Genomic DNA, 243,770 nt, shown 5'->3' on the forward strand with positions numbered 1-243,770 from the left:
TTCTTTTTCTTTCTCTCTTTGTTGATTTGTTACCCTCGGACACTGTGGGTAGATTTTGTAGCGTGTGGAACATGATACTTAAATCTTTCACTCATTTGAATTTTAGAGTGACAGAAAAAAAGAGAAAAAAATTAATATTCTGTCCATTCTAAACGTACTTACACTTGTAAAAATGAACAGATTACAAATATTTGCTTTTTTTTTTAAATCACAAGCAATGTATATATGATAGATTTCATATAAATTTTTGAAAAACAAGAAGTATATAGATCTATATATGAATGTTTGGCATATATGCATAGTTAACCACCTGTGAAAAAGGTGAGCAGATTTTATTCTTTCTATGAACTCTTGAACTTTTGAACTCTGAACTATGAACTAGGGGATGATTTGCACAAAACAAGGTGACAAGGTGCTAACATAAAAGCCACCCAACGTCCAAGCGCATGTGTGCATCTGGATTCCCTGAATCTCTCTGTGTGGTTGTTCCTCTTCACCGTGTGTGTGTGTGACTGTGGGTGTATGTGTGCAAATGCTCGTTTGTTTGCATTTTGTGTGAGAATACATGTGACTGAGAGAGCGTATGGTTGATTGTTACATCTTTAGAGTTAGTCCACTATAGCCTTACTGTATTACCATCAGAGATTCCCGGCAGTGGCTGTGTCACACACACACAAACACAAACACGAAATACATATACACACAAACAAACATAAAAATGCACACATACATTCATCTTCTATTCCAGATCATTGTTCTGCATTTTGGTTTTGTATCGGATGACGCCGTCAAAAAGTGGACTGCTTTGCCCGCGAGGGAGAGGCAAACGAGAAGAGAGAGGAGAAAGTACCACAGGGTATTGAACGAAACCATCGTCACATTTTATATAGCAAGACAACTATGACTCACCTTGTAACTGTGTAAGTACGGCTTATACAGTGTCACTGTTTTGTACTCCCATTCCCAGATGGCATCTGCGCTCCTTACCCTCCACTCTGTCTGGCAGCACTCCTTTTTCCTTTTTCAGACCTTCAGTTTCTGAGTTTTGGATATGCTATATGAGGTGATCCAGTGAGGAACAAACAACACAAAGGAAAAATGTGCCAAAAAATAACTTAACTTTTAACTGTATATTTGTCTTTGCTTTAGGACTATCTTAGTTACAGCATTCTTGAGCTGTTAGACTCAATAATATGGTGCCATCTCCTGGAAATCTTGAGAACTACAGACATTTGTTGTTAGATCCTTCTGTATTTCCTACAGGTGGAAATGCAGTCATTGTTATTATTTTGTAAAGATGCAGGCTATATATATGTATATATACATATACATATATATATATATATATATATATATATATATATATATATATATATATATATATATATATATATACATATACATATATATATATATATATATATTTATATTTATATAAATATAAATATATATATATATATATATATATATATATATATATATATATATATATATATGTATATATATGTATACATACATATATATATAGCCTGTGTATATCTACCTGTGAGCTTTGCATTAACATTTCTATTTAAATTTTGAGACAAAGTATCACAATTGCTTGATTTTACTGTGATGAAGGTTATTATGCAGCTTGGCCTACTGTTCCCATATAAATACAAACACTAAAGAGGTGAACGTGTATAGTCTCACACAGGCTGGCCTGGTTAGAACAAACATGCTGTAGTGAATACCTGGTCCAGATGGTTGTGTAAGTTTACCACAAACACAGATGCAAAATGATGCTACAAAGCAACGTGTAACAGACTTACACATCATTAGGTCAAATAAGTTCAGTGAAGGGTTATCTTTGTCTTATTTTCTAATCAACAAAGCACAATCTACATAGCGTAGGGGGAGCAGTGTAACCTTTTTAAAAACCCACTGGGGTCTGGCCACCTACCAGAACCAGTGATCTTATCATCGAAGGGTTTTTTCTTTCATTGTTGGTTTTCTCCTTGTTTGCACTGTGAAGTTTAGAATGGTGGATGTATCACTGCAACGCCTCAGCCTTGTCTCACAGGTAAACTTCCCCTTCTCAGCATCTAACGAGCAGACGAATCATCTACGACTTCTCTCCCAGGCAGCGACTTCTGGGCGCTTATAGCATTAGAAACCACCCCCACCCCCCCTCCATTTTAATACAGGAAAGCCCAAGTCGAAATAAAACGTTAACCAGAAGCTACCTAGTGTTCTTCATGCAAACAGAGTAAGGGTGATAGTGAAGGCTGAGGCAAGATCTGAGATGTTGCCCAGGATATCTCCACCACAGAGATATATGTTTGTTATATTATGTAATAAATTTATAATTAAAACATGAACTGCATCAAAGTCTTGTTCCTGCTAATTCAGTGTCTCAGTAGTAAGGTTACATTCCAGTGTGATTTATTGTGAGTTTATGCCACAAAAGTCACATATAAATAGAAAATATATACACGGTTTCTGTGTATTACAATCATTCACAAGTAATTTGATATAAATTGAACTCCACCTTCTGACGTTCTTCATTTAACGTTCATGCTAACATGGATGAATGTAACCACCTCAAATCCATCATGAAGGTCACAGCTGGCTGAGCATTTCACAAGAGTTCAGTACAGCTGATGTCTTCTCATACATGACTTATGCCGAAGTTGACTACCACTCAGTACATCACTGCTGGATCACAGCAAGTCGAGAAACAACACATCATAAAAAATTGGTTACATGGTACATTAAATTTTCATTTAAAAGACGCTGAAAACAGACTTTTACATAATAAAATGAATGAAACGAAAGCAGCCAACAGATGCCGCTCCCCGCTGGCACTGCACATGACACTACACACAAACGTCGAGAACAGCAGCACATACAGTTTATAATCACACGTTCTCTTTGTTCGGTGTGAGTTATTTTTCGATGCTTCACATTCTTATCACAAGACACAAAATAAGCAAACATTCAGTCTCATTGTAGGATATTCTACTATTATTATAGTAGATATTGTTGTATGAATGATAATGCTCGAACAAATCTGGTAAACAACACAATTCCTATTTATTCCACCTGGTTTATTTCCTCCTCGATGTCACTGGACAGATGGAGGGCAGTGACTGAAAACCTGACTTTAAGAATGTCTGTCAAACTCCAGTGGTAGAGTTACAAAGCAGACCACCAAAATTATACAATAACAATGTGCCTGTTGATAGTGTCCATCACAGAGAGTCAGATCTCTCACATTTCACCTAAAAGCATTATCTATTCACAGCATCAACCTCAGAGGAGGAGAAGTTATCCATGAGACTATAGGAGGGTTTGGAGGATCTGTAAACATCGGTCAGTCCAAGTCGGGACTCTCTGCTTTCAATCCGTCCTCATCTGCTTCTGAATTGTCTTCCTTCTTCTCCAGGTCAAAGTTCTACAAGAAAAGCAAAAATAAATGTCATCAATACAAACGGTTTCAGTCCAAAACACTTCAACAACTCATTCCAGAGACAAAGACGGGAAATTAGTTCAAAAATGTTCCACATGAACAAGAAAGTCATTAAAAAAGTAAATACTCTTCGAGTTCACGGTTTGGATCGTGGAGGTTTGGAGTAAGTCTTTGAAACATTTCTATTAAACAAAACAACAATGGCAGATTATAAACCTATTATGGAGATTCTTAGAGCATAAAAGATCATTTAGCTTGAGTTGTACAAAGCTACACCAGCTTAAAAAGATGAGCTCATCAGTGATCAGGCTGTGTTTTGGTATTCAGAGAGGTGTACCTCTAACTCTTGCATCACTTCATCCATGAAGTCGCTGGGGTTTTGTTTGTAGTCCACGGCTCTCTTGATCATCTCTCTGAACATCTGTGGTGACAGTTTCAGACAGAACTATCAACACACGGGGGCAGTTTAACTGTTCTGGACAATTTATGAGATGATGCTGACTTTATTTGATCCTTTGACTTAGAAAATAGGAGCACTGTCATTCTATTTAATCCTCAGGGTGAGAATGATTGTAAAAAATGCATAGTTTACTATGAAACTACTAATGAATCAGAATTGCATGAAAAAATTAGCTTGGGGATCACGGGCCTTAATACTGCAGGAAAATTTAAAAAAAATAAGAATCAAACCTTAACTACATTAGTCCCATCAGCCGCTGACACAAAGTAAAAAGGTAGTCCTTGCTTCTTCCCAAAGTTAAAGCTTCTCTGTGTCACCTTCAAATCAGCTGCAGATGTGACAAACAAACACATCTATAACTATCGATTTGGTAATACATTGTTGGTAAAACAATGAATTATTTGAAGGATGGAGCAAGTATGAAACTGTGCAAACAAATGTACTTATTCTGCTGTAACATTCACATTTAACACAATTGTAAGAACTGAATATTTCTTGTTTCATGTACAGTGTCAGCGCCAGACTCACCATCAATTTTGTTAGCAACCACACAACAGGGTATCTCCGGCCTGTATTCTCTTAGCTCCTTGTACCAGCTGGCCAGATTCTTATATGTGATCTTCCTCTGAACATCAAAAACCTAAGAGAAAGAAAAGAAGTTTACAAAGAGTTCAGCTGCCTTTGCCGACAGTGTGACACCTCCTCAGCAGTCTTCTAATGAGGATCGCCATCGTCATCTTAAATTCCAAAACATGACTACAGTTTTCTGGGTCTCACTGAAAACTCGGTATTTCACGGGCAATGCATTCTTCAGTGAGCTCCTCGACTGTCTTAACCCGTGCTCTGAGAGCACATTTTTTTCAATGATTTGAGTATTTCACCTCACATCTATGTGCATGGAAAGTGATAGTCCAACTTATAAGACCATTCGGATGGTTATGTGAGAAGTGTTCTGCCGGAATAACCTAAGGAAGTCAGGTGATATGGTACAAGATTGGCAGAGACTACTTACACAGCATACTGTGGTAATGAATGGATCTTGCACACCTTCATGCAGGCAATCAGAATTTGTGTCCTGGGTGTCCTGGTTTTTCTCGATTTTTTAACTTTAGGTGAATTTATTGTTTTCAGGTATTTAAAAGAGTATTTTCAATTCTCAGTTGCAGTTTGGTTTGGTTTAGACAACAAAACTAGTCATTTAGGTTAAGGGAAAGATCATGGTTTGACATAAAATAATAAGTCACGGAACACGAACAGTGATGATCACAAAAAATAAAACAAAATCATCTCTGTTTGAAGTTAGAAGTGACGAGACATCCGATGCGAGCCCATGAGAATGCACATATGGCACATAATTCTCTGTGTGAAGCAGAGGCACGTTTTTAGGGAGTATTTTTGTGGCCCAAAAAAAAAAATAGACATTTGTTTTTTAGTACACCTCCCTGCAAGGAGCAGGGCAAGGGATTGGTGAAAGCATAGGTGGAAATCAGAGCGGAGACAGGGGAGTGAAAGGTGAAATATCCGCCCTTGGGTGAAAGGCACCTGTCTTGAGACCGAGTGTGTCTTACCATGATACATGCATGTGCTTTGTGGTAGTATGAGGGGTGCATGCTCTGAAATCTCTCCTGACCAGCCGTGTCCCAAAAATCTGTGAATCAGAAACAAAAAAAAACAACCATCCCTGCTGATTTATCTTTAGAAACGATTAATTAACCACAATGAAGAAGTTAGTTTTAGGTTGGACACTGGACAGACATTTACTCCGGAGACACCCAGCAGCATCTTTTACTCAGTTTAACAGCAGCAGTGTGTTGGCAGCAGGAGGACGGTTAGCTTGCTTCCCAGAACCTCACGCTGCGCTGGGGGCTGACTTCGGAACCATCAAAAAACTACCCTATTGTTTGTTTAATTTACACAAAAACAATGTTTCTTCATGATGACTTGATGATATTAGTGAAAATTATGCTAAAAAAAATAAATAAACTGATTTCATGTAGCACACTTATTTTGATTGCAAATGTGTTATGGATTTATTTTGCAAAAATACTTTTATAAGACAATGTTTTTTTTTCCCCAATAGCTTCCATGTCATGTGATCCAGTGACTCAAAACCAATGCCAAATTGTATTACTAAATAGGACAAATAAGACACACCTTTTCTGATTACATTTTACTGCTTCTTCTATTTTATATTATATATATTTTCATCTCTATTATTTTTAATCACTACACAGGCCACATAGGACACACCAACATAGCAAAGTGGTCGTAGCAAACTGAACAACATGTTTTTACAGTTTTGAGAAGCACAATATGGGTATGTTTGTTTATTAACAAAAATTCAATATATTCATATAAAAGAAGCAGTAAAATCCATTAAAAAGAGGTGTGTCTTATTTGTCCCATTTAGTAATACAATTCAGCATTCGTTTGGAGTCACTGGGTCACATGACATGGAAGCTATTGAAAAGAAATGCTTTGCAAAAAAATATTTTTGCAAAATAAATACATAGCACATTAGCAATCAAAAATAATTCATTGTGCTACATGAAATCAGTTTATTATTATTATTTTTTAAAATCATAGCTTTCACTAATATCATCAAGTCAGCATTAGGAAACATTGTTGTTAAAATCAAACAAACAATAGAGTAGTTTATTGATGGTCCCTTAGTCAGCCTCCAGCACAGCCCGTGGCTCTTGGAGGCGAGCTAACCGTCCTCCTGCTGCCAACACTGGGGGAAACTGAGTAAGAGACGCCGCTGGGTGTCTCAGAAGTGAATCCAATATCCAACCTAAAACTAACTTCACCTCGGTTAATTAACTTGGGTTAAATTATCGCCTGTGGTCACCCAGAGCAAAACAAAATCAATTGCACAATACATACCGACTTCTACTGTCTTGTTTCCTACTGTGGCCGTGTGTTTGTAGAGGGTCAAAGCATAGGTGGACAACTGCTGGGGACGGCTGCACAAAGAGTTAAGGATCTTAACTGTCTTGTCTATCTGCTTTGTTGAATATATGCCAGCTTGACCTTAAACAGCATGTTCACGTGCCAACAATGGCTGTGATGGGCTACTGAAGGAAGATTTCATGTGATCCACAAAAAATGACTGATGGGGACGACTCATTTGAAATGTCTGTAGCTGTTAAAGGATACTATTCGTCCATGAGAAACCTCTCCATCAGCCTATGAGAGAGTAAAACAGTCTGTGTTATTAACCAGCACAACAAATAATCTACTGAAGAAAGTTTAAAACAAATATTATGAAACACAACAGCTAGATGAGGCATATGCTTGTTACAGCTCGTACTCACTTAGATTTACCAACTGCGCTGTCTCCCAGACAGATGATCTTCACTTCTTCGTCTGCATCATACTTCTTTTGGTCCATTTCAGGGATGCTACTAGCGTCAACAGCCATTTTCTATCTACCTTTCTATCGCTTTGCCAAGGATGATGGTATCAGCCAACGTTAGCCTAGCTAAATTAATAAATACCTGGGGGAAAAAAAAAGATTTAAGCCTCTACAGGAGCTAGCATCCGAGGGCTTTCGACAACGAGAACGGCGTTAGCTAGCTTGCCATCGGTTAGCTGAGGTCAACATCGTGTGGTTCGGCTTGATATCACTCATTTCACTTCGTTCGTCGGTCCTCACATCGACAAAACGGATGCTAGCTGAAACCAAGAATCGTACAAAGACGGTCATGTATTACACTTGGCTTTTTAAAGTCTCTTGTGAGTACGAGACCCGCTACCGAGCAGCCTGAGCAACTGTGAACTCACAACGGCTAGCGCTGCTAACTGAATTAGCTAGCGTTGATAGCATTTGTAATCCAAGGGTGCCTGTCAGAATATCACTGAATGACTTGCGTATATTATTCTTTTTGCCCACTACAAGGAAAAGTTTACCGATTTCATACGCTCATCTAGGTTTCCAGGTGTTAAAAGTTTGTGGTGTTGCATGATGTCCCCAACGGTTTTCGTTTCTATGCAACGGGGACGCTCAAAGGACCTCTTCGTCAGATTCATGCTGTCCTCACAGGTGCCTGTCAAGAATGCTCTGAGACTCCCTGGTTTTTTTATATTGAAGGAAACAATTAATTTTAAAGCCTGATTAATAAGTACAATCCTTTGAAACCTTCACCCAAAAAAAATGTTTTTGCTCTGCTGCAGAGGACCTTAATTTAAGTTAATTCATTAACAAACAATGGAGTATCTGAATAATAATAATGTAATAGCATTACTACTGGTTTAAGTCACCCTGAGAAGACTAACTGGGACACTTAGATGGAATGGGGCCATCTTAAATGTCCACTTATAATTATAAAAACGCTACCTTGAAAAATAAAAACAGCCTTAAATACTTTCTTAAAACTCATGTTACAGGTGAAACTTTTTTAATTAAGCATATTTTACTTCAAATACTGATAGTGGTCATCACCCAGGCAACGTGACAAGTACCAATACAATGGGGCCTATAACTGTGGTAATGAAAAAATATTCTCAATAATACTGAGCATCTTGCTTTTTGTGCTTTATTTCCACACATTCAAATTGATTATACATTTCATTATTCAGGCACTTCTGCAATAAGGGGTACCATGTACTGTGAGTGGTGCACTCCAAAGGTGTAGCTTGGAGCCTTAAGTCTTGTAAAGGTCACCTAGGAAGAGAGAGATGTCAGTGAATGAATAAAATGCTAAATATTTGGGGCTTTTGTGACGATCAAATAAGACATCATGAGGTTTCTTACCTGTTCGGGATAATGTGCACCAGGCCCTGGCTTCTTTGTCGTTTCACCAGGTGTGAAGTTGCGGCCTGTCATGCTGAACTGGGGAGCTTTCTTCATGAAAACATAAGGGTCCACAACTTTGTAGGCAGCAGGGCCAGGGGTCTGGAAGGTAGGCAAAAGTAGTTAGAACAAGAGCATATCACAAGATTTCTAGATTTTTTTTAAAGGAAATTGTTTTTACGTGCACCTTTTTCAGGTCCTCATAGAAGCTCCCAACCTTATTTCGGCCACAGAGCGAGTGGGTGGGAGCTGCAGGCTTGGTCACAGTTTTGGGCCCCAGCACAGGTGGTAGATTGTATGCAGCTGGACCTGGAGAATGAGCGACAGGTGAGGTTTATATTCTTTGAGACAAAAAAAACTTAATCCGCAGCTTATATTGACACCAAATGCAACATATTACCTGGTGTTTGGCTTTGTTTTAAATCTTTGCTTCTCCCAGATAGGGTGAATGCAGGAGCAGAGCGGTAGGTCATCTTTTCTGAAAGCTCTGGGACATACTGGCCTGAAACACCAAGGAAAGTCATACAAAGACACAGGTAACAGATAAATTCAAATGGCAATTTTCAACGTGTAAGAGGTTTTCTGACCTGGTCCAGGGACCTGGAACTGTTTTTGCTCCTTGACACGGCTATGGAGCGAAAATGCTGGAGTGCCGTCTCGGCCCACTCGTGTGATGTTGGAGGGGATGAGGTATTTTGGTCCAGGTGACCGGTCAGTACAGGTCTGATTGTGCCGTATCCCGAAGCTGAACATTGGTGCCTTGAATTTAGTTGAGTCATGTTTAGAATAACCTTTATGAAGGATACAAGGACAGAACATGTAAATTATAGTAATATCATAGTAATAATAATAATACTATTAATAATAATAATAATAATAATAATAGTGGTAAAAAAAAGGCTTAATGGTCATTTTGGCTGTACCTGTGAGTCCAGGCAGGCCATACTTGGGCCCCGGGCTACCATAGAGGGCAGCTATAGGCCCTTTTGGCTTGTGGGGCCTCCAGGTCCCAACCCAAGGTCCACTGGTTGTCATCATCCTGAAATAATCAAGAAAGACAGAGAGAGAGAGAGATAGAAATGGATTGTGGACAAAAGGCACTTGATAAAGTGGCTTTTCAGTTATAAGAGGAAGACCAACTATTTTCTGGTGGGTGAAGTCAACAGGAACAGCAATGTCACCAGCCAATCATTTTGAATGATAATAATAACACCCTGTGTAGTGAAGCACTTCTAAGTTTAAGAATGTTTTGGTGAAACTGAATAAACTTTGGGTGGATAATATCCCCAATGTCCTCCCTTTATAACTGAGCACCCCTGTTACATGGACTGGCTTCAAAAGGTTCAAAATAGTCTGGTTTGTCTTATTAAACTGTGATTGTCTTTTAATTCAACTGCCCAACAGATTTTAGATTTTACATTGCTTGTTTAATGATCTTAAAATTTGGTAGCTACAATTCTTTCTAACTTTAAGTCACTTTTACCATGAAAATATAAAGCATGAATGACATATCAAAACCTTACAATTGAGTGATATACATCTACCTCTGTCTGTTTCTGTGGTTGATTATTTCACACACACTTGTCACACTTATGAAAGAGAGCACTTTCCATGTTAGTGAGTTAAATAAGGCAGCAGGCTAGTGAATCGTAACCATTTCCCTGGTAGCAGTTTCTGTAACTTACACCTTGGTTACACATTAATGAAAATGTGCCTAACTATACTGTAGTTGTCATGTGCATACTTATTTCTGTGCTGTAATTAAATACATTTTTGGCATTTGTTGGTCAAGTAAAACCAGTGTTACTTCAAAGCCGGTGAACACATGTAGCTTACACCCACAGTAGCATTTAACAAAACAATGAGTGCAGACAAACACATGAAATCAGTGACTGCTTTCACTTTAGTTCATTTATAAGTAAAGTAACTGTCTCAAAATAAACAGATTAAATCATTTTACCTTGTTAAAGTCTTGATCCTGGTGTAAGTTTCTCTCCTGGAATGCAGCATGTGCACTGAACCCAAACACAGATTGTTTAGTTCTTGACAACTTCACTATGACGACGTTGACATGGAGACAGTTCTCTGACAGGCATGCGTAAGGATGTTTGTGTGTGAACACTGCAGGAATTTCTGAAATGTGAATTTGAAAAAAAACATAGCATGCAGAAGGTTTAAATGATTTATTAAGTATCAAGGCTAAAACAGACTCCAGGATCATACTGTGGACACACTCACTGGGTCTAATCTGCTAATCAACCAAAAGGATTTAGCTTACAGTTGACATCAGTGTCATTACTGAATTCTTGTTTACAGGCTTTATTTCAAGTTTAACCGCTGTACCAGCACAATATGCAGGACTGGGCCATGGCATAAGTGACACTTAACTAGGTTTTTTAAAACTCAAAGCCTAAAAAAAATCGTGGTTTCAAGGATACATCCATGTTCAAATATGAGGTGGTACAGTAAGGGATCAATCTTCTTCATCCACTTTAAACATACAAGACTGACTTTGTAACAACTGTTCATGGAGCTTGAAAATTATGTACATGTAACAAGAATGAATCAGAAAAATTCAGCAGTTTGCCTCATTATCCTTTATTTTTTCTATATCTTTGCATATAAGTCATTAACAACAAACAAAATCAAATGAGTGAAATTCAATGGCTTTACAAAAAACATCAACAACATGTAATCACTCATACAGTATAGTACTGTGAAGGTTTCTAGTCCTCCATCCCTAAAAACTAAAAACAGGACAACTGAATAGGCCTTAAGCTATATGTTAAATTCTGTTTTGAATGTGTTTTTAACAGTTTTTGAAAACAGCATGTGAGCATTTGAAAATTGTGCTGCAAATATGGTGTGTTTCGCGTGTGGTGGTGTCTGAAGAAGAATAGTGTTCATGGATTTTGGAAAATGTGGCCACTGAATGCATTTTGTCTGAAAGCAATGAAAAATGATACACAGTTCGGCGGCTGTTTCGCTGACTGTTTGATGAGTTTGACCAAAATATGTTAGCAATCACAAAAATAAATAAATAAATGACAGTCAGGCCTCATTCCTTGTAATATTTACATTGCCTACTGTGACATGTTAAAATGTCTTCCACCAAAAAGGCCTATTACACGTCTCAGTTTTGCCCAGGATGAGATACCACCATGTTTAAAACTGCTGTTTGTTTTTGTTCCGGTGTGGACTCTGCTCTTCAGAGTGTAGCGGTGGTGCTGCAGGTTCTCGTGAGGTATCTGTAGTTGTGGAAGGTTTCTCTCAAACTTGCCTTCAGGACTTTCATCAAAGACCCAAGACTTCCCATGTCCTCTTGGGGGCGCTGTTGGGTTTATTGGGGGGGGAAAAAGCAGTTATTGAATTAAATTGAACTAAACTCCACACTCGCAGATATACTCTTCTTTCCATTCTGTGTTTCCACATTAGTCTCACCCTTGTGAGTGTTCGCATCAGTCGTTGGAGCACTGCCTCCTCCCTGTGTGGACACAGGCTGGTCACCGTGCTCACACAGCTCAGTAGACAATAGATGGTGTGTCTCTGTGGCTGTAATGATGTAATATTTAAAATAACATTTTATATTTTTGACACAGAGGTTTAGAGTTCATAGAAAAAATACTAAAGAGTCACAGATGACTTACAAACATCAATTTCTTACCTTCTTGAGGACACTGAGAGGCTTCCTGTTGTTTGCTGCACAACTCAACCTGTTTATATCCTCTGCACTCAGAACAGGCTCCTGAATGAGGTTGGATGAAACGGATAACACCCAGAGAAAGATCTTTACCAAAGTATGGGGAGTATAAACTGAACATTTTTTCCTACACAGCCCCAGGACAAATTGTTAACACTAGCTTTATGTCCTGTTGTTTAATGCAACTGACCCTTAACTTGTCCAGCCAGGTCCACAACAGACAACTGAGGACATGAGGATCTGACTCGGTGACCAGCAGAGCCCAGCCACAGTCGCTACTGTTCAGTTCCTCCTGTTGAAAAAAGTGAGCGGCAGTATTATTTCAGTTTAAGAGCTCAAAATCAAAGTGGTACGTTCTTATGTGAAACCAGGTTTTGCGCTAGAGCTGCAACAATTAGGCTATTATTTTGACAATCGATTAATTGTTTAAGTCATTTTTCAAGCAAAAATGTCAAACATTTGTTGGTTCTAGTTCCTTAAATGCAAGAAATTGTTGCTTTTCCTTGTCATTCATAAGAGTAAATAAAGAGTCTTTGGGTTTTTAAATTTTTGGTTGGCATTTTTTGGACTAAACGATTTTTCATTGTAAGTTGCAGCCCTAGTTTGCACCAGTTTCTTTTTTACCTGCAGCAGAGCCGATCTCTGCAGAACAGTCTCTCCTGGAGGACCTTGGTCTGCCATTGCCTTGGCAACAGCCCGGGCGACTGAGGTTGGGCCTGGATTATGTGGATTTCTGCACAACTTTATACGACAGAGATCAGAATGTTTAAAAAGCATCCACACCAAAGCTTTAATATCACCAGCTTTCTTCACAGTGAGAATGACAGTTACCTCGATGTTGGAGCTGTATTTATGAAGGGCCTTTTTAGCTGTGCACTTCGACCTCTTAGCACAGTTGTTGCTTGTTCTCATGCCTGATATTGGGATGTTTGTGATGAGTGTGTGAGATTCCTTATTGGTGGTCTGATGGCCTGGTGAACGCGTAGCAAGGATCGGACTGACTGGTCTCAGATCAGGTCGAATCAGATCCTGCACACACCAGTGTTTCTCATTTCCAAGTGCTGAGGTGCAATACGGACTCAACTCCTGATCCTTCAACACAGAATTTAACAAAGTGAGAAAAGCCTAAACCAGTTTGGTTTCACATTCAGAAACTTTATGTAATTGAGTGCAAATACTGTGAATCCGGACCTCCTGTACTGCGATCTTGCTGAGGTCAGAGTCACTGTAGCTGCGTTTGTCCAGCAGCACCTCTCTCTTCCTCTCCAAGAACCCCAGCGGCTCGTCCCAGGAGGACACCGACTCTGAGCCCGTCCATGAGCCCATACGACCCTGCCTCAGTAAGGGCAGGTACTGTTTGGCCACCAGGGTCTCCCTCACAGTCCTGCTCAGGGTCTTCAGTGCTGACCTCTTTTCCAGCTCGGCGTTGACCTCTGGAGGAGCAGGGACACCCAGGGCAAGGCAGGAGAGACACGCACACAGGAGGTACACCACCTGATGAGAGGGGGCGGATGTCAACTCTACAGTACAGTCAGATGTGGTAATGACACAGCATTAATGTAGCATGACCATAGTCCTGACCTTGGGTGTGTGTCTGAGGGTGCGTGCCTCCTGACCATGCAGCAGCAGTGCCTGTCGGTTCAGGTAGTGCTGCAGAGTGAAAGGGGCTCCATGCCGCAGGCTGAGGTCTGGGTATTGGACCAGTTGTGTACCAAGCAAGCGGGCAAAGTTAAACACCTGGCTGATCTGTGCACGGGTTTGGATAGAGCGAGGCCGTTTAATCCGCACGTAGTGGACGGCCTCACTCGGGCTGATGCGCAGGGTGAAGACCAAGTAACAGGCTATCAGCACGCCTGCCGATCAGAGACACACAGACAATTACATACATGTATAATTATGACTGTAAGTATTCAAGTCTCATCTTATCAAACACACTGAACATACATGAGAGCATTATATGTGCACAAGCTGACACACACAATGTGTACATACACAGATACAGTATGTTTATCCATACCTGTCCTGCCCAGGCCTGCGTGGCAGTGCACCGCCACTCTTCCTTCCCTCACTGCAAAGGCCAAAACCTTCACCCCATCGATTAAACCAACGAGAGAGGTCACACCAAAATCTGGCATCCCAAAGTTGTAGAAGTAAACTGCAAATATACAAATATGAGCATACATGTATGCTCTTAGGAATATTCTGAACATTGATAGGAATGAATTGTGTTTGTAGGCACCTTTATAATGAAGGAACACAGTACACAGTGTGTGATGTAACTAATTAGCTGCTTCCTTATTGGCACAAACCACATCCATCTCTCATAATATTTGTTCCAACTTTAACTGTTTCTGGGAATTCACACCGCCCGCTTTATTAGTGGTAAATATTTAAAAAGGGCAGTTTTAAGAATTTTAGGCAAAAATCTCACATGTGAAATGTCCAAAAATCCCTAATTGTAATTCTCATGTCATGGGAGGTCAGTAAATAATACAAATCTCACTGTCATTGTCCATGAATATCTGTGGAGAGTATGTGAAACCACTTTCAGGGACTAGGGGCGGTCCACAGTGAGCGTGCTCTCCTGGAAGCTGCATGTTGATGATCGATCTGACGTTCAACCTGGAAAAGAGTCATTATGTTTTTAAGACAACAGTTGACACGAGTGCTGTTTTTTTTGTCCTAAAATCCACATCTACACACTTGACAGACACAAAGGAGCACAAATAATACAGGAGCAATAATAACAGTAAGTAATAACCTTTGACACTGTTCTATGATGTTGTACTTCTCAATCAGATAATTGGATGGTCGTGCCATGGCAATAATGTCATCTGTCACCCTGCAATAGGAAAAAGTTCACGATTAGCGAACTGCCACTTTGAAACTGCATGTAACACAGCAACATCTACGAGGCTGCAGTCACACAGAGTCTCACCAGGATGAGAAAAGGCCTCGAATGACCTGTTGGTTTAATTTCCAGCACTCAGGTCCTTCATAGCGACAGTCTTTTCCTCCACAGGCCAGCAAACAGAGGAGCTTGGGGGGGATGGCCTTCACCAGGTTCTCCCTGGCCTGGGTGTAGGAGGGCCGTGGCACTGGTAAGTGTGAGGTCAGGGTCGGCATCATCCTGCACCAGGGGAAACCCCCAAGATTACCCTGAGCTATCACAGCACTATACCCCAATGGTAACTTCATGCCACCTTCTTTCCCATTTGTGAGCCTTTGACAAAGATACACCTCTTTAAACGGACGATTTTTGTAGCTGTGTGCTGTTATGCAGTAATAATTTTCCATATCATGCATGAGACCTAATTCTGAAGCAGAGTTAGCTTCTGCTTTAGATGTATTTATTCTAATACAAAAGAAAGTAATATAATGAGTCATACAGCTGGAAAGGACAACAATAATTGCAAATCATCTCGAACATTGATAATTGACCTCAGGCCATGAATTTCCAGTGGTCGCCAGATGGTTGTGGAGAAAGAATTTTTTTTTTTCATTACATTGCCAATACAAGTGATACTATTTGCTTTGACCTAGATGTTATTAAGTACGTTTGTGGAGTAAAAGTGTCTATGAGCATGAGTTCTGATTGGACACACTCAGAAAAATCCCCTTTTTTCCATTTTTGATACTTTTGTGAAAACCAACCTGATATTTCTAGGGTGTTATGTATCAGACATGTTGAGAAAACTGGTCTAGAATACAATGAATTTATAACATTTCAACATAATACAATGCAATCAATCAAAATTGAAAACTTACCTTGTTGATAATGTTGGACAGTAAAGCTGTAAATCCCATTTAATGTATTACCAGAGTTTGAGTGCAGTAAAGTGAAGAAGCGGCAACAGAATACACATGTGCTCCTCTATGCTGACCCACCCTGCTGCTTACAGACACACACACACACACACACATACAGAAGTGTGTGCTGACCCAGCTTCGCTAAGCCTGATTAGCTGTCATAAATACATTACAACAGACATTCACACATTATGGCAAGCCAATTATATAATGCTTATACCCTCACCTATAAACACTGTGTATGAAGGTCCTAGTTACTTCGCTCCAGCTAAAGCTTCATATATGATTTCACATATATGAGATTGTGTTGCAGAAAAAAATATGAATTGTTGATCTCACTACTATTAATAATAATTAATATAATGTTACTCATCTATCCTGGTCTCATTTCCAAACACACCAGCACTGTCTCTCTCTTCACCACTTACTTACTATAAATATGTTATAGATGAGTGGAAATAAAGACCCTAGTATAAGTAGTTGTTGTAAAACGATTCAATAAACTTGACTTCATACAAACACAAAAGTATTTTGCTGGAACGTCTTCATCTTAAGGGTCAAACATGCTAGAAAACTGATACACATATCATAGGATTGATGTTTTGTGCAGTTGTTGATCACCCCATGTCTGCTGGCATGGATCTGAACATATCGCCCCCTGCAGTGCAGCAATGGAAACAGCATGATGATAACGGTGATGACACTAGTCCCCCGTTTCTCCTCTATCTCTTCTGCCCTTAAAATATTTAACACCATATAAAGGATGTTACTTAGTTGTGGCCTATACTGTGGACGTAAAACCTGAGGCAATTTAAAATGTATATAGTTTCTCCTCTTTTTTTAGAGAAAAGTATACTACTGTTACACAATTTAGTTGAAAACACCAAACGTACTTTCTGACTGTGGACCAAAAAAATCTTCATATCTTCTGGCATTTCGTACATTTTGACTTTTTTAATGTAGTGAAGTGTTTTTCACCCATCTAATATATTTCTTCTACCAGCTGTATTTGTATTTTATGAGGAGGTTTGAGTACTGTGTGCTCAGTTATGTATTTTTGTGATATTCTGTGAAGCTGTGTCCCGTCTGCATCAAGTCCTCTGCAGTATTGTGGTTGGATCAGCCAGACTTTGTATCTTCTGTAAAATGGTAATGTGTGTTCATAGTTTTGTAGACTAGAATTGTGGCTTCTATCTCCTATTGTTGCTGACTTTTTGAAGTGTATTTGAATTGTGGGATGTGACCTTGCTGTGCAGTCAGATATTCTGTTCTCTACTTTCTGAATGTCTTTAGGGTGTGTATGTGTCAACATTACACAATAAGGGAAAGTACAGTGAGAGATTGCCTCCGTTCATCCATTTAGATTTTAAACATATTTATATATGACCGGCATAACATAACTTTTTGCAATCGGTTACTGTTTTTATTTTTTATTTCTTTTTATCTTAGGTTTATTTACTTGCAATTGTACAGGTAAGTCTTCTAGATTGTTAACTATCATTAACCATCGCAAGGAAACTTTCTCTCTGTTGGTTAAAATGTTTTCCATTTGTCTCCTAAATCTACATTAACCTTTTGACATTGTGAAAATATTCTATTTATGCCGTGGCTTTTTGCCTCTCCCACACATGCAGGTTATGTTTGTTATTGTAATTTTTATTTGTTTTATTCTAAACTGTGAAAACCTCCACTCTGTACATTTTAAATTGTCTTCATGCATACGAGTCTGGTTCTTAAAGTATTATTAAAAGGCTTTTATACAATGTCCTGCTTACTCTCCACTTTCACCTTAAAGGATACATTCACCCAAAAATGAAAATTCAGTCACTGAACTGTCATTGAAGATGTGATTTCGACCCTTTTTAAAGCAAAGATCTGCCACCGCTTTTTGCAGCTAAGACAAAAGCGTTGACCAACACTTCATCTGCAGTGTAAGCTTGGCTGTGCATCGAGGGTTTAAATATCGTCTGTTTAATTCAATTTGGGGCCTCTGGGCTTCCACGAACTTGGATTACGCCAGACAAGCTGTATGGAGCCTTAATATGTTTTTTCTCTTTGCTTTATACATTTTAAAACACGTCTCCATTAATGTTTAGGATAATTCTGCAACACTGTTTAGCTGTGAAGCTCCAGAAATGTTTTGGGGACTATTAAACCATCCCTCTGAAGTTCGTAGTCCTCACAAAAGGGTGAGAAGATAATGACTGATTTATTTTTGGGTAAACTTATCCTTTAACTTCGATGCCAACTTCTACAGTCTCATTCGATACATATTGATCCTCTACTGACTTTAACATGTAGCACAAACACAGAAACATCTTGATGAACATGTTGGCATGTTTTCCGTGTATTTCACTTCGAGGTGTCATCCAACAACAGTGCACTCAGGTTACAACTGTAAGAGAGCCACATGGCAGCTTATTTATTTACCCTATACAACCTTCTTGTCCTTATTCAAAATAAGCTTGTCTGCCCAGGAAGATTTCAGCATGCAGTTTATTTTGCTGTGCAGATTACCATCCCTTCGATTAGACAAAGATATATTAACACTGTAGAGATATGAGATGATTTAGGAATTGTAGTAGTTTGAAAGTGAAAGATATTTAACCAGAGACAGGCTAGGGACAACATAGTGTGTTTGAAGTCACAGGTCTAAACAGTATGTGTAAAAACAACTCTTGCACTTCCTCTTACTATCAGGAACAGTTCCTGATAAAAGATGCCAGTTGGTTTAGTGAGTTATGAAACAAAAGTTGAAAATTAGGAAAGCGTGAGCTAAGTTGACCTTCTGTGCAAAAAAAATAGTCAGACAGTAATATATTTTGAAACGGTGACAGCTTCAAGTCCAGGTAAGACAATTGCCTTCCCTCAACAGTGAGTCCAACACATTTATTTTAAACATTGGCTTTTATTCAGAGCTTTTTTTGTAAAATATTTTTAGCAAATAATTTTTATAGTGGCAACTCCAGCACCTGCAAGCATTGGTTGGAATGTATAAACAAATAAACTGATGGGCAGGTATGTTTTGTGTGTTTCAAGAGGGGCAGAATAATTAAGAACATAATACAGTATTTGCCTTCAGACAGTACAACAAACTCAGCACTAAGCTGCACAAAAAAACAAAACACAACAAAAACATGCTACTGTAATGTGTTGCACTGACACTGGCCATGTGTCAACACTGAAAAGATGCTTCCTTCCTCCTGTTTTGGTTTGAAAAAGAAAAAGATTTTTGTTAGGGCGGGTAGAAGAACTGAAATTTTAATTCAATCCTTTTCTTCCATGGTGGTTATGAAAAACGAAGAAAGAGGAGTGAGGACAATTTCTCAAATGTTCAAACAGGAAAAAAATCCTATTTGCAAAGAAGCAATCAGCACTCTCACTGCTGTGGTTCTGCTGCACCACAGCATACAATGCAGCACAAAAGGAAGAGTCTTATTGCATTATTTTGTCTTTCACAAGCAAAAGAGTCACTAAAGCATCTTTGAAGGCAGCACAGCCTAAGAATGAAATAAGGAAAAGATTACTCAGGTCTGTGTAAAGAGGGACCAGAAGGCACAATTTTCCTTTCCACACTACGAACATAATCTACCTGTGAAATTTTTGCAATCCTCATCCATCTCATTGTACAGGCTACAGGCCCTTCCAGAAGTGAGTTGGCATGAGATTGGGGACATAGCAGTGAAGAGCAAAGGGTCAACGTTCTGCAAGGGAGTCAAATATCCACAAGGGGTTGTGGAGATGAACAGCTTGTTGCAGCCTACAAGTTGTCCTTCACCACAGCTCTAGGGTTATATCATCATATCCCCCCAACCTAGGCTCAACAATGGTTATACGCTCAACAATTACACAAGTGGTTCATTACAGCAAATGCTGCCTAGGCAGGAGCCGTGGTGGAGAAACAACTCCTATTACTCTACAGATTGTTACCATGAATTTAACCCAACAGGCAATAGACTTTTTTCATGGTAGACATTTTGGCTTGTGAAAGCAGGAACAACATAGGTGTGACCAACAGCGTTAACGATGGCTCCAAACCATTAAGTATCCAAGTAAGTCACATCAGTGAGTGAGTGAGCATTAACAATACCAGAGCCCTGGAGCAAGCTCAACTAAATGGAATGAAGCCATCATTAATGTAAGAAATTATACCTGTGCTCAAGTCAATATGTCTGCCATGAAAAGGGTCTACTTGCTCATCATAAAACTGTGTAATTACAACCTATTGCCATGTATCAGTGAGGGAACAAAAAGGAGAAAAATAGAAAGTATGTCAAGTGATAATATTGTAATAGTTTTCATACTAAAAAGGAAAAAAAAAGAGATTAAAATTTTCCAAAGATGATAATATTGTCCCCCAGCCTTGTCCTTTTTGTGAACATTGGGGCTGGCAGACCAAATGTTAATGGATCGAATGTCTGTGCCTTCTCTCATGTCCGATGGTGTTCAGTCCATCTCATCTGTCGAGCTGATCCTTCATCACTTCTTGCTCAACTCATTGGATAGCCAGTCAAGTCCTTCGTACAGCCCGGTGCCCTGGGTGGCACAGGCTGTCTGGACGTACCACTGTGGGGTCAGAGATATATGGCCGGGTTAGATTTTAATGCATTTCTGTGCGGGCTCTCGGGTTTGAATCTTACTGTAGGCGTGGGGAGCAGGTTTCCACTCAGATTACTTACCTGTCTGTTACGGAGGTTCTGTAGGCCGAGTTTTTCTGTGAGTTCGGTGACTGATAAGGCATTGGGAAGATCCTGTTTGTTAGCAAAGATCAGCAATACTGCGTCTCTCAGCTCGTCCTCTTGCAGCTAGAGGGTGCAGAAAACAGGTAAGAACATCAGCTCTATGATTATGGTTGGACACAAAAAACAAATTAAACTCCGATTTATTTTTTATTCATCTGTTTTGCACTATATGGATTTACAGTGAGATAATGGTAAGCATATGTCGTGAGTAGTTACAGAGGACAATTTATACAAAAAGATAGTGTTACATTAGCAGAATACGTGCAAAACTGCCAATGACTGATTAAAAGGACATCCAAAAGATGTTGAACATGCTGTGGTCCATATCCCTGATATCAAAAGCCATTCCAACATGAGTGACCGTCACACCAGTGACAGTTTAAGCAGCAGTGCAGCAAGAGTGATGGTTAAACAAACATTTGCTCATATTTTACTAAATAAACAAGACAAAGCTCTACTCTGATGCTCATTCCCCAACGGCTTACAGCATTTCAAGTTTAAATGACAGACACAATGTGACGTCAGTGTAATGGCAAGTTAAAATAAAGACAAACAAAAAAATTTGATGCCATCACAAAAACTGGACCCTGTTGAAATGGCATTTCATTGAGCGTATACTTTTTCTCTTAGTCCTAAATTAAGACTAACGGGTGACTCCTCGAGAAATTGACGAGTCATGAAAATAGCAGGCCAGCACATTATGACACAAGTATTAAATTAATAGATTAACCACGCACAGTCACACACAGATCCTGTACTTATGTACTATATTTGTTCTGATTTGACAATGTCACATTGAGGCAACTCTCAGTCGAAGACAGCTACTCCGCATGTCATGAAATATTGTCAATTGAGGACACTCTACAATTCATCATTTCATAGAAATCACTGTTCTTACAATCTGAGCAGAATGTTTTAAATACCTACCATCTTTGAGAGCTCATCCTTAGACTCTTCCACTCTTTCTCTGTCATTACTGTCCACTACAAAGATGAGGCCCTAAATGAAAAAAGGAAGAAATAAAAAAGACAGCATTGCAGTGGTTATGGTTTCCCTTTTTCATAATATTAGAGATGCAATGATTAGCTGTATTTCATTAGTTAATAGAGAGAAAATAAATCAGTGACTTGAATCTACTTTCACCAACTACTTTTACCAACAGCAGCAAAGTGATCAGAGAAAATTATGTTTTCTAAAGAAAGTGCTTGTTGAAAAAAATGTGCTGCAAAGTACATAGTAGTAGCAAAATAAATACATGTGTGGCTGCTTTGGTCTACTTGATGAAGCTACTTCAGCACCATACTTTGATGCCATAAATTCTTGTTCATCAGTTTTGCACTGAATCACTGGCTTTTGTGTTTGGCTTGATTGAATTACAGGGCATTGTTGCACCTTGGTTGAGATAACACTCTACTGAATAGCATTCTAGTATTACAGATGGGCTTAGCTTTGAGAGATGAAGCTCACACAGCTGTCCCACGGCACAGAGGCAGTCACTCACATACCTGTGTGTTCTGGAAGTAATGTCTCCACAGGGGTCTGATCTTGTCCTGGCCACCCACGTCCCATACAGTGAAACTGATATTTTTATATTCTACTGTCTCCACATTGAAACCTTTACATGGGAAAGAGAAGGGACAGATCTTGAATAACACTACACAAATTTACATAGCTGAACTTAAAAGTAACTGCTGGTGTATCTCTTACCAATGGTTGGGATGGTGGTTACAATTTCGCCGAGCTTCAATTTGTACAAGATAGTCGTTTTTCCGGCAGCATCCAGCCCAACTACAGGGAAATAGGGTGATAAAAATACATATATATCAGGAGAGCGCAGAAGTTAGAGGTATGGATAACAACCTGCTGTAAATTGCATAACTGGCCTTTTCCTATTGATCTTATCAGGACATGCAATAACAGGAGTACATGTGACAGAAAATAATCATCTGTACTAAGACACCTTAATCAATCTGATTGAGGGAAAAGCAAGCCACAATTATTACAGCTCATCATGTACAGCTCATCATATATCGCTGAATCAATAGAGGACATGTGACGTCATAGTCAGGGCGGAACACACCTAACAAACGTCATAAGAAGTTAGTTGTCCGATAACAAATTACTCGGAGTAGGAAACGGCAAACTCGGCAATGACTTAAGCTAACCTAGGTTAGTTTAAAAAAGAAAAGGGGGGAAAAAAGATAGCGTTATGTATTTTAAATGACGGTAAATTAAAAATAAATGATAATATTCTCCAAACTTAATTACTGTTGTCCTGAAGAATGAACACCTGACCATGACAACTAAGTATATAACAAAACTACTATGACAGAAAACACATTTTATTTAGATTTATGCTATTTTCGGGATAAATTTGCCGTTAGCATAGCTAGCTTACACCACTGCCAAACTTCCTTCAAAAACAACCCCGACCTCTCTAAGCTAACGCTTGGTGGTCTAACAACTTTCACATTATTTTTCAGAATAACACTTACCTGAATGGCTTTCAGTTTTGTTTTAATTCGGCTTCTGTCCATATTATATACATTAATTAAAGGTTTGAGTGCACTGCCTTTAAAAGCTCATCGAGCAACTAGCTAGCTAGGGTGATCATCTAACGCTAGCTACGTTAGCTCCAGCTGAAGCTAGAAACCGTGCCGCTCACGACCCTTAGCAAAACACACACTTTAACTCACCCATCAAAATCCTCATTTGTTTGTTGCCGAACAACCGAGCGAAGACCGACGAGATGGTGAGACCCATATCTGGCCGAGTACGTCTGTAACCTGCGGAAGAAGCTCTGATATTCGCCGCGGCAGCAGCAACGTGTGATAATTTCACTCTGACTTCCACACAGGACTTCTGCCGAGTGCCACGTCCGGGCCAACGTGGAACACACGACGTCATCAGTTTGAATCAACTTTATCAACACACGTCGACAAATGTTTACAGTGACTTTTAAAAATACATTTTAATGTTTTTTTCCCCCAGCACATCTATGAGCTGTTATGTTTTAACTATGTACCCTGCCTCGAGTATAACCAGGACTTAAGAACATTTAACACGATGAAGTTTTTCTTCTTCGTTTTTGAATTAAAAAAAAAAAAAAAAAAAAAATACTCATCAGACGTCATAGCATGGAGTTCCCATTCCTGCCACTAGATGTCTCTGTAACACAGGTTTATCACAGTACTCATGACGACATCTGGGGTCATTTGGGTTGAAAATCAGGTTTTAATAATCAATAGAGGATAAATATCACAGTAATACAAAGATGTTTCCGTTATACTGTTTTCTTTTTTCCCCTTCAGTGTTTTCATTTCTTGCCAGTCTGGTGTTGAAACCAGGAATATGCCCTGGTTTTCACCTGGGTATTCCTATTTAAAAGTGATACTAACCTGTCACACACACACACACACACACACTCAAAGCAGGTGGAGTCAAACAGCAGCACGTGACAAGGTGCAGACTTTTTATAAAGGTGTGCTTTGTGATAAGAAACCACATTTTCAGTGGGGCCTGGCATGGAGGCAGATTACATTGCTGTGCCCAAAGAGAGTGTGAGTTTTGAATAGACTGATCGTTGTATATTTACCATGACGCTTAATGGTACACTGAGAGGATGGCAGGTAGGCATTACACTTCAAACTTTGCTGTGCATGAACAAATGAGCTGAAAATGAGCACAGCTTCTTTGAAATCTGTTATGAGGGAAATAATGGGCACATTTCTGATAACATGTTTTTATTCTGCTTTTCAGATTAATACTCTCACCACAGAGTACTTAGTGCTACTCACTCCCAGGTAATATGCTTCCTCATATACTCCTCATGCCTCATTTACCTTAACAGCAACAAATGCTATTTACTCTTTACTATTTACAGGAGGTTATATGCCAAAATGTTTTAAAATGAGTCGTACAGTAGGTCTGTCATATCAGCAGCATACCAATCTTTACATTTCAGTTTTGTGATTGTGGCAATATATAACAAGAGGCAGCTTTTTTTTTTCCTTCTGAAATCCTTCAGTGTTCTTACAGTTGTATTAATTATTACCACATATGTTGCCTGCTAAAAGTGTAATATGAAGCACTGAGTTGTAGCTAATTTCATTCACTTAGTCACCCCTCTGCTGTGTCTTTGTGTTTTCTTTCTTCCGCTTGTAATAAAGAAAACAAACAAGAAAAGAGAACAAAATTCCTCTTTGCCCGTGGTTAGTTTTTATGGCGCCGAGAGAAGGGTTATGATTTGACATGTTTTGTCATTTTACAGCTTTTTATGCAGGTGTCACATGTTTCATCTTCAGACACTCGGTGCAATAAACCAATCTCGGCTCACGCTTAGTGTTGATGTGGTGCCTTATCACTTTCAGTTCACAACTTCATGTTTCTTTTGTCATTCATGTCAATCGATTAAAAGTAATGTAATGTTGATAGAAATCTGCTCCAGCGGCATGCATGGTGTTATGTAATACTTGACATGTTTCTGTTTAACTGCAGCGTGATTGGAAGTTTTTCTGTCCTGGTGGTTTCCATAGTGAGATGGAGGCATCTCAATGAACAGGTGAGTCAGGTCGTCTGTATTTGGGTATGCTCATGTATGTGTGTCTCTGTGTGTCTGCCTTTGGGTAGCATCTGTATTTGTTTTACTGTATGACAGGGTTAATACATGGATTATATACACTTCCTCACACATTATTGGGTATACTATCTAATGCAATCCAGTGTAACAGCTGTACCACATATTTACTGTCTGATCTAAGTGTTTTGGTACAGAATGTTCCAGTGACACGAACGGTGACAGGAAGTGTGTTGATTTTTATTTTCTCAAGCAGCTTTCCAGCAAAGCAACATCCTGTTGTGTGTGTGTTTTGTTTGCAGGTGCATGTCCTGGTGCAGCTCGCACTGGCAGACCTCCTGGCTGCTCTGATCCTGATGTGCACCAGTGCCATGAACAAAGTTAGCGTTAAATACAGCGTAGAGATCTGTCAATACAGCCTGCCGCTGTCACTGGTGAGCAACTGTTACTTTCACTCTTTAGACCCTTTAGCCCTACAAATGAATATCGGATTGTTTCCTGGCGGTGGAGGGGATCATATCTGAAGTTTAATCTTCTCAAATAAAACAGTAAGTTACTGTGTTACTGTTACTGTGACTGAATTGGGTCACATCATTCTAGCTGTAAAAAAAGTTAAAACCTTGTGTTCCTAATGGCATCTGTAAAGCAAAGTGGTAGGCAGTGTCGCTGTGCCCTGTCCTAAATTATCCAAGTGTGTCTAGAGGTGAAACTTCTTCTTTCATGCGCTCACAAATGTAAAAGTGCCCAAATGTTTCTGTAAGTCTGTGTCCTGATTTAACACTATGTTTCACAGTGATAAGAGTTAAGAAGTAGATATTGACTTTACATAATACCACCATAGAAAAGAATGTAATGTAGTGTCACTCAGTTTCACTTGAGAATGTGGATTTCTTTCAAAACGCAGGTATGGAAAATATTTAGCCTTTCGAAAGTCCAATATTTAATCAAAGTCAAAATAACTGTTTCAGGTTTCATTTCTGAATTGAAGCCTAAAACGATTGTATTGCTTGTATTGGTTCATATAGACCCAAAATCTGTGGGCTCCAATATGCACTGCAATGATGCTGATATTCATCTGAACCTCTAACAAAGACACAAATTATAAAAAGGTCTATGAGATGGTAGTAGCTCATAGGAAACTAACAAAGAAATAAAATATTAGAGAATTATTAATATGCCAGTCAGCATCTCAAAGTTCAGACAAACCGGTGGCTTGTAGCAGAAGCAGTGAAGCGAAGCTATTCAGAGAGCTACTAGGTCAGCTCACTATATGACACTCTCACAATATTTATAACAACGTTGTAATGAAAACAAACTATGGCTGTATATAAATGCTGATGACAGAACATCTTAATGACATTTAATTTAGCTGTATGGTATTTCATGTGTGCAAACAAAAATGAGGAGCTTTGGGAAGTCATTACGAAGGCGATCCTTCTTTCAGCTTCATAATGCATATTGCCACATTTTGCATCACTATTACATAATCTGCCATATGGTTACACCACTGTTGCAATTTAATGTCTGTGTCCGCTCTGTTCCAGACATTTTACTTCATTTCATTTCTGCTGGTGGTGGTTTACGCATGGAAGTCCAAGAGCGCAATCCAAGGGTGGAGAGCAAGACCCCTAGGAGATGAGGCCGGACAGGTGAGGCGTCTGCTGCATTTGTAGATTTTAAATTGTAAAAAATGTAACTAAGTCGTTTAATTATTTCTCCTTTCCTCTGGTTTACAGAGTCTGTGCAGAAGGACAATAACCAATTTACCTGTATATGCCCTTGTGTGGTGAGTTTGTTAACTGCATCTTTTTATTGCATTTTCTTTTCATTTTCTATTTATTTTTGGCAGGAAATACCTCAGACTAATAAAAAAGCATTGCCAGCTGTGGGCCTGACTCTGTTTAAAAACTGTTCCAGCAGGTTTCCTGCTGTCTCGCAGTGAGGACAAAAAGCAATAAAAATATGAACAGTACAGGCAGATGATAATAGTTAACTGATTTAGCAAAGAATATTCTTTATACATCTGAGCTTGGACTTACTGATTTCAATAGATGTCAATGAGAATAAGATGTTAAAGCAACATTATGTATATTTTTTTACCTTAAAATAACAGCTACAAAATCATTTGATAGGACAGTGTCTTGTAACAGGGTGAATGGGGTCTCTGTCTCTGCCACTCCACCCCCCTATTACTTGTTTCTGCACTATGTAACTTCAGCGAGAGGGTAGGATCACAGCGTTACATACATGTTTACTTCAACATACAAGTTTTGTTTGTAGTTACCACCTACATTACATTTGACAATTTGTAAGAGACCTGAGATTTGTATTCACAACAGTGGTGATGCACTCAGAAATTGTCAGGGGGCACCAAATAGCAAGTATACAGACAAATTACACAGATATTCAGGGTATGCATTACAGTCCATTATTTAGGCATTAGTAGTTTATTTTCATTCAAAAGAAGTGAATATCTGTGTGAATGTTTAAACTGTAAAAATCAGAGAGATTTTCTGATGTTGGAATTTGCTCCAGATTTTAGCGTATGTACAGAAAAAACGATCTTAAACCAAAGTTATTATTGAACGCCGGTATAATAGCTGTAATAGCTTTGGTTATTCCTCCAGGTTTAAATACTTTAGCCCTGGTGTACATTTTTTTTTTTTTAATTCTGTATCTTTGTCTTACATTACAGGTTGATCCCCATTTCAATGTATTTAGCATATGTGCTCACCCCCTTCATAAAAAGTGCTTTGGTGATACCAGGCAGTGGCACATCGCTGAGCGGGACCGTCCCTAATATTGGCAAATACTGCAACAGGTAGGCAAACAACCTCTATGATGAACTTCCCTTAAAGTCGCTGCTTTCAAAGAAGCTACAGAAGTGAAATAGGTCTGTTCCCCTGCAATTTTGACCTTTTTGATTTTCCTTTTTTCTCAGCTGTATTTTGTTCTTGCATTTCTGGAGAGATTCCTGCTCTGATGATGTGAGTATGAAACTGTCTCATGACACGCTGTGTAAACTTGCTTTTAAGTCTTTCTTAAGGATTCATTTTAATTTGCAGTGTTTTATTTCACGTTTCTTAATTTTCACATATTAGTATTTTTATTGGTATTGTTACACATTGTATTTGTTATAAACGCCTTTGTTGTGTTCAGTCATTGAAAAGAAATGATGAGTAATTGTTTTAACATAATTTTGGTTTCTGTCCAGGAAAAAAAACATGATATTACAATGCGATCTTTTCTTTTCATCGTTGTGATATCAGTGCTGCTGGCCTGCTCTGTAAGTCGAAAGCAATCGCATTATTTTAAGACGAATTGGGAGATTTTTCATTGACAGCTCTGTCTAAATATTATTAGGATTAATCTTTTTTTTTTTTTTTCTTGTTTCAGTTCATTTACTACAAGGTTGGTAAATGGTATGAAAGATATGAGCAGGAGGGGCTTTTTCCTGTGGAGGGAGATGGACGTTCAAGAAAGAGATTTAAAAGAGTGCTTTCTACTGCAAGAAACATGATGATGGTCATCTTATTTTGCTGGGCACCAGGTACACACACACACACACTGAACGCCAATGTAATACATTTCATTACATCAGATTGATGTCTTATGTTTCTTCCTGCCGTAGTACTTGTCCTCATCCTGCTGTCGTACCTGATGTACTCGACCAAGGTTGAACAACACAATCTATTTGTTCTTTATATAATACAGGTACGTTTCAGAAAAACAAGACTTGATTTAAAACGAGGAATTTAAAGTTTCTTCTGATGTCTGAGCAGCAGGTTCTAGTATTGTTTTTGTTTTTCTCAGGCTGCCAGCGTTTCCCTGCAAGGCTTCCTGAACAGTATGGTTTACGCCTGGAGAAGGCCCAACTTCACTGAGGCTGTTCTGGGAGAGAACACACCCCTGGTGGGATACAACCGCCTTGCCTTCTTTGACGAATCACTGAGGAGCTCGTCCTGTTGACTCCAAACACACTGAGAGACACTTTTGTGCTGCGGCAACGACGCACTGGCCCGAGGAACACTGGCTGCATGCCCACAAGGTTCTTCACTTCATGGCAATTTAGACTGAAAAAGTTTTTTAAACAAGCAGCGACTGATGCAGTGTTTTTCATTGCAACTGCTGCAGTATAGTAGCATTTTTTTTGTATAGATGGTGACAAAAAGGACTTCTGGATAAAATGTAGAATTGTGATATCATTATATATGTGCTGTTAAAGTCCTGTTTTTTTAAGATTTTAAAGAATTCTTGAATTATTGTGGTGTGGGATTTCTATTTCATTATGTTTTGTCACATACATATTTATATTGTTTAATAAGGCTCTTTTAAACCAATTGTTGTATTGAATGTTTACTCAACCATCTCTCTGTACTCTGCAGTTCAAGACAAGAATGATGGAAAACCTGTCAGGGTTGTACACTTTGCAGTTTCATTTCAGAAGCGCCGTGTCATGTATGTCACCTATGATGACATAAGAGTTCAGTCTCAGGGACATAATGAGCAGTATGTGTGAGGAACAGTGAGGAATGCTGATTTGTTGTAGACAAAAAAGGAACACAATATCTGCTTCGTCACATTTGTGTTGTCACCATAACTTTTAACATGGCTCATAAAAAGTAATACGTGCTTATGCAACTGAGGCCACACATGAGGCTTATCTGCTATATGGTTGTTAACACACAAACACAGGTGCAAAGATGAGTGCACTATTATGTTATAGCACCTTAAACTTCACGTTAAAACGTTTGTCTCTGAGTTGAACCCTGCAGGCAAACCTGTTCCTGATTATGTAACCGATCAGCTGACTCAAGCATTTATCTGCTGTACTGTAAAGCAAACTTGTTCAGTTAAGTAAAGTAAATGTTCAGTTTTGACTGTGCACGGGTCCTTTGTTGAAGGCCACGCAGTCACCTATACATGGGACTGATGCAAAGAAGAAAACATGAAGGTTATACATTACACAAGGCATGTAACAATAAAAACAGATGGAGACGGATGAGAGACGTGTCTGGTTTTTTCACTTGTTTAGAAATAAGTTTTGTTCTGTCATGCAGAGCTGTAGGTTCCTCCATTGTGTTCAATATGGATTCAGCTGAGGAAAGAATAAACCCGTTCTATTATTTATGTTCACAGATCCAAATTGTTATAGAAAGCCATACAGCCTGCATCAGCTTCACCTAATTTTAATTTCCTTCGAGCAATCCATCACCCGATGTGCCCCAGATATCCTGCCTATTCATGGATATCATGTGAGAAAAATAATGACTGTGTACCGCAGTGTTACAGAAAAAGAAGCCATACTCAGCGGATATGTACAGTGCCTGGGAAACAGAGATGTGATAAATCTTGTATCATTATGAGCTCACAGCTGTTTGGTCATTATTTGAACAGCAGCATAAACAGCAGCCATACTGTGGCCACAAGGCTGCATGTTCATGTGTTTGTCTGTGTGTACGCATAGTTGCTCCATGAATTATCTGCCCAGTGAATCTTCTGAATATGACGAATGAACCCTGCAGACTTGCTGACTAAACTGCCAGGCTGTGGCTTGCTTGACTTTCTGGATTTTCTAAATGTGTTGTGCCCTGCAGCTCCAAGGTTATCTAAGTGTGTTGGCACACAAAGCTGTGCATGTGTGAGTAAAAGTAAAAAGGGATAGGAGAAGTCAAACACAGACTTCAAGGAAATAGCATATGGAACAATTTTCCCATAAGCATAATCATCCACGCCATCATTAGGATACAACATGTTAAAGGATGAGTTCACCCCAAAATGACAATTCAGTCTACTCAACCCCACACTGATGGAAAGTCAGGTGAAGTTTCATAGTCCACAAAACATTTCTGGAGCTTCTCAACAAAACGCTGCAGCATTCGGTGAAACAACTGAAATAGATGGAGACTTGTTTTAAAACATAAAAAAAAAAACAATGAAAAAAACATGAGTTCCAGGTCGTGGGAAAAATTTGTTTGAAAAGACATTACTCACACCCAAAATCTCCACTGTAGCCACCCAGCTAAAAGCACGCACCCTGTCTGAAGTAGGAGCACGAGCCTGAACATGCATCAAGAATGTGAAGCTGCATCAAATAATTTTATGTGTTTTTTTTCCCCAGTTGTTTTTAACGTTTTAAAACAAGTCCCTATCTACTTCAGTTGTTTAGGAAAATGCTGCAACCCTGTTTTGCTGTGAAGCTCCAGAAACCTTCCGTGGACTGCAAAACTTCATGTGATTTTCCATCAGCATGGGGGATGAGTAGATGGTGACTGCACTTTCATTTTTGGGTGAACTTATCCTTTAAAGCCATCTGTCAAAGATGTACATTGTGTTGCTAGTTGTGGTCCGTAAAAAAACATTTTTTCAATGTCATAACTGGCACTCACACTGTTCCATTTTTTAAATAATTAAATCATTACATAGCTTTTTATCAGCTTGTAATACATTTCATTTCTATGTTTGTTGGGTTGTGTGGGAAATACTTTGGTGGTTTTTGGTGGTTATAACATCGGATTATACAACACCACAGTTTGCCGATTAACTTTATACAGGAAATTCCAACCAGCACATGAGAGAGACACACCTTTCAGGAGTTTCCTGATCAACACATACCTCCCTCCCAGGGAGCATGCATGACTGCTTGACTGTTAATGGTAAAAATGACTCCATGCCAAAGGCAAGATGAGACTAGATTTTTAAACTAAGGGCGCAGAAATGTAGATATTTATTCTTTAATACAGGTCATGACAGATCTAACATTAACTGTGGGGGGATTTTTTCATTGTTTGCATAAAATGTAGTCACTCTTTCTCCTAAAACATTCTTGCAGAACCAAAACACTGATTGAGAACATATTTCAATAAAATCTACTCGCTTTACAGTACGATGTATTTAACAAAATACATTGATAACAAGAACAATACACAGCATTATCATCGGTCTTTAACACTGATCACAAATTTGATAACAGCTCCCTGTCAGTTGTTTCAGTGTCTGAGCGGGCATGATTGCCACGTTGGTGTTGTCCCTGGAACATCATAATGATTGTTGCTCCAGGACCATCATTGTAACTGACCAATCACGTTTTTATAATGTCAAAGCTTGATGACTCAGGGGGAAAAAAAGAGGGAGAAGGCATCCTCTCAAACAAGGGTGTACTTTTACCCAAACCACAAACCTAACCAAGTGTTTTTGTTGTCTAAAGCTCACGAAACAGCGACCGAAAACTGAAAAGAAACTGAGAATGAACTTAAAAATAAAACAATATGTTCCAAACGGATCACGAATCCCGGACTCCTGAGTGAGAGTCTTATATTCAACCCACTCAGCCACAACAGCTTACTCCAGATGTGTTTCTTCGCTGCTGTTTTGTGTTTTGAAATGATGTTCCTGGGGCGTCATTAATTATGATTTACTAGGGACAACACCATCAGATACACCATCTGAGCAAAGTTGGCAGTGCTGGAGCTCCTGGAGCACTGCTCTGTAACAGATCCTGTGTTTCCCAACCTCACGGAGAAGGAGGCGAGCAAAGTATGAAACATCTGCTCTGCGGTGTTAAATTATGAGTTCTGCCCCCAAAATTCGACACTGATTGAAAAGTTGTTGCTGCACATCGTGCCAACCTTGTCTTTCCTTTTCAGAAGTCCATGGACAAGGATCTTTGCTGGGCCATTTCAAAGTTCCCTCTTCGACTTCCTCCTCTGCGTACATACACATCATACCTTCCATCTTCATCATCCTCTTCATCCTCTTCCATTACTCTATCCTGCCGCCCCATTACTCTATCTCCCATAACATGATGGCCCTGCATTCGACCAGGTTTCATACTAGGCCAGCTCTTTTTCCGCAGACTGCTGCTTAAGTCCCCGAGGGGAGGTAAGCTGCTCTGGAAGTCTCCTCTGAAAGAGGGAAGCTCCATGGATCCCCTGCCCAGGCCGTGTGCACCTTGACCGGCTTTGAGGGAATTGACAGAAGCCTGGGAGCCACAGTGGTGTTCATGAATGCATCGTGAGCCTGATGAGGATCGTCTGAGCGCCTGCAGGGACTGAAGTTCCTCTGATAACTCCCCAAGGTCCCCAGACATCTCCTAAAGAGGATCATGTCATTACATTTGTAATGTTAGAAGAAGGTCACAGTGAGCAGCTAATGATGTATTAAAGTGATCAAACTAACCTTGTCCCTGAGAGTAAAGAGCTCATAGTGCGGAGGGTCAAACACCTCCTGTAGGTCGCCCCGTTGGAACAGGTTATTCTTACGTACCAACACCTTCAAATTGTGATTGAACACACTCGATGAATTAACTACTTCTACACCAACATTTTGGGGCTGAATGATTTGATTGCGACTTGTCTTACTTACCTTTTTTCGTGGCTGTTTGACCTGTACCAGGATGGAGATGATGAGGAGCAGCAGTACCACTCCCGTAGACACACAGATGACTGTCCCATGAGTCTTTGTGATCTGGTGAAAGATGCCTTTGCTCTTTTTCTCTGGGTGACGGATAAGAAGAGAGGGAGAACGAGATGTGAAATATGAGGGACATTTAGAGGTACTGAGAGTACATCAGTCATTTACTGGATACCGCCCCCGTCAGGACAGTCTGTATCTTTGGTTGCCAGGAACAATTCAGAGCCTTCACTAAAAGCCAAAGCCGTGATTAACAGCCATTTAAATCAATGGAGGTGCTTTAGAGCCGCTAAACAGCTAAAAGGCCCTGGAGGTCTTTTGGCTGGAAAGTCGTTGAAGATGATGAGATCATTGTTTTCCTGCCAAGAGGAAATTTTTAAGGGATATTCTGTACTGACAAACATCTACAAATATCTAATAATCTGTAGTGTCAGGGTCAAAATTAAAAGACTGACTGAATGTCCTGTCACAAAAATATCTTAAACATTTTAGCTGCAGATCCTCAAGGAGGCTCAATGTGACACAACAGAGCCAGACGGGACATGCATCATATTGCATCACACAACTCATCGTAAGAGAGCACAGAGGATTTTTAAAGAGAGAGTAACACAGTGCTTTGGCACAAGTGGAGTACCTTTGCAGTTGCTTTCATCCCAGGGAAAGACACAGTTTTGAATGCCGTTGCACACCAGAGAAGTGTTGATGCACATGTTGCTGTGGCAGAAGAATGCACTGCTTGAACAGGGTGCTGAAACACAAACACAGGTTTATCAGCAGGTGATGCAAAGAGCCATGAAATCCATCTGTTTATTTTAATTCTTGGTCAAAGCTGTGTAAAAGGATCCCTTTTTAAAGTGCTTTTTGATTACAGATATCGAGGGAGATTAAACCCAAGCATTTTTGTATGATTGTTATACATTATGTAATTGACTGCATCTTCCACCTAGAAAACTTTACACTTAAAAAAGCTGCACTATTGAAGAGAAACCACAGGAGGGTGCTGCTACAACACTGTATTTGCCCTGTCACAGCCGCAGACACTACAAAAGGCACATCAGTACGAAAGAAAAATGTGTAATCCCAAAAGGAAACTCACGATCTGCAAAAGTGGTGAAGAGCATCCGAAAGCGGCTGAGACGGCTCGTCTCATCAGCCCACATCCTCACTACTCCCACACCGGTGTCCAACATGATGTCATTAGCTACTGTACTACAAAACTTGGCCTGCAAGAAACCACGCACCATTTTTCTTTCTTACATTGCTTGATGTGTAGTCTCATTGGAGCCATGTTCTGTAGACCAGTTGCTACATAATTATAATTCAAATACTATAAGAATGTATGATATAGAAAGATTAACCCTGTTGTGTAGCAGAAGGAGAGAGACATTAGGAACTATAATGCAACAGACTTTGTAATAAATAAATGAGGTACATCAGATCGAGGGGCTTACAAAATGTATATATACATCATATATACACATAATATAAATTATATTACCTTTAGGTCCTCAATGGCATTACTGCCATCATAAACAGCCACAAAGTTCTTCTTACATTCATTTGAGTTTTCCATCTGGTATTCCAAGAATCGCAGGTAAATCTGGAACAAGCATTGCAAAGAAGAAGAAGAAGAAGAAGAAGAAGCTTTATTTATGTCACATATCATATGTGTACAACATGGTGAAGCTAGTTTTCTACATTTGACCCATCCCTAGGGAGCAGTGGACAATGTGCGCACCCAGGGACCAACTCCAGGTCTTAGCCAGTGCCATTAGTCAAGGGCACTGACTGGAGAATCAATCTAATGTGCATGTTTTGATGATGGGGGGAACTGGAGTACCCGGAGGTAACCCACGAGGAGGGATTTACTACACATTTTGTTCATTTTTCATGCAGTGTAGCTTCGCTATAACGTGACGTGTCCTGTTTTAAGGCATCGCTGCATTAAAGGATAAAATTTAAATCATTTCGAGCAGCTTTACTGTACGTGTGCTTACAGTATGTTGGATTATCAAACCATATGTTATGCTCTACACTTTATGTGCACGCATGTCAAGCTGTGGGTGTACTGTCAGGGAATGTTTGATAACAAAAGCACATTAACAAAGGGTTTTTTGATATGAAGTTGAAATCCACATGATTTGCCTTTGTCATTATGCAAGGGTATGGAACAAACATGTCACGATTCTTGATTTCAACCCCTGTTCTGTTTGACCCCAATGAATCATATTCACTCTCCTCAACTTAATGTTGTGTATTTTTTAAAATCCTTCCTCAACTTCCATCCAGGCACTCCAAATATGAGAAAATGTATCAGACAACGGCCCCCTGATGAAGACCTAGAGGTCCAAAGATGTTAAAATTTTTAATCATGTAGCCACTATAATAAAGGCTACATGATAATATATTCTTCCTCGTTTGATAATTTTCTTATATTTGGAGTGCCTGGATTTCCTCTGGTTTTTGAAGTACTCTTTTTCCAGTTTTTCAAAGGCACCCGACACAATTTTTATCTACATTGCATTACAAAGAGCAACCAGTCATCTCTTTTCCACACTTTTACTTTTATCAGCACTTTCCTTAAATGAGCATCCTGTTATTACACGTGGATAAATCTGGAAATGAAGCTTACGGCCCAGTCGGCAGAATAAAATATTGGCATTGTACTTTTCTGCAAACCCTGGAACCTTTAAGTTTTTATGTGTAGTCCGTACCATATCAACATTTTATATTACATGTATGTGATTTGTCTTCATTATCAGGAGGAGGCGGGGATGATGGTGGCACGACACCTGTCTGAGAGACCATGGTTTGAGACGTCGTCAGCCAAAAACGAGGGGTTTTTTCCAGCCGTGTTCGTGGCACATATTTTGAAGAAAACGTTCCAACAACTTCCAGCCGAAACCAGAATATTTTTTAAGCAAATGTCGAGACATTTCTAGCTGTGTTTGTGGCGACAGACTCTCGTAAGCCAAAACATGATCTCTTCCTAACCCTCATCAAGTGTTTTTTGTGCCTAAACCTAACCAGACGAAGTTGTTATCACTACATAAAATTAAAAGTTGAACATAAAGAAATATCAAGTATCAACATATCCTTGTTTTGCAGAAACGTACATTGCCAACATCTATTCTGGTGATACGGTTGAAGCTTATTCCGCTGTTGTGCGTTAGAAAACTGGCAAATATGTAAAACTTCAACACGTCACAAGCCATACCCTGTTGTTTGTTGGGGCTCGTATAGTCCAGATGCAGTCCACCGCCTGGTCTGGCTTCACTTTATACTCCTCCTCTACCTGACTGGAACGGATCAGGCCGTCTGCCCCGGACAGCTCAAACTGACAATCTGACCCACAGACAGCAATGGAGGGTAATAAAGATGGATATTAGAGGCGAAGGTGAAAGGAATCGTCATGACTTTGCATCACAAAGACACACAACTAAAGTTATTTGAATTGGCTGAACTGGGTGTTTGGCGTACCTGGGATAGGGTTTAAGAGTCCTCCAACATGCAGATGAAATTCAGGGTCTTTTGAGGGAAATCATAAAGACAGATGATGAGGTATCACATGAACAGAATCATCAATGAAGATAGATTTTGCTAATAACAGGTGAGCCAGGTGAACATTCAGAAGGTGCGGTGAGAAAGTTGCCCTACAGGGATCAATAAACCATCCCGCTGTGTTTTAATCACCTGCAGTGAAGCTGTACTGGACCCGGAAGCCAATCCCCTCCAGCTCTTCATCACTGAAGAAGCGGATCCACATGAAGCGTCCACTGGAGAGGACGAGCCCGGGACTCGCAGCGCCGCAGAAGCGATTAATGAGCGGCGAGAAGCTGAAGGGGCCGTCGCGCACCTCAATGTGGTCGAAACGACACTCGAACGAGGCCTCGATGTAGAAGGTATCATCAAACAGCAGCTCTATCCTCTGGCGGGGCAGGGCTGAGGGAAGCAGAGCGCTGTGTCACATCTACTGCCACAGAGGTGATTCAGGGATATAATGCTAGCAGAGAATGGTAAGAGCAGTGAAAAAAATATCTGCTTGTTTCTTATGTCTGTTTTTATATTTAATAACTGTAGGTCAGTGTGTTTTGAGGGCTCCAGGAGCAACAAAGTTTAATGCAGTCTTTGTACTGCAAAATAATGAGGAATGCACTGTGAAGAGTTATTGTCTGTCAGCCTATTCACACGGCGGCTGTTTTCCTCTGCCAGCAAACTCAGTGTGGGAAAGGTCGTACTACTTTTTTTTCCAGGCTGTAAGTCGTACAAAGAAAGGGAATCTGACAAGTTATTATAATTTCGATCAGCAACTGAAAAGACAACTGACAAAGCAACATCGGGCTGTGTCTCAAGGTAAAACAACTTTTTTTTACAACTCTAGCTACCATTACTGTTTGAGACGTGTCACACGATATGATAGGATAAGTTTAAATTAATTCTAAAATATCAGCACACATCTTGGGCACATTTATTTAAGCCTGGAAGTGAAGTGCACTGGAGGTAAATAAACCTAAAACTTGTAACTTCTGCCAATAGGGGGCTTTAAATCAAAACAAAACAAAAGACATTGCCAAAGGTTTGTGGAGAGCTGGGCAGAGCGGGGGTAAGAGAACCGGCTAGAGAGTTGGGTTCAGAGCCTGGACCTCTGGAGAATAAACACTCGGGATCACATCGGATTCTGTCATGATCCAGAATCCGACAGGAGGAGAGCTCAGAGATTATTTTCTAACTTTTGAGATTAAATGTTCAATTTATCTTTTTCTTGTTTATCACTGCAGAGGTCACCTCCCTTGTCGGGTGTTTATGTTCTATAATGTTGAGTGTTGACTGGAGCTGGAGGGGAAATGTGCTTTACTTCATGAATGTAACGTTAAAGAGAGAAGGGGGGAAAAGAAGAGAGAGTCCAGAGTCCAGTGCTGATTCTGTGTGTGCCGTTGCTCGCTAATGTTTACGGCTAATGTACAGTAAAGTAATCTGGCTATTTGGGGAAGATAAACAAAGGTCTAGTTGTATTTAGTCATTTAGTCGTATTCCTATATATTATATCTTTGAGTGGTAAAGTTAGAGAGAAGGCGTTGAATGCTAACGTAAGCTAACAGGTTATTAAATATGTTGTTTAACCTGATATGACCCAACGTCCCTCCAGATTTTCACTATCCATCATCTTGTCAGTTGCTGATCAGTCCGGAAATTATAACGATTTGTCCGATTCCCTTCATTTATACCTGGAACACAGCAGCATAACATTATCTCAGCATTTAAGCTTCCCATCTTGAGCGTGACATCAGAGGAAATTGGCTGCGTGTGAATATGATCCATAAAAGAGAATCCTGTTAATTATTTATGATGAACAGTGATGATGTTATTCTTGAAAAGACACAGACGATCAAAGCGACAGATTGAATTCTTGATCATCACAAATCTAAGTGTTATTTTGTTCCTTGAAATTTCCTTTAATTTCCCCCGGAGCTCACAAAAGAATCAGACCTTATTTAATATCAAAATCTGCAGCATTCACAGAAATTTCAATACCAGCCAGCAATGATATCATAAGGCTCAGGTGTACGTTGTTGGTTACCTTCCAGTACGTACAGGCACTCCTTGTTGGGAGGGTACGTACGCGGGTAGTTTGGGGAGCTGAAGCTGCCACCATCTGTGTTTCGTACCCAGTTTCCACAGTGACGAGAATGCTGCGGCCGCTGAGACGGTTTGACCCCTTTTGATCCTGCACCTCCATCTGCATGAGCACGACAGCCAAGAGACATGTGGAAAATCATTAGTGCAGCTACGGATACATTATGGAGATCATCAACACCTGAGAAGCAGAGTATATCTAAATGTCCAAAAACTGTGACCATGTGTCTTGATTTCATGTAAATCCACCTATCAAAGAAGCGCTGTGAATTTATCAATCTTACCTTTAGTCTTTTGTGCCAGAGCAAATCCCTCCTCAATGAATAGGAGAAATATCCAGACTGTAAAAGAAGCCGACAGTGTGTGAGGAAGGGTACAATTATGGAATAAAGGAAAGAAAGAGCTTAGCAGGATTTGTGTGTCTGTGCTCGTTGTCTCGGTGCACTCAGCTGAATGCCTGAATGTATATAACAGAACATGGGGGTGCAGAGTTCAAAAGCTTGTCAGGGAAAGAATAAGGACATGAAGCTTCCACCATCTGCCTGCTTAACTCTTCTTCCTATTTTTGCATCCTCCTTATCCCTTTTTCTCCAAGGTTCATATGAACCATAGTGAATGAGAATATAAGCTGTGGACAATCTGCCGTCTACCACGATGCTGTGCAAGGACGTCTCATTGTAAATAACAAAAAAAAATCTCAGTGTCATGAAATAATACCTTGTGCCACATTTGTGCCAATTACATAAAATATGACCTAAATAGAGAATCTCGCCTGAAGGCACCAGGCCACTAAAATTCTGCTTTGAGTTTTCACCAAGTTGGCATGTTGTAGCGAATGTCCGCTCACAAAACAGCATTTATCATATACAACATGAAGTTTGTTGTAACACAGCTGGAAACATTACTATCTCTCGTATCTATGATCTGGAACAGAAAGTAGCATCAGTCGTCGTTGATGATTGACTGGTTGACTCTAAATGTTTTATTCTAGAGCCCGACCAATATATCGATGGGTCGATATTATCGGCGGATGGTGGCCTATCACAGATATGTATGTTGTTGATATCCGCCAATATGGAGTTTTTTTTATTGAACATAATGCAGAAAAAGGTGCTCGGGTGATTTGAAATTCTTAAATTGCCTGTAAGTTTACCGTTTCCATGCACCAATGTCATAAAGTCTATCGTTAATCTGTAAAATATCCTGCCTCCATTAAAAATCTTGAAGTGTTTGACAACTGCATCTGAGGGATCACAGCAAAAAATGTGTGTTCACCGGCCGATATATCAACATCGGAATTTTTTTTTACTGCTTACATTGGTATCAGACCCAAAAATCGCCCAAAGGAACGTCTTCAAATTACTTCTTTTGTCCAACCAACAGTCCCAATCCCAAAGATTCTTCATTTACCATCATAAATGACGAGCAAAAATAGCAAATCCTCACTTTTAAGAAGCTGGAACCAGCAAGTGTTTGACATTTTTCCCTCAAAAACCGAAGCAAATTGAATTGGCAATTCATTTTCATTCACTAGACTTATCGATTAATCAATTAATCATTTCAGCTCTCATTGAAACGACTTTAAGATGGTCAAAAAGTTGATCATCTCTGAAGAATCTGAAAGCAGATATCCAGTAAAAGCCTTCACCTGCAGCAAGGTGCTGTGACAAAGAATCTTTTATTCACTTTCAATCAATTGATGGCGAGTTTATGAAAGTGAAGCGAAATTTAATTAGACTGTCCATCTCCACAATGTCTCCAGCTGCCTGACAAGACCCTTTATGGAATAATTCAGGTTTTAATCTTTTACACTGAACCACTTAAACAGAGACCATCTTCTGTGTGTGTGTGGAGGAGGAGGAGAAACTGAGGCAGCAGCCCAAATCCTCCTGCCCAGGCACTGAGCCACCACAAGCTGATCCAAGAGAGAAAACAGATTTCCCCTCTGAAAACGTGGATTATTATTACTTTCTTGCAAAACTTAAGTCTTTATTTTTAATACCAGTGGGGCAGATTGTGCAAATGTGGCGCTGTCACTTCAGCACCACGGACCTTCGCACCAGAGAAATGCTCAAAACACAGAGATTAGTAGGTCGTTTTCCTGTCTTTTTACAAATGTCTCTAGGAAACGCATGCACGTAGCCTGTTTTCTTCTCATTCAGCCTCGTTTTGATGACTGTAATTATTTTGTGCAGAACATGCAACCTGCAGCAGAAGTTTATAAACACAAATGTGCCAAAATACAAAGACTATAAACTCCCTCAGCCTCTCCTTTAGACACAGAAAGACAAAAAGACAATTACACCAAACGCCCTAAATCATGCAAACATGGATTATCGCACTCACCTACATGCATCCTCTCTGCTGAAGTCCGTTTTTCTGCAGGTTTTTATGTTCAAACTTGACCAACTGTGTATCCCTTACATCCCTCAGCCCGTGGTCCGGATTAGCGCATGTTAGAACCGCTGATTTACCAAAAAACCCAACTTTCACCTTTTCATCCTAGTCCCCACTGGTCACGCTGGGAGAAGCTTCTGGGGCAGGAAACAGCTGATGAACTTCTCCTTCATCGCCACAAACTGGAAGGATGAGCACAGTTTTCCCAGCGCAGTGACGCTGTTCCTGCAGTGTGTGTCAGCCTGAGACCGATCTGTCCTCTCAAATAAAAACGGATCATCTGTCTGCGGCGGCTCCCGGTTTTAAGATTGGGCTCAGTTGGCGCGAGAAGGGGGCGCAGCCGATTGCGCATGTGCGTCTTCATACATGAGTAATAAGTGATATGATAATCCTCTCCGAGCGTGTTTGTCCTAACGCTGAATTAACATTAGGAATCAACATTAAAAAAAATAGTTAATAATAATCTAATTAGCTGATGCAGGGCGACATGTGCAGAAGTCAAATGCGCACACTATAGGTGTCCTACCTGTGCCAAAAGGCTCACTTGGAATAAATCAAGTCAACACATTGCATTCCTGTGCGCATCTAAGCAGGAAGAGAGCAGGACACACTCCCTGACGTCTTTCCTCGTTTGTCTTGAAGGACACATGGCGCCTACAGCCCTCAAGAATCTGGCGAGAGCTGCAGAAAGATGAAAATGGAAGCCAAGATTTGGTGTGATGGAGATTTTCCTTTGATGTGTTGCCTTCTAACAGCAGAGAGTGTCACCATGTCCTACAGGCAGATTCATGCCTCTTCAGCTGATTGTAATTGCTTTAAGATGGACAGGGCCAGGGTGCTCCTGGCATCCAGAGACACTCACACTGACAGACACCTAAATGCAAATGAGTGAGATATTCTGATCCATCCGTGCCTTTCACACCTCTGTGGTCACATGCATTAAAGTTTGCCCACATTAGCAAAGATTAGCCGCCCAGCAAAAAGAGTGTCGCTCCTAAACAACCGAAGTAGATTAACGGAAAAAAAAAGAGGCATGAAATGGCTTGTTCGGCATAATCCAAGTTCTCGGAAGCCCCGAGATCCCAAATTCATTTATACAGACGTTATTTACACCCTTTTTTAAGCCAAAATCTTCACTGTAGCCGCTGAGCTAAAGTCATTAGTCTGAAGCACAAAGCATGAGCTTGATTGCTCATCGATGTAAATAAAGTCTTTTTAAATCAATGTGGGATCTTCCAGAAACTTGGATAATGCCAGGTAAACAGTACAAGACCATTTTCTGTTATTCTTTTCTCTTTTTTCTTACATTTTAAAACAAGTCCCCATCTGCTTCAGTTGTCTAGAATAATGTTGCAACGCTGCTTTGCTGTGAAGCTCCAGAAATGTTTTATGGACTCCATCCGACTTTCCATCAGCACGAGGGTGAGCGGATAATGACTGAATTTTCATTTTTGGGTGAACTCATCCTTTAAGTATATACAGAAGTTAGAGGATGGACAAGAAAGTGGATCGTCATTACCATTAAACATCATGGCATACATCTTGTAACATCTTTAGCAGCCACATAGCCTGTTAAAATTAGTTTATCCATGTAAATGCACTGAGTTACATTCCACCACTGTTTGAAAGGAAGGTACTCATCTCACCATATCTGCTGCTGGAGTGAGTATCTCATCAATGTGTGTAATTAATGTTGAACGAGTCTAACCTATATTAACTGTGCTACATTTTTCTGCTGATTGTGATCTTATTTCCTTTCCTGCATCTTGGAATTTCTGTTCCTCACATAAAAACTCTTGAAACAAACAACAGAAGTGAGACAGAAGAAAAAACACACACAACCAGCGAAGCGCAAAGCAACACATCCTTTGAGAAAGCCCCAAGGCCACATTTTCAAAGTCTCCAAGGCCATCATTATTCAGTAAGGTGGGACCGGTTTTCCTTCTGCACTAACAACCTCGGGGTAAATTAATTCGGCAGGAGATGAACACGCACACTCCCCAAATTATATGCATGATCATAAACTTGCATCATCTGGGCCTGTGATTTAAAGGGACACGACTCCCATGTGAATGATGATAAAGTGAAAGTGTCGTCTCTGAGATGCATGAATCATTTATTTTCTGGTTCTGGTTCTGAGGGACTGCTGCTGTGTGACATATATGAACCAAAGCGACAAAGTGCGAGTGACAGGTTGTCTCTTTGAAAACCAGCTGTTACAGATGACCAGATGTTACTTTTGTTGTGCGATCACTGTCTGTTACCCTCTGTCTGTCTGTCTGTCTGTCACTCATCCAGTCAACACACACGCAAAGTGACAAACTGATGCTCGCACACCTTTGTTTACTGCACATCAAAGAGCTTCAAATCTGCATCTGTCGCCATGGCAACCAAGCTGGTGCGCTCGCTTCTTCTGAGGCAATTGGGGACCTAGAAAGCAGAGGTTTTAGGGGGTTTTGACAGAGACGGGGATCAAAGTGGAACAAAAGATGATTTCTACCAAGACTGTCTACCTGTGCAGCAGCAGCTGCTGCTGCTGCTGCTGCTGCTGCTGAAGGGAAAGACTTTTGCTATGGCAACCTGAAGCCACTGGATATACTGTGCTTTCTTGAAAATCCTTTTGAGTTACTGCATTGTTGGAAAAGCGACGTGTCCTTGAAGTCTTGCATTTGTCTCTAATTTAGAATAAAGTGCTTTATAAAATCAGTGTTCAGTGCTGCAGTTGTGTGTGCTCCCTCTGTAAGACACACTCAATAAGCTGATGAAGAGTATTCAATGATTTGAATGCAATGTTCCCAAAGAAGAGTTTTACTTACTAAATTGAAGCTTCATAGGAAACAAAATCAAGATTTCTTTTAGCAAAACATCTTATCTCCCTCCCATTTCAATCTATATCTGCAGCTGATAATGGACCTTGTACATGTTTTTGCCAACTTTCAGACAAAGGCCTATTATGCTTTTTCGATGTTTTCCTTTCCTTCAGTGTTCTTGTGCATGTAAAAGGTCTTGAAAGTTAAAAAGCCCAAAGTTTACACCAATGGGAGCTCCTCTCTCCCACAGGAAACACTGCTCCTGAGGTTCCTCAAACGCCTCGTCAGTAGTCCCACCTTTAGTTCTGCGACTTCTTGACATCACACTACGTCACCATGTCACACATTTGTGTACTTCATACCTATATTGCCGGTAAGCAAAGTTAACTGGAAGATGAAAACACGACAGAGCCGAGCAGAGACACGGCGAGCGGTGCTGGCTCTGGCATGTGTGAGCCGACAAATCAGAGCAGACTGAGTATTGGGGACGGGCCTTAAAGAGACAGGAGCTAAAACAAAGCATCTCCGACGGAGGTATAATACAGTGCTGCAGCACTGGACAGTATGAGAACACTGATGTGTTTTTTGAGCAAAGAAGGATGTAAACCTTTTCTAGTAGTAACCCAAAATAAAATTATGAACCTTAAAATGAGCAGAATATGTCTCCTTTAACATAATTTCTTTACCATAAAGTGAACAAAAACAACCACTAGAAAACTTTGTGTCTCAAAAGCAGTGATTAAACCACCACGTTCTCTTCAAAGGGAATAAAATATTGGGATTTCTCCTTTTTGACACATGAAAGGTTTGCATGCACACGTGTAACCATGCCAGTCCTTAAAGCTTACAACAGTGAGCATTTGCACAGTCGAACATCGTCTCACATCACACTACTCTTCCTTCAACAGCTGTAAATTAGACTCATGCCCTACATGCAAGACAGGAAATCAACTGTAATGTGAAGGTGGTCGGACATCTTTTTCCAACATCCCAACCCATTATTACAAACGGGATGCCACCAAAAGGAAGGCAGAGACAGAAAAAGTAGAACGAAAGGGGGATAATGAATCCTCAACTGTTCTTTTTGCAGGGGCCAGGATTGTAATTAGCATTTTGATTGGACTCTTAACCAGGCAAGTGATTGCTCTTATTAGCGTGTGCTTAAGGATGAAATTAACATCTTTAATTTGGCAGTCCACGGCTGAGTGAGCCAGGTGACACTGCCGGGTGAAAACAACTTTCACCAACTCCATTCCCTCTTTTTTTTTTTCCTAACTGTGAAAGATCACATGCATGCTCTATCTGCACGAGTGCATGTGTCTGTCTTGAATTTGAAAATGACTTTGTCTGTCTGTCTGGAAAAAAAAACAAGCTTTCAAGGAAGGTCAGGGCTTAAAGGTCAGGGATTACACAGCAGGGCGTTCAATGCAGTTCAGCAGCACCATGTAACAATAGAGCTAAGAGGTCCCAGGGGCTCTTTATCTATTTTCAAACCACATTACTTCTATAGTAATACAGTGTATGGACTTGCTTTGAATCAGTGCCAGCGTTTCTAGATCTGCTCAGTGCGGTAAAAACACAACAGATTGACGAATTTAGAGGAAAAGCACTTTTATCAGCTTCCGAGGAAAAGTCATTAAGATAGTGCCAGGAGCCGGTGATTGGCAGGAAATCCCTGTGGATTTGGCCTATTACTGTTGATGAGGAGGCACAGTAGCCTACGTACGGGTCGCGACTTTAATAGGGTGGAACAGTCACCATGGGCGTTTGACATTGCAACTGTAGATTATGTCACAAATAATCACCCTCATGCACAGTCCACTTTGTTAGATCCATCACTTGGCTGAGGAAAAAAACACACTGGTTATCTAGTGAAGCCTTTACTTCAGTGTACCACCAGCGTTATTTACTTACTTGTTTTTTCTTTTCTTTTTTTTTTTTTACAAAGGACATTTTAAAACTAAAATTGTCTTGACACAATTTTGACATGACATTTAATCATCCGTATAGATGATTCTTACATAATAGTCGGCTTAAGATTCAAGGCCAGACGGTCCCAAGAGTCCTAACCCCTGAGAGTAAACACAAATATCTCATTCCTAGACAGATTTAGACATATGGGATATCATGCAGCAGGAAGCGCTGATGATAAACTCCCAAACTCTTATCTCCAGCCCATATGACAACAGATTAGACAGAGAAAGAAAGGAAAACTCATTAGACAAATGTCAGGAAAACAATACTATAAGTCACAACAAACAAATCCATTGTAAAAAAAAAAAAAATTAATTAAAAAAAAGTTGGCTGACTTTCACCTCCACTTTCTCTTGTGTTTAGCTCATTTACGTCAGTTCTTCTTTTCATCTCGTTAAAATTAAGCACTGCATCTTTTATTAGAAATGTACATATAAGGCTTGTTGTGTGTGATGTCTGATCATATCTTCTAAGACCAGTTTATCAGAGACAGAAGCAATCATAAGAAACAAACACAGTTTCACGGAAGACTTTTGATTCCCACTAATCTGCGATTTGCAATTCTGCAACTAGATGCAAAAATCACTCACTCCCTTTTCTTTCTCTAGTCTTTTGTTCCTTTTGAGATCCAACCCAAACTGTGTACGTCCTTATGCAAATGGATATTTTGAGGCAAACAATGGAGGTTTTTTGTTATTCAGGATATGTCATTGGGGAGTTTGTCCTCCAAAGCACTTTCCTGAAATGTGACGCAAACCTGAAATGATGCAACCGTGCCTCTCAAAAAAAGGTTTTGGCAAAGCACCCTAAAGGTGAGGAGAGGGGACTTGAAGGATGTTGATGAGCTGATTTCTGGTGGATTGCACAGTAAAACTTTCTTAACCTGTCGCCACGGCGGGCGCAACACTTTTCTAATTATCCAATGCCTGACCTTCACAAAACCATACAGTGTATTTCTATTTCTATTTTACAATCCCTGAAATATTACTTCATAAAAAAGCTGTTTTGCTTCGCTGTTGCCAACTGACACAGAGATTCACTAATGATACAACTCATAATCAATTTACACTTGCTTCAACATTTCCTCTGGTCAACATCCAGTTTCCTGAAAAGAAAATGTGAACAAGACGTGACGTGAATTACATTTGGGAATCAGTAAAAAAGCACAGTACATAACATCGGCCGCTGAAGGGTCTCAGAATCAAAACAAAAGACCTAAGAAGTGTGGGATCATGGGAGTTGTTGTCTTCATTGTTACACAACCACCATTACTGATGAAATTCTTTCTATGTGTGTCAGGCAGGATTGTTCACGGAGGAGATAGTGTTTTAAAGTTTTATTCACGTAATATTCAGTCATGTTCACCGACTTCCTTCCTTGCAACATTTGACATTTTAATGCAGAAATGTTACATATTATATATTGAAGAGGTTAATAAAATGTAAACAAACAAAAACAGCACATAAATAAACCAGATGAGTGCTGAAAGATCGCACTTGACGTCGTGTTTGAACATGATTTTTTACTGGCAATAATTGGCTTGCATGCATTTTACAGCAATCAAATCCAAGTGGGATCCAAAAGACTTCCTCTTCTCCTGATGGTGTCAGGCTGAGTGTCTAAACTCAGACATTTGAAGATGTTTGTTTTTCAACACAATAATGAAAGAAAGGTTTATAGCAAAGTCTGCATCTGTGAACACACAAACTAATATGACCCAGAGTGACACATCACTCCCTTCGTGACCAGTGGAATATCTTCATTTCAATTTAAACATCCAGCTCCTCGCTCTCTCTTACGCCATATGGCCAATCACAAGGAGCGCTTCTGGGACAGATGGCCAATGGTGACGACCCTCACTCAAAGTAGGGTTAAGCCAAGAAATACAACTAGAAGATTAGTCTGGTTCCGACCAATTAGAGCCTTCAGAGTAAGCAGAATATGTGAAGAGGAAAACGAGAGGGGATATGGATTAGAAAAGGTAAAAAATCTCTCACTGAACTTCCCTGGTCAGGTCGTTTATGTCCAATTCTACACAATAGCCTCTCATCTTTATACCAAGCAAAGCTCTTCAAAATGTACACATACTGTAATCATGGATCAATGTGATTTGCAATTTTAAATATTATTAAAAAAAGAGACTTGACAGTGTTAAAAAATGAAACACAGTGCTGCTGCTCTCATGTCAGCAGACATTTTGGCCATGTTTTGACCCACAAATTCAGCAGCAAGTCAAGCAGTGACAAGCTTTACTCCATTAGCAAGCAGAAATCTTCTTAGCGGGGCTTGATCTGTGGATGTGGCAGAAAGCCTGGACGGGGGATGAGTTCAATGCCACTTTAAGTTCTTCAACCTTTTTTGAACGTTTAAATCATTTTTCTAACAACTCTGGTAATGAGTTAATGATGATGATGACTTGTACATTTTTTTTTTTTAATTTTGGTGTCTTGTGACAGATGAGCTGCTGTTATTTAAAAAGAGATGAAGCAGCTTTGCAGGAGAATTGTCTGGAGCCCTCATAGGTTGTGTGTTTCACTAGAAACCAGTTAATTGTTGTCTAGCAATTGGCTGACTTTTCCTTTTTCTAGTAGTGTTACAAAAAATAAATACGAAAACACAAGTGGGAAAATGTCAGTAAAACAGTTATTTCTCAAAGTGCTGCAGTTGACATCTGCTGTGAATAATAATGATGCAGTGGGAGATTTTTTTTCTTAGATCAGTTCAGCCCTCTGTTTATGTGTCTGTGCTGAACTTGAAAGCTTTAGGAAAAGTGACAATGTGCGTGCGTCTGGCTGTTAACATGCTCTCTGCCTCTGGATTTTTTTTTCCCTCCCTTCCTTTTCCCTCCACTTTTTAATTTAGTCAAATATACAAAGCTGGTATTTGCAATCAAGGCCTAAGCACTTGTAGAGAGGGGCTTTAGAGACATAATTAAAAGGCCTGAGTGAGAGAAGGCAGCTTTGGGTACCAAGTGACAGAAAGTGAGAGTCTGATACAAGGTTGTTTTGAATAAACTGGGGATTGAAAGATGGTGATGAAAGGACAGAGGGAGGAGAAAAGAGGGGAAAATGTGTCATGCCAGTAGACTAGCATGGATTATCTGACAGCCAGAACAAGGCACACAGAACTCAAAGCCACTGGTGCTTCAGGATGTCCGAGCACGCCCAGAATGCATTTCAGCTATTTGAAAAAAGGCCATCTGACCACATCTGGAGTTAACAACACAAAAAATGGTATTGGTGATGAAACAGATTCTTTTATATTTTGGCCACGAGACACCATATGCCGATCACAATATGTGAGAGCGAAGCTAGAAATATAATATAATATGGTACTCCAATGAAAACTGAAGAAATACAGTCAGTAACCGCCAATGTGAGTGAGCTGAGAGAACAGAGAGGCTCGAGTGAGAGATTTGAATTTGAATGATCAGACTTTGCAACACACAGCTTTAATTACACAGCAGACGACTGCAACCCTGATTAATTCAAACAGCGGTAAACTGTGCAGCGTGTGTGTGTGTGTGAGCGTGCATGCGTGCGTGTGTGTGTGTGTGTGTGTGAGCATGCATGCGTGCGTGTGTGTGTGTGTGTGTGTGTGTGTGCATGTATGTTTATGTAAGTGTGCTGGTGCATTTGCAGGAGATGGAAGTGAAAGAGGATGGAGAGAGAAAGACACAGAGAGACGTGGAAATCATAGTCAAACTTTTTCAGTTGTAAACAGCATCTTATACATTCATGCAATTTTCCTCGTTTAACTTTACAAATATAGTTCCTTCGATATTAAGTCAAGTGCATTCAATAAGGACAAACGAAGGGTATTAGCAGTCATGTAAACCTGACAACACAATAGGCATTTGCTGCTAGCCAAGTTAAATAAATCACAGGTACATTTTCTGTTCACACCTGCCAACCCATGTCAAACAAAACTCACCTCAGTGACAAATTCAACCCTTTTTTAGTGTTTATATGTATGTGAGTACATGCAGTAAGTGTATTTGTATGCACGTGTGTATAAGTATGGCCTATGTACGTATTTGTCTCATTGGATATGAGTTGTAATATGGTTTATGGCTTTTAAAGCACTCCTTGATGGGACAATAACGTTAAACTACAACAGGAAGCCAATTCTGTTTTGGTTTATTTATTTATTTTTTTCTTCTTTTTTGTCCTCTTTCCAAATAAGTTGTCTTGTATTGTTTTCAGTTTCTGTAGATGTACTGGGATGTGACCCGTTGACCTTATGTTATAATAATAACAACAACAAAAGAACAACTTTAAAAATGCCACAGATGTTTTGGTTAAAGACAGTTAACGGTAGCTAAAAACCAGCGAAGTACCAAATACATTCATTCAAGTTCTGTTACTGATTATTTCAGTTTTTGAGGGTACTTTTACAAAATTGACAACCTTTTAAGCATTTAAGATGGAAATACTGCACTTTTTAAATCTCTACATTTATCTAAAAGCATTAGTTACTCTTTGCAGATTAAGTTACATTCAAAACTTGCACCAACAACTTAAATGTGATGACATTAGAGATCAAACGACTCGAGTAACAATGTAAAACCTGTTTTTAGGGGTGGATTTTCCATATAAATAAAGGGCTTTAAGTTCAGCAATGATAGCTGCTAAAACCTCAACACACACCACACTTATTAGATGTAAAAAGAGGAATTATTTCATTAAAAACAAACATCTTTGCTGATCATATTTTGGGTGTAGGACGCCTGTTTGTCCGCTAGGTGGCACTAAAGCCTCCATCAGCCGGTGTGCCCACGTGACTTCACCAACACGCAGCTCTTCTGTTGTTGTTCCTCATCCACTGACTGCCGGATAAATCTTCCTTAATAACATTTTTTTCGCTGCTGAACCAATGAAGTGAAGTTTTATAAAAACAGAGTCAACATGTCAGACAAGCTCCGCACGCTGCCGCCATGGATGGCGAAACGGGGAGGGAAAGTGAAGGAGGAGCCGCTGAAGAGGAGGAGAAAACCGAAAACTGCGAGGTACTGCACGTAAAAAACAACACAAAGTCTCGGTCTTCTGCTTCAATTAAATGTCCTCAAGTCAATTTGACTAACAGAAACGTGCTGATGTGTTTTCAGGGCTGCTTTCTACTTAATGAACGAGAAGGAGCTGGTGGAAGCGGCTGTGTCATTTCTTACCGACGCTTCCTGCGATGACCTGCCGGGCCGGAAGGTGGCGCTGTTTCTCTCCTTTTAACTATAAATCTAACTTAAAGCCATAGTGAGGAAAACATGCTCTAAAAGACCCACCTATTGTGGATATTTATGAAAGAAAAACATGCTAGTATTGCTCAGAATGTTGGGAGTATATTTTTAAAAAAATCTAAAATGTCTCATCATTTTGTAGTGGATCTAAAATGCAGCGTATTAGCTGAAGCACCGTGTAAAACCTGAGTTATTGACCCCCACACAGGTTGAAGACGAGGCAGCAGACACCACTGTGAAGAGGAAAGAAAACCCAGCCGCCTCAAAGACGACAGAAGAGCCAGTGGCAGAGCCTTTAGAGGAGTCGTCCTCGGATAGCGGTGATGCCCAGGATGCGACATGCATCTCCGAAACAGACTTGGACATCACAGAGGTGGAAACATTGCCGTACACTAGGAGCCTACAGCATCGGGGGCCTGAGGGTCAGAGGTCAGGACCGGTTCAAGATCATGGCAATCTCATGAAAGTTGAACTGGAGGCTGAGAAAAAACAGGAGCACTCGCAGCTGCCAGCAGATGCAGCGGAGGAGGATGATGCCTTACGGCTTGTGCGAGAAATCTTCTTCACCTGAAGATGAACTGAACTGAATTGCGTGCACGAAGCCTTGTAAGGTGTTTGAGCTAAATGGAAAGTTTTCTCCTACAGGGGAATGCCACACAAATTACTCTGTGTCCTACTTGTGAATGCGAACAGCTCCGTCATAAAGCTACAAATTGAGGAACTGATCATTTAATTGATGTAACTGGCATGTAAAATGCCAGGTTACACCTTTTAATTACACAAAGTCTGAGCTCCCTTCAGCATTACTGGAGTGGCTATGTTTTATATATTTGACCTGCCACTTTATCACAAATGTAGTTGTTTTGTTTGATTTAAAGCTCAATGTGCTCTGAATTAACACAAATTCCTTGGACTCAATTTTGTGCTACATTTTTTTTCCACCAGAGTTTCTGTGGTTAGAGAGGTATATGTCTGTGGGGAAAGTACTGAAGACTTGTCACTGATTTCCAACTAATTTGCTTTGCACTATACTGTATTGTAGTAACTTCTTCTTTTTATTGGGAAACACAAGATTACTTCCTTATTTACAGGAATCCCTACCAGAGAAGGTTTTATTAAAGCATACTCTTGTGTTTGACTGTCTATGTTCACTACATATTTTTCCACTTGATGACATAGCAGGTATTTGTACATACTAAGGTTTTTTTTTTCTGGAACAAGCTGTGTCAAAACAGCAAATGTCAGCACTAACTCTATTAGTCTACCACCTTTTTACACTATTTAATTCCCTTAGCTGTGCATATCAGAGAAAGCAGGCCACATTTCTGGTTTTTAGTGAGATATTTAGTTTTGACACTCTTGGCCGTTCACAAACAAGTTTGTCTAGGATTTAAAAACACTGACAGCGCTCGAAGCAAGTACAGTCTGTTCTGAGTTTATTTAACAGAAGGTCAACGAAAATACAGTTAATCATAAACTCTGTCAACACTCATTTCATCATTCTGTTTTCATCAGCATATGCATGTACAGTACTTTATTATAATACAATTTTGTCACACAATAATCAGCAGTTTCTGTGATTTGGATATTGCGATAATATCAATTATATTTTCAGAAATTGTGCAGCTCTACCCTGAAGCAAAGATTTGACAAGTGTTTCTTGAAAACATAACAAAGAATATGTAACAAAATAAGTCTAACAGTCAAAAAGAAATCCAGTGTGATTAGTCCATCAAGCACTTTGGCTTCACAATTTAAGTTTCCTTTCCGTCACCAAGTGGAGGACAACTTTTTATTTGGACCCATCTATTCCCAGTCAGACGCCAGCCTCTTACCCGACACATAGGTCAGCGCAGTGGCGATACCCAGCTGGACTTGAACACCCACACAGATATAGAACCCGAGGGTCATGTGATCCAAGCGCACATGCGACGCATGGAGAAGCAAAAAAGCAATGACTCCAGTCAGGATGAGAAGGCTCGACGCAGCCTGGCAGGCCATGCTGAACCAGAGTGCCGCTCTGTCTTTGCCGTAAGATGCAAACAGCATGGCCAGCAGGGCAAAGGGCACGAGCACCACTGGAACGTACAAACACAGGGTGACCCCTATTGCGAGGAGGCTAATTATTATCCCAGATTCAGGTCCATTCACAAGGCTCATGTACCAGTCGCCACAGGACGGTTCACAGATCACATTAAAGGGGCTGATGAGGATTTCGTCGGAGAGGATGAACACACCGGCAAAAAGCACCAGGGAGGCTAACAACTGAACGAAGATGAGCAGGAGAAACACAGAAATCCAGCGCAGTGTGTTTCTACCAACAGACAGAGCAACCATGGCTGAAGCCTTCTTCACTCTCATGAGCGCTGACCTGTGGATTTAATATTCATGTTGACAGAAATCAATACAAACATCCAGTCATTTGGAAAACAACATGAGAATTGTGGATAAAAACAGGAAAAAAAAGCATTTAATGGACAAAATTGTTTAAACATTCAACATTTCCGCTTGTACTCATCTGAGTGAGCCTTCAATGGGATGGTTGTCAGCATAACACACTTGCGCAACAGCAATACGTGAGTCAGGGATTTAATGTTCAACCAACAGTCAGTCAGCTGATCTGCTAGTTAAGGCTACAGTTCGTTCTCATCATAATCACATTACATTTGAATTAAACCGTTTAAATTAGACTGTGGTCCATGATGGAATGTAACTAAGTACAATTCGCACAAGTACTGCGCTAAAGTACAATTACAAGATACTTGTACTTTACCTGAATATTCCCATTTCCAGTTTCTTTATACTTCCACTCTATAACATTTTGAAGGAGGGTAATGTACTTTTTACTCACTACATTGATTTTAAACCTTTAGTTACTCGTTACTTTGCAGATTGATTGAGGGCGAGCTGAAGACATGCATGCCAAAGTCGAGCATTTCAATTAGTCTAATTTATTGGCAATCAGATAAAGAAACACTGATTGCAATGATCATAAAAATGCTGAACATCTGATCCAATAATTGGCCAGCAGGCAGGTAATCAGCTGGCCCAAAGTATACAGTTAAATATATGTGTACTTGTACTTTGTTTTGTTTTGTAATACTATGTTTATCTGTACTTTTGATACTTACTTTTATTTACTATCAGACACTTTAAGACTTTGACTTACTTTTTATAGAGATTACTTTCACTTTTACTATGTTATGTAAACATAACAACTTTACTTTAACCCAAGTACTTTCTGTATGGGTCACTTTCACTTCCACCAAAAACAATATTTTAACACAACAACTTTACTTTACTTTAACTCAAGTACTTTGACTGTGATCGACATTAAAATCACTCCCTATCATCAAAAACAAGAAAAATATCACTTTTAAAAGGCTTTGGCAGTGGTTATTTTTGAACCATGAAGCAGCTTTGTCCAGATTAAACGCTGATTCGTGGCTGGACATTAAATCTGATCGAGAGAAGACTAATGTGTAATTTAATTTTCCGTTGTTTACTCACGTTTATTAAGTGCGAGACAGAGCGACCCAGTCATCACCCCCTCAGGAAGCGTGTGGTGGTCTGGGGGTTGGTTTGGGGTGCGCGCCGCGGATAGAGAAACGTGGACGTGGACGCGCACGTTGCGCAGCATCAGCAGGCAGCGTCTGCGGGGCTCAGCTCGGCTGGTGACAGTTTGACGTGCGGACTTCTCCTGGTAAAGGGTGCGAGATCAGCTGCGACTTCATCTAGTTTTACTGAACGGAAGGAAACGTTTGAAAAAGGTTGGTTATCTTTTATTTGTTTGGTTTTTATGTGCACGTTAATACCGGAGCTGTTTGGTTTTTTTTTTTTTTTTTACGTCTGTACATTTTGGACAGTTTTTTAAGTTTGTTGAGCGCGAGAGGGAGGCGGGGTCGGCTGCAAGATTTCTTTGTTCCTTCAGCTTTCACCAGCAATTAATGGCAACGAGCGCAGACATGGTTTTTGCCTTGATAATAACTGTAACCTGGATATCTGTCGTGGCATTAGGATGATAAATAAGAGAGATGTTTAAACTGCATGTGCGCAAACACGCTTCTGACAGACGGCGCAACTGGAACAAGGTGTGGTTGTTTTACAGAATAATTGGGAAAAAAACGCAAAGAAATCAAACATTGTTATTTTCCTCTCACGGTGTGGGGGGTGTTACATGATGCGTAGTGCCAGGAACTTCTCTCCATGCACGTCTAAACTTGTCCAGAAGTTATTGTCAAATGGAGTAAAGCCCTGAGAGGTGGCATGAGACGCAAAGCTGGCAAGAAAGAAGGAAGGAATTAATCAAACAAATGCTTTTAAATGATGTGCAGGCAGATCCAGAGACACTCAGTATACACACACGCTCTGATCCCACACACTGTATGGCACATGCTGTCCATGCAGCCCGGGAAGGGCACGAGAGAACACGATGTACTATAACACACAAACTGGAATATCTCTGCTCAGCCACTTCAGTGGGTCTTGTCACGTTTAGGAAAGTTCCTCTGTTTACTTTATGTTGCTCATGTAACCTTGTACACATGCATATTCATGAATTTAAAAGAAAAAGCAGCTCCGACTTGCAGTTTGCCTGCAGCATGAATCTTATGAAATATTGAGCTGGAGAAAAGTTTTCTATTTACCTTTTTGAAACCACTTATAGAATAAATCATTTAAATGTATTTTGTTTGTCTTCTGTACAGGTTCATCATGGGAAACAGGTTCAGCAGAAAGCGGGACGTCCCGGCCAACGGCACCGAAGCTGCTGCCCCTGAAGCTGCTGCCCCCGAGCAGAAGACTGCAGAGGAGCCAGCAGCTACAGAACCAGCACAAGACTCTGGGATAGTGCAGACTCAGGAGGCTGTTACGACGGAGAATATAGTGGTGGGGGAGCTGGTGACACCAGTGGCGTCTTTACCTACTGAAGAGTGTACATCAGAGTGCAAAGAGGCTCCTGCTGCCCCAGCCCCGCTAAGTGATCCAGAACCAGAGCCAGTGGCAAAGGAAACCCCAGCTCCAGTCCAACCCGAGCCTGCAGTCCCAGTCAGTGAACCATCACCTCCTACACCTGAGCCAGAACCAGAGCCAGAACCTGTTGCTGAACCTCAACTGGCTCCAGAGCCAGAACCTGTTGCTGAACCTCAACTGGCTCCAGAGCCAGCTCCAGAGCCTATTCCTGAACCAGAGCCAGAAGTTGAGGCAGTCCCTGAGCCCATCCCTGAGTCAGTGCCAGCCCCACCTGAGGATCTGGAGGCGCAGACTGACATGCTTACCCAAGTGTGTTTCCCTGAGCCAGAGATTTCTTCACCAGCTTTGATCTACCTGGGAATCCCTGACGCAACTCCCGAACTTATTATCACTGATCCCTCCCCAGCTCCCGTTCCTGCCCTATTCGATGCAGACGAGCCCTCAGACATCCCGGTGACTGAGGAGTGCCATGCCAATGTTGAGGTTTGTACGCTTGAGCCCGAAGAGCCTGAAGAAACAGAAGAATCTGTGGAGAAGCTGATGGAGGTGGAGGCTGCCGAGAATCTGGAGCAGCTCGTGAATGACGTCAACGAGGAAAGCGTTACCGAACTCCTACAGAACTTGGAGCTGAAAGGAAATGACCTTGTCGCCGACCTCATTCCAACTGATGTCAAGATCCCCGACGGCACTCCCTTCATTGACATGACTCCTGCAACTGAGCTGATGTGAATCAACAGACGAGGATTTATGAAAGAAGTAAATGGATACTTTTCTGTGACACCCTCCTAACCCTTTACATGAAATCTGAAAGAATCACAGATGCAGTGTTCTTTTTTTTTACACCTTAAATGGCCTCGTAAAAGGCAAACAGCCATGATCCAACGTGCCAAATGAACTCTGGAACAAACTTGTGTCTCGACACACCCACGAAAAAACACAGAAAAGTTATACATATATGTTTTTGATACATTTATACAGCCATTGGGTGTGTGGGTGAGGGGTAAAACTCCACATGGGGATTTGTGTGTACTTGAGTGTATTGTTGGACAACAGAGATCTTCCTCTATGCAAATTCAATGTGATCCAAGCAAGAGTTTAAAAATTCTTGTGCGGACTTGAAGAGAAAGGTGGCATTGCAGGAGAAGCGTTGATCAAGTACAAAGAGAAAAGTAAAATCTTTCTCAGGTGGATATAAGTTGATGCAAAACGACAGGCAAGGGACAGAAGCAATGCAACCAAAGATGGAGACAGTATATGCATACAGCTATCTAGCAGGAAACAAGCGTCCACGAAACATTTATGTCTTAACATAGTCATGTTTGGACCTTGCAATATTCCTCTAACAGGTGTGATCATCGATTTGTTGTAATGGGATTCTTTAACCCAAGTAGTGGCTTGCTTGTGAAAATAAAAATATTATTCCACATGTGTCATGGTCATGGTCATGTGTGTTTTTTTTTAACTAGCAGAAATATTGTTGGATAGATGTATAGATAATATATGATGGGGACTTTGATAAGTGGAAATGAGAAGAAACTAGCAGAACGAGATCAAGGCGAGTTGGCGTGATACTTGATCAGCATCAAACATTCATTAGCTGCGAGGCCATAAAGCTACGGGAGCTGTATGATCCGCCCGTGGCAACATATTCAGCACATGTATGGAACACAGTGTACATATGGAAATCAAGTTCCAGGCAACACAGCGCTGAGCATGCGAGCATAAGAGAGACAGTGCCTGCCTTCTCACAGTCTCGTGGGAGAGAGGACGAGAGGGGAGGGAGGAGAAGGAGGAGGGGGGAGAAGCAGCCACATTCTTTCCAGAGGAAGGAGGTTTTCGGGGGGCCTGGGTCAAAAGTCTTCAGTGTGACTGTGTTTCAGTCCATGAGAACTCCGCTCCACACATGCCTCTCCCACCACACTCCTCCCGCTTCACTGCATTGCAATCCCAACATCTTCACCAAGTAGTCAGTGGATTGGTATGAGAAGCTACTTATGCTCGTTTAATAAAGAAACCTAGAAAAAGAACTACTTATTAAGACTACTGAATGAAGGGATGTCATCAACAACTACCAGCTGCTTCTTTTAACTTTTAAAACACAATAGTTCATCTAATTAAGAAAATCAATGTGGTGCACCAATTGTCTTCTTCAGTTCCTATAATTCATAATCCACAAACATTTTGTCTTGTCCAGCCACACCTATCTGTAACTGGCTACGCCTCGGGGCATGGCAAGCAGTTAAGTCCCATGGTTTTTGGCAACACACTGATGAGTCCCCGTGGAGTGGGAGAGGCACTCCTCAGACAGTGATCTCAGTTAAGCTAGCCTTTAGTGAGCGATACAGTTAGCAGACTGAGCTGCTCCTTGATGCACACAGAGAATAGATAAACAGCATGATTTGCACTATTTGTGATTCCTGTCATACCAGAGGCTTTCAGCTCAATAAACAACAGTGCTGGACTTGAGTCCCCACTCTCCTTGTTGATTTCCTGTCTCTTGATGGCCAAAGCACAAAAACAAAGACAGCAGAAAACGTGGTATTTGCCTTGACATGCGGTGTCATGGAAGTTAAACACATCTAATGTTTGTTTGTTTAAGAATCAAGACAGAAACTATTGTTTTTACCTTCACGTTGTTCTTTTGTCAGAAATAAAAAGCCAAATTTACCAAACTTAAAGTATAAAAAAAAAGAGAAGATAACTTTGCAGTATGTTCTGGCCTATTACTTCTGGTATGGAAATTACTTTTTCATGGATTACTTGAGTGAAATCACATCGAAATAGTTAGACCATGCCCATTTCTGATAGACAAGATTTTCTGACAATTGTTTTGTAAAAAAAAACAAAACATTATGTGAAAACAAAAAAACTTTATTTGCTTCTTTGAACATAACAGTCAAAGTTTATCCAAACTGGTACACCATAAATCTAACTTGGCCTAGTATTGATAAAGTGGTTGCCAAAGTGTGTCAGGCTGGGCCTTTTTACTGCAACAACAACTGTTGCAATCAAACCTGGCAGATGTACATGTGACTCAAATTGGTGGTGATTCATCAATAGGTGGTGGTACAACAAAACAAGAACATTAAAATGGCCTTTACTCAGGTTACACATATCACTCATTCAATATCTGGTACGATTCATCCTTTAAAGTACAGATGGTTTCTGATTCAGTACCAGGTAACACTTTGTACCATGAACACCTGCACCTATGAAAGCCTGTTTGCATTAATATGAAAATGTGTTTGACAGAGAGGAAACTGACAGAGAAACATAAGAATCTTAAATATGTTTGTATAAATAACAAGAACTAACAATCTATCAATGCGCTAAAAACATGCTGCAAAAATACAATATAAATAGATAAATATAATCAATATAAATAGCGTAACGTATATTATGAGTAAATGAGGTAAATGCCTCTTCATGTTTTGTAACTGAAGCGAGTTAAGGTCTTTTAGATAAATCAAAGTTATTATTTACAGAGGGGGCAGGCCCAGGATCTTAGAACCAGGATTATGTACAGCCGACATCCTGGGCTTTACCTTTCTGAAGGCAAAAAACAAAACAAAAAGCAATCAGGCAGTGACTGATATAATACCAAAATAAGTACCAAATATCTGACTCAAAGGAGATTTTCTCTAGCTACCGTTAGCTGCCTGTATTTCCTGGCCAGGTCGACATTGGTGCGTCCAGGTTTGAAGGGGTACGACCACAAGATGGAGTTCCAGGAGGAACCGAAAGTCTTTACTCCGCTCAGAAGGTAACTCACCTCCTCTGGGCTGAAGTCTTTCCTCTTTCTTCTCTAAGAATAATAAAAAAGGCAGAAGAGAGAGCGCTTTGAGTAGAGATTAGACAGATAGTGTGGATTACAGGACAATTCACCTGTGCATGGATGCACATTTGACAGCGTTAAGTACAACACCCGTGCCTCTTAGGTATAGTATATCCTTTCACAAGCTATCTGAGTGGATTTTGAGTTGTGAATGCCTTCTCCACTGACACATGAATCATAGAATGATACAATCTAAAATAGCTGAAACAGGAGAAAACATGTTTTCTTCCATTTAGTCATTCATATCTAAAATCATGTGCAATGTCTGTGTGACATACATTAATAGATGATACTGGTGGTTTTGCAAATTTAAGCCCATTAACATGACATACTTCATGCCCTTTGGACAAACATACCATACATCTTTAAACTGATTTCCCTCCCTCCAGGCAGTGATTGGTTTCAGCTTATATCAGTACACGGTGAAAATCAACTTGCGTACATTTTAATGTTGTTTCACATCTATTTTTTTAAAGTTACATTATCGTTTCATGGTGCTACAGTTGAAAGGACTGTTTTGAAAGTCCTTCTGTTGGTGAGATGACAAAATTCACATGACCACTTTCAGTTTCAATGTGAGTAAATAAATGGAGTCAGATGTTCATTGTGTACATAAAGCAAAGTTCACTGAAATTAAGTGAAGCCTTTACCTGAAAAAAAACAACAGTTTTGATTATCTGCAGTACACTACACACATTTTGTAGCAAAAAAATGCAATTAATAAATAAAGTAACACAACTATGAACACTTTAATACTTTAACATTACTTTTAAATACATTTTTTACCATAGTTAATGGTTGCACTCATACCAGCATGAGCAGATACTGTAATAATAACCGACAGTAGGCCTATGTGTCAAAAATGCAGCCTCCTTGTAATTTTTTTAAAAACATCTTTTCTCCTTTAGGCCGTGGATTAGATATCATGGTTTTCATCTCAGTAGTACTGTTGCATGAAAACTGAAACTGGTTCCTATCTGGAAACCAATTCCCAAAACATGGCCCTATAAATAGTGAAACTCTTACAGTTGAACATTGATCTGTGCTCCTCTTTGACTTATCATCAGGGGCACGTTGTCCACTACTGTCTCCTCCTTTTCTCTCTGTAACATAAAAACAGTTTCTATGCATATGAATGAAAAACACAGAGAGGATATCAGGTTTTCAACTTATTCTGTTACTAAACAACACATCAGCTGGCCCCAGATATAAATGGTAACTCTAAAGGGTGTTGGGGAGTACTACTGATTGTGTAAATAATAGTAAAAAAAACTTGTAGCTCCAGAGTAAGATGTATGTAATCTGATAAATTGCCTCCAGTTATGTCACTCTGTGTCTTAGTTGCATTGTGAGTAATGTAGGTATCAGGCTTTGAAAAGCAGTCCACTGCTACCTGTCCACAGTAGTCTAGTAGTGCACTTGTAAAACACTGTTGGACTCATTACAGACAGTTTAAAAGCAAATTATAAAAACCCAGAGATAGCAATTATTTTATCAATACAGGATGAAGAATAATTAATGAAGCAAGGGTAGGAAAGAGATTAAAAGTAATGGGGCAAATTTCAGGGAAAGAAAAAAAAGGTGGAAAAAAACAGCAGAACAGGACAGAGAAAGAATGAAAATGTGTAGTGTGCAGTGGAATAAAAAACTACTCACACAAAGTGAGCACTGGAAAACGCATTTGGCTAAGAGGTATAAAGATCCAGTAAATCTCAGCATGACAGCACAGAACGACTGCACTCTCACTCACAAAGTCTGAGTGAAAGCATGTGAACAGGAAAAGGAGATGGCTGTCAACTATAACCACAGAATATATTAACATGTACTTTTACACTTTTAATTTACAGGATAGTGAATGTAATGTGAGTATAGAACATGCTAAATCATAATGTGGAACTGACTAAAATGCCTCTCCTTTATCTACCATGTGACTGGCAAAACACAAAAGCATCAAAACACACCCTTTCCATCATTCCCTCTCTCTTTGTTGCTGGCACGCACACGCACGCACACACACGCACACACACACAGACGATGTTATACAGAGTGTGAAACAGCTTAATACAGCTGTGGTACTCTGAACCAGCTCTGGCCTGCACTGTGAGAACACTGGCTGCAGTTCAACATTCCTTCTGCTCTTTGGTTTTTCTGCTGCCAGGAACACACTGCAGAGGACAGCTCCCACCACAGGCTCTCAATCATAACATTCACACACACTTAAAGCAATCTCCAGTAAATATCCATATCTGATATCACATATTTACCTCCAGGAAGACGAGACCTTTTCAGCGGAGTCAAGCCTGGACCTGGGAGTTGGAGTGATGAGATCAATGCTGTTGAATGTAACAAATATAAAGGTCAATGGTAAATGTTACGCTGCTGTGATCGTGTCACATACATACCAATCTTGTGTCGAGAGGTCAATTCATCCTTTTTTGCTCTTCTGTGTAGTGGAGTCAAACTGATCGTGCCTATGATGGGTGGAAGAAGAAGACACCCAAATTAAACATTTGATGATTATTGTGCAAGTTTAGTGGCTTACATCTAATTATATCAGGCAAATCATTTGTTTAGCATTCATGATCAACTTCTTTGAACTGAGAAGCATACATTTTGTTTTATAATTTGTTTATTTAGATCACAGACCACTAGGCTCATTTTGTACAGACTTTCACAACAGCTCTGTGTTGAAGAGCTTTATAAACATCCACCTGCTGCATAATTCTTACCATTATACTTTTTCCAGTGTTGTTCTGGCACGGAGCTCTCGCCTTTCCCGGCTCCTTTATGTATTGGAATAAGGCAAACCTCTTTTAAAATGGAGTCAAAAACAGACATTTTATAGCAGTAATTAAATACAATAATGTGTGTTTCATAGTGATGATATTAGAGTAACAGTTATGAGGTAATGGCGAAGGAAAATTAAATTGACTGTACCATAAAAACAGCTTGGAACAACAGCAACACTGGTATGTTTACTGCCTGAAAAGTTCTCTCATATTTAATCAACTCCAGACAGGATCTCATGTATTCATTGATAAAGTTTTTACATTGATTTTGAGTGAGGTAATGCACTATGATAAAGTTCAGAGGATATGATACTAGTCTCCTAATTTACAAAGACAACATAAAACTTGAGCACTCATAAAACGTAAAAAACTAAACAAAACAAAACAAAAAGTCAGCAGAGCATGCACTCACATATAGATGCTTGTAATTGTGAGTACTCATGGGGAACACTTGGGGTGAGCCTATTGAAGATAGTGTTGAGTTTTAACTGTAAGGAAAATGTGTGCATTTAACTTTGATACAAAATGCTTAATTTTACATAATCTAGCAAACTGGCCATTTCAGATGCAACTTTCAGACTGAGGCCATTGCACTTTGCACCATTGCATGAGTAAGACATGAGCAATCTGATGTGAACAAATAATGTGTTTAGGGCACACACGAGGGTGTGGGCCTTTTGTGTGATACTGATTTTTTTGGCTGTCCTATTTGGCACTAAAATGCTTGTTCTGGACGACAAAGTAATTGACTTAATATTCCGCTGGGATATGAAAGAAATTATCTGCAGTAATCCAAAAATAAAGTAAATTTTGCTAACCACTAAAACACTTTCACCTACTTTAGGAAGCCACAAAATAAAATAATACAAATATAAATTTGCTTTAGTTAGCACAACAATAGCGAGACTTGAACTACACCTTTCAATGAGATTGGATTAACTGTGCGTTTCAAATGTTAAAGCCTCTCACCGCTCCAGTTTATCCTGTTTCTCTGTGGCTCTGCTACTGAGACTGTCACAGATTCTGGGTCAGTCTGCTCCACAGTGTTGCCTTGGTACTCTCTCCTGAACAGAAGGTTGAGATGACGAGTCCTGAACCTCTCTGTGGCTTCCTGGAGAATTTTGTGCATGTCACAGCTGTGGTGGCTTTGGAGAGACGCAAAAGTGCGACTGGTCACCTCCTCAAAAGGCAACACACAACCTAAAAGGACAGAAAAAAGCAAGGATGCAAGGCTTGAACTTAAGTAAATACGGTGATGGCTTTAAAATTAGAGATTGGACATTATTAGATTTTATTGTGGATCATGATAAAAAAACATTTTTTTTAACAACCCTTAAAATAAGTTGATCATGGTAAATTCCCATTATTGGGATAATTGTGAATCGGAGCGTGAATGACCTCACAAGAGTGACTTGAAAAGCTGTCAAGCTCGCTAAAGTACAATCTTGTATTGATTTCCATTTATTTTGAATTGGCCAAGGGGGATTCATTCTTTCCAGTCATTGTAAAATCCTGTCTGTCCCCCTGGCTGAAGGCTCAGCTTGCCCACTCTAACCACCACAAAAAATTGAAATCGGCTGTGTGGAAATACTGTGGATTCCAAACTAAATATCTGTATCCTATCTGTGATGCAATACAACAACACTTGTTGCATAACAGAATGTAAGGTAAACTAATTTCAGTATGTTTTAGTGCCGTTTTAAGAGAGTTAAGCATATCTTGATGATTATAATGATGCAATTATCCTGGCCAGGATAAACGTGAGATTACATTTCCATATCGTACTGTGTCTGTCTCTCACCAACCATTTGATAAAACAACACTGAAAGCATTTCACAGAGGGACAGCCTCATGTACTCCTACCTGCACACCGGATATGAGAGAGTGACTGCTCCTCCACTGGGACCTCCTCATCCTTACTCATCTCACGGCCCTGCAACCCTTGACATAAAAAAAAGGAAAAAAATGTTACTTGAAAAAACTAGTTAAAACATATCTGCTGAAAACAAAAATGAAAGCAAGAAAAAATAATGTTTTTTTTTCTGTGTTAAAAGCCATGAAGCTGTCTTACCTTCATCTGTACATTTAATTTCTTTTGCTACACTATTCCTCACTGGTGCTGGAGGCTTAAACAACAGCCTAAACACAAAGCAGGAAAAAAAGAAGAAAGTTATTATGAAGGCCATCATTTCATTAGTTTTTTTCTGATAATGAAGTAATCAACACTAAACTCTACTGACTTGTCTGCTGTAGGAGGCTCTCTGCCTCCCTCTAGTGACTGCTGATGGGAAGACATCAGGGCCCCAGTACCCTTGCACACTGAACACCATCCATCCCCGATGGTTTTTGTCTTCTCTTCCCACGTACTCAAATTGGAGCTCCTGTTCTTCAGCTCACCGTCCTTCTCATTCTTGAACATGTTTCTGACAGTTTGAAGTTTAATGTTGTCACTCTCTGCTTCTACATGCCTTAGAGTACTAGTTTGTCTATATGCTTTGGGGATGGTTTTAATGCCCTCCTTCTGCTGCAGAGGTAAGGCTGGAGGTAAAGATGGTTGGCCTGGCCCCTCAGTTGCAGCTGATGGATCTATGTCTTCCTGCTCACCCTTTTCCTCCTAAAAATGACATAATGCACACATTATAAGTCACCATGCTACATGCTGATTATACTGTGGCCATGTGTGTGAACATATGTCTAACCTTTGCCTGTCTCTTCTCTAGTAGGTCAATCCTGCGCAGCAACTCTCTGGCAGAGCTTCTGAAGCCTTCAATGTTTGTAAGGGGCTCCTCATTTTCACCCTCCCCCTGTCTCACTATCAGATGAGGCACTTCCAAGGACATGGCTTCAAAGACAGAGACAAACAAGTCATTATCCTACATTCAACCCATGTATTATTCAATCGCTTAGTCACCTTTCATTTGATCTCATTTTCCATCTCACAAAAAATCTAGAAAAGAAATAAATGAACTAAATAAAAAAAATATGTACTGACTTACTGGCCTGTTTGCAGGTCTGCAATATGAATGTAGCAGCCTTCCTAACCTCCTCACTTGTGTCCTCTGTAAGTAGGGTTATGACAAGAGGCAGGCCTCCACACTGCACCAACTGAGACTGGTGCTCCTCTACAGACAGGAAGAAACAAAAAACATGGGATGGGAAGAAAGACTGCAGAAGAATGTGACAGTGGGTGACAAGGTTTAAAGTTTATTTACAGACATATTCAAACACTACCAGAAAATATTAAAAACCTTCCAGCACAGTACTGTCGCAGTATTACCAGAGGCCTCTGTGCAGTGGCCCAGGGTGAGTAAAACAGAAAGCCTGTCCTCAGGGTCCAAGTGTGGGCTAGCCAGCAGGGAGAAGAGGTGGAAAACCACACCATACTGAGCCAGACCTGAAGCCAGAGGAGCTAAAAAAGAATAGATCATAATTTGGAGAAGGGTACGCTTTGGTTATTTGAGTGAATTGTTAAAGGTGCACATATGTGAGTGAAAGACATACACACCGTTATCTGTGATGCAAGCTGACAGGGTCTTGGATATAGTGATGGAAAGCTGGCATGACAACAAGCTTGTATCTGCTGCAGATGCTTGACGAACTAGTGCAAGAGTGAGAGTATCCAGACCCCCTGAGGCAGAAAAACTCTCCTGAACACAGGCTGCAAAAACAGAAAAGTGATGAACATTTAATAATTGGGATTTTAGTGAAAATGTAAACATCCAGTGTCTAGGATTTAGGGTATTCATATTATTATATTATTATAATATTCATATTTATGTTTCTCATAAGTGTATAATCACCTGAGACTTAGAATCATTGTGTTTTCATTACCGCCATGTTTCTACAGTAGCCCTGAATGGACAAACCAAACACTGGCTCTAGAGGGGGCCTTTCGCCTCTTTTTTTAGCCACCGTGGAGGAGGGAGAGTATGTAGTAGGTTGCAATCTGCAACCTCACAGCTAGATGCCACTTAATCCTACACACTGGACCTTGAACCATTTTACATAAACTCACAAAAAAACAAAACAGATTTTGCATAAGCCATTCTGCCTCTTTCACTTACAGTTGTTAGCAACTGTCATTGCTATGAAGGAACATATGGGTTGAAAAATCTCAGTGCGTGGCAGGGATATTTGCTGAAGCCAGGATTTTATAATGGGAAAGACTGCCACACAAATACGCTGACCCTCCTCTAAAAGACAAAAGAAAGACATGCAAAAACGATTTTCGATCTTACCACAGACATTCACATTAACTGCTCACACAAATGGCACAAGTACACAGATGACATTACCATTCTGTGGGTTATTTACACATCCACAGAGAGCATTTGACACAGATGCCCAAAGTTGGTAGGTTTGAGTAGCATTAGCTGCTCTCAAAGTAGCCTCTGCGGAGAGAGGGAAAGTGGCCCTGCAAAAAAATATATGCTGTTAAACTTTATTCATGTGCTCATGTTTTTAAATAAAACATTTTCAGCCTGCCTATTTAAACTTGGCGTGACTGATGTCTCGCTACGAGATATCACAGAGCATTTAGCATGGTAACGTACCTGAAGAGGTCCAGTAGAACATCAAGGCAGCCTGTGGTTTGGGCTAAAGTCTGTCCCGATTCTGTAAAAAGCACACAGACACATAAAAGCTACAAAGGTCTGTATTGAAAATGCAGGCTCATTATACTCTCAAATATTTTCTATTCCACTTATATAAAACATCTTTCATGAGCTTGAAACAGAACCAAACCAAAGAAAATGCAAAGTGACAGAATAGCACATAATGGGATAAACAACCCTGGAGCTTTATGTCAGCGAAGGAGCCTTGATCTTACTGTTGTTGGCTACCAACACAGACAGCAAGTAGACAGACACTCTCTTCTGCGTCAGGGGGATGTCTTCTTTCATCAGCAAACCAGCAACCTCTGCAAACATCTCCTTCCTGCACAGAGAATTCTTGCAATACACTACCAGGGGAAAAGATAAGTAGTGTATTATGAATATGTAAAAATGTCATTTACTTTAAGACGACTTGCACTTAATAAATACTTAATACCGACACAGTGAAGTTACTCACGTATGACTGTGCACAGGCTTGTTGTAACAATAAAATACACATATGCTGCATCTGAATTCAGGACCACAGCCTCTGATGCCTACATTTCAAGCCTGAAATTGGCAAAAAAGCTACTTCATGCGTGTCCTCTGCAGCTTTTAATATCCAACAGTCTACAGAAAAAAGGTGGTGGTGTTTGCCAGTTGCCTATTACTTGTTCAAGCTTGAGTTATCACAGATATTTACCAATTTTTTGTTTTGTTTTATGAGGACCACCTATATGCATCCCCAGTACTGGTCCTTGTATGGCTGGACTGTCTCATTTGGGGAAGGTGTGCAATTTCATTCTAGGCTTTAACTGCTGCAAAAGATAAAAACTTTTTGGCTTGCATCCTCACCACATGCGCCCCTGAATTGGTATTCAGCAACTATAACACACACATGCTTACCATTGGCCTCTGCTAGCGTGCCAAGTGTGAAGAGTGCAGTCTCCTTTACATCTGAATGAACAATACTGGATCTGGATAGGTTATACACAAATGCCACACCACCCATTTCTCTCAGCATGTCCACAATGTCCTCTGAAATAATAAAAATTTAAAGTGAAACAGACAGTGGAAAGTACTCATGTGGTGTTATGCTGAATTTGTAAATGTATCACTGACTTAAACGATAAGCGTGTGTCCAAACAACGCTGACTATATAGGGCTGTAGAAGATGGTTAGCATGTGTAAGAGATAGTAATAGGGCAAAGACATGTTATGTTAATGTCATTGATGGCTTACTATTACCTCTATTTTCACAGATTGAGTGAATGGTGAGAAGAGCTTGTTTCTGTAAATCAGGACATTTCATCTGAAACTTCAGACACTCAAGCAGCAAACTGAGATCTGTCCTTATGGCTGAAAGCAGAAAGATGAAATCAGCAACGTCAACCTGACAGATACACATTTGAAAATGTGTAATGTTACATTAGCTACGTCCATAAATACATAAACAAAGTGTGCACATATGGACGAAAGGACAATGCCACTTACTATTACGGCTGTTGCTGCAAACCACTGTCTTTTCCATTTTACTCTCTGAAGGACTCAGTGGTTTAAAAGCCATTAACAAGGGTTAAATGTCACCCAAGTAACAGTAAAGTTATGGCTTACTTGATACTACAAGAATACCAATCGCGTCTAGCCACTCCGGCGTTATTTTGTGCTGACGCTCTTCACATTAAGAGCTATTTTAGAGGTAGCTAGCTAGCTAGCTAGCTAGCTAACTAACCAAAATTACACACTGAGGCTAAAGATAAATGCCGCAAAGTCAGCTGCTCCTTCAAATTTGAATTTTGTCCACATTTGAAAAATGTCCACTTTTACACCAGGAGTTACTAGCTAAACCCCATAATTGGCTGAAGAAGGATTAAATATTAACGTTAGCCTATGTTAGCTAGTAAGCTATTAACGGTCCTTAAGTAAGAGTGAACGTCGGCGCGTCACGTTACGTTACCATAGCAACAAACTAATGCTAGTAAATTGTGACAGATGGGCCTAGCTACGTCAAATATTGTTTGTGTCTTCATATTCATTATTTATCAGAAATCCAGCAGAAACTGTGATGTCATGTAGTTAGTCTAGCTATATGACTATCTATTGCTAATTTTAAATGTGGGAAAGAATGGGTTTCTATTCCCAACCTGTGTAGTTAGCTTGGTACCAGATATCACCAGAATTGAGCAATTTGAGTAACAAGCTAACAAACGAACCAACATTTACAGTGAAAAAGAATCAAACTGAACCAAAATATGTCCTCAAAACTTATTACTTCAATCTAAAACAGCAGCACTGGACCACAGGTTGTCTAAAACAAAGATCGTCTACTTAAACTTCTCCTTCATTTTTCCGTCCAGCAAGGACTACAACAGTGCGTCTGGCAACGTCAGACGTTAGGGTACGTCACTGTCACGTATGGAGTTGGTGTCCGACAGATCATCATTGATTCATTCGTGATTTCACCAAGTTTGTACGTATTTAATTAAGCGTTTATTCATCGTATTTGCATGTATACCATTTTAATCCGTGTGCAGACGTTTAGCTAAAGTATAGGTTTCGGTTACGTCATAACGTATAAGTCGTTAATACTGCATGTTAAACGTGAGCGAAGCTAGCCAGCTAGCAAGCTAACACCGTAAACTACGTTTTACAGGTTGTCAGCTCAATGTTAAGCAGCCAGCTTGCACCTATGAACGCCACGAGAAAGTCACACGGAGGTGTAACGTTACGCTGCTTGGTATTCGCTTATAGCACGTTGATTATGGTGTTAACTTGAAGTTGGCTAACTTACACAACATTTAGCTTGCTATCTTTTTTACGTTGGCTTCTGAATTGTCACTGTCTTCGCAGCAACACTCATGCTGGTATCACAAAAACCTGAATAATTTCCTTTATCCCTTGACATAGATACTGGGGTGATTAAGTGACACACAACACCCTGCCAACAGTGTTGCATTAGATATGTCTGGACGTGTGTGCGCTAGCATCCTTCAAAGAGCTTCAGCTTACACACTGACACTCTCCTCTGCCGCCTCATTCCAGGTCTGTATCCTGCTTGACCTCTTTATTTTCTATAATTATGGTGTGTAATATTCTGATGTGACTATTGCTCGTTTGTGTTCATACAGTGTGCCCAACTTCTATCAATTACCTCATCTCAGCCTCGACCAGCCCACCACTGTCACTTCTCATCCTGGGGCACCTCCAGAAAACACCAGCTGTGCTCCAATGGTGAGGAGTCAGGAAATGGCTCTCAGAGTGGGCGACAACTCTCGACTCGTCAGGATCTAGACTTCCAGCTCAACCAGGTCCAAATCAACAGTGTCCTGCGATCTAATGAGCAGGTAATTGGTGTCATAGTGTCTCCCTTTGGTATAAGGAAGCATTTTAAAATGATACTAACTTATAAGGCATGTGGCTGGGGTAAAGGCACGATGAAAAGGCTTGTTCTATTTCAAATCTAATCAATATTTGATATAGAATAACTTGTAGCTATGATATAATATATGTGTTAATCTGTATCCTAGACGGTGAGTCTGCCAGAATTTGATGGCAGGGGACTCAGTGTTGTGAGGAAGTTTGAGAGCAACCAGCTGGCTGCTAACACACCCAATGAGGACCGTCGCAGTGCAGCCACCTGCCTACAGGTATGCATCTTCTCCCCTCTGTCTGTACAACCGTCTCCCTGCTTTGTCCCCCTTCTTTAATGTAATTTTCTCTCTCCTCTGCAGACAAAGGGTATGCTCTTTGGAGTGTTTGACGGCCACGGAGGCTGGGCGTGTGCACAGGCTGTCAGCGAGCGGCTGCTGTACTACGTTGCAGTTGCAATGTTGCCAAAGGAGAGCCTTGAGGAACTTGAGAAATGCATGGAGCACGGAAGACCTGTTCCTCCCATCTTGCAGTGGTACAAACATCATACAGACTTTAACTATCGTGAATCTGCTTCACTCTACATTGACCACCTGAGAGTGTTTTGGCAAGAATTACTGGACAGTGAGGAACATGGCGAAGGCATGAGGTAGGAAAGCATGATTGTCCTTATATACAGATATCTAGATTTACAAATATCTGCTTTGTGTGATCCGTTTTTCTTTCACATCCTTTGATTACCTTCCTTTCGTTTCAGTCCCCCAGATGCTCTGCATCGCGCTTTCAAAAGGCTTGACGCTGACATCTCCTTGGAGGCTCAAGTGCCTCTTTCCAATGACCTGATGAAAAGCACAGCCATCCAGGTAATAAGATATGCTTTTTTTGCTGTTTTGTGCGCATTCAAGGTCACACAGTTTTGATACACAGGTATTATTGTCTTTCCAGGTTGCATTTGCCGGTTGCACTGCCTGTGTGGCTCATGTTGGCACAGATGGGATCCATGTGGCAAATGCTGGTGACTGCCGAGTTGTGTTGGGGGTGCAGGAGGATGACGGGTCATGGAGCGCTGTGCCTCTTTCTCAAGACCACAACTCACAGAATCAGGCTGAGGTGGAGCGGATCAAGGCCCAGCACCCACCCTCAGAGAGAGACACAGTAATCACAGATGACAGGCTTCTCGGGGTGAGCTATTCTTGAAAATGAATGTACTTGTGATTTTGGATAATGAGTCACTGGTCCTAAGCATTTATCATGCTTTCAGGTTCTGATGCCCCTGCGTGCATTTGGTGACGTAAGATTCAAATGGAGCCATGAGTTGCAGCAGAGCATTTTAGCCAGTCTGGAATCCGGAGTTGACCTGGACTCTCTCAATCTGTATCAATACACTCCACCTAACTACCTAAGTCCGCCGTATCTGGATGTGACACCTGACATAAGCTATCACAAGCTGAGACCTCAGGACCGCTTCCTGATCCTTGGCACTGACGGGCTGTGGGATGAACTAGGGAGCGAGGAGGCTGTCCGACTCATTGGAGAGCACCTGAGTGGGATTCACCTACAGGTTTGTGTGTGGAGTGAAAGATAAATATATTTTGATTCCCCTGATTCATAGCGCACAACTTTTAGATAAAACTCTTAATTTTATCCTGTAAATACGGTTGGTCCTTTCTTTTTCTAGGCTCCAGTTTCTCCATCTGAGCGGCAGCTGAAACTGGGTCAGATGCACGAACTCTTGCTGAAACGCCAGGCTCGTGCTTCCCCCGCTTTAGACACCAACGCTGCCACGCACCTTATCAGACACGCTCTTGGAACTGGGGAGTATGGAGAACTCTGCCAGGAGAGACTGGCCTCTATGCTCGCACTGCCAGAGGATCTGGCTCGAATGTACAGAGATGATATCACAGCTACTGTGGTGTATCTGAACTCTGACCTGGCCAGATCTCACCACAGGTAGCAGGAGGTTTTTTACAACGCTGGACAGAGATTAAAAAATCATAACATTCAGCTCTGTCCAGATAATAGCCAAAACATCATTTTCTGGTTATGTTGGGACACCAATTACAATCTGTTACATAAATTGATTTAGAATTATTTGAAATGAAGGATAGTTTTTAGTGTTGTATTATGCACAAGTACTTTAAAAGAAAAACATAGATTGATTCAGTCAGGTCAAAATACAGATGTAGTGTATTCATAATCTTTGTTTATCAAATATTACCTGAGTTGCATGACAAAAGTAGATATGGGTGAAGACATTCACTTTGTTCCCTGTCTGCATTTTTGTTTTGTATTTTCCTTGCACAGTTTTCTTTATACGGAAGCCGAGAATTTTTAATGCCATTATCTCAAGATCACAAGTTAATTATTTTCTTGAGATAACAAAAGTTGTTTCCTAATGAAAACTAGTTAATTTATTTTGTTATCTTGAGAAAACAGAAGGACGATTTCTTGAGAGAACGAAATCACGAGAAAATGACTCGTTAAGATTCATAAGAGTGGGCCATGACATACACTCACTACTCTAAGGGATGGAGGACTTTTGCCATTTGTTGGAATAATGTTTTCCTTTGCGATTTGATGGTATTAACATTTTTTTTGCCTATTACTGTAAAGGATCAGCTTACACGCTGTGGTCATCTTAAAGCAGATGTGTTGCTGTCCAATAGGCTACAACCGAAAGAATGCTTGCTGTCATACGGCAAAGAAACTACCTACATTGGTGGCATCATAAAGTGAGTGTATAAATAAGAATGTAATATAGTTTGATAGGTTGATCAATAATTGATACTCCTTGATTTGACCTTTTTGTCCTAAATCGGTTGCTACATTTGACAAAACACTGTCTATGTATGCTGGCATTGCACTCCTGATCTCTGATAAACATTATTAGTAAAAAGAAGAAAACAATCTTGTGTTTTCCCATGATAATGGCAAGATTATCTTGTTGTCTCAAGATAAAGCTCATTTCCTTGAGATAACCAAATAATTACCTCATGAGAACAAAAACATCAACCATGGCAGTTCTTGGCTTCTGTAGCTTTAGACAATCAATCTGTGACATTTTTTCTGTTTACTGTTTTTCTCTACTTTTATGTAAGCTGTGAAGTAAGCTTTTAATTTTGTCTGAATGTACTGCTTTCAGTGTGGTTGTGGGATGTACTTAAGTTGACACTCCACTGACTGAAAAAAGGTGCAGATGCTTCATATTAAACTATCGAGAAATTATGTTGTTTTGCTTGTGTGCCTTATTAATTACAGATGCATTTAAATTAAAAAGTGAATGATGTGAAATACAGAGGTCGGCAAGAGAGTTAAGTCAACCAAAGCTGTGTGGGAAGAAGAGTTTTCAAAATAAACTGTGCCAAAATGTCAGTTGCTGAGTGTCATGGGAGCCAAACAGGTCCTCAAGTGTTATGTAAACACTGCGACCGCTCAGAGTAAGGTGCATCACTACACTGACAAAGAGGTGAGAGTGGAAATCTTCAGTGCATAAACAAACACCTGCATGTCTGACGGTGCCTGAGGTCACCTGGAAGCTTCTTTGTTTCTCACCAACTTTTCACTGATAAAATCAAACTACTTTGTTAGCTTCCTTAGCTAAATAAAGCACAGTAAGCTCAGGATTACTGTGGCCGCAGGTGGTTAAAAGAACAAAAATCAAGTCCGGATGATGATCCATTGATCATACAGACTGAGGGACCTTGAAGGTGAAACAAAAGGACGGTTAGTAAACGTCACAAACTTGGCAGGTTGCCATTGGAACAAAGCAGCAGATCCAGTCCCGACTGTAAGTGGATTGACAGTGGAAGAAAGACCTGCAGGGTTTTTATACTGAAGGAGATAATGGGGAACAGCAGGACTTTGAGGGGGCTCTTTTTGATTTGCCAAGTCCAGGTGAGTGTTAAAAAGTTGTAGTCGAGTAATAAGGTATGTTATTTACTTGTTTTTGTGGTGGCTGGGCACTGAAATTTCTTCTTTGTTTCTTCTGAAAACTTCAAACTGCCTTTATTGCTTAGCCTGTCTGTATATCATTTTATATTTATCATAATGTGTATTTATTGGCTTTCGTCTTTTTTAATAAACATTTTTAATTTATTGTTTAAAGCCTTTACTCTTCCTTAAAAGTGTGTTTTTATTTTCTGAAAAGTAAAATGTAATTGTTTTCATTAAATAATTAGTTTTTAAAGTGCAATACAAAAGTTCTTGTTTAAGCATTGAATAACAAACATGTACAGCTTCTTATACCCATGCGGTAGCCTCTTTCACTCATTTCATGAATATAAGCAAGTTTGTTCTCATATTTTGAATTTGAATATGTTTATTCCTGTATTTTCAGTTTAAATAATGTTTGTTATTTTGAATTTAAATATATTTGTTCCTCAGTTTTTAGCTTTTCTGGCTGCAGCAGAATTTCAGCCATGCACAGATGGTGAAGCCCCCAGAAGCAAAAATCTAGAGGTACATTTTGAGGTAATTTTGTTATCCTTGTATTAGATTTTATTGATGAGATTGCTTTTCAATACCTGGCTTGACACGATGAGTCCTAATTCAACCAGAACAACTCGGCCCTCGAGCAGCTCCCCACCATTGAGTTTCCGCACGTGTCTGGCAGTTTGAAACGGATGAAGCGGGAGTGGGTTATTCCAGCCATTGACTTTCCAGAGAATGACAGGGGTCCATTTCCCAAATACATGGTGAAGGTAACTACAGTAGTATCAAGCAAATTAAACAGTTTTGAATGCATTTTTACTAGATGTATTTGCTGTGGCTGAAGCCGCCTTGACTGAAACATCTGTGTTATTATGCTTTAGATCAAGTCAAGCAACGAGGAAACGGTGGCGATAACCTACAAGATCACTGGACCAGGGGCCGATGAGCCCCCTGAAGGTCTTTTCACCGTCGATCGGCGATCTGGAGTGCTGTATGTGAACCAGCCACTTGACAGGGAGAAGACAGCTAAATACAGAGTGAGCATGATCTCACCTTTTACACCGAGTCCCATAACTTGTATCCTTATACACAATAACTGTAAGAATATATGTTGTGTGTGTTACAGCTGTGGGCCCATGCACTGAATGAGGGCAACAAGGCTGAGGAGCCCATGGAGCTCATTATCAACGTCATTGACCAGAATGACAACGCTCCAACATTCAAACAGAACCCTTTCTATGGCGGAGTGAGCGAAAGCGCTGATGTTGGTGAGTGAAAACACAGAAAACTTTGAAAAAACAAGAGGCCTTGTGCTTGTGACAGTGCAGGATGTGACCTAAAGAGGCATCTTCCTCAACTGAGAGAAAGAAGACCTCTCTATCTCAAAAAATTGGCAACTCACACCAAAAAAATCTAGATGGATAAATAGCGCAACAGGTAACAGGAAAATGATCTTGTTTTGATTTTGGGGTGAACTATCCCTTTAATGTGAACTTCAAGTCCTTGTGCTCACTGTTTCATTGTTTTCTCTAACAGATGACTCCATCATGAAGGTAACAGCAGTGGATAAAGATGACCCGCAGACATACAATGCTATAATAAGGTATAAGATAAAGGCTCAGATCCCTCAAACTCCCAAAGGGAACATGTTTGCCATAAACCCAGTGAGTGGAGCGATCAGTGTGACGGCAGATGGACTGGACAGAGAGGTAACGTAATCATACAATGAGAACACAACTCTTCTCTTTCCAAGATTTTCTCATTCCTCACTTCCACTGTGACTCACCTCCCTGTGTCAGACTCAGCCAGAGTACAAGCTGATCATCGAAGCTGCTGATATGGAGGGACGGGGGCTGACAGCCACCTGCACTGCTGTCATTAGTGTTACTGACAGCAATGACAATGCTCCACTATTCACCGTCTCATTTGTGAGTAAAAAAAATGCCCAAATACTTTATCATAATGTTGAAATAAGTAAAATCTATAACTACATTAAGGAGAGTTTCTTGCTTTTTTTCCAGATTTCCACATCGGTCCCTGAGAATGAGGTTGGAGTGGAGGTAATAACACTAAAGGTCACTGACAAGGATGAGTTAAGATCTCCAAATGCCAACACCAAATACTCAATAATCAAAGGAAACGAGAGGGGAGACTTCAACATCACCACAGGCCCCGATAAAATGGAGGGAATCCTCAGAACAGCCAAAGTGGGGAAACAACTGTCTGTTTTTATCAGTAAGTCTGTGTTTTTTTACTCAACATGCAGACCTCTTCAAAACTCGCTCTCTCCTTTACTTTCAAGGAGCTGGATTTTGAGAGCGCTGCTGTCTTCACTCTGCTGGTGGTGGTGACAAACGAGTCGCCTTTTTCTGGACCGGTGTCGACCTCGACAGCCACAGTCGCTGTAACGGTCGTGGACAAGAACGAGCCTCCTGTTTTCAGTCCGGCAGAGATTCGTGTCAGCATCTCAGAAGATGCAAAAATAGGGAGTTCTGTGGCTGACCTCAGGGCGAAGGACCCAGACACAGACAGGAAACAGAGCGTTAGGTAATTATAACTCATACAGGACAGACATAAGTATGATTTTCATGTGGCCACAGTATGTATGTACTATTCTGTTTCTTCTTGTTTTCAGATATGGTCTACACAATGATGCTGTCAGGTGGCTGAGTATTGATAAGGACACAGGATACATCACAGTTAAAAGCAGCATGGACAGAGAATCACAGTATGTCAAAGACGGCAAATACACAGTCCTAGTTTTGGCTTACGACAACGGTAAATTTATACTTAGCGTCTTCCCTAACAACACTGTGACAGCTCTTTTCCTCACTTACCAGTCTGAACAATAACCCTGCTGTGCTCTTCTCTTCACATTCTCCTAGATACTGTCCCAGCTACAGGGACAGGTACTCTGATTGTGAGTTTGTTAGATGTGAATGACCATCTTCCTGTGATCAAGCAGAGGAAAGCCAGTCTGTGCAATAGAGATCCTTTTCCCGCCCAGCTTGATATAGTGGACCGTGATGGACCAGGTCATGCTGGACCGTTTATGGTGGAGCTTCAAGGAGAGCACAAGATCAACTGGACTATTAGCACCAATTCCACAAGTAATAGAGTATACATAGCAATTCACAATATGTAATAATTTAAATGACAACTACAACTCTATGCTTGCAAAGTAGCAACATTTTAATTTAAGTGTTATCATGAATAATTAACAAAAAAAATCAAACCTAACACTCCTCAAGTGTTAACTCGTCATCTTTTCCCCCCTTGCAGACAACTTGGCAGCCCTGGCTCCCAAACGTGAGCTGCCACCAGGGGACTATCATGTGCTGATGCGTATCTACGATGTTGGCATGCTCTACCAAGACAGCTCACTGGACGTAGAAGTGTGCCAGTGTCAAGGAGCTGTTTCTGCCTGCTTCATCCCACACAGTGCCCCCCGCATGCTCAACTCTTCTCTTGCAACCTCAGTTCTGGGAGCAATTTTTGGTCTTCTGCGTATGTATCAAGTCTTCCTTATTCACCCGATGTCATGAATTTGTTTTGGTTTTCTGTCTTTAATTTCTCTAATTGTTCTGGTGACCACAGTGCTGCTCTTGTTGCTGCTGTTGTTGCTGAGAAGGAGGAGGAGGAGGTCAGAGAAGGAAGTCCCTCTTTTTGAAGAAATACCCAGAGAAAACATCTTCTGCTACAATGAGGAGGGAGGAGGAGAAGAGGACCGGGTAGGAGCAGGAGGTTTTAATGCAGATGTTTTACAAGACATCTGCAAATGCCAGATGTCTGCTTACATTGAATAATAGAAATATTTTTATCTGTCTAAAAGTGCAAACGACTGAGGGTCTGTTTCCTCTTTTTTTACTGTAGGAGTACGACCTGAGCCAGCTTCACAGAGGGCTTGATAACCGTCCTGAAGTCTTCTGCACTGAAGTGCTTCCTACTGCTATGAGCCGCCCATCCTACCGCCTACTCCACGCTAATGAAGAGGTCGGCAAATTCATTGAGGATGTGAGTGGTGTCAAATTTGATATATTGGATACGATGTTTCCAAGAATATCAATGTATCAGTACAATATTAATTGTATCATAACTCCTTTATATTTTTTCTTGGTGTTCCTTGTAGAACCTGCATGCTGCAGACGACGACCCCACAGCTCCTCCGTATGACTGTCTCCTGGTGTTCGACTACGAGGGCCTCGGCTCAGAGGCGGATTCTCTCAGTTCCATCAACTCCTCAGACTCTGATGAGGAGCAGGACTTTAAAAAACTGGATCACTGGGGACCACGTTTCAGCAGGCTGGCTGACCTGTACACAGGTGGCACAGAGGAGGATGATGACACAGAAACACTGCCAGGAAAAACAGAATGGGTCTGACATGTCCCTATGTATTTATAGATCATCCAAATTTATGTCCATCTGCCCGAGGTCTTCAGAGTGCTGTGTGACCTCTTTCTGCCGACTTCTGTGGCTCTTTTAAACTCTGTTGAGGTCTTAGATTAGAGATGCTCATCCTCTGTTCATGCACATTTTCAGCTTCCCTTTCTTGTTCATTGCATTAGCTTGTTACTGGAATCTGCTGGTAAATAATGACATTAAAAAGCTAAATGATATTTAATAGTGGGCACATGATTGTCTGCATGATGTCATATTATTGTTACCCATATTTTATGCCAAACTCTGATTGCACAAGTAAAAGTGAATGTTGTTTGCTCTGATGATAATGAGAAACAGCTTCACTCACTAATGTGACTGGAATTCTAAGTTATGTCCTATTCAGAGCTGCTTTCCATAAAGGTAAATGTAGAGGATATTTTGAGTACTGTGTTTAAATGTGGCATACTGCCGCCTGTGATGGAGCTAACAGGGCACTAACACGAGACTCCACCTCAGCATGTATGAAGGAATCCTCCTTTTACCCAGAATTTCAAGAATTTTTAATTCTCAACGTGTGTTTTTAATAATATTTTGTGGTACCTTGGTTGTATAATTTCTGATTCGTTGTTTCATTTTTTTTGATTGCCAGAAAGTTTGTTTAAATTTTGCATTACTAATAAAGTCTGTTTTTATTTGCAAATCATTATCATAGTATTTGTTCTTGTATTATATAAATGTTAGAGTTAGAGTGGGTTATGGTAAGTCTGATCTCAGTCCGTCTCTAGTCTAAAATGAAACCAGTCCTCTGATGCTGTAAGTAGGTGAGCACTGCCTACAAGCCGATAAGATCTTAGTCACGGCCAATGATCACCCTGAGTCACCTCCTCGAGAGTGGACTTTCCACCTCACATTATCATCCAACTCACATGAACTTTGACACTCTGGATCGACTTCACCGTGGGATAACAGCAGCAGAGAGAAAAACTGTTTAAATGTTTCCTCTCTCAGTTAGATGACATTTTCTGTTGATATGAAGGCCTGTGGATGAATCAGTTAAAGCTGTACAACATTTGAGAAAGGTAAGCGGTCGAAATCAAGTGTGACATCTGAATCAAAGGTGTGTTCAACAATGTATACAGTGTAACCTCCATTTTGTTTCCCTACAAGTTAACTCTTTTCTCCCACAACAGATGACGCAGAACATGTTTCAGGAGGGGCTGTACCATGTGTTTTTTAAAGAGACACCCTCAACCCGCCCACTGACCCAGGTTACCAATCATGCGGAGCTAGTCAATGTCAGGATCCATCGGTGGTTTGGGACCGTGGTGAACACCAGACTATTAGTCACTGGGGTGAGATGCTGCTTTCTTCTGCTCCTCCAAACCATGACTGAACAAGCTTTTAAACTATCTTCCTACTTCATACTGACTGTTTCCCTTCAGGTGGTGCAGATCCTCAGTGCCTTAGCTTGCATATTAACCACAGTCATCCATGCATGTGTGAGCTTCAACTGCTCCATCTCCATGACAACACCGGTGTGGTCAAGCCTATTTGTGAGTCCACATCTGCTTCGATGCAAATCTTTCAGACACAGAGAGTCAAATACTGCGTCCTAACTTGTTTGTGTTGTTCCAGTATATAGCTGCTGGGTGTCTGGCATTGGAGGTTCAGAGGAAAGCTCATAAAATAAAGGTGAACACATTTTAATGTCACTTTTTTTTTTCACCTTAGAGACTGCCTTTCTTAATTTTGCATTATTCATGAACAGATCATCACTCTGATGGGTCTGAATGTCTTTAGCCTACTGTTTGGCTTCTCTGCTCTCCTGTCCGTCAGCCTCAGATCTACATTTCCTGCCACACTAAGCACAAACCAACAGGTAATTCTGCAATTCTGTTAGTTTTCTACCTTTTCTAACTACTATGAAACGCTTGTTTCAACTCTGATTGTGCAGAAATGAATGTTCTACTGTCCTCCTCACTCTCTCCCCATTGATTTCCTCTCACTAGCGTGTTGGTTCACATGTTGCAAAGGGGAGCGCCATAGCATTTTCTGTTAAGTGTTTTCTGGCATCACTCTACATTCTTCTGGTGTCCTGGAGAGGCCTCCGACGCTACAGTTCTCCCCACAATCAGGCCTACAGCCGCGTCGCACAGGTAAATATAGGATACAGAGAGTGCCCTGGACTCAAAAGAGAGATTGGTTCAACATTAATTTGGTTATTTTGGTAATTTCCAGTTTAATGGAATGCTTTTTTGAGTTTACTCTGTCAGCTGATTTGCTGTGATGGTGATAGATGATGATATGGCTTTTTGGGAAGTTACTCTCTAAATACAGTGCCAGAAAAATAAATCAGAGACATGAAATTAAAAAAGCACGATCAGGCCAGATTATCATAGATGGTGAAATTAATGGTGTCTGAATGTTTTTTTTCTTTGCTATTTTTTTTGGGCAGGCTCCAGATGAAATTAACGGGCCTCTACTGGAACAAGAGGAATTGAATCTGTGAAACTCGAAGACCTGAGAAGTAACACACTCCTGCTTGCACAGCATTTTGTAAACTCAAGTTACTGTAGATGATAAGGGTCTGTATTGGATGGCATGAACAGCTTGTGCAGTCCTGATTGAGGAAATTATTAAGACATTGTGAAACATATCATGTCACTTGACTGATGACTCAGTATCACTTCTCCTTTCAAACTAACTTTATCCAAACTAAGTGCATCAGCACATTAAAATCTACAAAAAACAAACAAATAAGAAATGATGTATATAACACACATAGATGACTTATTAGAATAAATTACACTTTTTTAAAACTGATGAGTTTTCCAGTTTTCCTCATTTTCAAAGATGCTGCTCTGTGATCAACACTAGAGGGGAGCATTGTCAATGATTTGACATGCTGCACAGTCTGACTCACAAATCAACTGCCTCTTTGGGGTGTTAGAGGACGACATTGCTTCACTTCTGCTGCTAAACAAAAAATGTAATAAGCAGAAGTTGTTTGGTGACTGCACATCGAAATGAGAAGGTGACTGCAAGGATTTTGTTACCAAAGTGTCATATATAGCCTTACATACAGTATATACATACCACAATAGGTGGTAGTCCACAGCTGCTGATGCAGTCAAGTTACATGGGTACACCGGAGTTCATCATCACAATTACAGAATATAAGAAAAGCTAAGAGAATACATAAATAATTCAATGTATATATTTTTGACACCAAGAGACATATCCTACCATAACAACTTTAACTGTTTGAGTATGTTAAAAAAATGCTCGGATGTCTCAATAACCCAGTTCAAAGAGGGCAATCTAAAATTGTAAAAGCTGAATAAGTGAATAATATAGAAACAAACAGACATGTGATATACGTCTGTATAACAAACACCTAATCGCACAAAATCTCAATTTCTACATAATGTTGCTTTAAGATAACTTTATCATCAAAAGGGAAGAACAAGTTTATTATTATATAAGATCATACTCTCATTTATAAAACACATAAATAGGTTAACATTAGTGAGAATTTTGATTTTAATTACTATGAGGATACACATGCTTTACACCAGGTGTGGGATGTATATAGTAAAGGCTATATCTGACGCTAGTGTTCAACTCCTCTCAGGGTGTTTGTAATAAAATCCTTGGAGTTTAGTGTGCGGCCATCATCTCTTCAATATATACACATTATCAGCAGGCAGGCCTTTTAATGTATGATAATAACAGTATGATGTGTGTAATGTGACTTTGATGTTTGCATCTAATGATCACTCAGTGTGAATAAATGTTTTTTAGCAAACTTGTTTCCAACTGTTTCCAGGGCTGATATTTATGTCTCATAGTGACCTGAACCTAAATCAAATCTGAGCCCTGAAACAAAGCACTCAACAGAATAAAACTAAAACTCTGGTCCTCACAAACATAGATGTCAACGAGTACATGGAGAAAAGACACAGTGAGGGGTGTGGTGTATTTGTGTATTTAAATATGATGGAGGATTTCATTAAGAATATAAAGCAAGGTCATACACCACTCCTATAGCAAGCACACACACACATACAAAGAATTGTGCAAGTGAAAAAAATCACAGAGGAGCTAGTTTCTCACGGCATGTCGGGCTAACAGCTTCCAGCTGTTGCCTGGTTTGGAGAGCTGCTATGGGAACACACCGAGTACAAAGACTAACATGGGATTCATTAGTAAATGGACACAGACGGAGAATAAAAGAAAGCAGGAGGACGAGGCTGGTTGTCCTCACAGAAACTGACAACTGCTTTCTCTGGTAGAAACCGCTTTTCTGTGTGGTTTAGCACTTTGTGTGTGTGTTTACAGTCTGAGTCGCATGTGTTTCATGATATGAGCGTGTACATGTAAGTTGCACAAACAATCAATTTGTTCAGATGTCTGCAACTCCTGCCAGTACACTTGAATGGTGCTCATGTTTCATCTACACAAAGACAGATTGTCTGTGAGATCTGAGTTAGCAGCCAACCATGTCACACAGTGGCATGCAAGTCAGAAATGTGTGGAAAAAATCCTGCCTGGATGAATGTGCAGCTGTTAAATCTCGTGCTCTGCCGCTGGATGGTGAGTAATATCTTTTATCTTTGGAGTGTAGCTTCCTTTTGAATCCACAGGAAATCCTCCTTCTCCTTCTCTTGGAGGCCAGAGTGTGAGAAGGAAGTGACTGAGGCCTGGATGTGATGACAAGAGCCTGAGTGTGTCCGGAGAAGTAGAAGTGGTGACTACATGCGGGGATTCCCTTTGATAAGTCTGACTGATACTCTGACCTTTCAGCAGAGCGGCCCGGTGGGATTTGATGTGAGCCACCTGGAAGTGAGTGGACAGCAAAACAACTTCATGCTTTTGATTTTGAGAAATGGAGGAAGAGAAAAGAAAACAGACAAAGGCATAATCTTGAGAACATTCATCAATAATTTATTTTTCTTTCTGAAGAACCACCACGGCTTCTCATCTTGAAAATTCATCATCAATTTCCAACAACACAGTTTTGAAAAATGTAAAGTTACTATACAAATTTTTAATAGAAAAAAGAATAAATTAACTGTGGAATTCAGGTTTTTTTTTTTTTTAGGTTTTTTTTCAGCAATTCCACATTTTTTTCTACAACACCTTTAATGTATTGTTACAGTTGAACAGAACTGATAAAATCAAGTTACATGCTCTATGTCTGGTAGGGGAAGTGTTCTACTATTAAACTGTCTGTTAAAATAAGCTTCATTTTGCACATCTGGTATTGAATCTATTGATAACAATGAAGAGATGTCTAGATCCTACGTGACAAAGCAGTAACTGGTCATTTTGTAGCACCTGAAAGGGTTGTTACAATGTCAGAACTAAAAAAAAAAAACAATACTGGTTCATATAAAATGGAACATTGTTAAAACAATGAATGTGAATGTTAAAAACCCCACAAAACCTTACAGTGCCCCTCCGTACATACAGGAATAGACTGATAAAAGAGTTAGTTCACTTCTCTTGGAGTATTACAAAAACCTCATACATTTCTATGGAGCACAGAGAATATGGTATGTTTGGAGTTACAGAGGGAGGGGACGTCACACTTCTTCACATCGGGCTCAGAGATTACCACAAGGTCAAAGCAGGACTTTCTGGGGGCGAGGACACACTATGGAGCAAGACATGATATAGAAGTCGGATGCTGGATCTCTTTGGGGTATTTATTTGTCAGTGGGTCTGCAGGGCATGCATGGGATTGTGTCTTTAGCACACAAAAGACTTTGAGTGAGCAGAGCAGGGTCAAACTTGGACTCTAATAGGTGACTTGGATACAGAAGTGTTAGTTTCTATGAGATGGTAACCAGGGAGTGCTGGTTCCAATCCTGGGTAAAGACTGATCAAACATGACCAGGTATTGATGGACAACTCTCCATGCAGGGATCGGGCTAAACCTTCAGATTGCATATAGTGCATAAAGGAAACACAACACTGTGAGGGATGACAGGTTAAGATTCGTTCCATTCCAGATTGTTACACCGTTTGTCCAGACATAATGGTGCTGAAAGACAGAAAAAAATACCACTTTTTTCTAAATCTGTCATAATCTTTCTGTGCAACATGAAAATGATTCTCAACATGAACTCTGTTTAGGAGACTGATTCAGGGACAGCTAAAACATGCAAAGTTCTACTTCCTTCGTACAAAACCAGGTGTGCTTTTCTAACCCTGTTCTTAATGTCTGATTTGTTGATTGGGACGTGTGAGAAAATAATTCTCCTCATTTGAATTGTTTTGTTTCAGTTCTGACTATGGCTTCTCTTCTGCCTTGACAGCGGGGTATTAATTATTGTCATCCTGAAATTGTCCATACACAAAAAAGAAAAAGCCTATCTGTATTTCCTAATCTGTGGTTCTAGCTTTTCCAGTCCCCTCTTATGCACTTTGATAGAATTCATTGGTAAAATATTGACAGTGGAAAATGAGAACACACTAATTGTAGGTCCAGCCCTCATAGACACTGTTGTGCTTTTCGCTGTATGTTTTAATAATTCTGACTACACTTGATGCAGGATAAGAGAGAAGTCTGGTGAATGTTTTCTGGCTATTCTGCCTAGCTGTTGTTTAATATGATGACTAAAGACTTGAAGCGGGTTGTAGCTTGTTTCAGTGCTGAATTACAGTAAAAAAATGTAAAGCACCAACAGGTTTGGCACCAATAAACTTGCACTCATGCGTGCTCATAATATAAGGTGTTGTGACTGTCAGTGTGTGTGTCTTAGCGAGTGTCTGTGTTCAACCAGGATGCTCCTGTCATGAAGAAGAGATGGACTGGAAGATGAAAGGACACAGTGCTACTACAGTGACTGACAGAACCAGAATAGAGCAAAGGCCAATAGAGGAGTAGAGACACTAGTGACAAAAAACACGATTCACTGAACAGCCTCAATATCAAACATAAGTAACGTCAACAGATGTCAACAGCCAATCATCTTTAACTTTCAGGGGTGAAAATGAAAAATGTAAGAAAGTGGAATCACAATGCATCATGTGGCCAAACAAACAGCTGTGGACAGAGAAATCTTGTCAAGACCTTAAATAAACATGAATGATGAAGTCACTGAAATAAGCACAGATCAATGCCAAACCCAATAACCACAACTCCAAATTCTCCCTATGATGCACTAATAATCCTTAACGCCAAGCACCACAAGTCAGAGAACATGGCAAAACGCCTGCTTCAATTCACTCCGAAGGTTCAAACCAGTTTATATACTTGTACAATGTTTGTTATTGCTATTAGTCCTCGTCAATATCCCAGATGGAGTCCCATGAACCGTCCTGATATTGTCACTGTGAATTCACTCTCTACAGTCGCAGTTACTTCTCTGCAGGGGCACCAGCCCAGGGACCCTGGTGTGACCAGTCAATCCAGTTGTTGTCTTTGGTAGTGGGTTAAACTGAGAGGAGTTGAATTTGTCATCTAAACGTTTGTTAAATTGGATTTTTTCCATGTGAAGTCTGTGTCATCTTCTTTTTTAAATATGCAGGGAGAGAAAATCAAAAATAAGACAAACATTAATGGGAATAATGAAATCCAACACAGTTCATCTGGGCCTGGAAATTGTTTTTTAACTGGTGGCTCAAATCCAGCAGGTATCCTCTGATTAGGTGGCAGTGCATTGGAGTTGGTAAGGACCAAAGATGAGATATGAAACCGATCCTGGAATGGTTGATGTTCGTTCTGTTCAGTTGAAGTTGTATGTTTGATATTTTTCTGTGCTCTCCTCCCACCACTCCTCCCCCCCATTGACCCATTGCTTGTGTGCTGAGGGTGAGTAAAGAAAGGGTGCTGCAGGGCAACAGTTCAACAGCTGAGGTGGCACTTCTCAGTCTGTCCTGTGAAATCAGCTCTTATCGGAGCCCAGCGAGTGTGTCCCTGTCCAGCTGAGCTGTAATGGAGGGGTATAATAAAGAGGTGGTGAGATGGATGGAGGGCAGGATTTAGGGAGGAGGGACGCTCGTGTCCAGTCCGCCGTCCAGTCAGAGCAGGGTTTTTGTAGGGCCTTGAGGATGAGGTTGTTGGTTGTCGATGGGTAGTAGTGAGGGACAGTGGAGAGGCAGTAGGAGAGGGCAATGGGACTTTTCTGGGCCCTATAGGAAGGTCTCAGACCAGGGTTCCAGGTTTGGCCTTGTCATGTCCGTACCACTGCACATCTGCCAGCTCTGAGCACAGGGGGCTGCTGAGAAAACAGCTGTCACTGAAAGACCTGCAGAGGAAGACGCAAGACAAGGATAAGACTGACTTCAGAAAAAAACCTTTTCACAAGGTAAATTAAGCAGAAAATTTCATCTATGGCCCTGGTCAGACCTGGTACTGACACCCATCTTTAGTGATCCGATTACAAGTGGACGGCTCTAAGTCCCTCAGTTCACACCTGGCATTAGAATGAGTCTCAACACTTGTTTTACACAAAGTAAGAGAGAACTCAATGTATAACAATTTCCGTATATTCAAGAAGGCCCAAACAGTTACGAATTTGTTGTACAGTTTCTACTAACACAAAACCTAACAAACCCTATCATGAACTGTATTTTAATGCCCAATTTACAAAGTTGGGGGATATCGCAGGTATTAGTTCAGTACTTAGTTGGAACAGACATGTCCAAAAACTCCTGCTGCTAACATTGGCATGTTAAGAGAGTCCAAAAACAGTTCTGCCTGTTGCTGTGGCGTCTTCATGTTGTTTTGCTGAGGACATCAGTTTAGTGGGCAGTCTTCCAATGTGGTCCACGGCACATGTGTGTACACACTGCTCCAAGAATGTGGTCACATGTGGCCCAGACCACCTCTGAATGTGGTCGGATCTAAAATGCAACCTCAATGCATTTTACATAGAGCTGTCCACTAGAGATCGGATCACTCAGGATGCATGTTAATACCAGGTCTGAACAGGGCCTACATGGTTTCAAGTGTTTATCTGCTCCTGAGATGGTTTGTTAAAGAATGTTTTCTGTCACAACACATACAGCAGATGGTTAAGTATTTCTATTAGTAAATCCTGTAAGTAATTAGCCACACTGTCAGTGTCATACCACAGAGCAGAGCACATGCAGAGATCCAGTACAGCCAGAGTATGAGTACATGACACAGATACCTCCACCGTCAAAGAGCAAGAAATTGTGCACATTCCCCATTGTCAGCCCTCCACAGTTGATCTAAGTGACTAGTAAATATGTTCCAAGAGTGCTTAGACTATTACAATTGTGAATGGACAGATTTCTATAAATAAAAGTCTGATTGAGAGTAGATTTGGCATTGCCGTCACGCTACATTTTTGCTTCAAGGTTGTTTTCTTTCTGTTCTGCTGCTGCTGTGCTTCCCTAACAGTGCACTGTAGGTTTAGACCACTGGCAGGCTGAGACCACAGACAGTACCTCTATGCATCAGAGCTGGGCTGAGGGGGAGACTGACAGACGTCCTCAGTAGGAGAGCTGTCTGCTGTGCCTCTAAACCAGGAGAGAGGACACACACACAAGGGAAGGAGGGTTAGTATAGACGGAGAGAGAGAGAGAGACAGAGAGACGAGAAGGAAATATTAAAATATTAGGTGATAAGAGAATTTTCAATGACGAAATGTTGATCAGAGGGTGTGAGAGATGCCAGGAAAAAGTGTGACACAAGGAACAGAGATTGTGTGAGTGAAACATTTACACAGCAGAAGAGAATGAAAAGAGATCATCATCATTTGATTATGAGTATGAAAAAGGTCCCAAAACAGAGCCCAAAATCACATAAAAATCATTCTTTGGGATTAGTTCAACAGTGAAAACAACCAGCTGACACAGATACAACAGACAATCAAAGCTTGTGAGGATGTGAGAGTGAGGTTTGGATAAAGATTGACAGGAAGAAGTTGCCAAGATGCAGTTTGCCCTAAATTAACGTAAAATCAAATGCGACTTCGAACATCTTGTCACCTTGATCTGCTGCTGAGTGTGTGTCTTACCCGCTCTGCCAGTTGAGGATGTGCTGTGGGCTACAGGGGGGTGTGGGTGTGGCTGCGTGTTCGCTGGAGGGCGTCATACTCCTCTGGCTGTGAGGGGATGCAGCTATGGGGAAAACTGACAGTTAGTCGTGCTAAATGAGACAAAAGACATGCAGCATTAGACAGAGAGACACAGGAAACAAACACACATACACAGACAGAGAAAACACACATAATAGAGGTGGGGTGAGGGGCAAAGGAATTTCAACTGTGCTTTACAGTGTGTGACCTCAGTGTCACAAAGAACATTTGCCTCAGGGGTCCTGTCAAACAAAGCTGACTTCATGGCAGGTTGGAAACAAGCCTCGTTGGCGCAGTAGGCAGCGCGTCAGTCTCATAATCTGAAGGTCGTGAGTTCGAGCCTCACACGGGGCATTGTTTTTTCCTGTAAACTGTGTATATTACCCCACAAAATCAAAATACTGTTGATAACTCCATGCTCTAGATACACAAAAGTGGCTGCCTAAAACAGGCTTCATTGGCGCAGTAGGCAGAACATCAGTTTCATAATCTGAAAGTCTTGAGTTTGATCCTCACATGGGGCAAAACCTTTTCCTGCACAATGTACATTTGCCCTCATAAAGTTAAACTAATATGTCAACATTTAATGGACAAAGTACACAACTCTATGTTGTAGATATATACAATCAGATAAGGCCGCGTTGGCAAGTAGGCAGCACGTCTGTCTGAATCGTTTGTTTTCTAGAACATAGTCTCTTTACCTGAACAAACAGGGACAGTCTAACTACTTGAATCCACCAGGCACGGCTGCAAGCAGCAGAAAACCAAAGCAAGTTGCACAGAGCAGATCAAGCAAGGCAGGAAGTCAGACACAATAACAGCATAGAGCATCTGGTCAATTTTCAGATTAAAAACAACCTGCAACTCCTAATCGTAAATCAAAACAGACAAAAAGCTACATTGCCTACTTACCTAGAGTAGAAGCACAAAAATCAAGGAAGATTTACTAAAGCAACAAAATCAGGCAGGCAATCTGCTTCATAAATGTTCCCGGTGGGGTATGAAGCCATGCAGAGGAGGGAACAAAACCGCAGCCGTGCCCAGCAAAATCAAATTGTAAGGCTTTTATCTTATACACATGATGATACTCTTTACTTAAATATGAACAACTGAAGGAGACCTACCCGGTGAGCCCTTGGCAAGTGTTCCTACTCTGCTCCCTCGACCATGTCCCAGGGTGCCTTGCTGTGACCCTGTCTCGGAGGAAGTAGACCCCGAGTGACTCCTCTCTTTCAGGCTCCCTGAGGACCTCTGGTACCAGCACCTCAGCTCTTCAGACACTGCTGCCCTCCCCCCTCCTCCGCCTCCACCACCCTCTCGCCCCAATGACGGAGTCCGTACTATTTGAGAGCGCGACGGCGTGAGTCGGCCGCTCCCCTCTCCTCCTTCCTCTCCCCCCCAGGCCTCTTTGTACAGTCCCCCGGCCGTGTAGGAGCTGGAGGTCTTGAATTGGGCCTTCACGCTGTAGTGGCCCTCCTGGTCGCTCTCCAGGCTGCGCACCACAACTGGGTTGGGGCTGCCCTCCACGTAAAGCGGGTACTCCTTGATGCGGTACTGAGAGGAGGGCTGGCTCTGGCTGTGGAGGTAGACTCCATGGTGTCCCCCTCCCATCCCACCTCCACCTGAGCCTCCAATGGAGCCGTTCTTAGCTGCCAGGTTTGGCATGGAGCCAGAGTTAGAGGAACCCAGGTGACCTGCAGACCTGGAGAGTGAAAAAAGTACAACAATATGTTAATCTCACTATACATCTGTTCATTTCTTTATATAGAATACATTCTGCTACAAAAAGAGTTTGTATTGCCCATTACCTGTGCCTTTGCCTCTGCCTCTGCCTGGCTTTGGAGGGTGAGTCCTCTCCCAGAGTAGAGTAATTGGGGTTGCTGCCGGGGGGTCCACCAGAGGGGTAGTAATGCTCCGAGCTGCTCTGGCTGGTGCATGATGAGCAGTCGTCCAATGGATCAGAGCCATTGGAGCTGCGTCCTGGGCCCAGGAAGAATTCAGGGCTGCCCAGTGTGCCCAGGGTGTGCGGGTGTGCGTCAGGGTCGGATGCCAACAGTTTGCCCTGGGACTCAAGGCTTGAGCTGCGGTTCCTAAAGTGCTGAGCGAGACTGTGCAGACGTGTTGGACTGATGTCCACTGACCTGTAAGATGCAGAATCACATAAAAAACATTAAAAATAGGTGCTGCGCTAGAAAAAATCTCTAAATAAAAAAGGACCAGGACATTGTTTTTGTTTGTAAGAACAATTTACTATGTATCTTTATAGTAATACATAATCTGCTACATTTACAAAAGCGTTTTGAATAAAAAGTAAACAATCAAAGTTATAAAGGCTGACCTAGTGGAATGTACATAGTGTGGGGTCCTGGTCCTCAGGTCCGGGGTCGAGGGCATGCTGGACTGTGAATTCCAGTGAGGGAGGCTCCTGATGGGGCTGCTCTGCAGAGAGTTACTACCCCCTGCTTCTGCACTGCCAGAGCTTGGGAAACGCCTGTGACTTGACAAAGAGGCAAGGAAAAAAAGCATACTTTATAAGGTATGTATTCCATTTATTTCTTTAATTTATTCGAAAGGGCTAATTAAGATACTAATCCGTCATACCTGGAGTGAGAGGAGCGTTTCTTGACTTTTTCATAAGGCTCATCCAGTGACGATTCACTCCACATCTTGGGTTTGATGGGTGATTTATCGTAGTCAGAGCGCGTGTAGTGCAGGTGTCGAAGGCCATCCAGAGACTGTGGTGGAGGGGGCCGACTGTGAGATGGTGGTCGAGGAGGGAGGCCTTTGTGAGGCGATGCTACTGGAGAGAAGGTAGGGGTACCTGTGACTTGAGGATCATCTGAAATAGAGTAATCATTGGATTAAGTTAGAGCAATTAAGATAAATGATTATCATGAGCCACAAAACCACACAAATGTCAGACAAGAGACTCACCATCATCTAAGACCAGTGCGTCGGACAATGAACTGTCTTCAGAACCAATATTGGCCTCTATAGGATAAAGACAAGAGGTTAAAGATCGTATAATTGTAAAATATTAAAGCTTGAAAGCGTCATGTTAACACATCTTAAAGAAGCTGTGAAGAAGAACACTGCTGTGTGGTGGCAACTGCAGCTAATAGAAATAGAGAGATAAGAGGAAGATATTGGTACCTTCTATGATAAGTGACGCTCTCTGCGTGGGCTTCTTGCCAGAGCGGACCCGGTACTCATTGATAGAGTTCTCAATTTCCTGGAGCTTCTTCAGTGCGTTCAGATAAGAAGTCTTCCTCTGTTTCTTCAGCTTCTTACTGCTCACATGAGGATCGCTGGCAAGACGCCTGGCTGCCTCTGTAATCTGGGACTGAATGGCAAATTCCCGCTCCAAACGCTCCAGTTCCTCTTCCTGGGACAAGGACACACACATTCACAAACATGAGCGCAAACTCTGAGCAACAGAAGCACAAAGATATTGGATTTGCTCACAGTTTTAGCAACAGAAATCTACACACAATCCAAAAACAACAAGGCTCAGTGAACAGACACGTATTCAGACTGTAACTCTCCCATGCAACGTATTCACACACAAAGCCTTGCCAGAGAAAACACGCTGCGGAAATCATTTATCTGTGTGCAGCTCTGCATTTTATCGCCAGTGGATACTCTCTATTGAGAAACTCTGTTCCCCAATAATAACACCTCTCCATCAATCCATCCTCCCCCTTTTCTGCACTTCTTCTGAAATTTGTGGATCAGAGACTATTAAGTGATCCAAGTAAAACACTCTGTCATGCTGCAAATGTATTGTATATAAGTTTACTGCAATGCAAAATGTGTATCTTAATATATAATGTAGTGTCGTATGGTAGAAACTTATGAATGTGATTCTGGACAATGAAATAAACTCCTGTGACACACGTGATGTATGCACTCGTGTGGATGATTTCACTTGCCTCCAGAGAGACAGGGCGATGATGTATTCACTTGGGTCAACATCTGAATGAACTACCTCACTTCTGAGGAATCCCTCTCTCTAACAATCCCTTCACACTCCTGCCAGAGCGGCTTCTGTTTCTCAGTGTGTGCTAGCTTAAGGTGTTCGGTCTAAATTAAGAAACATATTTCTGCTCGCCAGGCAGTTTGGTGATATTGTGTCCCTGGATACTTGTCAAAGCATACAACCTTAGTGACACACACCCACCCACACACATGCCTGCACACATACAGGCGCGCGCACAATCCTACTATCACCACTTCCTGTGGCGAGAATGCTGCCAGACTATTTTTAGAAGTTCTGCTGTTCTGGAAAATCAAGCCGTGGCACAAAAAAGACAGCGAGGCAAAGATGCAGTACAAGTACTTTCACAGGGTCCAAGACGTCTCAGACTGTGGCTTTGCACTCTTCTCTGTTTCCTTTAATTACTGAACAAACGAGTCAGGATCAGTTAACTTGACATGTCAATCATCCTCCCAACCATTAAGTGAGTATTAAGTTTTTGAAATTAATGTTTTATGTCCTCACTGTGTCTATAAAGGGATCTTTAACAACTGTGTTAAAAGGAGATGAACACTCACTCACTAATTAGCACTCCTTCGACAGGTACTTTTAGTACTATGTACTTGTTTCAAACATTGACATGACTAGAAGACCTCCTGCTTTGTTTCTGAATGTGATAAAGTGCTAGTGAGGACAACAAGGAGATGGAGCTTCACCTCTCCCTTAGGAAGAATTTTCTGCTCGTCCAGTTTGAAGGCAGTCCCGATCTTCCGTCTCACTGTGGGTGGCTCCTCTCCTGGATCCAGAGGATATTCCTTTGGAAGCTTTCCTGTCAGTTCCTAGGCAAGAGAAAACGAGGACAGGGGAATAAATTAAATTGGAAAGGAAGAGCTAAACATTATTCTGCTTTTCAAAATATTTGAAAAATTTGCCCTTGTTTTCACATACCGCCTCTCTGATGCAGATGTTCTTGAGTTCCTCTAGTCTCTGTCTTAGTGTTTCCTCCAGTGCATCCTGCCGGGCCCTCAATGCTGCCAGCATGTCCTTCTTAGCTGTCTGGGAGCTGTCCGATTCCTGAGAACCTGCAGGGTACAGACAACACGTAACATGAGGACAGAAGTGTGTGTTTGCGTTTGGAGTTGTTGGGGGTTCTTCTGAAGCAGATTGCGGAGAGGAGGTTGAAATTGTGTGTACACCTGCTGCCCTCGCAGGATGTTTACAGGGAAGTGAATGGACCGTTTCGATAAGGAAACTGAGCTTCTGTGGTGTGTTTGTGCGAGTGTGAGTGTTTCAAGGAAGGGGCAGTTTAGGACAAAGTCTGTGACGCACAATCTCAGAGGCCCTGACATGGTGCCAGTGTTGTTTGCAACATACCTTGTAAAAAACAACACATACACTTTTTCCTCACAAACACATGCACATGCGCTTTCTCTCTATGCTCCTTCAGTGACCCTATGTGGTTGACTGTGAAACATGGCAACAATACAAAACTAACCACTGCTGAAACATTTGTGGCAGAAAGAAAAGTCTTTCCATTGTTACAAGATATACTATATTTAAATCCGATGTTTCCATATCTATTGTTTCGTAGATAAACAAACCCTCGCAGTGACCATGCAATTGTTCTTAACTAAAATACATTCAGTTTGGTGTGTTGAGCGCTGTTTGACAGACATCTTTTCTGTAGCGACTCGTGCAGCCATGAAAGGTTTCAAATTGATCAAACAAACTCTATGCTCTAGATCTGGCTATTTAGAGAGCCACAGTTAGACAGAGATGTGTACGTTGTGGCAAAGAGGGGTGGTGCATGGATGTGACATCACAGCTCCTGTTATGTTGCTGGGCAGAGATGTCCTCCAGTCAAGAGCGGATCATGAAATCAACACACTGACACCAAGGAGACAAATGACGAGACACAGACAGATAGGACTGAGACACCCTGTGTGATATGGGGCAGGGGTGGAACTTGAGAAGAACAAACAGAGGAGAAAAAGGGGGATTATCAGACTAGTAATGGATAGTTGCAGAGATAAAGGAAAGGGGTTTAGTAGGGGACATAGATGTATCTACACTGAGAAAGGAGAGATTAAAGAAAAAGAGACCCGATCAGGAGGGTGAGCTATCAAGAGATCAGGATAAGGACATTATTACTGAAAGAGAGTAGTGTTCTTCTTTCCTGAGACAGTAATTGGTTCAGTAAGGTGTGCTAGACTCTAAATAGCCAACACATGCTTGCCTCTTCAATCATAAATGATGCTGGTTTGGTCAAGTGCATGCCATTCCATAAGTGAATAATGCAGCAGTAGCTAACCCGGTTATAGTACTTGTGTTTCTATTCAGCCTAATTTCTGCACTTGCTTTCCTAACACACTTTACATGGCTGCCTGGGTTTAAAAGGCTATTTTGCTCTCTACTCTAAATTTGGTGAATGTACAAATCTTCATGTCGCACTCATTACTCTTTCAAGACAAGCATTGTTTTAAAGGCCATGGCAACTCTAAAAACTGACCTGCTGCCCTTTTCATTCCCTCACCCACTAAATTTAGCGGGGGCAGGGACCTCTGGACGATGAGTCTGTGTGACATGGAGGGTGGGAGTGGTGTTCTATACATACAGAAAGACAGCGAGTGGGGTGTGTGTACAGTATGACTGTGAGAACATTCAGCACAGAATCAATGGCCTCTTTCCAGAAGCAGCTGTTTCTGTCCCTCCGGTTGTCAACGAGACCCCCACCACCAACACCACACATGCAAACACAAACACATCAAACTTTCTCTTCCCCATAGTCTCCTTGTCTCTCAAGCATACTCACACACACCGAGCATGTGCTGACCTGAGGAGAGCAGACTGCCACTGCTGCCGCTTATAATTTTGCCCTTGCTGCCCATGTTGGCCAGTTTGGAGGTCTTCAGAGTTCCTGTTTCAGTAAGGTCTATAGCGATCTCACTCAGACTCCGTGCTGCATGGATCTTAGACTGGAAGGACAAGAACAAGAATGGAGAGGGTTTGTCAAAGCATGTTATTAAGCACTTTAATTGGAAGTTAATATAATACAATAATACAAGTACAAAAAAAAAAAAAAATAATAATAATAATTTCACTATAAAAAGCCAGGCCAGGAGCTCAGAAATGTGCAAGTGCAAAATTGATGCGACACATTGGATAACCATGAGCTACTGCTATCAGTGAATGGCATCTTAATTGCAGATAGGCCAATAGTAATCACAAGGCGAATATCGGCTGGTATCGATCTGTAGCCGATATATCCCATCTTGTACATTTCCAATCATGTCTGTGGCCTGTGGTGCGAGTGTGTATCTTTTAGACCTCTCAGACTGACCTTGCTCTGCTTGCGGTCCAGGTAGAACTGGTGTTGGCTGATGGCCATGGCCCAGATGGACTTGATGAGGGCAGGACAGGCGTACCACGTGTGCACAGCGATGCCACTGTGACCAAACGTCCTTCGTGTCACCGACGCCCTACAGTAGGAGCGGACACAAGGCCTCCTTATATACACTGAATACAAAAGATGGTACATATTCACAACAGTGAAAACACTACCACCAATTAATATTAGAGGCTTGATAAGAGCGAACCTGATAGAATTTTTTTTTTTTGCAAAGCCACACACGTTGTTCCCCTCTGTTTACTCATCTTTATTTAAACACACATCTGTAGCTGAGCAACAGACCAGCTCACCCTAATGACAGCTTCCTTTAAAGAAAACACCACTGCTCTCTGTTTCACCCTGTCCGTCTCTTTTTCTCCCATTCCCTCCCTCCCTCTGTCTGCAGAATAACACTCCACGTATATAGCCATGTTAAACAAACACAAGAGAGGTCACTTCCTCCGCAAAATGGCTATCGCACAGCCATCTATCCTTCTGTGGTCAACTATCAAGGGTTCACCCTTTGTGTGTGTGTGTGAAAGAGCACATGTGCTTGTGCTTGGATGTGGCTGCACAAGTGTGTTATTAATCAGCCTATCAATCTGTGTCAGGCTCCACCAGGACATCCCCAATATCTTGCTCCATTGCCAAGACAAATGCCGCAACCATTACTGAATAAGATTCCAATCTCTCCTTTCCTGCATTGTAGCGCGTGTAGTATGAGTCCTAACACATTCACATATGGCACAGTGGTAATTTACAGTAAAAGCTACTGGAAGGTGTCCATAATTGAGGGAAAATTCTACCACTTCCAAATATTATCTGGAAAAAAATTCAGTAGCAATAACAATCAATCTCTAATGTAGAACTGGCATGAGATAACGATCATCAAACCAATGAGTCTGTCATGCAGGTCGAGACTCAGTTACCTTTAAAGAAAACACAGATAATCAAACTGTTCCAACAAAAGCACTGCGGCAAGTTGAACAAGCTTAAATTTGTGATATAAATTTACCTCCTGGGGTCATGAACTTCTACTGAAAACTTCTTCTCTCTGAAGTAGAGATTCTCCAACTGACGCCATTGGAACACCTGAGGAGTGGGAGAAACACAACCTCTTCAGGGCTGCTCACACAAAAACATGCTTCACATTAAAATCCACACAGCCTTCAGCCAAATCCTCTCTTCTCTTCTCTGTATGTTCCAATTTGTTTGGAGAGAAAATGCAATGGATAAGTTGGAAGGGGAGAAAAAAATGGAAGACGCTGACGAAGAAGCGGAAGGAGGGAGAGAAGAGAACCTAATCTGGAGCTCTCTGATCAGGTCCAGACCAGGCGGTCTTGTCCACAGTGGATCCCTTCGCTGGATGACCTCACTTTGGAGGAAGACAGTGTGAGAGAGGGAGGAGGCTTTCTTTCCTCTGCTTGGCTTTTCTTTTTTTCCTCTCTTTTCCGTCCCTTTTATGAACCATCAGCTCCTCTTTAAATGCAGCCAAAGCCAGCTGGGCGAGAAAGTTTGCCCCAAGACGTACTCCGCAACATGTGTGTATCTTAAATCCTCCCAGACGCAGGGGAACAGAACGTTATGAGTTGGTGTGTGTTCACCATCTGCAGGCATGTGCGTGTGTGTTGTTGGAGAGAAAGTGTGCAAAGTTAAGTTTCCTCCTCTCCTGCAGCTTTGCTAGGAGGGCTGTGGAGGGAGGGGGCATTTGTGCCTCCCCTCCTCCTGATCCCTCCTCCCTCCCTCAGGGACTGTGCTTCCTGCTCTGGGCTCTGTGGTTGGGAGGTGTGTGTGCATGTCTGCGTGTGTGTGTGTGTGTAACGCGGGGTCAGGGGAGGAGTGATGAAGGGGAAAAGAAGCTTTCTGTGGCCCCAGCAATTGAAGTGGCCTCGCTTTGTTTAGTCAGACCTCAGTGTGCGCGCACGTACACACATTCGCAAAGTCTGTTACTTGTTAGAATAACAGTGTGAGCTATTTCAGAACACAAGTGAGCCTGCGCCTGTCAGCTGGAGCAGACAGGCAAACACACACACACACAAACCTCTGATGTACACTGACAAACCATTATAAAGAAAGCTAAACTAAGTTGCAAGAAACAGGAGAACGGAAATTAAGCACAAGACCCAGCTATGACAGGATAAGGGAGGAAAAGAGGAGAAAGGGAGCTAAGGGAGGAACAGGTCACAGCCCAGGAATTTAAACAGCCTGGGAAAACAATGGACAGAGGGATGAGAGGGAGCAAAGGAGAGGAGTGGGAGAAATATTATGTAAACAGCCTAATGTATGTATTGATGTGCGTGTATGCACCAGCATGAAGAAAGTAAATCACAGTTCTTATCTAAACTGTTGCTGTACCGTACATTTTCAATGGAGTGTGAAGTGCTAATGTAGCATGGTGCTAAATATAGCGGGCAGGGTAGAGAGTGAGTGAGGGACTGTGTGAGTGTGTGTGTGTGTGTTGGCTGCATATGGGGCAGAGCTGTGGAGATAAGGTAGGTGTTTGTAACTGTGTTCAGGCACGAGACCACTAAAGCTGTCCTCTCCATCAGCAGGAAAGAGCTTCTGCAACTTGGAAGTAGACTGTTGTTTCAGGATAAGTTGTGAACGTGTATGTAATAATGGCTACACGATCTGGCACAAGCTGCAATGAAGTTTAAAATGAGACATTTTTGTCGCAATTCTGCTTCAGTTACATAAGCCCATTGTATTAATAAAACCTGTGTAGTCTTTACCCCTGTGAATAGCGTGAATATCTGATAAAAGAAAAAAAAAACATTTTGACAGACTGTGTTTTAGGAAGTCAGCCAAAGCTGCTGGGTGCCACTGTTCTTAGGAGTGAGGGTGGTGTATCTATGCGTGCACATGCTATAAATCCTCTTCCTATGACTCTAATACACTCGCACACAATGGCACAAATACACACGAGAGGATGTGACTGGTTGTTATTCATAAGCAACTGGGTGCTCATGTGACACAGGCCCACGTCTGTCTCATAATAATGTCTGCACACCAAGGCACATATCCATTGCAGATGAAAAGGTCAGATCTGATAGAGTGTAAAAGCCTTTCGGACTCCGTGGGGATTACGGGAAGAATAGAAATTTTAAATAGCAAAGGCCAGTACAACTGTAGTGAGGCCAGATACTATTCTTTTCTAGAGCTGGACCTTAGTCTCTCAAAGACTATTGTTTCCTCCATGGGTGGGGCTCTGGTGCGCAATACTACATCTACCAGTTGTCATGGAGATGCAGATACACTCTGGGGGCACTTCCTGTTGTTTGTGTTTTGGTTATGGTGTTTTGCAGGGATGACATTTATGGAAAAACTAATCAGAACAGGCTGTGTGAGCCTATTTACTCTAAATGAAACACAGACAGCAGCTCACTTAAGTCGGTGGGTGGAGTCCACTGTAAAATAAAATGATCCATATGCAGTGAAATGCGTGTGAGATGACAGTAATTGAAACCATAGTTTTCTGTGCTTGATTGAACCTTCTTGCGGCTTCTTTACAGTGTTGACAGAAGCTTTTCCATGTTAGCTTTAAGTATGTCACTCAGGTAGTCAGTCAACACACAGACCCTATAATCCCTGCCTTAATGAGTCAGAACACACTAATGAGGCATTAGTACGGTGTGTGGTTCAGCAGTAAAGCCCTGTCTGTGTGTACTGTACGTGTGTCTCTGCATGTGACCTGCGGTAAGCAGAGGGGGAGAGGTATTTTAACATCCCCAAATAAACGTGGAGGGTGCGGTAGACGGCCTGCATTTAGAAACAACAGGATCTCCCCTCGTGAAAAGACTCCTAATTACACACAACTTCCTCCAGCACACACACACCTATTAGACAGCACAACGTGAAGTCACTTACTCGTTTGCTGGTGAGAACATAAAACATTTTTAATGTGACAAAAGACGGTAATTGGCCCGAAATGTTCCATAATTGGGTGTTCTGCCTCCATCTCACTGAGTCTGAAAACTTGAAGAGTGACAAGTTAGTGATTACACTCTGAGTCAGTGGTTACTGGTACTGGACTGGCTGGCTAACTGACTAATCACCAAATCAAATGCTCTTCCTTCCGTTTGTTGAAATAGTGGTGAGTCTCATTACTACCAAAACATATGGAAGGCTCCTAGTGACCTCTATGAGTGTCTCTTCCTGTGAACAGCTTTGGGAAGAAGCGCCACACACCCTCTTTTGTCTGCCTTACTGGTGAAAAAAAACCCCTTACATTGTGAATTCGTCAGTCTTGTGATGTTGAACTAGCAAGACATGCAGTCCACAAATCTCATTTGGGACAAGCTCCTTAGACCACAATCACACATGCGTGGTGAGGAGGCCCAGTCTTACTTTTTGTCTGCTTCCAAATGTTTGTGTGTGTGAGGTAGACAGGGGAAGAAAGTGAGGGGTCGGTACTGAAGCTTAGTGGACCAATGACTCACACTGACTGTTGCTATAGCAGCTGAATGCTTGATAAGTCTCTTGTGTGGGAATGCCATTAACTCTTTTGTGTCTCCATCTCTCTCTAAAATACCCTCTCCTTCTTCCTTCTTGTGACATTTAACTCAGAGGAAGCTAAAATCTGCCATTTTTCAGTAAGTAAAAATCACACAGTCTGGGACCTTTTCACAGGTATCACAGTGTGTTTTGGTATTTGCATATCTACCAGATGTAAGAGTGCATTTTTTTCATCACTATGGTGACGCAACACCTAAGCGGCCACAAGATTTTGAGCACTTGGGAATGAGGCAGGGATGGTGCTCAGTGGTAAGAAAGTCATTTAGACTGGAATGCACTTATCAAGACACACACACACAGAGCACAATGCTAGTGGCAAACAGGAAAGCTGCGGTAGACAGGAAGTATTCATCAGGATTGTGAGTGAAGAGAATGTGTGTGTGCCTTTATGAGCAACAGAGTATCAGTGTGCGTGTGTGTGAGTGTCTTGGTGGTCAGTCCGAATGCAGGGAAGTGGTTAACCCCATTAACAGCCTGTGAGACAAGGCTGAATGCCAGAGTTCAAGGCCCTAAACACGACTGGGGGACAGAGGTGAGGCAAGAAAGGCTCTCTGGGTGGATCGACTGGGAGGAGGGCACCATTCACAGAAAGGCAGAAATAAAAGCAAGACAGGATGCAAAACATTCCAAGACTGAACGTCTCCAGACAGTAGTATTTGTACAGTATTGTTTGTGCTCTTTCCAAACACAATATCCTGACTCACTGAAAAAAATGGACAGTGGCGACGACTGAAACAAGCAAGGAAAGATAGAGAGAAGATGTTTCATTATAAAGTAATGTGTCATTTACTTAACTATATTGACTAACCACTCTTATTTAAAAAAGATAGTATAAGAATGAGGTGTCAAAAATGAAAAGATATCTCGGGGGTAATACATTTTACACAGAAGCAGAAGAGTGTGCTTGGATAAATAACAGCCTTTTGCAGTTTTGGAAAATCCATGTTTTAAAGCTTATTGAAAGAAGGGCTGAAGGCTGTGCAGAGGACAGTTGAGCTTGTCATGCAGAGACAACAGAGGGAGCATCATCTCACCTTCCTGGGTTTGACTTTGTCCTGGTGGTCATACTGAAAGATGCCTTTATAGCTCAGACCCAACCACCATGGGATCCCCTGCTTGTCCTAAAACACACAACAAAAAATGCTTTAGGAGAGGTTGTGTCTGTGTGTGGGTTTGATAGAAAAAGAAAAAGAGAGACAGAGACAGAAACAGAACCACCATGTACAAATAGCTTTAAGCTCCATCATATCTCCAAATCCCAAACTGCCTGCTTTCAGGTTAACAGTGAACAAAAAAATGTGTGTGGTGCGGGTGTGTGTGTATAAAAAGAAAAGGCAGAGTAATAAAACTGTACCTTTACGGCGTAGTAATGTACTCCATATGTGGGCAGGGACTCTACAATGCTCATATAACTGTGAGGCGCAGAAAGACAGAAATGTAAGGGTTGCAGAACACAGCCTTCCATAAAGTGGACAAACATAACCATAGACACATAGACACATATGTACACACTTACTTTACAATAGCTTGCCCTCTGGACTGCCCATTGAGCTTCTTGTAATGCTCTACGACTCGATCTTCACTGTAAGACGGGACAGTAAAGAAGGAGAAAAGGGTAATTATCAAGATGGGGAAAAACAACCGCTTGTGCAATGTTGTGGTGGTCTGGATAACTGACTCGTCTCTCACCAGTAGGCCAGAGATGGGTGCTCCTTTAGGGCCTGGGTGGGCAGTGCAGGCAGCTTTTTTAGGTCAGACCTGGTTGCATCATTACTGGGAGGGGGAAACCACAAGACATGGTCAACACTGCTGTCTGCAAGAATGACTATTATTTGCTGTAGGCCTAACATTTTAGATCAAAAACGGGTAGAATATGAATATTTCCCAGGACTGTCTTAGGATATAAAATGGTGGGAAAGGAACTGCATTTAGTTCAGAGAAGACTGAATGCTGATGGCCTGTATGCTATTCTATTTCAGAGGCAGGGCGCTGTCCACCTCAAAACAGCTGCAGGGACGTTGAAAGTTGGAAAACAGAGAGAGCAGAGGGACAAAAACACAGACAGGAAAGATCAAGAAAGATAAAGGGAGATGAAAACAGGGATAGAGGAGGAAAAGATAAAGACAAAGACAGAGTAAATGAGACGGGGAACCACACAGCAAGCCAAAGAGACTTGGCAATGGATTCAGTTTTCAGACCTCCAGTGGCAGGAGGTCTTAATACCCCACTCTAATCCCCTCGCCTCTCTCAAACCTCCGCCAAGGCCCCAGAGGATTGGGGAAAGCCCTGGGAACATGACAGCCTATGAGCTGAAGCCCTGGAAGAGATCCCATCCACCCTGTCCGGCTGTTCTTCAATGTGTGAACGCAGCTGTAGTATCTGGATTGGTTGATGTTCATTCAAGTAACTACTCATTAGGTGTATTAGGTTGTGTCATAACATTGGCATTCCACATTTAAAAGGGCAGATGAGAGCTAAATTTGGACGGATACAACGGGAATAGTTTGCGTGAGTAGTTTTATATGAATACTGAATTTCCAAAGCAGACTTGTTGCAAGACTTTTAAAATACCTGTTAAATTATTTAAAGAAAGAATAAGACTCTTATTCCCCTTACATCAAGACAATTACTTTTGATTCAAGGAAGTTCTTGAAAAAGAAGAATTATTTTACACTTATTTTAGAAAGATTATACCTGAACAGTCACATTAATGGGTATTTTTAGAGAAGCAGCAGAGCGATATGTAGTGAAATCTAATATGGAAGAGGGGGTATAGTGTATGGTTATGAAGAGAGGGCTGGGTCCATAGAGCTTTTAGAGATGGGAGTTATGTGTGTGTGGGAGGAAGGCGTAAGGAAAAGGGGAGGAGGGGGAAAGGAATGTCTCCAGAGTGTGTCACATTCCAGCCCTCTGCAGGATACTGTGTTTATTTACTCCTTTCACTGGCGGAAATGAGGTCAGAGGTGATGGCTGCTATAGTCTGTTATCTGTGCTACAACAAAGGGAAGAGTGGATGAGGGATGACATACATTTAGACCACATCACACAGAATCCAGAAGCCACATGTAGACCGTAGCTCACATGAAACATGTGAATGACTTGAAAGCTCCATAGTTGTAGGGTTTAAAGACTGGTGTGTCTGAACTGAAGTTGTCAATATTATGTTCTTAACATCTTCTTGTGGTACATTAAGTAATCTTTCATGCCCCAATGGTGAGCCCTGTCTTCAATACACAGAGACACGTAATCCGTGCTTTGAGTGGAGGCTGAAAAGAGTGAAGCGAAGATAGTTCTCAGTAATTTACCTCAATGATCAGGGGAGCAGACAGACCACTGATATCTCATTTATTGTCTCTCTGTCTGTGCCTTTCCTTTCGCAATCAACTTGTATTAACCCCTATCACTAGGGCAGAGGCTAATATCTTATGAATGACTCTGAGGTTTGATAAGCTCTGTTGCTGCATGTTGGGACTGGGCACTAGGTCTGATATGTGGCACCATCCCTCTTAATTAACTCCATGATCTGTTCTCTAACACCTCTTGCGACAACATATACTTTCTTGCATGTCACTGGTGTGCTTACCTAGTGAAATCACCTTTAGCCTCCTGTGGAACAAAGAAGAAAAAAAGAAAAGTAGTGAGATTAAAAAAAGGACAGTTTACATATGTGGATATGTGAGCACTGAGCAGTGACCATAAAACGTGTGTTTATGTTCTGTTAGCATAGGTGAACTTGCAGTCAGGCCTGCTGCCCTGGACTCAGATAGAAACATTAAAGCTCCATCTGGAGTGAAACCTCTGAAGGCCTACAGAGCAGATACCTGATACTGTACATCTGCACCTGCATTGAGGGTGCGCACACACACACGCACACACACACACACACACACACACACACACACACACACACACACACACACACATACACACAAACGTATATACACGGACAAACCACTCAGCCCAGTCACTGTGTAACATGACCTTGCAGCATCACAGTTAATGGATTGACCTACTCTGAGAAAGGGACAGGAGAGAGAAAGGAGGAGAATTTGTGGCCTAAAAAAAAGTTTCCCTGCTGCTCTGTCTTCTATTAACACTGACTGACTGCACCAAGAATTTTGCTGGTAGCCAAGCAGTTTGCTACCAACAAAGACAGTTGAGGTTTTTAGGATTTAAAACCTCCTAGCGAGACCACAGATTACTGACAGATTGATGCCTGAATTAGATAATGCCTGTTTAATCATCCACAATTACGACCACAGAAGATATTGTCTGTTTCATCATCGTCAATTAGGATCAAAGGCTGGTGGAGACATTTTGGACGACCACTTCAAACTGTTTTACAACTGTTTCAATGCAGAAGAAAAGCCCCTTGGAAAACTAGTGTGATTTTAGCTCGTTGTGCTAAAAGTGAAAAACATCCACACCCACACATACGCACACAAACAAACATGTTTTATCTTACTTGTAGAATATAGGAAGCCAGTTCAAAGACAACGTCACTGTCCACTTCAATAAGCTCCTGCAAGAAGAAAAGCATGAAAAAGTGCATGAAAGTCATATTCTCCCACTCCTTGAAAATAAATAAAACACCCAGTGTGCCAATGTTGAGAGTGGATGTGCTTCTGATCATCATCCATTTATCTAAAATAGTAGTTCCTTTCATCTCCCTGACACTCCCCTTTCATTTTTTCTCTCCCTTCTCTAATTTCATGACCTCTTCATGTGGATGGAGCTTGGAGATTAGAGGAAAAGTAAAAGGGGGTTGGGAGAGGAGGGGGGTTTAGGGGTTGAGGGCAGACATGGATGCTCTGGTTACTGTGTACTCGGTATATTTTCAAGTGATGTTTAATAATAGTACAATTGTTTTGTTATTGATTGAGGATATCATCATGTGTGAACATAAAAGAGGCAAGATGGAGAAGAAGCACTGAATTAATGTCTGTGTTAGAGAGATTGAAGGCTACACTGAAATTGTTTCTTTAACTGCATGATAATAAGTGGAGGTTTGTGTTTTGTGCAGTGATTCACCATCACTATACATATACATGGAATGTATACGTATGCATTGAGGGGGAGAAGGATACGGTTTAGTGGGCAGTGAGTAGTGGGTCAAGTATTCCAGGAATGTTCCCTTTACAATCCACCTCTTAATTGACTGGGAGATCAGACAGCCAGGATGAAACGCTAGACAGAACAAACCCACCGTGGGTGTACCACCCAGTGTGGCAACAAATCATCATATACTGTGTGTTATTGTACTGTATGTGTTCCCACAGCAGAGTAGAAAATGTTTCTCACTACTTATACAAACATGAACCGCAGAAGGTCAAAATATATCTTATGCTGTGAGTGTGTAACATCTTTTCTAAAAATACTGTGATATTTCTTTTCTGTTTTCTTTTTTTGCCTTTGTAGCTCCATGGGGTCGTCAAGGTCATCTAATGCTGGAGCTGGTAGAGAGATCACTTGTACTTAACACTAAACATCAGTGTTAAGTACAAGTGATCTCTCTACCAGCTCCAGCGTTGATGTTCTTATCAGGGTGACTTGTGATAAATGAGCAGACAGGGATCACGTATCTCTGACAACGACATTTAAACAGAGCTACTGGTAGGACTGACTCTGAAACTGTTTGTGGGACAGTCTTTCCGTGACTACTTGGTTACATAGTTCATTAAAGTTTCATAGTTTATAACAACTTGGCATAAACTACACAACCTAAAGCCTCCAACTGAGAAATGCTTTACAAGCTGACAACATTAGCTAGAGAAAGCATGCATTTTTACCCAATGTATAAAAAAAACTATGTACGACACCCTTTATTGAACATGTATTCAACAAACTTCTTACCCATTTCAAACTTCAAACAATACAGGTAAGAACTGCTGGTTCTGGTTATTAATGAATGATATATTATATTAAAATTGGCTCTGACTGTGCTCTGATGAAGTTTACCACTACTGTCAGCAGAGAGAATAATGGATCTTATGATATCATCACAGTTTTCTAGAGGGCTTTGACCGGGATGTTTCTGCCCCATTGTTTTCCTTCAGTCCACATACGCCCTCTCCTGGATAATACAAATAACTGCTTGACACTGGTGTCTCTGCCACTATTGAGTTGGTAACTATAGGGACATCAGCTTATGAACCAGTTAACTGAATAAGCAACATACAAATGGCTTTCTCTAATTGAGATGCTTGAAGTAAATCACTAAATTTACAAAATATATATTTGTCAATAATGATTCAAAATGCTTTTTACCTTTAGAATTTTCTTTTTGGTGTTAATTTGCAAGACCTAATTCAAATTACCATTGAAACAGGCAAATTAAATGTGATTCATATACTGACAGATGGCAGTACATGTGTCAAATTATCCGCTAGTTGCTTCAACATGGTGCAGCACATAACATGATGGGTAACAGCTGATGTAAATTGTTCACATTTTCTGATTCACCAAATCAGTGTGGAGCACCTAAGTCCAAGCTGTCCCCTTGTGGCTTCTCTGCATTTAGGACAGAAAATGGGCTAATGAAGTCGCAGCATCTGACAACAAAAATGTCTAGAATAACATTTTGGTTTTAAATACAAAATTATCTACCACCTTTATCTGTAAAGCATTTCAGGATAAAATACATCCTTCATTATCATAATTCAACACTATTAGGAAGATGCATGGCAACAAAATAATGCGTTTACCTTGTAGATGATGGACTTGGCATTAAGGAAAAACAGCTCGATAGTGGCATTGTCCTTCAGGTAGGATATACTTTCTATGTAGAACCTGAACGCACAGAAGGAGGAGTTTCAATACATTTGCAACAGCAAAGGCAATAAGAACATGACCTTCGTTGACTAACTTTGACCTTCAATCCTATAAGGAAAATCTAAAATTAGTAGCCTTAACTATTCATCTGTTTCAGAAAAAATGTCACAACCAGATGTGAGAGAAATGGTGCAATGACCAAAGTGACCAGAGGGGGGCACAGCATACCAAAGGCTGACCCTGTACCGTTCCCCTTAAACCAATTCTCTCTCTCACCATGGTGGCTGGCAATGATCCATTATTAGTTTGTGAGTGTGAGCACATTCCACAATGTGAGCGCGCGCACACACACACGAATTGAATGTGCTCATGATGCACTACACACATTGTCTGCCTCTCTGCATCATCAGCAGTGTGTAGTGAATCCACATGCACATACAGTACTTACACACACACACTCCGTCACATACTGGAGAGAGAAGCACAGTAACCCACTTCTGGCAGAGTGGTGAGGAGGGAACTAACATAATAATGCAGGCTAAATTTAGCTCATGAATGCATGCAGCAGAGCCAGAAGGGAGCTACGATGGTACGCTAGGAAGCTACTCATTGTTAGCTCTTCTCTCATGTAAATGTAAATCACAATATGTCAAAAACCTTCAATATAGGACTTGATATGTCCCTACAAGAGCGTGTAATGTGAGCTAAGCACACGTCCTTATGCGAATGAATTTGTCGATTTGTGCGCTTATGAGTGTATAGGTATTGAGTGAGAGGGATTGTAGGAGGATCAATATTGGAGGGCTTAAATCGCGTTACCCATTGAGCTGCAAGAGAAATGAGAGGAGCCTTGTCAATATGCAGTGTGAACATTTAATTAAAGCCAGAAGTGTTGATGAGACATACACACACTGCCAGCACAGCAGCAAGCATGCAAAAAGGCACCCACTGAATCAGCAGGAGGTGGGCATCTGCCTAACATTTGTTGGGAACACACACAAATACCACATAAGCATGCAAATACATAACGTACATGCACCTGCACAGAGACAAACACGCACCCACACACTCACAAAAAACAACCTTATAGCGGACTAATGAAAGCAATATGCTGCCACTGATAATGGATTCAGGCCTGACATTTGGGTGGATAGTTGTTCCATTATAATCCTGAATATACGTAAGTGTGTGTGTCGTGTGTCTGAGAAATAGGGTGGGATGTGTGTGTGTATGGGGGTGTAGTCAGTGTGACATTTGGAGAGATTGAGCTTGGAGATTGGACTGTAATGCGGGTGAGAAGAAGGGGGGGTGAAACCTCAAAATGGTGTCAAAGTTCACAATGTCACAGCCCCACCAGCACATCGTCAAACACCTATTAGTCTATGTAAATATACACACAGTGACCCTCAGCCTCACCACAGACGCGCACATACACAGTTGTTTTATATGATTCTATAGTTGACATAAAATAAATATCGTAATCGTAAATCTAGCTGAAATAGTTGAAATAGCTAAAACAGTAGTAATAGCAGCTAAATTATATCTGTACATCTTTTGATAGTATCACTGTCAAATTGTTCAAATACACCATTGTTCACTAAATAGAATGAACAATACGTCCATGCGCTAAGAATATGGTTTTACCAAACAGTCATCTCATTATGTCAGGACTTGCTGTGTGGTAAATGTCAACCTGGAAATGACTACTCAATGACATTGTTCAGCAGAGTTAATGTGCGTCACGTTACTATGTACGTTGCTCACCCAGGCTAAGTCCCTGGGGTGCATATGACATCATAGAGATATGTTGGGGATAGAGAGCACTAGTGGACCCGAAACAAAGCCTTGGCTTTCTCTTTCGGGCCCTCACTCAGAGTGCATGTGAGTGTATGTGCATGTGTATTCTGGAGAGTGGGTTGGGTTGAGAGGGCTTTCTAACAGAGATTAGAAAATCTCTTCTCAGGTCAGGTGCCTTTTTCTTTCTTCCTCAACAGCCTACTGGATATAAAACACCCACAGACACAGAAACAGGAAAACACGCACACGCACACAGACACACACACTTTGTATTTCTGTCACATACACACATGATCCAGTGGCTGTGTGTGAGTCAGTAGTGTTTTATATATCAGTGGGGCCATTGTATGAGCAGTACAAAGGGCTGAGGGAGGCATGTGGGATTGTAGGGAGATTTAATAACCCTGTCATAACAGGTCATAGAGGAGTTGGCTTTTAACTGGGGAGATTACTCCAATGCAGCAACAGCAAGAAGTGCACACTGCAAGGGCACATGCCTCATCATAGGTTGCCTTGCTGGAATATTTTCTACCCTGTTTAGCATCACACTGACAGGTGAACCTTTTAGAAATGAGTCGGCAACAGTTCTTGTCAAATCGCTTCTGCATGAAACTGTATGTTAATGATGTAGAAGAAATGGTAAGGCTTCTCTCTCTCTCTGTATGGAAAAGCATTCCGATGTCTTGTTTGGCACTTTGTAGTCACCGCAAAGCCATTCGATGGGATTTGCATGCAGCGCATACTGATGAAGTCTAAGAGGCTCATGATTGGCTGAGAGGCTCCCGTGGTGGGAGTTTAACACCTGGGTCAAACCCATTTCATAGGGGCCTGTCATAACTAACCTTGTTAATCTGTTCCTATTATCACAAGAAGTCATGTGTATGCACAAACACATATGCAGAAGCACGCTCTCTGTCTTTCTTTCTCTCTCCCACACATATTCAAACACCATCTCCAATCAGAGACCTTGGTATGTGTTAGTAAGGTTAATGAAGACTCACCTGACACAGAAGTAGAGGACAATGGGACCAGACTTCTTGGGGAACTCATGTTCTAATACCCTGCGGTCCAGCTGCAGCCAGCTAAAATGGCCCCTGATGGGACAAGACAACAAAACAACCAATCAATGTTATTATTCAGTGATGTCTGAATATCAAACAAGAATACACAAACACTTAATCTCAAGACACTGAACATTTTCTCCTTAAGCCTTCCCATTTTTCTTTTCCTGTTACTATTTCTTCGCCCCAGTTTCCCCCTCTCCTCTTTCTTCTCAGTCGCTCCCCAACAGAGAGAGAAACTGCAGAGACAGCTTGTCACCCTGGTAACCCTGCATGGTCTCCTGAGCAACTGAGCAACATCTCTCTCAAACTCTCCCTCCTTCTGTCTCTGTCTCTCAATCTCTCTCCCCCTTTTCCCCCCAACACAGCCTCTTTGACCCACTGAGCGGTCAGAGCTGAGGCGTCTGCTCTCCCCAGGCACACGCTACAAATCTACGCATCATAGAATTGGCCCTGGGGGACTAAGACTGCAAAGCTGATATTGCTTTACTGGACTGACTCTGGCTACTGTGTGTGTCACAGCCGTGTAAATGCCATAGAGCAGAGGTCTTGCCTGACATCAGTGGGTGCATAAGATAAAACAAAAAACAAAGAAAACAGAAGGCCATGGTGAAGTTTGCCTGTATGTAAATCACTTGATGTTTGCATGACTAGGTTTGGACTATGCTGTGGTGCTTCTGTCTTTCTAGGTCACCAAACACAATAAAACTAATTTGAATGTCATGTTTGCATTTCAAGCACAGTTTTTCGTAGCAAGCCTACTGACAGACGGTAGACTTATGATTTTGCTAGCCCACTGCATGAAAACAATAGCTTTATCATAACATCAAAACCCTTAAGAACTGCGGATCTTATTATACATCAGTTTATGGGTCAGTGTGATATCCAGCAAGATTATCAGCAATGGTTCAAAATAAATCTTTATTTGCATGTGAAAGATTAGTGAAAACTGCATAGTCTGCATCTGCTCTAGGCTGTTTTTTAAGTCAAATGTGAAAATGTCTATAGAGTCATTTCCCAACTAAAGAAGCCTACACACAAAAAAACACAGTTAGATATACAGAGGCACACTGAAAATACATCAAGGGAAAAGCAGGCCAACAGCAACATTTTACTGCAAGATCTCTGAAACCATAGTTGAAGCTCAAACAATGTACTGGCAAAAGAAGTTTTCATTGGGAGGCTTTTGTACACGGTACAGCATCTTGCAAACGTTAACTCTAAGTATCTGACAATAGGGTTTGTCTTTTTTTTCTTCAATACTGCTAGAAAAGTCCATTGGGTTCATTTTGAGAAGAATAAGTTGGTAAATACAATGTAAATGCTATTTCTTTGCTTAATGTTTATAGTTGTTTTTTTTCTTAATCCGATTCCTGATGAAACAAATTAATTTAAACAATGTGCTACTTTGGCTCAAATACAGCGTGCAATCTGTCAAGTAACTACTGACTAAAGTTATCAAATAAATGCAGCAGAGTAAAAGTACAATATTTGCCTCCAATATGTAGTATAAAGTAACAGAAAATGGAAATACTCAAGTAAGAAGGTACTTCAGGTAATGTGCTTCGCTACAATCCATTAAAGCAAAGAAGGTCACTGGTTTTCGAAGAGTTGATACTAATACACAATGCGCACTTGAGTTTTCAGTGGAATTACTATTTCATTTTAACTTACGTTTCGTCTGTGTATGCAATCCCAAAGTACTCCTTCTCCTTGAGGTTGAAGTGAGAGGCCACAAGGTCCAGCAAGTCCTTAGCCATCAGTTTGGGCTGCAGGGAAACAGAAACATTAGTACTGCCCTTTGTACAGTTTAATTTATCAGTTATAACTTGACCTGTGTGTGAGATTAGTGGTTTATCACGCTGCGGTTTAATTGGAGTACATGTGGTGGAGCTTTATGTTAAAGTATTCTATCAGCTACTGATTTACTGCAATGACTAAGCATTCTGACAAACACTGGGGAAAAGAGGTAAAGAGCAAGAGAGGAGGAGATAAATGAGAGAGAGAGAGCGCGAGAAAGATGGATGGAGTGTGTGGATGTTGCTGACAGTGCAGGTACCCTGCCCTTCCCCTCCCTCCCTCTCTCCTTTCCGCCTCTCTGACCCACACCTCTACTGCAGAGTCATGGCTCTCGGCTCAGCCACAATATTGCAGGGAGAGGGCCGCAGCTAGCATAAGCGTTTGCTAGCTAGTTAATATTGTGGAATACTTTTCAAGCTATATGCGATGACAACCTCCATTCATCACTACGCTCTGAGCATGCAGAGCATCTTAAAGCGAAGCAGAGGCCGGGGACTGCTGCCATATGCTGCTGGTTTGTGACATCCTGAGTAGCAGCAAGCAAGCCCCACCCTGAGGTTAACCATGGGTGTGCCTCACTGCCTACATTTTCATTGCACACACTCACACACAAAAATCTGCATGCACATATGCACACATGAGCTTATACACAACATACATGCAGTCCGCTCACAACATAGAACACATGTGCTGCGCTGTGTAAATAAAGGCTATAGAGAGGCAAGAGGCAAACATACTGTGTGCAACCAAATATGTGCACACACACACACTCACACACACACAAAGAACACAGCTACATGTGCCATCGTGTGCACATTGCTAAGAGTCTCCCCCTAAGGTCCTGTACTATCTTCTCACTGCACGACTACAGTGGCAGCAGCTACTGAGAGCTATTTAAAGAGAAGGAGATGATGTCATGCAGACAGCAGGCATACACACACACACATACATGCACACACACATGCACACACACAACTCCAATGACCTAGATCTCATATAAGCGCGACGCCTACAGTGATCCTGCAACACAAAAAGGCTCAGGAGAGAATAGAAGCGATAGAGAGAGCTTGAGGAGAAGCTAACATATAGGTTGATTCTGACTCATTGCCATGTATCAGATGTACTATAGGCTACTGTGCTCTCTGAGTCCATCTTTGACCTAGCCCTACACAAACCATACAGTATTGGGGAATTATCTAGACAAAATATCAAGGTTATCATTAAAAGAAAAACATATAAAGGCATATTTACAATAAGAATGATACTTTCACATCTCGAAGCAAAGGATAAGACCCTGAACATGTTAAATTTATACCATGGTTACTGTAGATTAATATATCACGAGCAGTGATTAAAGTCCATAACTACTGTGTATCCTGATCCATCCCATCCACAAAGGCTCTGATTGGCTCTGTTGGTTCTCCAAATGGGAGAGCAGCCATTCACAGGAGCGACACTAGCTGTCTTTGAAGTTCTCAAAACATTTCAGATGTGGAAATTTCAGGTCTGGAAGCTGTCTATCTTTATAGTATTAGCAGTAATACATGTTTTGGTTCAGTCTGAGACACATACAGTGGTGGTCTCTCATTACCACACAGCAGTCAACTGCCTTGGCAACAATATCAATTAAGCTGCATCCACGCCACCGCGGCATAAGAAACACTGAGCGGGAGACAGGGACACGTGGACACATACTGTTTGGAAAGATGATATGGAGACAAAATGAGCCCCAGATACACAGCTGAACACCAGAAGTGGATGACTGAAGATGAAAACGAATAAGAGGACTTCTGTAAGGTTGGGCTAAGCTTATAACCTCAACATTGTTATGAATACCAAGCAGCCTGTAAAAGTCACATGGGCTGCACTGGATAGAGTAATTGAGTTTGGTTCTCTCCTCAAGTGACGACTCACCCCTTACACAATCATGCACACATCCTGACACTACAGCTTATCTGTGATATAGCGGATACCTGAGGCATGAGTAATAACATAAGGGAAGACACAAACAGTGATACAGACAGTGAATGACAGGTAATATAGTATGTGATATGGCACACTAAACACACACATACACAAACCCACACACACACAAACAGAGACACACAATCCAGACATATCCAGACAAAGCAGATCCACACACACACACACATGCACACTTTGAAGCCATCTATCAGACAGTAAAGCTCTCTGCTAGCTTAGACAGCATTACTGCTAATAGACATTTAGCCTATGCCTCCTCAGCAGCACAGGTAATTAACAGCATAAGAATTACAGGGAGGTGCAAGTGAGGAGGAGACATGCTAAAGCAAACCTGCAGACAAGTGACAAACACACAACAGTAGCTCACTTGGCAGGCTGGCAGCAATTCACAGTCCAATCTCTGCAAACAGCTAGTCAGGCTCTTGGCGCCTCACTGATTTATCAGTGGCAGGGCTTAGGAGTCCAAGTGTGGGTAAGGAGAGAGTTCATAGCGTTTAAATTAACCTGGCTGATTATTGTGACTAATGTTCCGCATTTTTAAAATTATTATTAGTAACTAGTAACTTAAGTTATTAAATAAATATCAAGTACAATATTTGCCTCCAAAATATAGTGTCCTGAAAGTATAGAGTAGCACAAAGAATGGAAATACTCAAGTGAAGTATAAATACCTCAAAATTAGGGCTGCACAATTAATTGAAATATGATCAAAATCACAGTATGGCCAAGTTCAATATCCTAATTGCAAGAACCTGCAATTTCATGACGTACTGCGGTGCTGCAGAGATGCCCTGGCCTAGAAAAAATGTTTTCCAGATGTAAGAAAACATATTTGTTTGGTATAGACCACAACAAATGTCAAATCATTATTTTTACTGTGAAAATTCCTTTATCACTAACCATGAATCATATTGCAATTGCAATATCTATCCAAATAATGCAATATGATTTTTTGTCCATATTGTGCAGCCCTAATCAAAACTTTTACTTAAGTTCAGCACTTGAGTGAGTTGTATTTCATTGCATTCAATCAGTGGTAATTCTACATTTTGACAGCAAGATTTTTACATTTACTGCAAATGTATATTGGTTTAAAAAAAAAAAAATAAATAAATAATATATATATATATATATATATATATATATATATATATATATATGTATATATACATATATATATATATATATATATATATATATATATATATACATATATATATATATATACATACATATATATATATATATATATATAAATATACGTACATATATATACATATATACATATATATATATATATAATATGAGGTGTCTCTTTATTAATGTAGTTCTTCACATAAACATCAGCATGGAAGAGCAACACTATTACACAACTTAATACCTCATTTGCTCTTTAACCTATACCAATCTAGCCTCAGGGAGTGATGACCATATGATTGACATATATTTTCACTCGCTGTGTTTTTGGTGGTTAGCTTCGATCTTTACGGTCTGGTCAATAGGTATGTCGGCCTTCTGGCACACAGTTCTCTGCCAATGAGGCGTTGCACCATAAACAAACCACAGAGGAGACTCTATCAAAGGTAGGAAGGAGGGGATGAGGAAGAGTAAAATGGAGAACGACACTTCTGGGATCAAACAGCTGGTCAATGTTACAAGTCAGTGACAGAAATGAGATCCAACCTTTCAGAGGCGAGCCAGCAGGAACTTAAATAAAAACCTCAAGAGGACTCCCTTGACCACACTGCTGTTAAATGATCAGTGAAGATATGAAATAGCTCAGTTGAGTGTGTAATACTGAAATAATGCCTTGATATTTAAAAAACACGACTGTTTGCCCTGCTTATAAGTTATGATCATCCCTTCAAGAAATCCTGTTTTTTTGCAAATGAGTGGAGGACCTGATTGTGTCTTAGTTCACCAGGAAACTAAGAATAACACTGTAACTCTCTGTGGTCCTATTAACAACGCACTGGCCTACTGTACATCCGCCCAGCGAAGAGAAGCAAGGACAGAGAGAAAGAGAAACAGAGCGAAAGACAGCAGTATCATGATTTATATGACAGTGGTTTGTTAATAACATCCCTTCTTCCGGATTTTTGTCAGGCTATCTATCTTGCTAATATTACTGCCAAACTATAAAAATACCACTCGTTACATTGTGTATATTATGTGGTAACAGACTTTCTCACTAACAACTTGTCCTCAAGTACCTGTAAAACTCTTTATATAATACAAAGATTACTGTAAAGTTTTAATTCAACTCTCTTTTTGTTTATTTCCTTGTTTTTTCCTTATTGATGGCCAAAAGGATGAAGAATGAGTGGAAGAGAGGATTGATGGATGAAATATGCTGTAGCTGTAGTTGGAGATTTAGAAGGCGACAGAGCCAGGGTAAGGCAGGTAAAGGCGGGTAAGGAGCTAGGTGAGAAAAGAAGGTATGGGGAGGAGTGGAAAGTCAGAGAGATGAGAGAGAGAGAGTGGAAGAGGAGCAGAAAGAAGTACCAATTTGAGAGAGAGGATCAGTTCTGGCAGAGTAATCAAATCAGAAAGTCAGCAGACCTATCCTCGACTCTCCCCTCCATTTTCTCCTCTCAATTCCCTTCTCTTTACTGTCATCTCCTGTCTCGTCGTTCCTGAGCTCCCTTCTCACTTTCCTGTCTCCCTCTCATCCTCCTGAGTTTCTCTGTCAATCTTTCTATTCTCTGCTTGCTCTCCTTCTCCTGTTCCAGGGCAATTACCTTCTTTTTTCTATTGGGTAATGGTCAGACCAAAAAGGGGGCTAAGGGAGGTTGGGAAGAGTGGACAGAGCTTCTTAATGCTTTGGACTTTGAAGCCATAAACCCATGAGTAGGGTCTCATGAATGACGAAAGTGAGGTGAAAGTTACTTTGCAGAGAGGGCCACACAATTTATTAAAAATTCAAATGTATTTTCATGTGTGACACTACTATACTCCCACAACCAAATTTAACCCTGGGTATAGAACGGAAAGCAGTGCAGATCTAAATTTGAAAAGTGTAGGGGCTTTCAAAGGCAAAGGAGGGAGAGACTGACGTATTGTGGATACTGCTGCTGCTGCCGTTGGCCATTACTGCAGAGAGGCCTGCTGAGAGGATTGAAGACTGAAAGTAGGGTGAGGGGGGCACCCTGCTGCTTCGTTTTTCCAAGACGTTTAGAGGATAAGCTGGAGCCTTGACAATTACACAGACAGATAGTTGATGTTCTTTGTTAGATGATTCTGGCATTGCTCAGACAATCTGGGAGGGCAGTGGGGATGGGTAATGACAAATGAGCAGTGATGCATGAGTTTAGGTGAAGTAAGCATTTCTGTTTCAGACATCATTAGGACTCAAATCTGTATTTGAATGTAGAGCTTCTACAGGGAGAGTAAATTAGGGCTGGGTCCGTTGCATGAACACTCCTGTGTGTGTGTGTGTGTGTGTGTGTGTGTGTGTGTGTGTGGGAGTGAGTGTGGAGAGATCAGGTGAGCATCAAGAAAGCGCAAAGTCACCTACTGCTGACCAAATTTCTCTTGGTCAGCAGTAAGTGAGTCCCGCAGGACGCCAGACATCACTTCTCCCTCGCCTTGAGGAAATGAGAGTCTGCAAAGACAGAGCAGGAAGAAAGAGAACGAAGAACAAAAGGGAGGGAGGTAGAGAGGAGGAGAGAATCACCTGTACAAGGAGCTCCAGCTTCCTGTCATCCAGGAGATGGACCTGACATCGCCTCCCCTCTGTCATCTGAGAGAAAGAGACAAACAGACAAAGGATGCTTGTAAATATTCTTGTTTATAAAGCGATTACGGGTATAACATGTTAGACCGACACAGATTAGAAGCAGACTTCTGTATGTGTACACTGTTGCCAATCATGTGAGAAAGTCACTTAAATTTCCAAACAACAAACAAGATGGTGATGCATCCCCACATCAATTAGTATGACAGACATGTGCTATGTGGGAAGCTTGGTGTGTGCCTGCGTGTTTGTTGTCTCAGTGTAGTCTTAACAAGGTTAGCTGAGCTAACTACACAATGGGCCAACAGAGACAACGTCCTGCTCTGCTCTCTTCCTCACTGACATTTCTAGCATTCCTCCTTGAGCAGGAAATCCATTATCCATCAGTGGACTGCAGTGACCACAATGAGGGAAGCTGCCTGCTGACAATGTTCACTCGAGTGTTTGTCTGTGTTGTTGATACAAGGCTTGCTGAATAGTGCTGAAAAATACTGAACAAAAAAAAAAAAAAAAAGATAATATCCGTCTGCCAAGTTCAGGCGTAAACACTGAAGCAGGTGCAATGATGAAACAGTCAACTGTGGGAAATAGGCGCCGCATACACACAAGTTAGACCACACATTTCACATGATAGACAAAGCCAAGCCACTTCTCCAGACCTGTCTGAAAGTTTGCCACTGCATGATAAAATTCAAGCAAATTTGCAAAACAAAGGTTTAAACATTCAGTGCAGGGATGTACCAACTGTGCCAGAGTATTCACTATGTTTGTGTGTGTGTTTGTGTGTGCTGGTGTTTTCTGCACATGTGGAGTTTCTCTGCAATTTAACAGGAAGAGGGGACCCTGAGGAACACAAACACCCCCCTGGCTCCTCCTACGCTTCCCTCACATCTGGGAGATGGGGAAGGAGACTAGGAGGTAAGGGGGGTGGTGTATGTGTGTGTGTGGGGGTGTGTGTGGAGGGGTAAGAAATGTTGTAAGAAGAGTAAAGAGTATGTGCAAAACACATCCTCATTGTCTAAGATTTGATGAGAACTTCAAAAACATTGATGCCATAAACATGAGCACAGGCGGAACCAGTTTTAACTCTGCACCGCAAGGATCATATTGGCCACCTGAGGCTCTTGAAATCTGGTAAGGGTGTGTCCACAACATGGGTATAACGAACACCTACTTTCTCACCACTCATGCCAGCTTGCATTGAGGTGGCAGGTTGGAGGTGAGAGTTTAGCAGAGAGCCGAGGACACCAGAGAAAGAGAGGGAGATGAGTGACAGGGTTGTGTCTCAACCCTCATCATCCCCACGTGAACTCTGCTGAATGACTACTGGTGTATCTTTGTGTGTGTGTGTGTTGGTTCTCGCTACTTTGAAGGGTTCGGTTTACCCTCCCACTCGCCATTGATGTCCTGTGGTTTGAGGGCTTAGATTGGGTGCACCTGTGCACACAGTGACACACACCCACACCATTTCCATAGTTGTCTATTGTTTTCGTCTCCTACCCTCCTGTCTAGGAGTTTCATTACCTATCCAAAACTTTCCATGTTTATACTGTATATAGTGATTTTAATTACTACCATGACTACTGAGCAGTAGGTCGGTGCGGAAACATGATTCCTTGTGACAAAATATCTGGGTTATATAACATCATCGAGATGTCAAGTGTATCAAAAGTTGGTGCAAAGTTATTAGACTGTATGCAAACAAATATGTGATTTCCGAAAACATTTTGCTGGTTAAACAAATCTTATTTCTCCATTGTTGAGCCTGGATATATGAGGACAAGACTTAGGTAGACTGGCCAAACATTTTTAGTGTAGCATCTCGTCTGCAATATGTTAAGCTGCAATGCAGACAGTGTATACACACACACACTCTCACTGGCACTCTTGCATGGGGCACCTGGGAATAGCACAGACCCTAACGTCAAGGTAACAAATCACTGCCTGGAGGCTAAAATTAGGCAGCACAATCTGGCAGAGACAGATGCTTATTGGTTTAAGTCATAAAATTCAGTTTGTGGTATTGGACACATGCTACTCAGCTTCTATCCACCATGAAACCAAATGTAATAAAGTGTCTATATATAGCTTCTTGTCATTAAAGAGGACAGTTTAGCCTTAATCTTTTTTTTAACAGTGCATATATTTACTTAGCTCTGATGTTGTCAACATTACTTAGCTAACATAGGCTAACAACACATGTGCTACTAGCTCCATCACCCTGTCCTGGTGTGTGATTCATGCTGTATGTAATCAAGCAACATTTCTGACCCCTTACTAGTCAGGCTTGAATTGGCTATCGTACATCCTCAGGCCTGACTCAGGAGATGAAAATGAACAATGTAGTGAGCTATAAAGCAGCCATGTTCAAAACGTGTCCTTATTTCCCTGGGAGCTGGCACCCATAATTAAAGAGGCACACAAACACACAGTTGACAGTGATGCCTGGTCAGTGCTGGCGATGTTATCATTAGTTTGTTACCTTGCAAACAGACGCTCACTGCGAGGCTCCCACACACACACAACAAAAAAAAAAAACCGGCACCAAGAGGAGGTGAAAAAAAAATACAAATAAAAAAATTAATCCCAGAAAGAAACGAGCCGTGTTACAGCTAGAAAATCGTCAAAAAACACCCCTTTTCCCGGCCGGCCTAGGGGAGGAGGCACATCAGCATCCATGTTACTGACCATTTAGTTTAACGTTAATTACAAGCGACGCAGCTCTCTGTATTTTCCCAGTGTCCTCTGAACGCCACAGAGCCGCCACATCTCGTATCTACGCCATTCAAGCTACAAGATAACTCGGCGCTAATTAACGGAGCGTTTTTTTTTTCTCTTCCCGAGGCTGGCTGGCTGGCTTCACCTCCCTCCCTCCGAAAAGCAGAGGAGAGCTTCTCACGGTGCTGCTAGTCCCAGTCGACCAACCACCACCACCACCGCCGCCGCCGCCGCCACTCCGCCTCTCTCTCTCTCTCTCTCTCTCTCCCCCCCTCCTCTATCGCTACCGGCACCGTGCACACACGGTGAGTGAACGTGCGGGTCGCAGGAGACCGCACCACCGGTCAGCAAACCGAGGGGGACGACCGGAAGAGACGAAGGTATTCCAGGCTGCCTTCACTTGCCAGCCCTGTTTCTCGCTGTCATCCGAGTTGCTTCGAAAAACACGGGAATAATGGAGGCAAGATGTGGGGGCGGGGAGAGGAGGAGATGAGGGGAAATTTTCTGCAGCAGCTCTCACAGCCATGAGAAACTGCAGACCTCTCTCTCTCTCCCTCTCTCTCTCCGTGCGTGTGTGTGTGTGTGTGTGCGTGCTTACAAACCCAAACAGACATCTGTGTCTGCAGAGCACAACACACCAATATAGTCTGCCTTTAAAACAAGTGATGCACTGCTGATACACAACACTATGCAAATGTGTGAATCAGCTGTACTTTCACAAATGCATTCTCTCTCTCTCTCTCTCTCTCTCTCTCTGTGGGTGGGTGGGTTGGGGTCTGCCTTAAAAAACTCATATCCTCACATGACTTTTTACCTGACAATAAATGCCAAGCCTATATACCATGTGCACTTTGATAGATTTCCATAGCTCTTAAATGGGTACAAGGCTCTGCACAAAAAAAAAAAAAAAAGCAGGAGTTTCAGTTAGATCTCTTGGCTCCCTCCAGCTCGTCTCTTCCTGTATGCACTTTTAAAACACAGATCGCCTTGCTCGCAGGTTTGGCTTGCTTGAATGATTTCTGGCCTTCAGTCCGCTGCAGCCGTTTGGACTGACTCTCATATTTTTTTTTGAGTTTTTTTTTTTTTTTTAGTACGACCTAAATTGGGCACTTGTGTTCATCTTACACAGCTGGAGCAGCAGCCGTTGAAACCACAAGTTGTTAACATAACAAAATCAGTCCAGTTTTTGGTACCATAAATAGATAACTAACGTGTGCTACGAAGGCAGGGCGAAGCCTATACTGTCAATAAAGTCTTTGAATGACGCGGCATGCATAGACTAGTCTGTTTTCTATTACTGTATTACAACATGAGCAATCCCTGTGTTATGAAAACAGAGTGAGGCCAGATGTTGCACATGTATAGTGTGCATACATAACTGTATGTAGTATGCCGTCAGCATCAGGGATTCCTGACCGTTTGTTTGTCTTTTTAGATAGTCTGTGTCATAAATAGCTTGTCTGAGCCAAATGCACTTGCACCATCTCTTAAATCTGCAGGATTTATCAGAAATACACAGACTTTAAGCAATACAAACATTTAATGTGCTTGGCTCGAGCGGTTGTGTAACTACCATAGCTTATGCTGAGAGTCCAAAATTCAGCTTGGTTTGCTGAATGCAGTATGTCACATGAGAAAAGAGGAGGTGTATCCTTTCCCCTCCTGCTGGATTTTTCTGTTTCTGGATATTTTTGGCCTGTTCCAGACACCGGAAACTGGCCTGTCCAACTTAAACATCTCCAGATGACTCTTTCTTTGGCTTTAATACACACACCCGTCCCTCCTTGGCTGTCTCCGGTCAAATTCATATCTCCCTTTATTGGTAGCTTCCTCAGTTTGCTATCACAAGGGTCCTGTTGTTTGACCAACGCAAGGGAGGGGGAGTGAAGGGGACAATGCATGGTAGTGGAGGAATGGGGATAAAACTGACAAAGATAGAAGAGAAAAGCAAAAATAATTACAGTAGGAAAATCCTGAACATTTAAACTACAAGAACGATTGTTCCTGTTTGTAATGGATGAGTGGCTCCGGAGAAGCAGAATAAGAGGGGGAGGAAAAGGAAGGAAGAAAGGAAGCAAGGCAGGAAGGAACAATATCAAGCAGCTGTGATTTAGTGAACCTATCTGTCCACTGCTCATTCCCCTTTAACTTCCACATACATGGTTACCTTTCAGTGACCTACAGAGAGCGTTGCCAAGAAGCACAAGGTGAGAAACACTTGAAGGTGTGACATATCTGGGCCCTGACAGAGCCTTGTTATGGAGCCAGTGGGCTTCTATTCTGGGCAGAGGTGTGGTTGTAATGAGGTGCTGATCTGGTGTATTTCTATGGGGCAGGGGTCCAAAGGGGAAAGATCTGGATGGGTGAGGTGGGTTTTAACAGGCAGTGGGGTATTAGAGTCAGGTTTTAGGGTCGAGCAGGGGAGCAGGGTTGATGGTCTGCGCTGGAAAAGGTAACCTATATTGGTGGAATGTGATATAAACAGCGCTGAACGGTTAATTGAAGCAAGATGGAGAATCTCTTTAACCCTGGCTGTGGGACGCTGCGGTAGGCAGTCAAGACTGACACACACACGCAGTCCATGCTCCTCGCTCTGTCTGTCTTTGTCTGCCTCTCCCATATTTATAGAGACTAAACAAACACACACTCTTAAACACGTCACTTTGAGAGCGAGCCTGCTTTGACACAAGCAGTCCTATGATGATTTATGATGCTGAGATCATTATGGCTGAAGAGGCTTTATGACTCGTCATCAGTTTTAATGTAACACTATCTGCGTATGGTGCAGATTAGATTACAACACGAGATTCAGCAAAACATACTTGAGCCCTCCGTACCCTACAGTTTCAGTTGAATGGGTTATTGAAAACCTGATGGAAAAATAATAGCAGGGCCAAATCCCGTCTTCTTCTCTGTCCAGTGCTTCTTGTAGTGGCAGACGGAGCAGGGAGGGTCAGGGAAAGGCAGCCAGGAATGTCTAGAGAAACGACTGACCGGGAGAGATCTGTTTTGTTTGTTCAAGTGTGTGTGTGTGTGTCTGCGAGCTCCACCCTCCCTGCCCGTGAGTGACTTTCTTTGGGACTGAAATGTGGTTCCAGTTAGGGCGTTTTTTAAAATCAGAAACACACTGGCACTTCAAACAAGCTGGAGATATTTCTGTAGCCAACTCTGCTTTGTTCTCATTTTACTACCAAGCTCCATTCCCAGACTTTACCAAAATTGTTTCTCATTGTTTCAGGAGATGTTTCCCCACATTTCTACTCAACCTTCACTAGAACTGACAGATGGCGATGTTTATGAGTTTAAAATACTACATAGGCACTTTCACTGGGAACACTGCCCCGAGGTGTCTCAGTAGACACAATGAAGACATCAGGAATAATGCTTTTTATGTTATATTGCATGTGATTCGAACTTTAGTTGTCACAAAAAAGTCCACAAAAATCTGTCTTTGCCTCAGTTCAACTTCACCATATCCCTGATGAATTGTAAAGATAGTCTCTTTTCTCATGCTTTCTCAGAACACGTACAAAAATTGCTTCTATAAATAGGTATGTCAGGATTCTTGCAGCTCCCTAAAATGTTAATTAAAATAAAATCAAGGAGATAAAGGACATAAATTTACTGTAAATTTGCTGTTGCTACTAAATTTGCACATGGTGCATTTAAGTCTGATTGGAAAATTGTCATGCACTGTAGTAGTAGCGTGTTTTTGTTGGATTAACTTATATTAGACAATAAAAGACTCCTCCATTCATAGGGGGTTGTGGCAAAAGACTTTCAGGCTAGGGACCATGGGGGTGAAAGTCACTGAATCCCATATGAAATGTAAAAAGCGGCAGCAGCAACCATTGAGCCTATTCTAATGCCTGCATTGTTTGCGTGTGTAAAACTTCCTCTGACTCCCTCTCAACTTCTCAACAGCTGGCATTCAGCATCTATTTGTCACTGCCAGAAACACAACGGGCTGAGGTGCTTCTTCACATAGTGAGCAGGCACCATTCATTCAAGTCTCATGACATACATTGGGACTCTTTCCTATTAAAAGTAATCAGTCTTAAAAGTCTTAAAAGGTCTTTAGAAAGGATGGCATTTGACTTGTATGAATGCAACAGAGGTAGCTTGTCATATATTCATTGACAAAACATAACATTAAAGGTTGTCTAAATAATATGCAAAATTTGAGCCAGTGGTTTTTTGCACTTTGCAGAAGCGACAGAGTGACGACAACAGGCAAAGATAACACTGGAAGGCATGAGGAAAACCATTTTGTATTGCTGTGGTAAATTTGAATATGCCTTGGAGTCATAACACAGACAGCCTCACCTTGTTCTAGATACATTCCTGATAGTATAACATTCTTCTTTTCATTCTTTTCCATTGAGAGGTCACATTGTCTGATGCCTGATATAAAAAATACTTTATTGGGGATTATCCAGCATAACTGTCATTACTGTAACAGTGTGAAGTGTCATCTTGTGCTGTAAAGTGAGTCTATTTCGTGGCTGCCATCTAGGAACACAGTCATACAAAAGACTGCTAATGGATCCTTCTAATCTCTGTTTAGCAACTCATTTCATGTCCAGACACTTCTTAATAATTTGTCTCCTTATCTTTCTCTCCCTAAATTAATTCACAATGTACTCTGTTTTTTATTATGTGGCAAAAAAAAAAACCCTGTTTTTAAATACATGTATACGTGCGCACATTCACTCATATGTAGCCTGAAGTTATATTTAATACAGAAACTTCTAAAACGGGACCACACCAAACGTTCCCCTTGCTAACCCCCAGTACATAAAAGCCTTTCATGGGCACAGTGTGATAAAAACAAGTCACTTCTTGCATGCTACCAGCAATTTGAATGTATTTGCACTTGATGCTGACCTCTACATTTCCTTTTGCCTTTTTATGGGGATGAGCTGTATTCAAAATAGCCAAAATGGGTAGTTCTGCTTTGCCTATTTTCCAAAGAAAGGACAAGCCGCCTTTCGTCCCTGGCCTATGATTCCCCTTCTTTCAGTCTGGTCAGCTTTGCCCTTTGCTGACACTGTTAGAACATTCCTTAAATTCCAGTCCAAAGAGAGCACTCGGTGGATAAAGCCATCATAAACACAACGCTCGTGTGTCTGTGTGTATTATCTCGGTGTGTGTGGGCCATACATCTGCTCTGTTTTGAATGAAATGGATCAGAGGTGATTCAGTAACTAAAGCAGCTTCTGAGGAGAGACAGAGCAGGACGAAGTGATAGGGGCGAGAGGGGGAGCCAGAGCGCCGACTGCCTAACAAGAAGAGCAGAGCAGTTCAGGACCAAATCGGCACGAGTGATGTCATGTCTTTGGGACTTTTATCTCAATGAAACACAGTCTAACAGATCATGGGGGTTGATCTGCAAGGATCTGGGTTGTCAGTGTGCCTGTGTGTGTGTCTGCGAGTCATTCCTAAGGGAAGGATCTTTTACCCCTACACCTCCTCTCTTCATCTATAATTTACACAGTGAGAAATCACCGTAGACCTGAGTGACCCTGTGTTCACTGATACTGCTGGCAGTGCATGCAGAAAGACAAAGTGACGTAGAGTCGGGTGTTAGGTTCTGCACTGCTAATAGTGTCCTATATATATATTTATCGAGTGTGTATGTGTGTGTGTCTTTTAGAAACCCATTGAACCTTGATTGATGAGTTTTCATTCCTGACCTTTCTTTATCTCTCTGTTGCTTCTTCTCTGTCTCTTTGAGTTTCTCATAAACAAACACACACACAGACACACACCGAAACACACACACACACAGCTTGTGGCCTAAACTCAAGGGCACTGTGTACTGCAGAGCGGTTGAACTCCAGTGGCCTCTATCCCCTGTCCGGTGACTGGATAGAATACCAAACGCTCTAATCGTTTAGCATGCTGAATATTAAACAGTCCTGTCTGCAAACTGCTGTGTGTGTGTGTGTGTGTGTGTTGCAGTCCTAATGTATTCTACTTGCCTCCAGAGACCAGAACAGCGGGGGAGAGGAGAAAGGGGGTTTGGGCAAAAAAGCACCCAAATCCTCTCTGTTCTTTGCTAATTTTGCTCGTGTGTGTGTGTGTCCTTCAGGGGCTCCAAAGACCCTCCAGGCTAATTAGGGAGATGCAGAGTGACATCGTTCAAGGCACCGGCTTTACAGGAGCTTGGTGAGCTTCCATTCATGTAATAAGTCTTCGGTTTTAGAGGCACTGAGTGGCACGGACACAGCCTGCGCTGTCAAACACACACATGCACACAGAGGCGCACACCCACATGAACGTCTGACCATGCCTCACTCCCCCATGCTCTCCAACCTAAGATGCAAACAAAAGTTGTCATGACAACTTTCCAGGAGATCTAGCACGCACCCCGCCAGAAATGTAGGGCACTTAGAGGAGGAGGAGGCACTGTAAGACAACGTTAAGACACTGTAAGAGGCAAAGGGATGACCCAGGGGTATAAGCTTCAAGGAAAAATGCAAGAATGCAAGATAGGTTTCCCTAAAAAAAAAAAATAAGTGATTGAATCCAGCTGACAGTAGAATCGTGATCCCTGGATGGAAAAGACAAGGGAATCCTTCCTTCCATAAAGACAACCCCCCCCCACCACCTTCACCACTTCCTCATCATACCTCCTCTTGATCTGCCTTAGGCTATACTGGCTCAGGTGACGTAAGAGGGCTTCTGTGCAAGAACCGTATAGGGATAGGTATATAGAGGAGAAACACATACACACACTCCGACAGTAGGGAAGTGAGGCACGAGATTCACATGGAAAGAGTCTGAAAAGGGTAAAGCAGAAAGGAAGGACAGAGAGTGGGAATAAGATGGAGGTGAGGTAGGCAGACAAATAGAGGCAACATAATAAAGGAAACAGAAGAAACGGAGAGAGAGGAGGAGATGATACAGCCTCAGACCTTCCTCTCATCTTCCCCCGGGATCCAGTCTGAGGTATTCTAATGACAAATAGAGGTGTGAAAAAGAGCTATATGCCCCTCCACGGGCGCTGTCCTGCAGCCAGTCTGCTCTGCCTCCACTGTGCACCACAGTCGGGATTTATCCCTCCATAGCTTTGGCTCAATGTGACTGTGCTCCATTACTACACACTTGATTCCTCTGAGCCAGGGTAATGAAAAATGACCCAGCTCATCTGCAGGGAGAGCCCTTTGGCAAGTTTGTGTGGTCTGTGTGTGTGTGTGTGTGTGTGTGCAATTCCTCTTGTCCAAAGGGAATCCCGTCATTGTAAAGGTATTGAATGTCTTCCATTTGGCCATTTTGCCTCGGGGTGAGCCAGAATCCGAAGGTAGGAGGTGGAAAGCTTTTGCTCAATAAATAAAAACACCTGATCAATCATGTGCCACAGTTACACATGACAGCTGGGTCCATTTTTTAGCTTTAGTGGTTGAATTATTTGTCAAAAGCTTGTTTATGGTCCGTAAAAAATATCTTGAAATTCACACACACACACACACACACACACACACACACACACACACACACACACAAATACAAAAGAAAAAAAGCAGGCAAGAGAGAGTTGTAGAGCCTTTCTGAGTGTGCGCACGTCTTTCTGCAGTTTTGTGTGTCCAATGTATGCATACATAATTGAGCCTACAGGTGTAGATACTTGAGAGAGACAGAGACTTTGATGGCATTTACGGTATTAAAGAACCGATTGTAAAAATTTAATGAGAGCCAATATTTAGTCCTCAAGCTTTAACATTTATCTCACAATGATGACTGATATGACTTATTAAACATAGTTCAGTGGCTGGCCATGCCTCCCTAAAGGACCATGGGAAATCAGTGACTAAGCTCTCGTCACATTTTCCACTCTGATTCAGCACTAACATGACTGTATCTTCACGGCTCTAGTTCTAAACTATGAAGTTTGAATGTTTTGGTTTGGAGGAAATTATATTTCCTCACTTGTCTCTAAAAGTCAAGACACACACAAAACTTTAAACATTGTTCGGTAAACACATGTGGACACAATGTTAGAGGATATAATATCCATGCAAACAGGGGATCTGAGAGTCCCAGAGAGGGATTTCCTCAGATATTCACCAGATTCCCCTAGTAATCCTCCGGGATTACCATTCTATACTAAGGCCCTAACCTCTGAATTTAAAACATTATAAGCCCGTATATCCCCATCACTAATGCCACACTTAAACCACCATCACTTCACCCTATAGAAGAAGGCCACCTCCAAAAACCTTATCTCAGGTCTGCTTTGGCCACCCAGATGTGACGCTGGCCCCAACTCAGACACACTTAGAGGATTTAGAGGGATATAAACCAGATTTATCAAGTAGGCCCCTCAACCATAGCCCAATAACACCAACAGGCTAGCCAGTGCGTTTTATCGTTTTTAACATCTAAATAGTCTCCAACATGGCAACTGATATCTGGAAAAATGTTTATATTTGGGTTTTATATGAAATCCCAAACGCTATCAGTAAGGCTTGTTTCATTTGATCATTTTTGTGTGTCATGCAACACTAATATGTGATTCCCCTGGCAGCATTGCTGGAAATGTATAAATACCAGGAGACTGCTGTTGGTGTCCCATGTGGACAGTTATTTAAACTTACATATATTACTTAGTTTACTTCATAAACCTAAACCTAATAAACATAAACCTAATCTCTTCCTAAACCTAGCCAAGTAGTTTTGGTACTTAAACCTAACCAAACAGCAATCGTTTCACAACGTTTAACACGTGAGGAAGAAGGTCCAATATGCCTGTCGCTGGTACTTATCATATATGTAATTCTGGCTGCCAGTCATCAACCTATTCGGTTACTTAGTTTCGAGAATGTGTTAATTGAATCAGAGAAAGACAAGGTCTTTGGGATGCCTGTGTGGTACGCCTGTGTGGAAGTGAGTGTGTGAGCATGTGAACGTCTGTAATTAATCAAGTGAGCACCCATGTCCTGTCAAATAGTGTGCCAGATTCTCACATTACCAGAGAAATTAGATTCTGGCATAGCTAAGAAGCTTATGGTGCACTAAATGACATGGCACATAAGGGAGGAGGGGTGTCACGCTTTAAATGTTTAAATGTGACAAGACTGCAAATCACCAAGAGACTCTTCAAACGCATTTATATCAACAAAATATGAATGACAGATACAATTTTGATCATGAATTATGATTTAGATGAGTGGTGGGAAAATTGTTTCCCATGGTTGAACTGTTGATGAATTCCTACAGGAACCCTTTACTTAAGTTCATCACCAGGCCTTGCCCCCTCTTCCTTTTTCTCTTTCACACACACATTTACACTCACACAGTGGGTATTTGATAAACCTGGGAATGGAGCAGTGGAAATGTTTTCCAGACGAACTATGCAAATAAGACCTTATCCCCAGGGAGACACTGTAAACGGCTTCAACCACCAACAGAATCTGCACAGGGGTGTTTGTGTGTGTGAGTGTGTTCGCCTATGCAAGGGTATCAAACACAAACATGCCTACGGCTAGTTGCAAACAAATTAGAAAATTACAAAAAAAAAATAAATAAACAAAGCGCTGGAAAATTTTGAGACAATGTCCGTTCTGGCCTTCTCCCCCCTCCCATCGCCAAACATCTCTGTGTCGGTTCTGGGAAAGGATTTTTCTCACATGCAGATCCTGACTTTGGCATTGAGAACAAAGATGGCTGCCAGACAGGGATAGTGATCAAAATTCCTCAGTAGGATGTCACAAGTTCAACCTCTATCCTCTGTCCAATAATTACTTGGCTGGAAAACAGGGAAAAAAAAGGAATGAGGCAGGGAATTAGCAAGGACACGCAGATTTCCCTTTTCTGGATATTTGCCTGCCTGTCATAAGTCTATTTATTGACATCTGGAAAATGAGAACAAGTGGACGATAAATTGAACATGAGAGTGAAAGAGACTTAACAAACTGAACCGAGTATAGTCATGTCCTGATTCAGGGGAGCTGCTGGCAATGACAGTGGACTGTGCTTCCAAGAAATCCACTTGCTTGAAACAGCATGGATTGAGTGAGCGCCCACAGCTTATCAGACCACGAACAAAAGAAGTAACTGAACAGGCTCAAATGAACCAACCGTAGACAGAGGGAGGATTGTGTATCCTGGTTATTTTAGAGTTGTGCTGCTGTTGTGTCTCTGCTTCGTATCATAAAGGGCTGGGACTCATCAGTGGGAAAGGAATATGATCAGTGACAGAGCTATTCTCACAGGAAACGGGACCAGATGAGTTCAGTGGGAGTAAACCGGCCTGGATTTCACTCCTAAATATGATGCAGCGGCACAGCACACAAGCTAACAGAGCAGCGAATGAATGAATATGTATGACAGATGTGTGACATAATACGAGATTTTAAATATGTATAGAACTTTTCAGTGGAATCTCGCTGTTAGTAAACAGCTTCTTAGTTTAGTTGACATCTAGGAGAAGCAGCTTCCTGACAGCTTCTGTTATTAGCAGGCACTGTAACAGGAAATAAACTTGCCGTATCTAGGATGTTTATCTTGTCAAGCCTGAAGCAATCTACAGGGATGTTAAACACACGGCAGATGAGTTTTGCTCCACAAACTGTCACTTCACATTCCTCAGAACAAAATGACTGCTTGTAGTAAGTCTTCAGTGGTGATTTAAGGTAAATGAGACTTTTTTTGCAACTCAGGGGAAGTGCAAGCACCTGTGTTTGCTATAGTCCTTACCCCTGCTTCTTCCCCATGCAGGATATCCTGCCTGTGAGATGGGGTTGTAAGAAAGGGGGGCTGGTGGGAGGAAAATGAGAGGAGAAAAGATACAATGCGCATAGATGAATTCCAACCCAATCGCCACAATAACCCTCAATGTACTTTTCTGCAAACCATGGATATGTTTTTGGTTCAGATATGGTTTTATGTTGTGACAATGCTGTGCTTATGGTTTGGTTTCGTTGAGTTGCTACTGACACAGCTAGAAAATGTTCTGACAATCCTTGTTGTTAAATTAATTGTTAAAAATATCCAGTGGTTTCAAGCTCACAAATGTTGAAACTCTGGCTTGGCTGCCGTTCCCATTCCCATGAAAATACTAATATACATGTAATTTGGACGTGAAAGAACATGCATTGTAGAGATATTGATATGATAAGTGTGACACGTATGAAATTGAACGTATCCTTGGTTAGCAGAAATACAAAATGGCAACATTTTACTCTGGCGACTGGGCTGTGAAATCAATGTGAAAGGAATGCAACATGAGAAATGACAAACAATTACCCTGAGCCACTGTCTAACAGCATAGCAGAGCATGGCCCTCACACGCCTGTCGGTACTAACCCTATTTAAAGGGTCATACCACCAGAGGAAAATGTGTGACTGGAAGCTGTTGAGTCAATAATAGCTAGCCTGATGTATGAAAGTGTGAACACGCGGCTGCGTTCTCTCACGAGAGACATAAGAGCATGTCTGTGTGAGCAAACAACATTTCATAAATGTTACAGCCTGCTGCTTAATGTTACGCCTCATTCACACAGGGTTCTGCTTCACACAACATGCAAAGCACCTTGAGCGTAACATCATCACCTTGACATATGTGCCAAACACTGGGGTGTGGAAAAATATCTGGGCTGGTGTCCTGATTGACTATGTAGGACCGCTGGTGATGGATGTTTTTTTCAGCCAGACTTGAGAAGACAGTAGAGAGTTAAATAAGAGATGAAGAAGTAATTTAAGTAGAAAAAAGAGCAAGTGTCAGAGAGGAAAAAAGAGACGCGGGGGAACAGGTTTCAGTCAGAGCAGTGGAGCAGAAATCATATCAGGATGAAAGAAGAAGGTGGAAAAGGAGTGAAGACAGGTTGATTAAATATAAAGATACAGTTAAGTCCTCTCTCTGTGTCTCGCTCTCTCTCCATTGTGTCTGCCAGTCGTGCGAGGCTGGGTATCTCATTAACAGTATTAGAGGAAGCCGAGCAGGGAGGCAGTGTAGTGAGCCAGGGATATCCCCGTCCTGCAGCATGACACACTGACCCCTCCTTCCCTGCTTTTGCAACTCCCCTCCTTTATTAAGAACTCCACATTGGACCGTACCACCCCGTCCAGGTCGGGGGGACAAATTGCCTGCAGCTCATCAAAGCACATGTCCAGAGGATGTTTGGGGAAAGTGTTAAACGACCTCTGTTTGAGAAGCGTTTTAGTGACATTTTTAAACCAGGAGGGGGTGTTAGGGACGGGTTTGTCTTATAGAGGTGTGGTATATTATTTCAGTTTCCTCTGATTGTGTTGCCCTCCCTCAGGATGCTTAAACTTAATGACACATCTGAAGACAAAAGTTAGAATAACAATCCAGCTTATTCCCCTCTTGAGAGTTAAAAGAGAATTAGAGCAGAAAGACAGGAAAAGACACATGGCGTGTGTTTATGCCTGTGTGCATGTATATGTATTTAAGTGACTCCATTTATACTGTATGGTTTTATGCTATACACCACAGTATGGCCTTGTTATTTAGTAACAGGCTGGGTGAGTTTCTCTGTGAGCCTGTTGGGTTTGTCCTCGTGGTGCCAGCTGCATACAGGGCAGGTGAGACGCTTGGGGAATACTAATGGCTCCATGAAAGCCCCGAGTACCGATTCAGACATGGTGAAGTGAATACTGATCGACCATTTTGCTGAATCACAGCTCGACAAACACACAACCCCTAAAGAAACAGTTGCTTTGAATATAACAATTCAAATATTTCTTCCACCAGAGTGACTGTTCATTGGAGGCAAACAGACACATTTAGTTCGTCAAAAGTTACCAGGGAGTTAGATTAAACATGTAAGGCGATGGAGGCATGGTAACTGACCAGACAGCCTATAAAATAGTGTCTGTGTGTGTTAGCATCCCCCTTTCACATATCCACAGAAACAATTACAGGCTTAACAGCTTAGTTACCGGTCCTTAACAGTTATCCTAGCAACACAACTTCCTGTCCAGGCTCTGCATCCTCAGCACAACAACAACAACGACAACAAAAGAACTCCACGCAGAGGCGACAACCAAAAACAAAGCAGTGTTTTTTTATGCTGTAGATGAACTTGACAGGACACTGTGGGTGCACCTGAGCTGTGTGTTATAAAACTATGTCAGCTTACAGTATGTGTCCCATTTTAACAGCAGGGACACTGAACACATCTAACCCAGTTCTGTCCTCCCTGCTTAATGACACAAATCAGTCCTGTTTAACCCCGAGCCCCCGTCTCTGCCCCCCGTCTATTGCCTGAGGGACGTACCTGGCCTGCAGTACCTTGCCTTGACACAAGTGTGGGCTCCTTAATTTATGATGATACCAATACACCAGAATCCATCTCCACAGGTGGCACTGCCAAATTTGAACGCATAGACATAAGTTTGTTTTGTGTGTATGTGAAGTTCAGCCTACCTGGTAGAGTGGCCTAGAAACACACCTGTGTGTGTGTAATAGATGCAGGGGTGCAGGAAGGTTCCTGGCATGCACACGAAGGCGCCGGAGGGCTGTTGAGGTGAGGGTCCACAGAAGACCCTGACGAGTACAGACCGCCTCGTCTAGACCCAACAAGACGGCCTCCATTACTACAAGCTCCCTGTGATGAGACCTCCACAGGTATGTACAGTATAGCAATATGGGTTGATATCAGCGGGATATCCACAGGTATCACACTAACAAACCTTTATTCGCAAAGGTGAGTCAAGCAGGTAAAATCCACAGAGGCTCAGATAATGAAGAGGAATTAGCCTCTATGGTCCTCTTGATACCACTTAGCTCCAGCTGCTATTAACTGGGTCATCTCTAGAGGCACAACACAGAGAGACAGGAGGACCCTGTGGCTGTCTCCTCTCCACCTCTGTCCTCTCAGTCTCTCTGGGATTCAGCAGTCTGATGCTTCCTCAAGGTCAAACTCTGCTAGTCCTTCTGTCCTGGTCCCACACTGCCAGTGGTCCCTGCTGACTCTGTCTCTCTTCTTCTTCCTCCGCCCTCCTTTCCTTCGCTCGTTTCATCGCTTAAGCAAAACCCCCTCTGTCCGTTGGTCTGAGCCTCACAAACACAAACATTCCCACTAAGGAAATGCAGCCGGTCTCTGAGTCTCCCCGACTGCTAGTTGTCTTTAAAGCGGTATGCACTCTCATACTGCAGCTCACATGGAGAGTGTCAGAGAGGAGAACAGACGACAGCACTCACTCTATCTCACTTTTGAAGGGGAGAGGGATGTGCTTCCAGGCTTGCACACACTTTCCCACACCTGGTCCAACTGGACACTATTTACGCTGTCATTCCGAAGCTATGAAGACGACACACACATGCACATCACAACCAGACTTAAATACAGTTCCATTCTGCTGAAAAACTATTATTTGTTCTCCAAAAGTCACGAAAATGCTACTTTCTTACAGTACTGGGACTTCAGCCAGAATGTTTTTAAAAAATGTGATATTTTCCCTCCGAGCTCTCTGAGTTTTCCCAGGCTGGAGTGTCCTGACCTGACCTAAATTTTCCAAGAAATTCAAGAATATCCAACTAGTCCGCTACTCTCTATAACTTGACAGAATGTGCAAAGTATGTAAAGCTGATTGATTACATAGATTGTAATTGTTTATTTGAGAAAGATATCCACAATGAAGCTTATCTTACATTTGCTCACACACACCCATTTGCAACAATGGCCACATGGAGGCAATACAACCCCCATATACAACCTGTGCCAAGCCTACAGTCTGTGTGTGTTTATCCTTGCCAGCCTGTGATAAACTCTTGGCTTTACAGCACTGCTAAAACAATACAGCCTAAATGATCAATGTTCTCTGTCTCACTGTACGTGTGATATGAATGTTAAATCGAACACAGACACATTATTTTTCTAGCTCCATCAGACCTTTCTTGATCTTCTGGGTCATGAAGGATTTCTTATACATCAGTATAAACATCTAAAAAGAAAAAAGCTTAAATATCTGATGTTTTTACAGCCAATCTGATTCCCCTTTTTTCCCGCTTTCCTTCCACTTTCCTCAGAGAGCCTTGATCAATAGAGAATTCAATAACTCTGTACAGTACAGTAATTCTCTGCCTTCCAACCAAACCCAATCTGGCTGTGGGTGGATTAAATGGCCTTCCGTAGTCTACTCTGATTCATGGAGGGGTTTATTGATGCAAAGTGTTACTCTTGTACTGCTGAGCTGGTGAGTGTGCATGTGTGTGTGTGCTGCTGTATGACGCTCATACCATTTGCTTATTAATGAATGTCAGTATGAATGTAAGTCACTGCCTTGGTATTAATCAACTAATATACAGCACAAAATAGATATTGGGAATTGTATTTTCAGGGCTCCAAACTAACTCTTCACACTGGTTGCACTGGGGGCTAATTATTTGTCTTGGTGGTGCACCAGCAAATAATTTAGGTGCACCCATTAACACATTTAATTTCTTAATACAGAGGTTGCTGACAAGAATAAAGGTAGAAATACATGTTTTTCCTTATTTAAATCACAACACATGCAACAAGAAATTGCTTAATTTCAGGCGCACTAGCGCCACCAATGACAATATTTAGTTGCACTTGCCAGGGTTAGGGTTTGCAAGCGTGACCAAAATAGTTGCACCCTGTAGCCCTGATTTTTGATTTTTCCACAATGAGAAAACACTACTTGTTATTGATGCCGTGGGAATGGGAGCACTTTCTATTTTTTTCTTTCTTTCCCTCTCTCTCTCTCGCAGTGTGTGCTACTCTCTCTATTACTCTATATTGAAAACAGATGGCTAATTGAATGGATTGCAGGAGCTTCATTGCACAGAAAAAAATCCTAATCCTGAATAATGCAATAAGCTTGCGTCTTTTTAAATTAACTTAATTTCCAAAACCACATGGTCCAACCTCCCTCATTCCACAGCACCAGTTTCCCATCCCTCTATCTCAGGGCCTCGTGTTGCCCCCCTCAGCGGTGTCTTGAGAAACACATGAGGAATGTGTAGCATTCCTATAGTGTGATTTTTCCGAAATGAATCAGCGTTCGGCTGGAGACGTTCACCTCCCTGCCACTGTAATTTATGAGGGGTGTAAATATTTGTTGTGGTAGGGAGGGAGGCGGGAGGTTAGGTATGACAGTGCACTGTTCCCATGATTCTGTGTGTGCGCAATGTCCTGCTGATTCCTGGGAAAGGTCGTACAGGCCCTGTGATGTAAACAGTCAGCACTGGAGTGTCAGCTGGCCGGCTATCACCATAGTAACGAGACAGAGAGACACTGTTTGGGATTTTTTATCAGCCTTGTGATGGACATGACTTGACAACCAAACAGTGAAATAATCTCCATGTTATTTCATTCTTTCTCTCAGACATTCATCTGTCGTGAGGACATCTCAATCTTGATACAGGAGGCAGGACACAGGGAAATCAGGAGCCTCACTTTCTCAGCTCCATCTCCTGCTTTCAGTATTCTCTTCCACTCTCTTTACTTTCTCCTATCTCCATCTTTCTCTCCCTCGTCTCTCTCACTCTCTCTCTGTATCTCTCAATCTTCCCTCCGACTCTCTGATCTCCACTCAGGCGTGTTATACTAGAGTGCAGGCAAGTCAGAGAGAGAGGGAGAGAGAGGGAGAGAGCAGTGGAGGGAAATGGGTCACAGGCACCATAAATTCACAGGAACATTCTCAGCTGAGGCACTCTGGCACACAAATTCACAAAAACTGATGTAAAAGTGAGTAAAAAGTCTGTATGACACACAGAAAACGTCCTACTCTTCTTAATTTTCTGATACACACACACACAAACACACACAGGCCACCTTCACTGTGACAGAGATTACAAGTGACATACGTGTATAGACCCACTCTGAAATTCAATTCCGATCAGTCTAGTTTAATGTGATTGTGTTAGAGGTGTGAGCAGGAAAATCAATAACATAACGTAACGTGGCTCGAGAGAGAGGGAGGAATGCAGGGAGCTTCTCTTACCTTTACATGTGTGAGAACGTATGCACATGCCATGGGCTTCCCTTGTTCATATGTGTGCGTGGAATAATTAAAATGAAAATACAGTTAACTGCGCACGGGAGCGAAGAGAGAACCCCATGATGACACAAAACCTTTGAAGTTTCAGGACTTGGAGGTCTCTTAAGTATCGAAGTTGACCTAGTTCATGTGTTGTATGCTGTAATATGCTATACACACATGTGCACAAAGGGTTGTTCACTCAAGAGGACGTGCACGCCACACACACAAGCTTGCACACACACACACACACTCTCAAGCTAATCATTCTCTCCACTTTGCCTGGCAGATAAATATTAATGAGGATTACTATGTTACTGCAGTACACCCACGGGAAAACAAGACACTGCACCTCTCTCTCTCACTCTCTCTCTCTTTCCAACCCTTTCCCGCTCTGTCTCTCTTTGTCACACATACACACACCCACACACACACACACACACACACACAGACACACACACTCCTTCTAGCTCCAACATCTTTCAGAACGTCTTTTACAACACATATTCCTTCTTTCTCTCCTTTCTATTCCTCTTTTTCTGTCATAGCAGGATTCACACACACAGACACACACACACACAGACACACACACAGACACACACACACACACACACACACACACACACACACTCACACAAACTATGAATAAACCCCTTCATATGAGTGAGTCACAGACAGCGCCTCCGTTCTCATCGAGTCGTGTTATCTCTGTCTAACAAAGGGCACAGATTGTGCTGGGATATTTAAGGAACATCTCGGGGTCTCCACATCCTGTTTTGGGGGGCAGATGGAATTTAACAGACTCCTTCCCATCAGCCCACACTTGTCTCTATTCTTTTTCTTAGCTCGTCTCTCTCTATCTCTCTCTTTCATGCAGTCATCTGTGAGAAAAGAGAAGCGGAGATAAACGAAGAAATCATTCTGAGCTCCGCATTAAGGTAGCAGAGGATGGAAACACACACACATCCATCCAGTGGGCATGTTTTGGCAGAGGACAGAGGAGTCCACTCTCACCATAGCTACCCTGCTAGCAAACTGTCTCCATAGAGAAAACACATTATCAGCAGCTCACTGCCTTCAGCCTTCACTCACAGTCAATAGGCGATCATCTCCTCATTGTTTGATCTGCTCAGATGTACTTTGAACTCGTGCGCAGCTGTGCCGTGTGTCTATGGGTCTGCGGGTTGATTTTGGACGGGGAATAAAAGACAGAAAAAAAAAATAAATCATACCAGAGAGTGATGAAAGAGACAGGGTGGAGAGGAGGGTGGGAGTCTCCCCCCTTTTCCCTCCCATGCTCAAAAACATTCTTGCTTCTGAGCTGCCTTGGGGAGAAAAGGGGGGGTCCCCTTTCATGCCGAACAGGGTGTGGTGCAAGAGGGGCCTTCAGGAGCCTTTAGCTGCAGTTATATTCCCACCTCTTTCTTTCTTCCCCTCTTTTCCTTTTTCTTTGTCTCTTTAATTGGACTGACTGACCGCAGATCTCTCACCTACAGTCCGAGGAGGCGGGGGGGCAGGTTGTGATCCCTGGCAATCAATACTGTAGCGAGGCAGAGCAGAGCCTCAAAGTTCAAAATTGATATTTGCTAACAGAGAGATGATGAAAGAAAGTTGAATAGAAACTTATTTCAAATGCTGTTCCTTTGGTTTCAACATCCACGTTGCATCCACAAATGAATCCTGACCCTAATGGGGAGACAATTAGATCAGCCTGATGACAAACAAGCAAGAGTGTCATCCTGAGCCACAGAACGCCCGAGTCCAGCGCTGACCTTCTCTGCGATTGGTGCAGACGAGATGTTTAAAGGTAACGAGGATCGATTAGTATTCCTGCCCTCCACTTTCGAGCTTTCAGGCATTCAGTGCTAAATTACAGTCACGCCATTGTCTGTTTGCATTCCTCTTCCACTGTTGTCAACATGTGTATGTGTGTGTATGTCTGTGTGAACTTCTCCTCCTTCTCCAACAGTGATCCCACCCCTCCCACCTTTAAACCCCTCGCTCCCCTGTGGTGCCCCTGACAACAACATGTTTCCTTGGAGAGCGATTCCACCTCCTGAAATCCGAAATGTTTTTTTGTCTGTTTTTTAACCCGCCTCCAACATGTCTCACACACACATAAACACACAGACATGCACGTCTCGCTCTCTCTCGCGCCCTCTCCTCCCTTTGTTTGTTTGTTGTTTTTGTTCTTAATTTCACAGAAGAGAGCTGAGCAGCTTAACATGATAGCAGGATAACAAAGGGTGGATAATCCTAATTTCAGACAGCTCGCATTCCCTAAAAGAAGCTGTTTTAAACTGTCAACACCTACTGAGCAATTTATCATCATATTATTACTGCTAGGACTATCTATGTAAGTCCTTATATTCCCTTTTTTCCATGTTGATACACTTTTTCATGTGTCGCCAGTTTTTACCCTCTCAAAGCTGTTGTCATGTTGTAATGAAAGGTATGCAAAAGCTAGATACAGGGAGAATGAGGAGCCTGACAAGTCTAGATATGAAGACAGGATTTTCAGGCACAAAAAGGAGCAGTAGAAGGAGAAAATGAGGTACGGAAAAGAAAGTGATTCATAGGGAACAGGGGGAGTAATCAAGTGCGTCTCTTCTTCTATTGTTCCGCAGTTAACGAGGCATGTTCTGTTCAGATGTCTCATAGCTGTTGACCGTGAACAAGGATGGCTGTGTTCTCCCTGTAGATATTACTCAATTAACTGCGATGTAAAACCCACATCCATCAGAAACCAACGACACGGACGTGAGGTGATTCATCTGCATTACATAAGTGACAGGGCACAGATGAGAACGTGGTCTGTCTTTTCTTACTCTGCAATCTGGAAGGTAAAAACATCTTTCAAACAAGTCAATGAATGCTCAGAGTTTGGGTTTAATGGCACAGTGTTGCTGAAGGATATGAAAAACTTGCCTTCCAAGTGCGCAAAAAATTGCTTTTAACTAGATCAAAGCTCGCAGCAATAAACATTACCACGTCGGCATTCCATGCTGCTTAGTCAGCAGCATTTTGCCAGTATTCTTTCTGTATGTCGTTCTTCCTCTGTGCGGTTCACGTGGTTGCATAAGGGTGGAGATTGGATGATAATGCAATGAGTTATCTAACATGACAAGTCAGAGCAGGACAAAGCTGCAGCTGTGTCTAGGAGTGAAAGTATTTTCAGTGGCTCAATACATGGGAAGATTAATTTGTAACGCAACAGACAACCTTTATAAAGCCTCAGGGCTAGACACCGGTAGATCAGAAAGATTGTTCACCTGTCATCACTGAGGACAGGAATCAGTTTGACAGTAGGAAGATTTAAATTATTTTCTCTGCCCGTTTGGTTGGAAAGTTAACTATTTTGATCTGATGCATTTGCTACCTGATGCACATCCATCTATCGAGTCATTTTTCCAGCACGGTAATACGCGTGAGTGTATGCAAATCACAACAAGTAATCCCCCTACAGTCTGTCTGTCTGCACACAGCTGGCTGCAAGAAGAATGGGGGGCAGAGAATGGGAATGCAATCAGGAGCGAGAGAGAGAGACCTCCCCACGCTCCTGTGTGAGAAAATCTGCTTTCCTCCATTAATTAAGGTGATTTGAGTGACTGTGTGTGCCAATCAAGCAGTGGCAATTACTTCTCTCAAAAGGACGGTGAATATTCAGTTTCCTCCAATCAAGCAGTATTATGACAGCCAGATTCAGTTAGAGCACAGCTAATCAGTTTGCCCGCCACGGCTGAAAAAATGACACACGACCTGAAGTCTTTGGGTGGCACGACCTAAAAGCATCAGACGGTGCTTAAACTTATCTCTCATGTTGTTCACTTGAGTGCAACTTGACTTTTAAAGGAATCTCTGACGAAGCAACCAGCTTGTGTTTTATGTAGGGAATATGTATGTCTGGGCTTATTAAAGTGAAAGCAGTTCTCATTCAATCTACAGAAGCCACACTGTGTAATTTACGATGGCATGGGTACAGTATGTGTGTGCTTGTGTGTATTACTGTATCCTCTGTGTACGCGTTCAATCAAAGAGAGAACTACAAAGAGACCAGCGATTCTCAGAAGAGCTTATGGCATGTAGAAGTCACATCCACTCAAAGAGGCGTGTTAATGAATCTGAAGTCAAGATACATCAAGCGGGAAGACCGAGATATTTCAAAACAGAGTCGGAATTATATTCAATGTGATCCTATAAGTACCTCATGATTTTGGGAAAGCAGTTTAGATGACTTGTAAGCTCGGCACGCTCATCACCTGCACACAAACACTCCCTTTAAATCTGACTCACTTAATACCAGTGTATTACATGGAAGAGCGCTGACATGCATCACAAAATGAATGCAAAAGGGGGGGAGACACAAACACACTCTCAAGCTGCAAACTTGTGTTCTAGTTTCTTTTTCCCATGGTGTAAACAACTTTGCTGGAGAGCATAAGAGGTGAATCACCCGGCAGGTTACAGCCTGTCCTTATAGAACTGTCATAAAGGTTTACTTTGGAACACACATTCCACATCTAAGCTGAGCTGGAAACTATTATCTTCAGCCTTCAGCCCACACCCACCAGATATACACAAACACACAAACACTGAAGCTTTTGATGCATGGTGGCAGACAATCTGATTTCCACTGTGTGGGACAGGATCTGGTACTTGAAATCAAGCTGAAAGCAAGGCTACGTGTGGCTTTGCTTGATAAAAGGAAACTAACTCATGTCTCAAGTCAGTTCAATTGCGATGACGTGATGAAGCGACGGGCAAACAAGCTGCACTCAGAGACAGCTCTCCCACAGTGAGACTTTCCTGTAACCTTGAAATCAGAGGACCGCAGTGGAATACATTAGCAGTGACAGAGACAGGCTGGAAAGATTGACAGACTCAGACTGACAAGACGAGAAACACAGACAAGTATTGTCCACTAGAGAGATTAAAAGCTTTGCTCTTGACTCGCCTTCTACCAACTCAAATCTAATACCATCCCCTGGATTAGCCAAGAACCTTTTTAAATCCCACTTACACACACAACAGCACGGGAAGACACGGTCACAGAGAGAGAGAGAGAAGGAGGGAGAGGCAAAGTGTCAGAAGAAGGGAGAAAGTGAGGACTTCTTACCCTCTCTCCGCTGTTCCTCCGTAGAGTCCCCACCGGCAGCTTGAGCATCAGCCGGCGGGTTCTCCCGGGCGTCACAGCTCCCTGGACCACCATGGTTGTACGCTCCAGAGTGTGTGTCTCCGTGGGCGTGTGAGCATTAGTGCGAGTGTGTGAGGTGGGTGTCCTTGCTATCCCGTCCAGCCTGGCAGCCGGGGTTCACGCGAGCTTGCGCGTGGGTGTGTAAACGAAGAAAGAAGTGTGTGATGTCAATGTGTGTGTCCTATGTGCCTCTCTCTGCCTCTTTTTCCTCTTGTCTTAAAACACTTCCCATTCTGCTTCTCTCTGCTACGCTCCACTCTGCCGCTCACGAGGTGAATGAGTGTGTGAGAGTGTGTGTGAGAGGGAGAGGGAGCGCGCTTTGTCTCTCCTCTCTCTTCTCCAGCACTGGCAGCTCCCCCTCCCTGCCTCCCACACTCACTTCCTTCAGTTGGGGGGCTTAACCAGGTCACTGGATTAATGTGACGTTACGGCTGTTATTAGCATACGCACTGGTGTCACGTGATCCAATAATAATGTCTGTGTGAGTATAGATACACCCACCATACACACACACACACACACACACATATAGAGCCCTTACAGAGGATCACGTGGGGAACCTCAAAAGGAATATGGGATGTTTTGCCATCTGGTAGGGAGATTATCTTTGAAATCCCACATCCAGCTTTCTCTCCCTGCACTGTCTCGACTAGGACACAAAGGGGGAACACACACACAAACACACACACACACAAACACACACACGCCCAACATGCATCCTTCCAGTCAAGCACGCCCAATCCTCATGCATGAAGATCTTGATCATCCTATCACTCGGTTTATCGTTGCATGCAGAAAAGTGTGGAAATTGGCCTGAATTTCTCCCACAAAGCTGTGACAGTGTCGGACCTTTAGCTGCGAGCCCTTGCAGAGATCTTTATCACGTTGGCTGAAGCCAACAGAGAGCTGAGTCAGTCCTATGTAACCACCACGGTGGTCTTTACATGTCCATTAAAGCTATTGGACTCATGAGTTACAGCTGCACCTAGTGACTTACTGTCATATTCTCATCATCACTCACCACTGAGCTCTTTTCGCCTCTGCACATCAATACTGAACTATCAGCTGATTAACTTAAGTGGATCAACACATGCATACAGACATACACAGATGTTCGGCATGCACGTATGCACGCGCGCATGTACGCCAGATTCACACATGTAACGGCAAGCGACTTTTATGGGTTAGGTAGCTGTTGTAAACCAGCATCACTGGATTATAACCAGCAAGATTGAGCTCAGTTATCACAGTTATGAAGGTCAGATGGTATGAAATCAGATTAAAGCCACCAGTCAAAATGAGCAACCAAACAAGCCTTTTTCCATCCCCCATATCATTTCTTAAAGTGAGGACCCCCGCTGGCTTTGGTGACATGATACTGTATATGCCACACATAAAAAACACACACATAGAGCTAAAGCCGCGCGACAAGCGTACAGGAGAAAATCATCTGCAGTGGTAATCCCCCAGAAAGCATTATTTATTCAATACCCTGGCCCACATCAGTGTGTGAGTGAGTGTGGCCTACATGAGAACTATCAGAGGGCTATTTATAAACTTAGTGGGCAGGCATTCAGGTCTTGCAAGATGACATACTGGAGGAAAAAAGAAACCAGAAGATACAAGTTTAATTTCTCTTTCGTCTGTGTGATATCTGACGTTAATTCAGATGGCGATGACAGAGATTAACTGCCACTGCCGATTCAGGAGACAAAACCTTGCTGCTTTCATAGGGATCTTGTCTGACACCTTGACAGGGAGATGACAATAAACTCTCCTAATTGAACAGTTTAAGTACGGTTTGTGTTCGTCTCTGCAGCTCTTTGCTTTTTCCTTTAGGGTTCTTTTTTAAATTCCATCGCCGCAAATCCAGTGAGGTAATAAGCCCTCGTCTTGACAGGAGGGGGGAAAAAAACAGAGCAGTATTTCTTGATACCTCGGGCTAGATGCACAATGACCCATTTCAGTCAACAACCTTGCAAAAATAAAGGCAAATGGGATTTGCACTTGGTAATAAAAATATGTGAAATACAAACCTGCATACACAGTAAGGAATACAAATACAAGGAACACGAAGAAAGCTGTGAGATTCTGACATGTTACACTGTATTGGATCACTTCACAGCAGCTGTCCTCAAAGTGAACTTAGCTTTTAATTTACAAAAAAAAAAAACCCATTCATCTGCACGAGAGACTAAGAAGAGAAAGAAAAGAATAAGGGAGAAGATCACTACCTGCTAAAAAGATATGCTAATGAAGAAGGTGCCAACAAAGCATCTGGGTTGTCTGGGTTTTATTTCTACTGTGTGTTTTGTGCGTCTGCTTCGTCTTTGTTCGTAGTCGTAATAATAAGAAGCAATGTTAGAATCCTGGCAATGTTACGCATTAATTTACCCCGATAACCCAGCCAGTCTCTGCCCACGGCTGTCTGACTCATCCCTATGGTCCTGCTCCTCACTGTGTGTGTGTGTGTTTGTGTGTGGGTGGGTGTGTTTATGGAAATGCCCTCTAGCTGGACTCTCTCCCCATCCCAGGCGGCGAGGGTTGAATGTTTATGTTTCAAGACTCCACAAATTACAAAGGGCTGAGTTACAGCACCATAACACAGAGAGCACAGATAAACAGCTAAATGGCCAAACAATGATAGTGTTATTCAGTTCTCACTGTGTGCTCCTGTGTCTGCGTCTAAGTGTATTCTAGTGTTGTCTTTCTCTATCTCATGAGAGCGAGATGAGCAGAAAGCAGGGCCTCCCACCCATCATCAGGCCAGAACCAATCATAATGACTTCTCCACAGGGGAGCATCCACTTCAATTATCATCCCCTCAGCAGTGTCTGCGTCAGAAGGCCTGGGAAACACTTTATTTACATGCTCTGAAAGGTAACAAATAGCCTGCGAGATCTGTCAGGAAACAGGGACGTTTATGTGACTCACTGTGAAAACTGGGACATATTTGTATTTCGGAGAGATTTAGTGGGACACGTGGGAACAGGTTGTCCTGGTCAAATCGTGTCGCTCAGCACATCTGCTCAACCCGCTGTGAGGTGACTGTGTGTGTGTGTGGGTGTGTGCACTGTATATCTGCTTGTGTGTCTTTCAATATGATTAAAATTTCAGCCAGGGGCATCAAAGGAATGTAGACAGACTGAAAAATCACCTCAATCTTTGAATGTGTTTATAAGCATCGCATTGGGAAAAAAACTGTATCTACGAGTGCAGTCCATTATACGGTCGTCTATGCCTTAATGGAATTAGAATATATCATTCCAATGGGCCAATCAGTGGTCTATTATGAGGGCAGCGGCAGACTTGAATGGGGCCTGAGATGTGAAATTGCTCCAGTGAATAGCACATGAGGCTTCTGAATTATTCACCCAAGCCTACTGGAAAGCCTCTGCATGTGCTGGGCCAGTTGACATCCGAATCTGGACCGTGCATGTGATAGAAATTGAATGCTGAATGATAATAGCTCATTAGTTTACGGGTGTGCACATAAAAATCGGATCAGATTTATGATAATTGTCTTTTCTCTGTTTGTTTGGGTATTCCGCAGAAGACTAATGAAGCAAGAAAATGGGACACATCTGATTGCTAAATCTGACTGTATTATTCAAATTCCATTCATATTATTGGGAGAACAGAAGTTTCCCCAGAAATAACACATAATTAGTTTTCTTTAATTCTATACTTTTCTTTTTGTCAGCAAATGAATAGATCAAGAGTCACAATAAATTGATCCTGCTAACAAAAACTCTCCTGTAGAGCCTATTCCTCTGTGCCTTAGACCAAAACAAGTGAGCCTAACCATTGCATTGGGTGACATGTTCCTTCATTACAATGGACATCATAGGCACATCATGGGCACTGTAGTTTATTTTGAGTGACTAGAGTTGGGACCGATCCAATCCAATATCCGTATTTGGTGCAGATAGTGACGTAATTTCCTCATCAGATACCCGACTGACATCCCCAATGAATGTACCAATCCAGATTCCAACATCTGATTGATTGATTGTCTATTTCCTGTTGCACTCTTTAAATTCTCTCATCACTTTTGAGCTCATGTATCAACATCTACTTACTAGAGGTTGATAGGGCATTGCTGTGCACTTGATTTGTTCAAGTTTTTCACAACATTAAAAGGAGTTGTCATAGCAGCTTGCTCTCCTACATCTGTTAAGAGTGCTTAACCTTCGGTTCAACTAAATTGCTTTGGAGTCTTTCAATTTCTTGCATTCTTGTACATTTTTTGCTCTTACAGTAAGATTGCTATGTGTATTACTACAGCTTCATGTAATCGTACACAGAATACAAACAACAACAAGAATAGTTGTAATACAGAATCCAAATTCAGATATCAGTATATACACTGTCCTGGAGGTGTAGATACACACTAGCACACCCAATATTATTTATTGTGTCCCCAATAAATACACTATTTGCTCCTCCTTGAATATAAAGAAAAATGTGCAGCCTCCTCTACGTTTAATTAAGTAACTTAATAAATTGAAACTATATATTTGTGACCCAGTTTTAAAGATTTACATCTTCAGTAGGAATGAATGGACTCAGGGCTGAATGCTGCACAGAGGGAAGGGAAGTCAAAAAGCATAACTAATGCAATTTTTGTTTTCTTTGGTTTCGTTTTATTGGATTTGTTGACAATAAGGGAGAATGCTGAATAAACCAGGCATAGCCTTGAAAAATCAGACAACTCTTGTGCCCTGTGGAATGGTTAAATCGCTACTGCATAACTAAAGCGACTTCAGTCAGATTCTCATGTAAAACAATTTGAATTTCCTTGTTGTTGAAAGATGCTGTCCAAATGATCTTCCCTTGCCTCCCCTCTCTCCCCCTCTCGATTCTGTTTGCTACAAACTAAAGGCATGGACAAAAAGCCATTTTAAAAAACAGAACAAGCAGGGTAAGGTTGCAAAGAATTTCTCCAAAGTAATACATTGGTCCTGAGAGGTCTTGACACTGCGACTCCAACCTCATACCGATCAATACCACTGCCGGATTAATGTAAACGGGATAACAACTGTTTGGTGGGAAGAGAAGCAAGGAAAAAGATAGAGAAACATGTAGATGGGGAGAGGAGTGCAGAGAGAAATCAGAGCTAGAGAGGAAAGAGGAGGAGGTCAGCTCGCTATAATTGAACAACTTCGTCACTGTGCACACAGGACACACCCATTATGTAATGGAATGGTCACACACAATACACCCGGTCAATGGCTTCATCAAAACAACACAGCTACAGAAGCACAGTCAAAAGAGAATAGTACACTGGAGAATCGACTATGTGCATGAACACAGACACACAAACTGTACAATGCTGTGATACAATTGTGGGGGGGGGGAGAGAATACAAGCTCTTGGTATCGGTACGTCACAGTGTTTGTGCGCCTTGCAACATGAATGCTCTCAGAGACCGCAGGGCTGTTTGTGGCAGACCAGCTCTCACACAGATATGAACTAGTGCTTTATAGCAGCTGGAAAAAGAGGAGACAGTGCTGAAAAGAGCAGCTGTGATGGAAACAATCCCATGTAGCTGAGGTCTTCCTCTGTCAGAGGAGATGAGGGGGATGGAGGAGAAAAACGAGGAAGAAGAGTGAGAGATGGGATGTTCTGCCTCCAGGCCTGCATCATAGAAAGGATGAGGATGTTGGGGGAGAGGACTCGGGGGGTGGGGATGGAGCAGTTTGCGGGGGTGCATGAGGAGGAGATTCAATTAAACTACACAAGGATTGAATGCATTTTTAATCACAACGCTTCATTTCCTGACGTGACTGTCAGCCTTTGTGAGCGACTGTGAGGCGGCGGCCTCTCAAAGAGGAGCTGCCATCTCTCTCTCTCGCTCCCTCTCCCTCTGTCCTCCCCTCACAGCTCAGCGGACCAGCAGCACAATACACAGCAGCTTTGGCAGGAGCTGATATGACGCCATGAACAGACATTTTACAGCCGTAAGGAAAAAAAAAAATCCAATCACCAGATACAGATCATGCCACTATTTTGTTCATGTCAAAGGGTCCAGTCTGCAATTGCCATGTTCGTTATGTGAATGAGGCCTCTGTGGCACAAATGTCATGGAGATCAGGCTCTATAGCAACACAGATGATTGCTATTTTACCCAGCCCAGTCGCCAGAGTAACACGCTGGCATTTTATAATTCTGCAAACCACAGATACATTTAAATCTGTATGTGTCATACGCTATCCTTTCTACAATATATGTCATGTCATGATCACATTACATAAATGAGTTGAATTTAATGTCGTGACAGACGGTGACCAAGCCAGAGACCACTTTTGAGTCAGTGTTTCAACATTGTAAGCATGAAACCACTGGATATTTTTAACCAGATGTTGGGACATTTTCCATCCGTGTGAGCGGCACCAAAACAGGATATTTTTGATGAGCCAGAAACAGGTCCGACAAAATATGAGCTTTTCGTGACCCCAACAAAGTGTTTTTTGTGCCTAAACCTAACCAGACAATGAGCACAGTGTTGCCACAACATTCAACTGTAAAATTTAACCTAAAGAAACACAGAGAAATGTAAAGCTTCAACATTATCCGGGGTTTGCAGAAACTTGCAAAAATTGGCAACTTTTATTCTGGTGCTTGAGTTGATTTTTCATCTAAAATTATACATACAGTACTTTCTCTTCTCAAGGCATTTTCATTATCTGCCGTGGGTGTCTGCTATTTTAAACTTCTACTTGCTTCTGTAACAACAGCAGTGCAATGTTTACTGAAAAATGAGCTGATTTTAACATGCTCATGGGTTTTCTTATTGGATTTCTGAATTCTAAGCTGCTAGGCATGACTTTGTAACCATTTTGCGTGCAGTCATGTGCTTTAAATCTACGTTAGCGGTCTTGTATGCAGAAGTAATAAAAGTGTTGACCTGAAAAATCTACAAGTCTACAAATGACTCTGCCTTAACTCCGGCTTCAAGGCAACAAAGTAGTGACCTCCTTTTCTTGTAGTAAAAGAGGCTGTGAGGGGCGTTTGTTCCCTCGGATCCTCTTGGCTTTCCTGAATCATTCATATGCGCTGCTGTGCTAATGAAAATAGCCGTGCACCCTTGGATGTAACAGTGCTCCGAACCAATGAGCAGCGCTGGTCGGGCTCTGGATGTGCTTCTCTACTGGAGGATGGAGAAGCACTGTCATTATTCTAATAACCCTTAATACTCCTCTAACGACCCCTGTCTCCGCTCACTGCTGGGTTAATTCACACATACAGAATTGTCTAACACTGACATCCAGTTACAGTCGCTCAACACACACACTGAAGTTGAATATATATATTATATTACTGCTAGTTTTCAGTAGTATAAGAAGCCTGATCCATGACACACATCCACTGCTGAAAAGCCGTATTTAATGCATCCTGCCTTTATTTGATGGTTCGCTGAAAAAGGCTTCTTCTTAGCTTATGTCTGCATGTATTAGCATTTTTGTGTGTGTGTGTTCGTGTTTCCATGTGCACATGCATTGCCATATGTGCACTCAGTAAGCAACTGGCCTGAAAAGGGTGCAGCCAATTTAAATATTTCTCATTTGAGTATGCAAAGTGGCCAGATAACCCTCTGTTTTCCAGCCTCTTCCAGCAATTAGAAAAAATAAATAAATAAACAGTCTAATTAGGATGCTGAGAGGAAATGTAGAGGAAGGAAGCATTTTCCTGACTCCTGTTTTTTTTCTTTCCATCCCACATGCAGTGCATGAATAATCCAAATCCGGTTCGGGCCATAAACACTAATCTTTATTGCTTCGGTCGTCAATCATCTATTGGATATATGAAAATTACCAAATCTCGAAAATGGGTTGATGGATTTGGGCATCAAATATCAGCATATATCAGTGACATCGATGCCCTGCAGGAGTGGAACGAGTGCTGATAGTGTTCATTGGAAGCACAGTATATCTCAGGGAAGGACAGATTAGTGTTCCCTAGAACAGATGCTTGTGCCTGTAAACAATGTTAAAAGAAAACAGGAGCTTAACGACCAAACTCATTACAGCAGCCGGCAGATCAAAGCGACCAGGGATTCTGATGTGGTGTTTACAATGTGTGTGTGCGTCTGCAGAGGTAGAATGCATGTCATTGTATCTAAATGTGTGTGAGTGTATGCCTGCATATCTGTGTGTTAGGGATGCAATGTATACCAGTTTTTCATTCCCATAGCCCGAATACTTTGTAAACCACAGGGGCCTGAGTAATCTACCTCTACCCGAGCGTCTCGGGCAATAGAAACCTGACGATCGCATCCATCAGACTTTCCTTCTCGTTCTCATTCCTCTTTCATCCCTCATTTCCTCATTCTCAATCCACACATCTTTCACTTGGAGATTTCATTCCCCCCTAATCAAAAGATTTATGACTATCTGCAAATAACTGTAAAGGCTGCGGACCACAGAAAGCATAAGTAGGCACAGAACATAGATTTAATACTTTGGAGTAGGTTGGATGAAAGCTCCTCACATGCTGAGATAACATTCACAAAAGTCTTCACTCATTGGGCTAACCCTGTGTTGAGTCATGTATAGGCCAGTCCAGGTTAGATTCCTGGTCAGCCAGTTTATTCCCTAAATCTCCCCGTGAAGGGAGTTTGACGTGTAATCAGCGTATTTTTTTTATGCCAATTAATGAGAGAGCATCTGGAAAGAGACGTGAACATATGTTGGCCTCTGGTCTCCGATTGCAATTATACACTGGAGAGGTCACATGTGAAACATGGAGAGAAGAGAGAGGAATGGCGATGATAGATAACTTCAGTTAAATGCACTTTATGATAGAAAGTAAGACGATTACTGTGATTAAAAACACAATAGAGGAATGGGCAAACTCACAAAGACATCCATAAGCATGTGCTCCAGCGTCACCTCCAAGTCCTCGAGTCTTGCTGCGAGAGTCATCGTTCAGCGAATCCAAAAACAAACGGCACCAAAAAGAATCAACTCTTAAACAAAACCCAAACTCTGGCTTGTCTTCCTCTATGTTATTAAGTGAAATCATGGGATAGTGACAGATGACTTGTAAGGAATAGTTAAGTCATGTCAGTCCAATAACATCCCAATTCTCCAAACGATCATGCCATGACAGCTTCTAAAAGTCCAGCCTAATTGTCCACATTATCCTTTCACTCTCAATCAAAGACGGCTTCCCAAACGACCAGCTGTAGTCGACAAAAAAAAAACAACATGTCTATCTGCTGTAAACTTGGCTCTGAAATCCGTCTGGATTCTGATATAGCTCCAAATGCTTCCGAAAAGAGTTTGGTTCTCCCATCAAAGAGCTTCAGTCGCTCCTTTGAGCAACCTATGGCTTCTGATGAGGGTTTGTGACAGACTAGAGCCTTGTAGTCCCCTCTTCAGATCTAAGTTATGATCCATGGGTGAGATGAAGACACTGACAACTCCCTGGCAGAGGGAGGGCAGAGGGTGGGTCTCGCTTTTTTAGGATGCGCGGAGGAGGAAGAGGAGGAGGAAGCATAAGGCTTGATGAGGAGCTAATGGTCGGAGAAGCAACTGCTCTGTGATGAAGTCATACATCTGTTTGATTTTTTTTTATATCATTATATCTCATTCTCTGAGTTATTTGACCAGGATATCTCCTCCCTCTTTTTCCCTTCTCCCTCTCTCTTCCTCTTTTTCTCTCTGCCCTTTCAGGTCTCTGTCCACAGTGGATGTCTTTGTGTAGAGGGAGAGCCCGGGGGCAGCTGATGCCCAGTTCTGGGTGCTCTTGGCTGGGGTCATCCTCTCTCACACTGGGCCTCTCATCAATGGGCCATTGTAGGGTCCTCATTAAGGGCTGGCCCTGGATGTTGAGGCTCCAATAGACACACAGGGGGGAAAACAACAGCGATATGGCCGGGCTCTAGGACTGGAAGCTTATGTAATAGTGACGGGGAGGGGTTGGGTGGGGGTTGCAGAGGACAGGGCATGTGGGGTAGAGGGCTGATGGGGAAGGAGAGGTTGGGAGGGGAGATATGGGTGCATAGCAGAGGGGCGACTCATGGAGGGAGGAAGGAAAGTAGAAGAAAAGAAGGGAAGCAGGGGGATGAAGGATGTTGGTGGGTCCCTCCATGGAGAGGCGTTGTTTTTGTTTTCGCTAATGGAATGTACCCCCCTCATTCTCTCTCAGTTAACCAGACGTACAGAAATAAAGACACAGAGACACTGAGTCAGACAGTCAGGGGTAAAGAGGAAAGTGAGTTTAGCTGGGCTGTACCAACAAACAGGATGTAACACAGTAATGAGCTGGAAGGAGCGTTTACATGCACACAGGAAACCATGTTACTGGGAATACCAGCGTATACTGTAGATTCAACTGGTTAGTAATCAGATGTCTTTATTAATGACCTTGGTGTCTCATAAAGATGCACCTGGTACCCTTTAGTTTTTGTGGGCGACAGGTAAAGCCGTTAAGTTAGGTTAAGGTACAAAAACTATTTGGTCAGGTTGAGGAAAAGATCAGGACATGGGACGCAAACCCCAGTCTCCTAGGTGAAGGTCCTGTGTGTGACCCACCACTCAACCCATGTCCCTCTTGGTACTTTGTCGCTCCCTATACTACATTGGGTATACCACATTCAATCTCTCTCCACCGACTTCTCTCTTCTCTCTTTCCCCCTTGCTTCATTTCTCTCTCAGCCCTACTGTGTCTTAGAGACATCCCTCTCAATCTTATCTCTCCCTCCTGTCCTCCTCCTGCCCTCTTCCTAAGCCATACAGACCCTGAGTACCAATGACCTTTACCCTTTGACCTCTCTGGGGTGTGAGCATCAGCCACTCATCAGTCCTCACATCAACTCTGGTCAGGAGCACTGGAGTGTGACAGAGTCTAATGCACAGCCAAGATTCTGTGCTCACACACGCATATGCACCATAATACACATCACTGGGTGTTAAAGACAGAGTGCACAGATATATCAGTCCTTTGTTGCCCTCAGGAGGCTTCCCTGTCTTCCTGAGGTTGCTCCTAATGCTGCCTGCTGTGAATATGTAACACTCCACCATTAATAACTCAGAAATATCCTCCTAATTCTCATCTGCATGCCGCTCATGCATTATAAATACCCCTCCAGCATGGTGAAGATGGACAGTATATGGCCACTAAGACTTGTGAAGCAGGTGGCACGTGGAGACTGAAAGCAGTGAAGAGTGTCAAGAGCAGCAGGTAGCCTATCTAGAGCAGCATTCGTCATTAGTGAGGAGCTTAGCCCCCAACAGAGAGGCAGCACAGGACAGCATGTCCAACTGTGACTCTGTGGCACGGGTAGGGTTAACTTAAAACCAAGATTTCTGTGTATAATCCAACGTGTGTGTGTGACAAAAGGTAGTGAAATGAATCTTAGATGCAATGTTTACGACAGACATCTCACAGAGAGCTGAATATAACCTCACCTCCTTGCATTATTCACACAGAAGCTAACAACACATTATGTTCCGTCCTACACGTACGAGGTACACTCACATATACTTAGAAATGCACAAATACAAAAATACTACTGTGTGATTTACACAAAAGAGCGAGTTTAAACTGCCATGCTACTAGATGATGGTGGAATTCCCCCGTTATTTACACTGCCTCATGAACATTATCGTGCACACATAAATAAACAATAGCTATAGGATAGATTTATAGATACACATAAAAAGCATAATGAAATGTTAGAAAATACAAATACTGAATACCAAATGATTTACATCAAAAATTACCAAACCGCAGGCTAACTACACTAACTGGTGTTAGCTAGAAAATCTACTTCACTACATCTGAAAATACCTTGACATGAAACGGAATGAAGAAGTCGGAGGAGTTTTTCCATCTCTCTCCACCGCCGCTTTCCTCATGGAAGTTGACTGTCCCAGTAATCCAGTAAGCAGGAAGAACACCACAGTGCTGGTTTTGGCAGCACTGCAGACTGTGCATCACAAAACCGGCCTTGACAAGCCTCTCTGATTCTGATTCATTGTAAAAAGCTCTGCACGGTGGTTTTGGTCTTTAAATTTTGAGCACAGAGCACAGAGAGTGTGTCTGTGTACATGTGATTGATCGCAATGTCCACCTGGTGTGCAAAAATAGGGATATGTGCTAATCAAACTCTGGGCAAGCGTCCAAGTGGTTTGAGGTTTGTACGCACACAGTCACAGACTCAAAAATAGTATCTATACCAGACATGTTGATAAAGCCTCTTAAGCACCTGTTTGCAGCCAACTGTCTAAAGGGTTTACTGCCACTCTGAAACGCTGGGTAGGTGGGTGTTAAAGCCAGCAAGCTTGCAGAGAAAGCAACACACTGCACCTCATCTGCTAGTGTGTCCGAACAGATAACCTAAAATGGTTTTATTGACTCACTGTAATGCCATACTGTAAGTTATTTTCCTTCTGCTGCAGGTTCTACATGGTTATTATGAGCATTAAAGGAGACATATTATGCTCATTTTCAGGTTCATAATTTTATTTTGGGTTACCACTCGAATAGAGTTTCATGATTTAAGGCGTCCCCTCCCAAATACCCACTCTCCTCTGATTGGTCAGCTCACAAATGCCTGACCCAGCACCGCTAACAACAGAGCAGCTGTGCTAAATCAATTCTTATCTTTAAAACCAGACGCGAGACATTAATTATGCAAATGTGTGATTCCTTGACATAGTGTGACGTCACAATGTCACAGAATCAAAGGCAAGACTATTGACTTGCAAGCACAATAACACATAAAACAATGAAGGAAAGAAACAAACGTGTAATATAAAAGCATAATAGATCTCCTTCAACATATCTTATTTTAATGTAGGTCTGTTTCTGTCCTCGGTATTGCTTGTCCTGTCTTTTCCTGTTTTTTCCTCTCCATTTGTTTATTGGTTTTTGTCAGCCTCCAATGATGAAGGACAATGAGTGCAGATGAAAGGGATTCTGCTAAGTCATTCCTCTGCAGCACTGTTAGTAATCTGAATTTTGCTGTGTCACTCCGCACCCCAAATCTGTCATACCACATTACAGTGAATGGCTCTCTGTTATGTCTCTCTGGGTGCAGGGGTGTGTGTGTGTGTGTGTGTGTGTGTGTGTGCATGGAAGGCCTGTGAGGACGGAGGCAGGTGCATTCTACTATCTTATGTCATTCTTGCTGCAGTGAAAGTCACCTTGGACTTTAGTCAGACCCATCCATACTCATGTAGAAAACAAGCAGAATGTCTGAGTGATAAAACACACACCTTTACATACCTTTTCTATCTTGGATGGAGCCTTCGTTTCTGTCTTGTCCTACATACAAGCCTCCCACACCAGAGTGAGTGTGTGTCTGAGAGGCACTGAGCAGACAGAATGCGACAGAGGCATATTTTAGAGGCTGGTTGTATGAAGGCGCTGGATTGAGTCACGCTTCAGCATTTTCTGCCCCAGTAAACTTAGCCCACTTTACCCAGTGCCGAGGAGGCTTCCCAGCCTACGCCGTGCACAGAAATAGACACAGATAGACGCACACATACCCACGACACCGTTAAGTGAGTAAGAAAACATTGTTTCCCTAACACTGATTTAACAATTAACACTCTGCTAAGAAGGCAAGCCCGTCTGCCTGCAAGTCTGCACAACTTTTTATGAATTACTCTAGCGTGCAAGCAGCACACTCACATCAACTTAGGATCAAGCGATCCACGTGAGCCCCCATTCCCAAAGTCCACACACGATTAGGAATGTGATTTGTAGCAGCGTGAGCGTTAAATGTTTGATGATACGGCTACATATTTAATCTTTACAGGCCGGATCATGAGGGGAAATGGGTTATACATGATCGTACTCCCCGGGGAAAACACTGGGATACTTGAAAAAGGGGAAAACATGGGTTAACACATGGGTTTAGCGTGTGTGTGTGTGTGTGTGTGTGTGTGTGTCTGTGTGTGTCTGTGTCTGTGTATGTGTGTGCTTAAAACAATGTGGACACAGAATTTGTAATGGATCACTGTCCTATATTTTTAATATTTACCATACATATGAATCAGTCAGATTTAGAGGTGCATCATCTGCAAAAAGAGCATTCAAGGCTGCAAATGTTTGTCCTGTGTTAAAAAGGAATATTCGTTACCGATTTATCTGGTTTATTTTTCCAATTAATCAATGGATCGCTTCGTCCATAAAATGTCCGACAATGGTATGTCTAGCATGTAGGATTTAGGGGACTTATGGGCAGAAATGAAATGTAATACTGATAATTATGTTCTCATTAGTGTATAATGACCTGAAACTAAGAATCATTGTGTTCTTGTTACCTTAGAATGAGTGTTTTGTATCTATACGATTAAATAATTTTATCCCATTCAAGTTAGCAGGGGGCTCAGCCAGACGTGAGCCAGATAGGGTAGCAGAAATCTCTAATGCACAAGCTCTATGAGACCCACAACGTAGAAGATCCGGGTAATTTTATACCCATTTTTATATCCATTTTTCCCTTGTTAGACCCATGATTGTCCTGCCATGTCTCTACAGTAGCCCAGAACAGACAAACCAAACACCGGCTCTAGAGAGTTTTTTGTGTTTTTAGGGGCCACTGCAGGGGAGGGTGATTCGAGGGGTATTCCTCTGCAACCACACCACTAGATGCCACTAAGTCCTACTTTCTGGACCTTCAAAATGTCCATTACAGTTTCCCACGGACCAAGGTGATGTCATGAAATTGTGTCTTTTGTTCAAACAACAATCCAAAAGATATTCTAACTACAGTAAAATAAGACAAGAAAAACAGAACATCCTCACATTTGAGAAGCTGTCATCAGTGAATGTATTTAAAGGTGAAACTGTTCAATTAATTTACCGCTGACTGGAGAGTCGATTACTTGACTAATCATTTTGACATTGAGGCCAACTACTGAAAACCCATAAACTAATGTAAGTTTTCCTGTCTTCCTCACACTCAGGCCAAATAGTCTTCATTCCTCAGACCTTTGCTGCGTAAGACTCATTTGTCTACATGCAGGATGCAGCTGTGCTTATAACCCTCGTAAACCTCTCATCCCCTCGTAACTACACAACTCTCCGCCTTTATAGACAATGAATCATTATGATCCCTCTGGCATGCGAACCACAAACTAACAAAGTATGTGCACAAACAACCGCAATGTACAAATGGGATGCACCTGTGCACACTGTTCTACACACACCCTCATGCACACACTAATACTTGCATTTCCTTCTTCTAATGAGCCAACATGACCTACTCATTCTATAACCCACAACACGCATGCTTTCTCCCAGTGGTGCAGTAACCCAAGCCAGACTGTGCCTGCTCCACCTCTTGCTGCAGGCATGGCACTAAGCTGCTTGTTACTGTACAGATGGGCCCCACACCTCTGACAGGTGCACCGGCTCCTCCTCTGCCACGCAAACCAATGCCTAATGCTGGCCAAATGACTCAAGCAGACTGTCTTTGTTAATGCACAGAGGAGGAGGAGGAGAGCCCTTGGGGCTCAGGAAAAGAGAGACGTAATTTGAGGAGATCTTCACCTGCTGACACCACTGCAGGCCATCCCTCTCATCTTGTGAATGTATAACATGGAATCGAGGCTGTGTAGTTTGCGTCTGTATGATTTTAAATTTATTCATTTAAGGTATTGATTGCCTCATGTCTAAAATGGATGGTGTGGAGGACGGATCCAAAGAGGGAGAGGGCTGACAGAAGGGGGCCAGACTGACCCCCTGGGGCCACAGCCTCCACTGGAGACGGACCAGTCACCTCCCACCCTTCTCTCGCCTTTGTCCTTGTTCCTCTTTCTCACCTCAGTCAGAAAAAAGATGTGCTCTGACAGACAGGGCTTGATAAGTCCCAGGTTTCCCTCCAAGCCAAGGTTCTGTCCCTTGGTATTTGCCACTTATTTACATTCAGCTCCCTTTATTACCATGGGAACAGAGGCGCTGCTGAAGCTACGAAAGACAAGGGAGTCAGGAAAGAGCTGAAGATTGGACAAAATGAAGGACTGGTGGAAGAGAAGGAGGATTTATTCAGGGAGGGTGCATATGGGGGGGTTAAATCCAATGTAATTGCCCCTCCAGTAGACAGCAGGGGTAATGGGACGGCCACTCGGTCACTGACAAAACTCATAATTATTAATCAAGTGCAGCCTTTAACATATGCTTCCCTCCTTCAATCTCTTTGTCCCTCGCTGTCGCCCCTTTTCTTCGTCTTGTCATTTTCTCTCTTGTTTTCACTCCCTGCTCTTTGTCTTTCACCCCCACATTCTCTCCTTCTTGGACAGCCGGAGAAGCAGGATGAGGTCATTAATTATACACATAACAGTTTTCTGGTCACCACACACACACACACACACACACACACACACACACACACACACACACACACACACACATACACTCTCTCCTCCTTCCCCACCTGGTCCCCTCCACAAGCCCCCGTGTCTCTGGGAGAGCTGTGGTGACGGATGAGAGGAGCTATGGAGTTGTCCAATATAGCTCGGTGTTTATTGGGGCCAAACGGCCAGTGCTCACACACAGCAGCACAACAGCAGACCGATGCTCATTAGAGCTGAGGGTCTCCGCTTATTGGCTCCATACATCAGACAGGACATGGCCAGTCGAGGAAGAGGCAGGTTGCTTCTGACAGCCGTGAGTCTTAAGCAATGCTAGGAGTTTTTTTCCATCAGTGCTGACCTTCTCAATGCTCGCTCACTGCTGAGAAAAGATTCTTGTGGCCTGCACTTTACTGAAGCAGCTACAGGAAAAACTACGGACACTACTTGGAACAGTGGGCCAAGAGGACCTGCTCCTCTTCCTCAAATTAAACTCAACTGGACTTTGAAGTGCTGAGGCTCATGATTTAGGGGAGCCTTTGGGCTAGGCAAGGGGAATCCCATCACACAGCACACTCTGGTGGTCAGATAGTGAAACACAACACACACTGATTAAAAGGTTAAGGGTGGATGAAATAACAGAAACAGCACATGAAAATTGACTTTGGAGGGATAAGAACACAGTTGCAAGACTTCCAAGGAAGTCAAATGACACCTGATTACATATGCAGTGATACAGTGACAGCCTCTTAAAATGTCCTATTGCAAAATCAGAAAGTTAACAGTGATAAACAGGTACAGAGGGTAAGAGATCTCACATAGACCAAACAGGTTAGTTGCAACACACGCGTTACCTTAGAATTGGAACAATGCCTCGGGGGAAGCTACATTACGCTTTACAAGGAAGTTTTTTAAGCAGCACTATTATTTGGAAACTGCTTGTGTTCAAGACCAGTATTTAATTATTACCCAACATCAAACAGCTCCTACTTGTCCTGTCCTGTCAGACAACATTCTATGAAATTAATGTGCTGATTGACTGAAAGCAGTCGGCATCCTCTTTGTTATCTCTGCCAAATTCATATTTATGTATTATTAGGCACTTCCTTAAGCACACAGGTGTCTAGTGTCTCAAAACATTCCTTCTGTGAATTGTTCACAGAAGGGCAAGGAAATGTAATGTAATGTAATGTCATGTAATCTGGGTCCTAACCCTAATTTGCATTGTGGGTAATGTAAGCAGAAAGTGTTGAAAAGGAAGAAGAATGCACAGGATAAAAAAGCTGATATCTCTGGTTCTACTTTTTCAATTAGTTTTTAAACTAGTTGAGTCCAACAGTGTCAACAGCCAGTGAGTGACATCACTGGAGGCAATTTATCAGATTACATGCAGCTTCCTCTGGAGCCACAAAAGGCTTCATACATTTCACACATGCAGTAGTACTCTCCAAGACCTTTAGACACACTTTAATGTGTAAAATTGGAGGCTTTAAATGACAAGACCTAATCTGAATGTCATCTCTTACAGAAAGACACAATGACATTTATGCCTGTGTTAGACCTAGGTCAATATGTCTAATGTGTTGATCAAGAAAGGGTACTTGATCTGATCTGATATTCAGCTTAAATGAGTTGCTACAGCTCTCAAACACCATTTATGAATGCTGGTGTGGCACTCCTGATCTCTGATAAGTAATAAGATGGAAACAACCAATTGTTTTCTGATGATAACAGGTTGATTATGTTGTTATCTCAAGATAACGGTCCTTATTGCAAGTGAGGCGTTCTCATCTTCTGTGCCTCATAAATACAAATGTATATTTAAAATCAAGTATGTCAGACAACTTGCAAAGGTGCGTGTAGAAACAGAGTACACAGCAAATAACAACAGCTGGTGCTGAAAACCAGACACATCCACGTACAAACACCTCTAGACATGTATTAATGGCCTTAACTGCAACGGCAGATGCTCACATCTGCTCAGAATAAAACAAACACGAGTATGTGCACACACACAAACACACACAGGGGTGAGTTATAAATCTGACACACGTCACATTTAATTCTTCTAACAAGCAGTAATGAGAGCACTGAGGGTCAGCAAGGCACTTTGGATGATGTAAGTATTCCTCGGAGGACGGATGAGCATCAATCTGGCAACCTTGATTTCATATTTGGGTTTAATTCAGCGTAATGGCAGCTGTCTACACAAGGGAGAAGGGTGGTAATAGAATACCTGGCAACCACAGCGCAGTGTTCATAACTAGAAAACTGAATTGGTGATGAGAGGGATTAAACTGACAAGAAGGGTCCAAGAGAGCACTTAGTACTACCAACACGTTGGTGATGGAACAGGCAAGAGTGTAAGCTTGAAATGATAGAAAAATCGAAGTTTTGATTTCCCACATCAGTTGAAATACACTACAGGAAATGACCTCCAATATGTGCTTCAAAACAGACACACTCTTTGGAAGCAATCCCTTAGTAAAGGACTATTTTAGAAGGGCATATTTATTAAAAGCATGTTCCTCCCTGCTGCATTTCCCCTCTGAGAAGCACCAATAAGATCACTAAAGCTGGATGGGATTGGTAAACCGCCTGCGGTGTCATGGGCGACTGCTTCAGAAAATCAAGAGCTGAAAATCAGGAACGGCTCTAAAGAATCTCCTCCCCCTCCACGTTCAATTTGCCACTCTGAACAGATTTATTCCTCCTTCATCCTGGCAGCATCACCATTCTATCACTCCCTTTTTCCTTCCTCCCTTACAGCAACTTTGAACCTGCTAGCCCCAGCCTTGCTGCTGGACGCCTGACAAACCAACATCAATAAGGCTGTCTGGTGGCAGTATATGGGTCCATCAGCTGGAGCTGTGCATGTAGATGATGGAGCATGCAAATCAACCACCAGCGTGCCTGCATGTGTTTATGGGCATGCACTTTATGTGTGTGCATCTGTATGCATGTATGGGAAAGTGTTCAATGTCTTTTGTCTCCTTGAGCAGTCGCGTCTGTAAATCATGAATTAGACATTTGCGCGCTGAAGCATAAAAACTGCAAATGTAAAATCTGTGCAGGCTACTTGCACTCAAGGCTTTTTAAAAACTGAAATGACTAAACTATGAAAAAAGAAAGGAAGTATGCTCTTCCACTGAACAAGACAAAAATGAAATATTTAGTAGGAGAAGTGTAAAACATTACGGTCTGTCATGAAATATGTTCCACTAGTTATTTTTCCACCACTATCGCAAAGAACTGAACAAATATTCTACAAGTTCAAGTATGAAAAAATCTGTTTGAAACAAAACTTTGTATTTCTCTTTTTATATTCTTTTTGTTCTTCTTTTTTTTCTCACAATTTTGGAAAGGCCAATTCCCTTTGCACTGCAGCTTTTGTTGCTACAGTAATATCTCCCTCTGTTGGCCTCAGATACACATGGATTCACGAGTTGCTTCATTTCATCTGCCAGGAGGAACTCACCAGGAGACAATAACACATGGAGGTCCAAGTGATCACCCCTAGACGGGTGCTCCAAGCCAACCAGTGATAGTTATTGGTGCAGTTACAAAGATATGAACCTTTGTGGCTTCATACCTGCCACTTTGCCAATTAAGCTCAAAGGGGCACCCAGGCCAGAAGCAAGAAACACTGCAGCCAGGGATAGAACCTGAGTCCCTGCAGTGGTGGGGGAGTGATTTTCTCTCTGCACTATCTGGTGCTTCGGGCTGCATTTGTAATTGTATCGGAGCCAGTATCCCTCACTGCATGTGAATAGGTCAGAGCTGGATCAGCAAAGTTGCTGCTGAAGATCAACTGTGAGCATAAAATGTTGAGATGTTTTATGGTGTGTTTCTCTCTTGATACGGATGTACTTGGCACCTTGGAAATTAGGTCCCACAATGCATGCTGTGCTCTCTTGTCTACAACAGCACACCTCTCACTCTCTCTGCCCTCAGGACAGTGTTGACACCAGTCCAGTTCTTGGTCAGCCAATGAAATTCGAGGAGTCCTGCTGCTGACTGCTGCCAGCTTCCTCTCGGCTCATGTAAAGAGGTCACAGTTCAGAGCCCAGGGGACGACGTATAGGTATGGAGGTAGGGTGGCTTGAAAAGAGGGAAGAAATGGGCTTGAAATGGTGGGTCTCTGCTTGGGTTGAGGTGAAAATAGCAGAAAAAAGGGCGGAGGAAACGCTTAAGTGCGTGTGACTGGAAGAGATAAGATAATAATGGGGTGAGGGGAAGACAGAAACGCCTATTTCCTGTGTGAGCGTATGGTTGTGTATATGCGTAAAATTGTCCGTGCTATGCAGATCCACTGATAGGGTGATGTATGATACCTGTTTAATGCAGGGTCACCCTTTGTTGCAGGGGTGACACTACCGATCCTCTGCTCGTTCATCAGAGATGTGTGCGCGTGTGGGTGTGTGTGTGTGTTTGTGTGTGTGCGTGTGATTACATTCCAATATCAGAAAGTGTAATTGCCCTTCTGATTCTCCAAAGGCTAAAAGCAGTCTCATGGGACTAACCATTCTATGCAATTACACAGATAGTCAATATACATAATGGCACTGCTAGGGGCTCTTTAATCTAGAGTGCATGGTTTTAACACCGACACACAAACACAAATGTGTTTAATTGAAGTATGATGTTCCAGTTAATTTCTCATTATAAAACTTCTGTGTCTTGCTGTGTCTTCTACCTATCTTCCTGGACACTTGACTAATTTTCACTCCCATCTTTCAATTGGCTTTCTGGGAAATAATTTTAAAAAGTGCCTGCAGACTGATGGCAACCAATGAAGTGGAAAATCTGCACCCTGTGTTTCCATGACAACACCTAACATTAAGTGCATCACCGGTTTGCTTCTCTGGTTGCTCAATTGTGCTCTGATTGATCTCATCTTTCGGGCCTCTTCAAGGGGACAAGAGCACATTTGACATGCTTGACGCGGCAGGGCACGCTCACATGCGCGGACACACACGCGAACGCACTCTCGTGATCAGAGATGGCATACAGCCGACATGCAGTGCCACATCTTCAAACGGGGGAGAGTGGAGATGTGCGGCAGAGAGAGAGAGCTTCAAACGGGGAGCTGTGGGAGGATCTCTCTCTCTCTACATGACAACCCACTGATCTCATCTTACACAGTAAAGCAACAATTCTGCCTCCCTTTATCTTTGTCTGCCTCGCTGTATGTCATCAATGCATTCATGTCCCAACGGACATGTGATACTTATGTCGGGATTAACATTATCCTTGTACTGTGTGAAGAAGTCAGAAGCTAATGCAGTGAATATATATATCATTATCATTTTTTAAATCAATTTCACTTAATTTAATAACAAATGATGAATGTATCCAGAATGTTGGTCATGTGCAAAGATAAAAAAAAAATACATATACATATTGATTAAATTTGGAACATAAAATCAATTATTGCACTTTTCCTAATAGAGACTACTCTTGATAGTACACTTGGTAGGCTTAGATGACAGCTGGGAGATTGGGCTCTACATCCAATGTATGTGTGTGTGTGTGTGTTTGTTTGCATGTCCCCCATGTGGTTCCTGCCACCAGACATCCCCCCTTTACTGTTTACTTTGGCCTTTAAATGCTGCCAGCCAACCTGCTGTGCATTGAATGTGTGTGTATGTGTGTGTTTTGTGTGTGTATGTCTATGTGTGTGAGTGGGTTGCCAAAGGCAGTCCCACCTTGTGCTGCAAATCCAAACCCCACCAGCCTTTCCTTTCTCTCCTAATTATTTTCATCCAAGCAGCGAGGCGGTCGGCTTCAGGGATCTGGGTCTGGTCAGTTCCCTTTTGGCTGCTTCGTCCTCTCCTCCGTGCCACCCTGACCTTAACCATCCTGACAGCCGCCTGCCCACTAATGAGCCAGGTGGATGGATGGTTGGGGAAAGGAAGAACTAAAGAGGTGGGGTAGGGGGGCAAAAGAAACATTTGGTAGCCAGGGCTTGCAGGGATTTTGGGGGAAGGGAAAACGATGAGTCAGGCTGATGTCAAGTCGGTGTGTTTGTGTTGCATGCATGTAAGAGATGGGGCTCTACATCCAAAGTAACGTGTGTGTGTGGGTGTGTTTGTGTGTGTGTGTGAAATGACCATTCCTTAATAAAATAAATATGTATTTGTGGGTGAGTGTGCATGTACGTCCAAGCCCTCGGCCATTTCAGTAATGGCTCCATCTGTCGTGGGCAGCTGGATGTACAGACACACACACACACACACACACACACACAAGCATGTGCATACGCATGACCTGAAGAGGAAAGAGGCTTGAGACGAGAGAGGCGGTGACACTCAGCCGAAAAAAAGAGTGAGCCAGCAGTGGATAAACGACAGGAGTGAGAGAGTGATGGAGAGAGGAAGAGCAGAGGAGTCTCCTTGATTAGACTGATAGAGCATTGACAGGGTTAATCTCTTGATAACTACTCCCTATTGATCCACTCACACAGGAGGAGCTGACTGGAGAGCTGATACACACACACACACACACACACACACACACACACACACACACACACACACACACACACACACACACACACACTAATTCATGTGTGTGCCATACAACAGCACACATGTTCTTGCGAGGAAGATTTCTATGAAGCTAGAGCTCCTTGTTCTACTGACCTATATGCATATATTAGGTACAACTGGGGATACCAACGGGGAACTTGATCTTTCTCTTTTAGATTCTGAGAGTGAGTCTTTCGGTTCTTCTCTGCCACAAAAAGACAGTTAAGCAGAGAAGAGATGTGGAAATGGTGTGCAATAATGTCTATGTGAATCAGTAACGTCCGCATTGAAATAACTGCCAATCTATAACATCACATTATAAAGGCATAAAGAGAGTCTATATAATCATGACGACTGTGCGTGAGCAAAGTTTATGGACAGTGAAGATAACAAATTGGCTACTTCTTTCAGATTCCCTCAGGATTACTTTGCTCACTGTGTTCTGCGAGCTCTGTGTGTTTGTGTTGACCTGCTTTTCCCGTTGTATGCAACTACACACGAAAGCAACACAGACGCACAGCTCGCTGATGCTTATTTTATTTCATTTTCCTGCTTCACTGCCCATTACTGTCATCCTAAATAAAGAAACAGAGAGGAGGAGTGATGTAGAGTGCATAGGGGGGGGGGGGGAAATAAGAGAAAACGTGCTGGAGTGAGGTAGAGGAAAGGTAGAAGATATACAGAGTACAACTCTCCTAAAGTCCACTAGATCGCCATTGCAGCCATCTCAGCAAAATTTTACCATTTCTGTGAGCTGAGGATTAGGTGTGTTTCCGCTTTTACAGGCTATTGCTATTCCCCGAGTGTTATCTTGAGGTTGAGGTCACCTTTTGTGTATCCTCGTAGCAAGACTTAGAGGCATACTGCCCTACAAAGACAAGAAGAAATTGATTTCCTTCCTCTTCTTTTTTGTCTTTTGAAATGTTGAAAATATACTGAATTGGGTTTGGATTTATATGAGTAGAAAAAGCTATTAATGGGGGTACTGCCACCACTTTTATATGACGGCAGAGAACAAACTTTGATGTGATTTTTCTCAGATTTACTACAGATGCTGCTCTGTTTCCACTGAGAAACAAGACATTGCTCTCTTCCACTGTGAAAACACAAACACAAACATTTTGTATATCAGAGGTTTGTTCCCCTCTTTACTTTTCCCATCGCTGCTGCTGTTTACAAGTAAACTGCAAGATAGGACAGGATAAAAAAATTCACAAATCAAAGTCGCTGTTTTCACTACATTCCTCTGAGGGTGAGAAAAGGCGTGTTAAAGCGAGATTATGCAGTGTAAACTTTGAGAGACTCCTGTTCTGGCTCATTATGGTGTGATTCATTCACATAAATCTACTAAAGTGACTTTGATGCCCAAAAGTGAGATACACGGATCGACTGTGGGGCATGTGAAGCTCAATGTGGCTGATGAAGATAAATGCAAAAGTCATTTAGTTGTTGAAAGTAATTCCCACAGCTCATGGGCAAATCTGTCCAGGGTGGCAGACAGCACAGATATAGCAGGCTTGACTCCACGCCACATCTTTGAAGCCAAGTCTATCTCCAAACAGCTCGCTAACGCTCGTCTTTGGATTAGATCATGGGCCGATCTGCGAATACCAATTACGGCGCTCATGGTAACTGCCAAAGACGCAGCGAGGGGCAGACAGACAGACAGACAGACAGGCAGGTGGGCAGACAAACGGGCACAGGGAAGCGAGAAAGAGACAGACACACTCTTGGCTTTAATGCAAAAAGGAGTGTGTGGCACATCCTGCACAGCAGAAAGAAAAAAAAGGGACCGAAACCACAATGAAATAAAGAAAAGAAGAAAGGCGAGTTGTAAAGGTGAGGGAGGAGAGGTGAGCAGATGTGGGTACTCATGTGTGACAACACCATCAGGTCATCCCAGTGGCTTAACCCTTTCAGCATCCTCACAAGTCGAGGCTTGTGTGGGAGTAGCTATATGGTTCTAAGCTAATCCTATATGTTGAAAATATGATCAAACAGACCATTACAATATATGCAAATTGCTACACGTATACTTGGTGGTGGATGCATCCTGAATTTATTTTTGGTTTTACAGGTCTGTACCAGTGGTGATAAAATACAGAGGGGGAAGGGAGGGTGGAATGTATAAGAGAGAGCGGGGTTGTTAAATCATCTCTGTCCTCTTAGAGAGAAGTGGCCCTTATGAAAATGTCACACGTGAAAATCACAATTTCACATGTGAATGGAATATTTTCAAGTGTGAGTGGCGATTTTACATGCAAACTACCATTTTAATATGTGAAAAGAAAGTAATGTTACGTAAGAACTGGAAATGTTCACAAATGATTGGCTTTTTTCTACATATAAACCCACATTTCCATATGAGAGACTCGCTTTTTCACATGTGGATAAGAACTTCCACATGTGAAAACAGGCTGTGACTAAAAAATGCTTAAAGAATATTACTAATAATGAACATGTGATGACAAATTAGGTCTACATTTCACCGTTGATATAAAGTTAGAAAGAAACTGAAACCACTCTCCTCTCCTTCCAAAAGTGCAATCACGCCTTCATAAATATTAATAGCACAATCACAGCTTCCACTGTATTTTCCAGTGCCGAGCTAACTCTCCCTCTCTTACACATTACACTCACTGTAATATATCTCATATCCCAGCTGGAACAAACAGGTTTTCATCTCAAATCTCAACTGGGAGGCAGACACCTTTCAGGGTCCATTACTATCCACACAATAGTGCTGGATGTCACATGCAGGCACATGGATACAGACAAATAACCAAGTGTGATCTGACAGACACACGCACATAATTTTCTTCTTTCATTAGCCTTTCTTCGATGGAACGGACACAGACATCTACTGTCAGACAGATGGCCTGAGCACAGTGTACTTTGAGACATTAACCTAAAAGCTCCCATGTTGAACAGAAGCACGACTATCTAACACAGAAGGTCACGTATAACAAGAACAATAGTGAATTGCCACTTTCAGATATCCACCCAATTCACTGTACAAACTGAAGCCAGTTCCTTCCTCGCACATCCTCCTTTCTCTATCCTAAATCAAAAGGCCAGTGATTTGTACTGATGGGAGATAGGCACCACTCTGAAACACTGAGTCATTCTTTCAAAGCGACCCCTTGTTAATCTGTGCACACACGCACACAAATGCACAAGCACACACACATTGCATGCAAACTCAAAAGTGCATTTCAGTTTTCTGCGATGCCTAAACATTTTTATACACTCGCAGCATGGACTGACTCATTTCTGCAGCCCAGCAGCTTGCAAGACATGTCATCTCCCTAAATGCCCTGATGGATTCCTGTGGAGGAAACAGTAGTTGGGATGCTCTCAAATCCCACATGGTAACCTACCCGCGTCCTCATTGGAGACAGCAGTCCCTCCATGGCTGATTCGCTTGGTTCCGGTGGGCTCGGGTCTTCCTCAGCTGTGTCACTGTATTATCCCAGTCCGCGAATAGATCCTGTTAGAAACGCTGTCTCATCCTCAGAGCGAACATCTCTACAACGCAGCTCCCTACCCACCCAGAGAGCCCGGCGCACTGACAGGCACACAGAGACAGTCTGTGTGTGTGTGTGTATACAGCCACACACACACACACACAGTGGGGAGCAGGAGGAGAGAGGGCAGTGCCAAACTCCCAGCGCTTCTTCTCCTTCCGCTGCCGACCTGTCAGTTGGTGTGCGATCTTCCTCTACAAAGCGCTGTGGTATTAATGTGCAATGTCCATTGAAGCTCTCTCTCTCTCTCTCTCTCTCTCTCTCTGTCTCCTTGGCTTCTCCCTCTCTCTCTACCTCTGCCTGTCCCCTTCTCTCTCACTCTCCCTCACTGCCTCCAGCTACATTTGTTCCCTTCAATGTGGCAAATGATTGCAGGTCTTTTTTTTTTTCTTTTCATGGTACAGCTCTCCTGCAAGTGCTCTCCCTCTACTCACACTCTCCTCCTCTCTACCTCTCTCCCTCTGTCCCTTCTCACCCTCTCAACTTCCCATAATGCCTTTCTTATTTCTGTCCTCCTGCTCACTGTCACCTCCTTGTTCCCGCCCAAGCCCCAACCCTAAAAGGGGAGGGGGGGGGGTCAAACAAAATGTACATTTATAGTGTGTGTGTGTGTGAAAGAGACGGAGAAAGAAAGCGTAAGAGACACAGAGAAAGAGAAGAGAGGGCACTCTCGGGGCCACTATTGTCCCTCCTGACAATAGTGGCTCTTAATCGCCTAGCAACCTGATCACCCTCTATTCTCTTAATAGACAAGGCATGAGTCACCCTCTCAAACACACACTCATATAAACCTTGTCCCTCCTTTCACACATGCACACGCTCACACGGCTGCAGCTGCACTGTCTCCTACTGTATATAAAGTCATAACGTGTAACAGGTCATTGGGCGTGTAGCAGGCGGGTATAATGGCGGTTTGATTTCAAGTCCTTCTTGTTCGCTGCAGGTGTCTGGCTTGTTGCACGCATTAGAGCTGCCGTTAAAGACAAACTGCGAAGTGATGGCTGCATATGCATCGTTTTGTGTGTGTGTGTTTATGTTAAGTGTGTGATAACATTCCTCCTTTTAAATGGACTGAAAACGGACGAAAGCAGACGAATCATCACCTCTGCTCCGAGCTGCATCTCGCCGTTGCCATGGCAACAATGTGTCCATTAGGGTGGGAGCGCAGAGAAGCAGGGAGACCATTATAAACTGGAATAAATAAATAAAAACGCTGCATTCCTGCACCCTGCTGCCATTCTCAGAAGCACCGGTTTGGATTTAACTGTTTAGTGAGACACCGGTGGTTCAGGTGACTGCCTTCTGACTGCAACAAGCCTCACTGCCTGGACTGACACCAAGAGAGGTCTTTTCTCTCTTTCTCTCCCTCTCTCCTTTCTCTCTCAATTACAGTATTTTTAGCCTGGCTTCTCTGTATTGACCCAGATAAGACAAAAAAAGCATTAACCTAACCAAATTAACCACGACGGACATTACCGTTGAGGATACCTCATTAACTTTTGTGCACAGGATAGCATTTCTTTGCAGAGCCATGTTCCACAGAACTTTACACATGACTGTCACTAACAGTAATGACCTTCACATTTGAATTCACTGACCAATTTACATGTCATTGCAATGTAAGACAATAGGGCTGCCCAATTAATTGAACTATTATCAAAATTGCAATATGTGTAATGCAATGTCCAAATCGCAGCTACAATTAAAAAAAATGCATAATGTGTGACAAAACTGTATTATAATGAAGTTGTAGTGCTGCAGAAATGCTCTGACCTACAAATCTTGTTCTCAAGATTCCAACAAATGTCCCATTATCATGATTTTAATGTTTTTTTTCCCAGTGAAAGTGAAAATTTTGATGCATGAGTAATCGTTCCCACTAATCATGAATCATACATTACTCCAATAACTCGGAATATGATGTTTTATCATACAGAGCAGCCCCTATAAGACAATAAAAAATCATTTTCTAAACAAGTGGTTTCATGGCCCAGAACTGTGTTGTAAAGCAGCAATAAATTACACAAATCCATAAAATACACCTCATTAGACCACATTCATTTATGGAAAAACACCAGTTTCTCTTTTCCATGACAAACAATTGGATCTGATGATGATTTGGGTGCTATACTGTGTGTGTGTGTTAACATGCATGTAAATCCCCACAGCTGGTGGTCAATGGACTACTGATTGATTTGTGCGGCGAAGCTGAAAACGTATGGCGACTGTTACGCTGCCACATAACCACTGTGGCGATGAAAAAGCAAATAGACTGGAACCTGCTGTCGCATAACAGCATTGATCGCAGGCTGGCCTGGACGACACAGACATCTCCGCACAACAATGTGTGGATGAGATCAATAACGTTCGAACTGCAGGTGGCACAGCCACTGTTGCCCTATATGTGTGTGTGTGTGCTAATGCAGCAAAGGTAGGGTCAAATTGGTCAGAGTTTTATCAGAATGTCAGAGGGTCTAGAAAATTAACAGAATACTTTTTTCCTCCCGACTCTGACATTGGCACTTGCCATTTTGATTTTAATTGGACTGTGTGGTCACACACGAGTGTATGCTATGAACAAAAACACTGTTCAGGGACCGGCAAGGTGAAATTTGATGCAATATTCATTATCATTGAGCTAATTAACATATAATTAAAATGAACCTCCATGAACGGGGTTCATAGTCATGTATTCCATTTATAAAGCATATTTAAACAGGAGATTTCCCATAGGAGAACATCCCTCGGTCCACTTCACATCAGACAATTTACCACTTCACACGGAACGTCGCCATCAGACCATATGACTGTCAGAGCGTCACAGCACACGCTCGCACACTCACACATATCAAGGACACAAAACAGACACAGATGAACAAACACACACAGCCACACACTATATGAAGCCCTAATTCTCTCTCACACACTTATTGATGATGTAAAAATTTTGATAAGTGCCGCAGTGGTCTCTATAGGCAAGCAGTGGGAAGAGCTCAAATCTGATTATTCAGCTGACCTTTGACCTCAGAGCAGCGGCAGACCCAAGATAGTCTCCTAAATGTAACCTCATAAATAAACCTAGAGCACCTTTAGCCCTCACTATCCCCAGAACACCTTTTCTCATTTTCTGCTGAACAATGCCACATTTGATCCATTTTGTACTTTGGTTACACTCTCTTTCCCAATGTTGGCTGACAATATATTGCCTACTTTAGCCTGGCTCTCAGTATGTTTAAAGGAAAGATGATGTTTTTAGGCACAGCTGTATTTTTTGCCAGATAGAAATATTATTTTAGGATGAAACAAGGTTGAAAACGTGCTTCTTTTTTCACCAGGCTGGATGTGTCTGGCAAGCCACAGTGACATACAGCCCCATATATCACCATCACACATTACTGCTGACAGTGAATGTTAACCTGTCAGTGAATCCCACATGCGCGCGCACACACACACACATACACACACACACGCACACATACACACTTCGTCCCTGCCCCCAACCCTTCCCAGTCACTATTAAACCTGCACATAGCCATAGATAAAGGAGAGAATGGGTGGGTGGGATGTAGGGGGTGATAACCACTGCAATCACAGGACAATACTGCACAGTGCAGTGCACACTGCAATATACTGCTGCACATTGTCCTTAAACCCACCCCCACCTCTTCCGTCTCCCCATCCTCCCCCCCTCCTTCTCCCATTCCCCTCTCCTCCTCACCCCTGTCTTGTTGCCCCAGCTGGACCCCAAAATGAATCCCTTGTGAGTGTTCCTATCACGCAGATGTGAACTGACAACACCTTGGTCAGTCAGAGTGTGTTGATTTATCACTCTAATGACTTCTTCTTTGCGTCATCTCTCTGATTTCCATATTCTGCAGGCTTTGATTCTTGCTTTTCTGGATGCAGATCTTTACAGTATAAACACCAGCGTTTGCACGGAGTGAATGCACGAGAGCCCCATCACGGACAAATGTGAAAATGGTGTGTAATTTTCTCTGGCTGTTTGTGTTTCTACTGAGAGCTGCAATTAGGCTGCAAAAAAGCCAGGCGTCCATTGGCTGAGGTAATTAGCCGCTCCTAAACAGACTGTAACTTCATGGGGAAACAAAGGAATTAATTGCAATGATTATCAATTAAACTACATCACAGTGAGAAAAAGGAGCATTAGAGGTTCTCTTCTTTCTTTTAGAGCTGCTCCAACTCCATGCTTCAACCCGATGTCTTTTTGTCTTTTAATCTGTTGTCCCATCTGCCATTGTAGCAAGTCCAATACTCCGCTGGTTATTTAGCCAGACACCATTTGTTAAGTTTATCTAGTTTGCTTTTTGATATTCATCCAAGGAAATATCAACTTGTGTGTATGCTTTTTGAAACAAAACTTACCCGGTCTGGCGACCCAGGTGACCACATTGAACAAAAAGCAGGTCGGCAGCCTCGTGGCAGAGCATAAGAGAGAGACAGAAAGAGACGCAGAAGAAGAAAAAGCGAGAAGTCATATTCATCGTTATTCACTGTGTGTGCCCAGGTGTCTGGCTGGGAACAGAGGGACCCATGAGTCAATGTGCGACCCTGTCACAGCATTACAGCTAAATCAATGTCACTGGAGAGGGAGCTGCTGCTGACTCTCCTACAGGGACTTCTACTCTACGACGACCAATAGTATCGACTCAGGAGGGAGTTGGAGAGACAAGATGTGTGCCTGTTAACAATCACTGTCAATACTCTGGGTGGCCTGATGGAAAATGAGATAGACCAGATCTGCTGTTGCAGGTTGAACACACATTTCAGTCGCCAACATCCATGTTTCATCGGAAAAGTAAGTCATGGCTTGTTTTGTTTTTTTCTTAGTCAGTTAGTCAGTTTCTCTTATTTCAGCATCCAGATAAGGGCTTCCACTAAAAATAATTTTCATTAATCGATCGCTTAATTGTCCAACCAACAATCTCAAACCCCAAAACATTTCATTTACTATCATAAATGAAAATGGAAAGTAGCAAATCCTCACATTTAAGAAGTAAATGTTTGACATTTTTTCTTGAAAAATTACTTAAATGATTGGCACATTTTCAAAATAGTCTTTTGACCGACTAATCGATTAATCGTCGAATCATTGCAGCTCTATTCCAGTTAAAACCATTCACTAAGGTGGTAAGTATCTGTGGGATTAAAGCAGTAAGCCGAGAAAAGTGCTAATTACCGTCTAAATCAATTAACCACATTATCATCATTAAATATTTAAAATCCTCCTTCCTGGTGGAGACTTGAGGTAAGCTGCTGTACAGTAGACGGGTTAATCCAGGAATTACTCCAGCAGTGATAGGCCGCCATATCTTAAAAACTGACACACATACTGAACATCTGAAGACTGAGAGAGGTTTGTCCCTGCTCCAGGAGCTCTCAACAAGACTTCAGCGCAATTTACTGCTGTTTGGTGCCGGACTTGTGGCCAAGGCTGAGATTTACTATGATATATTGGAGTGTGAAACTACTTCAGGCCCATTCCCTGAGCCAAGGGTCCCAGCCATGTTTGAGAGAGCTGGGCTGATTGTTGCCAGAGGGAATTTGTCTGACATCCAATCTAAAGTTCATTAAACAGCAATCCCAGGAAACATGCTGCACACGCGCGTTGATACACCCATGCGCACACATACACACAAATACACACAGAGAATGTCCTCCACCAATATGCACAGATGTACATTTGCTATGTGTGGCTGCCCTCATTGGCCTGCAGTCCTGGAGGTAGTTAAAGAAAGAGAGGGAAAAGCCCCTCTTCTCTCTCTCACACCTCACCACAGCTCAGAGGGAGGAACATCTTATCTCACTACTGCAGAGAGACGGAGAATTAGAGACCGAGAGAGATGGATGGTAGAGGGTAATGTGAACAGGGTTTGCAGGAGAAGGACATAAGGGATTGAGAGAGAGGGAGTGGGCAAGAGATAATAGAAGCGACAGAGAGAGGGAGAATATTTAATCAATCTAATTTCCATAACTTTCATCCAGCAAAGAAGCAGCCTTTGTGGTCCTGCTGATTAGAAATGTGTTGTTTTAGCCAGAATCAACAAATACGTAACCATCAGACTGACTACGTTCACATTTCTCCCACACAATCACATCTCATATCAGCTGAGAAGGCAACAACAGCATAAAACACCCTCCACATACTGTATGTGTGCATTGATGTATTGATATCGGTTCTGTAAAATACTTCCTCTTATTTGAATGCACATTTCTGCTCGAAGGGAAAGTGAATCGGTTTTATTCATCGTGAGCCACGGCGCGAGCGTGCCCGATGCTATGACGTCACCCTAGAATGGTTTCCTAGCAACTGTTGTCAGGGGCGACCAGCACTCTCTGCAGACGGCACACAGAGCCTTGCAGAGAGACACATAGAGAGTGACAGCGTGGTTGAGAGTTGGTTAAATTACGGGTTTGCTGTGTCTTTGTGGCGCTAACAGCAACACAATCTTCGCAACCCAAATTCAAATTAATCATCTAGCATCATCAATCATGTGCCATTACTCATACAATGACTCGTGAAAAGCCTGTTCCACACAGAGCCTGGGCTTTGCATGTGTGGCATTTTGTTTGCAGACACAGACACCCACAGATAATCCGACCTATTTCTATATTTCTGACACACGCTGTATACTCACACTCATGCCCAAAGCATGGTCAGACATTCGTCACTGCACGGACTCATCCTGATGCATCACCGCCCACCCACATTCACACACTGCCCTCTACTGTTAAACCTCACACAGAACACGCAGGTACTCTATTCAAATAAAACATGACCTCCTTACAACAAAGTGTATGAGAATCTGATATTACAAATGCAATATAGTGGATAACGAATCAATTAGCATACTCTTTGCCAAAAATTTGATCTTCGCCAAATCACCAGTCTTCATGAATAATGCAGAAATGCATGCAGAGAAGATGCAGTAATAGGAAAGATAATGAAAAAGCTGAATTCATTCCGCTATCTCCACATTGATAAGATCTGGATTCCCATCACTTACTGGAATATTAATACAGGAAAACACATTTCTTATTTATCGGATTCATCTCTTTGTTGTCATGTATCCTTGATCTGACTGTAATTGAATTCTTGTCTGCGAGTCGGTAGTGTTAGCATGCATCCATTAACATGTCAGTCAGATTCTGATTCCTCTCAGAGTGGAATTACTCTTGTGTTTCAGGGTGTAATGAAGGCAAAATTCAAGGCTGGAAATAAAATGATGGTGAAATGGTATTAAGTGGTTTTCACTGATATTTAAACAGCAGGGGTATGGAAAGGAATGTCAATTATCGTCAGCAACCACTGTGACAGGACTATAAGAATACCTTCAAGTCTGTGTACATGCACAGTAATCCAGCATTAGAATAGAGGTATTTACTTTGTTATACACTGAATTACTCTGACATCAAAGGACTCTACAAGATATTGCTGATATGGCTGTAAGGGGATTTGTTGCTTTGTTTTTCTGTGCAAAGTGGGATTTTCTATATTTTCATTTGGATGCAATCATTAATTTCAGGAACATCTTCGAGGTAAAAAAAGATCTGAGGAGCATAGTCACACATCAGAGGGAGGGATTAGGAGGAGATTACATCATACAGGACATAAAAGATTTGGGAACAGGAGCAAATATTTGTGTGTCCCAAGCTCTTCTTCAATCCACATAATATTTGGTAACGCTATTTCAGGGTTTCTCTTGGAAAAACCAGCAGAAGTAGCTTATCGCACAATCTGATATCGCCATGTTGGTGTTCTTACTTTAACATCATAAATAATGTTGCTCCAGGACCATCAGTGCAATTTACAAATTATGTTTTTTTAATGTCGTAGCTTTGGGATTCGGGGAAAAAGAAAACTATGTTTTCCTAAATATAATCAAGTATTTTTTTTGCTGTAACAATATGTTATTAAGGGGATACAAACCCCAGTCTTCTGAGTCAGAGTCCTACACTTATTCAGTCACAACCGCTCACACTATGCAGACTTTTTCTTCAGTTGAAATGATGATCCTGAAGCAACATTAATAACGATGGTTTTGGAACAACACCAACATGGTGCTTTCAGATACACAGTGAGGCTGGAGAAGCAGACTTTTGATTCATTATGTTTAAAGTTTTCTGGCCTGATAAAGGGAGGATGAAAACAGAAAAGTGAAACGCTCTCCTCCCCCTCATTAGGTACAGGTGAAATGACCTTATGTGCATGGAAACTTATCTCCTGATGGCTCAAGTGAAGCTGCTCAGTGGTCAGCAGCACGAGAAGATTGTGGGTGCATTCGGCAGCTTCTTGTGGAAATTGGTGCCTTAAAAACATCATGCACCTTTACCCATGGGAAAAGAAGAGTTTAAAGAAGGCAAGATAAGACAATGTAAAGACAAAAACCATGCAAGAATGCTGTGATTCATATAGTTTGGTAAGCTTTCATATTTACAGTAATGTATATGATCACAAAATAACTTTATATGAGTCTAAATAATAATCAAATGATTATCAATTAATCTGCTGATTAATCCATAAAACCTTTTGTCTATAAAATGCCAAAGAAAAAACAAAAAGGGGCAATTTAGGGAGCTAAAACCAGCAAATGTTTGACCTTCTTGCTTGAAAAATGACAGTTATCAAAATAGTTGGCAATTAATTTTCTTTCTAATCAATTAATTGAGAAATTGCTATAGCTCTAGTAAAAATGCGTGCACATGCTAAGATGAGATGTGGCTGTCAAGCAGTACTTACTGTATATGGGTTGCTGGCTGGTGTGTCTGCAGGGTAATATATTATGCATTACAGAGGGGATTAGTGTGGCTAAGGTCTTGTAATGCTTAAAATCAGCAGCTCTGATAACAGTCATCAATCAGTCATATAAGCCTGTCAGCTTATTAACAACACCCAGCTTGCATTAACTGGGACAAGAAGCAGATTTTCTTTAACAGTAACAACCATGAACTGTGTTTGCCCCCCCCCCCCCCCCTCTCTCTCTGTGTGTGTGTGTGTGTGTGTGTGTGTGTGTGTGTGTGTGTGTACAAATGTGAACAGACCCATGGGGAGATGCCATTTACAGTAACATGCTGTGGAGAAGCATCCACTGTTGGCCTTCCTGCTCCCTGACCTGCTCATACCTGCAGGGGTTGCACGCTTTAACTAAGCAACTGTGCTCAGACCACCAGAAGAAAATGGCATGCAAAGGCCAAGACGGAAAACACACAGACATGCCACACACTTCCTGCAACCACCAGGGATCTAATAAGCTTCGCCAAATTCACGGAGCATCATTAAATCATCACAAATAAGCAAATTTCCTTGTGGAAAGTGCAGGACTTTATTTTGATCTGATTCAATAGTCTTCAGCTCCCTCTAGAGGTAAACAAGAGAAGCTACATTAATCAGTTTACTGCATGTGTTCCTCGTTCCTCTTTCATCATCTTCCTTCCCTTGCTGCTCCGTGGTGAATCATCTGTAAAATGTGCATGATGCTCATATTCCCCCTACTTTTCTAAATCCTGTCACAGCTCTGCTACCATGTTTGGAACCACGTCTATATTTAAAACCACCAAAACCACCATTCCTCAAACATTTACAGCAACCTAGCACTCATGTGCACCTCTGTTATCAGAAACACACACAAATAAAGTGTCACCTGATAGCTTTAGTATTGCTACTTTGTAATTACGTATGCATGTATATAAACTGTTATCTTGTTCATTTTTACCCTGTTGTATGTGGCATACATGTACATGGTTTATTATGATTTCTGTGGAGATGCAATCATGAGTCGATTGTGAAGAAGTTATAACTATTTTGTTAATCGCTCAAGTCACTGTTGAGCAATATAAGGAATTGTGTTTCCTATGGTTTCAGTTTCTCTAATGAGGTTAGTTTGTTTTCTTCTCTGTTTTATATAATTGCAAACTGAATATTGTTGGGTTTGGTCAGACATAACAAGACATTTTAAAAGGTCATCTTCAACTATATCCAGACTTTTTTTGATCAGACAATTAATTTATCAATCTAGAAAATAATCAGTAGATTAATGAATAATGACAACAATTATTAATTGTTTTTTTCATGCATCAATACACTTTGGTACACTCTCTTTGTCTCCGTTTATATGTTACGCCTAATGTTTTTTAACTCTTACCCTGTCCTGAAGAAATACTTCCACTGTATTCCATTTTTTTTAAAGCTGGAACGACAAATAAACCGAATAATTTCTTCCTGTCGGCTACAGATTTTGAGGGGGAAAAAATTCCCCAAAAAACTTTTGCTGTAAGTACATCTTTAATACACTGGAGTGGCCATATATTAATCAATTGTATTAATCTTTGTACTGAGCATCAAAGGAGGCAATGAAGATTTTTTCCAAATGCTTTACAAGAGGGCAGCTGTTGCTAGGACAACCAAGGTCACACTTTTGTCAGTGGAAGTGAGAAACCCTTGCTGCTGCAATGTCTCTGAACTGGACTGAATGCAGCACTGATTCAGGCATCTTTCTGTTAGTGGCTAGTATGATATTTAAAGATACCCAGTTCAGAGAAACCTGTCACTTCCTATTGCCACAGGACGTTGCACTTCTTGGTTTCACTTCTTATGTACATGTTTCATTTCAGTAGAGAAAAATGGAAAAAACCAGGTCATTCACCCCTACTCTTTTGCCATTTGCTACAAGCCAATAGGAAATCTCCAAAGCAAAGGCAGACCAACACCTCCTGACCTGCTACTACATCTTCAACATGGGCAAAATGAGGGCTGCACAATTAATCAAAATGTTATCGAAACTGCAAAATGTCACAAAAAAGATGCCCTTTAAATCATGTTCTCCAGATGTTAGAGAACATTTGTGTTTGGTACAGACCCAGACAAATGTCACATCATTATGATTTTAATAGTTTTTTTTAGAGGAAATCAGAATCTGATTTTTTCCCCCTGTTGTGCAGTTGTAATTTCACCACAAATGCTGTTAAACTATTATTTGCACATGAGATGCTGTAAATCATTAATGTAATCTGATCCTTCCTCTTTTCTAGTGTGAAAGCTTTAGGTTTTTTTTTTGGCACAGTAACTCACTTGAAACGTAGGAATCAGCAAAATAATCTTTAGTTTCATAAATATGCACACGTTCAGGTGTGTGTGTACTTAACATGTGTTTTGCTTGTGTGACCCTTTGCCAATTAAAATTTTAACAAGCAGTTGTCAAAGACCCTCAGCTAATCCTGATGGACATCTGAGCCCTGGTGCAAGAGAGGGTGAAGTGAAAGGGATTAAAACAAAGCCCTTCTCTATAATTCTCATTTTGATCATTAAAAATATAAGTTCATTTTTGTTTGCTCACTAAAGCTTAAACATATAACAGGCGCAGAGCGATTCGCTGCGGTCACATCGGCCCTCTTCAGCCGTCTACCGCGTAAGTGCTGCTAACAAGACAGCTCTTCATTATGACAAGGACCTGATCTCTGTTAACTCACTCCATATGGAAGACAATCGGCCCAAGTGGGACCTGTGTCAACCAGAGTGTGAAACGTCACGCACATGCACACTGTAGAGCCCACACAAAATGATGATGACACACCCATACACACATTCGCAGCAACAGACACACACACAAAAAGAGGAGAAAGTGAACTTGGAAGCAAACAGAGATTGGTCTTTCTACTCAGACATCTGCTCCGTCCCAGAGACAGATGGCGAACCAATCAGACCGCCTGGTGCCTCTGCCACTCTCCGCCTCCCATGCCACCCTCCCGCCCCTCCCCTCAACCTGCATCCTGCCACAGATGACAGGTGGCACCTTGCAAATGTGACACCGCTGCTGCCCCGGAAAATAATTTATGTATTCATTACATTAAGACCAAAAATTCAACCCACTTTAACTCCTTTTCACTGCCAAGTCACAACAAATTCACATACGTCAAAGGCAAGAGGAGATTTAAAACCAGCAACAAAAAGCAGAAGAAAGAGCACTAAATGACCTCTCCTCTGCTGGTAAATGCAGTGCACCTACACCACAGCCAGAGGCTTGCTTCAGATTCGGCTATGATTGATTAAACTGGAACACACTGAGCTTATTGTGTTTTGATGCTGCAACACAGAGCAGAAAAGCCCTCATTTATCTACTCTGAAAGGTTTATTTCCACGGCAGCTTGACCTTCTAAAGGGGACAGCCGTCAGATAAATGTCATATCTAGCTTTGCTATGGGCGATACCCTGCAAGCCAACCGGAATAAGATGGGGATCTCTCAAAGCGGGTGCGGCAGTTTCATCTAAACATTTTGTTTGTTCTGAAAGCATCGATTGACAGCACCATACAGCAGGTCATGTGTGTGGGTGGGTGAGAAGAAGAGAAAGATGCAGCTCTTCCTCAGGCTGCTGTTCGATCAATGAAACGGCCCGTACCTTACAGTGAATGCAAATACACATCCTGACCCACATTTATGCACAAACACTGCAAGAATCGCATAATTAGCCAGACGTGTTTCACCTGAGCAACTTCAGTGCTCGTCAATGCACCTGCAGAGGTAGCCAGGACAGAACAGAGCTGGAGAGCCCTAATAAACACCAGGATGAAGGCGGACAGACAGAGCACAGGGAAGCAGTGGCAGTCTTTGATGAGCATCTGTCAGGGTACACACACACTGGGCCACGTCCTGCACGCTAATGGCTGTTTCAGTAACCCTTTCCTCACATCACCTACACGGGCGAAAGCTCAGATAACCTGGCTCAACGCCGGTAGACCATTAGATGCACAAGGAACGCTGTCACGCTCCACTGAGAGCATGCCGCATACATTAACATGCAGGAGGGGATGCACTGTGCACACACACTGCAAACACTTCACATATTCACACCTGAGACCTTCCCCTGGCTACACACTCACACACAAATGACCACGGCTGAACGAGCAGATACTCTGGTGAAGTCAATTAGAATTGAGGCGCCTTCACCCCTGCAGCTCATCAATAGTCCTTAAACAGGCTGCAGTGTAAACAGCTCAGGAGATTTACTGGTATGCACACACACACACACACACACACACACCATCCCTTATACATTTATGCATGTGGTTAGAGGTGAGAACCATCTCTCTCGTTTGCGCTTCCTCTTGCACTTCCTTTTCTCTCATTTACATGTTTACTATTCCTCTCTCTCAGGTTAAATTCTTATCAGCTCAGTAAATGGAATAAAAATAATAATAATAATAAAACAAAAACAAACAAAAAAACAAACTGATTTAAATGAAACATTGGACAACGGTTACAACAGAATCCAGCCAGAAGCTGAATGTCTTGATCATGCCCCTTTGATCTAAGACAGGCCGATCAATACTCTGATCATGGACAGCTTTCAGAAGTAGACACCAGAGAATCAAAGCTGCGGTCAATATCAAACCTGAGCCGTGCCCATGACTTTGTGGACTCAGCAAATGGTTTTACATTCAACCTTGAAGCAGCTAATTACGTAAGGACATCCACATAACAACATAAAGATGCAATAATAGTTTTCATCATGACATGAAATTAACAACATGTAATGACAGAAACAAGGACACCACAAGGATTATCACGATCTCTGCAGCTCTCTGACTCTGGTTTTTACCTATTTAAGCTCACTGTATTGTCTTTATATCAAAAGTCTGCACATTTAGCTACTGTGTGGTTCAGCATAAATTCTCTCATTGACCCCGTTTCCAACCGCAGCAGCAGCAGGAGGAGGCAGCTGTCTGTGACAGACAAGCTCAAATAAAAGCACTCAATGCTAACCTGCCCAGCAGCACACAAAGTTAGCTGCTAGCTAGCGGTAGCTAACGTTGGCTGGTAAAGAAAGTTGAGCAGATAGCGAGTTAAAGACACAAACATTTTTCTCAGGAGTTGAAGGAGACCAAACCAGAGCGGAAAGAAGAATAAATATCACACTTACATTTTTCTGTTGGCCAGAAACACCAATCAATACTGGTGCTCCTTTTCTGCTGGATGTTCGCTGACATGGTTGCTTTAACTTAAGTAACGACTTTAGGCGTTAACAGCCCGGGCTGGTTGCTCTTCTGCCCCCTGGTGGCCAAAAATCGAAGGTAATGAAAAACCTCCCAGGTCTGCTTTGTTTGAGCCTGACTTAGACTTTCAGGCCTTTTTATAATATGGAAGTATCCAACATCAATTGACAACAAGATATTTTGAATAGAAAGATCCACAGTTACTTTTCGCGCCACTGCATATTTTTGCCCTACGAAGACAACAGAACGATTTTTGAATCTTGAACTCTCCCGTTTGTAAATATTGCAATTTTTACACGACGACATGCTTCTGATCAATCAAATGAGGAACTGACAATTCGGGGATAAAGTTGTATAATGAGATGGGAACAGAATTTATTTCGCCACATAGGAAAAACTAAATCTGACTAAATAACACCTTTAAAATAAGATACCTTGTTGGAAAAAATACAAGAATGTGTATCAACTTCTGATTAAACATAATAGAGGGATTAAAGACATAAACTGTGATTTGCCATTTGATGTTCTAACCCTCTCGCAAGAAATATTTTTTTGAAAGTATTGTCCCAACAAGTAGCCTAAATAATTAATGATGCCTTAACCCTGAAGCTTTTTAAATGCGAATGATATTACCGGTTCAAACAAACCAACCTATTAACATTCATATTTGTCTTACAATGTCAATTTTATTATCGTAGACAGCAGGTTGAACACAACAAGCTTGACAAGATATGTAATACTGCTACTACTACTACTACTACTACTACTACTACTACTAATAATAATAATAATAATAACAAAACAACTTCATTTTTAATAGCACTTTTTAAAACACACAGTTACAAAGTGCTTCACATATTGGATAAGGACAAAAATCTCATCCCAATGTAAAAACACACATATGTCATGGTTTGGGTTTTCAGTTTAGTTATTGTTACCTGTTTAATTTGTAAGGTTGTGTCATGTTGTGTTACTTCCTGTCTTTCTCTTGTTTTCCCTCCCTTGTGATTTCTTGATTGGTTTCACCTGTACCTGATTAGCCTCCTGTGTATTCAAGTCCTGTCTTGCCCCCCATCTCTTTGTCAGTTTGTCTGTTTTGTGTCTGGTTGGATGCCAAGCAGGATGCACATGCTTAGCATTTGCAGCATTCCTTTCTCTGTTGCACGGTTAAAGTGTTTCTTTCCCCCTGCAGCAAGTACAGGACACTGGTGGACAACTTTGTTGAGTGGTCCGAACAGAATCACCTGAGGCTGAATGTCAACAAGACCAGAGAGATGGTGATTGACTTCAGGAGGAAGAAGATGCCTTCACAGCCACTAAGGATCAGGGGGGAGGTGGTGGAAGAGGTGGATGACTACAAGTACTTGGGAGTGGTGATTGACAACAGACTGGACTGGAAATCTAATACCGAGGCTGTGTACAAGAAGGGGATGAGCAGACTCTATTTCCTGAGGAAGCTGAGATCCTTCAACGTGTGCAGCAAGATGTTGGAGATCTTCTACCAGTCTGTTGTTGCCGGAGCAATTTTCTTTGCTGCTGTGTGTTGGGGCAGCAGCATCAGAGCCAGCGACACTAACAGACTTGATAAAATCATCAAGAAGGCTGGCTCCGTACTCGGTCTCAGGTTGGACTCTTTTGAGACAGTGGTGGAGAGGAGAACGCTGAAGAAACTCTTATCCATCATGGACAATGATCAGCACCCTCTCCATCACACAGTAGACAGACAGCGGAGCACCTTCTCACACAGGCTGCTTCAGCTCCGCTGTCGAAGGGACAGATACAGGAAATCTTTCCTGCCACATGCCATCAAACTGTATAATAACAGCTGAAACTCTGGTCATAACACACAGTCACTACGCACTTTATATGTTTTTTACACTGTTCTGCACCTCATCTGTTCACTGCACCTTATACTTTATGTTGCACTACCATTAATACTGCTTGTGTATACACCAACACTGCTCATTTATACATTTTTATACATATTTTCTGTATATATACATTCTTATATTACACTTTATATTGTTATGTTAATATGTCTAGGTTGTTCTATTTTTTTTTTTTTTTTTTTTTTTTTTTTTTACATTTTTTTATACTGCTATGTTAATATGTATAGGATATTCTCTTTATTTCACTGTGTTGTCATTCGTCTCTGTGTGTAATGCTGCTGCTACACCTCAATTTCCCAGCTTGGGATCAATAAAGTATATCTATTCTATTCTATTCTATTCTATTCAGAGTGTTAGTCAGCTGACATCAGCAGAACGGGTTCCTAACATCACTCAAGCATGACTGTTCTGCAGTCAGACTGCAGCTTTATGGAAATGAACAACTGGAAAATTATTATTTTAATTTTGTTTATTTATTTATTATAGAGAAGCTAGCACTGTACAAATATGCAAAAAGGGAAGTGGGCAGGAGGAGAAGCTCTGTGACGTGACAAGAACATTAAGTGGCAGATAGTGAGACATCAGTCAAAAAAATAGCAGTAATGAAATGCCATCTGTGCCAGTGTGCTTCTCATTCATACTAATCACCGCTAAGAGGTAGGAATCATTGCAGGGTTGAAACTGGTTCAGCAGGAGAACCACGAGATTACCTTCAGCTCTCGTTGTGATGTGAAGATACATGTGTTCTGTTTGGGTTGTTTTATAACAAGATTGTGGGCTGAGTTCAAAGTGACATGTTGACGGTGTAACTGACAGATCATGAGACGTGAATTACTGAATTACTTTACTCGCTCCAACCAGATGCACCAAAAGCATCAAATACTCCCCTCCACATCTATGTACAGACACACACACACACACACACACTCACTTACACAAAATGTTATCTGCTTCTCTTCCTCTGCCATTGTTACAGGGCAGTAATCAATTATCTCAGTATGATGTCATTCCGCTCACCCTCCCCCATACTGTTCAGCCCTCCTCCATTTGTACACTGGCTGCTATCGTGGCACGCATCAGATCAGGGATGGAAAACACAAAAATAAGCATCAAACACTGATCATAACTCATGTTTTGTTATCTTGACTACAAGTTTTTAAGGATAAGCACATGCATATTGACACGAGCTAAGGCACACCGCAATTAAGTAACACACACACTCAGTACATCACGTCATAGGGCGGTGATTTGATTACTGCTGAATGAATCCTCTCTGGCTTGATCACACTGAGTCATCTGGTCTCCGTGCTCAGTGACAGGATAATTGAATGAGGAACAGTAATGAAGAGACATGGACGCCAACATAAAGGGCAGCGCGAGGTCTTTGTTTTTGGGTTGCCTTTCTGCCTGTGTAGCTGGATGCAAATAACACCTCCTTTATCAGTTATAAACGTGACTTCACACCGGGGCAAAGTGCAAGCCACACACTCGCCGCTTTCATACACGTGGTAATTGTTTTGGCAGGTGTGTGATGATGTCATCTACCAACACACCATCAGAGCTTTTTTCCATGCAGGAAACAGACAGAGGAAGTCTACATGTATATGCTGCTGTATTGCTGAGGAACAGTGAAGCTTTGAGCTGCTGTATGCAGAGCAGAACCCTCCAGCAATATGAGGATAATCCACTTAGCTTCTGTGTGTGTCAAGATACCAACTTGCCCTGGTTTCTCTCAGCTGGATTTGCAGGGCCCCGGTGTAACAGATAGCAAAATGCATATTGATCAACTGCCCCTGTCTGCATTCGGAAAGAGGCAACCACTCTGACAAGAACAAGAGATCTGCAAAAAAGGAAACACGATGAGCCAGAGCAGAACATTGAGATAAAATGTGTTCCCATTTTTTTTTTTTTGACAGCCTCATTCCCCGCTCTAATTATTATTCCATGTGACTCTTTATCAGAATGTGTTGAAGTTATAATAAATCCTGGATTAGCTGCATCAGAAAACTAAACCTCTTGACTGGAGCCTGTGAGATGTTGTGGGATTTAGTCTTTAATCATTGCTGTTATTTACCTCCCATGTTCATCAAAAGGCACAGATTCAAGGCATGTTTAATTTGGCCTTGTTTGAATTTAATTTTGTACTTCAGGTTACCCCACAGGGTACATCCATCTTGAAGATATCTAAGAGCCGCTCTCCTCAAGAGCTCTCCAGAGCGGAGCTAATCAGCTCAGGGATGAGCGTGGTGGCGAAGACTTTAGCTGCTCCAGTTTTGATTTAAAGTACAAAAGGAACCCTGCAATCAAGAGCACACGCATTAGTTTGAACCAAAAGAGATTTCGCTCTGGCGCAGTGGCCATACATTCCAGTTTGAGAGGAGGATAAAGCTGTCAAATCCCCCATGATAGAGATCTCGACAGTAAAGGTATTGCATGCCCCATTGAGGTCATCTAGTTTGTGATCTGCGCCAATATCAGATGACAGCACGTCTCTGTGTGTCTTAGCTGGAGACAGACTTGTTATTGATCTTCTTCATCCCTCGCTAAAACCGAAACCCATCAAACCAGGCAGAGGGAGAGAGCCTTACCTACAGCATGTTCTTCATACATCAGATGTGCTTGTATTTAATTAATTCATCTTCTGTGGATTTTTATAGCATTTTTTATGAAAGAGAGTAATTCCCCTGAGACCCATTTATCAATTTCTCTTCCCAGTCACAGGATTAAATTGATCTAACCCATTCATAACAATATTAGGATACCAGTCATAATTCTCATACAATGGTCTCTCTCCCTCTTGGCCCAGTCTCTATGACAGACATGAGACCATTCGGTTTTTATTGCTGAGCCAGTGTAAGTCTGAGCCAATCACATTAGTCCCAGACCAATAAAGCCCAGAGGAGAACTAAAACACAATTTCCTGCATTTATTTATTTGTCTCAGCCACATGGCAGAAAATAAGGAAATGTCATTTTTTCCTGTTTGTGCTATCTATCTATCTATCTATCTATCTATCTATCTATCTATCTATCTATCTATCTATCTATCTATCTATCTATCTATCTATCTATCTATCTATCTATTGTTTGACGTGGGTCATTTGCTGTGCTGTGTGAATTATGCCTAATAAAGCAGCTATCGTAATTAGATAATCACTTATTCACCTGAAATATTAATACACACTGAGGCAGGAAGCATGATCAATATTAATCTTGGCTCACACACACAGACACACACATAAACCCCCCATTAATAATTAAGATAGGTTCCAGCTCTGAACATGTCAGCGTGAATACAAATGCCAGATGGATTTTGTGAACAAATCACTGAGCTCTGAAATTAGTTATCCGATGTCAATCTTGTTCAGCGTGTGTATTTAAAGGGGGAGTCAACACGGAGCGGATTTAATTGGTGTTGTTCCTCAGCCTCGGTGAGCTCGAGAGCCGTAAATAAAATCTCTGCCAAAGACAACACCAAAAGACCCAGTAGTGCCCTCCATGTTGGAGTGCGCTGCTCATTGCCAACTGGCGAAGTGTGGCTCAGGATGGTGAGGAAATTGTAGACGTGTTAGGGCTATAATCATAAATGGAACAGTGAGAGTTAAAAGTTGTGACAGTAAGCCAGTTTTGCTGTGACAGAAAAAAACTCTGGGGTGACATCGAGGGCTATGACAGCCACAACAGTGAGAGCACTTGTAAGAGAACGCCCACCGTGCTAATGCTATTTGCAAGGCATATGCAGTATAAAATGGAGTCACGGGACACCAACTGTCTCCCAGCGCTACACGAGGCAGTGCTCTGCAGATGAACCCATTCTTGCTGAAAAAAATCCTTCAAGGACGGGTCTATTTTGGTGGAAACAATCCTAACAATCCAATATTTGTTGCTGTGTCCCACTTTCTGTGGAAATAAAAGCCCACTTTCACTTCCACCTCCTTCTCTGATTGACTCCTTCACCTTCTATTCCTGCCCTCATCACTCACACTTCCTTTTTCACCTTTCTCCCTCTGTCCTGTCCATCATCTCACACACTCTTCTCCCACCCTACTCCTTTTACTGCTGCCGCTCCCTCAAGTGGGGTGCATGGCCTATCGCCATAGTAACAGACAGCCGTGACAGGTGGAGATAGCAGGTAGTGCGGCGATGCATGACTCCCCCTGGGACCGCAGAATGCCAACACTATAGAATGAGAATGAGCAGAACAGGCTCTCTTATACAAAGTCACCCTGTTGTACGGCGCGTACCTTCAATTCATTGAAGCTTATCATGAGAGGGGTCCTTGCCTTATCTGTATTCTACACATGCAGCAAAGCCACACTGCCATTGTTTCACTGTGCGGCTGGACAGAGGGGAGTTCAATGGATTCGAGCGTGTTTGCTTGTTCTATGTCATCACTCTCTATGGTCAGATCTGAACCAGGCCAAGCCAAGCCAAGCCAATCTGGTACATGTCAGTGAGAGACTGGATTCTACACTAACAAGATCCCACAATGCACTGCCACAGACTGCAAAAACTGTTTTCTCTGTAATGTGTAATTGAATTGATTCAGTCTTGAGGATGGGAAATGACTGCACGCTGATCTCTCTTTCACACACACACAAACACAGAGCATATCCCTTCAGCAACTTAGGCACATCATGCGCTGCAGACACACATGTCATGTTGCTCACTCTCATATAATAAGATTTATTAAATGACATCTGACTCCAGCATGCACAAGCCTCCATGTTCAACACCGCATCCCAGATGCCTGCAATAGCCTATGAGGGATTTCTCCCACACTTGACCACTGCAGCAGTTGAACACGTGGACGAGTTAGACAAAAGCGAGAGTTTTCTGAGGCAGGAGCAAAAGACACACGTTACTTTAGTTTGGAAAGCAGCTCCTGAGCCCCACTAGGAAGTTATGTTTTTAGGATTTTAGACGTGTAGTAAAGGGGAGGAGCAAACAAGCAACATCTCTTCTAATGAGATGACAGTTCACCTCCTGCTATAGTGGCATTTGCCATGTGGAGAGAGTGATGAGAGAAGAGCCACAGCAGAGAAAGAAAGAAACAAAGACAGACAGTAGACAGCGGCGGAAATACTATACCCCTCCGAGACTCACCATGAGCAAACACACGGCTGATTCAGGCATGAGTTGGACAGCCATGATGGGATCCTATAGATTCTTGTGAAGGGGGAACGTCTGCAATTTCCTGGAGAGACTCTCTTCGTTATCCTCTCGTTTGATCCTCTTCACTCAGGGAGCAAACTCACCTCTGTCCAGATGAAGCCCTCTGACTGGCCCTCCCACTCTGTGTCCTTAACCACCTCTGTCTCTCAGTCAGTGCTGCAGACAGCCTTTGGTGTCTGATTGTAAAGCCACAGTCCCTGGAGAGCCTGTGACTCCCCAGTCTCTCTGCGACTCTTCAGACTGAGCGAAAAGCAGCCCTCCTTCTTCCAGTTCTTTGATCTGAGAGCAGAGCAGATCCCCCCCTCCCTCACTCCTCCTTTCACTTTTAAAACACTCCCCGCAGACCCCACGCCTACCTCCCCCAAACCCCTGTGACTCGGGCGCCTCTTGCTAAAAGCTCCCCTCCCTCTGTTGCTGCCTTCTGCCTCCTCTTTTTCACTCTACTCTCCTCACTACACAAAGCACATCCAGTCGAGCACGTTGGTTTTTTTTAGTCTTCCTCCTGGTGCTGTCCTGTCGCTGCTCCAGAGGGCGTAACCTGCATCATTGATGCTTCCCAGTCTCAAGCACTCCCTCCCCTGTGATGGGGAAGACAGGCGCTCACCTCACCTCACCACTCAGAGATCCAGCGCAGAGAGATCCCCTTTAGGCTAATCCCCTGCCTCATAGATCATCAGCATGAGAAGGAAACAAATAAAGGAGAGAGTAGCAGACAGTTTTCCAAAAGACAGAGGATGAGGTAAAAGGCAGCCAGGAGGAGAGAGATGGAGTGGAGGGAGCAGCCACTGGTGAGAGAGGTCCACACCGTGCTGAGCGTAAATGAAGGTGGGTGGAGAAGAGGGAGGGGAGAAAGCAATGGAAATGCAGAGAGCGGGAGCAGACCGCGCCTATCGATGCCGGCTGAAACAGCAAGGCAGCATGGGATGTGGGTAAATACAGCTCAATGAGGCACGTGTGCATGTGTGATTGTGCACATACATGATTTAGATCCATGGTAGCTGTCATGTTAGGAGACACCTGTGCTGCAGACTGTGATTTCTTTAGAGCAGTGTTTGGCATCAATAATTTAGACAGTCTTAGCGTGGCTTTTGTCTCGTGTGTGTGTGTGTGTGTGTGTGTGTGAGAGAGAGAGAGAGAGAGAGAGAAAAGAACATCAGATAAAGAGAAGTAATGAAAAAGAGAAAGAAGGTCAGAAATCATACGTAATCACACGACTGATGAATGCAGTAGTCGTAATGAAAGCAAGGCTCAGCTTTTAATATTGTGAAAATGTTAACATAATTATCTCCAATGTGAGCAAATGTACATACTTGTTTCTATAGGTAGCTGTACAGTTTGGTAAATAATCACAGTATTATGCTGAAACTTGTAAACTCTTTATATGTTTACCATAAACAATAAATAATTAAACTTTAACAATAATATAACATGTTTAATTGTTTCTAAAAACAAACCTGCTGACTAAGATCTAGCTGAAACTCGTTCGTGTACATGTGTTTTCAAGGTTCAAGGTTCCAGGTTCAAGATTAACTTATTTATCGTTTTACAACACCGGAGTTTCAAAACGAAACTGAGTGTAAGTCCCTTTATGCTACATTGCACGAAAGCAAAACAAACTTTTTCATACAGTGGAGTGTGGAGGATGAATTGAGGAGTCTCAGTCTGAGGAATGAAGCTGCTCAGATACTCCTGTATCTTTTGCCAGATGGCAGCAGGTTGAACAAACAGTGGCTGGGGTAGGGGATGTCTTCTACCACTGGGCTCAATGCAGACATCTCACCTCACCCATATCACTGATGCCTGGTAGATGGGTACCATTGTTCTGGGCAGTTTTAATCAGAGTCTTCCTGCACCTGTGTTTCATTTGTTAATAATTCCTGTGTATTAAAGCCTCTGTTTAACCGTCACTCTGTGTGTTCTCCATCTCTTGTGTTCCTGTACCTGTTCCCCGGTCCTTGTGTATCCTCTTTGTTCCTGTTTTGCTTGCTTGGTGAGCTTGTAGTTGGCTTGTAGTTTGTGGGTAAAAGCATTTTAATTCAGCTTTACCTTATTGACATTTACCTTATCCCTTAATTTCCTGCAATGCCAACATAAAATGAGACCCAGCCTGTCAATACACATAGCCTGTAGCTCATAAAAAACCTGTTCAGATGTTGCCCAACCCATGTTCAGTCCTGTTTAAACTCCTCCTCCCTCAGTTAAAACCCAGAGGGCAGGGGCAGGAAACTGCAACTTTCAACGTCTTGTTTTGACACAGCTTTGGTGTGAACTAACTCTTGAATCTTTATGTGAGGGACCACACGAGGACATATGGTGAGTGGAAGCCTGCTTTGTTAACAAGATATGAAGCAAAAAACCTAAGGGAAAAGTTGTGGGAAATGTGTGTCAGTGTTTTCATAACCTCAGGTTTGCTCTTGATGAGTAGGTTTCACACAATCTCGAGTGATGGCGTATAAACAAAACCACAGCGTAAGCAGTAATCACAGTGTAGTGTATAAAAAGTGATATCTCAGCAGTCATTAACACACTACTATACTATTTATGTTTTGTAGTTTTTTTTCTATGATTATTTCCATGATTGAGATGGCAGTTTCTCTGTCTCAGTTTAACAGGAGATGGCACTGCTGAGCCACAAGACTGAGCGTGTTGGTGATGAAAGCTTGGGAGACGAGTGGGTGCGAGTTGGCTCTGGGGGATTTGGTGTTGTCTACAGGGCCAGGCACAAAGGCCGAGGGGTTGATGTGGCCATTAAGATACTTCACAGTGGTGTTTGGTAAATATATACATATCTGCTCAAACGATTAATTCATGCTCACCCATACACACTTAAATATTAGTTCTATCTCATCTGCTTTCTCTGCACTCTTTTCAACACTCCCCTACGTCTTTCTAGCCCAAAAGCACTATGGGAAGAGGCCATTCACATGGAAAAGGTGCCCTGTGAGTTTGTGCTAAGGGTTTATGGAATTTATGAGGGATGTCCGCCATTCAGCAGAGGATCCATGCAACAGGGAATAGTGATGGAGTTCATGGGAAGGGGGTCTGTTCAGTCCCTGCTGAGTGACCTGTCGGGCCCTCCACCGTGGCCCCTGGCCTTCCGCTTGGCCCATCAAGTTGCTCTAGGCATGAAATTCCTCCATTCAGTGGGGCTTATGCACCAAGACCTGAAGCCAAGCAATGTACTGCTGAATGACGACCTCAACGCCAAGGTAACCCAAACTCTTATGTTTTCATATATACAGCTGATCTCATTGTTTGCCTCATGTGATGTTTTTTTCCCTCTTACACTGTAGTTAGCAGACTTTGGTCTGTCCAGGGTTTCCACCAGTGCTGTGAACAGCAGCAGAGAAACGACAGGAGAGATCGGAGGCTCGTACAAGTACATGCCTCCCGAGGCTTTTGAGGCTAAATATGAACCTGTCCGTGCTTTTGATAGATACAGGTATACAGGTTAACATTATAAAAAGAATAATTATCGATAGAAATACTACTATATGATAAAAAACCTTAACATTTTACTTTAAATCACATCTCTTTCTCTATCTTAATCAGCTATGGTATCCTGCTCTGGTCTATTGTAACTGGTAAAGAGCCCTATCCAGGTATGTATAGTTGATTTTATTTTCCCACTATCCTCCAGCTTTTTTTTCACCACTCCAATTTATAATTCATAATTCTCCTCTCTATTATTTTCCTCATAGTTTATAATCTTTCAACTAAACTAAGAATGGTACATTGTGAATTGGATACTGTATATACATTATACACATATGTACACACATGCAGTTGTGTTTGTATGTTTTAATGCTTGACATCATTGTATCACTGTATGTACTGTAGCGGCTGAGTACAATCGTGTGGCTCTGAGGATACCTAAGGGAGACAGACCTCCATGTGAAGTCCTTGACCAGGTGGAGGTGGAGGGGTTGAGAGAGCTGGTTGACCTCATGAAGAGCTGCTGGGAAGCGGATCCTGACAAGAGGCCTGGCTTTAAAAGTAGGTATTTGTTATAGTAATTTACAGTACATGCACAGTCCTGCCATATGAGAATGTTTTCTAGTTGGAGGTGTACGGTACCATTCAAAAGTTTGGAATCCTCTGATATGTTGACGCTTTTCTTTTTTCCTTCAATAATGGGGCAATTGGGCTTTAAATAATATTGGACCCAGTTTTCTTTTCGCTCTTTGCACTCTACACTGTGATTTGTCAGACCATGGCATGTCCAGCTGATATTCTAATAGTACCTCAACTGAACTGAAGTAAGAAGAGTTTTGCTAAGGCAACACGGCTTGTTATAGGCATTATTCTGCACACTGAAATCTGTTCCCATTTAAATCTGCACAAATTTTGATGCTAAGCTTCCAGTTTTTTTCACCAATGAATGGTGATTCTTACTTAACTGTGGCTCAGAGCTGTCTTTCTGACGTTTCAGCCGCCGCACCACCAGACTACAGAGCAGCTTCATTCTTCAGGCTGTGAGACTCGTGTCTTTTTGTTGTTTTCTGTGATGTAACATAAAGCGACTCAAACAAAAAAAAGATAAATAAATTAACTTTGTATCTTGCACCTTCTTCCCTTTAAGTGGTGGACCATTCAAATGTATACAGGAGTCCTCTCAGCCATCTGCCTGTACTGAATCAAGCTGTTATGGCAGATGATTTCAAACTTTTAAATGGTTGTGTGTACCTAAATTAAATGACTATAGTAGCCTTTTGTGTAGGAGCTTGGCACTTATGACACCTGCATTCTTTGTGAAGCCAGTATTCATTCATGCTCATTGTAATATGCACACCCCATGCATATACACAATGTATTTAAAAAATACTTGGTTTTGTTTCAGAGTGCCTTAACGTCACTGAGAAAGTGTTCTCAAAGCACAAGAGGAAAATTCATGATGCGGTTGTTCGAGTCTTAAATAGACTGGTACAACTCACACATTTCATTTCAGAAAATCAAATATGCTGCTCGCTAATTATTCTGCATGATTTACTTCTTAATGATTTATTTTGTTCTCTGATGTATTCACATTTTCTTCCTGTGTTACCGTAGGACTCACCAACCAGTAATCAACGTTCAGAAACAAGCGTTTCATTCCATCGTCCTCCTCACCAGGCACCAGGTAGATCCTTCAGTCCTCCTGTTTGTGGGTCAGGTGACTTTAAAGCAGTATTATGCATAAAGGTTTTGGATTGCCAATCACTTATACGGCACTGTTGCATGATTATGATCAAAACTAGTGAGTCAACAACTTTAAGTGGTTTGTCCCCTGTCTTATAATATCATAGTATAATGCAAGAACTGGCATTAGGATGGAAATGACAGACACCATTCTCCATACTACAAGTCATTGTGCCATTAAAATGATTGTAAAGTTGTTATTTTAAGGTAAAATTGTCCCATAATGTTGCTTTAATCAAACTAAAAAAGGATAATTTTCACATGTTTATATTCTTATTAAATGATTCCTTACTTTCCACAACAAAACATGAGGCTCCTTTCTTTTTCAGAACGGGCAATGTTAAACGATGAGGTGGACATGAGAACTCCAGTTGCTCACAGTTCTCCAATACAGGTATGCCAAATATATGTTTGCCTCACAGGAAGCTGACAACAAATTAACTAGCTTTATTTAATCTGGTACTTTCATTGATATGATATGATGAGTTTAAAAAGTCATAAAACGTACAGTCACACTTGAGATACAAAAAAAAGTGAGCAAAGAGCAATATCAGGGCTATATTGTTAAACTTTAATGATATTTTATGAATCTTTGTATAATTTATTTAAATTTATATAATTTTAAAGGGAATGGGCATCACATTCATGTGGTTTAATATATTACAATATTCTGAAACAAGTGTATAATAGCACCGATATGATAAATTAAAAAATATGGACTGAGTTTTTTTTTCATCCATCAGGATGTATTCCAGTTTCCTACCAAAGAAATGACTGATGAAGAAAAAGGTGAGTAAGTTTACCTGTACTGTTATCAAAAAGAACACAAATGAGCATGATATTGAATTTCATGAAGAGTCACATTATTAATTGAATGACGCTTTCTGTACATGTTGTCAACTTTTTTCAAACAGAAAAGTTTGTCGATGACAAAAGGGCAACCTTGATTCAAGACGTCTCCGAGGTTATGGCAATAGCAGATGAGCTTGACGACATGGTCCACCCTGAAACCTACTCAAAGATTGCAGCCGTAAGGACAAGCCAGGAACAAATGAGAATGCTTTACATGAGTGCATTTCGTTCAGGGGGGAGGAAGGTCAAAGCAGCCTTCTACGACGCCCTCAAAAAACATCATCCCCAACTAGTGTAGAGGCTCGGTAGGTAAGATAAACATGGTAGATTAATCTATGAGTCATTTAAGTTTTAAATTTGACTTTCTTTCTTTTCCATCAGGTGGCTAAATCTAAAGCAACTGTAGCCTCCCTGGATGTTATCACATGAGTCCCCCTGCCTCTCCTCCTACACTTTAATCTCATCTGACGAATGACTGTATTCTATTAATCTGCACATATACATATTTTTCAATGAACGTTTCTGATATATTTTTAATAAACATATTTTTTTGCTGTCTCCTCCTAACCTTGTCATCTTTTTAGAGTTTGTACAAAGTAACATGGTGTGTTATCTCAATCATCAGCACCAGGCATGTTTACCATTGTTGATATTATGAAGGGGGGGGGGGTTGCTGCTTGTTTCCTCCAGTGATTGAGTGAGAGAGAGAGAGAGAGAGAGAGAGAGAGAGAGAGAGTGGGTAAGAGGCTTTTCTGGTTCAATTCCTCAGTAACTGTCACAAGCAGTCAGTCAGTCACCTGCAGATGATGGTGTCGAGGGCATCCCAGGCAACAAATTACTCTCCTGTCTCAGTTTAATGTACAGATTTGTCGTTTGTTACTGTCACACTGAATAATGTTTCAAACAATGATCTGATTATGTAAAAAAAACAAAAAAAACAAAACACATTTGTAAAGACTTGTGTAAAGACCTTACAAGCTACACATGGTATTCATTAACCTTGTTTTCTCCTTTTATCAAGGCTGTAATTACCACATATATGGGGTGGGACGCGTCCCCACTGTCTGAAATAATCATTAACAAATGACAAAAAGTGTAAAAAAAAAAAATGTGCATGTAATCATAATTAAAACAAAATGTAACGAATAAAATAGAGCAATGTAATTCAATGCACTATTAGACATGGTAAAATAATAAAAAGTATTCAATGTGTTTCTGAATGTTTATATATTTTACTTTATAATGGCAGGAAATTAGTTTTGCAATTTTGTTTTTTTTCAGTGGGGGGGCAGATTCAGTCCCTCCTAATGTCGACTCCATGGTTACGGCCTTGCCATTAACTAACAGTATTCTTCAAATGTGAGTCTTTAAAAGCCTGTGTTATTACTACCACTATAACAGAAAATAACATGCACAAGTGACTTTGGCTAAAAACTATTCCTTACTTTTATTATGAACAATCAATTACAACATGTTGCCTTGAAAAGTTGTTCCTCCACACACACACATGGACACATGTCTCTCTGTCTATCTGTCTGTCTCCCTCTCCTCTCTCTGGAGCCAAGCTTGCAGCCTAACAGTATTCTTGGATTTGACCTGTGTCTCATTCACAGCTCCGTCTCCTTGAGCTCTGCGAAAACACACACACACACACGCACCTCTACACCATGGTAATCCTCTGAGGGGGGAAAGTGTGTTCGAGTGTCATCTTGACCCAGCCTTCCCTTCCTCAGTCCTACTGCCTCACTCCACCCTACACACACCCATCTCACCCCACCCCATCCTGCATTAATGCTTCCAATCCTCTTTGTGGGAGAGTGACGTCTGCTACTGTCAGAAACAGAGTTAAGCTCAGCAGGCATCGGGAGAACGGAAGGGAGAGAGAAGCTCCACAGCTAACTAAGCAGCACTCTGCTCTGGGCCTCCAGGGGCGACGAATCTCTGCCACCTAAGCAAGACCTGGCTCTCCTTTCCCCAGCGACTGCTCATGCCTCCAACTAGGGAACCTACAGGTGTAATCAACTTCATCAACAGGTTAGCTGGAGAACTCTGTGCCCCCTGTCTGAGGGCCTTAATGGCCTCAAACTCCAAGGATGAGAGCTGATAAAGCGGAATACAAACTTTTTTCCAGGCAAACAGCATTGTTTTGAAGGACTTTTGCTGCTGCTGCTGCTTCTGATTCTTTACAACTTGAGTATATGTATTTCTGGCCATTTTGGTTTCACTGCTGCTCCGGCTACAAAACAGATGGCAAGACAGCTTCCTCCCATGTCAGGTGTGTCTGAGAGGTGTTTGTGTGAGCATACACTCAAAGCATTGTGGGTGTTTATGAATGCTTATAATTGAACGGTGTGTCTGCCGGGAGCTGCTGCTGTGACTTTGTTTGTGTGTCTGAAACAAGTCAGAAGTGCTTGAAGAGTGTGTGCGAGTGGTGTTGGGGCCCTGTGGACATCGTCGCCCTGGATTTCCTAGAGATGGAGGGTCATGCTTATGACCGGTTTGGAGAAGGGGAGAGGGACACTTATCAAATCGACTACCGCAGGATTGTAGGGGACATGGAACCAGCACGGCCGCGCATCTCAAACAGAGATGGGGATCAACCTCACCCATACGGGGCCTATGTCCACCCAATGCCACATGGACATGGACATGAGACTGCAGCCCAGCGGTACAGCGCTACACGTATCCAAGCTGGATATGAACCAGAGAGGTCAGTCTCGGTCTGAAACTGCATATGTTGTAAGGTCACGCAGAAGTGGTTGTGTGAAGCCCGACATCTCCAGCAGTCACTGAGATGTTTTCACTTTCTAGTAGCACTGGCTGTGCACTTTTACAAGCCCATTTATCAGTTAACCGGGCAGCCAACCAAATCCTCTTACCTACTGTACCGTCAGTCTCCATAGACAAGGACGGGCTCCTTTTGTTAGCGTTTCCTGTCTCAACCCCAACATTTGTAATAGGATCTTAGAGTGTTAGAAACAGAGGTCAAAAGAGAGAGGAGCAAAAGGCCATGCATGTTTTGCACAAGGGATAAATACCTCCAGAAATAAATGGCTGACTAATTTATTTTTAGTGACGATAGATTTATACACCCTGGGGATTTTGTTAAAATAGTCAAAATATAAATTAGAATATTCAAAATCTAACGAGAACTATTGTCCATTATAGCGTCATTTCACAGATGTGAAGTTAGGGTTTACGATAAAAATGTGTAACCTATTCATTGCCATATTTTCACCAAGTATTCAGACCTGTGTGTGTTTTCCTACATTTCAGCATGGCAGACTATCTGATCAGTGGAGGCACAGGTTATGTTCCTGAAGATGGATTAACAGCACAGCAACTCTTTTCAATTGGTGATGGACTGACATACAAGTAAGAAAAAAACAGATACATTTACTGACTCATTTTACAGCCTTGCATGGTATTATGCACTTAACACACTGACACAAATGCATGTGCACACACGGTATGCATGTATGCATGTGCACATACAGAAACACACATTAGAGTTATGCAATGTCTTCCATGAAATGTTTAGTAATATCAGTGATGACACATCTGTTTGGGTTTTATATGGAGGATTATAATGAGTAATACTACTTTCGAGGATGACTTTGAGTGGTGTCACAGACATTAAAAGCAATGCGTTTGTGTGTGTGTGTGTGTGTGTGCACATCAGTACGTTAATGGGTGTCAGTGTAGTTTCCTTAATGGAGGCTATATGCGGGGGTTTATTATTGTGCAGAGGATAAATGCAGAACGTTTCAGGGGCTGAGGCTGACAGATTATGTCTGCGCGCTGTCAGCGAAGTTAAAAAGCTGCTGCTTTGTAGAAATGGATACGTGCTGTTACACACACAGGACTAAAGCTACACAATCCTCATTTAGGTTGATGGTTTTTACGAGCAATATCGATTATTCATTTTATTTGCAGAATATTTTTCCAGTTCCAGTGCAAGATGTTCTCATGTTCCTCTCTCTGACCACGTGTCTGTTCTGTTTTTCTCCTATCAGTGACTTTTTGATCCTCCCTGGTTTCATAGACTTTACTTCTGATGAGGTGGTGAGTATCATAACACTGTCCAGGCCACATACTGTATACTGCTCCCTGGTGCACACTCTATTGTTGATTTGTTTATTCAGAGGTGATAGTATGAAGAATCATGTCCGTGGATAGACATAAACCATAACATTTGTCTGAGGGTGGGAATAATATGTCTTCTGTTTTTTTTGTTTTTTTAGTTGTTTTTTTTTTATGTTAACACCACAAATGTTCATTTTTTCATACGCTGACAATAATTCACAAGCTATTCACACGCTTATGTTCCTTGGAGCGCAGAGGGTTGTTTATTTGGCTCGCTTTGTTTTCGTCTCTGCAAGCTCTGCTGGGACAGTAAATTAATTTCATGCCTGGGTCACATGGTTTTTCGCTTGATAGCAGGTGTTCAAAACAGACACACACCTGCGTCATCCAACACTCAGCAGGTGAATTCAACAAGCTGGAATCTTATGTGCCCAAACTGTTTTTTTTTTTATAGGCTCAGTACACTGCAAAATAAAATCAAAATCCAACATTTGGTTTGCAAATGTGTTGCTTTAAAAGTAGTATAATATTGATTAATATTCCAGCGTCAATGCACACACCTCAAGAGCAATTTATAGTCTGTTATACACAGCAAAAAAAAAAAATCTCTTATACTGAGTGAATTGAAGATACATACGCCACATTTCAGGTTATATTTTAAATGTACTTTGCTATACATGTTTATCAGTGTTTTAAGATCATAGGATGACGTTTTTGTTCCCAAATGCACAACCTCTTTCAGGATCTAACCTCTGCATTAACAAGGAAGATAACCCTGAAGACACCTCTTATTTCATCTCCCATGGATACAGTCACAGAATCGTCCATGGCCATCGCAATGGCAGTAAGTATAAGCACTGCACAAGCCCATACATGCCCATCATACCTAACAGCTCGGCTCTTTGTCACCTTGCTCCGCAATGTCGATTTCGCACAAACAGTTTCTTTTTTTGGTGTTTTGAGTGATTTCTCCTCTCTGATTGGCTGGTTTCAGTTGATGGGTGGGATCGGAATAATTCATCATAACTGCACAGCTGAGTTCCAGGCCAATGAGGTGCGCAAAGTCAAGGTAAGATGGAGCAAGTAAAGGTAAGATGGAGCAAGTAAAAACAAAGACATGAACTTATAATAGACTGAGAAAGACAATTGTGACACTGCTCAGAATAATATACACTGAATGCCCATTAATAACTCAACACTTGTGTTTCCTCTTCTCGCCAGAAATTTGAGCAGGGCTTCATCACAGACCCAGTGGTAATGAGTCCGCGGCACACAGTGGGGGACGTGTTTGAGGCAAAGATACGCCATGGTTTCTCTGGCATCCCTGTTACAGAGACCGGCAAGATGGACAGCAAGCTGGTGGGCATAGTCACCTCCAGAGACATAGACTTCCTGTCTGAGAAGGACCATGACAGACCGCTGGAGGAGGTGGGTGTTGAACTGAGTTTTTATGTGTGTATATGAAAACATTGATATATTGATATATACTGCATGTACTTTAGGGTTTGAATCAATGTGACCTCTTTTTCATTCAGGCAATGACCAAAAGGGAAGATTTAGTCGTTGCACCCGCTGGCGTCACACTAAAAGAAGCAAATGATATTCTGCAACGTAGCAAAAAAGGTAAATCTGTGAAGTAGGTCACGCTGTTGTGGAGAGAAGTCACCAGCACTTGGACCCAGATACACAGTTTTTCACTCATTTGACACTCTGACTCTCCTAGGTAAGCTCCCCATAGTGAACGACAGTGACGAGCTGGTTGCCATCATTGCGAGGACTGACTTGAAGAAAAACAGAGATTATCCTCTGGCCTCCAAGGACTCCCGCAAACAGCTGCTGTGCGGAGCTGCTATCGGTACGAGGGAGGACGACAAATACAGACTGGACCTCCTCATGCAGGCTGGGGTGGATGTGGTCGTCCTGGTAGGATTTGTCTGTTGACTTCAGTTTCTAATGTCACAGCACTTAACAGTCAGATAATCATCAGCCTGTTGATACAGGTAGGGTGCATGAACTGTAGTTGGGCATTCTTAATGAATCTATTGAATGGGAACTGTTCTGAATAATGTATATTGTTTTTAATTAAACTTCATCTGTAATTGAAACTTCTTCTCTTTTCTTTCAGGATTCCTCTCAGGGAAACTCAGTGTATCAAATCAACATGATACACTACATCAAACAGAAATATCCTGAACTACAGGTAGTTGGAGGAAATGGTAAGCCTGCATCTTGTCTCAGAGCCTTCTTCTGCGTTTGTGCTGTGAAAACTCCCAACAACCTGTCTTCCACACTGAGCTCTTTTCTGTGCGTCTGTCTCTCTCTAGTGGTGACAGCTGCTCAGGCTAAAAACCTCATAGATGCTGGCGTGGATGCCCTGAGGGTGGGCATGGGTTGTGGCTCCATCTGTATCACCCAGGAAGGTACTATAAATAGTTCAGCACTGTGAACGTCAGCCAAAGATAAAATAAGATACAGATAAGTTAGAAAAAGACAGACAGAAAATAATTTTAAATGTGATTAACCTAAACCAGGGAACATATTAATGTGTTAATCTCAGTGGTATTGGGGATATTTTGCTGCTAGCACACCTTATAATGCTCTTGTTCCTCAGTGATGGCATGTGGACGGCCCCAGGGTACATCAGTGTACAAGGTTGCAGAGTATGCCCGACGTTTCGGAGTGCCCGTAATTGCTGACGGAGGCATTCAGACTGTTGGACATGTGGTGAAGGCTCTGGCCCTGGGGGCATCTACAGGTAGAAAAGCCAGAATTCTCCTGTTTCCTCAAGTCTTACATTTAAAGGAGACCTATTATGCTTGTTTATGTATTTTTTTCCCCTTTCCTTCAATGTTTAGTATAGGTTCTTGTGGATGTAAAAGATCATGAAAGTTAAAAAGGTCAAAGTCAACACGAACAGAAACTCCTCTCTCCTGCAGAAAACACTGCTCCTGAAACGCCTCGTCAGTAGTCTGGCCTTTAATTCTGTGACTCTGTGACATCACGATATGTCACAGAGTCACACATTTGCATGATTTTTTGCCTAGCGGCCAGTTTGGCAAGTTGTTTGCTGTGCTGGCTCAGGCATGTGTGAGCTGACCAATCAGAGGAGACTGAGTATCAATTAATGGTGCATGGCTGGCTACTGATGGAAAATTCTAATGATCTCACCGTGTTTTCACTTCATCCCATTTCTTGTTTTCTGATATTTCTGCCCTCAGTGATGATGGGGTCGTTGCTGGCAGCAACCACCGAGGCTCCAGGAGAATATTTCTTTTCAGATGGCGTGCGTCTGAAAAAGTACAGAGGAATGGGCTCCTTGGATGCAATGGAGAAAAATAACAGTCAGAAACGTTACTTCAGGTATGGGAGTAGGGTTACAGCAACCCACTCGCCTGAATAAATGTTGGCTAAATATGTTTTTGCAAAAAGTTAAAACCGAATGTTTCTGTATGTTGCAACTGATGCTTTAACTTCCCATTAAAATAGCGGGTTTGGTTGGCACATACACCGCTGGAATGGGTGTGACTCAAACTGCAGTTGGCCGTTTGGCAGCCTTGTTCGTTGTATTAACACCACCTCATTCCCCTCCACTTCCTGATGTGAAAGTTGGCTACACATATCAAACTAGACGTATCTGTGGTTTGAAGGAATGTTAATAGCTAACACATCTTGGTGAGAGGCTGTATAAACACTTATTCTCTAAAAATGTCATATATCATATTGACACATTTATCTCTTACTGTGTGTGAATTTGTGTCCAGTGAGGGAGATAAGGTGAAGGTTGCTCAAGGTGTTTCAGGATCAGTACAAGACAAAGGCTCCATCCATAAGTTTGTTCCTTACCTCATTGCTGGTATCCAACACGGCTGTCAGGACATAGGAGCCAAGAGTTTGTCTATTTTACGGTGAGTATGAAATTGTGTGTGTGCATGTTTTTATGTGTTTAAGTTTTTATTGTCTCAGAGCTTTTGTCTAGCATGAGCTGTGTGTCTTTGTACCAGGTCGATGATGTACTCTGGAGAGCTGAAGTTTGAGAAAAGAACCATGTCTGCTCAGATGGAGGGAGGAGTCCACGGCCTCCACTCGTAAGTCTGACCTCTGATCCCCGTCTCTGATCTGCTCCTCTGTCTTCTGCAACTCCTTTTACCCACTTTTCGTATTTTCTTTTCTACTGTCTGAATATGTTTACTTAACAGCACTTTACTTGACAGTATGCGTCCAAGCTTCACTTGTGTTCACAAACCCATTACTGTTAAATAGAATGGAATTAAACCTGTCGTTAGCAGCATCAAAATTGTCTTCTCTCTTCCTCTTTTCTTACCCATGCTATCACATTAGATATTCTTTTGTGCCATGTAAGTACATCCATGTTGTTATCACACCTCCATCTTTTCCTTTCATTCATTCATCTCCATCCAAGATTGTTTTTGTAGTGGTGATATGTGATCAAAACCCAGGAAACGCTTTATATGCTTCTTTTTCTTTTACATGTGTAGTTACGAAAAGCGGCTTTACTGAGGCGGGAGGAAGAGGAAACCCTCGATCAGGACCTAGCGTCCCGGCACCAGCAGCTATGAGCAGATGCACCGGCCGCATGTGATCTTACTACACACAGAGAGCTGTCGTTGCAGTACACCAACCACACCTTCTTCTTCTTACCTGTCCCTTCTCCAACTCCTTCAAAGATAGATCAAACACTTTAATCAGAGTCTGAAGTTCAAAGGAGAGCCCAGGAGGTCATGCGCAATCAAGTGACCTCTCGGTCTTTCTCCAACTGTGTCCAAGGTGTAACAGGGGTAATGTAATTAACCATTCTGCTGATCCCCTTTCAACAAGAAAACACATGTCATCACCTAATTTAGGAAAAGCTTATCACTGCAGTGTTGCACCCTGATACAAAAGAGTATACAACATACAAAACTTTTTTAATTTTGCAGGAAATCACTTTATTTACAGAATAAAAGACACGTAACAAAAGAAGACAGCAGCATCTTTCTGGCAAAATGTTTTAAATGTTTAAAAGAGGAAAGAAACACAAAAGTTAAATAGCTTTAATTTAGCTCTCTGCTGATAATGAAAGCAGAATTCAGACACGTACAGTATATAACCTTGAATTATATATATGGTCACATTTCCTTGTGTATCAAGCTAACTGAGCCAGGAACTGGAAACACGCAGCATTGTACAAATAGTACAATAATGTTCTCATTATCTTCTTACTGCACTGATTGGATTTGGTTTAAAGGTGCAATACGTAAGAATTAGCCACCAACATATCACCAGAGTACCTGCTAACTGCTGCTAACTGTATTTTTTTTTAAACATCCATGGCTGTAGCTGCTGTTAGCTTGATAGCTCAGTTATCCGTGCAGCTAGCCGGACGACCAATGGAGCGTCAGTGTTTACAATGCAAGCGCAGGAGCTTTGGACTGCTGGGAGAAAGAGGTGTTCAGGCATGGTTAGCATGCTACCATCAGTAGATATCTCTTCAACATGGTACGTAGACGTCGTTGACATAATGTCAAAACTGTGGTTTCTTCACAGTCTGATAATTTTAGTTAATTTTGGAATGTTTTCAACTAATTTTCTTACACATTGCACCTTTAAGCAAGTTAAATTTAATTTCTCTGACGGGTCAACATTTGGCTTTTACATGATGTATCTGCTCTGATCGACCTGCGTCTAATGAGCTCTTTGAATGTGCTGCACTGCTGCAGAAGGGACCAAAAGTTTAGCTATCAGCCTTAAATCACATACATATATTTGTAGCAAGGAGCGCCTTAAAGGAGCAATCATCTATAATCTCACTCCGGATTTTCCTCTGTTCAAAATACTGGATAACCAGCCCCGTGTTTATATTAATAATACAAATGAGTTTGAGTCACATTGGCTTGACATGTTGTGATCTTCCATAATCTCATTTTGCAAAAAGCATTATTAATTACATGGCTATTTTCTGTACATAATACATGTTCAATAAATAGTTGTTTTTTTAGACTCAGTATTTAAAAAAAATAAATGGTGAATCAATGAAATAGAGCTATGGAGTCAGTGGAGTAGGGTAGTAACAAACCAATCGCCCAAGATAGATGTCTTTCTTCATAGAATTGTTGATGTTAAGTTGATTTATCAGTTTTCAATGTGATTGCTTATTTTTTGTGGGAGATACTCAAGGTTTTTGGTACTGTGTATAACTTGCAACCAATTATATGAGCTTTTGTGCTGGCTGAAAAAAATATTTGACAGTTGTTCTTGCTGGTTACAGAGAATACAGAAAATATATGTCTTCACCCATCCTAAGGAATTCAAAATTATATTTACTGTAAATAGTGTTGAATAAAGATAATTTTGACAAGCACATTTTGATACTGTTTAACATTTTTGACATATCTCTAGAAATATATGAAGGGAAAATGTGTCCTCGATCATCTTGATCTTGATCTTCTGTGTAGGTTAGAGCGAGTTTCTTCATTACCACTAGAAGGCAGTATATTCAGAAGTTATCCACTTCAATATCAACTCATTCTGTGCATCTATGAATTTTCCTTGAATGTCCACATTTAATACACCACACGCCCACCTCATGTTTGGAAAAAAAGCTGCAAACGTGCCCTCTTGGATGCCCCTATTGAAGACAAAACATGAAAATGTGTCCTTTAGGGTGCCCTTCCAGTGCTGTTTCTGTGCGCTGGTGCCCCACATCATGAAGCTGGTGCCCTTTTTTGTTTTTTTTCACCCTGCTCCTCAAACATCCTGAGTCCTCCACTATTTAAAGCTATTATTTTAGGGTGAAATAGTTCCATAATGTTGCTTTAACCATCACAGATTTCATTTTTGAGCTCTTTCTGATGAATTTGATTTTAATAATTCCTCATATTGTTTATCACGGTAAATAAATCATGTCTACAACAGGGAAGAGGTAACAGTACAAAAACAATGTAAAATGAAACATATTGCTTGCCCACATACTGTGGAAGAGGGCTCTCCTTTATATTCCTCTTATATACTCTTCATATTTATCTCTGCAGGATAGCTTCAAATATAAAAAAACTCAACATGTCCACTATACAAATATTAAAACTCCTGCTTAAGTTAACTTCTTGATAGCATTTACGCTCTTTCGCAATAGACATTTGATCTTTAAATTCATGAATGTCTAACTGGAATGAGAAATTACATAAGAACACTTCAAAAATATTTAAATAATATTGCTGCAAAGAGAAGAGCTTTCTTGAAGTTGCTAAAACAGTGTGATGACACCAGCCTTCAATATCAAGTATTGCATGTACAACCCTGATTCCAGAAAAGTTGGTATGCCGTGTTAAACAAATAAATAGAATGCGATTATTTGCTAAGCCTTGGTGACATTATCTTAAAATCGAAAACAGTACAAAGACAATATATTTAATGTTTTACCTCATCAACAAACAAGTGATAGTATCATGACTGGGTGCGAAAGGGGCATCCTCGAAAGGCTCAATTGTTCACAAGCAAGGATTGGGCGAGGTTCACCACTATGTGAAATACACTGTTGTATAAAGGATATTACGACATTACAAACAGTTTCCCGTTGTATTTACATTTCACACAGAGTTCCAAGTTTTTTGGAATCAGGGTTGTATAAAATATCAACAGTATAGTATTTATAGAAAATAAGTTGGGTCTACATATTGTCTCAATGGTGTCCATTCCCCTTTCATTGGTTCAGGTAATTACTTCCCACTGTATAACTTTAAAGATATACAATTTAATTCCTCCATCCAACCTAATCAGAGTCTGCTTTTTCTTTACAGTATCACGTACGTTCCAATCACAACTGGACCTTTACAACTTTCTATAAATCAATTGTGTCACTGCAAACACTCAGAGCATCAATTTGTTTGCACACGTTGACAAACTCTGCCTGTACGGCCAGATCCCATTCCAGTTGTTTGCTTTCACTCAGGTGTTTAGTCCCTGCCAGTTGGCCAGATCCTTGACTATCCTGGGAAGCCAAGCTCAGGGTCCGGTAACGCCTGTGGTAAGACAGGTGGGGGATTGCTCGTGGGAGGCTACTCTGGGCAAAGTTCTGACCTCTGTTGGCCCAGGAATGTGAGCGCAGGTTTCCGGTCTCCTTGGGATTGCTGCACAGACCCTGGGTTGAGCCAGAAACACTCCCTTTCAAATCCCATTGCTGTGGTGACATTGGTGGATTGCTGTGAGATGTCAAAGAGACATGTGGCTGGGAAGGTCTTGAACCGGACAGGGTGTTTTCTTGATCCACGTCTCCACAGGAAGAGGTACGGTATAGGGCATTTTGCACAGAGCTAGGCCCTTGCTTTGACATACTTTTGCTAGGAGAGCTCAAAGAATGACTGGAAGAAGCATGGAATAACCCTGGCAAACCAAAGATACTGTGAGAGAACAGGGATTCATTGAACAGAGCCTGGTCAATGCTGCGGGACAAGTTTATTGGAGATGGGGGTCGCAGGTCCACAGTAGAGTCAGTCTCTAGTCGTAAGCTATCAAATGACGATGGCTGAGACTCAACTGCATTTTTAGGCTTGTGAGGTGGGCTTGGAGGTGAAGGTAGAGGTAGTAAAGTGGTCCGACTTTGGCTGGACTTGGGGACACAGTCTAGCCCATTTCTGGGAGGATCAACTATTGAGAAAAGAGGAAGAGACTCTGACTGTCCCTTAGTGATGACATCACAGACCACCAACTTTTCCTGCTTATTCTGGGACCAGGAATCGTGAGAGGAGAGGACAGGGGAATTGGCACCTGTTTGAGAGGGCAGGGTGAGCCCTCGTGCAGGGGAGCCACAGGAGAGGCGCGACCAAGATCCTGGCCGAGGATGACTTATGGTCTTGATGGAGGAGTTGTTGTGACAGAATAGAGGATGTGTACCAATGAGAGACAAACCTAGACACACCCCAATCTCACAGATCCTGCAGCCTACTTGATAGCCCCACCAGGGCCAAGGCTGGAACCCATAGCCATCAACTCCACCCAAACCAAGAGCATGCAGGATCCCATAAAGCTGGAGGCCTCCACACCCTAACAAACACAACGAGGCCCCTACTCCAGCTCCTGCTGCCCTACCCCAGTCCTCCAGTTTGGCAAAGGGGCAACTTGTGGGTCGCATCACTTCAGGAGATCCTCCACTTTCTCCATTGTCATTCAGCCTGTAGATGTGTTTAGTGTCGACTTGAATTAAGCAGTAAAAGATGAGGTAGGAGCATGAAAGTAAGATGGTGAGACATACAAATACACCCTGAGGGAATAGCAGGATCACAGTTGGCAGGTTGTGGAAGAGTTGGAGCAGGCCAACGCACCCCAGAGAAACTCCAGAGTACAATAGGGACAGACACAATAACAGGCAAGGCCTAGGCAAGACTGAGAATGAGGTGGACTTAGCAAGTGGGAATGAAAGACGCATGCGTGGGCGTAAGGACAGGAGCAGGATGGCCAGGGAGAAGGCTGAGATCAGACAGGGGAATGGAAGTTCAGAGAGAAGCAGAGAGCCCAGAGGGGGAAGACGATCTTGATGATTGTAAGCATCATAGAGCAAACGAAAAGCTTGGATCCCTGCAAATGCTAGGAGGAACAAGTGCAGCAGGGTGAGGTAGGGGATTCCTGGGGGACACCGTAGGGGCAGGCCTAACAGGCAGACCACGGAGATTAGGCCAAATACAGTGAAGATAGACCCCAAGCCATAGATGTGTGCTTCCCATGCAAATCCCCACGTGGCGAGGGCAGAGTTCCAGTCCGAATACAGAGGGACGAAAAGGGCAGGGCTGAGAGCCAGAGAGGGCTGCAGGGACTCGTCGTGAGTAAGATCATCTGGGTAGGTGGGACTCCAGGACTGGTTTGATGTTTTGCAAGTTGTGGCTGATGTAGCTTTGTTACCATCAAGCGAGAACATGCTACTGGTCTTTGAGACCTGCAGGTCATCATCTTTGGAGTCATCTGTAAAGCAAGTATAATAAAATTAAACATTACAGAGTTATCTGTTCTGTCAGAAGAAAACCAAAAAGTAGAACATTAAATATGGACATAACTTAAAGTTTTAGCTGATGGAGAGACCATGCTAACAACCTGAAATCTGGCGATGAATGTGCTAAGCATTACCAGTGGGCAAGACATGGTAGCCTTGACATCATAAGCAGATGTTAGCATGACAAGTTAGCATTTAGCTCAAGGCTCAGCTGTGCCAAAAAATACAGCCCAACTTTGCTGCTATTGCGGCTCTGCACTCTTGATATTGCGTGTTTGGTCTTGAGTTACGTATTATTTAGTCATTTTAATTATAATGACATCAATTTAGATGAACCAGCGTAATAGTCTAACTAATGCACACAGGCCAAAGTAAATTAGATCCACAGTCTTTATAGTCAAAAGGAGAGCAGGGGAGAATCTGTCATGTGTGGAGTTAATCCATAATAAAACAGAGCAGGCTTGTAACTGGGAATGCCTAACTGGGTCACAGAGAGAGCGGGAGCATGAGCACATAGTGTGTATGTGTACGTGTAGGAGAGAGAGAGATGTGTGTGTTGATTAGCCAGTATTGACCTCATTGCTGCTCTCATTTTGTGTGGCTATTATTAAGCATGGTCAAAAGGTATTGTGCTATCATTAATGTTGCATGTATTCAATGTGAATCTACAGAGGTATTTAACTTTCATATTTGCCTGTGATTGTGTAGCCAATAAATAATGTAGCATGTCATTCTCCAGTGAAATTAGGTTCAGTATTGGCTGTATGGAGCCACTAGGATCAGGGAACCTACTGGTTAAAAATGGGATGTGTCCTATTTCTGGTCCTCCATTAGTAGTGAAGAGATTTTGTCAATGCGGAAACAGCAAACAAACAGTGAGAGATTTCTCACACAGTTCTGTCAAAGACCTCCTCCCCCTTTCTTGTGTACACAACACATCATTTACTTTGACAATTGAGTGCCATTGTGTGTGTGTGTGTGTGTGTGTACAGCAAATACTGCATGTGCAGGTGTGCGCCACATTATCCAGTAAACTTTGTATGTGGGCAATCAACATTGGCTGTAATGGAAATTAAATGTGGTGTTGTGTGTAACAGGATACTGGAGGAATGAGTGGGAGAATCTGTTCTTGAAGGATTTAGAGAGCATGACAGGGTAGTGCGGGTGGCAGAAAAGAGATTTTTGAGGAGAGTGAAAGCTGGGGGGAGTGAAGTGATGCAAACCATTCTGTGAATGTAAAACAACTGCGTCTGCCAGCAGAATACATATCACAAACACTGCAGTCACACATAGAATCTGAATCTATTTTAAGGATTAAATGAGGGCAACACTATAATTCCTGCCAAGCACAATGGGCCAAATGCGACATGGGTTAATTGTGATTGGTGTCAGGTTAAGTAAAGGATTTATACATTTCATTTCATTCAAGGAAGGACTCTTACCTTTATTTTCTTCTATGCTGACAGCTCCTCCATGTAAAATAGGATCTGTAATATCACTCAATTCACCTTTGGTCTCTTTTGCTGGGACAGTCCCCACCTGTGTCTTTCCCTGTGTGACAACAGAAGGGCCTGCGGTCCATCCCCAATTGCCAGTAGGAACTAGTGGAGTAGTGTGCTCAGGACTGGGCCCAGGTCCAGCAGGCAGCGGTGAAGTAGAGTCCCGGACTGATGGAATCAGGCCAGACAGAAAAAAAGGTAACTCACTATCAGTAGTATTATCCTGCGAGGCTGGGAAAGGTGGCTCATTCTCTGCAGTCTGTTTTGATTGCAATAAAGATCCAGTCCTGCTCTCAGCTGGCTGATACTTTAATGTTTGTTGTTCCTGGGTAAGTTGAGATTGTGCAATCGCCTTGGAGGAGGCATCTTCTGACTCACCTGTGGGTCTGGATATGATAAGTCCCTTCTCCTTAGAATAAGTAAAAGATGTCTCTGTGCTCTCCTGTAAATCAGTGTATTCCCCAATCACACCTTGGCTGTCTGATTCCTCATATGACGATAAAGGCCAACTTAAAGGTAGCCCGAGGAAGTCAACATTCTCAGTTCCCCCCGCTGCCAAGACAGATCCATGAGGTCTCTGTGAGAGCTGTGTGTCAGAGTCTGACTCTTGTGTTTCTTTGACAGTCTCTCTGTCAAAGGCTATGACATGAAGAGAGAGAGGCAAGGAGAGGGGGAGAAGGAGATAAAGATTCCACAGAGAGAGCATGGCGAGGGTCTACTCCGTAACTCCGTCGCAAAGTCACATGCTGTAGGTTTCGAGGGGTGTTGTCCAATCACATGTTTGACAGATCTGTAACCTCAGGTCTCTGGGGATCTCATGCTTGACACACCTGGAGAAAAAAAGAGAGGTAAATCACATTTAAAATGCAATCAGTGTTGCTAGGATATCTGCAGTAACTAGCCTGTGTCTCACACACGTGGGATGAGTACTAAAATGCAAATACAGCGTATGGTAAACCACTGAGGTAAATGAAAACATTACCTTGAAAATCCCACACCCTTTCTCCTATAAAGTCCTGTCACACACGCACAGCACTAACATCAGTGCGCAAAGATCCATTCATCTTGTAGCCGGTCTCCTTTCAGCTTCTTACCTCATCAACAGCCCACTCTGCTGCAGCTTCTTTAAACATATATGCTGCTCTGTGTCGCTGCATGCCTGCAGTCTCTCTCTGCGTAGCACTCTGTGTCCTCTCATGCTCACTGTGCTGTGCCCCTCTTCTCTCCATCAGACAGTCGACACATGGGACAGACCCCACCTCCTCGAGACAACCCCCGTTGTCCCACACTCTGCCACTGCGCTGACCCGACAGTGAGTTTGACTGTTTGCACAATCCCATTCTGCTACATCTGACGCATCATCCACACAGCACAGTATCATCTCTTTTGTAGTTGCATAGGAACCATACTGCTGTATCTGTTGACACGTCCCTCTGATGTGTGTGATGCATTGAATGTGATTGAGTGTTTGGTATGATTGTAGTCGAGAAGAGAAGAGAAGAGAAGAGAAGAGAAGAGAAGAGAAGAGAAGAGAAGAGAAGAGAATGACAGAAAAGAAAAAGAAAAGAAAATTGTGAAGAAAAGGAGAAAAAAAAGCATGAATATGTCATGAGGACCAAAGCACGCTCATCAACCAGCAGGCGTGCAGTACCCTGCATTAAACTAACCAGTTCTACAGATCAATACATGCCTTTGAGTGTAATTTACAGCTGACGCTGTGCCCTTCCTCTAAAAGCAACCATCACGTGAACTCAGTTTGAAAAAATGTCAAGAACAGTAAATGAGGCAGAAGATTCTCTTTGAATAGCACACATGCATAATGCATGATGGTGGTTATTTGTGTGCATGTGTATACCATACCACTGGACTGAGTTGTAGCTCTTTTTTAACAAAGAATTGCTTATAGTCCATAATTACCACTCATGACTTTGCTGCCATGTCAAATTATTATGGCAAGAGCCTTAAATGATCTCTTTTTGATGGCGCCATGATACCTTCTTTCTTTTCCTCTTTACATTGTTATTAGACTTGATCACGTGTGCTGTTTTTATCCAATGGGGGAAATCCAGTAGCCTCGTGGCCTAATTCAATTCCCAAGGATGGTTCTAAAATAGACACTGATCCACATACCTTTGGATGCATTTAGAGTCAGGAAGTTTAAAGAACAGCACACTTATAAACTGTCTCTGTCTGGCTGATGTAAGGGTCTGAAAAATCTGCTTTAAACTCTCACTGACCGATGCTGAATTAGCTGGACACAGAGTTTTCAAGCCAGGATTATTGCCGCGTAGGCATTCTGCCAAATGCACATTGATTCTTCTTCTGTCCAAAGAATTTCGATAAATACAGATCAAATGTATCCCACACAAATCTGCCAAACGTATATTTAGCACAACACACAAACACATAAAGGCTGGTTCTGCATGCCAAGAATGATTCTGGCTGTGACAGCAAATATCACAGCCAATAATGAAGAGGACAATTTACTAGCTGGCTCCCGAATTTCATTTTTTCTATACACAAACTTCTGCTCGCAGAATAAAAAAGGTGCCTTTTGAAGTGATTGAAATTCAGATTCTCAAAAGCAATGATCCAAAGACTGTGAGGGCTTTTTTCAGATCATTTACACAGTCAGTCAGTGCTGAAGATAGGAACTTCCCGAGGGGTGTGGTTAACCCGCTGTCTGATGAGGACACAGGAAAGCACCAACCCAGCCGTAACTAAAGGGCCTGGAAAGGAACAATGACAGGCCAAACATATGAGCTCAGAGAGGGACACGGCCAAATTATTGCCGCCTCACACTTGCTGTCCTAATTCACTGGGCAACTGGTTTCTGTTTAGACAAGTCATCCTCCAACAAGACAAAGTCAGCAGGGACTGGGCTCCAGCTGGGAATGTGGTCAGTAAGGACAAGATACAGAAACAAAGCTGCACAAGCAAAGAGGTTAATAACAAGGCATGGTCCTGATAAGGATAAAGGTGGGGATAAGATAAAGTTGTGTGCTGCATACTGCGTCTTAGATACCAGGGCTGTAGCCAGGATTGTAGAAACACTGAGATCATTAGTCCTAGCCCTACTAGGGGGGTTCTTCACAGAAATTCCTTAATGATTCTGTTTGCAAAAGATTGGACATGTCGCATTTTGAAAACATACATGTGAATAGTTTGTGAGCTCAGAGCTTGAATGTGATTGCTGCATTAGTTACTTGTTTAAAGGGTGTTGTGTAGGTCAGGTGGTATACAGCCCCCTGACAGGACCATAACAAGTTACACATGCACATAAGTGTATATGGGGGCAACTGAAACAAGAACAACACGATCCCAAGGGCCACAATTAACTTACAAGAATCAAGATTTAGTTTAAACAATTTAATATCCATTGAACAATTCATTTCAGTTTAAATACAACAGTATAGTCCTAATTCAACATATAATTACGCAGATGTAAAAACTAAAAACTTTGACACATGTGAGACATCAAGTTTTTTCAGTGGCAGGCAGAGAGCTATCACCACAGGGCACGTCCACAGTTTCAACAGATTAGTCATTAAGACTTGACAGATTTAAATTCATATACATTAAATGTTGAGACAGGATGAGGACAATACTGCAGATGAAAAAACCCCCAAAACTTTCAGACCTCCGAAACAGTCTGAGACACGAGTTTGTCCTTTGGCAAGCAGAGAAGTATCACCACAGACCATGTGCATAATGAGTTTCATGGTTCTGTCTTGTTTCTGATTGGTGCAATTTGAGATAATACAATTGCCCCTTGTTTCGTCTACCATGAGAGCAAAGAAAAAAAAAACTGGAGTCAAATTCCTTGTACACATACTAGAGCTGATTCTGATTCTGACACTGAAAAATCAGTCTCTTTGTAATACAATACAATACCATGAAGTTTGCAGATGCCTACATTTGTTGTTCTGATGCACTGATAAATACTAAAGTACTAAAATCTTGAGAATGTAGAATGAGAATTTAACAACCTTGTTCCGGCCCTTTGATCATGTTGTTAGTCGGCTAATTAGGCCATTTATTAGTTATGTCTATTGCTCAGCACAACATACTTATTCACAACGTTACGAGAATCAAACTGTCTACTTCTAAGATTAAAAAGGTAAATTTTTCTGTACACATATATACAAACAAACATACAAATATATCTACGTTATAACCAAATATGTCCTGAAAAATATAATTTAATTTATCAACCATTATCTTATGTATTATTATAGCTTATATATTGATTTATTTTGTCTTCTATAAACACGTACTATTCCCATACTCCGCACTTGAATCACATATGTCCATGCATTCCTTGTTCTGTGGACCAAAAAATAAAAAGGCATAGAAAAAGAGATTTTTGTCTTGTCATGTTATTATAGGTCTATTGTGTTTCACATGACTAAGCCTACAATTACATTTTTTCATTCCTTTCTCATAATATATCAGACTTTGAACCTTTGTCTGCCTGCTCATCCCTGTATCCATGGCCATTTCCTTTATTTAAACAGATCTAGGCTATTTAATTGTTCTATATAGGTTATTTCAGTCAGTAATATTGTAATGTAATATATTCCTTTAAAATGAAGGTAACTAGTAATATGTAATATATTGCATTTTAAAAGTAACTATATAATATGAATATATACATACACACCCATTGGACCGGTCAGACTCGTGCAGTACAGCTCATGTCCTGAGGGGGGCGGCAGTGCGCATGACTGAGGACACACACGGATGTCGGAGGCGAAGAGGAAGCTGCCAGCGTGAACAGAAGATATCCTGAAGTCTGGATCAGCACTGTTGTTTCAGTTTGCACAGATTTGGCTCGTTAATCTTCAACGTGACACCGGTGTGCTGCAGAAGAGCCCGCCTGTCTCTCACTGACCATCACTGGCGCACAATTGAAATCAGGTTCGTAGCTCAAGCCAGCAAAAGACAGAATAAAAGTTTATGTTATCACCTCTAAACAGTTTTGACCTCGACGCAGAGTTAAATCTGGCAGCATGTGTTGGCGGTGTGTTTGACACAACTTTCTCGGCTCTTCTTAAACAGAAGTACAATTTGAGGTTTTTAATGTGAAATGAAATATCTCGTGTTTTAACGTGAGGTTTATAGCTTTTTCTTAACATTTCTGTAAGCTAGCTTGAGTTGAATTTGTGCTCTTAACACATTGCTAACGCTTTAACTAGGTTAGCTTTTCAAGTTAATCAGGTAATAATGAGTTAGCATGACGTCAACATGACTCTCCAGTTACCTTGGCTCACAACAACAAGGCACACACACACTGTTTGTGATTGTTATGTGAGTATGTCATCTGAACAAATGTTGTCTCACTGTCATTCTTATTTTTCTTCATTGTCCCCTTGTTTCCTCTTCTCTCCAGACTCCCTTGTCACTTCCAGCCAATCCACTGAAAAGATTAAAAGCAGCAACTATGTTGGGCAGGACATCCCTGAGCCTGGGTGTTACTGCCCAGCGCCTCAGTAAGAATGTCACTTTCTACATCAATGAAGTGGCATCTCCAGCCTCAGGATCTCAGACCCCAACCTCTGAGCAACATAGACCTCTGATGCTGATGTTGCCTTGGATGGGTTCGCGTCCTCAAGCTGTGGCCAAGTATTGTGAAATCTACTTCCGCACTGGCTTTGATGTGCTTGTAGTAGAGAGTGAGGTAAGGACAATGTAAAGCTGTGACACTGTGATTTACAAAATGTTGAATTCAGTCAGTGTTTTGTCTAACCAAATATTGTTTTGGTTATATCCAATACAGAGGTTTGAGATTTATCATTCTTGCATGTAGAAATGTGTCTTCCTATGTCTTTGCTCAGATTCTGTAGTGGCCATTTTTAGACAGTGTCAACAGACTTCTACCCTCAAACGACCCACATGCATATTTGTACAACAACAAACAACGCATGCGTCACCATCAGTAGTACAAAGGTACAAAGTATTATTGCTGTATAGGTTATGTGTAACTTGAGGACAAGCCTGAGGGAAAGTCAGGTCTTAAATTGTGGTCACATGGCCGTGCAGTGATATATGATACAAGTGGTGGCATCAAGCCAAAGTATAAAATAAAGTGCGAACAAAGACAGGGAAGGAGAAGGGTGCAAGCTAATGGATGTAAACATGGTTGTCAACAGTGTGGGTTTCAAACCTTTAAGAAAGTTTGACTCTGAAAATGTTTTTAGATGTTTTATGGAGAAGGAAATTCAGCTTCCAGCACATTTGGTAGACCTGAGAAATACATGTATATGTTATATTTTTAATACAGGTTGAACTAGAGACCATCTTGTGACGGGATCAAATCAGCCGTTGCGCCTGTCAACATGTTCACGTTCTGACCTATGACCACTCAGTTGTCATTGCAACATAATCACACGAGTAAAAATTATTTTTCATTTTTATCTCAACTACACAGCTGTAAAGTGTGCGACTGTATTCTGCACGGTGGTGACATTGTGTTGACAAAATCTGTCCAGACAGACATATAGACACCTGGCAAAGTACTCAAAACTGTTTCGTTGGTAGTTCCCTATACAAAAGATGTATCCGGGACCTCGAATGTTTGCTCAGACCATGCCCTTCTTCAAACTCTTCAAACAATTTTTATCCTCTCCAGCTCAGGTTTTCTTCTCTGCCGCTGTGTTTGTTTTCGTTTATTTTTTAAAGATAAATGCCAACAGTCGGCAGTGGCGCAGTGTCCTTTTCTTTTATATAGATAATGGAACAGAGGTTATTTCAAGATTGGATGGGAAAATTCTGTGGCAGGTATTTGAGCCATGATATTGTCCGTCTGCATCCTGCAATGTTATTACATCTTTAAACAGCCCAGTGACCTTTTTTCATTGCCAAAGGCTGATAAGAAAAAGACAGGTCTCTGTTTGTTTTACTCAAGGTTCAAGATTTCCTGTGGCCTCGCTGGAGTCTGGAGCGTGGAAAGACGTTGCTGGAATTGCTCCTGAGTGAACCCTTTGACTCCCGCCCCCTGCTCGTCCATGCCTTCTCCATTGGTGGCTTCACGTTTTCTCAGCTGCTGGTGAACGTTTGCCAGGATGTGCAAAAATACGAGGCGCTCACACAGAGGATCAAAGGCCAAGTGTACGATAGCTTGGTGGTGGGCTCGCTGGAGACGATGGCCATAGGTCAGTATTAACATGATTTAACACAATTTATAATTTCAATTCATTAGTATCCAGTATGCACACAGGCATCATTTTTCAGTGCAAATGAAGGAAGTGCGGTTTTCTCCTCTCTGCCCAGGTCTTGGCAAGACTGTATTTCCTCGTTGGGAGACAGCGGTGAAACAAATGAGCCTGTTATACTTCAGCATGTTCCGACACCAAACGGTGGACTACTTTAACACGGCCATCGATGCCTTTTGGAACACTCCCTTCACCGCTCCTGCACTGTTCTTCTTCTGCGAGAACGATCCCATGTCCGACCCACGAGCTATGGAGGAAGTGATCGATCATTTGCGTAAGCGCGGGATGGACGTCACAGCAAAGAAGTGGGCCGATTCAACACACGCAGGTCACCTAAAGAGGCACCAGCAAGAGTATCTGACCACCCTTGACATGTTCCTACACTCAATCCGTTTGGCCCCGCTGAAGGCCAAGATGTAAGATGGTTTCCTTCCAACTTAATGACATATTAACTTGACTTTGCTTGTTTTTTTGTTTAACCTACAATGTTTGTTAGCCTACGGTGTGTTATTGCAGCAGTGATATTTAACTTTGGGAAAATCCATTTATTTAACTTTTGCACAAAATACGGTACTTGATGTAGGTGGAGTAACGTTACGGTCAGCTTTTAGTTCTGTTCAGTTTGATTGACAAAACGACTCAGGTGGACATACTGGGAATACATTAAACTTTTATAAATGGACAGTAAAATAATCTTATTTATTCCTGTTTACTGACAACTTATTTTAGTAATGTACGTATTAAGACTAAGCGTTGTGGCTGCCTTTCTGTGTGTGCCTGAAAACAGATTTGAAGCTTCAGGGATTTAAACTTAGGAAACACAGTGACATCTGGTGGTGTGTACAAGTTATAGCAGCCCTTTAAGACTGAGGCCCAAAACACTAAGACACCTCACTAATTTCAATTTCAGATTTTCAGTCTCAAACAACATGTGCGATAAAAGTCCGAGAAGCCTAAATGTTATTTATGAAATCATACTCTGGTTTAGAAGCGCCGCAGTAAATGCACATGTTATTGTAGAATGCAGTAAAAAGAATTATTCTATATTATTATATATAATCTGCTCTTTTTTCTTGATTTACCGAGTTATTATTTTGTCAGTAAAATGTCGAAACATGGTGAGAAAATGCATACATCCTGGGTTCGGGATTCTTCATTCTTTTGTCAGGGGCCACACTACTGTAAGTTGTTTTTGTTTAGGTATAGTGGCTTTAACTTTTTCATGTGGTTGATGATACTCTTGTCTCAGGAAATGAAGTAACCGAATTACGGATTTTATCTAGATAGATATTAAAGTTGTACTTTTACATCTCTCACATTGGCACTGTGACTATAAAATTATGCCTGGCATGTTACCTTGTGAAACCAGCCAGTTAATGCTGCAGTGTTCAGACACTGTGCGTGCACATACACAGTTTTTGAGTATGAGATGAAACATAAAACCAATCTAATGTTTACACAAACAATAAGGACCACCGGTTTTAATGGTCTGCCAGTGCTCAGAAGAATATGTCTTCTTTGATGGTGCACCGTAACACATCCATATCATATGACCTCTTGAGACAGACAGCACAATGAGCCTCATTTGTAAATGTGTACTAATTAATGGTGCTTTCACAAACTGCCAAAGAATGAAGTAACGAGTTAGACTTAAACTGCTGGCGTGAGCTAACAGGTGGCTTGGGAGATTCCTTTGTTGAACCTTGAATGAACAAATGAAACGCACGTTTATTGAAGGTGGTTGTTGAACATGAAAATGTGCCTCTGATATTGTAATGCTTTGTGTCTCATAACTTGAATATTTCATACGTGTCTTATTTGTGCAATTAAAATACATTTTTATTAATATGTTCTTTAACATTGTGAATAAATGTGAAGGCATCTTGTTTGAGGTGATTTCTTTTCAGACTCCAAATTTAATTTCAAATGGCGTTGTCAGTTTTTCTGCTAAAATGTAAAGCATTGTGTGTTTCCACTTTGAAAGTACTCACAATACACACACACACAACGTTAAGTTCAGTGCATCACAGATAGGGCACACTTTTTTGTGTGAAAAACAATCAAAGAGTCTTAAAGAAGTAATCATATATCATGAGGTCTTCCGGCACAAATAAAGGATAAATAAATGGAAGTCCTATTTTAATCTTATTCTATTAGTTTTCTGTTTTATTTTATGATATTCTACATTTTCACATGTGACTAGTGTATTTTCTGCTATTAATATGATTTGTTATTTAAGCTGTACTTGTTCTTTTTGAATAAACAAACAAGTGGGAGAGTGATGGATGATAAATGTGGGCCTCCCTCCGGGCCGGCAGGGGGCGGCACTGCGACTTCCTGCACGCGAATGAGAAAAGTGTAGGCTCGAGACCGTTTCCGGTAAGTTTCCAAGATGGCTGCCCACACATGTAAACATGCGACTCAATGTGGAAGCTAGTGGTGTTCACGTTAAACACTTCTAAAGCGCGTTTACATCTCACGGATTCGTGTGATACCGAATAGTTTGATGGTAACTTTCAGTGCTGGGTTGTTAACAAATTAGACATCCGTTTGTGAGTTATTACCGAGCCTGAGAGGCTAACACTAGCGAGCTAACGTTAGCGTTAGCTAGCCAGCAGACAGCCATGGCAGCGAACACCCTATTTGTTACGTCTCTACCAGCTACAGCTACAAATAAACAGTTGGAGGAGTTATTCTCTGAAATTGGTCCGGTAAAGCAATGCTTCGTGGTCAAAGAGAAAGGTGAGTTTGTCGCTGTCATTTCTTTCGGCCCACTTTTCGCAGTGCAAAATAAATGTTAACTTAAATGCCCCGTTTCTTTTTGTTAACCAGGCACGGAAACATGCCGGGGGTTTGGTTATGTCACCTATTCCATGGCGGAGGATGCACAGCGAGCTCTGAAAGAAATCAAAGAATACGACGGGAAGAGGGTTTCTCTGTCAGTGGCTAAGAGGAAATTAAAAGACAATAAGAAACCACGTATGTACAAAGCCATGTCCTAAAACCAGAAACTGGGCCAGCTCATAAGCTATGTCAGCTTGATAACCCCTACTCATGTCTTGCAGTTCCGCAATTTCCGAAATCCCCAGGCGTCAAGAAAAACCTCCTCAAAGCGAAACTCATCATAAGGAACCTCAGTTTTCAGGTACAGCATGATACATGACTGGTAAAAAGGACTCTTTGATCCATTCTCTAAATTTCAGCTACAGATTCACTGTTGAAGTGATGCTTTTGCTATAGCACATAAAATGTCCTGTGTTACAGTGCTCCGAAGATGATCTGAAGCAAGTTTGTGCAGCGTTTGGAGAAGTTCTTGAGGTCAAAATACCCCTCAAACCTGGTAAAAAAAAAATGTCTTTAACTCTTACTGTGTGAAGAAATAAACCACAAAATGTTGTGTAACCTTTGAGGAGGTTGATTGTTTCTTATGTCTTTTTCGTTCTTTGTGCAGATGGGAAGATGCGAGGATTTGCCTTTGTCCTCTTTAAAACTGTGTATCAAGCAGGGAGGGCACTTAAAGCATTGAACCTGAAGGAGATCAAAGGTCCGTGAAGGAGATGCTAAACCTTGCTGATATTTAAGTCACACTGTCTATTGTCGTCATTGTTTGGTAAATTATTTTCTTTCTTACGTTATTGTTGACTCGCAGGTCGGCAGGTAGCGGTGGACTGGGCTGTGCCTAAGGACCGGTATCTTGCCACACAGCAACCCGCAAGTGCAGGTAATTTTAACATTAACAGTGAAAAGAAAACTCTTTTCTGTTTCCTGATAGTCATTGAAAATACGCACTGTTTTGTTTGCCGAATAGGAAATAAGAATACTGCGGAGGCAACTGCAGAACATCCAGACACAGAAAGTGATGAAGAAGAGCAGGATGAAGGGAAGCCACAGGCAGCACCTGAGAAGAAAAAGTATGATCCTCAAATGTGTATATCTCTGTCAACATAAGACAGTATAAAACTAGATTAACGTCACTGGTTTATTTTGTGTCAAATCTTTCTACAGAGTCACCTCTAAAAAAGCTGTACAACAGGTAGAGGAATCCCAATCAGATGACGAAGATGAGAGCGAGGAACAAGAAAGTGAAGAAGAGGAGGAGGAGGAGGAGGAGGAGGAGGAGGATGATGATGGTGATGATGATGATGATGTGTCCCAGGAGGAAGAAGATGATAAAAGTAGCCTTGATTCAAATGATGATCAAGATGAGAGTATGGATGAGGATGAGGAGGAGGAGGACGACGAGGACGAGGACGATGAAGAGGATAAAGCGAAAAAAGCAGGTTTGTTTTTGATATTTTGACACGTAATGGAAATATTCTCCTCTTAAAAATGTTGTTTTGACACTGATGATCTGCTTCTTTCATCTGTAGCTCAAAAGAAAGCCTCAAGGAGACTCCTCCCTTCAGATGTGAAAGATGGCAGAACACTTTTCATCAGGTCTGCTATTATTTTCACTACTTAATCTTAAACTTGCCATCATTTAAATTACTGAGCCCCATTTCTCCATCCTCAGATTCTTTCTGCATTCATCCTCATTTATAACTGTATCATAACTTTTTTCCCATCTTAATCCTGTCTGATTTAGGAACCTGTCCTTCGACACGGAGGAGGAAGGTCTTGAGGAAGTTCTTCTACAGTACGGGGAGCTTAACTACGTAAAGATTGTTGTCAACCCAGACACAGAACATTCAAAAGGTCTGTGGTGCTCTTAGTGAAACATTCCTCTTTCTGCTTTTTTGATAAAACCCGCTGATTGACTCAATTTGTGTTTATTTTCAGGTTGTGCATTCGCTCAGTTTAAGACTAAAGAAGCGGCAGAGAAATGCATGGCTGCAGCAGAGGTTGAGTCAGAGGTAATACGCAATCTCACATGCATTCAATTTTGAATAATTAACGACAAATATTTCCTGTATCTGCTTGTTTTGTTCAATGAGCTGATGTTACTGCCTTCTTCTAACATTTGTTTATTTGATGCAGAGTGGTGGCATCCGTGTAGATGGCAGGAAGCTGTTTGTTGTGGCAGCAGTGACCAGAGAAGATGCTGCCAAGCTGAAAGTGGACAAGACGAAAGTAGAAACAGGCACCAGGAACTTGTACCTAGCCAGAGAGGGATGTGAGTAAACCCATTTTATGCTCTCCTTATCACAGTTTTTACCACTTCAGCTGTACAGGTGATCCATACAGATTTGACTTAAATCACACATGGAAACTGTGAGCCAAGATATCTCAATATGGGATATGGATACAATTACAGTCGCGGTCAAAAGTTTACATACACTTGTAAAGAAAATGTACATCATGGCAGTCTTCAGTTCAAATTATTGCTACAGCTCTCATTTCTTCTGTGATGGAATGAGTGGAACACTTATGGGTCTTCTGAAAATGTGACCAAATCTGCTGGCTCAAAAATATACATACAGTAACCTGAACAATCAATTTGGGTGATTATAGAAAGTTGTGTGAATCAAATTTTCTTTGTAGCGTGGCCTCTTAACTTCTTCTGAGTGATTATGATTGATAACAGCTGGTGACTTTTCTGGGCCCATTTTAATAGGACTTGTTTGATACGCCCACTAGACTCAGCCACAAAACACTGTAATGCGAAAGTCTAAAGAGCTCAGTATTGATCTGAAAGAGCGCATTATTGATTTGAACAAATCAGGAAAGTCACTTGGAGCCATTTCAAAGCAGTTACAGGTCCCAAGATCAATTGCAAGTATAAAATGCATAGCACAGAAGCACATCTGGTGGTCTAAAGAAAGTAAATGGAATAATGAAGATGGAGGATTATCTCCAACTTCCTCAGGAAAACCTAAAATCATCAGCCAGAAGATAGGTGTTCCAACAGGGCAATGATCCCAAACACACGTCAAAAGTGGTAAATGAATGGCTAAATCAGGCTAGAATTGAGGTTAGGTTTTGGAATAGCCTTCCCGAAGTCCTGACTTTCTCCCATCGAGAACATGTGGACCGTGCTGAAGACACAAGTCCGTGCTAGGAAGCCAACAAATTTGGTTGAACTTCACAGATTCTGTCAAGAGGAGTGGTTAAAATTTCTGCCAGACGACTACCAGAAGCTTGTGGATGGCTATCAAAAGCACCTAATTGAGGTGAAAATGACCAAGAGACATGAACCAAATATTAGAATTATTGTATGTATATTTTTGAGCCAGCAGATTTGGTCACATTTTCAGAAGACCCTTAATAAATTCAGATTTGAAGCAAACTTAATGGATGTCCACTCATTCCATCACAGAAAAATGTGAGCTGTAGAAAACATTGGAACTGAACTTTTGACCGTGACTGTATATTGAGAGACAATAAGAAAGATAAAAGGTCTAGTGTGGACTACACACTGGACCTTTTTAAATACATCACTGTGTGTTAACAACTACTTCAGAAGGCCATGCCTGTCTTGTGAAGTTCCTATTAGAATATTGAAACAGAAATATTGACACATCTCAGTCTGGTCTGATACCTTATGCTATTCTCTTCCGACTGCAACACTTAGTGGTCCGTGCTGGAACCAAGTCTGCAGAGGGCGTGCCTGAAGCAGACATGATCAAAAGAACCAGAGTGAGTTTCTTTTTAATTCACCATAATGAATTTTTACTTTATCTACACAAATCATGTCTTAAATTACTACTATGTTGACATGTACTTTTGTTGTCACACATTTCCCTTAGTTTGAAGAACTAAAGAGGGCCAAGCTTCGGGACATAAACATATATGTGTCGAAGACTCGTCTGTGTATCCATAACCTGCCCAAGTCAGTGGACATTAAAAAACTCAGAGCACTGTGCCTCGAAGCAGTAAAAGACAAGAAAGGAGTCCGCATCACAGAGGTGAGAAACAAAATGGCATAGTGGTCGACATTTCATTGAATATAGCATTATCATTTTAACATTATCATTCATTTGAGGCCTTGAAAAAAACATTCTTGGAAATAGTTTAATATGTTTTTAATTCTGTGACAAGCTAATATTCCACTTGCACAGTGGAATATTAGCTTGTCACAGAATTAAAAACATAGTGCCTGTCGGCCCAGCAGGGGGTGCTGTTGTTGTATTTATTAATGCTGTTTGTGTGTGACTCCTGTTTCTCCTTTCAGTGTCGGGTGATGTATGACAAGAAGCCAGTGAAGGGTCAGGTGATGGGAACATCGTTAGGTTACGGCTTTGTCCAGTTCCAGGAGCATGAACATGCTCTCTGCACACTCCGTCACCTTAACAACAACCCCACCATCTTTGGCCCGCACAAGGTACATTTTTGCAACAGAGTATATAAGTGCTGAATTTGGTTTGGCACACTTTATTCTTAAACAAATGTTAACATATTTCTTTTCGTGGTCCACTAGCAGTTTTGAGTCAGTGAAGCATAACCATGTATTTTATGTCACCCTGCAGAGACCTATTGTTGAGTTCTCCCTGGAGGATTTAAAGAAACTAAAAATGAAAGAAGAACGACAACAAAAAAACAAGGTTGGTTTGTATCAATTTGTGTGATGGTTACACCTTTCCCATTCAAATTGGGAAAGGCTTTTTTCATAAATGGAAAGTAATGTGTGCATATTTTTGCAGGAGTTTGCCAAAAATCAGCGTTATAAAGAAGGGGCGATACCTCAGTCCCAGGCGGCTAGAGATGGAAAAGGACCACGGAAAGGTGGAAATGAAGCACCGTCCTCATCATGGCAGGCAGGAAAGGAGAGAGGTTTGAAAATACTATTTCTGTAATTACGTTCTTTTCATCTTTGTTCTGTTAAGAGAACAAATTAGGCGGTTTGACACGAGGATCTAATGCAGATGGGCTTGAAATGGTTGCGTTTCCCCTGGACAACTTTTGATAGGTGATGGGAAAACACCTGCCCTGATACATGCTGTTCCCCATGCTTGTGCTGTTCTGATTCCATTTTTTTAAAAAAGATGAAAAACATGATACACTGTCACAGCACCACATTATGTTTATGTTACCATTTAGATCCATTTCAGTTTTTTTAAGACAATATTCTCTTTTCCGTTTCTGTGTTTTATCAGATCCTCCTCAACAACAGAAGAAAGACAAACGCTATTCTGGCTTCATGACCAACCCTGAGGTCGAGCACATAGAGTTGGAGCACGGAAAGAAACGGAGGAAGGTTCTAGCTTTTCCCTCCCATAGGGGACCCAAGATCAGGTACAGTTTTTATTATGTTAACTGATCTCTTGTTTACAAATTACTGTGAATCACTTAATGCTTAAGCAGATAAAACTTGAAAGTATGACAAGGAGTTGCAAAAATGCTTTAGAAAATTTGCTTCTTTATTACATAAACATACAAAACCAAACTCCAGGTCCATTTCACTCCAGTTACTAGAATTTTAAAGTAGTCTTTCCCAAATTGGGTGAATCATGTAACATGTTTAGATCTGTCAACTATGACCAGCCCTTTTTAAAACTTGAATACACTTGAACTTTTTGTCTTTTGCAGAATGCGTGACAAAGGAAAGCAAAAGGCTCCGCCACCTAAACAAGCAAAGCCTGGATTCAACAGGAAAGAGCGTCAAAGACGACAGATGGAAAAGCCCACACAGCCCAGAAACCAGGTTAAAATATCCTCTGTGTTCTTATTTACAAGCTTGGGTCAGTTTCACAAAACACTGTGCGCTGAGGAGTAGCTGCACTGATTTTACCGATATTAGAAACTACTAAAAATCTCAAGACTCATTTCAACACCAAAAAAAGCTTCTGTATAGATGATTCTCACTTAAAGAGGTTATATTATGCTTCTTGGGGTTTTCCCTTTCTTTTATTGTGTTATGTAGCATTTTTGTGCATATAAAAGGTCTGCAAAGTGAAAAAGAAAAAGCCCAAAGTCCACGCCAAAGGGAGTTACTCTCTCCCACAGAAAACACTACCTGAAATACCTGGTTTTGAGTCGAGCCTTTACTTCCGTAACTTATGTGCATCACTATATATATATATATATATATATATATATATATATATATATATATATATATATATATATATATATATATATATATATATATATATATATACAGTGGCAAGAAAAAGTATGTGAACCTTTTGGAATTTCATTGTTTTCTGAATAAATTTGTCATAAAATGTGATCTGATCTTCATCTAAGTCAAGGGTATTGACACACATAATGTGTCTAAAAGAATAACACAAAAAAAAATCTGATCTTTCATGTCTTTATCGAACACACTCATTCAACATTCAAAATGGCAGTGGAAAAAGTAAGTGAACCCTTAGAATTAATAACTGGTTGACCCCCCCTTGGCAGCAATAACCTCAACCAAGCGCTTCCTGTAGCTGTGGATCAGACCTGCACATCAGGGGGAATTTTAGCCCATTCTTCCTGGCAGAACTGCTTTAGCTCTGTCATATTCTTTGGACGTCTCATGTGTATGGCCCTCTTCAAGTCAATCCATAGCATCTCTATTGGGTTGAGGTCTGGGCTCTGACTTGGCCACTCCAAAAGGCCGATTTTGTTTTTCTGAAGCCATTCTGTTGTGGACTTGCTCCAGTGTTTTTGGTCATTGTCCTGTTGCATCACCCACCTTCTACACAGTTTCAGCTGATGTACAGACATTCTCACATTATCCTGAAGAATTGTCTGATATACTTGGGAATTCATCTTCCCCTCAATGATTCCAAGCTGGCCAGGCCCTGATGCAGCAAAGCAGGCCCAAATCATGATGTTTCCTCCACCATACTTTACGTTTGGGATGATGTTTTCATGATGATATGCCGTGCCCTTTCTACGCCAGATGTAGTGCTGTGTGTTTTTTCCAAATAGTTCAATCTTAGTTTCATCAGTCCACAAAACTTTTTGCCAATACCGCTGTGGAGTGTCAATGTACTCTTTTGCAAACTTCAGGCGTGCAGCAATGTTCTTTTTAGTAAGCAGTGGCTTCCTTCGTGGTATCCTGCCGTGGATACCCTGCTTGTTCAATGTTTTACATATTGTAGACTCATGAACAGAGATGTTAGCCAGTTCCAATGAAGACTTCAAATCTTTGGCTGTCATTCGGGGTTGTTTATTTACCTCATTGATAAGTCTTCGTTGTGCTCTTGGTGTCATTTTGACTGGGCGCCCACTTCTTGGTAGAGTAGCAACAGTCCCAAAGTGTCTCCATTTGTAGATTGTTTGCCTAACTATAGACTGGTGAATTTCTAAAGTCTTTGAAAATAACTTTGTAACCCTTGCCAGCTTTATGTAAATCAACAATTCTTGATCGTAGATCCTCTGAAAGCTCTTTTTGGCAAGGCATGGCTCACATAAGCGTATTCTTCTTGTAAAGAGCAAACTCCCAAAGTTTGAGGGGTTTTTATCAGTCAAAGTAGCTGTAGTCCACACCTCCAACCTTATTATCTTAACGAGACTCCAGGTGTGCTAAAACCTCACTCCAATTAGCTTTTTTGAGGTCATTAACTCAAGGGTTCACATACTTTTTCCACAAGCACTATGAGGTTTTTTTGGTTGTTCTCGATAAAGACATGAAAGGTCAAAAAAATGTTGTGTTATTATTTTAGACACATTATATTTGTCAATACCCTTGACTTAGATGAAGATCAGATCACATTTTATGACAAATTTATTCAGAAAACCATGAAATTCCAAAAGGTTCACATACTTTTTCTTGCCACTGTATATATATATATACACGGCTGTACTGCAGCCATGGTTACCAGCTGTAGCAGCGTTATTTTAGATCACACTACCTTGCTCGGCATGACCCGCCCTACTCTGCCTCTGATTGCCTACATCCTGCCCATTAAGTAATGTGCATTTGCAACTTTTACCAAAGATTGAACAGAGATGAGATGTCTCACTCCATAGCTAAAACGGAGCGTTCAAGACACAGTGTCAAAAGGGTGCTGCAGCAATGCACTGTATGAGAATTTTTTTATGTTTATTTATTTTTTATTAAAGTATGTAAACGTATCATACTAGGACCCCCGAATATGAGACAATATAAGAGACAGTGTCTCCATCACATAGCTTGTCAACCAGAGAGCACTACCAAGTTTATTATTTTTTTTCTACTGTAAAATGTCCAACTTAATGCATATCTCAATCAGACAAAAAAACAGATCCTTAAAATCAAAACTATGTCCCTGAATGTTAAATAAATCAGCATGGGCTTATACTGTATATTGTTATCAGATTTTTAAAAAATCTCTTCAAAGCCCCCCTCCAGTGTGCTTAGGTATTTTTATGATATTTTATATTTTTCTGGGTCCTTTCCTGCCAATGTTGATGAGCCACACTGTTTGCCAAATATTCTTTTGCCAAATAACTACATTTTGTGCTCAAACTCACTAAATTTATGCTGTTGCTAATATGGAATAATGACATATGACTACAGTAGAATCTGTCATACGTCATCCTCCAATAGGGGTTACGGAGGAGCGTGGCTCCTTTAAGAAATGGCAGCGTGTAGTGTGTCAGTGGTCGAGCAAGAGAAGGAGAGATAGCTCCAGTGGTGCTTTCAGAGCAGACCGGTGTTGGTGACCGGAGCAGAAGGAAAGTTCAGCAAAGAAGTTGTCTAGTGGTAGTAGATGTACAGTACAGATTCAATACACAAGAACAACTTCTTAACCTTCAACAGAATTTGTACTACAAGTATTTTTAACTAAACCAAACACACAACTCTGTTTTTGAATCAAGAGCCTGTTAGTTGGGCACCATTTTCTTACACGTCATGACTGTTTTTTATTTTGTTTGTCTTTTAGAATGTTAAAATGGCAAAGAAGCCTTTCAAGAACAGGGATCAGGACCGTTTTGACAGCCTGGTGGAGCAGTACAAGAAGAAACTGACGAGTAACACCAACACCAACACGAAGAGAAACAAGTGGTTTAATAGTTAAAGCTGTGTGTATGGTTGTGTATGTGTGTGAGAGAAAATGTTGTCATTGAGAGGTTTAGAGTAAGTTCAGTGGTTGTCATAAATGTGTTTGTACATGATATGATGCCCTCTTTACTTCATTCATCCTGTCTCTGCGTTTCTGTAATCCATGCTCATGTTTGTTTTTTACTATTAAAAAAAACTGACTGATGTAAGGATAGTTGTATTTTTCATGTACGTGGCTTTTTAATGAAACAATATTAAATTCCCTTGAATTTGTGTGTAATTGTTAATCTTTACATTATTATAATAAATCCCTCTTTGTTGGATTCACAGATGAGTCAGTTCATTATGACGGCTCCTGTTTTTTTTGTTTTTTTTTAACAGGAGTTAATCATAAGCTGATAGTTCTGGATAAACACTTCCCACTCATGACCCCTGAATGTACAAGTGTAGCATTTTAGCCTGGTCTACGTGCCTTTTTCATGCCATTACACAACACTGACACACTTTTAAATTACAAAGACATTTTTTTATTTAAATATTTTTTCAAAGTTTGAACCCAGCAGTTATAAAAAATAGCATCAACTGTACAAAAATATAGAAAACATCATCTTCTGACATAAATAGCCATACTGGAAGAGCTGATGACATGGCAGTGAAATAAATGTTGCCCTTTGCTCTTCCGGTGCTTGTTGCCATACAAACACACCTGTTATTCTTGGCAAGTTTCTATCTGATTTTCTGGAATTCCCTCTAGCTGGATTGATCTTTACACAGTTGATTCATGACAGAATTAAGATATAGATCAACATTCTTCACCCGGCGTTCTGTGTTGATACAACAGTGGTGTGTAAAAATACATACTTTTAAGCAGGTGATTTATCTTAAAGCATAGACAGTTTGCATTAACATTTCTGCACAGCATACTTTTTCTGCAAACATCCTGTTCAAGTGTTTTGTAACAAGTTTCCAAAATACATATTCCTGAATACAATATATAAATAAATACATGTCTATATAAATAAGTGCATGTTCAAGAATACATTTTCTCCACAACACATTGCAAAAGTGCTACTTGATGTAGACTTGACAAATCCTTTACAAAAATCAGGCCAACAACTTACAAATATTGGTTGTACAGTCCATTTTTCAGCAAGTCTCAAGATGATCCAGATTTTTCAGCAGCAGATTGAGGAACTCCTTTACCCTCATGAGAGCCTCGATGCTCACAGTGTGGATGAACTCCTTCTTGCTCTGTAGCTCCTGCAGCGGACCTGGCACTGAAGGCTTTGGCCGCTGCTCGGTGCAGTGCCCCTGCCTCCACTGAGCGAGGTATCCAGCCAGCGAAGAGATGTCGCACTTGACCTGCGAGACCCCGTCAAGGTCGTCTGAGATCAGGCTGTTGTAGCCCTCCAAGACCATCACTATGGAGGAGGGTCCATCCAGATCATCAGCCTGAGGGCTGAGTGTAAAGCCAGGTGGAGCCTGCAGCACAGGATCAAGAGAGCGAACATGACCCGGTCAATAACACAGCAACTTTAGTAAGCACTTCAGATTGTCACCATAAACCAGAAATATTACCTGGAAGTCCTTGTTCAGCCTAACCACGAGCTGTTCAGCCATCCATTTCACTTTGGATTTCATCTTCACTACTTCCACTGGCACAGGAGCAGCTGTACCAACACTTAAAAGTTGCAGCAAAGAAAGGAGGAGGGCCAGAGTGTAGTCCATATTTGTAGTATTTCCTTGTTATTTAGAATAACACTGGTAACCCTAGAAGAAGAGTGTAATTGAGCATGATCAGAAATTTTACAGGTTATTCTCCCTTTAAATGCTGTTTGCAATTACCCTTCTCTCACTTGTGTCATCTCACCTAGAGAGCAGGCATGAGTTCATATCTGCATGGCATCATTTTATATGTAAACACAAGCTTTCTTCCAGTAAATTACTCAGCATGTTTGGTTACGGAAACAAATATTTGTGATAGAGACACCTGTGAATTTCTGACTGTGTAACAGGTACAAAGATCACTGACTTTGGCTTATGTGATTATTCTCAACCCCCAGCGTTTTTCCAAAATCTCTGCGACAAATTGACCAAAGCTGAAGCACATAAAATCCCTTGGAATTTCTCTAATAACAACGTCTCGATTGTCTCAGACGAAATCCAACAAATAAGTCCAGCTCTCAAACATTCAAAAAAGCCGTTAACTGCTCAACAGACAGATGCACTGATAAATGGAGAAAGTGAAAACAAACACAGACAGCGCAACAAAGATAGAAGAGTTGAAGCACAAATGAACAAGACGGAGAGGCGAGTTGACCTTACCTTCACTGGTGCCTGACTGTATGCCACTGTTGGGCTCCATCAGGATATCTTATAGTGGAGCACTGTTGACTCATCTCTTACTCACCTCTCTCTCCGACCCCCTGTCCCCCCACCATCCACCCCCTCACTTACCTCTCTCCATCTCATATCGCTTATTCCCTGGTGGTACCTCCGGGGATGGGACACAAGTTGAATATGCAGTACATTTATGGTAACTGCCTTGTGACATGTTTGAGTCATGAGGCTCACAAACAAGTTGATCACAATGAGAAAGTGTCTGTCTAGACCCCCCTGAACTCTCCCGGCAGCTGCTTAACAACTTCACTGGAGCAGCGGTGGGTTAATTATTGCTCATTTTAAAAGTGGGTAAAGTACTGCTTTTTGACATAGTGCGCCCAAAATTGCACAACATCTCAATATCCACGTGTAATCGGAACACTGATAGTTAACAGATGATAGTGATAGTAACCCTAACCCTCATTTTTGCAGCTTGACCGGTTAGTATACCATATATGTCGTATCCTGTACTGACACTGACCTACCTTCACTGCTCGTTCTAAACATTGCCTAATGCAGCCAGGTGCCAAGATCAGTTACGTCAGTATTTATTTAGCATGTACCATCACACAGTGTTTTAGCACAGCTGTACAGTAGCAGGAAATGAAGAAACGAAACAAAATAAATATGACAGTAAAAGTACAACAGAAAACACATGAGAGCAGTGACATGACAGAGATAGTCCCAGACGTAATTTATTGTTGCTTTTCCAAATAAAAGTAGCCATGTATGACACACTATGTATGTTTTTCTCCTGACAGATGAGCTGCATTTCTTGTATAAGAGCTGGATATGATTGTGTCACTGGGTATCAATTATCAGGGGAAAAAAAATAGTTGCAAGTTGAAATAATCAATACATTTTTGTTGGCTACCAGCCAAACGTACAGCGTCTGATTCACAGGGCAAACATCTACACACATGCTTTACACACATACTATTTGAGGTAACAGGTCTCCCAAAGCATCATTGCATCACTCAGAATGGACATAAGATGATGTTTTGTCGGATTATCTGCACATTTAACCCAAGAAAATGATCCTGCTTAATCTTTTCAGGTTGAGTTTAATAGATTTGTAGTGAGATTCTTGATGATAGATTTTGATTGCATGACCTAATGTGGGTGCTAATTATCAGCTCCTCCTTCTCACATAAAGCAGTAACCATGCATTCACAGTGTGAACGCACACCACTCAAACTGTCCTTTGAATGTCCTGAGTGAAGTTCTGATTTAAGGCTTAAAAGTGCAATGTGTAAGATTTTTAATTTTTTTTTACTAAAATCATCAACATGATGCGAAAAATTAAAAGTTCTGTCGTTTAATGTCTTTGTATTGTGCTGCAGAGATATCTACTGAATTTAGCATGCTAACCAGCTAGCTGTCCCAATCCAAAGCTCTTGTGTTAGTGGTGGAGACACCAACACTCCTCTGCTGCCCCGAGCTCCCATTTGTGATTGCTAGCTGCATGGCTAACTGAGCTCACTAGCTAACAGGAGCTACATTTAGCAGCAGCTGGCAGTAACATATGCTGCCCCCCTATTTGTTTTGAGTATGAATTCTGCAGATGGCCAATTCTTACATATTGCACCTGTAAGGCCGGTCATCGAATGAGCAACAATAACATTATCATTTCATATAACAAGATAGACACTAGATGTTTCTCATGTAGGTCTCCTGTCTTTATAGATGTGTCAGCCACAAGTCAAGCACACAATTCCCGACTTATTTCCGATGTATTCTTGCTAAATGGTCTCATTTGCTGTAATACATTGCGCTTCTTGGAAGAGTGTTTTGAAATCGGTGTATTTTTCCACACAGAGAAGCACACGTCAGTTGTTGCTGCACAGAGAACGAATTTAGTGACTGTGCTGAGCAAGTTTCTGTTTCTCAGAAACAGAAAGAGGTCAGAGAGTCCAACATTGTGTGTCTAAGAGGGAGAACTGCATCCACAGGGGGGAAAAAAACAGGACCATGATGGTAATTTCACTTTTCTCCCTTTAAGTAACTTACAGTAAATGCTGCAAAATAATTCATGCACGTGCTCCACACATGTAGGGGGGGGGCTCATAAAACTATGAAAACAGCCATTGCCACACTTTAGGCAAAGTAAACAGAAGTGTGATAGGATCTGAAGATTGTTGGGAAAAAGACACGCTATAGGACATATTTCTGGGAAGAAACGTAAATGGGTACTTCTAACAGGAAAAGTGTATTGTTCACGAAAGAAAAACATGAAGGAAAGACGTTAATGATTTAATAGGATGGATAGTTTCCAAATAATGTTCAAAATTTGATCGGAGCTGTTCTCTGGAGGTGTAGTCAGCTCTCTTGGCAGTGACTGAGCAGGTTTCGTGCACGCAGAAAATAAGTTCCAGACATCTGGGATGAATAACAGCAGCCTTTGGCAGCTATTTTTAAATCAGGTTTTATCTGCCAGTATGTGACGTCTCAGTACACAGGAAACGTTATTAGATAATGTAGATCGTCATTTTAGAGTAAGTTAATCATTTTCAGGCTAATTATATCTTGGTGCTAATCTGTGATGGGCTCATGCTTTATATTTATATTTCAGATGCATCAGTGGGATCTGTGGTGCCACCATTTTGACCTTATCAAAATCTTTACGCCTGTTTTCACTTGGTTCAGCAAAAAGGTTCACGTAGAAAGGATGAGTCAACGGTATTTCCTCTTTGCCAGACAGAGTCGTTAATTTATGAATCGGTTATTTAGCCTACGGTTGTCAGCATGCACTAATTATCTCCTAACAGCAAAGACACACATTTGTACTTTGTGGCTACATTAGAAACCAAAAGTGTGAGAAGCAGCTCTGTGGGTCCAGAGTTTAATGTCCCTGTGATCATGGAGGATCAATCAAGACTGCATTCCTGCAGCATAAGAAGTCACCTCCTGGTGTATGACAGAAGGACACTGCAAGGCTTCATTAATAATTCATGAGGGTTTTGTGTCACATGACTTATGGGAGCATATGAGTCACAACCTCAGAAGAAGTGTGTGCGCCTCCTTTATCAAACTATACTTGCACGCACAGTAGTGCAGTATCCATTAACCCTTTACGTTTTTTTTAAATTATCTTAACAGTTACCATATGACATAGAACAATACACAAACCAAAGGGTTACTGACCTCTTCCCCTACCAGCACTGGCTCAGCCATGTTAATAGGCCTTACACAGTATCAGATTTCTTGTCCAGATGCAGCATGGAAACCAGGAATTCCACTCAGCAGGACCTGCCTGGGTGAGTCACAAGAATGACGGGAATTCATAGTTAGTGATCCTGCATGTGCTGCCATTCAGGACGATGTGTTGTTTTCATCCCCAGACACTCGAGTGACGTTAGCACCATAAAACTGGAGTGCAAAGACCTGAATCAGCTTTTCTTTAGGAGGTGCATCAGAGTGAGTCGCAGCTCTGTTAAAAGTCTAGTCACAGAAAATAATAACTTTAACAAAATAACATGTTAATCAACACTGGCTGCACGTGTCCTTTTTTATTTTGTAGACAAAACAAAAGGATTAAGGGACTAAACGTGTTGAAACACATGAGTGAATTCATGAGGACTATAACTAGTGACGTGTTATGCAAGGTCCCAAATATTTTAGAGTTTGGCTGGCTGATGCCCTTTCCCACCAACATATTATCAAGAGGCTTCATATTCCTGTGAATGTTCAATAAAACATTTCAAAGAGACTTACAGCAATTCCTTTTTCAGCCAGCCAGATCCCTGCAGTGGAAAAGTTTTAGCCAATAAACTGACACTTACTGTAATCAGATCCTCTGCAGAGATCTTTGTTTGGAAGTGAACATCACTGGAGATACATTACATTCATGTGATAGTTTATACAAATCTATTTTAAAGGAATACAATAAATGCATTATTGTGTAGACCTTTTTGTGCTTTAGAATACCATATACTTATTGGTACTATTAATCAATTACATGACATGTGAACAGATGTGTTGTTCTGTAACTTAAGTTCAACAACACAGTCCTACACCTGCAACACACATGTATGCAGACCATGCAGGCCATGCAGACATGCAGGCCAACAAACTGACTCATAATGAAAATCACGTTCTCAAATCAGAACCGTCACACATGGTGCACATATACTTGAATACAATGTCTGGGCCAGAACCATTTTAGAATACAGAGAAGTGAAACCAGTCCACTGACGACATGTCGCTGGATGAGCACATAACTATAACATTCACAAAACTCATAAAATGAACCTGGGCAGTATTAGATCTTCTGTATTGGAGATGTTACCTTTGTTTCTGTTTTTCCATATTGCATCATGGACAGGGAGAGTTTGTGTGCTGTGAGGAGTAGGACTGTCAAGATTGATCCAGCTGTTATGAGGGTGGGTAGACGGGTGGGAGGTGACCATGAGGACATTGAAAAATCAATAAAAGTGGAGGATGATCTGAATTATTTTTAGATTATATTGACAATATTAGTTTTTCGAGGAATGTACTGAAGGGGTCGGATCTCAGTAATTTCTGTTAAACCTGTACTCAATAGAATAAAGGGCGAAGTCAGAGTGATCCATCGCCACAGTACAGTGCCCATGGGTTCGGTACCTTTCTCAAGGGCAACTTGGCATTGCCCCGGAGGTGAACTGGTATCCCCAAAGGTAGTCCCTGAGCCAAGTCCCTACATAGGCTGAGCTAATGCCCCAAGATGATTGAACAGGATTGACAACCACTGCAATACATTGGGATGGTGCAGTGCAATTGATACGTTTTTCAAGGAAATCCCTGTCAATATAATATAAAGCAAGATGGTACCACAGCCACCATTACACTGAAACTTTAACTGAAACTGAAACCATCAGAAAGTCCGTCCCAATCCGCTTGGAAATGTGCCAGGGAATTTAAATCTCAAGGGGACCCACATTTTTGGCTTGATTTAGCTAAATATGATTCCCTTATCACTGTCTGTTTTCCTTTCAACAACATGTGGTGGGAACAGCCTGCCAGCTCTTAAAGCTGCTACAAGGAACTTTCATTTTTTGTTGATTCGAGCGACCCCTGTGGACAAAAGCAGTACGAGCACCATCACCTCATGTCTATAGATCTTGATCTGGTTGCATGTGTAGGATCGGTAACTGTAACATGTTTTCGTGACGTACCACCAGACTTCAGAGCAGCTTCTTTCTGGCTGTGAGACCCCTCAATTCATCCTCAGCACTCTGCCGTTAAAAATGATTTTAATTCTATAACTTATCCAACCTGGATAAGTTGAAATCTGACCCAGTGACATGAATAACTATTGTGAAAAAGCTAGTCCTGTTGCTTATGCAGGTCCTAAAAAGGCATCGTTATTAAATTGAAAGTGTTTTGTACTTAGGTTAAAAGTCCCTTTAGTATGTTTAAGTAAACTAGAGGTAGCTTATGCCTCTCAGCAAGAGTAGAGCACAAGCTGTTAGAGTTGTGGAGCTTTATTTAATGCTGTTTAAAACCTTGCATGTGTGTCTGCAGACGAATGAAAGGCCAACACTGGACTGTTCGCTCTGGGTGGTGGGTGATGTTATTGTTTATAGTTAATCTTGAAAAACGGTCCTCTATCATTAGTAGATAACTGTCATTAACACTGATAGCAACCTCAGGAAACACCGGTTCTGTGCAGTGTGCATGTTTGTTACTCCTTTTTCCCCACATGGCTTATCATATCTGGTACATTCTCGCCAAGGTACTTAATCGACTTATCCTTCTATTTTGTTCCTCAATTTTGACAAGATGTTAAATGTTTAATGGACATAAAATCTTCAAAGAAGTCATGCCCAATGCATGAAGGCAAGCCAGGCTGGACGACATGGTCAAAGTCGAGTCACATTTGTGTGCTTTGCTCTAGTTTACTTCATTGTCCATTATTTTTGTATGACTGCTCAGCCCTGTTAGGTCCTCTTAAAGATGTAATTTGTAAAATATGACCAGAATTTGAACATAGCTCTGAAATATGGGGGGCAGCATATCTCCAGAGTAACCAACAACTGCCGCTCTTTGCTCGCTATCCTCGGCTGTAGCACCGTTTGCTAAAGTTTGCCTGGACCAGGACCTCGGATCATGGGGGGAGTCACCATGGGCAAAAGTGCACAGCTCAACCCGGTTTAGCCTAAGAGGGAACACAGCTGAACACCGAACTGGGACTGAACTATTGTTGTCGTTGACCATTTAGTGAATGTCGTCTTGCACTGTGTGAGCCCAGCCAAATCCTCATAATGCACAGAGAAAAAGTCAGTATGACAAGTCAAATCTGTACTGCAGAGTTGTGAAAAGAAAAAGGATTGTTTAAAGATTTTTTTGAAAGAATTACTATTGGCTGGACCCTGTTACATACACTGAAATTGCAAAAAGTGATCGAGCGACCAAAAGCCCTTTCAATTCACATATGGGCATGTCAGCTTTGTTATGAGATTGTCTTTTAATGCTTATAACAATTAGAGACAGATGCCCTGGCTACATTTCTTTTTCTTTTCTACTGTTTTAAAACTTTTTTTTTTTTTTTTACATTTGTGGCAAACAAAATATTTTGGAAATATTTCTGATGGTAATTGAATCCAGGTTTTTGTCAGCTGTTTGACACGGAGGGGAGTCGGGTCAAGAAAAACCCATAGACAAAACAACAAACAGTGGCGTCTCCAGCAAAGAGTATAAAAACTCACTGTGAGAGCAAAAACTGATGTCATCAAAGCAACAACACCTTTTTAATGGCCCTGTAAGAGTCAAACAAACAGCTTCTTTCCAGACTCATTTTTATTCCAGTATCAAGGTAACAAGGATGTGGGTGAAAGCTGCTGTGGTGGAGAGAATTTTCTTAAAGGAAAAATCCAAATTCCATTCCACTTGTGCGTAGGAGTACGGACGTTGTACGGTTGAGGAAATGTACCAAAGGAAATGGCTGGTTGACGGCAACGTGAAGTGTCAAGAATGTTGAAAGCATAGCGTACACTTAAACGGATATGTGTAATTTAGATAGGACTTAATTAAGGTGGCTAAAATACGTCTTGCTGTTGGTACGGTTTCAGCACTACAAGCCCCTGCTTCCTGCTGGTGCAGCGGAGGGCTGACGGTCATCTACTGCAGGTAACACACTGTTTAGGGATAAATACCTCATACAGCCCCACATCTAAAGACCCAAACTATCCCTTTAAATTAATAAGTTAAGTTACATTTCAAAAAGTTCTCTCCCTAATTGTCATAATGTGTAATTTGTAAAATATAGCCAGAATACAAACTCTTTGCTAGCTAACTACCATTAGCTAATTAGCTCATAGCTTAGTTGGCTTCGGAGCCAGTGGCCTGAGAGTTTGACCTTGGATCACAGGTGGATTCACCAAGGCAGCTTGGTTCAGTAAAAGAGAGATACTTGAATTGAAAAGGTGTACGATTATTTTTTTTAGGTTGAGTCAGGACGAGCTGGGGCTAGCTGGTTAGCATGCAGACTTCAGTCGATATCTCTGCAATACAGCAGCCTAGGCTACACAGGCATCTTCAACGTAACGTCAACACTGTTGTTTCTTCACACTCTGTTGATGATGTTAGTTCAATTGATTGTTTTAGACTAAAATTCTGGCCATGTCTTACAAATTGCTTCTTTAAGATGCATATTGGATCAACGTAGTTATGCCACAAACATACTGTTATTTAAGGTGAGCAGAGAAACTTTCCCCTTTCCTTTCTCCACACAAACATCATTCTGAACAGTGAAGGTCAAACATCCAAATGAAGAAACAATTAGGGAAAACACATTTTAGCGCAAGTGGAAAAACATCTGCTGGAAGCAGACTGAAAGAAAACTCACCACCATCATCAAGATAAAAGTAAATGAGTGGATCAAACAAACCAGAGCCAAATGTTAAAACCAGATAGTTTTCGAGAGAATGGATGAAGAATGGTTTACTCATGTGTGTGTGTGTGTCTGTGTGTGTGTTTTACTGGAAAGAAAATCGCACAACTGCAGTGCAGAAATGGTGAAACAAGTGGTTCACACATGTTTATTGGTTGTGCTTTTATCCGGCTCTGCATGATACCAAAGAACTTCTTGGCAGAGGAAAATGCCTGTTGTTGCCCAAATGACTAATAAATCGGAAATGACAAATTTCTGTGTTCATTGTTTTATTGCGTTCAGGCGTGTTCACAGGAGATTGTACATTTCCTTCATTAATGCAATGATGTGTAGGCTGCGTAAGTACTTGGGCCAGCTTCTCATTCACTTTATGGACACGCCATTACCTCCATATTCTTTAAATGTACAACCCCCATTCCAAATGAGTTTGGACGCTATGTTTAAGGACAGCGGTGCTCCGTACTGTTTCTGAGCCTACGTAGTAATATCCTTTATACAATCATGTGATCATCCTTCCTTGTGAATGACTGGATGCCCCTTTCATACCTGATACCTGTTACCAACTAACCTGTTTACCTGCGGAAAGTTCCAAACAGGTGTTTTTGGAGCATTTCGCAAGTTTCCTAGCATTTTGTTGCTCCTGTCTCCAGAATAAGCAACATACAGAAATCACTGAAGACGATGACGAGGTAAAACATTAAATATAGTGTACATCTATACGTACCTATAGTGTATAAGTGTACGTCAAAAATGATTAAAAAATTATCACATTTTGTTAATTTATGTTTTACAAAGCGTCAACTTTTTTTGGAATGTCAGTTGTGTTACCAACCTACGCAGCCAAACACATGTACAAAAGCATATAAGCATATTGTGTGACATATGAACAAATGTCACACAACTGGTGAAATGATGAATATGCACAGTGAATGACTGAGTTAAGGAATTTAAAAAACACACATCACATCATCAAGATCATGGTCAACACATCGACTGCATGTGTATCTATGGATTTGTGGGGGCGTGGATTTCAATCAAAGTTCCTCATAATCAAAAATGACTTGCAATGCTGCCACCTTCTGGAGAAATCATGTGGTGCTTCAGACGCACGCATACAGATTTGGACTGATGGTTTTCAGTCAAACCAAATTATCAGGGAATGATTTTACATCTCGGATAAAAGTTTAAAACAGGTACTTCGTTGGAAGGAAACTGCAGCACTGCAGCACTGTGGGTAATGATGTCCAAAATCAGAACACCAGGACCAACAGAAGGTGTGATTATTTATATATTTATATTATAATCTGGGTCATTATTCATTTGTTACAATATCTACTTCAACCACGCACACTTTTGTGGTGAATTGTAAAGTCAAAGTGTTTCACAACTGTATGCACTCTGATGAAAAAAAAAAAGAAGCGAGAGAGAAAATAGGGCCTCACACATCATTTGAACTCAAGTGTCAAGAGGGAATTTTATGAAAATCCTCCTGGATGTAAAGGTTCCCCGCAGATGCTTTTTGGGGTAAGGGCTTCCTGGATAGCCATTTGACAGCAAGCCCAGACCGCAAAAAGACCTGAAA

The 243,770-nt window shown here is 41.7% G+C and overlaps 19 protein-coding genes, 1 long non-coding RNA gene and 1 other non-coding gene across 32 annotated transcripts; 11 read left to right on the plus strand and 10 right to left on the minus strand.

Annotated features, from left to right (window-relative positions):
* Positions 1-3,051: 3,051 nt before the first annotated feature.
* rabl2 (RAB, member of RAS oncogene family-like 2) lies at positions 3,052-7,902 on the minus strand. The gene is made up of 8 exons (XM_073472221.1): positions 7,229-7,902; positions 7,071-7,100; positions 6,798-6,877; positions 5,480-5,559; positions 4,440-4,551; positions 4,142-4,239; positions 3,789-3,872; positions 3,052-3,436 (listed from the first exon to the last, which is right to left on the minus strand). The coding sequence occupies exons 1-8, from the start codon at positions 7,333-7,335 to the stop codon at positions 3,356-3,358; spliced, it is 672 nt and encodes a 223-aa protein (XP_073328322.1). The 5' UTR covers positions 7,336-7,902; the 3' UTR covers positions 3,052-3,355.
* A 582-nt stretch (positions 7,903-8,484) lies between these two features.
* On the minus strand, positions 8,485-9,744 carry cimap1b (ciliary microtubule associated protein 1B). The gene is made up of 6 exons (XM_073472826.1): positions 9,630-9,744; positions 9,294-9,497; positions 9,107-9,208; positions 8,894-9,015; positions 8,668-8,808; positions 8,485-8,577 (listed from the first exon to the last, which is right to left on the minus strand). The coding sequence occupies exons 1-6, from the start codon at positions 9,742-9,744 to the stop codon at positions 8,485-8,487; spliced, it is 777 nt and encodes a 258-aa protein (XP_073328927.1).
* A 2,170-nt stretch (positions 9,745-11,914) lies between these two features.
* Positions 11,915-15,535, minus strand: LOC141000606 (protein tyrosine phosphatase domain-containing protein 1). The gene is made up of 12 exons (XM_073471349.1): positions 15,345-15,535; positions 15,168-15,248; positions 14,910-15,028; positions 14,424-14,561; positions 13,988-14,259; positions 13,598-13,900; positions 13,238-13,498; positions 13,031-13,147; positions 12,597-12,698; positions 12,371-12,451; positions 12,148-12,258; positions 11,915-12,037 (listed from the first exon to the last, which is right to left on the minus strand). The coding sequence occupies exons 1-12, from the start codon at positions 15,533-15,535 to the stop codon at positions 11,915-11,917; spliced, it is 1,899 nt and encodes a 632-aa protein (XP_073327450.1).
* Positions 15,536-19,104: 3,569 nt separating this feature from the next.
* LOC141000805 (ADP-ribosylation factor 4-like) lies at positions 19,105-23,829 on the minus strand. The gene is made up of 6 exons (XM_073471672.1): positions 23,655-23,829; positions 22,666-22,746; positions 22,464-22,573; positions 21,886-21,957; positions 20,896-21,021; positions 19,105-20,782 (listed from the first exon to the last, which is right to left on the minus strand). The coding sequence occupies exons 1-6, from the start codon at positions 23,719-23,721 to the stop codon at positions 20,696-20,698; spliced, it is 543 nt and encodes a 180-aa protein (XP_073327773.1). The 5' UTR covers positions 23,722-23,829; the 3' UTR covers positions 19,105-20,695.
* Positions 23,830-24,482: 653 nt separating this feature from the next.
* LOC141000876 (uncharacterized) lies at positions 24,483-29,771 on the plus strand. Its single transcript, XM_073471757.1, has 12 exons — positions 24,483-24,518; positions 24,718-24,761; positions 25,456-25,528; positions 25,837-25,968; positions 27,079-27,183; positions 27,271-27,320; positions 28,230-28,355; positions 28,476-28,521; positions 28,749-28,820; positions 28,931-29,084; positions 29,166-29,248; positions 29,348-29,771. Exons 1-12 carry the CDS (start codon positions 24,483-24,485, stop codon positions 29,501-29,503), a joined length of 1,077 nt encoding a protein of 358 aa, XP_073327858.1. The 3' UTR covers positions 29,504-29,771.
* A 3,405-nt stretch (positions 29,772-33,176) lies between these two features.
* neto2b (neuropilin (NRP) and tolloid (TLL)-like 2b) lies at positions 33,177-41,936 on the minus strand. The gene is made up of 12 exons (XM_073472521.1): positions 41,927-41,936; positions 39,865-39,921; positions 39,525-39,683; positions 37,640-37,888; positions 37,427-37,474; positions 37,164-37,291; positions 35,445-35,546; positions 35,043-35,169; positions 34,581-34,694; positions 33,899-34,029; positions 33,713-33,805; positions 33,177-33,626 (listed from the first exon to the last, which is right to left on the minus strand). Exons 1-12 carry the CDS (start codon positions 41,934-41,936, stop codon positions 33,177-33,179), a joined length of 1,668 nt encoding a protein of 555 aa, XP_073328622.1.
* A 9,604-nt stretch (positions 41,937-51,540) lies between these two features.
* Positions 51,541-53,137, plus strand: LOC141001007 (uncharacterized). Its single transcript, XM_073471921.1, has 3 exons — positions 51,541-51,769; positions 51,869-51,962; positions 52,203-53,137. Exons 1-3 carry the CDS (start codon positions 51,669-51,671, stop codon positions 52,563-52,565), a joined length of 558 nt encoding a protein of 185 aa, XP_073328022.1. The 5' UTR covers positions 51,541-51,668; the 3' UTR covers positions 52,566-53,137.
* A 276-nt stretch (positions 53,138-53,413) lies between these two features.
* LOC141001008 (uncharacterized) lies at positions 53,414-55,581 on the minus strand. The gene is made up of 2 exons (XR_012179575.1): positions 55,505-55,581; positions 53,414-54,365 (listed from the first exon to the last, which is right to left on the minus strand). It is a non-coding gene; the product is annotated as an uncharacterized lncRNA (long non-coding RNA).
* A 96-nt stretch (positions 55,582-55,677) lies between these two features.
* LOC141001006 (uncharacterized) lies at positions 55,678-57,889 on the plus strand. Its single transcript, XM_073471920.1, has 2 exons — positions 55,678-55,764; positions 56,701-57,889. The coding sequence occupies exon 2, from the start codon at positions 56,708-56,710 to the stop codon at positions 57,692-57,694; it is 987 nt and encodes a 328-aa protein (XP_073328021.1). The 5' UTR covers positions 55,678-55,764; positions 56,701-56,707; the 3' UTR covers positions 57,695-57,889.
* A 2,701-nt stretch (positions 57,890-60,590) lies between these two features.
* terb1 (telomere repeat binding bouquet formation protein 1) lies at positions 60,591-69,712 on the minus strand. Its single transcript, XM_073471758.1, has 21 exons — positions 69,676-69,712; positions 69,430-69,540; positions 69,088-69,219; positions 68,418-68,549; positions 68,143-68,203; positions 67,885-68,003; positions 67,654-67,782; positions 67,095-67,247; positions 66,867-66,998; positions 66,586-66,711; positions 66,289-66,431; positions 65,830-66,203; positions 65,661-65,728; positions 65,453-65,530; positions 64,559-64,789; positions 63,530-63,583; positions 63,203-63,271; positions 63,025-63,106; positions 62,877-62,965; positions 61,827-61,903; positions 60,591-60,770 (listed from the first exon to the last, which is right to left on the minus strand). The coding sequence occupies exons 1-21, from the start codon at positions 69,710-69,712 to the stop codon at positions 60,591-60,593; spliced, it is 2,577 nt and encodes an 858-aa protein (XP_073327859.1).
* Positions 69,713-70,576: 864 nt separating this feature from the next.
* Positions 70,577-74,775, plus strand: pdp2 (putative pyruvate dehydrogenase phosphatase isoenzyme 2). 2 transcript variants are annotated; one of them, XM_073471291.1, is made up of 9 exons: positions 70,577-70,651; positions 71,089-71,223; positions 71,310-71,525; positions 71,709-71,828; positions 71,913-72,199; positions 72,308-72,413; positions 72,496-72,732; positions 72,812-73,111; positions 73,229-74,775. In XM_073471291.1, the coding sequence occupies exons 2-9, from the start codon at positions 71,143-71,145 to the stop codon at positions 73,502-73,504; spliced, it is 1,623 nt and encodes a 540-aa protein (XP_073327392.1). In that variant the 5' UTR covers positions 70,577-70,651; positions 71,089-71,142; the 3' UTR covers positions 73,505-74,775. The 2 variants fall into 2 exon arrangements, with proteins under 2 accessions (XP_073327392.1, XP_073327393.1); XM_073471292.1 differs by having other exon boundaries at positions 70,580-70,651; positions 71,343-71,525.
* A 160-nt stretch (positions 74,776-74,935) lies between these two features.
* On the plus strand, positions 74,936-79,861 carry LOC141000879 (B-cadherin). Its single transcript, XM_073471762.1, has 14 exons — positions 74,936-75,016; positions 76,107-76,250; positions 76,362-76,517; positions 76,607-76,748; positions 77,017-77,189; positions 77,280-77,408; positions 77,502-77,687; positions 77,783-78,027; positions 78,116-78,258; positions 78,366-78,590; positions 78,763-78,987; positions 79,078-79,211; positions 79,354-79,494; positions 79,610-79,861. Exons 1-14 carry the CDS (start codon positions 74,936-74,938, stop codon positions 79,859-79,861), a joined length of 2,376 nt encoding a protein of 791 aa, XP_073327863.1.
* Positions 79,862-80,853: 992 nt separating this feature from the next.
* tmem253 (transmembrane protein 253) lies at positions 80,854-82,684 on the plus strand. Its single transcript, XM_073472371.1, has 7 exons — positions 80,854-80,940; positions 81,052-81,213; positions 81,304-81,414; positions 81,497-81,553; positions 81,630-81,740; positions 81,871-82,017; positions 82,317-82,684. Exons 2-7 carry the CDS (start codon positions 81,052-81,054, stop codon positions 82,368-82,370), a joined length of 642 nt encoding a protein of 213 aa, XP_073328472.1. The 5' UTR covers positions 80,854-80,940; the 3' UTR covers positions 82,371-82,684.
* A 2,103-nt stretch (positions 82,685-84,787) lies between these two features.
* On the minus strand, positions 84,788-155,797 carry frmd4a (FERM domain containing 4A). Of its 7 annotated transcripts, none has more exons than XM_073471667.1 (25): positions 155,632-155,797; positions 118,887-118,952; positions 113,102-113,196; positions 111,368-111,460; positions 108,503-108,587; positions 106,264-106,320; positions 105,382-105,404; positions 103,488-103,571; positions 103,315-103,380; positions 103,153-103,210; positions 102,833-102,919; positions 98,299-98,375; positions 97,236-97,374; positions 96,729-96,870; positions 94,844-94,977; positions 94,612-94,734; positions 93,073-93,304; positions 92,854-92,910; positions 92,521-92,758; positions 92,258-92,416; positions 91,728-92,060; positions 91,044-91,621; positions 89,860-89,962; positions 89,288-89,359; positions 88,035-88,119 (listed from the first exon to the last, which is right to left on the minus strand). In XM_073471667.1, exons 1-24 carry the CDS (start codon positions 155,776-155,778, stop codon positions 89,290-89,292), a joined length of 3,246 nt encoding a protein of 1,081 aa, XP_073327768.1. In that variant the 5' UTR covers positions 155,779-155,797; the 3' UTR covers positions 88,035-88,119; positions 89,288-89,289. The 7 variants fall into 7 exon arrangements, with proteins under 7 accessions (XP_073327769.1, XP_073327764.1, XP_073327765.1 ...); XM_073471665.1 differs by having other exon boundaries at positions 97,236-97,377; XM_073471668.1 differs by lacking the exon at positions 89,288-89,359 and having other exon boundaries at positions 84,788-88,119; positions 92,258-92,410.
* trnam-cau (transfer RNA methionine (anticodon CAU)) lies at positions 90,201-90,273 on the plus strand. The gene has a single exon. It is a non-coding gene; the product is annotated as a tRNA-Met (tRNA).
* Positions 155,798-193,496: 37,699 nt separating the features above from the next.
* LOC141001296 (receptor-interacting serine/threonine-protein kinase 3-like) lies at positions 193,497-197,828 on the plus strand. 2 transcript variants are annotated; one of them, XM_073472323.1, is made up of 12 exons: positions 193,497-193,584; positions 193,876-194,044; positions 194,165-194,480; positions 194,565-194,713; positions 194,824-194,873; positions 195,112-195,267; positions 196,112-196,194; positions 196,321-196,390; positions 196,779-196,843; positions 197,193-197,238; positions 197,364-197,606; positions 197,683-197,828. In XM_073472323.1, the coding sequence occupies exons 2-11, from the start codon at positions 193,887-193,889 to the stop codon at positions 197,597-197,599; spliced, it is 1,329 nt and encodes a 442-aa protein (XP_073328424.1). In that variant the 5' UTR covers positions 193,497-193,584; positions 193,876-193,886; the 3' UTR covers positions 197,600-197,606; positions 197,683-197,828. The 2 variants fall into 2 exon arrangements, with proteins under 2 accessions (XP_073328424.1, XP_073328423.1); XM_073472322.1 differs by having other exon boundaries at positions 197,364-197,828.
* A 1,923-nt stretch (positions 197,829-199,751) lies between these two features.
* impdh1a (IMP (inosine 5'-monophosphate) dehydrogenase 1a) lies at positions 199,752-205,987 on the plus strand. Of its 2 annotated transcripts, XM_073472274.1 has the most exons (16): positions 199,752-200,011; positions 200,578-200,676; positions 201,318-201,366; positions 202,130-202,231; positions 202,382-202,456; positions 202,609-202,815; positions 202,923-203,010; positions 203,111-203,310; positions 203,513-203,603; positions 203,712-203,807; positions 203,999-204,142; positions 204,606-204,747; positions 205,149-205,292; positions 205,389-205,472; positions 205,726-205,742; positions 205,884-205,987. In XM_073472274.1, the coding sequence occupies exons 1-16, from the start codon at positions 199,776-199,778 to the stop codon at positions 205,985-205,987; spliced, it is 1,878 nt and encodes a 625-aa protein (XP_073328375.1). In that variant the 5' UTR covers positions 199,752-199,775. The 2 variants fall into 2 exon arrangements, with proteins under 2 accessions (XP_073328375.1, XP_073328374.1); XM_073472273.1 differs by lacking the exon at positions 205,726-205,742 and having other exon boundaries at positions 199,776-200,011; positions 205,884-205,905.
* A 3,035-nt stretch (positions 205,988-209,022) lies between these two features.
* Positions 209,023-214,202, minus strand: prrt4a (proline rich transmembrane protein 4a). The gene is made up of 2 exons (XM_073471763.1): positions 214,067-214,202; positions 209,023-211,335 (listed from the first exon to the last, which is right to left on the minus strand). Exons 1-2 carry the CDS (start codon positions 214,200-214,202, stop codon positions 209,222-209,224), a joined length of 2,250 nt encoding a protein of 749 aa, XP_073327864.1. The 3' UTR covers positions 209,023-209,221.
* A 3,423-nt stretch (positions 214,203-217,625) lies between these two features.
* On the plus strand, positions 217,626-221,962 carry LOC141000544 (transmembrane protein 53). Of its 3 annotated transcripts, none has more exons than XM_073471270.1 (4): positions 217,626-217,782; positions 218,255-218,542; positions 219,770-220,016; positions 220,135-221,962. In XM_073471270.1, the coding sequence occupies exons 2-4, from the start codon at positions 218,306-218,308 to the stop codon at positions 220,494-220,496; spliced, it is 846 nt and encodes a 281-aa protein (XP_073327371.1). In that variant the 5' UTR covers positions 217,626-217,782; positions 218,255-218,305; the 3' UTR covers positions 220,497-221,962. The 3 variants fall into 3 exon arrangements, with proteins under 3 accessions (XP_073327371.1, XP_073327372.1, XP_073327370.1); XM_073471271.1 differs by lacking the exon at positions 217,626-217,782 and adding an exon at positions 217,815-217,885; XM_073471269.1 differs by lacking the exon at positions 217,626-217,782 and adding an exon at positions 217,892-218,172.
* Positions 221,963-222,483: 521 nt separating this feature from the next.
* Positions 222,484-232,282, plus strand: rbm28 (RNA binding motif protein 28). The gene is made up of 20 exons (XM_073472481.1): positions 222,484-222,818; positions 222,909-223,055; positions 223,142-223,221; positions 223,341-223,416; positions 223,528-223,620; positions 223,726-223,797; positions 223,885-223,987; positions 224,082-224,356; positions 224,447-224,513; positions 224,662-224,771; positions 224,856-224,929; positions 225,054-225,189; positions 226,588-226,652; positions 226,763-226,921; positions 227,188-227,337; positions 227,483-227,557; positions 227,657-227,786; positions 228,110-228,248; positions 228,543-228,657; positions 231,818-232,282. The coding sequence occupies exons 1-20, from the start codon at positions 222,701-222,703 to the stop codon at positions 231,950-231,952; spliced, it is 2,319 nt and encodes a 772-aa protein (XP_073328582.1). The 5' UTR covers positions 222,484-222,700; the 3' UTR covers positions 231,953-232,282.
* A 158-nt stretch (positions 232,283-232,440) lies between these two features.
* On the minus strand, positions 232,441-234,727 carry lepa (leptin a). The gene is made up of 3 exons (XM_073471229.1): positions 234,394-234,727; positions 233,515-233,706; positions 232,441-233,418 (listed from the first exon to the last, which is right to left on the minus strand). Exons 2-3 carry the CDS (start codon positions 233,662-233,664, stop codon positions 233,083-233,085), a joined length of 486 nt encoding a protein of 161 aa, XP_073327330.1. The 5' UTR covers positions 233,665-233,706; positions 234,394-234,727; the 3' UTR covers positions 232,441-233,082.
* Positions 234,728-243,770: the final 9,043 nt, after the last annotated feature.

The sequence above is a fragment of the Pagrus major genome, chromosome 8 (assembly GCF_040436345.1).
Source record: "Pagrus major chromosome 8, Pma_NU_1.0".
Classification (NCBI taxonomy): domain Eukaryota; kingdom Metazoa; phylum Chordata; class Actinopteri; order Spariformes; family Sparidae; genus Pagrus; species Pagrus major.

Bases quoted from the DNA above. Each gene is read 5' to 3' on its own strand.
- rabl2 (XM_073472221.1), bottom strand. From the start codon at position 7,335: ATGGCTGTTGACGCTAGTAGCATCCCTGAAATGGACCAAAAGAAGTAT. The intron at 4,552-5,479 runs GTAAGACACACT...TCTTTCTCTTAG, and splicing joins AAGCACATGCATGTATCATG to GTTTTTGATGTTCAGAGGAA. The intron at 3,873-4,141 runs GTTTGATTCTTA...CTGTCACCACAG, and splicing joins ATGGGACTAATGTAGTTAAG to ATGTTCAGAGAGATGATCAA.
- cimap1b (XM_073472826.1), bottom strand. From the start codon at position 9,744: ATGATGACAACCAGTGGACCTTGGGTTGGGACCTGGAGGCCCCACAAG. The intron at 9,498-9,629 runs GTACAGCCAAAA...TCCTTCATAAAG, and splicing joins TGGCCTGCCTGGACTCACAG to GTTATTCTAAACATGACTCA. The intron at 9,016-9,106 runs GTAATATGTTGC...CTCATTCTCCAG, and splicing joins AAAACAAAGCCAAACACCAG to GTCCAGCTGCATACAATCTA.
- LOC141000606 (XM_073471349.1), bottom strand. From the start codon at position 15,535: ATGATGCCGACCCTGACCTCACACTTACCAGTGCCACGGCCCTCCTAC. The intron at 14,562-14,909 runs GTGAGATTTGTA...GTATATTTGCAG, and splicing joins GATATTCATGGACAATGACA to TTTACTTCTACAACTTTGGG. The intron at 12,038-12,147 runs GTGAGACTAATG...TAAACCCAACAG, and splicing joins TGATGCGAACACTCACAAGG to CGCCCCCAAGAGGACATGGG.
- LOC141000805 (XM_073471672.1), bottom strand. From the start codon at position 23,721: ATGGGTCTCACCATCTCGTCGGTCTTCGCTCGGTTGTTCGGCAACAAA. The intron at 22,574-22,665 runs GTAAGAGATACA...TCCCATGTAAAG, and splicing joins AACCACCATCCCAACCATTG to GTTTCAATGTGGAGACAGTA. The intron at 20,783-20,895 runs GTAAGTAATCTG...CTGACCCCACAG, and splicing joins AGAACCTCCGTAACAGACAG to TGGTACGTCCAGACAGCCTG.
- LOC141000876 (XM_073471757.1), top strand. From the start codon at position 24,483: ATGGAGGCAGATTACATTGCTGTGCCCAAAGAGAGT. The intron at 24,519-24,717 runs GTGAGTTTTGAA...TCTGCTTTTCAG, and splicing joins TTGCTGTGCCCAAAGAGAGT to ATTAATACTCTCACCACAGA. The intron at 25,529-25,836 runs GTCGTCTGTATT...TTTTGTTTGCAG, and splicing joins TCAATGAACAGGTGAGTCAG to GTGCATGTCCTGGTGCAGCT.
- neto2b (XM_073472521.1), bottom strand. The intron at 34,030-34,580 runs GTACTCCACTTG...TCCGTCACCCAG, and splicing joins GGATGAAAGCAACTGCAAAG to AGAAAAAGAGCAAAGGCATC. The intron at 33,627-33,712 runs GTTAGTTTGATC...GATCCTCTTTAG, and splicing joins TCTTTACTCTCAGGGACAAG to GAGATGTCTGGGGACCTTGG.
- LOC141001007 (XM_073471921.1), top strand. From the start codon at position 51,669: ATGTCAGACAAGCTCCGCACGCTGCCGCCATGGATGGCGAAACGGGGA. The intron at 51,770-51,868 runs GTACTGCACGTA...ATGTGTTTTCAG, and splicing joins AGAAAACCGAAAACTGCGAG to GGCTGCTTTCTACTTAATGA. The intron at 51,963-52,202 runs GTGGCGCTGTTT...ACCCCCACACAG, and splicing joins ATGACCTGCCGGGCCGGAAG to GTTGAAGACGAGGCAGCAGA.
- LOC141001006 (XM_073471920.1), top strand. From the start codon at position 56,708: ATGGGAAACAGGTTCAGCAGAAAGCGGGACGTCCCGGCCAACGGCACC.
- terb1 (XM_073471758.1), bottom strand. From the start codon at position 69,712: ATGGAAAAGACAGTGGTTTGCAGCAACAGCCGTAATA. The intron at 68,004-68,142 runs GTACGTTACCAT...ATTTTTTTGCAG, and splicing joins GTTCTACTGGACCTCTTCAG to GGCCACTTTCCCTCTCTCCG. The intron at 66,204-66,288 runs GTTAGACATATG...TGTCATTTTTAG, and splicing joins TAGAGAAGAGACAGGCAAAG to GAGGAAAAGGGTGAGCAGGA.
- pdp2 (XM_073471291.1), top strand. From the start codon at position 71,143: ATGTCTGGACGTGTGTGCGCTAGCATCCTTCAAAGAGCTTCAGCTTAC. The intron at 71,526-71,708 runs GTAATTGGTGTC...TCTGTATCCTAG, and splicing joins TCCTGCGATCTAATGAGCAG to ACGGTGAGTCTGCCAGAATT. The intron at 72,200-72,307 runs GTAGGAAAGCAT...CTTTCGTTTCAG, and splicing joins GAACATGGCGAAGGCATGAG to TCCCCCAGATGCTCTGCATC.
- LOC141000879 (XM_073471762.1), top strand. From the start codon at position 74,936: ATGGGAGCCAAACAGGTCCTCAAGTGTTATGTAAACACTGCGACCGCT. The intron at 77,688-77,782 runs GTGGGGAAACAA...TTTACTTTCAAG, and splicing joins GAATCCTCAGAACAGCCAAA to GAGCTGGATTTTGAGAGCGC. The intron at 78,259-78,365 runs GTAAATTTATAC...ACATTCTCCTAG, and splicing joins AGTTTTGGCTTACGACAACG to ATACTGTCCCAGCTACAGGG.
- tmem253 (XM_073472371.1), top strand. From the start codon at position 81,052: ATGACGCAGAACATGTTTCAGGAGGGGCTGTACCATGTGTTTTTTAAA. The intron at 81,415-81,496 runs GTGAGTCCACAT...GTGTTGTTCCAG, and splicing joins CGGTGTGGTCAAGCCTATTT to TATATAGCTGCTGGGTGTCT. The intron at 81,741-81,870 runs GTAATTCTGCAA...TCCTCTCACTAG, and splicing joins CACTAAGCACAAACCAACAG to CGTGTTGGTTCACATGTTGC.
- frmd4a (XM_073471662.1), bottom strand. From the start codon at position 155,778: ATGCACAGTCTGCAGTGCTGCCAAAACCAGCACTGTGGTGTTCTTCCT. The intron at 103,381-103,487 runs GTGAGAGACGAG...CCCGTCTTACAG, and splicing joins CACCCATCTCTGGCCTACTG to TGAAGATCGAGTCGTAGAGC. The intron at 103,211-103,314 runs GTAAGTGTGTAC...TGCGCCTCACAG, and splicing joins AGAGGGCAAGCTATTGTAAA to TTATATGAGCATTGTAGAGT.
- LOC141001296 (XM_073472322.1), top strand. From the start codon at position 193,887: ATGGCACTGCTGAGCCACAAGACTGAGCGTGTTGGTGATGAAAGCTTG. The intron at 194,481-194,564 runs GTAACCCAAACT...CTTACACTGTAG, and splicing joins ATGACGACCTCAACGCCAAG to TTAGCAGACTTTGGTCTGTC. The intron at 196,844-197,192 runs GTATGCCAAATA...TTCATCCATCAG, and splicing joins CTCACAGTTCTCCAATACAG to GATGTATTCCAGTTTCCTAC.
- impdh1a (XM_073472274.1), top strand. From the start codon at position 199,776: ATGGAGGGTCATGCTTATGACCGGTTTGGAGAAGGGGAGAGGGACACT. The intron at 202,457-202,608 runs GTAAGATGGAGC...TCTTCTCGCCAG, and splicing joins ATGAGGTGCGCAAAGTCAAG to AAATTTGAGCAGGGCTTCAT. The intron at 205,293-205,388 runs GTGAGTATGAAA...TCTTTGTACCAG, and splicing joins AAGAGTTTGTCTATTTTACG to GTCGATGATGTACTCTGGAG.
- prrt4a (XM_073471763.1), bottom strand. From the start codon at position 214,202: ATGGGATTGTGCAAACAGTCAAACTCACTGTCGGGTCAGCGCAGTGGC. The intron at 211,336-214,066 runs GTGAGCATGAGA...CTTGCTTTACAG, and splicing joins GAGAAGAGGGGCACAGCACA to ATGACTCCAAAGATGATGAC.
- LOC141000544 (XM_073471269.1), top strand. From the start codon at position 218,110: ATGACTCTCCAGTTACCTTGGCTCACAACAACAAGGCACACACACACT. The intron at 218,173-218,254 runs GTGAGTATGTCA...TCTTCTCTCCAG, and splicing joins ACACTGTTTGTGATTGTTAT to ACTCCCTTGTCACTTCCAGC. The intron at 220,017-220,134 runs GTCAGTATTAAC...CTCTCTGCCCAG, and splicing joins GCTGGAGACGATGGCCATAG to GTCTTGGCAAGACTGTATTT.
- rbm28 (XM_073472481.1), top strand. From the start codon at position 222,701: ATGGCAGCGAACACCCTATTTGTTACGTCTCTACCAGCTACAGCTACA. The intron at 222,819-222,908 runs GTGAGTTTGTCG...TTTGTTAACCAG, and splicing joins CTTCGTGGTCAAAGAGAAAG to GCACGGAAACATGCCGGGGG. The intron at 228,249-228,542 runs GTACAGTTTTTA...TGTCTTTTGCAG, and splicing joins CATAGGGGACCCAAGATCAG to AATGCGTGACAAAGGAAAGC.
- lepa (XM_073471229.1), bottom strand. From the start codon at position 233,664: ATGGACTACACTCTGGCCCTCCTCCTTTCTTTGCTGCAACTTTTAAGT. The intron at 233,419-233,514 runs GTAATATTTCTG...CCTGTGCTGCAG, and splicing joins GGCTGAACAAGGACTTCCAG to GCTCCACCTGGCTTTACACT.